The following is a 286,249-nucleotide window of genomic DNA, read 5'->3' on the forward strand; positions in this document are numbered from 1 at the left end:
GATTAGTGCTCATCTCAGGTTGACATTTTGACATGTAAGTCGTAATCTTATATATCTTTTTTATGCATGTAATAGGTTTGCAAAGTGGATAAGCCCAAAGCCCAGCGCAAACTGCCTGAAAACAACTCGTTTGTAGTCTGGTCTTTACTTCTGTAACCTCTCTGCATCACTTTGTAACACCCGTCATAACGTTCGCCAAGCAGCTAGAGATGCACGCCCTCAAACCAACCTATTTAAATACGAAATTAAAATAACATTAGAGACCCTCCAGGCATTCAGTGGACCTGTTACTGTGATGTAGGCACAGTGCACAGTTAAAATGTATGAAAGATAAATTTGTTACAGATTAATAATTTACTGCTCTGAAACTCTTGCTCCAGTCTGGGATGTGAAGTTTGTTCTGGTTGTTCTGCCTGTGTTAAGGATCCAACTCTCTCCGTACTCTGCTTCTGATTGGCTAGTAGTCCTTACCTAGGTATTGCACAACTCCCAACAAAGATCAAGTAGAAGTAAGATGCTTCACTCCATAGCTTAAACGGAGCATTCAACACAGGGTTGACAAGAACAAGAGGAGCTGCAGTAATGTGCAGCATGACAAAAATATGGTGTTTTTGGAAAATTAAACCATGTAAACGTGTTTTGGTACAACCTCTAAATATAATTATGAACCTGAAATTGAGCATAATATGACCACTTTAAAACAATAAAAGGCATTTCACTTTATGTAAAAAACTTTTCTACTATATTCAGATGCACCTTTACTTTCAACACTCTCACTCCCGACTCATCACACTTTGACGCTCGGTCAAGGCCCTTTGGCGTCGCCTTTTAACGACCATTTGCGTCGTTTATTGACGTTTAGGGCTCAAGTTAGCAATGCTTAGCAACAACAAATATACAACTTTGGGTAAAGTTAGCAACAATAAATATACAACATCCGGTTAGACTTTCAAAAAAATTCTAGTGTTTCTAAACAGCGCCATTTTGAAATGCCGCGTTAATAAAGTCATGAAATGTTGCAGTTTGGATAGGTTTAGGCACAGAAAGTACTTCATAAGGTTAGGAAAAGATCATGGTTTGGGTCTATGGTTTTTCTGTCTATCTAGATATAGATAGATATATAATAATTACAAAAATGAAATAAAAGATAAAAATAATAAGATTGACTAGTAAATAAATGTTCAGCAGATCCACTCCAATTTCCCTTTTTTCTGTTCAAAGCATTTAATCTCTATACTCCGTTTCCCCTACACCACCTCCCATTTTCTACTTCTTGAACATACGCACACACACACACACACACACACACACACAAATACAAACTGCCTTTAAAAATCTTTAATATCCAACATGCTGTTATGTCCAACTGTGCACAGTTGTTTCTCTATACTGTTGTGTCTGTTATGTATTTCACCTGTTGCGTGTTGCATCATCTAAGAAAAAAAAAGAGAAAATAAAAAATTTTTTTATAAAAAAACAAACAAAACAAACACACAAGAAACCAGTCTATAAACCACAGTGTGTTTTCATGGTGATGAAGGAACATGTCACCCAGTGCAGCAGTGAGGCTCACTGATGGGTTTAATAGTTTCTGGACAACAATGGAGCTCTAAGGCTCAGAGGAAGAAAAATCCAGATTTAACATTAATCTCTTTTTCTTTTTCAGTTTCAATTCCTTACCCAGAGTATCTGCAGCAGGTGAGCGTTCCCATCGTGTTGAACAGTGATTGTAACGCGGCCTACAGTTTAATCACAAGCAACATGATGTGTGCCGGTCTGACCCAGGGAGGAAAGGACTCCTGCCAGGTGACTCTGTCTGCAAAACACTCCTCATTTCCATTAATGTTTATATCTGCACTAATCAATAGAGCCGTCGTTGTTTATCCTTGTCTGTGTCCCGAGGGCTGTTTCACAAAAGCAGAATTTAGAAATCCAGCATAAGAGATAAAGCTAGGCTTGACCTAGTGTGATCACTGCATCCTGGCTTTATCAGTTTCACAAAGGCCAAAACAGGCTCAGGAGGAGCGACTATGTGAAGCCAGGTGTAAGTAATTCAGATAAATGGGCGTCAACAGCTTTCTTCACTAGACCACACGGTCGATCACAGATTCATTGATGCTGAAATGGAAAAGACATGTGCAGCATACTTTATTCGCGGTTACTCACTGTGTGTAAAGAAGGTTTACGATGAAAAAATACACGGCCGCAGTATCAAAACAGCAAGAAAAAGCGTGGCAGACAATAGAGGGACTTAATAAGTCAGTAGCGATCACTGCTCCTAACTGAAACTAAATGTATTAATTACAACCACTAATAATATCTATTCAATTCTAATTCAATTTTATTTCAATTCACAACAGGAGTATTTTTTTTTCTCATAGTGTATGTATGTGTGTACATATATATATATATATGGATGGACTAGAGCAGAAATATGGAAATATATAGAAATACATACACATGTGTGTGTGTATATATATATATATATATATATATATATATATCTGCCAATATCTTAATTAACTGGTTCATTTCACCAAAGGATCAATTAAGTTTTATTACAACCTATAAAAATACATCTAAATGTATATGTAAAAGTCAGTTTGTTAATTAAATCTTGTATTTCAAATCTGAATCTACAAAGTAACTAAAGTACATAGTGTACTGCAGTAAAAAAGAGGCATGCATTATTTTCCACTTAATTCAAATACTCACTACCTTAAATTGTACTTTCAGTACACTACTTGTAACTAAATGTACTTACTGGTGTTAACAGACATGTCTGACCTCTGCAGGGGGATTCAGGCGGCCCATTGGTGAGTAAAACTGACTCTATCTGGGTCCAGGGTGGAGTGGTGAGTTTTGGAAATGGCTGTGCCCTGCCAAATTACCCAGGAGTCTACTCCCGAGTGTCGGAGTATCAGTCCTGGATCAACAGCCAGATCAGCAACAACCGGCCGGGATTCGTCGTCTTCATGGGGAACAATACAACCTCTGGCAGCGCTACAACCTCTGCGAACGATTCAACCTCTGGCAGCGCTCACCTTGTTTCCCTCTTGGTTTCTCTGCTGCTCTCCATCTTTCCTGTTCCCTTCTCCCTCTTTGTCCTTTCATAGGACAAATTTAATTGGTTTTGTTTGAGTATAACAACAAAAGCATAACCAGACACCAGCTACACTTTTGATTTTAGACAATTTCTGTCAATTAATTGATTAATTGTTTTGTCTTTAAAATGTCAAAGATGTGTAAGAATGTAAAAATTAATATGTAATTTATATATACATATGAATTGTAAGGTTGTAATATGTCCGTCTCACGTATTAGTAAATATTAGGGGTGTGGAAAGACACTGTGCTCATGAGACGAGATGAACATGTTGAGCATTAAACACCTAATTTCCTGCATTCATGGCCATATTTCTGCACCAATTTATGGTGCAAATGTTTTTATTTATGCAAAGGGAAACACACTTGGCAGGTGTGACAAATTCAAAATCTATAGCCTAACTATAACAGAATCTAAGTCAGTGCAGCTCTCAGGCATTCTGTGCTGCTTTCAGATCATGATCATGTGAAACTGAAACTAACCAACAACAACACTTGTGATCAGGCAGACATCTCACCACAAATCCACACGTTAACTTCAGCACCTCCGATAAAGTGCAGCTCAGAGTCCCAAACAGAGCAAGGTTGCACCTCAGTTTTTAGACGTTTATAATCAGAATCAGATTTATTTCCAGGTGCCACATGTTCACATACGAGGAAGTTGCCTTTGTATCTCGGTGCTTAACAGTACACATAAACATAAATGTAGAAAGAAAAGAAAGTAAAGCGATCCAAAATGTAGAAGCATACAAAAAACAATGCAATGTGAGCAATAGGAATTAGTGCAATAATGCAAATATACTACCTATTACCGCTCGTCACAACTGTTTGAACTCACAGGAGTGAGTTCACAGGAGTGAGTTCAGACTCTGCAAGTCGACGTTATCAGTTACACATTTGTTTCCTGCATGAGAATGTTTGAGAGTGTGAAAAATGTCAATTGCGTGCCACGAGATCTCATCACAACCCTAATAAAAATAATAAGTTTAATTTAAAAGTTTCAAATTATATTGTAAAATTCAATTGCTAACTCATCATTTAAAGACAGAATTATTAATTAATGAAAGTGATTCTTTTTTTAAACTTCATCATTTAAATTAAATTCTAAAGAATCAATTTAACAAAGCTCCTTTTCAAAGTGTTGAATATATACATTTTTGGTTATAAATAAAAATCAAAAGTTTATAATTACTCGAGACTCCATCAAAGTCTATTAAAGATAATTCTGGCCTGATGCTGATCAAACAATGAGTCTTTCTTCAGTTTTTACCTGATTTATTTCTGTAAGTTTGAATTTAAACATTCGCACTGTGAATATCAGAAGTTTATAAAAGTGAAGAATGAGATGTGACGGTGAAGACATGTTTCTTTTGCTAATCTCCTATTAATTCATTACTCTAATTAATGCCTGTCAAATGTCAAATTATAGAAACACCCTTCAGTGTGTTGCAGTTCAATATCACAGGTAGGATTTATTGCAGGGCTGTGTAATTGGATCACATTGTATAGTTGTTGGTTTGGTATTGATGCATATGTCTGGAGGAGGCCCCTGTCCGTGAGATCTTCAACTCAAACCTCCGGCGGAGCTTTTCTGGCATCCCTGTGGAGGTTGGGGACATTGAACAGGAGTGGGCAATGTTCAAAACCTCTATTGCTGAAGCTGCAGCGGAAAGCTGTGGTCTCAAGGTCTTAGGTGCTTAGGTCAAGGGGCGGTAACCCCTTGAGGCACCGGTGGTCAGGGAAGCCGTCCGACTGAAGAAGGAGGCCTTCCGAGATTTGTTGTCTCGGAGGAATCCGGAGGCGGTTGCAAGGTACCGACGGGCCCAAAGGACTGCAGCCTCTGCTGTGGCAGATGGAAAGCAGCGGGTGTGGGAGAAGTTCGGAGAAGACATGGAGAAGGACTTTCGGTTGACACCAAAGTGTTTCTGGAGAACTGTCCGCCATCTCAGGAGGGGGAAGCGGGGAACCATCCAACCTCAACTGGGGAGGTAATTGGGCGGTGGAAGGAACACTTTGAGGAACTCCTAAATCCGACTGACACGCCCTCTTTAGTAGAGGCATTTCCCTGGTGGAAGTCACTGAGGTAGTCAAACAACTCCACAGTGGCAAAGCCCCAGGGATTGATGAGATCCGTCCAGAAATGCTAAAAGCTTTGGGTGTGGAGGGGCTGTCTTGGATGACACGTCTCTTTAACATTGCGTGGAAGTCGGGTACAGTGCCCAAGGAGTGGCAGACTGGGGTGGTGGTTCCCCTGTTTAAAAAGGGGGACCAGAGAGTGTGTGCCAATTACAGGGGTATCACACTTCTCAGCCTCCCCGGTAAAGTCTATTCCAAGGTGCTGGAACAGAGGGTTGGGCCGATTGTCGAACCTCAGATTGAAGAGGAACAATGCGGTTTTCGTCCCGGTCGTGGGACAACTGACCAGCTCTTTACTCTCACAAGGATCCTGGAGTGGGCATGGGAGTATGCCTATCCAGTCTACATGTGCTTTATAGATCTGGAGAAGGCATATGACCGGGTCCCCCTGGATTGGTTCGCAGCCGAGTGCGAAGCGGTTGGGATGAGGATTAGCACCTCTAAATCTGTGGCCATGGTTCTCAGCAGGAAACCGGTGGAGTGCCAACTCCAGGTAGGGAATGAGTCCTTACCCCAAGTGAAGGAGTTCAAGTACCTCGGGGTCTTGTTCACGAGTGAGGGGAGACTGGAGCAGGAGAATCGGAGCAGCGGGGGCGGTAATGCACTCGCTTTACCACACAGTTGTGGCGAAAAGAGAGCTGAACCGTAAGGCAAAGCTCTCGATCTACCGGTCGATTTTCGCTCCTATCCTCACCTATGGTCATGAAGGCTGGGTTTTGACCGAAAGAACGAGATCGCGGGTACAAGCGGCCGAAATGGGTTTCCTCAGGCGGGTGGCTGGTGTCTCCCTTAGAGATAGGGTGAGAAGCCTGACCATCCGTGAGGAGCTCAGAGTAGAGCCGCTGCTCCTTTGCGTTGAAAGGAGCCAGTTGAGGTGGTTTGGGCATCTGGTAAGGATGCCTCCTGGACGCCTCCCTAGGGAGGTGTTCCAGGCACGTCCAGCTGGGAGGAGGCCTCGGGGGAGACCCAGGACTAGGTGGAGAGATTATATCTCCACACTGGCCTGGGAACGCCTCGGGATCCCCCAGTCAGAGCTGGTTAATGTGGCTCGGAAAAGAGAAGTTTGTGGTTCCCTGCTGGAGCTGCTCCCCCCGCGACCCGATCCCGGATAAGCGGATGAAGATGGATGGATGGATGGCATATGCTGTAATATGTGTGTGTTATGTCAGACTCATTTCATACACTGTAAATCATTACAGATCCATTTAGTTTTATCCGCTTACTTCTTCTTTTACACTCAAAGAGCTCTGACAAGTTTTGGATTTTGAACTCAACTGTATGACTTTTTCAAAGTTAAACTTGCATTAAATCATAGCGTTGACTATTTGAGAATTTTGTCAGATATATTTTGATTGAACTTGGGTATATAGTCGTAGTTGCTGCATATTTTGAGAGAATCAGTTTTCATTAAACCATTTGAAAACCAGTCGAAAGATGGGTATACTCAACTAATTATCCACTGCAGACAAGTCCTATATTCAAATTCCAACACTCCGACACTTTTTGTCAAACCGTTCTCACATATGGATGCATGGTCAAGACCCCTGGTATCAGTTTGTAAAGCACTGGGGAGCCCTGTAGAGTCATTTTTTTAACATATATAATATATAACAGTAAAGTCCATGTAAGGAGGTGGTTGGGGTGGACAGGTGGGCCAGAAACCGGACTTTCAAGCAGGAGAGCGGTGTTTGTTTCCCATGTGAAACATAAAGTTAACAATGTTTTTATCCATCACATAAGTTGCTGAACTTACATTTTAGTCATAAGTAAAGTTATTTTAAGCCAAACCATGATGTTTTTCTAAACCCAAGCAAGTACCTTTTCAACACAAAGTGACGCGCTTGACTGACCCGCTCCGCTCTGCACCAGCTCCTCTCTAGTAGGCCAAATTATTCTCTCCACCGATTAGTAACCGATTAACACTTTTGCAATGCATTGTAAACATGCTACATTCTCATTAGGGGCTGAGCACCCCTAAAGGTCTGATCCTAGAATCGCCCCTGTTCTGTTGTCTGAAATGTTGAAAAGTAATTATGCAGTGTATTTCTATGTGTTACGACTTACAACATACAGCCACGTCATCATACAAACGTACACCCAATCACGTTATGTGACGTCACCAGCAGGCGCAGGCCCCGGAGCAGATCTGACCACCCGAGCACATCTGGTACCTACTCTGGTATTTACATGAAGAAATGTCCAAAAGGCATGAACAGGGCAAAGGTGCAGAACTCTGTGACTGACTGTATCAGCTCCCCGCTCTCCCTGGTCCTCTCCAAACAACGCTCTCAAGCCATCTGTGATGTCCGGACAATCTCACCGCTGACAGGCTTTTGCAACATAGTGTCATGCGAATTTCTGGATCAATATTCCTGTGGGTTGAGGAGTGATGACCCGACCCTTGCGGAGGGTAAATCAATCACTTAGCAATGAAACCACATTATCAGTCACAGTGAACGTAGTTACTTTTAGTTTTGATATTAAAGTACATTTAACTGATAACAATTCTTTACTTTTGCTTAGTAGTTCAGTAGGATTTTGAATATAGACTTGTAATGGAGTATTTGTACATTGTGGTACTGATACTTTTACTTTCACTTAAGTAAAGAATCTGAGTACTTTTTCTGTAATGCTGTGATGCACAGATTGTAAAAACGTGTCAATAGTCCTTCATGGTGTCGACAGTGTTTACTGGTTTCAAATCAAGGTCAACTGTTCCCAGGAAACACTGAGGCAGTTTAACCAGTTTGATCTGTGAGCAGACAGCAGGACTCCTCAGTCTCGGTCCAGTTGTCAGTGTAGACGGACATAAAGAGTGAATCAGCATAATTCAGCTGCTCTGTGTCACCTACTGTGTATTTTTCCATCATAACTTCATGATGAATCCGATGGAAAAAAAAAAGTCAAGTTGTCACATCATTGTGTGAAACCTCCATGTGCAGAGTTCTTCCCAGCAGAATATAAAGCAGTTTAAATTATCTCCACCTCGTCCATCTACAACAATTAACCTAATATTATAATTATTATACACAAACATATAATAATAATTAATAATTAAATTTGTATTAAAATTTGTATTAAAATATGGTAATATTTAAAACAGAACATTCTGCTGTGCATGTTTTTAAATTTGTGTCTGGAAGAATGTAAACAGCAGCAACAAGATGATAACGAAGTCCATCTTGACTGCGTTTGAGCACCAAGCATCATCGACGTAGAGTCCACTGTAGCTTTATGCCAGGAGCGGATGTCATCAGATGTTACTGAACCTTCATTAAGTGTTTCAACCCTTAACCACAACATTCTCCAGTTGTTGGGTCGGCAATGGTGGCCAAATCACTGGCTATCTGCCCCTGGCTTACAGCTTTCCTCCTCTCTCTTGCTCCATATCCAGCAAGTAGCTCGTTCAACCTCCTCCCCCATCTTACGACTGGCGTTCATCTTGTTGCTCTTCTTCAATGCTTAAAGCTGACAGCAGCTGACAAGTTCAATAAGCAGGAAATCCTCTTCCGCAGGGAACAGCCAAGGCCTTCCTCTCATGGGCCTCCTCCCAAGGTACAGTAAGCTCAATTTTACAGTCTTTGGCTGATCAAAGAATGATGTCTGGGCTAAGAACTGTGTGGACCTCTGGGAACTGCAACTTCCTTCTGATGTCAACTCTCATTTCCCACGAACTGGCGGCTTGCAGCAAGCTGTTCTTTGCTGATGTCCTGCTTACGTAGGGTATGGCTCCCTCCTTGATGATGGTGATAGTCTTCCTCATGTCTGATGCACCTAGCCTTTTTTTACACCTCTCCCTCTCTATTGAGTTGGCGAGGGACAGAAGCACCTTATTGTGGCGCCACTTATAGCTACCTTGAGTTAATTATGTTTTACACCCTGACAGTATGTGTGCCAGTGTCCCCTTTTTACCTCAGAGCTTACAGTACGGGTCATCCCTTAACCCCCATGTGTGCCAATGCGCTGGTGAAGGAAGGGCGTCGTACACAGAGCACAGCAAGAAGGAGATGCGGTAGGACTACAGTCTCCACAGCTCTGCCCATGTGAGCTTGCTCCCTGAGATGCTTGCTCCATGCTCTGGACAAATGCTTCTCTTCATCTTGTGCTCGAATTTCAGACTGGACCATGCCTCGCTTGATCTTTGCACTTGCATTCCCAAACGGCTCAAAGTGTGTTGACCCCAAGCCTTGCCGTCCTATACAGGGGTTGCTAACAATGTCTCGCAACGTCAGTGAGCTTTCTGCCTGCTCAATACGGCCTGATCTTGTTATGATGCTTGCTTGCTTTACCATGTCGTCTTTGGAGAAGCTTGGGGGAATACCCAACCATCTCCTCAAATGCTTGTTGGTTTTCCTTTCAATACCTTCTACAACTGTTGTGGGGAACTCGTCTACTGTTAAGAGCCATATAAGCCTGAGCAAAAGGTATATACAAAAATGTACTAATGTGATAAAGGTGTTTCATTCCATTTGATGCAAATACTTCATTTTGAGATGTGTTTATGGCATTTTGAAAGCAGTGTTTCATTTTAAATGAGATATGAGGCATTTTGCATTTTGTGTGAGCAGTTTTGGGAATTGTGTTTAAAATTCTGAAAAAAGGAGACATGGTTTTGAAAACATGTGTCTGCAGTTTCCCTACCAGTCAGTCTAACCTGAAGAAGTCTCTTGGATGAGGGACAAAACGTCTTCCAGTATCTTGAACCAGGTCCAGTTGCCCTTGATTATAACCTTCCTTGGATAACTTTGAGCTGGATGACTGAGAACCTTCACAGATAATATACTGGCAGATAACACAATGTTCCAAAACATCAACAGAGTGAGTCTCTCTGCACTACAGAGTGCCTTTCAAAATAAACTCAATTCATTTAAAACAAGTGATAAGTGAGGTGTCAGGCGTGACAGGTGTGTTTGTGTTGGAGGTAAACTGAAAGTGAGAGGGAGGGGAGAAGAAGGTTATTTATGGTGGTGCAGATCTGATGATATGCATTTACAGTTATGGCTTTCTACAAAGTGATCTGTGTGGCAGCTCTGCTGACTCTCCTGACACAAGGTAAGAACCCTCCTCACTGTGCACACCTGAGTTAATCATGTTTGAGATCTAATAACTGCTGTATGGTATCTTTTATAGAGGAAAAAGTATCACATACTAGTGGAAATTTTTACAAAACTGTAGTGATGAAAAGTACAAAACTTAAATTTATGATGCTTTACCTATTCAATCTGTCTGCAATTTGCTCTTCTGATTGACAAGCCAGCATGAAACAGACAAAAAGTTCATAAGTTACTTTATTATCTTAAGTAAATAATAATAATAAAATAATGATATTAGTTTAAGTTGAACCAGAGCTGAAATTTGTCAGTAAGTTCAGTTGTGTCATATCCCGAGTTTTGGTTATTGTAGTTTTTTGTAGGCATTTCTCCTCTCTTTTAGCTGAGAGAGGACAAGGTTTAAAGTGTCACTAATCAAAAATCTTTGCGTTTGAGTTTAGTAATAAATGTTACAGATGATCACAAATTTCCACCCATGTAAATATAACATGTCAATGTAGCCTGAGACATTTACATAGAAACACAAAGTTGTTGTTTCAAAAGTGTTTTCTGTTTCTTTTTGTTATTTTCAGAGTCTCAGTCACAACTAGATGGTAAGTAAAACTTTACGCTCACTTTTTTGTACTTCCTGTCTGTCTCTCATTTTGAACAGGTTTTTGGGACATAAACGTTTTGTTCCTTTCAGCCCCGCATGCTCGCTTTGTCTTTACTGTCCCTCTCCTCACTGTGTGGTCAGTCTACACTCAACACCAAGATTGTTGGAGGGCAGGCTTTGCATTTAACCACAAATCATTTTGGAATTCTTTTTACCATAAATGTAGATCATATTCACACTCTCTGAGGTAAAACAGTAATACCACAAAATAAGAGCTGAAACATGGACATTATCCCAGCAATTTTATTAGTGCTCTAAGTGAAGTTTGCATTTGTCCAGCAGGCGGCGCATACTTTGCATGAGTCAATGAGTCCGTATTCCCAGCCCCCTATTTGCAGAAATCTTCCATGAATTACCTTACAAGATGGCTCTAATGAACCTCAAAAACTAAGCACACTAACAACAAATTATTTCTGCAATTACACAGTACAAGAGAGACTTCGGCAGAAACTGGTTCCAAGTCCTGCCACTCAGCAGCCCTCTTAGTAAAGGCCCATCTACGCACGTAGCCATGCATTTATACTTGTGCATAGGTGTCCGTCATTCTGCAATTACACCCCCAAACGCTAAACACTAAAAACTGCATGTACTGTATTTGCTCACCAGTAAAATCTGATGAAAAAAACTGAAAATGTTTGATGACTTTGCCCTAAAATACAGTTTAAAAAGCGTCTTTCCCCACAGGTTATACTTCTAATGTGCCTGCGAAAGATTTCATGACATAGGCTTCATTTACGGATCTATCCAGAGTGCTTCTATGTAGTCACTATAAAATTGGCATAATATGGTTCACCTCTCGGTTGTTTCAAGGCAGACGATTGGCTTGCTTGCAGGGGGGGTGGGATATGTGCATACAACCGCTATCTTTGCTGTTACAGGCTTTCGCCATAGAATTCCATTCAGGATTTTGGCGTCTGTCTTTCTTAAATCGTTTCAGCTCAGCATTCAACACAATCTCCCCATGAAACAGATCAGCAAACTCAGCACTTAAATACAACACTCTGTCACAGTCAGTTCAGATTAGTGGTCTCACCTCCTCCACTCTAGTGCTCAACACCGGAGCCCCCCAGGGCTGTGTGCTCAGCCCCCTCCTGTTCACGCTGTACACCCACGACTGCATCCCCCGACATGGAGAGAACTCTGTTGTGAAGTTTGTTGACAACACCACCATCATCAACCGGATTTCAAACAACAATGAGAATTCATATCGGGAGGAAACTCATAATCTTGCAGAGTGGTGCTCAGAGAACAACCTACTGCTCAATGTCGGCAAACCAAGGAGCTGATCATTGATTTTAGGAAACAGGAGATAAAGACGCACACTCCTGTCTACATCAGTGGAGCTGAGGTGGAGCAGGTGAACAGTTTCAAGTTCCTGAGAATCAGCATCACAGAGAACCTGACATGGTCATCTTTTACAGAGGAGCAATAGAAAGCTTCCTGACTGAAAACATCACCAACTGGCATGGGATGTGCACGGCCCAGGACCGAATGCCTCTGTAGCAGGTGATTAAAACTGCTCAGAAGATCAGTGCGATGGTACCCATCTCTCGAGCATCAGTGATATCGGTGAGGTGAGGTGCCTACGCAGAGCCCAAAGGATATTAAAGGACAGTACCCACCCAGCCACAGCCTGTTCACCCTGCTGCCTTCTGGGAAGAGATATAGAAGATTCCGCTGCACCACCAGACTGCAGAGCAACTTTTCCCCCCCAGACTTTAAATTGAAATTCATCCTCAGCACTGGTCCAGTGATGAATGTTTATTTCTGTCTACCATTTTCTATAATTGCTTCTATTTTAATGTATATTGTCTGCTATGTAGCAGAAGCCAGTTACAAACTCAATTTCACTATATAACCAGTTATATTGTGACAAAATGAATCTACCTACCTATATGGATGCCACTAAATCCTACACATTGGATCTTTAAAACAAAAACAGCATTGCTCCTGCAGTTGTTACATGAATTCTGATTGTTTTCCTCCAGTTTGTGGCACTGCGCCGCTAAACACCAGGCTCGTAGGAGGGACGAATGCTTCTGCAGGGTCGTGGCCCTGGCAGGCCAGTCTGCACAGGGACGGATTTCATTTCTGTGGAGGCTCCCTGATCAATAACCAGTGGGTCCTGACTGCTGCTCACTGTTTCAACAGGTGAGCTCTGATCCTGTCATATGATTCAGCACTTCACCTCTACAACTACAGTGGGCTTATACAGTATAGTGTAGAGTTGTAACTTCGAAGACTGAATTCTGACTTTTAATGAGTTTAAAGAAACACAAAACCATTCACACTTTATTTTCCCTAAAAATGTAATTTTTTATTTGCTACGTAGGGATGCATCTCACTTCTAAAAGATTTTGTTGGGAGTTGCATATGTGCATTACCTAGTTAAGGACTACTAGCCAATCAGAAGCAGAGTAGGGTCTTGACAAGCCGGCAAACACGGCTTCGGTTCGGTTCAGCTGTACATGTTCCCGAACCAGCTTAGCAACCAAGACTGGAGCAAGAGTTTCAGAGTGGTAAGTTATTAATCTGTAACATTTATCTTTCATATGTAACGCTTTAACTCAACGCTAGCACTATTTCTACAGCACAGTAACAATAACTGTGTAACATTCAGTGATGAGAGTGGGGTTGAGGGGAGGCAGCAGGTGGACGTCTTGTCACTGCGTGTTGCAGCTGAGTGTGTTTCTCCACCAGTATGTTTGAGAGTGTGCCTGACTAGCTGCTAAGCTTATGATGCAACATGGTAACGGAAATAAAGGCTGGACTAAAATTCAGCTCATTTCAGGCAGTTCAGAGCAGTGTTTTCTTTAGGAGATGGGAACTCCCTTTGGGCTGGATTCGGGCTTTTTAACTTTGCAAACCTATTACATGCACAAAAAAGATATATAACTCAATAAAGGAGAGGAAAAAAAGCCAAAAAGCATAATGACCTCTTTAAAGCATTACAATTATTTTTGACATTATGTTATTCTTTAAATTCCCAAATGCACTTTTTCAAAAAGTTTCTTACTTCACAGAAGGCACCGCAACTGCTACACTGACATTAAATTAAAGACGTATCCTGGGAAAAATAACAGCACAAACTGAAATATTAAAGCTGTAAACAGCGTTGGACGGGCCCTCGTGCCACAACGGTGGTGCAGTTGCTGGAGGTTGTCAACAGAACTCTGAATTATCATGAATTTTCGAAATCTAATAAAGGGGTTAAGCATTACTTCCTGTGTCCCATATATAGCGCTAGAGAATATCAGCTAATTATATATATTGTTTTTAAATGTGCTATGTAAATAAATTTGAACTTGAACTATGTTGTGTCCCAGTACATCAAGTTCAATTCAAAATGCATGACTTCCTGTTGGGTTTAGGGAACCGCTCCCAGAGGTGTATTTGTAGGTTTGTTTCTATTTTGTGCGAAGTTTTGTGAGCTTTGTTAAGAATAAAATGTTATAATGACAAATAACAATGAACTCAGATGAACCTATTTATTCATTTTATTAAACATCATTGACAGTCACAAGGGTGTAGAATATGTGTTTTTTTTCTCTTTCTCAGCACCAGCATGTCCAATCTTACCATTTACCTCGGACGTAACTCCCAGAAACTTTCAAACCCTAACGAGGTGTCCCAGACTGTTTCCAAGATCATCAGACATCCCAACTATGATGCCTACTCATACAACAACGACATAGCCTTGTTGCAGCTGTCCTCACCTGTTAACTTCACCGACTACATCAGCCCAGTGTGTTTGGCAGCAGACAGCAGCGTCTTTAATGCGGGGACAACCTGCTGGGTCACCGGATGGGGAAACATCCAAGATAACGGTGAGAATTTTTAATATTGAATGATTGCATGTAATAATTTAGTTTTAACTGTTGTGTTTTGCAAACGACACTAAGACACCACAAATCTATATAAACCAGAAACACTGTAGAGGATCAACAAGATGACATCATTACAAGAGCCCAAATAAAACCAAAAAAAAAAAAGGAAAACCAGTGGTGGAAGAAGTACTCAGATGTATAACTTAAGTAAAACTTATACTACAGTGTATAAATAATTGGTTACAAGAAAAAGCCCACCAATCAAAGTACAGTACTTGAGTAGATGTTCTTAGTTACATCTCAACACTGCCAGCATCTTTGTTCAATATATTTCGGATTCTGGGTCAATTTTGGATCATCTTTGCAACAATGTGTTGAAATGGCGCCATGTTTTGATTAAAAAAAAAATCAACAGAAACTGTGGTGCCTCAAACACACTGTTGCATTAAAAATGGGTTTTAATAGTGTCTATGGCTCAGAGGAAGACGAGACATCAGTCTGTGAGACACAGAAAAATACAGACTCAATTTAGGTCTCTTTTCTTTTTCAGTTTCACTTCCTTACCCAGACTATCTGCAGGAGGTTAGTGTTCCCATCGTGTCCAACAGTGATTGTAATGCTACACACAGTTTAATCACAAACAACATGATGTGTGCCGGTTTCCCCCAGGGAGGAAAGGACGCCTGCCACGTGAGTCTTTCTGCAAACCACTCTTCCATCAGCACTAACCAATAGACTTTCCTCTTGGATAAAGCTTATAGTTAGGTCTGGCTCAGGTGACTCCTGAACCATCCCTTAGTTATGCTGCTATAGGCCTAGACTGCCTTGGGACTTCCCATGATGCTCTGAGCTTCTCTCTCCTCCTCTTCGTCTCTCTGTATGCAACCTCATCCCATTAGTCGCCTGATGCCCCCATGTTCCTGCCCGAATTCCTCAGCTAAAATTGTTATTACTAGTCCTATTGTTATTATAATTATAATAACATTACTATAATTATCTGTACCTTAATTCATTTTCATTCTGTACCACTCCGACATTCTTGACTTTTTATACCCAATCCTAAACCATTGGTAGTTGACCTTATTAAGTGTGAGACGTTCTACCATCTGTTTTCGTTAAGCATTTCGCTTTTCCAGTGTTTTGTTGCCACACCCTCAACTTTTTTGAAAGGTGTTGCTAGGATCAAATTCAGAATGGGCACATGATTTTTCCGAAACAATAGAATTTTCAAAAAAAGTTGTCTTTGTGCTGTCTTCAATTAAATATTGTGTTTCCGTTTTTTGCACATCATCACATTTTGTTTTTATTTATATTTTACACAGTGTGCCAACTTTTTTGGAAACGGGGTTGTAAACATCCTGCATCCCAAATTTTACTTGAGCTAATGTACTAAAGTATAAGCATCAAAATATTGCCTACTTAAAGTACCAAAATTAAAAGTACTCATCATGCTAAATGGCTCACATCAGAATATTATATTATTAGATTATTATTTTTGATGCATATGTGTTCATCACTTTAATGCTGCAGCTGGTAAAAGTGGAGCTTATATTAATTATATACTTACTTATTTACTTCCTATTTATTATCTATCTATCTAGCTATCTATAGATATATATGTCTATGTATAGATACATATCTATAAATATATACACACACACATGTATACATACATGCAGGTATCTTGTTAATTAACCAGTTAATTTCACCAAAGGGTAAATAAATATATTGATTATGTTGTATTTCAAATCTGAATCTGCAAAGTACCTAAAGTTCATAGTGTATTGCAGTAAAAAATAGGCCTACAATATTTGCCTCTGAATTCAAATTCTCACTACCCTAAATTGTACTTTCAGTACACAACATGGTGATATAACAAACATGTCTGATGTCTGCAGGGGGATTCAGGCGGCCCATTGGTAAGTAAAACTGGCTCTATCTGGGTCCAGGGAGGAGTGGTGAGTTTTGGAGAACCCTGTGCTCTGCCCAACTTCCCCACAGTCTACACCCGAGTGTCCCAGTTTCAGTCCTGGATCAACAGCCAGATCACCACCAACCTGCCGGGCTTTGTCGTCTTCACAGGGAACACTTCAACCTCTGGCAGCGCTACAACCTCTGGCAGCGCTACAACCTCTGGCAGCTCTGGCAGCACTACAACCTCTGACAGCGCTACAATGTCTTGGAACGGTACAACCTCTGAAAGCGCTACAACCTCTGGGAACGGTACAACCTCTGGGAACGGTTCAACCTCTGGCAGCGCTACAACCTCTGGCAGCAGTACAACCTCTGGGAACGGTTCAACCTCTGGCAGCGCTACAACTTCTGGGAATGGTTCAACCTCTGGCAGCGCTACAACCTCTGGCAGCGCTACAACCTCTGGGAATGGTTCAACCTCTGGCAGCGCTACAACCTCTGGCAGCGCTACAACCTCTGGGAATGGTTCAACCTCTGGCAGCGCTACAACCTCTGGCAGCGCTACAACCTCTGGCAGCACTACAACCTCTGGCAGCAGTACAACCTCTGGCAGCACTACAACCTCCCGCAGCGCTACAACCTCTGGGAACGGCTCAACCTCTGGCAGCACTACAACCTCTGGCAGCGCTACAACCTCTGGCAGCGCTACAACCTCCCGCAGCGCTACAACCTCTGGCATCACTACAACCTCCCGCAGCGCTACAACCTCTGGCAGCGGTACAACCTCTGGCACGCTTCAACCTCTGGCAGCGCTACAACTTCTGGGAACGGTTCAACCTCTGGCAGCACTACAACCTCTGGCAGCAGTACAACCTCTGGGAACGGTTCAACCTCTGGCAGCGCTACAACTTCTGGGAACGGTTCAACCTCTGTCAGCGCTACAACCTCTGGCAGCACTACAACCTCTGGCAGCGCTACAACCTCTGGCAGCACTACAACCTCTGGCAGCACTACAACCTCCCGCAGCGCTACAACCTCTAGGAATCCTTCAACCTCTGGAACCTCTCACCTGGTTTCCTTCTCAGTTCCTCTGCTGGTCTCCATCATACATCTTCCCTTCTCCCTCTTTGTCCTTTCATAGGACATTTAATATGTTTTGTTTAATGATTACCAAGATGTCTGGTTATAATTTTGGTTGGACTATTTTTTCAATTAATTGATTAATTGTTTTGTCTTTAAAATGGCAGGAAGATGTGTAAGCATGTTAAAATGAATGTCTTATTTGACATTTGAATTGTAAGGTTGTAATATGTTTGTCTGACGTATTAGTAAATATTAGGGGTGTGTAAAGACACTGTGCTCACGAGACGTATTAGAAGATATTTAGTTGCATTATAATGAGTTGGATGATGGTTTTGATGGTGACATTGCTATTAATGAAATTAAATTATCACATTTTGAATTATTGCATCTCAATTTACTATTTAACAGAAAAATAAATAGGCTAATTTACAGTTGATCCATATTCCTTAGCTTCCTACCTATCAAAGGAGATCAATAATATGCATCTAGGCCTAATGGTTGAGGAGTTATTACTGATTTATTTTGGGTATGTTATATTAGGCGTTTTTCCTGGAAATGGGTGTCAGTGCCTCAGTTTTTAGATGTTTATAATCAGAATCAGATTTCTAGCCAGGTACAATTTACCATATAAGGAATTTGCCTTGGTATATTGGTGCTTAACAGTAAACATAAACATGTACAATATATAGAAAGAAAAGAAAGTGCAGAGATCCAAAAGGTACAAGTATACGAAAAATGCAATGTGAGCAATAATAATTAGTGCAATTATGCAACTATGCTACCTACGTGGACTGGACTTGCAAGCGCCAGAGGGGGTCTACTTGATTACTATCACAGAATAAGCTGGTGTTGCATCAGCTGGGCGGAGTTGATTTGCTCTGCAAGTCGACATTATCGGTTACACGTTTGTTTTTCACTGCATGACTAAATTGATGTAAGAGTGTGGAAAAAGTCAATTGCATGGCACGAGGTCTCGTCACACCCCTATTGAATAGAAGTTAAATGTAAAAGTAAAAAATTCTATTGTAAAATTAAATTATTAATTCATATTTTAAAGACAGAATGAAATAGAATTATTAATTAATGAATGTGATTCTTTTTTTAAACTTCATCATTTAAATTAAATTCTAAAGAATCAATTTAACAAAGCTCCTTTTCAAAGTGTTGAATATATACATTTTTGGTGATAAATAAAAGCAAAAAGTTTATAATTATTACTTGAGACTCCATCAAAGTCTATTAAAGATAATTCTGGCCTGATGCTGATCAAACAATGAGTCTTTCTTCAGTTTTTACCTGATTTATTTCTGTAAGTTTGAATTTAAACATTCGCACTGTGAATATCAGAAGTTTATAAAAGTGAAGAATGAGATGTGACGGTGAAGACATGTTTCTTTTGCTAATCTCCTATTAATTCATGACTCTATTTAATGCCTTCAGGTCTTTTGTCAAATATTACTAGCACCCTTCAGTGTGTTGCAGTTCAATACCACAGGTAGGATTTATTGCAGGGCTGTGTAATTGGATCACATTGTACAGCTGTTGGTTTGGTATTGATGCATATGCTGTAATATGTGTGTTATGTCAGACTCATTTCATAAACTGTAAATCATTACAGATCCATTTAGTTTCATCCGCTTACTTCTTCTTTTACACTCAAAGAGCTCTGACAAGTTTTGGATTTTGAACTCAACTGTATGAGTTTTTCAAAGTTAAACTTGCATTAAATCATAGCTTTGACTATTTGAGATATATGTTGATTGGACTTGGGTATATAGTAGTAGTTGCTGCGTCTTTTGAGAGAAACAGTTTTCATTAAACCATTTGAAAACCAGTTGAAAGCTGGGTATACTCACCTATTTATCCACTGCAGACAAGTCCTGTATTCAAATTACAACTTAAATATAGACACTTTTGTCACACCGTTCTCACTCCAAGTCATCACATATGGATGCATGGTCAAGACCCCTGGTATCAGTTTGTAAAGTAGTGGGGAGCCCTGTAGAGTCATTTTTGTAACACTAAAGGTGTATAATGTATAACAGTAAAGTCCATGTAAGGAGGTGGTTGGGGTGGACAGGTGGGTCAGAAACCGGACTTTCAAGCAGGAGAGCGGTGTTTGTTTCCCATGTGAAACATATAGTCAGCAATTAGTGTTTTTATCTGTTATGTAAGTAGCTAAACTTACCTTTGACTTTACCTTGACTAGTTCCACCATTGTAGGAGGTACCTGACCATGACCTTATACATGTAAACCGAAACAAAATTTGGATTCAAATCCTCTTAACTTTAAAGGGAAAGTAGTATAAATTTAGTGGAGTTGTTTTAACTTGAAACTGAGTTAGAATAATACAAAAATATATATTGGTCAGACTAATTGAAGGACGTTTTGATGCATTGATAAAGTAAAACACTGAGACATCTAGAAGACTGTAGTTACACCAACTTTCTGAACATTTGTGAGTTAAAAAAAAAGGAAATCTTCAAGTTGGAGCAGAGTGGAGCTAAGACGGGAGTCAATTTCCAGCGGGGAGTCTGTACACACAAAACAGCATTAAGCAAGGTTCAGTAACATACTGTACATCCTGATAATTATTTTGTCTGACTGGTTGTTAATAAAGAGGGACAATGGAGCTGAGGTTAATGAAGTACATTAGGGGTGCAAACTAATCTTTTAAGATATTATTGCATAAAAGTTTGTACCGCCAAGCCATCCATTTACTGCACTGCATTGAATGAATGAGGATTATTATCCTGCTTTACTACAATATTTTGTACAACTATACTGCACACACACACACACACACACACACACACACACATTTTTCATGTTTCTTTTCTTGTATGCTGCTACTGTTACTGTACAGTAATGCTTTGCCAAATAAATATTTTCTGTTTCAACACTGCATTCGTGTTTACAGTGTACTTTTCAACCCCTCTCAGCTATTTTCACTCTAGATTTAGAACAGCAGTGTGTGCATGATATCCAAAAATGTACTAATATGAAAAAAGTATTTACCATTTGATGCAAATACTTCATTTTGAGATGTGTTTAGGGCATTTTGAATGCAGTGTTTTGTTTTAAAGGAGATATGAGGCATTTTGCATTTTGTGTGAGCAGTTTTGGGAATTGTTCTGAAAAAAGGAGACGTGGTTTTGAAAACGTGTGTAAGGAGTAAAAAAAATGTAAATAGCTGAGTTTCCCTACCAGTCAGACTGAACTGAAGAAGTCTCTTGGATGAGGGATGAAACGTCTTCCAGTCTCTTGAACCAGGTCCAGTTGCCCTTGATTATAACCTTCCTTGGATAACTTTGACCTGGATGACTGAGAATCTTCACAGACAATTTAGTGGCAGATAACAAGTGAGTCCCTGTCCAAATAAACTCAATTCATGTAAAACAAGTGATAAGAGTGGTGTCAGGTGTGTCATTGGACAGTTGTGTTTGTGTTGGAGGTAGACAGAAGGTGAGAGGGAGGGGAGAAGAAGGGTATTTATGGTGGTGCAGATCTGATGATATGCATTTACAGTTATGGCTTTCTACAAAGTGATCTGTGTGGCAGCTCTGCTGACTCTCCTGACACAAGGTAAGAACCCTCCTCACTGTGCACACCTGAGTTAATTATGTTTGAGATCTGATGACTGCTGTCTGGTAGTTGTTAGAGGAAAAAGTATCACTTGCTTGTGGAAATCCAGAATTTATTTAAACTTTTTACAAAACTGTAGTGATGAAAAGTACAAAACTTATATTTATGAAGCTTTACCTATAAAATCTGTCTGCAATTTGCTCATCTGATTGACAAGCCAGCATGAAACAGACACAAAATCTTCCACTTGCAGAACATGCAAGTTCATAAGTTACTTTATTATATTAAGTAAATATTAGTAATTATAATAAAGTAATGATATTAGTTTTAAGTTGAACCAGAGCTGAAATTTGTCAGTAAGTTCAGTTGTTTTATATCTCTATTATCTGGGGGATGTGGGAATAGCAAATAAAAATGAATTAGGGGTGATAAAAGAGATTCAAGAATAAATCAAATTTATTACAAAACAAAAAGTCAATACAAGAAACACAAAGCGATCTCGCTGAAAACCAGAGATGGGTAAAGGAATAACAACAACAACAAAAAAAGGAAGACCAGAGGACTGTTTCACAAAAGCAGAATTTAGAAGTCCAGGATAAGAGATAAAGCTAGGCTTGACCTAGTGTGATCACTGCATCCTGGCTTTTCCATTTCATAAAGGCCAAACCAGGCTCAGGAGGTGCGACTATGTCAAGCCAGGTGTAAGTAATTCTAAATGGGCGTCAACAGCTTTCTTGAATCTCACAGATTCATTGATGCTGAAATGGAAAAGACATGTGCAGCATACTTTATTTGCTGTTACTCACTGTGTGTAAACAAAGTTCATCATGAAAAAATGCACATAATATTAAAAGAAAGAAACACAGCCACAGTATTAAAACAGCAATTTTTATAAAAAGGAAACACAAAATTCAGCTGGCAGGTGACAATTCAAAGTATAAAAATATAATGCAGTAATCAGCAGCTTGTTCTTTTGGCTTAAGTTGCTTTTTTTGGACAATGTACATTTGTTTCTTCTATCTTTACATTGCATGTTTTCTTATTGTGCAAACAAACCTTTCTTAAAGCATTTTCAGTTATTTAACATTTTTCATTGCGAGCAGCATTTTTAACAAATGCTTTCATAAAGTATATAGGCTATATATAGTAGGCCGAGGCAGAGAGCTGGTCAATTTTGTTAAAATGGTGTGGTTGTTTAGTCAACATGGCTAATAGATAAGAAGTCAGTGATATGGTGCCCATAGGAAATACAGTATCATATTTGTATCTTGAACCTGAGGCTGTAGTCCTACAATCTGATAACAAGTCTGGCAATGTAGTAAGTTTTACCTGAAGGACATTCACAGGTGAACACTTCCTGCTGTGCTAATTTATATATGTTTTACAAACTGTCAGATGTCTGAACTGCACTTGAAAAAATTAAGAAAATAAAATATCAATAACAACCCTGGCAGAACTTGGACTTAGATGTGGAGATAAAAAGAGGCTCTGAGGAAATTGACTTGGAAATCCAGCAACTATAAGAGAAGTGATCACTGCAAAGCACGCTGTAAACATGACTGTAACACAATGTATTAATCAGCATTTTCTTTCACAAGCTCGCAGCAGATGATCCCAGGTCAAAAAAACATTGTGGTATCCTCTCCCTGTTGTTTCATGAATAAACAGTGCACAATATAGCCTCCTTATTGAAGTGGGTACATATATATATATATATTTATATATAGTACATATATATATATATATGTATCCTATACATATATAGGTTATCTCCTATATAGTATGTGTGCCATACATTTCTTGAGTGACATGTAACGTCCGGTGCTCACTTTTGAGGCACAATATAACATTATAATTATGACAGTTTCAGTTAAGAGCAGTGATATTTTTCTTCTTCTGCTTCTCACACATTCAGTCGGTCTGCTGTTGGCTGTCACACTTTCTTTCGCTGTTTTATTACTGTGCCCGTGTTACTTTGTCTTTTATTTATCATTTTTCTTTACATGTGTTTTCATTCCACATAAACCTACTCGCTGATGCTTGTTGTGTGCAAAGTATGGTGCACGCGTGAAACTGCTTTTTTAATACAGGCTAATGAAAAATATGCAAAACACATACATGAGAATATGGAATAACTGAAAAAAACACATTGGTTTCTGATCAGCGTGACCGCTGACTGAACAGATAAGGCACCAGGGTTAACTAAGCCTGGCTGCACAGAATAAATCACCATGGTAACTTATGTGCTACTGCTATGGAGCTCCGATACTATAATTCACCACAGCAATGGGTAAATAAAGGCAGAGCCTCCATTTTAATCAGGTAGAGCTAGAAATATGAATGCGTGCCAACGCAGACCATGATTGGCACTAAAACGCAGGAGTGGAGAAGGGTCAATACTTTAACATTAGTAGGCTACTTTTTATACAGCGTTGCTCATTAATCACTTACCAGACTGGACTTTCCTTAATGAATGATAAAGTGCTGGAATTCTCCTACAGCCCATTACATTGGAGTTTCAATAGGACGGCTATATTTAATAAGCTGTAACCTGACGGGACTAAATGCTGGTTGCAATCGGCTACCTGATTATGAAAATAGGTAGGCTATAAGACACAGTTTACTCATGAACCTGTGATTATAAAGTCACAGTCACACCCAGCAGGTTAGCCAATCAATTTTTTTTTGCAGGGGAAAATGTGTCTATAGGGTCAACCTGCCGGTTTAGACCTCTATTTTTTATTTATTAATGCTGTCAAAACACATTCAGACTATGAGCAGGTAATAGCCTAATGATCAGCTGCACCACAGTCATGCTCATATTACATACATATTATAGGTAATAATATATATATCATAATATATTATAATAGGTTACATATTGAACAGTGATTACTGCAGTAATGTAGCCCACAGTAGGCTAAGTGTTTTCAGTGTAACTGTCACAGTGTTTTAGGCTACCTAAAGATGGAACATTGATTTTATTCTGGGCTGAGGATAAATCCACGATGTGCAGAGACCCGTCCTTACATCAGTGACAGATCGATCAATAAAGCTGTCATGTTCAAGATCATGTTTGGGTTAAAAAACGAATAGCCTATCTAACTGGTATTTCAAAGTTTTTAAAGATGTAAATGCGTTCAGATATGTGTTTTGATAGCGACAGTATGAATGAGGAATTGAAACGGTTTATCAGACAGCCGCCTCAGGCTCCGCAGGAGGGGAGGAGTCAGAGAGAAACTGACGGTTTTTCAACTGATGCTGTGAAGCTCACCTCCTCCAGAGAAGGTTAGGTTCACAGCATCAGTTGCTGGAGTTAGGGGAGAGTGGAGCACGACCTAACACATTTTGGTTTAGTCTAAATAATTAAAAATATATATATTGTTTGATTAATCAAAGTTTTATAGAAGGGTGGCGCGGTGGTGCAGTGGTCAGCAGTGGTAGATGGATTGATATTTGTAGATATTAGGCTATCTCTTTCCATCCATGATAATCCATAATAATATTTTTCATCTATCAAGGAAAGAGAGATATCTTTCCATCTAACTCATGGTCTATCATGGATTTATATTCAAACGGATGGACCAATGGATAGATGGATTATAGCCACACATCAAAATATATACAGTGGGTACGGAAAGTATTCAGACCCCTTTAAATTTTTCACTCTTTGTTTCATTGCAGCCATTTTCCAAAAATCAAAAAAGTTCATTTTATTTCTCAGTAATGTACACTCAGCACCCCATCTTGACAGAAAAAAACAGAAATGTAGAAATTTTTGCAAATTTATTAAAAAAGAAAAACTGAAATATCACATGGTCATAAGTATTCAGACCCTTTGCCGTGACACTCATATTTAACTCAGGTGCTGTCTATTTCTTCTGATCATCCTTGAGATGGTTCTACACCTTCATTTGAGTCCAGCTGTGTTTGATTATACTGATTGGACTTGATTAGGAAAGCCACACACCTGTCTATATAAGACCTTACAGCTCACAGTGCATGTCAGAGCATATGAGAATCATGAGGTCAAAGGAACTGCCTGAAGAGCTCAGAGACAGAATTGTGGCAATTTCTGCTGCACTTAAGGTTCCTAAGAGCACAGTGGCCTCCATAATCCTCAAATGGAAGACGTTTGGGACGACCAGAACCCTTCCTAGAGCTGGCCGTCCGGCCAAACTGAGCTATCGGGGGAGAAGAGCCTTGGTGAGAGAGGTAAAGAAGAACCCAAAGGTCACTGTGGCTGAGCTCCAGAGATGCAGTTGGGAGATGGGAGAAAGTTGTAGTAAGTCAACCATCACTGCAGCAATCCACCAGTCGGGGCTTTATGGCAGAGTGGCCCGACGGAAGCCTCTCCTCAGTGCAAGACACATGAAAGCCCGCATGGAGTTTGCTAAAAACACCTGAAGGACTCCAAGATGGTGATAAATAAGATCCTCTGGTCTGATGAGACCAAGATAGAACTTTTTGGCCTTAATTCTAAGCGGTATGTGTGGAGAAAACCAGGCACTGCTCATCACCTGTCCAATACAGTCTCAACAGTGAAGCATGGTGGTGGCAGCATCATGCTGTGGGGGTGTTTTTCAGCTGCAGGGACAGGACGACTGGTTGCAATCGAGGGAAAGATGAATGCGGCCAAGTACAGGGATATCCTGGACGAAAACCTTTTCCAGAGTGCTCTGGACCTCAGACTGGGCCGAAGGTTTACCTTCCAACAAGACAATGACCCTAAGCGCACCGCTAAAATAACGAAGGAGTGGCTTCACAACAACTCCGTGGCTGTTCTTGAATGGCCCAGCCAGAGCCCTGACTTAAACCCAATTGAGCATCTCTGGAGAGACCTGAAAATGGCTGTCCACCAACGTTTACCATCCAACCTGACAGAACTGGAGAGGATCTGCAAGGAGGAATGGCAGAGGATACCCAAATCCAGATGTGAAAAACTTGTTGCATCTTTCCCAAAATGACTCATGGCTGTATTAGATCAAAAGGGTGCTTCTACTAAATACTGAGCAAAGGGTCTGAATACTTATGACCATGTGATATTTCAGTTTTTCTTTTTTAATAAATTTGCAAAAATTTCTACATTTCTGTTTTTTTCTGTCAAGATGGGGTGCTGAGTGTACATTACTTTTTTGATTTTTGGAAAATGGCTGCAATGAAACAAAGAGTGAAAAATTTAAAGGGGTCTGAATACTTTCCGTACCCACTGTATAAATATCGACAGGAGTTAGTTGTAACACAGTGTTATAACTAATCCCGCTCTGGTGAGTTTTTCTTTAAGCCTGTTGGTCAAATGTTTCAAAACTGTGCTATGTTTTAGGCAAAAAGATGGTTATTAAGGTAATACATGATTGGATTCAGTGACTTACACACACAGCTCAGTAATCTAAAAATAAGTATGATACAGAAATTGATATTCTTCCCTGTGTAACTTGACAAAAATAAGTCCAATCTCTCTAAATAATTGGCGAGACACCGTCTGCTGGCTCTTTGATAAACTAACCTGAAACACAACCTGCCCGACCCTGTGCAACTACATAAAATGTCCCTGTTACATCTTACCCCGCATTAGGTTGGTCCCCGTGCTCCCCTACCTGATCTTGCTCTCTGAAACAGAAAAACGCTCATCTCAGTTTCCCTCATCTCAGGCTAATTTACTCAGAATTATCACTACTCCCTGAAACGGGGCTCAGGTTACATTTATAACTAACAGTAGTAGTAGTAGTTGTATGATTATCAGCAGTATAAGCAGTAGCAGAATAACATATGGACTTTTATGTCCATCCTCACCAGAAAAATAGTTTGTGTAGCCGTAAAGTTGAATTGCTCAAGCAACTTATTAGGACCCATATTTACGTTTTTGTGGGCGTAATGATTTTTAAGGGAATATTGAAATCTTCTTTTCTCTAACTGTAAAATGATTTTCCCTCTCTTTTAGCTGAGAGAGGACCGGGTTTAAAGTGTCACTAATCAAAACTCTTTCAGTTTGAGTTTAGTAATAAATGTTACAGATGATCACATATTTCCACCCCTGTAAATACAACATGTCAATGTAGCCTGAGACATTTACATATAAACACAAAGTGTTTTCTGTTTGTTTTTGTGATTTTCAGAGTCTCAGTCACAACTAGATGGTAAGTCAAAGTTTTATGCTCACTTTTTTTACTTCCTGTTTGTCTGTCCTTTGGGACATTTTAAACAAGTTTTTGGGACATAAACATTTTGTTTATAGTTTCATTATTGTTAGTATTTGCTGTCAACCCCATATTGTTCACCCTGTGTCTTTACTGTCCCTCTCCTCACTGTGTGGTCAGCCTACGCTCAACACCAAGATTGTTGGAGGGCAGGCTTTGCATTTAACCACAAATCATTTTGACACTGTTTTACCATAAATGTACATCATATTCACACTCTGTGGTAAAACAGTAATGCCTCAATAAGCCTTTCAAAATAAGAGCTGAAACATGGACATTATCTTCTCTGCATCTGATCTTGTGTGGAGTTCCATAGTTTGGTTGGTGTAGAGTGCCTTAAATAAAGTTAAATATTTACATACTATGTATGTCGCAGTCCCGTTTCACTTTTGCTAAAACGTGAAAGATTTTAGATTTTGTCATTTGCTCACCAGCTTCAACACACACTGGCAGCTGACCCCGTATACCGTTATGTGTTTCATATGTATGTGCATTTTGCAATGGAAATGTAGCAAACTTTCTCAAAATACTGTACCCCAGCAATTTTATTAGTGCTCTAAGTGAAGTTTGCATTTGTCCAGCAGGCGACGCATACTTTGTGTGCAAACATTTGGAAAAGAGCACTCTATCTTAACTGACTTTACAAGACGGCTCTAATGAACCTCAAAAACTAAGCGCACTAACAACTAAGCAATATACCGACAACAATTATTTCTAATTGCACAGTACAAGAGAGACAGCGGGAGAAACTGGTTTCAAGTCCTGCCACTCAGCAGCTATCTTGGACTAACAAGATCAGCTCTCTACCTAAATCAATGGGGAAAGAACCATAACTGCACTTTCACAAGTCAGCAGGACATAAAAACTGCATGTATAGAATCAGCAGTAAAATCTGATAAATAAAAAAAACACAAATTTTTGATGATTTTGCCCGAAAATAAGGTCTTTCCCCACAGGTTATACTTCTTCTACCCATGTGAAAGGTTTCACGACATAGGCTTCATTTACGGATCTATCCAGAGTGCTTCTTTGTTGTCACTATAAAATTGGCTTAATATGGTTCACCTCTTGGTTGTTTAAAAGCACACGATTGGCTTGTTTGCAAGAGGGGCAGTATGTGCATACAACCGCTATCTTTGGTGTTACAGGTTTTCCCCATAGAATTCCTACACATTGGACCTTTGAAACAAATCAGAAACACACATGACAGACGATAACAAACCAGAGAGAAATAATACACCGACAAAAAGAGCATTGGTTGTTATATGAATTCTGATTGTTTCCATCCAGTTTGTGGCATTGCGCCACTAAACACCAGGATTGTAGGAGGGGTGAATGCTCCTGCAGGGTCGTGGCCCTGGATGGCTAGTCTGCAGAGCTGCGGATTTCATTTCTGTGGAGGCTCCTTGATCAATGACCAGTGGGTCCTGAGTGCTGCTCACTGTTTCTCCAGGTGAGCTCTCATCCTGACTTTTAATCCTTTAATTCCCCCTCTTAGTCCCTAATTAGAAGAAATAGTTGTTACTATTTTAAGACGAAAAAAATGTACTTGTATTTGAATTTAGCAATTATTTCAGCAATTTATTACAGTATTATGTCATATTGTGTATTTCTTAGAAAATATATTTCCAGCATTACATTAAATTTTTCATATTATGCTAATTTTCAGGTTCATACATTTTAATAGGATTTGTACCAGAACATGATTTACATGATTACATTTTCAACAAACAGCATATTTTTTGTCATGCTGCACATTGCTGCTCTTTTCACCCTGTGTTTTGATAGTTCTGTTTTAGCTACGGAGGGATGCATCTCACTTCTAAATGATCTTTGTTGGGAGTTGCACATGCGCAGTTCCTAGTTAAGGACTACTAGCCAATCAGAAGCAGAGTAGGGCGGGTCTTGACAAGCCGGTAAACCCGGCTTTGGTTAGGTTCAGCTGTATGTTCCCCAACCAGCTTAGCAACCAACACTGGAGTAAGAGTTTCAGAGTGGTAAAGTTTTAACTCTGCACTGCCTCTACAGCTCAGTAACAGTCACTGTCTAACATTCAGTAGCGAGGGTGGGGTTGAGGGGAGGCAGCAAAAAAGCATAATATGACCTCTTTAAAGCATTACAATTATTTTTGTGATTTTTGTCATTACATTATACTTTAAATTCTAAAATGCACTTTTTCAAAAGTTGATTTAAAAGTGGCATTTTCCTCAGCAAGCCTTTTATTTCTCAACTGCTCTGCAACTGCTACATTGACATTATTAAATTAAAGGGACTATATGTAAGTTTTTCAATGATATTAATCAAATTTTCATTGCCTTATTGTCAATGGGCTCAAAACTCACTTAGAAATGACGCACACACCTGTTTTCTCTGTTGCTTGCATCAGCCACTAATTCTGGTTTTAATGTGTTGACAATGGGTCGGATTCAGCCCTGTCCGTGCCCCCGAGCCTCTCCCATACTACAGCAACAACACAGCAGTTAAAGATATGCAGTCCACTAACACCATAAAACGACCGGCTCACCAGTCAGTTCTCATGCTCAGGCGCCACATATACATGGCTTTGGAAAAGCCGTGTCCATTGTACGCAAAACAACGATTTTGCATGGATAGTAGACGCCCCAGGTGCGTGTGTATGAGACACATCCAGGCCGTGTGTGTATATGACACATTGGGGTTACCGGAAACGACAGTAGCGCTTCCGGTAGCTAACTAGCTAGCTAGCTAGCTATGTTTTTGTTTAAGGAGTTGACAACCCCCCGAGGCAATTTACCCTCACCTTAACCATCACATAAGTGCGTAAACCTAAATACAGGTGCTGGTCATATAATTAGAATATCATCAAAAAGTTGATTTATTTCAGTAATTCCATTCAAACAGTGAAACTTGGATATTATATTCATTCATTACACACAGACTGATATATTTCAAATGTTTATTTCATTTAATTGTGATGGTTAAAACTGACAACTAATGAAAATCCTAAATTCAGTATCTCCGAAAATTAAAATATTACTTAAGACCAATACAAAAATATGATTTTTAGAAATGTTGGCCAACTGAAAAGTATGAACATGAAAAGTATGAGCATGTACAGCACTCAATACTTAGTTGGGGCTCCTATTGCAGCAATGCAGCGTGGCATGGAGTCGATCAGTCTGTGGCCCTGCTCAGGTGTAATGAGAGCCCAGGTTGCTCTGATAGTGGCCTTCAGCTCTTCTGCATTGTTGGGTCTGGCGTATCACATCTTCCTCTCACAATACCCCATAGATTTCTATAGGGTTACGGTCAGGCGAGTTTGCTGGCCAATTAAGAACAGGGATAGCATGGTCCTTAAACCAGGTACTGGTAGCTTTGGCACTGTGTGCAGGTGCCAAGTCCTGTTGGAAAATGAAATCTGCATCTCCATAAAGTTGATCAGCAGCAGGAAGCATGAAGTGCTCTAAAACTTCCTGGTAGACGGCTGCGTTGACCTTGGACCTCAGAAAACACAGTGGACCAACAGCAGCAGATGACATGGCACCCCAAACCATCACTGACTGTGGAAACTTTACACTGGACTTCAAGCAACGTGGATTCTGTGCCTCTCCTCTCTTCCTCCAGACTCTGGGACCTTGATTTCCAAAGGAAATGCAAAATTTACTTTCATCAGAGAACATAACTTTGAACCACTCAGCAGCAGTCCAGCCCTTTTTGTCTTTAGCCCAGGCGAGACGCTTCTCACGCTGTGTCTTGTTCAAGAGTGGCTTGATACAAGGAATGCGACAGCTGAAACCCATGTCCTGCATACGTCTGTGCGTGGTGGTTCTTGAAGCACTGACTCCAGCTGCAGTCCACTCTGTGAATCTCCCCCACATTTTTGAATGGGTTTTGTTTCACAATCCTCTCCAGGGTGCGGTTATCCCTATTGCTTGTACACTTTTTTTCAACCACATCTTTTCCTTCCCTTCGCCTCTCTATAAATGTGCTTGGACACAGAGCTCTGTGAACAGCCAGCCTCTTTAGCAATGACCTTTTGTTTCTTGCCCTCCTTGTGCAAGGTGTCAATGGTCGTCTTTTGGACAGCTGTCAAGTCAGCAGTCTTCCCCATGATTGTGTACACCTACACCTACAGAACTAGACCATTTAAAGGCCTTTGCAGGTGTTTTGAGTTAATTAGCTGATTAGAGTGTGGCACCAGGTGTCTTCAATAATGAACCTTTTCACAATATTCTAATTTCCTGAGATACTGAATTTGGGATTTTCATTAGTTGTCAGTTATAATCATCAAAATTAAAAGGAATGAACACTTGAAATATATCAGTCTGTATGGAATGAATGTACAAGTTTCACTTTTTGAATGGAATTACTGAAATAAATATACTTTTTGATGATATTCTAATTATATGACCAGCACCTGTATGCATGTCGACTGGCTAACCCTACCTGCTAACACATTGCCCATGTGTTACAACGCTATTGCAAACTGTAGCGTATCACATACATGCAAAATCGCTGTTTTGCGTACAATAGACACGTCTTTTCCAAAGCGTGTATATGTGATGCCTGGGATGTGATCGGGTTGGGCTCACAGCAAAACACAGACCCACGTAAGGATTCAAAACAACAATAAAGGTTTATGTGCTGAAGCCCATCAGACCAAACAGGTCCAGATGATGTCGAGTAAGAACAAAGTGAGCATTTGTAAAGATAAAAAGTAAAATATTTACCTTTGAGATGTGGTGAAGAAGAAGTAGAAAGTGACATGATAAGAAAACACTCGAGTTCAGTACAAATACCTTGTGTACTTAAGTAGCTACAGTAGCCTAGTACTTTGTTACTGTCCACCACTGGGCTAAGCTTTGGCAACCTGAAACTAAGGAAAGGACTAGAGATGTATTTCTATATTTTGGCTCTGGACAGAAAGCGGTCATCCATTATGATGGTGAAAATAGCTGACCTTGAGCCACAGTGTTTTAAGTGGGAGCCCCCTACCCCTCATCAAGGCATTAAAATATGCAACAAACAAAACACCATTCATAAGCTGAAAAGTGTAGCCTACTCACACACACATCTTGGATTACCTACTGTAGGTCGATGTGTACAGAGCACTGCTGTTCAGTGGACTCTTTTGGGGAAAAATTTCTTTTTAGTTTTGATACATATTTTGAAATACATGTTTATATAAATAGTCTTTTATCAGATTTACCTATTGTTATCATTTCTATTTGTACGGCTTAGTTATTAACTATAGGTAAAATCTAACTGCTAGTAAAATCCTGAGAGAATTGGCAAGGGCAGAGGGGCCGCTGCTGCAAATATTTGAGTGGCTCCTCCTCTAACACGCCTTATCTCACTCCAAACTTTTGATAAAACTTGAGAGCCCTGCTTATCATCCAATACAATTAGCTGTGCTGACATTGCTGAGCCTCCGGTGACAGATACACAGATAGTAACTGAAAGCAGCATGCAAGCTAACGCTGTAGCACGTCGATTAATGCAGTAAATGTACTGCGATCGTGGAACGAGCATGGATTAGTTCAACCTGCGTTGAAGTAACAGAGCCTGAACATGTCTGGAGAAAAGCCACAGCTTGCATGCTGGTGTTTCTGCGTTTATTGTGGTATTTCTGTATGAAAGCGGTTGTGTTTCGGATTATGCTCGCTCATGAGTTCAAGCAAGCACGCGTACGAGCACACGCCTGGTAGCAATCTTAAAACCGCACCGCTAGTGGCCGCTGGAAACTCCATAAGGCCCCTTTAAAGTTGTATGCTGGGACCAGGGTCGGATTGGCCATCTCGCAATTCTGGCATATGCCAGAGGCCATTTATTTAGGGGTGAGGGTTGAGGCGCCCAACTATATTTGGTGACCCATTTAAGCATTTTGCAGAAAAACGCTGAGAGAAATGATCATCTAAGACTCAGACGGTGGATATTTCACAAGCACGGACCAGGTAAAGCAACAGTGAACACTTTGGTGCAGGTGCAACTGGGTACAATGTTGGTTCGGTTTCAATTGGCTTCCTCATTAACAATCCTCCTCCAAGCACCCGCGGGTGAAAACTGTATTGCGGGTGGAAATCACGAGTGCAGTGTCATTTCATCCACTTTATAAAACAGCCTACTGCTGATGGAGAAAGTCAACAGGGCCGAAAAATACAGGGAGAGAGAAAGAAAGAGGCAGGGCCAGTGCAGTGAGGAAGGATGCTACTGTAGGCCTAGCAGACACAGAGAGGGGTGTGGTAGAGGTAGGAAGAAAACAGTTGCACAAAAATGTTCGGGTTGTAATTAACTCTGCAGTAGAGGAAGACAGTAACAGCAGACAAACAGACAGAGAGCACACAGACTCTACATGCTCAGATGGACAGCCATTGTTTTAACTGCATGTATAACTTTGTTATAAATGTGTGCTCTTAAAAAACTATTGAGCATTGTGTACCAGCCACATACATGAAATGTTACAAATCTGTTAACATTGGTGTCATTTACACTGGACATCGTTTTTTGAAAGTGAAATTGGTTAAAATATTTTCTGAAAAAGCTTGGAACAAGAAATGTTAAATCACAAATGAAAATGCGTTGAGAAAGGTTTATTTGCACAATAAGAAAGTAACTTAAGTTAAAAAAAACAAGCTACTGATTTTACTGCACAACATTTTATTTTATTATTTTGAATTGTCACCTGCTACCTGAATTTTGTGCTGCCATTCATATAAATAAAGACATTTACTCCATAAATTGGTGCAGAAAATGTCTCCAGAATGCAGGAAATTAAGTGTTTAATGCTCAAAATTATATATTTCATCATCGAATATTTCTTAGAATAGTGTTAAAATATCTTCTCGTCTTGTTCTCGTGACCAAAGTCTTTCATCACACCCCTATTCTCAGGCCTTATGTCCCCACCTCTTTTCAACTATTGTTTCACCATTTGCACACAAATGTAATTACACATTTGTGTGTACAGTGGCAAAACAATATCCAATAATGTATTTTTTTATGCAAATTCTGAAAGTATTCATTATTGGTCACTTGATAGGCACAGGTCTTGTTATATATCACCATTAGCAGTGGAATGAAATACATGTTTTCCACCAGGGCAGTAAAATGTGACGTTTAGCTGCTGATCTGAGCTTCCCTGCTGTTACCGTTGCATTACCAATAATATTCATAAGCTGTCAGGAAGCTAACGGCACATTTCTGTCCACCTAACAAAGTCATAACAGAGCGCTGGAGAAGAACTACATGAAATTACAATCCAACTACATATTTTTTCTACCAGCGCGGTAAATGTTTAGCTGCTGATCTTAGCTCCGATACTGGAAGCTGCCGTTTTATTGCCAATTAGCGATCAGCTAATTGTCATGAACTAACAGACAAAGCCAAAACAGAGCGCTGGAGAGAGAGAGAGTAACTACATGTAATTAATCCAACTACAGATTTTACACCACAAGCCAAAGCATAGCGCTGGAGAATAAACCAATCCAGCTAATGTTACGTGTTTTCTACCAGGGCATTAATTTCAGCTGATGCTTCCATGCTCTAAGCTAACCATACGGTTTTATTGCCTATTAACTTTACTGATCAGCTGATTGTTTCAACGTAACCGGCAATGCCAACCCACAGGCTGGAGAGTAACTAGGCGACATGAAATTAATCCAGCTATTTACACCACTGACAGGGGAAACATGTCACAGCTCTCTGTGATTATGGCCAGCTTCTAGCTAAAGCTATCAGTTTTCATTTGCACCACTAAAGTCTGACAAACTTAAGTTAATTACCTGTCCAGCAGAAAACAGACTACTTCAACACCGCTTTGAAAACATCTGTCCCACATAATAGTCTTCCATTTGGGAAAATCCACAACATTGATTTCTGCCATCAGCTGTCTTTATCTGTCCCGACTCTGTGTGGCTTCATGCTATAACGATCCACAGACTGTCGGCTCTCATGCTAAATAACGCGTGTGCTCATTTCATTTGTCCAAATGACAACATGGATCTTATATTGCATTTCTGTCAGTAGATCCTCAGAAATAGTACACACTGAACCTTTAAAGTATGGAGCCTGTAAAAAAATTTCAATTCAAAATGGCAGACTTCCTGTTGGGTTTAGGGCAGTGGTCACTAACAGGCGTACCGCGGTCCGCGTCCTGACCTATTCGCTATCCTTTCCGAACCGACCCACAGCCGATTTATTATTGAGACTTACTACCTCGTGACGGAGCATTTCTTTTTTAACCCGCGCAGCTTTTCTAGCATTTACTGTACTGGTTTAGCGACCCAGGAAACTCACAGACCAATCGCATGTGCTCCAATCGTCTCATGTGATGCTGCTCAGCCAATCAAATCTGTGCATTCCAATAAGTATTGCGAGTTAAGCCGCGAGATTCACTAGAGAAGTTTTGTAAACACACACAAATTGAGGAGACGAAAGACAAAAGAGATTTCACATGGCTTTTAATCATGAATGTACAGATTCTTACATGTACATTCGTGTACATCATTTCAAGCTACAGTTTTTATTCATTTTTTTCTGAAATTAGTCTTTATTTTAGTTTACTTAAATTTAGAATTTAGAGTAGTTATTATTTATTATCCCTCCAGTTTGATGTGAAAACTGACAGTAAATATACTTGAAATATTTGATTTGACAGTCGGTTGTTGACTAAAAATATATGTTGATTGTCAATGTATTATTATTGCACAGCAAAAATAAGTTGATGGGATTATTTCTCTAAAGTACGGGCCCATAAATCCCCTAAAAATTACCATTCAAAATGGCCGACTTCCTGTTGGGTTTAGGGAACCACTCCCAGGGGCGTATTTGTAGGTTTGTTTCAATTTTGTGCAAAGTTTTGTGAGTTTCGTTAAGAATAAAATGTTATTATGACAGATAACAATTAAAAATAACAACAGTTACAGGGGTGTAGAATGTGAAATTTTTTTTGTCTTTTCTGTTTCTCAGGACCAGCACATCCGATCTCATCGTTTACCTCGGACGTGACTCCCAGGAGCTCTCGAACCCTAACGAGGTGTCGCGGACTGTTTCCAAGATCATCATAAATCCCGACTATGACGCCTACTCATACAACAACGACATAGCCTTGTTGCAGCTGTCCTCACCTGTTACCTTCACAGACTACATCAGCCCAGTGTGTTTGGCAGCAGATGGCAGCGTCTTTAATTCAGGGACGACCTGCTGGGTCACCGGATGGGGAAACATCCAAGATAACGGTGAGAATTGTTATTGTCATTTTTAAATGTATTGTTAAAATTGAATGATTGCATGTAGTAATTTAGTTTTAATTGTTGTGTTTTGCAACAACATGTTGCAAAGGCGCCATTTTTGATCAGATTCTGATTCACACCTTTTACTGGCTTCTTCTCCATCTCATTATGCAGCCGAGGCTTCTGGGTATTGTATTGTATCTCAAAAGCTTTGAATATCCTGCAAAAGTTCCTTTGAGCTTTGCAGGAAACGTTTGCAGGTGTTTTGAGTTAATTAGCTGATTAGTGCTCTTCTTAGGTCGACATTTCGACATGTAATCATCAAGATTAAAGAGTAAAAATACATAAAAATATGTGCCTCTGAGATGTAGCAGTATGGTTGTATAGAGTAGCATAAAATGAAAATACTTAGGTAAACTATCTGTCTATCTCTAACTATCTCACAGTGGGCAAGTTCAGCACCGACAAAACGTAGCAAAACATTTGCCCCTGGCGGCTGTTCCGCCAGTGTATGAATGTGTATGACTGGTGAATGTAGTGTAAAAGCGCTTTGAGTGGTTGAAAAGCCTAGAAAGGCGCTATACAAGAACAGAGCATTTACATTTACAAAAATATGTATGTCTCTCAACACTGTCTGACTTCCTGTCTATGGCTCTCAGCTCCGAGCCCATTGGTTCCTACTGAAGACAAACATCTTTAAAAACACCTTACAAATATTTCATGTTTAAAAAGGCTCAGTAATTTCCTAAAACAGTTGCTGACTGTAGTTTCTATCAGACAAACAGGAGGATATAGTGCATTAGTTGGGGACTACGTGAAGTTGGAAACCACGTGAGTATTTGGGACAGCAGGACAGTGTCTGTGGGACTGAGTCAGAATAAACTGCAGTGTGTGTGTTCATAGTGAACATGTGAACCAGGGCAGCAGAGAGTGTCTAGAAGAACAAGATCAGGCTGTGAGACACATAGTGTTGACAACAAGAAAAATACAGACTCAATTTAGGTCTCTTTTCTTTTTCAGTTTCACTTCCTTACCCAGACTATCTGCAGGAGGTTAGTGTTCCCATCGTGTCCAACAGTGATTGTAATGCTATATACGGTTTAATCACAAACAACATGATGTGTGCCGGTTTCCCCCAGGGAGGAATGGACGCCTGCTACGTGAGTTTTTCTGCAAACCACTCTTCAATCAGCACTAATCAATAGACTTTCCTCTTTGATAAAGCTTATAGTTAGGGCTGGCTCAGGTGACTCCTGAACCATCCCTTAGTTATGCTGCTATAGGCCTAGACTGCCAGGGGATTTCCCATGATGCACTGAGCTCCTCTCTCCTCTACTTTCTCTCCCTCTGTATGCAACCTCATCCCATTACTGCATGTTACTAACTCAACTTCTCCCCTTTCCGGTAGTCTTGGAGCTGTGGAGTCTGGATCTGTGGTTGCGAGTCACCTGCTTCCCCCGTGTTCTTGTTTGACACCCTCTGCCATAATTGTTATTACTAGTCCTATTGTTGTTATTATTATAATTAACATTACTATAATTATCCATACAATTATTAATTTTCAGCCTCTACCACTATTACTTTTACTGTCTGTACTTCTGTGCAGATATTGTGTAGACTGCGACCCCCTACCCCTCCAGTCCTCTCTCCCTCATTCTTGCTAGCTCTCTATCTCTCTCTCCCCCCAAACCGGTCGAGGCAGGTGGCCGCCCACCCTGAGCCATGGTTCTGCTCGAGGTTATTGCCTCCTAAAAGGAAGTTATATATATATACCTCAACCTATAATAAAACATCTAAATATATTTGTAAATTACATCTTGTATTTCAAATCTGAATCTGCAAAGTAATTAAAGTACATAGTGTATTGCAGTGAAAAATTTGCCTCTGAATTTAAATTCTCACTACAGGGGGATTCAGGCGGCCCGTTGGTAAGTAAAACTGGCTCTATCTGGGTCCAGGGAGGAGTGGTGAGTTTTGGAGTACCCTGTGCTCTGGCCAACTTCCCCACAGTCTACACCCGAGTGTCCCAGTTTCAGTCCTGGATCAACAGCCAGATCACCACCAACCTGCCGGGCTTTGTCGTCTTCACGGGGAACACTTCAAACTCTGACAGCGCTACAACCTCTGAGAGCAGTTTTACCTCTGGCAGCAGTACAACCTCTGGCAGCACTACAACCTCTGGCAGAACTATAACCTCTGGTAGCACTACAACCTCTGGCAGAACTATAACCTCTGGTAGCACTACAACCTCTGGCAGAACTATAACCTCTGGTAGCACTACAACCTCTGGCAGAACTATAACCTCTGGTAGCACTACAACCTCTGGCAGAACTATAACCTCTGGTAGCACTACAACCTCTGGCAGAACTACAACCTCTGGTAGCACTACAACCTCTGGCAGAACTATACCTCTGGTAGCACTACAACCTCTGGCAGAACTATAACCTCTGGTAGCACTACAACCTCTGGCAGAACTATAACCTCTGGCGGCACTTCAACCTCTGGCAGCACTACAACCTCTGGCGGCACTTCAACCTCTGGCAGCAGTACAACCTCTGGAACCTCTCACCTGGTTTCCCTCTCAGTTCCTCTGCTGCTGTCCATCTCCCTCTTTGTCCTTTCATATTTAATTGTTTTTGTTTAAGGATTACCAAGATGTCTGGTTATAATTTTGATTTGACTATTTTTTCACTTAACTGATTAATTGTTTTGTCTTTAAAATGAAGATGTGTAAGCATGTTAAAATTAGTATGTTATTTGACATTTGAATTGTAAGGTTGTAATAGGTTTGACTGACGTATTAGTAAATAATAGGGGTGTGGAAAGACACTTTGCTCACGAGACGAGACAATCATTTTGAGCATTAAACATCTAATTTCCTGTATTCATGTGAATTCGTCTGCACCAATTTATGGTGGAAACATCTTTATTTATGTAAAGGGAAGCACACTTGGCAGGTGACATTTCAAAATCTGAAACTATAACAGAATCTAAGTTAGTCCAGCTCTCAGTCATTCTTTGCTGCTTTCAGATCGGTTTCTCCTGTTGATGAACTTTTTATTTATTTAATCATCCCTGCTGAGTCAGCACACATGCAGGCATGATTTAGTCTTCCCTTCTCTTTGTGTCTTTGTTTGGGGAAGTCACCTCTTAAAGTGTGCATTCGGCACCTTTTCATCTCAATGAGAATTAATTAATAAGATTAATTCAGTTTTAATTCAGTTAGAAACTCCTGGACTTTAATAGCTCCTGTGTTTCAGTAGGTTTTCTGCTCATATTCAAAACTTTCTGCACATTCAGAATCTCTCCCACAGATCTGTGCTCTGACTGAGCAGTAAGTCGTAATATTACAAGACTAATAGAATAATATTTTAAAAGGCTACCTGCCCTGTACTCCGCTGTGCATTGTGTTATTGCTCTGCTGATAGTTTCCCCTTCAGACTGTTTGGGACTGCGTGTTGCATGTGAAACTAACCAACAACAAATTGTGATCAGGCAGAAATCTCACCAAAAATCAATACATTTTAACTTCAGCACCTCTGATAAAGTGCAGCTCACAGTCCCAAAAAGGGCAAACTTGCGCCTCAGTTTTTAAATGTTTAAAAATTAGAATCAGAATCAGATAACAGGTACAATTTCACAGACAATGAGTTTGCCTTGGTATATTGGGCACATAAACATAAATATGAAAATACAGAAAAAGTACAAAAATCCAAATGTACAAGTGTACAAAAAAATGCTTTATGACCAATAAGGATTAGTGCAATAATGCAACTATACTACCTATGTGACCACTTCTTCACACTATCTGTTGTTATACATTGACGTTAGTTATACATATATATATATTTGTTTTTCACTACATGATAAAATTGATGTTTGGCGTGACAGCGTGTGGATGTCAATCAATATAATAGTTCAATTTAAAAGTTTAAAATTCTATTGTAAAATGTAATTATTTATTTAAAGACAGAATGATATAAAATTAGTTATTGATGAATATGATTCTGTTTTTACACTTCATCATTTAAATAAAGCTCTAAAGAATCAGTTTCACAAAGCTCCTTTTAAAAGTGTTGTATTTATTAATTTTTGGTTGTAATTAAACACTTAAAGATTATAATTACTCCAGACTCCATGAAAGTATTTTTTCATTTCTTTCTACAGGTTTTACCTGATTTATTTCTTTAAGTTTGAATTTTCTGTATTTATGCTCAAATATTTAACATTTGCTATGTGAATATCAGAAGTTTATAAACTTGAAGAATGAGATGTGATGGTGATAACATGTTTTTTTTTATTAATCAGCTATTCATTTATTACTCTAATTAATCCCTTCAGTGTTGTTTTCTCAAATTATAGAAATATCATTCAGTGTGTTGCAGTTCAATATCACAGGTCGGATTTATTGCAGGGCTGTGTAATTGGATCACATTGTACAGTTGTTGGTTTGGTATTGATGCATATGCTGTAATATGTGTGTTATGAAAGACTCATTTCATAAACTGTAAATCATTACAGCCCCATTTAGTTTTATCCGCTTACTTCTTCTTTTACACTGAAAGAGCTCTGACAAGTTTGGGATTTTGAACTCAACTGTATGAGTTTTTCAAAGTTAAACTTGCATTACATCATTGCGTTGACTATTTGAGACTTTTGTCAGATTTATGTCGATTGAACTTGGGTATATAGTAGTAGTTGCTGCGTCTTTTGAGAGAAACAGTTTTCATTAAACCATAGCAAAGTTGAAACATGGATATAGTCAACGAAATATCCACTGCAAACAAGTCATGTATTCAAATTCCAACTTAAATATAGACACTTTTGTCAAACCGTTCTCACTCCTAAGTCGTCACATATGGATGCATGGTAAAGACCCCTGTGGCACATTTAACAGCTGATATTAAATTGTCTGTCTTAAAAGGACAAACAAAAACATTTAAAGACTGTCTCCCTTGTTCTATTTTCTCCCACATATGTGACATAATAGTGCTTGACATTAAAACGCAGAGGCATCTTTTAGAGTAGCATATGAAAAAATTAGAATACCGTGGAAAAGTTTATTGCGAGCACCCGAACCAGACTGAGAGATTAAAGGCTTCAGAAACCTTTGCAGGTGTTTTGAGTTCAATCAATCAATCAAAATTTATTTATAGAGCACTTTAACAGCAATCACAAAGTTGCACAAAGTGCTGTACCAAGAATAAAAAGCAAACATCAATAATGTATACAGTTAAAAACACTAAGAAATGAGTTCCAGTGGTGCCTTTTGTGTAATAAACAAGAGGCTCAAAATCATTAGTCTGTCTTAATTTTTCAGTAATTTACATACAAAAAGTACAAAATATATGAAAATGACAATTAATATAGATTACATAAAGTTATAATTAAAGAAAATAAAAAATTTAGAATGGAAAAAAAGAAGTGTAGTTACGATCAACTTTAGTATCCTCCTATTCAGAAAACCCTAAAGATTACTCAAAGACCCTCAAATTCACTCAGATTAGCCTACTAGAATCATTGGACATTAAATTTAACATTATATTTATATTAAATTATATTTGCTTCTTATTCCAAATTCTTATAGAGAACTGACACATTTTGTTGGAGACCTTTTCCCTTCACTCTCTGGAATCAAGTCTACCGGCCACTTTCTCAAATATAAACCCCTAAAAACAGCCACGTAGGCAACATGGCCGATTTCTGAACTGCGTCATTACAATCTTGGTGTCCAAGGTACTTTTCCATGATATTAAAGTTCAACAAAACAAGTCATTAATCTAAATATCCCTCTTATGTACATGACCCCCCCCCATTTCCTCGAAGAACTTCAGTCTTCCTATGAAACACACAAACCTTTTTTTTAAACTTTGATGGCAACATGGTTCTCACAAGAAATCAAGGGTGAAACATAGAAATTAAGGTAAAACAGCATGATTTGTTTGTTCTCTTAACATGAATATTCTATACGGTACATATACACTTCTTATAACATTTTGTGATAACTGTGATACTATGATAACACTTATAACTTTCAAACTTCCACATCTAGATGTTTTCCTGTTGCTCCAGTAAGGCTTCAGCTGAGGCCTTCACATGTGAACATGTAGTTTCACAGGTCAACATGACATTTTGCATACATTCATTTGGATATAATTTCAGTGATTACATTTTTTCCCCAACTGCTCTCTCGAGTTTGTTTTCTCATGTGCCGAGTGTTCCCGAATGTTTTTGGAATTTGTATCTCGTGTGTCACTTTGTTTTATGGGTTTAAATGTCAAATCGACCTTCTATTTCCCATCTTGTGTATACAGAGCTGTTCCCGGTATCACTTTCACAGCTGCATTTCTCTAAAACTTTATCCTCTCATAGTTCACTGTTTTGGTAACAATGGATATCAAAGGAAACACCTTTACTCTGAAGCTTTGTTATTCCCTTAATTATTTCTTCCAACTTTATAAATGGTTTCTCTGCACTTAGACCTTTAACTACTACATTCCTCCAAATGTCAAACTCAAGGGTCAAAAGCCAGATAGAAGAGATGGGTTTTAAGACAAGTTTTAAAATCAGACAGTGAGGAAGCGTTTTTGGCAGAGAAGTTTGTCAGCTGACCTGATCAAATGGGTAGGTGTATAAGGATGAAGGGGGCAAGGCCATTCAAGGATTTAAAAGTCAGTAAAAGAAGTATAAATTGAATGGGTAGCCAATGGAGTGAACTTAGAACTGGGTGGAGAGAGAGAGAGTTAATTAATTAGTTGATTAGGGAGTTCTTCTCTGTTTGACATTTCTGTGTAATTTACAATACAGAAATGTATTTATTCTAAAATCTTTATCAATTTTGAGATGCTAGAGTTTTTCCATGAGCTGTAAACACAAAAGGGCTTGAAATACTTTACTTTGTGTAAAGAATCTAGAATATATAAAAGATTCACTTGTTTTTCAACAGTTTTTAAAAGACAGTTTGGGGGACAGTTTAACTGGCAGATAGTGGCGCTGCAAATTCAGACATGAGAACCGATCAAAATCATCAGTACAGCATCAAACTTTACTAAACAGCTGTGGCTGGAACTGACAAAGAAACACATTGTGAACATGAAAAACATGCAAAGCAGTACAATTAATATTATTCAACATATAGCCGACCTTTTTACAGAAAATATTCAGATGAAACCCCCGAAGTTATCATGAACATTTTCATAAGTAACTGTGATTTAAATACACATTTTCCCAAAGTAACTGTAACATATTATTTACAGTTAATTTGTAATTAAATTACGTGACTAAACTACATGTAACTAGTTACTTCCCAACACTGGTAACTGGAATATAATATATAATAATATATAATACTTTATTGCCAGGTATGTGAACACATACGAGGAATTTGACTCAGGATTGGACATTGCTCACGACACGAATACAAAATCTCAAGAATAAAAATAAAAATAAAATCAGACACAGACTTCAGTGTAGACAACACAAATATACTGCACAACAGTGCAGTGAGCAGTGTGCAAAGGATGCAGGAGTATGTACATGTCGGAGGTGGATGTGATATACAGGTACATATATATGCATACATGTACACAGTGCAATGAAGCATAGTGCAAAGGATGCTGGAATAAATAGGTGTAAGTATTTGTGCAGGAGTTACGACTTGAGGTAGGTGGATTTGGTATACAGTATCTACAATATGACAATATAACAGTATGAACAGCACTGAAATAGAGAATGGTGCATAAATAATAAGTGTTAGCCAGTAAACAGGTGGCTGATTAGAGACACAGTTACTGGGTTATTGCACAGGAATTGTTCCTGACACTGTGAATCAGAAATCAGCTGTTCATCAGAGCGATGGCTTGTGGGAAGAAACTGTTCTAAGTATGTTGGTTTTGGTGTACAGTGCTCTGTAGTCCCTACCAGAGCGGAGAAGCTGGAACAGATGCTTTTCTGCAGTCCTGACTGTCCGTTGTTGTCTGCTCCTGTCCTTTCTGGTGGCAGATCCAGGCTGGCACAGTGAGCTGGGTGAGTTTGGTGCTGAGGATGTCAGGAATGATGGTGTTGAACGCCGAGCTGAAGTCCACGAACAGGATCCTTGTATATGTCCCTGGAGAGTCGAGGTGTTGCAGGATGTAATGCAGTCCCAAGTTGACTGCATTATCCACTGACCTGTTATGCGGCATTCAGACCAAACGCAAATTTAATCCACGCAACGCTCTCCTCGTGGGGGTTTTATCGCTGGACAACTGCTGAGTGTTCACACACAATGCGATAACGCGAATAAACACAACTCGCCATTACTACAGCTGTATGAATCCAAAGCAAAAATTTTGCTGTGATTAAATAGCAATAAACGAGTAAAACTGATGCTGAAATAACTACAATATGATGCAGATTTGTTAAACATATGAATTCAAGCTTTGTCAGGTCTGTCAGCAGAATGAAATTGTTTTCTGAATGGAGTTCGGATCGATCAGGGCTATTCTATGCTAACTTGTACACAGTAAAGTACAGCGATACCTGGAAAGTTACATACACATGTTTTCTTAACTCACCAGGCAGCACTCAACCTCCTCGCTTTCTTCTCCCAGCAATGTCCAGTTTTGTCCGGTTTTTATATAAATATGAAGTAGTGCCAAATGACACCAACAACACTGGAACCGGATGTGCACGGAATCTAGCTGCTGAGAAGCTCGAGTGAAGATAAATCAACATTGTAATCCCAAAAATTTCAGTAAAAAGCTAATTCAATAAAAGCAGTTAACTCCGAGCTCCTCCCACGAGCAAACAGCGTAGTTGAGCAGAATCCAGTCCAACTCCAGGTGTTCTTGTCCAAAAGCTGGAGCACTGCTCCCTGCTCTTTGGCAGCTCACTCTGCCTGGCCATCTCCACACCACGCTCTGAAAATGATCTACTCACGCAAATTCATTCGCGTTGCCGGCACCGCCCCAGATTTCAGCGCACCAGGACTGTAGTCATTTAATCCAGAGATGGAGGGTATTTTGGGGACCAGGATGATTGTGGAGCGTTTGAAGTAGGAGGGCAGCTCCTGTTTAAGATCTGTGTGAAGATGGGGGCCAACTGGTCTGCACAGACAGGATGGAGACACACCGTCGGGGCCAGGAGCCTTCCTGATCTTCTGCCTTTGGAAGAGGTGGCTCACGTCCTCTTCACAGATCTTGAGTGTAGGTGAGGGGTCAGAGAGGGGAATGTGACTGTTTGAAGATGGTGTTGGAGTGGGGGGGAGGTGTGACTGTGGGCTTTTCAAAATCTACAATAAAAGCCATTCAGCTCATCTGCCAGTTGTTGAGTACCAGCAGTGTTGGGAGATGGTCTCCTGTAGTTAGTGATATATAATATAGTAACATTGTAACAGCTGACTTGATCAGGTCCAGTGCAGCTGATCTGCTGCCCAGCTGTGCATTCACGCCAAGGATGGTGCATTCAGTAATGCAGTACATTACTTGGATTAGTAACAATAATAATATTACTGTTTTGGAAATAGTAATGTTACACTACTAGTTACTGAAAAATTAGTAAATCTAAAATGAGAAAAGTAATATTATTACAGTTCCTGCCCAACACTGCTAACAGTAGGCCAAACAATGAAATTATTTTATTTTAATGTTAGATTATTATACTAATAGAAATCATTTATACTTCAGAGATTCTGTGCAACCAAAATAAACAAATAATAATCAAATTAAACTCAATTAGCAACAGAACATCCTTAAAGGAGAAAGCAAGCATGTAACAAGATTTAACTGAAAACACAAAACTGAACACTTAAATTAGTACTTAAATTAAATAATAAAACTTTTAACAACCTCCCTCCTCTGAGGGAGTAAACACGAGCCTACAGCTCCACACTGCTGTCTGACCCTAACTTGTCCACTGACCCCACAGGGGTCATTTACACTGGGGATGTGGGGACATGTCCCCACCACATTTTGAAATATCTGATTTTGTCCCCATCACTTTTTAAAAAAAAATTAAATTTGTTCTGAAAAATAGCTTGCACCAATAAATGTTAACTAACAAATGAAAATTCTTTGAGAAAGGTTTATTTGCACAATAAGAAAACATGCAGTGCAATATAGTTTTCCCTCATATAAAAACAGACATTTCCACCGTAAATTGGAGCAGAAAATGTCTCTAGAATGCAGGAAATTACCAGTTTAATGCTCAAAATCTGCTCTGTTCTGTTGTCTGAAATGTTGAAAAGTAATTATGCAGTTTATTTCTATGTGTTACAACTTACGACATACAGCCAATCACCATCTGCTACGTCATCATACAATAATACAGCCGATCACGTTATGTGATTGTGACCAGCAGGCGCAGGCCCCCAAGCAGATCTGACCACCCGAGCACATCTGGTACCTACACCGGTATTTACATGAAGAAATGTCTAAAAGGCATGAACAGGGCAAAGGTGCAGAACTCTGTGACTGACTGTATTAGCTCCCCGCTCTCCCTGGTCCTCTCCAAACAACGCTCTGAAGCCGTCTGTGATGTCTGGACAATCTCACCGCTTACAGGCTTTTGCAACATAGTGTCATGCAAATTTCTGGCTCAAGTTGAAAAATTTTGAACTCACGTGATCCAGCAAATGTCGCAACAAGGGAATTCTCATGGCAGAGCATCCCCGCCAAACTAGATATAGGCCTATCAGGTAAAGTTAATTGGGATTAATCGCATTGCTATGCACAAAATTGAATAATGAATTCTAAAGTAGTATATTGTGCACTTTTAATTTAAATGTACTGCTAAATACACAATATTCTCTTCCGTTACAACACGTCTGCACAACACAAACCCAGAATAATGCACATGTAAATATCTGCTACGTTGTTCTTTCTCTGTAGTTGTATTATTTTTCTCTATTGTTTTTATTATTCTTATTAACTTGCATTGTTTATTCCATCCATCCATCCATCCATCCATCATCAACCGCTTATCCTGCGTACAGGGTCGCAGGGGGCTGGAGTCAATCCCAGCTTACATTGGACAGGTCGCCAGTCCAATTGTTTATTCCATATTTATAGATTTCTTGATTTATTTATGTCAACTGTATGATTGTCTACATGTAGCACCTTATCACTAAAGCAAATGCCTCGTATGTGTAAAACAGTTCTTGGCAATAAAGCTCCTTCTGATTCTGATTCTGTAGCGCTGTTTATCCTTTTTCAGCTACTGTAGAAACATGACAATACATGATAACATGGCGACGTCCATGGAAGGGGGGACCCTTAGATATACCTCATTCTAAGGTAATAAAAACATAATGATTTATTATGTAAGGTCTTTACACCCCTCTGAAAACATAGTTATGGATCTTGTCTTGCATTTCTGTCAATAGATCCTCAGAAATATTACACACTGGACCTTTAAGAGCTCTTCTCTGGTAAACGTTTAGAATGATTATTGACATAGCTTTTCATCTATACGTGCTTAAACATTGTGACTTTGGCTGCTTAAGTTTCTAAACAATATTCCTGTGGGTTGAGGAGTGATGACCCGACCCTTGCGGAGGGTAAATCAATCACTTAGAAATGAAAAGCACATTATCAGTCACAGTGAACGTAGTTACTTTTAGTTTTGATATTAAAGTACATTTAACTGATAACACTTCTGTACTTCTGCTTAGTAGTCCAGTAGGATTTTGAATAGAGGCTTTGACTTGTAATGGAGTATTTGTAGATTGTGGTATTGATACTTTTACTTTCACTTAAGTAAAGAATCTGAGTACTTCTTCTGTGATGCTGTGATGCACAGATTGTAAAAACGTTACTTTGGCCTTTATGGTGTCGACAGTGTTTACTGGTTTCAAATCAAGGTCATCTGTTCCCAGGAAACACTGAGGCAGTTTAACCAGTTTGATCTGTGAGCAGACAGCAGGACTCTTCAGCCTCGGTCCATTTGTCAGTGTAGACGGACATAAAGAGTGAATCAGCATAATTCAGCTGCTCTGTGTCATCTACTGTGTATCTTTCCATCATAACATCATGATGAATCCGATGGAAAAGAAATGTCAAGTTGTCACGTCATCATGTGAAACCTCCTCGTGCAGAGTTCTTCCCAGCAGAATGTAAAGCAGTTTAAATTATCTCCACCTCGTCCATCTACAACATTGAAATGAATTAACTTAATATTATAATTATTATACACAGAACATAACAGATAATTAAATGTGTAATAAAATATGGTAATATAAAAAACAAATAATATAAAACAATACATAGTTATTTATATACATATATACATACATGTACATACATATATACAAAACATTCTGCTGTGCATGTTTTTCAATTTGCGTCTGGAAGAGTGTAAACAGCAGAATCAAGATGATAACAAAGTCCATCTTGACTGCGTTTGAGCACCAAGCATCATCGACGTAGAGTCCACCTCCTCTCATCTTGCAGGAGTTTTGCACAGACAGCTCAGTACACCAGCCCCCAGATTAGGGGCACCTGCCTTGGTCACATACTGCTTTATTTGCATGTATCTATCCAGTGCCTATAAGACACAATATACTGATATTACTGTTTTACAGTATAGTTCAGCGACACTTACTTTCACATAGTCATAGCGAAGGTCTTTGACTCTCACGATCCTCTAAAATGGAACCCCGTGCAGCTGCTTCATGGTAAGTTGGTGTTGATGCAAGATGCGGGAGAGTGTCGATATACTGACACTGTTGATATTAAGGAATGTTGTGTGATCTGCAAGGATTTGCTCTCGTAGTTGATGTAGGCGGATGGTGTTGTTTGACAATAGCCAGTTCCTGTTGATGGGTGACCTGACGTTGTCTTCCACCCTCAGAAGGTCGTCTGGCTGTTCTTTAGAAAATGCAAGAACATGATGTCATTGGTAAGGTTCTTTTTCAAACATTCTATACCAGGGGTCTGCAAATAAGTCTGGCATTGGGCCAAATTCTTTTCAAGCCGTTACATGGCGGGCCAGAGCATAGTGAAATTATTTCAAATCCTTGGATATGTGTGCACGTTTAGCTCTGTTGGTAGTGTGCGGGAGTCCTCTTGGGAGGGTTGTATGATTGATCCCAACATAGGGTGGATATTGTTTTTCTCCCTTGTTAAACAAAAGTTAAGTTTTATAAACCAGATTAGGGAATAAAGACCAAACCTCGAACACACCCCATTTCCACTCAAAATATTTAAGCACACCTCATTCGTTCTCTTCCCCTCTGACTCATTTTTCACATGACCTGCAACAGAGATGGTAGAACCTGCTTACCTTAAACCATGGACCAGGAGTGCATTCTCAACCCCTCAGACAGCGATCACTTTAAAGAAATTCAGCAGACTACTGAAACCTTGGAACCCTCACCATCTTCTCACTTCCAACCAGGTCAGAAACTTGGGTAGCGCTCAGCATCCCCTGTGCTCTTGGCCTCCATCAACTCTACTATACTCGGGCCTTTGCCGTTCAGCAGCTCCAGGAGGAGATCCCGTCTGCAGGTGTTTGAGGGACATCCACCCTTCCAGACGCTCCTCTCCGATCCGCCCGAGATTCAGATGCTGAACAACAATCAAAGCCGTTAAGACCTGAGTCCACTACTAACACCAATACTCCCTCAGCTTCAAACATATCCTAGTGGACAGTTGCTCACCCAAGGCACACACCCAGCCAGCAAATCAGCTTTTTCTAGGGCCCACATTAAAGAAAACTTTTCAACTGTTAACGGACTGGCAGCAAAACACCATTCTCCTTTCCAAAGCTCTACGAGCACTTCCGGGTCTACGATGTCGCACCCAGACACAACAAGACCAACGGTCCAGCCTTTCCCAACCCGTTCAATCCTTTCCACTTAACTCACACCTAAGACTAGCCAGCCTCTAAAAATGCTCAGCCACGAACTAGCAGGTGTTGTGCAGAATGCGGTTATCACCACATATTTTTGCTGAATCATAAGGAATGCTACTTCTACTAAGTGTGATAAATTATTAATTACTCTAAATGTTCATAAAATATATACTTTGTTTCATTTATCACCATTGATGATGAAGCATTTAAAAGCAGTTTTTGGAGGTGCATGCAATTCTAGGCAGGCATGCGAAACTCGACATAACTGGGCTGTCTTTATCTTGCTGTATGGGATCGGCAGACTCGTTTATTGACATGTGGATGTAGTAGAACCATAGACTGTATATAAGAAATGTACGTAGTCATCGTGACGTCACCCGTTGGTTTGTGGACGGCCGTTTTGAAGCCTCGAGTTTGGCCGATAGGGTGCCGCCATGTCGAGTTTTTGCAACCACGAAGTGCCCGGAAGTGACGATACGGCGGAGCTTACGGCCGTGTGCGGAGCTAGCTAGCTTGCTTAGCTAGGTGCAACTGTAACTCACGTTAACTGTCATTTTAACTGGGCTGGTAACTTTGTCTAGCGAACTACAGTCTTAAAACTAAATGTACTCAAAGTACAAACAGAGATGATGGTGCTCAATGTACTCAAAGTACAAACAGAGATGATGGTGCTCAGGAAGCGGAAGGAGTCCACAGTGGTGACAAGGGAGTCACTTAGGATGATGGGGGAGGGTGGGGCTGGGCTCTTCCTGAAAGTGAACAGCCAACTCCTAATAAGCTTTTTCAGCTAGTTAAATTTACACAGTGCGGAGGGTACGAGTCCGCTCTAGCCTGATTGACAGGTCGCCGACTTGTCAATCATAGATAATCCCGCCCTAAATAAATGGGACCATAATTTACTAAATGAACATCATTTTGTATTGAAGAAGACTTGAAACTAGCAACTGAGACCATAAACTCATCAGGAAAGTGTACTGGGGTAATTATTTAGCTGAGAAGAAGGGTCATTTTCCCATTATTTCTAATGGAGCCGGACCAGAAGAGTTGCCCCTTTGTACATAATTTCAGTTCTAAAATTACAAATGTTATTGATGCCATTGCACCAGCCATGGTGAAGGTGGTCTCTGGTAAGAGAAGATCTCCGTGGAGAAATGCCACGCTGGTTAGAAATCAAAAAAGAGAGTGTCGAAAAGCTGAACACAGGTGGCGTAAAAAAAAATCTCCAGGTTCATTATGACATCTATAAAGAGAGACTTCGCTTATAATTTAGAGCTGAGAAATGTAAGGCGGACCTTCTTCTCTGACATCATCACCAAAAACACTAATAATGCACGTGCCCTGTTTGCTGCTGTCGACAGGCTAACCAACCCTCCTGTGTCTGTAGCCTCTGAACTTCTATCCACCGGGGCCTGCAATGAATTTGCTTCCTTCTTCACAGACAAAATTCAAACAATTAGACAAGCAATCAGTGCCTCCAATGCCAGTAACAGGATATGTCTTGTCCCTGTGTCCACTTAAAAACAATTCATATAGCATGAGACAATTTGATTCTATTAACCATAAAAACCTGGAGGACATAATACAACATCTGAAATCCTCCTCATGTTGCCTTGATATTTTGCCAAGAGGTTTTTTCAAAAATGTGTCTAAATGCATGGCCTCAGATTTACTACAAATTGTCAACATGTCTCTCCTCTCAGGTTTTTTCCCACAGGCCCTGAAAACTGCAGTCATTAAGCCACTCTTAAAAAAGAGCAATCTAGATAGTTCACTAATGAGCAATTATAGGCCCATATCAAATCTCCCATTTTTAAGTAGTTTTTATGTTTTTCAACAGCTTAGTGCTTTCTTGGCACTAAATAACTATTTTGATGTCTTCCAGTCAGGTTTTCGACCACACCACAGCACTGAGACGGCTCTTGTTAAGGTATTCAATGACATCCATTTAAACACTGACAGGCAGAATTTCAGTCTTAGTATTATTGGATCTCAGTGTTGCATTCGACACAGTCGACCACAACATATTACTAGACAGACTTGAAAACTGGGTTGGACTTTATGGCACAGTACTAAACTGGTTTGAATCCTACTTAAAGGACAAGGACTACTTTGTGTCTATAGGTAATCACACATCTGAGCTGACAAAAATTACATGTGGAGTTCCCCAAGGCTCCATTCTGGGGCCTCTTTTGTTTAACATTTACATGCTTCCACTGGCTCAGATAATGAAAAACAACAAAATATGTTACCATAATTATGCAGATGACACAGATTTACATTTACCATTTACCATTACCATTTCACCAGGGGACTATGATCCCATACAGGCGCTGAGTAACTGTATTGAGCAGGTCAACGATTGGATGTGCCAGAATTTTCTTCAATTAAACAAGGATAAAACTGAAGTTATTGTTTTTGTTTTTGTTTTTGACTTCAAAGTCCTGCTGTTAGTTTATAAAGCACTAAATGGTTTAGGGTCAAAAAACATTTCTGCTTCGTTATGAACCATCCAGACCTGTCAGGTCGTCTGGGATCAGGTCTGCTTTCTGTCCCCAGAGTCAAAACTAAACAAGGAGAAGCAGCGTTCAGTTATTATGCTCCGTATATCTGGAACAAACTCCCAGATAACTGCAGGTCTGCTGAAACAGTCAGTTCTTTTAAATTAAGACTGAAGACTTTTCTTTTTACCACTGCTTTTAATTAAATGTTGAAGATTTTTCTTTTTATTGATAACTTACACTGCACTGTAACTTTTACTGTCCTGTTTTCTTTTTCTTTGTTTTTAGCTTCTTTTTTTTTTACCATTGCTTTTAATGAAATATTTACACAGTGAGAAATGAGTAGGTAATTGAGTGGAAATATAATGACAGTGAGACTGAACAGAGTGAAGGAAGTGGTCTTAAATCTCGCGCCTGAGTGATTTGCAGGAACCTCTGTCCACCTGTAAACGTGCCAGTGGGTCCAGAGTATAACTGGATCAAAGTGGCCTGCAGACAGACATGTCCTGGTTTCTCTGTAGTGTTTAAGGGTTTTTGGAGTTTCAGTGGACCCAAAGATTGCTATGGACCCGAGTACAGACTAGCTAGAGAGAGTAGATTAAGTGTACTTCTCTGTTTATTCTCTTTTCAGAATTATTGTAACTAAATTATTTGCTCAACCCCTCAGCCTGTTTTTATTTTCCATTTTACTCTTTTAACCCTGATTGTAACACTGTAACTTTTATTATATTTTATGTTGCTTTTAAACTTTTTTATATTTCCCTGTTGCTTTTAGGTTTTATGTAAAGCACTTTGAATTACCTTGTTGTTGAAATGTGCTATACAAATAAACTTGCCTTGCCTTGCCCTGCTGGATTTTCAATAGAATGCAGGTTTCAGAGACTTCCGCATTCGCTTCATATTGTAGACAGGAAGCTTCCCGCTTGAGTAGAACTTACCATCTTTTGAGATTCAGAGTTTGGGTTTATAGGCGTGGATGAAGCAGCTGGGGTCTGTAACCAGTAACCATTGTAACCTAATGTCCATTTTGGAGCGTTCTGAGCTGCTTGCTTTGTTTTGATATGTGCACTGCCGGCAGGAATCTCTCGTTAACTCAAAGTCATTTTATGCGCGTACTAACGTGCAAGTGCATTGGGAGGGGGGAACAGCCTAACTTGAGTCGCTTTAGAGTGGCGTCCATAATTTAAACCTTCAGAAATGAGAACAGGTCACTACTATCTAATGACTATTTCAGCATTACAGTATCGTACCGTAAAATACGTATTTACTGCAAACTATTGCATAAACATTTGTAGCTCCAAGCCATCCTGTTGTGGATCGGGTCCCCCCCCACACACACACACACTGCTACTGTATAGCAATGCTTTGCCAAATAAATATTTTCAGTTTCAACATGGCATTGGTGTTTACAGTGTACCTTTCAACAGCTCTCAGCAGATCACTTTAACTCTAGAATATTGTATGGATATGTATAAGCCTATGAAATACCAAGAAGCTTTAGATTTAGAACAGCAGTGTGGGCATGGTATATACAAAAATTTACCAATAGGACTAAGGTGTTTCATTCCATTTGATGCAATACTTAATTTTGAGATGTGTTTATGGCATTTCGAATGCAGTGTTTCATTTTAAATGAGATATGAGGCAATTTGTATTTTGGAGTGAGCAGTTTTGGGAATTGTGTTTAAAGTTTTGAAAAAAAGAGACATAGTTTTGAAAACGTGTCTGCAGTTTCCCTACCAGTCAGTCTAACCTGAAGAAGTCTCTTGGATGAGGGATGAAACGTCTTCTAGTATCTTAAACCAAGTCCAGTTGCCTTTGATTATAACTTTACTTGGATAACTTTGACATGGATGACTGAGAACCTTCACAGATAACATGCTGGCAGATAACACAATGTTCCAAAACATCAACAGAGTGAGTCTCTCTGCATTGTGTGAAGCCGCTGTACAGAGTGCCTTTCAAATTAAACACAATTCATGTAAAACAAGTGATAAGTGAGGTGTCAGGTGTGTCATTGGACAGGTGTGTTGGAGGTAAACTGAAAGTGAGAGGGAGGGGAGAAGAAGGTTATTTATGGTGGTGCAGCTCTGATGATATGCATTTACAGTTATGGCTTTCTACAAAGTGATCTGTGTGGCAGCTCTGCTGACTCTCCTGACACAAGGTAAGAACCCTCCTCACTGTGCACACCTGAACTAATCATGTTTGAGATCTGATGACTGCTGTCTGGTAGTTGTTAGAGGAAAAAGTATCACGTACTAGTGGAAATCCTGAATTTATTTACATTTTTTACAAAGCTGTAGCAATGAAAAGTACAAAACAAAAGTCTTAAGCTTTACCTATACAAGCCAGCATGAAACAGACACAAAATAATTTCAAGTCCATAAGTTACTTTATTATCTTATGTAAATAATAATAATAAAGTAATGATATTAGTTTAAGTTGAATAAGAGCTGAAATTTGTCAGTAAGTTCAGTTGTGTTATATCCCGAGTTTTCAGGGTGGTGAGTTTACATACAAAGTCAATGCAATGCATTTCAGTCCATCCTCCCCAGTTTGTATTTCTCTCACAGGGAAATTATTTCCCCTGGCTGTTAGCTAAGGACCGGGTTTAAAGTGTCACTATTCAATAATCTTTGCGTTTGAGTTTAGTAATAAATGTTACAGATGATCACAAATTTCCACCCATGTAAATACAACATGTCAATGTAGCCCAAGTCATTTACATATAAATACAAAGTTGTTGTTTCAAAAGTGTTTTCTGTTTGTTTTTGTTATTTTCAGAGTCTCAGTCACAACTAGATGGTAAGTCAAAGATTTACGCTCACTTTTTTTACTTCCTGTCTGTCTCTCATTTTGAACAGGTTTTTGGGACATAAACGTTTTGTTCCTTTCAGCCCCGCATGTTGGAGGGCAGGCTTTGCATTTAACCACAAATCATTTTGGAATTGTTTTTACAATAAATGTAGATCATATTCACACTCTGTGGTAAAACTGTAATGCCTCTATAAGCATTTCAAAATAAGATCTGAAACATGGACATTATCTTCTCCGCATGTAATCTTGTGTGGACTTTCATAGTTTGGTTGGTGAAGAGTGCCTTTGTTATACAGTTCAGTATTTACATACTATGTATGTTGCAGTCCCGTTTCACTTTTGCTAACCCATGCGATCTGGAAAGATTGTAGATTTTGTTTTTTTTGTTTGAAATTGTAGTATACTTCCTAGAGATACCCCAGCAATTTTATTAGTGCTCTAAGTGAAGTTTGCATTTGCCCAGCAGGCGGCACATACTTTGCGTGAGTCAATGAGTCCGTACGTTTGTAAGACAGACCCCTATTTGCAGTAATCTCCCATAAATTACCTTACAAGATGGCTCTAATGAACCGCAAAAACTAAGCACACTAACAACTAAGCAATATGCCGACAACAATTATTTCTGCAATTACACAGTACAAGAGAGACTTCGGCAGAAACTGGTTCCAAGTCCTGCCACTCAGCAGCTATCTCGGTAAGGCCACAGGGCAGTTATTTCGGAGTAACATGATCAGGCCCCTACCTAAATTGATGGGGAGAGAGCTATTACTGCACTTTCAATGGTCACCTGGACATAAAAACTGCATGTATTTACTCATGAGTAAAATCTGATGAAAAAAAACTTTGATATGTTTGATGACTTTTCCCTAAAATACAGTTTAAAAACAGTTTTTCCCCACAGGTTATACTTCTAATGTGCATGCGAAAGGTTTCACGACATAGGCTTCATTTATCTATCTATCCAGAGTGCTTCTTTGTAGTCACTATAAAACTGGCATAATATGCTTCACCTCTCGGTTGTTTAAAAGCAGACGACTGGCTTGCTCGCAGGAGGGGCGGGATATGTGCATACAACCACTATCTTTGGTGTTATGGGCTTTCCCCATAGAATTCCATTCAGGAATTTAAAAAGTGGCGTTTGTCTTTCTTAGATTTTCTCTCTTTGCTCTAAGAGTGCTACAATCCAGACCATATAGGATAGCGAGAGCAGCATACATAGTCATAGTAAAAATACTGAAAACAAACGCAAAACAAATTGAATATGACCCTCACACAAAGACAAATCATTTTGTATTCATTAAAATTCTGGTTTTTAAGTATAAGTCCCTGATTTCTATTTGTGGATCATGAAGAGTTTGTTTGTGGATCTAGAATCTATTTGTGGATAGTGTTCACAAATTGTTGTATGTATTTGTGACTCTAGTCTGTCTTTACAATGATGTTGACATCAATTTACCCCCATAAGTGCTTTGAGAAACTGGTTCTTCAGCACATAAACAACCCAGCCAGCCTGGACCCTCACCAGTTTGCCTTCAGAACCAACAGATCCACAGAGGATGCCATCTCCACTGCCCTCCACTCAGCCCTCACACACCTTGAGAAAAACAACACCTTCATTATTGTGGATTTTAGCTCAACACAATCTCCCCATGAAACTGATCAGCAAACTCAGCACTCAATACTTAAATACTAAACACTCTGCTATTGGATATTGGACTCCTCACAAACCCCACAGACCCCAGTCATTTCGGATTGGTGGACTCACCTCCTCCACTCTAGCACTCAACACCGGAGCCACAGAGCTGTGTGCTAGGCCCACTCCTGTTCACACTGTATACCCTCGACAGCATCCCCCGACATGGAGAGAACATGGGGAAGTTTGCGGACGACACCACCATCATCGGACGCATTTCAAACAACAATGAGACTTCATATCGGGAGGAAACTCATAATCTTGCAGAGTGGTGCTCAGAGAACAACCGACTGCTCAACGTCAGGAAAACCAAGGAGCTGATCATTGATTTTAGGAAACAGGAGATAAAGACACACACTCCTGCCTACATCAGTGGAGCTGAGGTGGAGCAGGTGAACAGTTTCAGGTTCCTTGGAATCAGCATCACAGAGAATCTGACATGGTCATCTCACATCTCCACGCTGGTGAAGAAAGCTCAGAAACGACTATATTTCTTGAGGAAGCTTGAGAAGGCCAAAATTTCCACTCCACTAAATTAACATTAATATTAATATAATATTGGACCTTTAAAACAAATCCGAAACACACATGACAGAAGATAACATCCCAGAAAGAAACAATAGACCAACAAGGCATTGTTCTTGCAGTGGTTACATGAATTCTGATTGTTTCCCTCCAGTTTGTGGCACTGCGCCGCTAAACACCAGGATCGTAGAAGGGACGAATGCTTCTGCAGGGTCGTGGCCCTGGCAGGCCAGTCTGCACAGTTGCGGATCTCATTTCTGTGGAGGCTCCCTGATCAACAACCAGTGGGTTCTGACTGCGGCTCACTGTTTCTCCAGGTGAGCTCTAGTCCTGACACATGACCCTGCCAGCACTTTACCTGTTCAACCACAGTGAGCTTGTATAGTGTAGAGTTGTGATTTCTGAGACTGAATTCTGACTTTTAATGAATTTAAACACACAAAAACATTACTGCTAAACAAACACTTTATTTTAACTAAAAATGTAATGTAGCTTTTCATATGTCTTTAATTCCCCCTCTTAGTCTCTAATTAGAAGAAATAGTTATTGTTACTATTTTAAGATGACAAAAATGTACTGAATTTAGAAGTTATTTCAGCATTTTTTTATTTCCCTTATAATATATATATATATATATATATATATATATATATATATGAACCAAATTACGTTATTACAGTATTATATCATATAGTGTATTTCTTAGAAAATAAATTATACATTTCCATTACATTACATTAAATTGGTCATGTTATGCTCATTTTCAGGTTCATTATTTTTTTAGGGGTTGTACCAAAACAGGTTTACATGGTTTAAGTTTAAAAAAATTTTTTTTTGTCATAATACACATTGCTGCAGCACGTCTTTTCACCCTGTGTTTTGACCACTCTGTTTTAGCTACAGAGGGATGCATCTCACTTCTAAAAGATCTTTGTTGGAAGTTGCACATGTGCAGTTCCTAGTTAAGGACTACTAGCCAAACAGAAGCAGAGTAGGGTGGGTCGTGAGAAGCCGGCAAAACACGGCTTCGATTCGGTTCAGCTGTACATGTTCTTGAACTAGCTTAGCAACCAAGATTGGAGCAAGAGTTTCAGAGTGGTGAGTTTTTAATCTGTAACACATTTATCTTTAATATCTAACGTTGTGTCTCTACATAACAGTAACAGCTTTATGTTCAGTGTCGGTAGTGAGAGTAGGGGTGAGGGGAGGCAGCGGGCGGACGTCATGTCGCTGTGTGGGCTGCAGCCTAGTGTGTTTTTCCATCTGTGTTTTTGAGGGCGTGTCTGACTAGCTGCTGAGCTTATGACCTGTAATGATGTGATGTAACATGGTAACAGAAAAAAGGCTGGACTAAAATTCAGCAGTTTTCAGGCAGTTCAGAGCAGTGTTTTCTGTGGGAGATGGGAACTCCCTTTGGGGTGGACTTTGGGCTTTTTAACTTTGCAAACCCATGCACAAAAAAGATACATAACTCAATAAAGGAGAGGAAAAGTTGATTTAAAAGTGGCATTTTCCTCAGCCAGCCTTTTATTTCACAGAAGGCTCCGCAACTGCTAAACTGACATTATTAAATTAAAGACGTATGCTGGGAAAAAACAGCACAAACTTAAGAATTAAAGCTGCAAGCAGCGTTGGAAGGGCCCTCGTGCCATAACCACAGCGCAGTTGTTGGAGGTCGTCACAACGGCTCTGAATTACCATGAATTTAGGACATCTAATGAAAGACTTTAACGTCACTTCCTGTGTCCTCTATGTAGCTCGAGGGAACACCCGCTAATTATATGTTGTGTCCCAGTACATCAAGTGTGGACCACACTGAAATTTTCATTTCAATCAAATGACAAATCTTCAGCAGATCACTGGAGGAGACCCATCTGTCAAACTCCTGAAGTTTGTTGTCGACGGTCATCGGCCTCATCATCAGCGGGCTCTCAGGTGCAGCCAGAAAAACTTAGAGCTTAACACGCTCAAAACTGTGGAGATGACCATGGAGCCCCCCCACTCTGCCCCCCATCACCGTTCTAAACAGCTCTGTGTCTGCTGTGGAATCCTTCAGGTTTCTGGGATCCATCCACCATCATCAAGAAGGCCCAGCAGAGGATGTACTTCCTGCGCCAGCTCAGGAAGCTCAACCTGCCTAAGGAGCTGCTGATCCACTTCTACACAGCCATCATCCAGTGTGTCCTGTGCACCTCCATCACTGTCTGGTTTGGATCTACCACCAAAAAGGACTGGAGCAGACTACAACGGACAGTCAGGACTGTAGAAAAGATTCATTCAGAACTCCACTCCAGAGTCAGGAAACAGGCAGGAAACATCACTGCAGATCCATCTCACCCCGGACACAACCTCTTCCACCTCCCCCCCTTTGGTAGGCAGAACAGTTTCTATCCACAAGCCATCACTCTGATGAACAGCTTCATACTGTTCATATATTGTATATTGTATATTGAACATACTGTATACCAATCTACCTACCTCATGTACATAACACCACACATAATACTTAGTTCTTTCCACTCATCACACTGTGTACATGTGTACATGTATGCTTGTATACATGTGCACCTGTATATCACATTAGTGTTGTGTCGTTTAGTGTTGTGTCGTTCAAAGAACGTTTCGTTCATTAGACCTAATCGTGTATATGACTCGGGAGGAACGGGTAGTCTCAGTGAGTGATTCGTTCATTTTCACGCATGCGTGAAGGATCTTGGACTCTTACATTCACTCGTCACACGTCAGCTGCATGGGCTCCGTCAGCACAGGAAACAGAATTGATTAGTTCACGACTCTCAACTGTGGGTCTGTTTGACTCAAACCGACTCGTTCACCGCTCACATGGGTCCTCCTCAGTCTTTCGTTCACTCGGCAGGTTGAGTGACTGCCAGCGTTGGAGAATGAGAGGCAGGTCGGCTGTCAGGTAACAGTCACTGGACTGATATTATATAGCTATTTTGTTAATTATGCGACATTTTATAAAGCATAACATTATTACAGCGCAGTGATGTTGTGCTAACTTATAGTTTTAACACAGCCGCACTGTAACTTTAGTCCTGCTAGTGTTTAACATTACAGCTAACAGCTGATGAGAGTTATTCTGGCTCCACTTCAGAGCCCTGAATTACCTCAGAGGTCGTCTCCTCTCCAAAACAAACAGACCCGGTCATTAAAACATTAAAACACAGCCACGTAGCAACGTTAGCATTAGCCGTGTAAACAGCTAACAGCTGATCCGGGTCCGCCAGAGGACGGAACATAACTTTTCCTTTTTATTTACCAACAGAGCCGTGCTGTTGTTTCACAGCTCTTGACTGGTGAACAACCTGCAGTGTTTGAGAGCGATGTGCTCATGTGTGTTTCTCTTTGTCTGCAGAATCCGGACCTGATGTGGCCCATTCTGCGTCCAGAACTGCCAAACTGCTGCATTTATATGTGTTTATTTCTTTGTTCCTCTCTCTTGGTGGCTCGATCCAGATTATTATTAAATTGGTTGAATTTAATAAGGTGTGTTTATTCATATAGTGTATCAAGCTTATTACTTCAATATATTTACTGCAAATCTGATATTAATATTTTACTCATGGATAGGGACGTTAGGCTGCTGTATGAATGAGCACTTTAGAGATAATGATAGTAATTATGTACATAAGCCTTTAAATGGCTGGTCTGGTTGTATACTTGGGAAAGTAAAAAGGATTTAGGCGGAGTAGTGGATGGTATATTGACAACATATTTCTGTCGTTTTTACATGGTTTGAATTTAGTTGTGGGCCCAGGGGGGTTTAAATAATGATGATATACAGTTATCAAGAGGTGAATTTGTGCATTATACTTCACATAAAAAATTGTCAAATAAAGCAAGCCAGGCAGCGTTCCGTGTTTGAGAACAGCGCTGTTTTTTAATCGCCTACTAGAGGGCTGCAGTGCCACAATAACCAGCCTAGTTCAAATAAACAAAATGACTCAAAAGAAGATTAGTTCATTTTAATGAACGAGTTTTGAATGAACAAGTCTGTCAAAAGACTCAAACTTGCCATCACTATATCACATCCACCTCCGACATATACATGATAATAACAATAATGGTAATAATAATTTTTCTCCTGCATCCTTTGGACTCTGTTCATTGCACTATTGCACTAATGTCTCAATCTGTCTGTTTTTGTTCATAGTGTGTATATATGTGTTCTCTATACTATAGCCTGTGTTTGATTACTATTGTCTTATTGTATACTGTATTATTGTCTTATTAATTATTGTCAAATTCCTCGTATGTGCAGAATATACCTGGCAATAAAGCTGTTTCTGATTCTGATGATGATTATAACACAGAACTCAGTAGGTGGTGCTAGGCACTGAGTGAATATTGGCTTGTAGTGTGTAATGTGTTTCATGGCAAATCATCGATTTTTGACGACACGCTACTCACACGCCCTTTGAAAAAAACTCACCCAGAGCATAGCTTTTCATCATCAATGCCTTTAGATTGCACAGTAAAACTTTGCAGTCAATCGGATTAATTCTTTAAGAGGAGTTTGTTAAAGTATGGAGCCTGTAAAAAGCTAAAATTACACTTTCAAATCAAAATGGGGGACTTACTGTAGAGTTTAGGGTATGGCTCCAAGAGGCTTTTTTTTTGTGTGTCTTGGGATGACAGATGTGCCACAAAAATTTCGTACATGTAGGTGAAATGCAGCATGGAGGCTGATTCATTGAAGGATCACTTCCTGTTGCCAGTAAGTGGCGCTATGAGTGTGGGGCGTGATTCTTTTTAAACATTTGAAATTTCGTAGAGATGTGAGCATGTACAGTGAAGTTACCACAAATTAGATAGACCCAGCTCCCAACCCAACTTTGAGAATAGATTAACGGCGATATTTTTTTTATCGCCCGATAAGAGTCTCACGTTAACGCAGCACGTTAACGCCGATAACGGCCCACCACTAGTTAAGAATAAAATGTTATACTGACACATAACAATGAACTCCAATAAAGCTATTTATTAATTTTATTAAACATCATTAAAAGTCACAGGAGTGTAGAATATGTTGTTTTTTCTGTTTTCAGCACCAGCACATCCAATCTCGTCGTTTACCTCGGACGTGATTCCCAGGAACTCTCGAACCCCAACGAGGTGTCCCGGACTGTTTCCAAAATCATCATAAATCCCAACTACAATGCCTACTCACCCAATAACGACATAGCCTTGTTGCAGCTGTCCTGTTACCTTCACCGAATACATCAGACCAGTGTGTTTAGCGGCGGACGGCAGCGTCTTTAACTCCGGGACGACCTGCTGGGTCACTGGATGGGGAATCATCCAAGATAACAGTGAGATTTTGTTTTGTCATTTTTAAATGTATTGTTAATAGTGAATGGTTGTATGGAATAATTCAGGTTTTATTTTTGTGTTGTGAAAACGACACCACAAGACACCACACATTTATATCAACCAGAACCACTGCAGAGGAGCAACTAGTTATTACAAGAGTCCAAATAAAACTCAAAAAATGGAAAACCTTTTACCTCTTTTTTGTCTTTAACTAGGTACTGTGCGTGTGCAACTCTAGTGAGTGTTTGGGGCAGCAGGACGGTGTATGTGGGACTGAGTCAGAATAAACCATAGTGTGTGTGTTTATGGTGATGAAGGAACATGTCACCCAGTGCAGCAGTGAGGCTCTGGTGTTGTCTCTGGACAACAATGGAGCTCTAAGGCTAAGAGGAAGAAGAGACATCAAGATGTGAGACACACACAGTGTTGACTAAAAGAAAAATACCAACTCAACATTTTTGTGTCTTTTCTTTTTCAGTTTCACTTCCTTTCTCACAGTATCTGCAGCAGGTGAGTGTTCCCATCGTGTCCAACAGTGATTGTTGCGCTGAATACGGTTTCATCACAAGCAACATGGTGTGTGCCGGTCTGACCCAGGGAGGAAAGTACTCCTGCTATGTGAGTCTGTTTGGAAAATTCATCAGCTTCATTAATGTTTAAATCTGCACAAATCAATATAGCTGTCTATTGATTTTTATCAACGTCTGTGTCCATGTTAGTCCCTGATGATACCTTGAGCTAAATTTAAATCTGCACGTCAAGTACATTTTGCTGCTAATACGTACATACTTTTATTGCCATAAAACCAAAACCAAAGGATCTAAGTACTTTAGTACTAGTATGTGTCCAATGTATTAACACACTTGAAGGCAATGATTGAAGTAAAAGTAATTATACCACTGTGTAGAAATACAGCCCAACCCAGTTTCCAAAAAGTTGGCATGCTGTGTAAAATGTAAATAAAAATAAAATGTGATGATGTGCAAAACATTGAAACCCCATATTTAAAAAGAGCACAACTTACCAAATGTTGAAACTGAATATTTGATTGTTTTTGGAAAATGATTTGCCCATTTTGAATTTGATGCCACGAACAGTTGGGACAGGGTCATGTCTAATGCTCTGTTGCATTAACTGTTCTTTTAACAACACTCTGTAAGCATCTGAGGAGACAGACTGCTGTAATCTGGGAAGTGGGATGTTTTCCCATTCATTTCCCATTCAGCTGATCAACAGTTTGTCGTGTTTTACGTTTCATAATATCAAACATTTTCAATGTTGGGACTGCGGACAGGCCAGTTGAGCACCCGGACTCTTTTACTACAAAGCCGTGCTGCTGTAGTAAATGCAGAAATGGGCAGACCAGCACAACAATAGCCCCTACCACTTGTTTTTCGAGTGTACCCCTTGGCACGTCATCAGTAGTCGATGATGGCTCTGACATTAACAGATGTGACAAGTTTTTACAGGATTTCTCCATGACGACTATTGAAAACAATATTCCAATATGCCGTCGTTCACTGTGGTAATCTCTCTCTTATGGTAACGTTATATCCCACATCAAGCAATCTAACAAGTCACTAATGAAATATAAAAAACACAGCTTCATTACCAGGTAACTAACATTACTAGTTTTGAAGAAAATCACCATATTATGTTCAAATTACATTAAACTACTTACTTCACCCTACCCCTAACGATGAATCCTCCATGCACGCCGAAGTTAGTCATGGAGTTTCACAAGGATCTGTGCTATGACCAATCTTGTTCATTTTATATATGTTCCCTTTAGGCAATAATTAGGAAACACTCAATAAACTTTCACTGTTATGCAGATGATGCTCAATTATATAGTTAGCTTAATTCAAAATGTGCCCTCAGGATGTTAAAACCTGGATGACCTGTGATTTTCTAATGTTAAACTAAAATAAAAACTGAAGTTATTGTACTGGGCCCCAAGCACCTCTGTGACACATTGTTTAAAGATATAGTTAACTCAGGATGGTATCGCCCCGGCTTCCAGTATCACTGTGAGGAATCTCAGAGTTATCTTTCATCAAGACATGTCCTTTAAAGCCCCCCTCCAGCCAGTTTTAACTGCCGTTTTGATTAAAGTTCTTTCTCAAACAGAGAATGGGGGTGTGGTTAGTAGTTGGACGTAATACATTACCATAACAACCAAAAACTGACCGGCTGGAGTGTTCACTAACGATATGCTGTGTTAACATTGCTACACTATAAAGTTTAGTACACTTTTCTGTCTGGCAAGATTAGCTATTACTTACCCATGATAGAAACTAATGTGCGCATATCAGCTGTTATCAATCATACAGTCGATGGTCCTGTCACACACTGCACACGATAACTCCCACTACGTTTTATGGTGCGCTTCCTTTACCGCAGGGGTGTGGGGGGTGCCAATGCATTGGTAAAACAGACGTCAGTAAAATGCATGTTGCAGACTGTATATAAGACTGTGGCATGGTAAAAGTGCGACATGTTTTCTGTCATCTGTCCTCCAACACTGCACGCACAAATGCCATAATGAAAATGAACAGCACACTTGATGAGGAAACTAAAAAATAAAATGAAGACCCTCTGTTAGCTAACTTTCTGCAATAACTATGCTAGCTAACTACACCTGGCTAACTACAACTTAGTTAACTTGGCTAACTAAACTAGAAAGACAAACCAACAAGATACAAGACACATACTAAGTAAACTTAAAGATGCGGATGAATAAAATAATAAACAAGGCTACACGGAAACTAAAGCAGAAAGATCAACGTCATAATGAACTAAACAAATCATAATCCCACAACCAGACACACAGACAGTACCAGACCAACCAGAGCAAACATACAGAGTAAACTAGACACAAGAAATGACTGAAACCCAAAACACAGACTAACTATTTAACAGATACTGGAGAGACTACAAATACCATGACTAACTGAAAACTAAATGACCAAAGCAGAGCAGACATGCCCACGGTGTGACAAATAAAGTGTTTCTGATTCTTATTAATAGCCACACCACGTGCATAATGTATCCCCATATCATCACGGAACAAGCTGTGGACTCTTAAGCCTGGAGGACACAGCATCTATTTTGACTCGTTTTCACTTCGCTTCAGTCCATCTTAAATGAGCTCAGCCCACAGAGAGTGGCCAAATTTCTGGATCTGGTTTATATATGGTGTCCTCTTTGCATGGTAGAGTTTCAATTTACATTTGTGGAAGCAGGAGCGAACTGTGTTCACAGACACTGGTTTTGGGAAATGTTCCCTTAGCCCATGCAGTGATGTCCACTACAGAATTGTGTCTGTTTTGATGCCATCTGAGGGCCCGAAGATCATGGCTATCAAGTATTGGCTTTTGGGAAACATTATTCTTAAATTGTTGAACCATTTGCTGGTGCAACCTTCCAGAGAATGGTGTACCCCTCCTCATGTTTACTTCAGAAAGACTTTTTATACCTAATCCTAATCCTTTGCTAGTTGACCTTAACTGTTAGTCCTTCCACCAGCTTTTCCAGTCTTTTGTTGCCATGTTGTTAAACATGTTGTTAACATCAAATTCAGAATGGGCACATTTTTCAGAAACAATCGAATTTCTCAGTTTCAACATTTCATAAGTTGTCTTTGTGCTATTTTCAATTAAATATGGGGTTTCCATTTTTTGCATATCATCACATTTAGTTTTTATTTATATTTTACACAATGTGCCAACTTTTTTGGAAACAGGGTTGTAAACATCCTGCATCCCAAATTTTACTTGAGCTAAAGTACTAATGTATAAGCACCAAATATAGCCTACTTAAAGTACCAAATGTGTGTTCATCACTTTAATGTTGCAGCTGGTAAAAGTGGAGCTAATTACTTAGTTATTTACTTAGTATCTATGTATAGATATACATAGATATATAGAGAGATATATATTATATTTCAAATCTGAATCTGCAAAGTAACTAAAGCTCATGGTGTAATGTAGTAAAAAATAGCCTCATGCTCACTACCTTGAATTATACTTTCAGTAAACAGTCTGATGATGTAACAGAGATGTGTGACATCTGCAGGGGGATTCAGGCGGCCCATTGGTGAGTAAAACTGGCTCTATCTGGGTCCAAGGTGGAGTGGTGAATTTTGGAGAACCCTGTGCTCTGCCTAACTTCCCCACAGTCTACGCCCGAGTGTCCCAGTTTCAGTCCTGGATCAACAGCCAGATTGCCACCAACCTGCCGGGCTTTGTTGTCTTCACGGGGAACACTTCAACCTCTGGGAACTGTTCAGCCTCGATGAACGGTACAACATCTGGGAACGGTACAACCTCTGGCAGCGCTACAACCTCTGGCAGCAGTACAACCTCTGACAGCGCTACAACCTCTGGCAGCAGTACAACCTCTGGCAGCAGTACAACCTCTGACAGCGCTACAACCTCTGGCAGCAGTACAACCTCTGACAGCGCTACAACCTCTGGCAGCAGTACAACCTCTGGCAGCAGTACAACCTCTGGCAGCGCTACAACCTCTGGCAGCAGTACAACCTCTGACAGCGCTACAACCTCTGGCAGCAGTATAACCTCTGACAGCACTACAACCTCTGACAGCACTACAACCTCTGGCAGCGCTACAACCTCTGGCAGCAGTACAACCTCTGACAGCACTACAACCTCTGGCAGCAGTACAACCTCTGACAGCACTACAACCTCTGGCAGCAGTACAACCTCTGGCAGCAGTACAACCTCTGGCAGCGCTACAACCTCTGACAGCAGTACAACCTCTGACAGCGCTACAACCTCTGGCAGCGCTACAACCTCTGGCAGCAGTACAACCTCTGGCAGCAGTACAACCTCTGACAGCACTACAACCTCTGGCAGCGCTACAACCTCTGACAGCGCTACAACCTCTGGCAGCAGTACAACCTCTGAAAGCGCTACAACCTCTGGCAGCGCTACAACCTCTGACAGCGCTACAACCTCTGGCAGCACTACAACCTCTGACAGCGCTACAACCTCTGGCAGCAGTACAACCTCTGACAGCGCTACAACCTCTGGCAGCAGTACAACCTCTGGCAGCAGTACAACCTCTGACAGCAGTACAACCTCTGACAGCGCTACAACCTCTGGCAGCACTACAACCTCTGACAGCGCTACAACCTCTGGCAGCACTACAACCTCTGGCAGCGCTACAACCTCTGGCAGCACTACAACCTCTGGCAGCAGTACAACCTCTGACAGCGCTACAACCTCTGGCAGCACTACAACCTCTGGCAGCAGTACAACCTCTGACAGCGCTACAACCTCTGGCAGCAGTACAACCTCTGACAGCGCTACAACCTCTGGCAGCGCTACAACCTCTGGCAGCAGTACAACCTCTGACAGCAGTATAACCTCTGACAGCGCTACAACCTATGGCAGCAGTATAACCTATGGCAGCAGTACAACCTCTGACAGCACTACAACCTCTGACAGCTCTACAACCTCTGACAGCGCTACAACCTCTGGCAGCAGTACAACCTCTGACAGCGCTACAACCTCTGGCAGCACTACAACCTCTGACAGCGCTACAACCTCTGGCAGCAGTACAACCTCTGACAGCGCTACAACCTCTGGCAGCAGTACAACCTCTGACAGCGCTACAACCTCTGACAGCGCTACAACCTCTGGCAGCAGTACAACCTCTGACAGCGCTACAACCTCTGGCAGCAGTACAACCTCTGACAGCACTACAACCTCTGGCAGCAGTACAACCTCTGGCAGCGCTACAACCTCTGGCAGCAGTACAACCTCTGACAGCGCTACAACCTCTGGCAGCAGTACAACCTCTGGCAGCGCTACAACCTCTGGCAGCGCTACAACCTCTGGCAGCAGTACAACCTCTGACAGCGCTACAACCTCTGGCAGCAGTACAACCTCTGGCAGCGCTACAACCTCTGGCAGCGCTACAACCTCTGGCAGCAGTACAACCTCTGACAGCGCTACAACCTCTGGCAGCAGTATAACCTCTGACAGCACTACAACCTCTGACAGCACTACAACCTCTGGCAGCGCTACAACCTCTGGCAGCAGTACAACCTCTGACAGCACTACAACCTCTGGCAGCAGTACAACCTCTGACAGCACTACAACCTCTGGCAGCAGTACAACCTCTGGCAGCAGTACAACCTCTGGCAGCAGTACAACCTCTGGCAGCGCTACAACCTCTGACAGCAGTACAACCTCTGACAGCGCTACAACCTCTGGCAGCAGTACAACCTCTGACAGCAGTACAACCTCTGACAGCAATATAACCTCTGACAGCGCTACAACCTATGGCAGCAGTATAACCTATGGCAGCAGTACAACCTCTGACAGCACTACAACCTCTGACAGCACTACAACCTCTGGCAGCGCTACAACCTCTGACAGCGCTACAACCTCTGGCAGCAGTACAACCTCTGACAGCGCTACAACCTCTGGCAGCGCTACAACCTCTGACAGCGCTACAACCTCTGGCAGCGCTACAACCTCTGACAGCGCTACAACCTCTGGCAGCAGTACAACCTCTGACAGCGCTACAACCTCTGACAGCGCTACAACCTCTGGCAGCAGTACAACCTCTGACAGCGCTACAACCTCTGGCAGCAGTACAACCTCTGACAGCGCTACAACCTCTGGCAGCAGTACAACCTCTGGCAGCGCTACAACCTCTGGCAGCAATACAACCTCTGGCAGCGCTACAACCTCTGACAGCGCTACAACCTCTGGCAGCACTACAACCTCTGGCAGCAGTACAACCTCTGACAGCGCTACAACCTCTGGCAGCAGTACAACCTCTGACAGCGCTACAACCTCTGGCAGCGCTACAACCTCTGGCAGCAGTACAACCTCTGGCAGCAGTACAACCTCTGACAGCGCTACAACCTCTGGCAGCAGTATAACCTATGGCAGCAGTACAACCTCTGACAGCACTACAACCTCTGGCAGCGCTACAACCTCTGACAGCGCTACAACCTCTGACAGCAGTACAACCTCTGAAAGCGCTACAACCTCTGGCAGCGCTACAACCTCTGACAGCACTACAACCTCTGGCAGCACTACAACCTCTGGCAGCGCTACAACCTCTGGCAGCAGTACAACCTCTGACAGCGCTACAACCTCTGACAGCGCTACAACCTCTGGCAGCAGTACAACCTCTGACAGCGCTACAACCTCTGGCAGCAGTACAACCTCTGACAGCAGTACAACCTCTGGCAGCAGTACAACCTCTGGCAGCGCTACAACCTCTGGCAGCAGTACAACCTCTGGCAGCAGTACAACCTCTGACAGCGCTACAACCTCTGGCAGCACTACAACCTCTGGCAGCAGTACAACCTCTGACAGCGCTACAACCTCTGGCAGCAGTACAACCTCTGACAGCGCTACAACCTCTGGCAGCGCTACAACCTCTGACAGCGCTACAACCTCTGGCAGCAGTACAACCTCTGACAGCGCTACAACCTCTGGCAGCAGTATAACCTCTGGCAGCAGTACAACCTCTGACAGCAGTACAACCTCTGGCAGCGCTACAACCTCTGACAGCGCTACAACCTCTGACAGCGCTACAACCTCTGGCAGCAGTACAACCTCTGGCAGCAGTACAACCTCTGACAGCGCTACAACCTCTGGCAGCAGTATAACCTCTGGCAGCAGTACAACCTCTGGCAGCAGTACAACCTCTGGCAGCAGTACAACCTCTGACAGCGCTACAACCTCTGGCAGCAGTACAACCTCTGACAGCGCTACAACCTCTGGCAGCAGTATAACCTCTGGCAGCAGTACAACCTCTGACAGCGCTACAACCTCTGGCAGCAGTACAACCTCTGACAGCGCTACAACCTCTGGCAGCAGTACAACCTCTGGCAGCAGTACAACCTCTGACAGCGCTACAACCTCTGGCAGCAGTATAACCTCTGGCAGCAGTACAACCTCTGACAGCGCTACAACCTCTGGCAGCAGTATAACCTCTGGCAGCAGTACAACCTCTGACAGCGCTACAACCTCTGGCAGCAGTACAACCTCTGGCAGCAGTACAACCTCTGACAGCGCTACAACCTCTGGCAGCAGTACAACCTCTGGCAGCAGTACAACCTCTGACAGCGCTACAACCTCTGGCAGCAGTACAACCTCTGACAGCGCTACAACCTCTGGCAGCAGTACAACCTCTGGCAGCAGTACAACCTCTGACAGCGCTACAACCTCTGGCAGCAGTATAACCTCTGGCAGCAGTACAACCTCTGACAGCGCTACAACCTCTGGCAGCAGTATAACCTCTGGCAGCAGTACAATCTCTGACAGCACTACAACCTCTGGCAGCAGTACAACCTCTGGCAGCGCTACAACCTCTGGCAGCAGTACAACCTCTGACAGCGCTACAACCTCTGGCAGCAGTACAACCTCTGGCAGCAGTACAACCTCTGGCAGCAGTACAACCTCTGACAGCGCTACAACCTCTGGCAGCAGTACAACCTCTGGCAGCAGTACAACCTCTGACAGCACTACAACCTCTGGCAGCGCTACAACCTCTGACAGCAGTACAACCTCTGGCAGCAGTACAACCTCTGGCAGCACTACAACCTCTGGCAGCACTACAACCTCTGGCAGCACTACAACCTCTGACAGCGCTACAACCTCTGGCAGCGCTACAACCTCTGACAGCAGTACAACCTCTGGCAGCAGTACAACCTCTGACAGCGCTACAACCTCTGGCAGCGCTACAACCTCTGGCAGCGCTACAACCTCTGGCAGCAGTACAACCTCTGACAGCGCTACAACCTCTGGCAGCAGTACAACCTCTGACAGCGCTACAACCTCTGGCAGCAGTACAACCTCTGACAGCGCTACAACCTCTGGCAGCGCTACAACCTCTGGCAGCGCTACAACCTCTGGCAGCAGTACAACCTCTGACAGCGCTACAACCTCTGGCAGCGCTACAACCTCTGACAGCAGTACAACCTCTGGCAGCAGTACAACCTCTGGCAGCAGTACAACCTCTGACAGCGCTACAACCTCTGGCAGCAGTACAACCTCTGACAGCGCTACAACCTCTGACAGCAGTACAACCTCTGGCAGCGCTACAACCTCTGGCAGCAGTACAACCTCTGGCAGCAGTACAACCTCTGGCAGCGCTACAACCTCTGGCAGCGCTACAACCTCTGGCAGCAGTACAACCTCTGGCAGCGCTACAACCTCTCGCAGCCCTACAATCTCTAGGAATCCTTCATCCTCTGGAACCTCTCACCTGGTTACCCTCTCAGTTCCTCTGCTGCTCTCCATCATACCTCTTCCCTTCTACCTCTTTATCTTTTCATAGGACATTTAATTGGTTTTGTTTAAGGATTACCAGACGATGTCTGGTTATAATTTTGATTGGGCTATTTTTTCCCTCAACTGAATGTTTTGTCTTTAAAATGACTGAAAGATGTGTAAGCATGTTAAAATTAATGGGTATGATTTAGTCTTCACTTGTCTTTGTGTCTTTGTTTGGGGAAGTAACCTCTTTAATGTGCTTGTGGCACCTTTTCACTTCAATGATAAGTTAATGAATTTTAATTCCTTTATAAACCCATGCACTTTATTCCTCCTATTATACTCCTTTGATTCAGCAGGTTTTCTGATCATGTTCAAAACTTCAGAATCTCTCCCACATATCTGTGTTCTCTGACGTGTCGAGCAGAAAGTCTTTTAAACGTGTTGAATTTATTAATTTTTGACTGTAATTAAACAGTAAAAGTTTATAATTACTCCGGACTTCATCCAAGTCTATTAAAGATCATTTTGGCCTGACTCATCAAACATACAAACAATCATGAGTCTTTCTACAGTTTTTACCTGATTTATTTACCTGACTGTAAGTTAGAATTTTCTATAAGCTCATATATTAAAATTGTGTGTGTGTGAATATCAGAAGTTTATAAACTTGAAGAATGAGATGTGACGATGAAGACATGTTTCTTTTATTAATCTGGTATTAATTCATGACTCTATTTAATGCCTTCAGGTCTTTTGTCAAATATTACTAGCAACATTCAGTGTGTTGCAGTTCAATATCACAGGTAGGATTTATTGCAGGGCTGTGTAATTGGATCATATTGTACAGCTGTTGGTTTGGTATTGATGCATATGCTGTAATATATGTGTTATGAAAGACTCATTTCATAAACTGTAAATCATAACAGACCCATTTAGTTTTATCCGCTTACTTCTTCTTTTACACTCAAAGAGCTCTGACAAGTTTTGGATTTTGAACTCAACTGTATGAGTTTTTCAAAGTTAAACTTGCATTACATCATTGCGTTGACTACGTAGTCTGCGTAGACTTTTGTCAAATTTATGTTGTTATATGAACATTTGAGTTTGACAGAAACAGTCTTCTTTAAACCATTGGAAATTTGAAACATGGATATAGTCAACGAATTATCCACTGCAAACAAGTCCTGTATTCAAATTCCAACTTAAATATAGACACTTTTGTCAAACCGTTCTCACTCCTAAGTCGTCACATATGGATGCATGGTAAAGACCCCTTAGCGTCATAGGTCAATGCACTGGGGGGAGCCCTGTAGAGTTGTTTTTTAACGCTCAAGGTAGTACAGTAAAGTAAAGCCCATATGAGGAGGTGGTTGGGGTGAACAGGTGGGCCAGAAACTGGACTTTCAAGCAGGAGAACGGTGTTTGTTTCCCGTGTGAAACATAAAGTCAACAATGTTTTTATCAGTTACATAAGTTGCATAGCTTACCTAAATTATGCTCAGTGTCTGGATTGGGCAAAAAGCCAAGGAGTAGTGTTTAAATATAGTTTTTGAATTATAAACGCCCAGGACATACAAGACCTAAGGAGAAGAAAACGATAACCACAGAGGGGGAAACTAAACAAGATGTTAAAGAACCAACTTGTGGAGAAAATGCAATAGGAATTCAAAAGAAAAGATTGTTTTGTTAGGCCTGGGTGGAGGGGTAACTAAACCTATTTAGGTGGAGTCTGGGGCTTAATTATACTCACTTATACTACAGTCCTTGCAGAACTGCAATAAATATATCAGGAATGCATATATTTCAATAATTGTAGGCCCACTTGCTCATAGAGGACGACATCTTATTGACTGTGATAAAAGGAAAACATGCTTACCACTTGAATTTGACACTAATAGTTTAATTTCAGTGATTGATGGTGTACTAGGGCTTGAGGCGGTGGGGGCCAATCATTGATTACATTGTGGTTTAATTAATATCACATATGAGGAACCTACCCAGCAGCTAGAGTTTGTAGTTTTTTGACAGATTAAATGTTTCTTGCGCGATTACAATCCAGCTATGACTCAGTCCAGATCAAGTCTAGGATCTACAATCAAGTCTGTATGCTTCTAAAAGACTGAAAGGACTGAAGGGAGCAGATTTACTTCTTCAAACTGGTTTTCAGCTTTCAGTCAGATGTCTTCCTGTGCAAAAGATAAAGAGACTGAATGTCATTCACTTTGTTCCAGACTGAAATATCTCAAGCGCTGTTGGATGGATTGTGATGAAATGTGGTTCAGACCTTCTTGTTCCCCTCAGGATGAACTGTAAGAACTTTGATTGATCCTCTTACTTTTCATCTAGCAATGTTGACATTTCTTTTCGTTAAATATTTATCTATCTAAACTATTTGATGGATTGAAATGAACTTTGAAGATATTAAAGGTCCCTATAGGATACGTTCTAATACCTTGATCCTCTGACTTTTCATCTAGCGCCTTCATCAGGTCAACATGTCCAACACTTCGATTTGTGACCAAATACCTGCAGAACTAATGTCATTGCCATCAGCCTCAACTCTACTTTAATGCTAATTAGCTACTGCTAGCATGCTAACACACTAAACTAAGATGGTGAACATGGTAAACATTAGCCTACACCTGCTAAATATTAGCATGTTGATGTTGCTGCAGTGAAATATGTTTCTGTTGAAAGAACCACAAACATTTTAATAGCAGACTTCTTCCTGGCACAAAAGACTGGTGCTTTATTACGTCATCATAGTAAAACCAACTGATAAAAATGAACATAGATCAATAATTCTCACATGTATTTCCATCTACAACTGATCCTGAGAGAAGTGACAGAACGTCGTCTCTTTTAGCTCCTTTGGTCTTTAATACTTGTTGTTGTTGTTCAAACATGGTTGAATGTAAGGACAATCTTTGTTAAAAAGATTAACCTGGAATGTTACTGTGGGGCTTCAGAATAAATGATCCCAGCTCATCACTCAGTCAGTCACCTGAAGCATCAGATACAGTCTCTTGTTGAGTGTTTTCCTCCCGTCAGTCTGCGCCGAACTCTGATAAAAAGAGATGGGATGAATCCCTTAAAAGGAAGAGGAGATGAAGGTGAAGGTGAAGCTCAGCCGAGGAAGGTGGAGATGAAAACGCTGGTGTCCAGGTTGAGGGTGGCGTGCCACCAGCGGTCAGGGAAATACAGCACCTGAAGCAGAAACACCCTGTTAGAAAACTACAAAACCACTCAAGCCATCTGTAAAGTTTTAACAAGATGCTTTTTTGTTGTTTGAGTTGTTGTGGAACATAATTATGTTGAGGCCTCAGCTCGGATAGTTCAGACCACCAGTCCAGTTTAGTTATGAAAGGAAGAAAAAGTTATTTTCGAAATATTAAAGTTTTAATATTCAGATGGTTGTTTTAGTGTCACTGTCACAGTTTGGTCTAAAGTCCTGTCTGTGTCCTGTTTTATTTTGAAGCTGTTCGTGTCTAGCTTAGCTTCCTGTTTTGTCCTGATTATTTGTCACCTGTTCATGCTCATGTGTTTCTATATATATCGTGTTTGCTCAATGTTGGATTATGTTTTCTGGTCATGAACCTACCACCCATTGCATGTAATCCTCATCTTCTGTTTCGTGTTGGATTAAATTTTGCAAACTGTAACAGTGACTGCGTTAGGACCAACATTTATTTATTTTACCAGGTAGGCCAGTCGAGAACAGAGTCTCATTCTCAACAGCGGCCTGGCAAAGATAAAGCATAATTGTGCAGCCCTACATACAGTTTCAGATTAAATACATAAAGTACAAAAATACAAAAGTACACAGTAGAGACTCTGTATACAGTTTGTGCAAAGTGAGGACAATATAACAGAGGTGGGAATAAATAACACTTGAGTTTGCCTTTGCACAAAGGTATAGTGCCGAGGAGCATAAAAGATTACCAGATAAAGGTGCAATACGCCATACACATAAAACTACACACTGAATACATAGAATACAAAAATACGAAATGCAGTTGAGAGTCTTAAATATAAATGCTGAGTCTACACACAGTTTGTGCAAGGTGATGTCTACTCAGAGAGGAAGGTCAGTTGGTATGCAGAAGTGGAATGGCAATAACAGTATTGAGAATAACACCTGTGCAAATGGTAGAGTATCAAGGAGCTTAATAAGATATTGCAACTGTAATAATGAGAGTGCAAAAACACCATGAGGCGAGACACATCTGACGCCCGACAGTCACCATGAAGAAAATCTTTCTCATCATTTAGTTTGTTGACTTTTCTGTCTCATTTAGTCTGTTTCATTTTTTAAATAATATATCATAAAATCCAGGTTGGAAAACCAATTCTGAAATAAATCACATTTACATCTGAAAGTTAAAGAATTTCTTCAATGGGATTTTATTTTCTGGTTTCTTTCCTCCTCAGTGACTCAGTGAGTATCTCTGGGTTTTAGGCGTAATAAGACGTTTGAGGACGTCATCTTTGTTTTTCGAAACACTGATCTGCATTTTTCATTTTATGAACCATCGACTAATCGAGAGAATAATAAACAGATAAATCAACAGTGAAAATAATCATTAGCTGCAGCCCTCCTACTAGCCAACAGTCTTCTTCTCTTAGCTGGCTGGAGAAACCATTTAAGTGCTTTTAAAGCTCCACAGTGAACCTTTAAGATGCTCTTATTGTAGAACTGAACAGACACTAAAACTAATGAAATAACCGAAAACTACTTTTAAAAACTGCACTCCGCTTCACAAATCTCTTCCCTGTGTGTGTAAAAGTCAAAGTGTTTACCTCTCCGGGTCTGATGGTGCACTCCAGTGGAGCCTCGTCCTCGGGCAGGTGGGGGTAGGTCTCCGTCACCCAGGACAGGGTGGTGCGGTTCGGGTGGAAATGAGGCTCCTGATCAGGCGGGTAGAGGAACCAACGCTGTGTGATCACAAGAAAATCAATCACGGACTGAAGTAAAACTGTGACATTCATCCGTGTTCACGCTTCAGCTGAGGAATCGGACAGATTCAGGGAGGATATAACTAAACAGGACAGAGAAGGAAATAAGACAGTTTACCTTCCGACCATAGATGACCTCAGAGTAACCAGGACCGTGCCAGTGAAAGGGGACTCCAGTTCCAGGACCTGGGGAGGAAACAAGAGCTGCAGTTTGAGCCTCTCGTCCTTTTGATATTTAAGATTAGATCTGAGTCACAGAAAACAAAACTACAAGACTTCAGATGTATTTTAGAAATCAGTGTTTGGATGTCACAGAACTCTTTGCAGCTCTAACAGGAGAAGTTCTAAGGCTCAGCAAGAGAAAGTTAAACTCTTCAGGACTTATGCTGAGCCGACAGGTGAGAAACCTCCTGTTATCTTTAAATTCAGGGCTCATGTTGGGTTTGTCACCAAATCAGATGTTTAGCCACCCGAGCTGCTTCAGGGATGGTCCAGATTGGAGCTGGTGACAAATCCTACATGAGCACTACAGTTGAAGATGACACGGAGGTTTCTCACCTGTCGGCTCAGGCTAAGTCCTGGTGAGTCTAACTTTGCGCCCAGTTTCTCTCACTGCCGGCTTTCAGTCAACTCCACTCCGCAGGACAAACTCTGACCTGCGATCCCGAAGCTGAAGGCTCCGCTGGTGTGAGGCAGGACGTACGGCGGCGCCTCGTAGTGCTCAAACAAACTCTGCCACTCTGTGAAGTTGTTGTCGCCAAAGAAATACAGCGTGTCTGCAGAACAGAGAAACTGAATATAGCACGTCTGCAGAGGTACAAATATTCATCATCACCTGCGTCACTATCAGGTCAAAACATCCACCTGTGCTCGATGGGATTTCATGTTAGGGTTAACCCTAACCCTAAACCTTTCAGAGCATTTTTAACAAATGCTTTCAAAAAGTGGCAGCTACATGTCCCCAGTGTAAATGACCCTCCCTACAGGCTGAGCTACTCCATGCTTACCGCTTCACCTCCACTCTCCTCCTGAAGTCAAAGCTAAAATGCAGGATGGAAAACGGCCTTCTGAGGGAGAACCGCGTTCTTACTCACCGCTGCCGAGGGCGTCTGCAGACTGAGGCCTCAGGAAAACGTCCACGTACTCCTGGAAAGGGACGTCCACTGGACCAAAGTGATCAAAGAGTCAGCGAGAGTTAAACAGATAAATAAAGGTCACCTGCAGCCTATCACAGCAGAGCACGGGGAGCGTTACACATGCATACCTTTCTTGTATGAGTACGTGTTAGCTGTACTGAGCCGCACTCTCCGGTCGCCATATTCTTCTAGTAAACTCGACCTGGAGCACAAAGACCTGAATTTCTAAAACAGAGTCGGTGTGTTAGTGGATTCACTGCAGTGACAGTCTGTGTGTCGAGGAGGTTTCCGTTTGGACGTTCAGGTGAAACAATGTTCAGACTCGCTGCTTTAATTTCACCTCAGACACTACTGTAGTACTACTGTACTCAAATACAATCTGCGGAAGAAAACGCAAGGAAAAATGCGTCCTTGTCCTGATTCTTACATTCTCTTCAGTGCCGACAGTAGCGGAAAGTAACTTGAGGTACTTGTACTTTACTTGAGTATTTGCATTTTATTTATTTTCTTCTTCTACCGCACCACAACTCAAATACTGTACTTTTTACTTCACTACAGTTTAAGTTACTTTTCAGATTACTGTTTCTCATCCACTTCCTGTCCAGTGAAAACCACGCATCTCCAGATGTGCTGATTGTGAACGTGATAAACTGAAGGACGAAGTGTTCCTTTATGGGCTGAATTCATCAAATATGAAAACACATCGTCAATATTATATTTTAGATTAAAACTCCCAAAAGGTACATAAAGTTGTTCAAATCAGCTCCACTTCAACCAGCTGAAGTACTGTTTATATGTTAATGCATCAAAAAGGATCATACAGCCCTCACGGAGTCCATTCTACATAACAGTAGTATATTTTGTTTATAATACGTGTGTACTTTGACTGAAGTAAATGATCTTAGTACTTCTTCCAGCGATGCTTGCTTGATGCATTTAAGGAAAAATCTACCAGGTTCCACTTTTATATAAAACACTAGGCCGGTTTTAAAGTCTGCATATTTTTCTAACGCCAATAAAAAAAGTGGATTCCAACTTTTTCATGGTCTGACCACCTCATCACAACCCCCTCGTGGACAAATAAAATAGCCTTCAGCGGGTTCATTTCTGCACCACCATGTGGTGTTAAGTACCAATTAGGGTCTTGGCCAATCAGGGAAGGACACCAATGACCAGCTGTCTCCAGCTTCCTGCTCTGTCAGTGTGTTGCTGAGAGCAGTTGCCTCCTTGACAGGATATATTTGATCTCCTTTCAGTAAATTCATCCTGGATTCATTGTTTTGAGAGACGTCTGCGGACTGACAGATCCTGAGACTGTAAGTCTTTACAAATAACTCTGTTGTTAATATTTTATGCTGATGCCTGTGATTAAGTTAAAACAATCCTCTCTTATTTCATTTAATAACTCAGCTCCACTCAGCTCCAGCTAAAAGGCTTTAGTGACTTTGCTTTCATTCATTTCATTCATGTTTAGTTATGTTGTAGTAGTTTCATGCAGGTGGTAAATTGTACTGGTAACTGATGAAATGATTAATGCATGCTGTTCCTACTTTTAATTATGCTGCAGAGACGATTAGTCAGTTCACAGACATGGATCTGAACTAAGTCTAACACAGAGTGGCCTGCGTTATATGTGAGTGGTAGTTAATAAAGCACCATTTGAGGACATCATCTGTGGCGATTGCCAATTCATTCAAGCAGCTACACCCAGCTTGGGCTCAAACACCTTCTCCCATCACAGCCAACGCAAAGGATCATTTTGATATTTTTAAACCTGAAACCAAATATTTAAATACGTACCGTGTTGTCAGTCAGACCTCTGAGGATCACCGGTCTGCTGTAGGCATATCTGGGAAACAATGACACGTGATCAGCTGGTTTGAGTCAGCAAACATGTTACATCCATAACGGAGCACCAAGGAAGTTTTTAATAATATGAGCATAACTCTGAGACCGATAATCCTGCAGTACATTAATCAGCAACAATTTTGAGGGTCTATTAGTTGTTTTTGTGACATTTCCTCATCGTGGTGAATTAAGGATTTATTTTGACCAGACCAGAGTTGGTGAATGTTGGAACAATGAAAAGTCTAACAATAAATTTGAATATTTTGGATTGTTGGCAGGACAGAACAAGCTTTTTAATATGTAAATGTGGCCTTTGGGAAATTGTGACAGCGATTTTCTTCACTATTTTTGGAAATGTTGCAGACCAAACGTTGAATCAGCACAGTCACTGGATGTTTAAGATGCTTAGTACAAGACTGTGGAGAAAACAGACAAATCAAATATCTCAATATTTTTGACCAAATGTCTCAGAAGGTCTGACAAACTCGGAACATCACTTCCGAGTACAGCTGACTTTTACACCTAAACATATGTATGTTATAGCATGCTATTATTATTTAATATTTAATGGATTCATCATCATCACCAGCTCCAGGAAACATCAGATTGTTTGTCATACGTACCTTTCGATGAACTGTCTGTGTGAGAGAGAAGCGCTGTCCAACACATCGATGTTACAAGGACCTTCATCCTGCAATCTGAAGTCTGAATTTAATGACCTGAACAAACAGACATGAAGAGGAGAACAAAACATAACGACATCACAAAGTGGGCTATGCACTAAACAGTGTGTGCAGATTACCACTGGAATGAAGTCTATGCAACACATCACTTAACTTTTCTCTTCTTTGCTTTTGGATTCAAGTTAGTTCAATTTAGTCAAACTCATTATTTTCAACATGGATTTTTCTCTTTTTAGCCCCTGCGACTTCTACCTCTCGGTGGTAAATTGAAAAGTTGCTCCTTGCAGTCTTAAACCCTGTGACGTGTTTACAAATGACTCCTTATGAAGGTAGACGTTAAAGTGACCGAATTTTAAATGGAGTTTGGTGTGAAGTTCCGTCTCCACAGCAGGTGTCGGGGATAAACTGGGCCACATTTTGCTCGTGGTACAATTCATTTTATAGTAAAAAATCACCAACTGTAAATTGCCAACATTACATTACACATAACCTCACACATATGTAGTTTTAGTGTAAGTGAGCACATTGGTTGAGACTCACCAGCCGCCTCCGTCACCTAACGGATCCTCCGCCTTCAGAACGATAAAACATAACAGGACCAACTGTGTACATGTGTTTAACACAGCCGAATTATATTCCATTCAGAACTGAATCAGCGCAAACGGAAAGAAAACTAAAATCAGGAGGAAATACAGTCGATTTACGGTGAATTTCATATATTAACCCAAAGCATGAACTGCCCTCTCGCTTCCTGTTAGACATCCAATCAGAAAACCCCACATTAATCTGACGGTGTGCTGCGTTCAGGTTCCGTGGGAACTATGAACATCTAGCGTCGATATAGCAGTGTAAAAACATTGAAAATACTAAAAGCAACACAACTGCCGTAGGTGACATTTACACTGGGGACATGTCCCCACCACTTTTTGAAAATGGCGAATCCTATCACTTTTTTAAAAAGCGTAATTTGTTAAAAATGTTCTGCAATATAGCTCGCAGTTAAATAACAAATGGAAATGCCTTTTTAAAAGGTTTATTTGCACAATAACAAAACATGCAGTGCAATTACAATATAGAAGAAACAAACATGCATTGTCCAAAAAAAGTTAGTTAAACTTAAGTTTTAAAAAAAAAATAACAAGCTACTGATAAGATGACCCAAAAACGTGCAGCACCGATCAGTAACTTTAACAACTTCTATGTGGCCAAGTTTTCCGTTCTCTCCCTGTGAACATGAAAACAGAGGAGGGAAGACTAAATTACACCTGCATATGTGGTGCCTCAGCAGGGATGATATTACATAAGAACAGCTGATCTCCGGGAGAAACAGATCTGAAAACTTATATTCTGTTATATTTATCTATTTTGAAATTCCTTTTACATAAATAAAACATTTCCAGCATAGATTGGTGCAGAAACTTTCACCAGAATTCAGGAATATAGAAGTGTTTAATGATCAAAATTTCCCATAAGATTGTAGTATTGAGGTATTCTACTTAAGTAAATGTAGCAATAACACAATACTCATACAAACACGCTACACTAGAAGTAAAATTCAAATTGCATTCAAAATCTTAAAAGTAAACGTAAAACTAAGAAATTAAGTAAAACGTTTCCCACATTCTGGAGATTCAAAATATAATAGTAATCAGCAGCTTTTTTTTTTTTTTAGCTTGCACATTTTTATTGTGGAAATAAACCTTCCTCAAAGCATTTTTATTTCTTAGTTAACATTTCTTGTTGCAAGCTGTTTTTCAGAACATATTTAACAAACGCTTTCAAAAAGTAATGATACAAAATCAGAATCATCTTTCAGTATCATATTGATTAGGAAAAAAGCATTTAACATAATACAGTGAAAAGGACAATAAACCAAACTGTCTTTGTGTTAAATTGTATTTCAAAAGGCTTTACTGACAATAACATACCTGACCCTGCAGAAATCCCAACCTCTCCCAACTCAGCTATTAAACCTCTGCTCCTGGCTGTTATGAGTTGTCATGGTCACTGACGTCACACTGAGTTTAGTAGACATTTATGAGAATCTGGAGCCACTGAAATAATTATACACTTTTAGTGTTAATGAATTCAACAATTTCTAAAAGGGCTTTTTGATTTGTTAAAATAACGCATTGTAAAACTGAAGGTGAAATGATGTATTCATCATTAAATAAATATGGTTCTTTATTCTTTTTATATTAAAATGAACTTTTAAGGTGTCTTTAAATCGAGAATGATAACTAAATGTTAGAAAGAAATAAAACAAATGTGACAACTGTGAGATGGACAATTAGAAAATGTTTTAAATTAGTTAAATTTAAAAGCCTTTAAAATCTTTAATAGCATTTTAAATTTAAATTCATCATTAAGTGCAAAATAACAATATAGAGTCATTTACTGTTTCAATTATCTTTTATTGTGTCTTTGAATTCAAAGTTTTTTATAGTCTGTAGTGCTGATTTAAATTTTTAAGTTTATTTAGCCAATTACAATTAAACACTAAAGAACTACGATTGACGCTCCATAAATTTGATTTAACTATTTTGTTAATTGATTTTACAAATGAAATGCAAACTTTTTTTCTGGTTCCAGCTTCACTGATGTGAGGATTTACATGATGATGAACTGAATCTTTGGGTTTTCAGTTGTTGGTCCAAATCCTTTTGAGTAAATTGGGCTGTGGACATTATAAAGGACATATTTCTCTGTTTTCTGCATTTTAAAGACAAAACAATTAGTCAATTTAAATCAGGTACAATAATATGTGTACAAAACCAAGTTATTATCACATTATACTTCTATATTTTTTGTGCAAAACCTCCAGCAAGTTATAGACAAAACAGAGAAAGGGACAGAATGATGAATAAATTAACGGAGAAAACAATCAGTAGATTAATCAAAATGAAAACATTCCTTAGTTGTAGCCCTCGTTTTTTAAATCAAGTGTCAGTACACCAGTTTCTGATCTCTCTCTTCTCCTCTATTGACTCTTTTGTGCAAGACTCCAAAAGCTGAGCTGGAAACAGGTGGAAATATTTAATTCCAGGAGCAGATTTTTTTGGCTTATTTTAAAGCAAATTCATCTCAAAATGCTAAAAAAAACAACAAAAAAAAAACACATGAGACAGATTTTTACTCTACTCTGGTGCATTAAATCGTTAAACGTCCTATGAAAGGACAAAGAGGGAGAAGGGAACAGGTAGGATGGCCAGCAGCAGAGGAACTGAGAGGGGAACCAGGTGAGCGGTTCCAGAAGTTGAACTGTTCCCCGTGAAGGTGACGAATCCCGGCTGGTTGGTGCTGATCTGGCTGTTGATCCAGGACTGATACTGGGACACTCGGGTGTAGACCCCTGGGAAATTAGCCTGGGCGCAGCCATTTCCAAAACTCACCACTCCACCCTGGACCCAGATCGAGCCGTTTTTACTCACAAACGGGCCGCCTGAATCCCCCTGCAGACGTCAGACAGGCCGGTTATAGTACAGTATATCCATTTAATGCTACTTCACAACATCTCAAAGGGAAATATTTCACTTTTTACTTGACTACATTTACTTACTTTACGTTACTCGTTAAATTATAATCAACTGATACATTATAATGTATTATAAGTTAAAGGTTCTGTATATGAGACTCTGAACATTAATATAGCAGCAAACAACTATTTGCTGTGTAAAGAAATAGAGGCGTAATGACATCCTGAGCAGAAGATGATGCCGAGCATTTTAGTTTTTTGATAGCGATAGAACAGCTGTTTCCTTTCTCATCTAATACGGTGAATTAAGGATTTATTTCTACCAAAGAGCTGGTGATTGTTGGAAAACTGAAAAGACTAACAAAGACAGTTTGTGAATTTTAGTTTGTTTCTGTCAAGTTTTTCATAGTGAAGTGTGTTTTACAATGTGTGAGGTAAAATTATTATTTTTCTCAGTGGAGTCTGGTTTTACTTAAGTAAAAGTCTTAAAGTTGTACCAGAGTGTAGAAAATATACTATTACAAGTAAAAGTCAGTACACCTACAGAAGTATTATTGGCAGAGGGTGGCTTCTTAGGCTCCCCGAATGTTTTCTCAAACGCCTGAAATCTTTTAGGTTTCTAAAATAACTTCTACTTTGTTTAATTTCCCCTCAGTCTCTCTGACTGGACCGGCAAATAAATGGAGCAAAAGTTCTGCAACTGGAGAAATCTCGCAGTCTAGCCTACAGGTCCACTCGAACATTGTCATAAGGGGTTGCTGTTTTAGGTTTTGGAAAACATCATGGTACGGATTAAAATAAATGCCACTTTTTAGGTGTCAGAAATGGAAGTTAGTCATCCTCAGCATTTGTTGTATTATGGTTTCACAATGTAATGTCTGTAATCTTTGGTTTGCTGCTAAGTAATAACATTAGCAGAAACTTGATCCCAACTCACAGGTCTTTTGTTGCTGAAAACATCTAGAGCATAAAAGAAAATAGACAAACGCCTGCTCTGGCTCTGTTTTGAGTGTGTGAGGTGTACAAACACGCAGGAGACGGGGAAAGGGAGATCTGTGCGGGCACATGAGACACCGCTGGTAGTAGCCTAACAGTTGGTCCAGGGGCTTCGTCTTAATGATGGTCGGTTCAAGTCTTATTTTAGGTCGAGTCGGGGACGGTTTGTTGCAGTCTCCGGACAATCCAAGCAACTGTAAACTTCTGTGAGCACAACTGAGGGCCCGTCTCTGCATTCAAATCGCGAAATATTTTCAACTTCAGAAAAGGGTCGGACTGCCAGAAAGGTTAAGGTTGCTCTACAGGATGACCGCCTAGGTTTGGGCTAAGACCTAAATGTTCACACTATCTTCCTCCACCTTTTGAGTGGTGTTAATCTGAACGTCTTCTAAGAAAAAAAAGAGTCAATCTTTTTGAAGTGATTCCAGTTTCTTCTATTGACAGAAATATTGTAGCCCCAAGGTATCATGGACTGAGTGTAACGTGGATACAGGTGGTGGATATTTCTGTTGATCAGTGCAGCTTTAAACGGGTGTATTATCACTTGATGGAGGAGTGTTTTGCTGACAGACTCACCTGGCAGGAGTCCTGTCCTCCCTGGGTCAGACCGGCACACATCATGTTGCCTGTGATTGCACCACCGTAGTTGGTATTACAATCACTGTTGGACACGATGGGAACGCTCACCTGCTGCAGCTTCTGCGGGTAAGGAAGAGGAACTGAAAATGGAAAGGAGATATGAATGTTGAGTCTGCTTGGAATTTGTGTTTCATTCAAATAGTTCCCAACAAATGTACAATTTCCTCCTGTTTGATTACAAAAATTAGTCTTTTTAGGTTGACTTTGACCTGGGGCACCTCAAAATCAGTGCATACCTGGTCGCTTGAAATGGTAGAATTACTTCCCTGTGGGGAATATAATCTGATGGTTTTGCTGTTGAAACAGGACTGTGAGACGTCAGTCCAAAGTGTAAACCAATGAGCGATTACTTGTATTTGAGATCGAACAGGCAGAAAGTCAGGACTTTTGAACCTCGTAGCTACACCAGTGCAGGACGACTCATCACTTTGGACTGCTCCTTTCAGCTCATGATACCAGAACATGGCTCTGTGGGAACTAATTTAAGCAAGAATGGCTCCTGCAGTAAAAATCCCATTCATCTTTCATGTAGACAATGTTAGTGAGTCGCAGTTCAGCACTTTAAGTAGATGGACACGGACAGTGTGGTGTGCCTGGAAAAGCGCCAAAGGCCGAGCTACCACCGGATGTCTGAGCTCCTTACCTCTAAAGCTGAGCCCATACGCACTGTGGAGGAAACTCATTTCATGATCCATAACCTTAATCTTTCTCTCACTACCCAAATAAAATCAAAAGCTTTGCCTTCAGACTGGGCTCCCTTTCAACCCCTTCAAGATCTAAGTACTTCTTCCACCAGTGAATGTGTGTTACACATGTGGAATCCACTGGAAACCACTAAAGTCACTGGTGGAATAAGTACCATGATCCATTACTCAAGTGAAACTCCTGCACTCAAACTTTTTTGAAAAAAATTGGCATCAAAGTACCAGAAGTAAAAGCACTCATTATGCAGAATGACCAATTTGAGAATAATATATATATTGATATCAGACCTCCACTGGTTTTATTTGGGCTCTTTTAATGACGTCATCTTGTTTCCCATCTCCTCTGCAGTGGTTCTGGTTTGGTTAAATGTGTGGTGTCGTTTGCAAAACACACTAAAAACTGAATTAATCCATTCAATCATTCACAATTACCAATAAATTTAAAACTGACAAAATTAATTCTCACCGCCACTTTGGATGGTTCCCCATCCGGTGATCCAGCAGGTCGTTCCGGCGTTAAAGACGCTGCCGCCCGCCGCCAGACACACGGGTCTGATGTAGTCAGTGAAGGTAACAGGTGAGGACAGCTGCAGCAAGGCTATGTCGTTGTTGAACGTGTTGCTATCATAGTTGGGATTTAAGATGATCCTGGACACCGTCAGGGAGATTCCGTTTGCATTCGTCAAGTCTAGGGCGTCAAAGCCGAGGTTAACGGTGAGATTGGATTCGGGGCTGAGAAACACAAACGACAAGATGTTTAAATTTGTAACATACTGATACTGTCTTTTAAATAAGTGATGAACAATATCGTTTTTTGAGTTTCTATGTTGTTTTTTACGGTTTAGTTTTGTTACTTCCTGTTTTATTTTGAAAGTATCCTTCCTCATGTGTTACTTTACATCCTGCCATTGTTCCACATTCGTGTTTAATTCAAGTGTCAAATCTGTGTTTGCATATCTCTTTGCATTTGTCCTGAATCTGATGATTTTGACCATGGAGAATGTGACTTGTCACAAATATAGTCAGCCAATCAGGGTATCGCTTGCTATGTAACCTCATGCCTTTAGCCTTTCAAAATAAGAGCCAAAAACCTATCAGAATGTATTCATTATCTACTCTTCTAATTGGTGAAGTGTGCCCTTTGTAATACATCTTATTTATGTACTGTGGGCTGGATTTACTAACATCCCGAATAAAGACTGCTAAATTGCGTGTGCATTCTAAAATATTGCACTTGCAATTTTAGTACCAGGTTGATTTACTAAGAATTATTGTGTAGATGACAACAGGAGCAAACACAATGGAGGTGGCAGTATTTAAATGAGGGTTTTGCGTGTTTTAATGCTTTCCGCCATGGAGAGTCGGGAGGGAAAGCAGCCACTGCGTAAAAACCTTGGTTTGTTTCATTCAGTGCGTCCCGAGTATGTGGAAATCGTCTGTATCTGCCCGTCCTGCATGAGATTGGACTAAGTACTTAGGAAGGAACACCTGGAAAACCTGCTTTGGGAAACCCCAGCAGAAACATAAGTGCTGGAATGACCCAGACGCGAGGAAATGCCAGCAGATCGTGCTTCATCCAGCCAGATGGAACAGTCACCGCCCGGTCGCTCCGTGATCTACTGGCCCTGTACGCCCCCATTCCCTCTCAGATACCTACTCTGGCTGGATGAATTTTACGCGTGATCCGTGCACTACTGCAGCACCACGCAACTTTCTAAACTCTTCCATCTCCCGGAGAAAATGAATCGGATCGAAACGAAAGTTAATACAACAGTAGTGCCAAAGAAAAATACAAAAAAAAAACTTCATATAGTTCATCGAATAAATACAATTATTGTATTTCTGTATATTAGATACAGATTTATATTTTCTAATATTGGTAATTTCTCTAAGTTTTCTCTCATTACGGCTGTTTCTGGCAATAACAGCAGCCATCTCTGCAACACTTGGCGGTTTGCACCTTCCTTTCAAACGTATTAAATACAGAGGCTGTTGCGCTCACATGAAATTGCGTTTAGGCTGAAATTGCATGTAGTAAATAGATGTATTTGCATGTTACGCCCCAAATTGCATATTCATTAAGGCAAAAGTAAAAAAAACAGGTGCTATCCTGCGCTTTTGAAAGACGTCATTCTGCGTGCACACCGTTAGCAGATCAGCCTACGTGCTAATTTGCTGGTGATATCAAGTTTGCACACGTTTTTACTCATGCAAACCTTTGGTAAATCTGGCCCCTTGCCTGTGCTGTGGTACGTTTTTGCTCTTGTTATCCCTTGCAGTCTGATGAGTGCAAACCGATTTCTGCAGCCTCTCTTGTACAGTATAGGCTACTGAAAATGATTGTTGTCTGTATGTTGCTTAGTGTACCCCCTTGTAAGTGTGCTTAGTTTGTAAAGATCATCATGTAAGGTAATTTATGGTAGATTTCTGCCAATAGAGGGCAGTCTTTACCAATGTAACAGCACTGTCAGTCAATGAGAGTTCGCTTACCTCACTCTGTAATCAGTGGTGCTATCTCACAGCCTTGATGAGCCCGCAACTCAGTCTAGGATAAACATGCCAAACCTTTATCACCACACTTTAATGAAGTTAATCTCATGTTAAACTTACTTATTACGTTATGTAAGGTATTTCACCCAAAATAATGTTTTCCTTCAGCTATCACTGCATCTCTACCCATTATTTAGTCCCGTCTGCTCCGTCACCTCTTTAACTTTACAAGAATTTCTACTATTATAAAGAACAAGAGAGACTGTGGGAGAAATTGGTTTGCATTCTGCAGCATCCTACAGTCTTTCCAGACTGGATGGGTTAGTAAGAACAGAAACAAGAGCCTGCAGAGAAAATAAATATTAAATTGTATTACAGAGGCACATTAATTCTTAATTTAGAAATCACCATTCTGAGGTCAAAATCTGAATTATGAGGGAAACACCTCCATAAAATTTCAAGCTGGAGCTCAGTTCTTTTTTCTCAATGTCTGATTTTTCATCAGCAGCTGTAAATTTAGCTGCTAATCACACAGAAAGCTGAATCCACCACAGCTAATTCTCACTTCAAACAATTTGAGATTCTTCCCTCTAGTCAGAGACAAGTTCTCATTTATCCCATGTGCAGAGTTCAGTTTTTTATCTGATTCCAGTTCTTAGTTTGGCAGTTTTTCTTTGCTGTTATCACACAAACCTGTGTGTGTGTGTGTGTGTGTGTGTGTGTGTGTGTGTGTGTGTAGCAGCAGCAATGCCAGTGTCTACAATTGTCTTATTGTGCTTAGGGTTTGGTTTTTATGCGGCCTCGCTCCAAAAAGAAATTCCTTTTGTGCAACAATAACAATATGAGCCGCCCTGAAACAGCTGTGATGGTGTCCAATACAAACTGATTAACACTAACAGCACAAAGAAAAACATGATGGGTGGTTTAAACGTGTTTTTCTGCCCCACCCTCATTGCATTTTTCTTTTTGTTGCTATACAAGCTCACTGTGTTTGTGCCGAGTTATGCAACAGGATCAGAGCTCACCCGGGGAAACAGTGAGCAGCAGTCAGGATCCACTGGTTGTTGATCAAGGAGCCTCCACAGAAATGAAATCCGTTGCTCTGCAGACTGGCCTGCCAGGGCCACGACCCTGCAGAAGCAGGTGTGCCTCCTACGATCTTGGTGTTGAGCGGCGCAAAGCCACAAACTGGAGGGAAACAGTCAAAACTCATGTAATTGCTGCCGTTTCTTTCTGGGTGCTGTCTCCTGTGTGGATTTGTTACAGCCGGCATGAACACGGCCGGCCGTTGATGTCATTACGTATGTTGGTCAACCACTTTGTTTCAGACTGAAATCTCTCAACAACTATGTGATGGGTTATCATGAAATTTTGTTCAGACATTCAGGGCCCTCAGGAGGAATCCTCATGACCTTGTCCATCCTCTGGTGCTTCATCTGTCTTCCACCAGCAGGTTTTAATTTAATCAGTGAAATCTCTCAACATGTACGCAAACGATTGCCATGAACTTTACTGCAGATATTCAAGGTCCTGTGGGGGATACGTTCTGACTTCTCTGGTGATCATCTGACTTTTCCTCTAGCGCCACCATGAGGTCGACATTTTAATGCGTCCAACACTTTGGATTGTGACCAAATACCTGCAGCTAACTGAACTTCTGAGTTCTGTTACAGAAGCAAGAAAATCTCATTTAAAATCCCAACAGCACTAATAACTAACAAAACAGTACCTTTTTCTCAGTAAACTGATATTGATCATTTCCTCTAACTGTCAGCAAGACAGTGAAACATCCCAACAGAAAGCAGCCCAAGTTATCAAACGAAGATTGATTTTAAGAGCCTATTGATTAGTTTTAAGGTTATGGAGGATATAGAAGATTTGAGGCCTTTGCGGTCAGACTCTGGAATGACCAGATATGGAATGAGTGACTGTATTAAAGAAGAAGGCATCAGGCTGTCAAGAGTCACTGTCTTCTTTTAAGTCCGCCTGAAAACACATTTTTACCAGAAAGCGTTTTCTGACTTTATCTGAGCTGTCAGATCTTTTTATTGCTTTTATTTCCTGTTTATTCTTTTATCTTGTTATATTTTATTTGTTGCTTCTTATTGACTGTTATTTTGAGTTGCCTTTCTTGTAGCTTGATCTTTTACTCCTATTATTATTATCATCATCATCATCATCTTTTATCTCTCTGTGAAGCACTTTGTATATTATTGGGATAAAGTATGTACACTGTAAAATTCAATTTTAGAGGTTTTTGAGAGGACGCTGGATGAAAAGTTAGAGGAACACCATGCTGAGGGACACGTGAATGTATGAGCCAAATTTCTCTACATTTTAACCAACTTCTGTGGAAAGACAATTTCACTTTCATGGAGCTTCAAAAGTGCGACTAAAAGCTGCTTTCTGCTTTCCTGCCCGCTACTGTTGACATTTTTCCTGTCCGGTCTCCTGAGGAATAGTGAGATTTTTTCCAATCCTGCGAGAATCTCTCAGGAATCCAATGAATTTGCCCCAAAAAATAATAAATGTCCTCCTCTAATTCAGATTTTTCAAACCAGGACTGTATTAATGTTGAGGGTTTAAAGGTATGTTTTGAGCTCTGCTTGAAACCTTTTCTCTTCTGTGTGTTTTGTGTAAACAGAGAAAACAGGTGAATCGGCCGTGCGTTATCTTTGCAAAAAGAGAACTTAACTGAATAAAAGACAAAGTATGAGAACATAACTCACCCCCTAACTGTGCATTGCTTCCTGTGGGAGACAAAGAATAAAACATTTAGTCACTTTAAAGAAACAGTGAGAGTAAAATTGTATGAACCCTTAGTTTGATAATTTATTCATTACATTAACCATGAAACTGCCATGTGCTCTTTCTCCAGTTTAAGTATTGTCTTTGAAAATGCATAAATCTCTCAATCTTTCCAATCTAGATATCTTTTAATTATGAACACAAAACAAATCAGGTGATCACCACTGCTTCTCTAATGAGACATATTTAACAGCACTCACCTTTAGCCGTTAAGACCACAAGCACGACGCCACAAACCAACAGCTTGACCTCCATGGTGCGATTCTTCCAACTGTGTCTTATGATCAGTGGAGACGTTCATCAATGGAGAAGTTTAATAACCTGGAACAGGAAGGTGTGACCCACCCGTCTCCACTAAACCGGCCCTCCCGTCAGGTACATTGACCTGCTGTCATGCTTTGTCTAAGGCCACACCGCACATACCACATACGCCCTTCTTTTCAAACAAAACCAAATAAAGCTGCCAGCAGGTTCGGATCAGAGGGGTTTGTACTGTGTGTGAACAAACACACTGAGAGTCAAACTGCCTGTTCTGGATTTTCATGTTGAGTCAAATACATTATGTGTATGACAACCATTACTGAAGTCCCTCTGTCCTACCTTACCCCACCTTGTGCTTTACATTGTCCTGCTGTAATGCTTTGTGTAAGGCCTCACCTAAATGAAACATACACCGCCTATGTGTATGTTGTAGGAGTTACGTCAGAGGTTGGTCCTTTCAGGGGCTCTTGAAACTTTGCACACACGTCATGTGGGGCCAGTAATTATGTATTTTATGAGTCTCATGCGTGGCCATGGCAAAATAACCCCTAAAGAGTAGCACCCTGGACCTTGTTTAATTTTTTAAATATGATAAGATTATTTTCTCGGATCAATTCTTTTCTCACTCTATTTGCTTCCCCTTGGATCAAGCTTTTAAAAAAAAAACACAACATCAGAATCCGTTTTTACGCAGATGATTCGCAAATCTATCTGCCCATCAAAAGAAAAGATGGCAGCTCTTTAAAAAGATTGGTTGACTGTTTTAATGATATTAAAGCCTGGATGGCATTACATTTTTTAAACTTCAACGAGAGTAAACCTGAGGTCATGGTTTTAGATCCAGTGGCGCCTCTGATGTCTTACAAGTAGACCAGGGCACCTTACGACCTTATGTCTGTTACAAACTTTGGGCCTTAAAATGGATTGTGATTTTAAAATTGAGAAGCAGATCAATTCTGTTGTGAAAGCTTTCAACTTAAGCTTCTTACTGAGCTAAAGCCCCTTTTTATCCTTCACAGACTTTGAGAGGGTTTCCATGCATTTATCACAACACGCCTTGATCATTGTAATGCTCTGTATGTAGGTGTTAGCCAGGCCTCCCTCTCTCAACTACAACTGGTTCAAAATGCTGCCGCTTGTCTCCTTACTGGAACTCGTAAGCAAGAGACTTTTGGTCAACTCGGTTGTTTTTAAATGTGCTTTAGAAATAAAGTTGGATTGGATATATTTCCGGGGGGGATCAGAAAAAGGTTTGAGTTCCAGAGGTGAGAAAGAAAGTGACGTTATTAACACGTGCAACACTACAGAGAAATACAAAAGAGAAAAGAGAATACGTAATAAAACAGAGCTCTGGGAGAGACCACTGCCAAATCATCAGTTTCTATGGTTTTACTATTTATAGATGTGTGGTTGAGTGTTTTATTCTATAAACTGCTGACAATTTCTTTTTTGAAATTCCAAATAAAAATTAAAAGAAGCAAAAGTTCATCTTTTTGCATTGGAGTCATTAATCAAAATTGGCAACTGCCCTTCCTTTCTCGTGTACGCCAGTTTTGATCATAAATCTGAAGCTGGGAGGGACAGACTGGATAAGAACTGCTGTTCTGTACTGCTATCTTGGTCTGCCTACCTGCCTGCCTGTAAGCTATAATCAATAACAGGGCTGCCCTTAACTAAAGATAGTTAGTTTGAGCCATTGGTCAACAAGTCGTCTCAGGTTTATGAGATCAATTTCTTCATTTAAATATATAAGAAATTAAGAGACCACTGCTAAATTATCAGTTCTGAAGATATATAGAAATGTGTGATTTTTCTATGAACTGCTGACAACATTTAGAGGAAATTCCAAGTAAAATTAATTTAGAGGAAATAATTGTACAAAATGACAACTGGTTTTTCAGACCTGAAAAAACTGCAAAGAAACAAGTTCATACTCATTTTTAAACAAATGTTGATGTTTTGACTTGGCTGATTTAAGAAACAATTGGACAGGCACAGGGATATTTTCCTGATAGTACTTTTACTGAAACAACTTTTTCAACACAGGACTTTAACCTGGAAGAGTTGTATTAGTACATTTACTTAAATAAAAGATCTAGGGGTACAGTAACATCACTTGATAGAGCGTGCGCTCCATGTACATTACTGAGCCCTTATTGCTGTGGCCAAAGTTCGAGTCCAGCACCCAACCCCCCACCTCCCCCACATAAAAATCTTAATTAAATAAAGGATCTGATTACTTTGTCCACCACTAATATTACTTTTGTGCTGTTGGCACAGAAAGGGCAGGTCGGATCATAGAAAAATCTTCCTACAGAACACATAGCATCAGCTGCGTGTGGCCACACATGAGAGAGGACAACAAACACCAGCAGCTGCTGACCCATTCATCATAAACTTTGGCTTTAAAGCCAGACATGTTTAGCTCAGCATTGGCCATCTAACGTTAGCTTGGTTCTTGCTTTAGCTACAACCTACGAGGAGTTAACTCCGACTGTCGTTCATTATGAAAAGATGAATGAGCATTTGTTTGCTTGCCAAATTTGCGGTAGTCAATTAATGTAACCATTTATGTCCCGCTGGCTGCCATCAGCGTTAATTATTACCGATGGCTGCAAACAGGCTACAGGTTCATTGCTGATCATGGAACGCTACAGTTTTATTTAGTTATAACATTACACTGGTTTGAGAGTCTGGTGATGTGTTGACTTACATTAGTTAATAAGTTGTCATTAATTGCATTGCACATCACATGGTTGTGCTTTGTGAAAAACAGGTTACATTTGTAGAATACCTTATAGCTATGCAGTTTTATAAGCAGCCTGGATTAAACACAGCAGGTGATTCAACATTCATTATAACCACAAGAGACTCAAGACTTGACTTGGACTCTAGCTCAAAGACTCAAGACTTGACTTGGACTCTAGCTCAAAGACTCGAGACTTGACGAGACTTGACTTGGACTCTAGCTCAGAGACTTGAGAGCATCTCTGATGTGCCCAAACAGTTCCAGTTTAGTCTCATCAGACCAAAGCACAGACTTCCAAAACTCATCTTTACCTTTCAAATGTTCACGGGCAAACCTCGGTCTGGCTGTGATGTGCCGTTCTTTGAATAAAGGGGTTCTTCTGGGTGATGATGACCCTGAAGAGCCCTCACAACTGTGTTCCGTGAAACATCAACTCCAGAAGAGGCCGGGAGAGCAACAATCATCTTGGCAGATGTCCGGGACTTCTTGCTGACATCTCTGACTCTTTTCCTCTCCTGAGTTCTTGAAATCTTGCACTTACGACCACGCCCAGGTTTGTTCCTTGGCAATGAGGCAGCGTATGCACGTTCTAGACACTGTGAAATGCTTTGAAATCGCAGTATAGCCTCTCCCCTTATCATGAGCTTTTACTATCTTCTTTCTGAGATCAAGACTGATCTCCTTTGTCTTTGGCATGGTGAGTAAAAGTAGTCTTTTCAGTAGCTCTCAATATGTGTTCAAGTGCCCTGTTCCTTGGAGTCCTTTTATGCTGACTGAACGCTCAGGCGTTACTAGGAAGCCAATTGACTGCACAGGTGTTGTTTGAAAGCTGATTGGTTAATTAGGTGTGTTTTGAAAGCAAAAATGGGGGCTAATAGTTTTGACCACCATATTTGATATAAAGCAAGCCTAAAACTGTATTTTGTTTTCCAAAATGTACCAAAGCTACTAAATATCATTGATGAATGTTTGATTATATCAAGTTTTATCAATGCTGCAAACTTTGGGAAGAATTTTAGGAAAATGTTCCATAATTCTTGGGGGGCTACTAATTTTGGCCTCAACTGTATGCTGTAAAGCATAATATCTCATAGTATCTCATTCTCATATGTTTTTATTTGAGCAAATACACAAATACAACAGAACAGATCTGTTTAAACAGCCATATTGACATACAGTCACAACATAAAGTGCCCTTTTTTTCTTCTATAGTTGTAATGACCTTGATAAATAAGGTTGCAGCATGATATATATCTTGTATGAACTATTTTACCTTGAAAACTATGACTATAGTCATATTACATATACCACAGTCAGAAATCCTAATGTAAATGTAGCAATACCAAAATAAAAATATTCATACAGATGTACTACATTAGTGGTAAAATCCTTGCATTAAAAATGTATATTAGCAGATAAACATGTGAGACAATCAGAAATATATATATATTTCAGCATTATAACTCGTATTGATCAGAAAAAAGCATTTAATTAACATTTTACAGTTAAAAGGACAGATTAACAAACTGTCAAAAAATAGGAACGGCTGTAAAAGGTTATCCAGTTGCACAGCCCTGCAATAAATCCCAACCGCTGATACTGTCTGAGGTGTGTGTGTGTATTTGACTACCACATTAATGTAAAATGATGAAATTGTGTACTTCATGTATCCTCTAAGTCACAGTTGCAAGTGTTCAGTGCAAAAAAATAAGGCATTAATAGTTACAGTAATTAATTAATAGTAGATTAAATATGTACATGTCTTTACCATCAATCTGCAACATCACAGGTTCAACATGATAAACTTCTAAAATTCAGCTTCTGTCCAAATTTTTATAAATAAAATTTTTCATGAAAAAACAGCAGAAAGTATTGTTTGTGTGTTTGTTCAATTTCAGGCCAAAATCTGTTCAGACTTTGATTGTAGTCTGGAGCCCCTGAAATAATTATAAACTTTTAGTGTTTAATTGTTACCATGTTAATACGTTCACCACTTTTTAAAGGTTCAGTGTGTAATATTTCTGAGGATCTATCGGCAGAAATGCAATATAATATCCATAACTGTGTTTTCAGTGGTGTGTAAAGACCTTACATAACAAACCATTATGTTTTTATTACCTTAGAATGAGCCATTTCTATCAACATCACCGCGGGCACCCCCTTCGCCATGTTGCATCACAATGTTTCTACAGTAGCTGTAAATGAACAGCCTACAGAGCGCATTTCGTCACTACGATCTTCTACTTCTGGTAGAATTCAGGCAGTGCAGACACTCATCACTATGTTGAATACGTACGTTAGAAGAAGAAGTAGTAATAATATACTGCAGGGGTCGGCACATAAGTTTTGAATCGGAGCAATATTTTCAACCATTAGATGGTGGATGAGAATATAAGTCATGACATTGACTTACATCAACATGTTGGTTGGTTATCTCAGTCAGTAAAGTGCAGGACTGCAATCCAAGGGTTTGGGCCTCAATCCCACTTTGAGACAACTTTGGATTCTGCAGCGAATGTTTCTCAGATTACAACATGTGCTGCACTGTTTTTTGTTCTTTAGTTAGGGGGCAGTGGTAGACTGGACAGATGGTTGCAATTCACAACCCTCACCACTAGATGCCACTAAATCTCACACACTGAACCTTTAAGAAAGGTTTTTAATCAATCACATAGCCTAAAGGAAATGATATGTCAAAAAAAGAAAACAAATGAACTATGTGATGGAATAGTTGAAAAATTAGTTAATAAGTTAAATTGCATTTTAAATTATAATTTATCATTAAATACAAAACAAGGATAAAGTCATTAAATGGTTTATTTAATTATCTTTTGTTGTATTTTTCACTTTTAGTTTGAAGCTTATTTAAAATCAGTATTGATTTTTTATAGTTTTTTTTAAATGGGTCTGTTTTATTAATTGATTATGAATAAACATTTAAAAGCTATGATTAAAACTCCAGGCTCAATAAATTTCATTTCATTATTTCATTTCATTACATCGACACAAACGACTTTAAAGTTTCCACTAAAGTGAAAATTTTGCAAATGAGTTGAAATTATTTCACCTGTTTAGAGCAAAGTTAACACAATGGTTTGTTAATCATTAGAAAATTAATTGATAACTATTTCATGCAATTGATTTTAGTCATTTTACAAACAAAAATGTAAACAATTGTTTGTTTCCAGCTTCTATGATGTGAGGATTTATATGATGATGAACTGAATTACTTTGAGGATAAGACTGAAATTGGGTGAGTTATAAGGAATTAATTAATTATTATTATTATTGAGATAATAATAAGCAATGAAAATACAACAAGACATGTTTCTGTGCAAAACCTCCACCAAGTTGTAGAGAGAAATGATGAATTAATGAATTGAGAAAATAATCAGCAGATTAATCTGTAATGAAAACATTTCTCGTTTTTCAAATCAAGTGTTGTTACATCAGTTTCTCTCTCTTCTCTTCTGTCGGCTCTTTTCTGCAAAACTCATTCAACACAAGAAACTCAGCTGGAAACAGGAAATATTTTGTTGCTTGTTTGAAAGTAAATGAATCTCAAAAGGGAAAAAATAATGAAACCACGAGACAGAGAGGCAGAGAGTTTGACTTTATCCTGGTGCCATAATCATTAAACTATGAAAGGACAGAGAAGGAGAAGGCAACAGGTACGATGGACAGCAGCAGAGGAACCGAGAGAGAAACCAGGTGAGCGGTTCCAAAGAGGACGAAGCCCGGCTGGTTGGTTGGGATCTGGCTGTTGATCCAGGACTGAAACTGGGACACTCGGGTGAAGCCTTCTGGCACATTAGCCACGGCACAGCCTTGATCTGATCCAAAGCTCACCACTCCAGCCTGGACCCAGACAGAGCCGTTATTTTTCACCAGCGGGCCGCCTGAATCCCCCTGCAGACGTCAGACAGGTCGTTACACTTCATCCATCTGCTCTCAGAGGGAAATACTGTCCTTTTTATTCTATAGATTAGTGCAGATTTAAACATGTGCATCATCACTTGATGGAGGAGTGTTTTGCAGACAGACTCACCTGGCAGGTGCCCTGTCCTCCCTGGGTCACACCGGCACAGATCATATTGCTTGTGATTATACCGTAGGCAGCGTTACAATCACTGTTGGACACGATGGGAACTCTCACCTCCTGTAGGGTCTTTGGGGGAGGAAGTGAAACTGAAAAAGAAAAGAGATATTAACGTTGGGTCTGACTGTATTGTTTCCTCCTGGTTGTTTCATAGAAACTGCAGCAAGCACCATCCATCCATCCATCCATCCATCCGTCAACCGCTTATCCTGAGTACAGGTTCGCGGGGGTCTGGAGCCAATCCCAGCTGACATCGTGCGAAAGGCAGGGAACACCCTGGACAGGTCGCCAGTGCAGCAAGCACCAGTTATAGGAAATTACTGAACCTTTTTTAAACATGGAACTATACATTTGTTGGGTGTCTTTAAAGATTTACATCTTCAGCAGGAACCAATTGGGGCCAGAGACAGGAAGTCTCAAGACAAGAAGAGTGTTAAGAGGTGGACTGACATGTTTTTGGGATTTGTTGACATTAAGATAAATTTGGACTTTTCCTTTAAATACAGGGCTCAGTGGGAACTATTTCAGGCAGCCCTGGTTCCTGCAGTAAAAGTCCCATTCACCTTTCCCATAGATGATGATTGGTGAGTCACAGTTAAGGATTTTAAGTCTTGGTTGGACATGAAAGATGTAAGAAAACATACAAGAAAATATCTGTTTTCTGCCCCTGATCTATGGCAGAGTATCTGTGTCAGTGGGCTAAGCAAGGCAGTCCAGACAGCCATCAATTTATAAAAAAAAGAAAAAGTGCTGCATTCAAACTTTCACTTCAGTAAAAGCACCAAAATTGGTTTTGCATTTTACTTGGGCGTCATCTTGTTGCCCATCTCCTCTGAAGTGGTTCTGGTTCATATAATTGTGTGGTTTCGTTTTTAAAACACTTTAAAATAATTGTCGAATGATTTGAAATTCTCACTTCCAGTTTGGATTCTCCCCCATCCGGTGACCCAGCAGGTCGTCCCGGCGTTAAAGATGCTGCCGCCCGCCGCCAGACACACGGGTCTGATGAACTTGGTGAAGGTAACAGGTGAGGACAGCTTCAGCAAGGCTATGTCGTTATCGAGCGTCTTGCTATCAAAGTTCGGATGCTTGATGATCTGGGACACAGACCCTGAGATCCCATTTGTATTCGACAAGTCTAGGGCTTCAAGACCGAGGTTAACGGTGAGACCGGATGGGGTGCTGAGAAGCAGAAAAGACAACATGTTTAAATATGTGACAGATACTGGTCCATGATTTTTTGTGAAAGACTAAACTATAATCTTAATTTCTCAGTCATCTTAAAATATAGTTGGAAATGTTGCTATTCAAAGAATTTCTTCTACATAACAAGCCAAGATTTATTAAAGCCTAATTTGGGACTAAGAGGAGGAATTAAAGGTAAAGGTACTTTATCTTCACAACACAGCTATGGAACATAGCTAAGTCAGCTAGCAAGCAGCAAGAAATAAACATTAGCTTAGCATTACCATGCTAACATGTTGGTCATGTACACTGAGTGAGACGAGAGATGAAGTTCATTGAGCAGTTTTCACAAAACAAAATGTTACTGTGGTGTATAACATATGCTTTTGACATTACAGTTTAACATAATACTCTGCAGCTGGAGAGAGGGACAGTGAACCCTTATGGGGAAGTAATGATTGATGGGTGTACCAAGAGTGAACCCTCCTATAGAATTTGACCCCTGACCCAGAGCTGGAGAGAGACACAGTGGTAGGGGAAGTGGTGTCTAACAGATGGTTACACTTAGTCTACAGCACTGTGCCCTTATATGGTTTTTAGCAGAGACCTAAACATGTCTTATATAAGCTGTGTTCAATGTACAGAGAGACAGAGTGGCCATCGGGCTGGGTCACTCTCCAAGCTGCTGCAGAGCTTGTAATTGATGCTGAATTCCTTGATGTAATAAACTTTTATAACCAAGAACAGTGTCAAGCGGATTTCTTCTCAACACATCATCGCAGCATTATCGTTCGGACACCACATTACTTTACAGTTTCACGACAAACTGCGACTCTCTTGAATTTAAGTATCTTTTAAACAGACATCAAGCGTGTGATTCAGGGCACAATGGGATCATAACATTAGTTGTCTCTCGCCAATGACAAGCCCAAATAGTTCTGAAATAAGGTCCAGTGAGGCGGAAGGGGAGGGACTTAGGCTCTCTATTGCAGCAGCTCTGTCAGTGTCTTCAACTGTCTTATTGTGCTTTCATTCTGCTTATGTTGTTTGTTTGTTTTTTGAAGACTTGCTGCAAAACAAATTCCTCTTTTGGAACTATAACGATCTGAATTGAACTGAAACAGCTGTGACAGGATCAGAGCTCACCTGGGGAAGCAGTGAGCAGCAGTCAGGATCCACTGGTCGTTGATCAGGGAGCCTCCACAGAAATGAAATCCGTTGCTCTGCAGACTGGCCTGCCAGGGCCACGACCCTGCAGGAGCATTCGCCCCTCCTACGATCCTGGTGTTGAGCGGCGCAGTGCCACAAACTGGAGGGAAACAGAATTTACTTTCCGTGATTGAAAACAGTTTCTTTCATATAACTCTGTGAAAATGTGACGTATCCACCAGATTTTTCCCTGTTCTGTTAAGTACTGTGTTCTGTATGTGCTGAGGTAGTTTGGCATATCAGACATGTAAGGGCTCTTATATACTTATCTTATATTAAAACACATTTTAATGTATTTTTGCCCGTCCCTGGTCCTTGTGAAGGCCCAGATGAAGATTCAAAGAAAACGAACAAAGGATCTCCATTTTCAGTGATGTCACAACAATAAACTTTTAAGACGGACGAATAAAAGTTCCAGATCCGCAGACCCTGGAGTTCACTTTCTGTCTGCCTTTGTGAAGTCAAATAATTTCCTCCAGTTGAACTCAGACAAAACAGAGATCCTTATCATTGAGTCCCAGCTCATGGCAAAGCAATTTCTGCCCTCTGCTGGTTCCCTAGTGGATCATATCAAGACTGTTTTAAATAATCTTGTTGTCTGGTTCAAACAGAATTTAAGATTTGAGCAGCACACAACAAAGCTTGTGCAATCATGTGTTTACCAGCTTAGAAATATAAAAAATTAAATCTGTTAACTTTCACCTTCATCTCACCACGCCTGGATTTCTGCAACAGTTTTACCGGCCTAGAACTAGAGCCAAGAAATGTGATCACATCGCTCCTGTTTTAGCTTCATAAAATGGTCACAATGCTTTAGAATTTTATTGATTTCTAAATATTTTATATTTAAACCTGATGTTTTTTTACAATCTGTGTGTTTTATTTTCTGACCTTGTGAAAGTAACTTTGAAATATGGATTTTGAAAAGTGCTCAATAAATAAAGATAAAAATATAAAGAAGCTTGTTAGCATGTTAGCATGCTGCTGGAAGCACAGCAGAAGCTGATGTAAAATTCAGTTGTTGGAGGTTTTGAACAGGAAGCTGGATGAGAAGTCAGAGGAACACCAAAGTTAGTAGGACTCATCCTGAGGGGAACATGAACGTCACAATTTAACCAACTTCTGTGGAGAGACAGTATTTGACTCTAATGGAGCTTCAAAAGTGCAACTAAAAACTGCTTTTGGTTTAATGTCTGTTTGCAGCAAAAATACATTAAATGATTAAATAATTGAGGATGTAACTCACCATCTAACTGTGCATTACTTCCTGTAGGAGAGACAAACAATACATTTAGTCACTTACAGGATACTGTCTGCTTGTTTTAATGTGTAGTGATTACCTAAAATGGTTTAACAGGCATATTTACATTTCTGAGAACAAAACCAACCGGTTTCTCTGGTGTTCCTGTGACACTCAAGTCGTCGATTTTATTTCACTTTGTTATGTTTTATTTATTTAAGTAAACTCAATAAATCGTTTTACTAAAAAGAAAATTGATACAGATGCATTTCTTAGTTTAATAATATAATAAAACTGTGAATCAAGTCTCCTGTCAACACACAGTCAGACTGCCGGTTCTTCTTTTCAAGTTCAGTCAAATATTTCTACTTGTTGCTGCTGGATTGTGCTCAGTCTTACTTTACCTCACCTGTGTGAACAGGTGAAGCCGTGTCCAGAGAGCAAAACCCCGGTACATACATAAATAATACATGAAAATAAATGAAGTGTATAAATAAATGAACTGGCTGTAAGTAGATAATTAGACAAAAACACAAGAGTCAATCTCTTCTGTCTATGTATCTTTCATTATGAACACAAAACAAATCAGGTGATCAAGTCTGGTTCTCTACTGAGACAAGATTTAACAGCACTCACCTGTAACCGCTAAAATGATGAGCACAACGCCACAAACCAACATTTTGACCTCCGTGGTGAGATTCTCCCAATTTTGTCTTGTCATCAGTGGATAAACCGCCTGGACAGGCTGCACACGCCCTTCTTTTACAACAAACCAAAACACTTTCTTTGGCCCCGAGCCTGCTGTTGTGCCTACTTTTTGGAATCAGAATCACTTTCGTTGGCCAGGTATATGTACACAAAGCCTACAAGATTTTAACCCCAGGCATTATATCACTCTCAGTGTACAAAGTACAAGATACATGCACATATAATAAGAATTATAATAATAAAATAATAAGCAGAAATAAACCTGACAACAAGCTTAATAAAATAGACATAGTGTAAACATGCTGTTACAAATAATCTTTAAATGTACATGTAGTCTATTGGAAAACCTTATATGAAACCCAGCGATGTTGTTTTCTACAAATTTCATTCCAATGATTAAAATGCCATCTATAGGCTTAGCAGGTGAAATTAAGCTTGGTTCCTAAGTTACATGTTTATTATTTCTACCGTTGTTTATTTTATTACTACATTATTATTATTGTGTATTTAATTCCATAGGACTACAATTAATAATAACAATGTTGTAAATGTCCCAGCTTGACAGCAGTGCCTGGAAAAATGTGGTTTGGATTAGTGTTTGTTTGTGGCATAGGTGTCATTTGGCCTGGGGACGCTGGGGACATGTCCCCAACACTTTATAGTAAATATTATAACATTAACGACTTTGAGCATTAAACACTTAATTTCCCGCATTCTGGAGACATTTTCTGCACCAATTTATGGTGGAAATATCTTTATATGAAGGGAAACAAAATTAAGGTGACAATTCAAAATATAAACATATAATGGAATATAATGCAGTAATTTCAATTGCATTGCATGTTTTATGTCCATTGTTTCATTTGTAATTTAACATTTCTTGTTGCTGTTTTTCAGAACATTTTTAACAAAAGCTTACAAAAAGTGATGGAGACATCCTGATTCTGACCTGTCCCCAGCGTCCCCAGTGTAAATGACGCCTATCTGTAAATATTTTTAAATGTCCCTCTCCATCCAGCCTCTGATTGGTCGGTTCGAGACAAGTGTCATTGCTACTTTCTGCACAGGGCTGCTTGAAAGGCACACGAGCTTCTCTTCTTTAGCAGGCAGGCGAGAACGGGAACAGGTGAGCGTCACGTAGCGCCCAGATAACCTGATATGGGGAGGGCAGAGGAGAGCAGCTTGGGAAAAGTCCCGGTACGCAAGAAAAAGTCCCGGTATGCCAAAGAGTAAAATGTCGAGGTGCCGGTACTGCGTACTGGAGAGTACCGGCCCACTTCAAGCACCTGTCAGTAACTTTAACAACTTCTTGACACAGTTTCTTTTTTTTACAATAATATCAAATGACGGGCTAAGACATGTGGATCATGATTACAAATTATGTAGTAAGCAAGTTTGTAGGCAAATTATCAGAAACCACTTCGCGGATGCTCACCCTAGAGGTGTGGAAGCAAGGACGTCACTAGGATTGAAAAACAGGGGGGGCTTAGCCCCCAGGATATGCGTAACTTGCGCTTGCAAAATCTTTGCACTCACAATGTTTGTTACGGTATTAGAACCACACTTATGTCAACAACCAGTGAAGAGGCAAAGATGTTAATTCCATAGGTCCATTTCTACTCTGTCGAACAAAAGTTACTATAATGTTAGCTTTTAGACATATTAAAGTTAAACGGGGGGAATTCACGTAGGCCAGACTGAGTTCTTCTGTAGGCTATGAGCTAAATGCTATCCACCTGCTCATGTAAATGTGTGATAAACAGGGCTTGACATCAACTTTTTTGCTCACTAGCCAATGTGGCTAGTGGATTTCCATAGTTACTAGCCACACAGCATTTTCACTAGCCACATTTTTGTTGTTGGGAATTTACGTTTTATATGATTAAAGTTGACTATGGCATGCTAAAGTTTATTAATTTTGTCATTGGCTTTGATAAGTTTGTGTGTAAAGCTCATTTTTATGAAAACATTTATTAAACGTCTATTAAGATAAACACATAAAAAGAGTAGCTTCTTATTGTATATAATAAAAGTGGTGCAAGGGTGTAGAAGATTCAAAAACACAACTGAAAATACTATTGAATCAGAAACACTGTTTAACTACTTATTTATAACTGCAGTAAATACTATAATTAGAAACAAAAAGCAACGACGATCGAATTATTTTTGTCTAAGAAAAAATCCACAATTAAGGCAACTGATTTTAAACTTTATCTAGGCCTATATCATTTTTGGGGACTTCTGGAGTGTTTGTTTTGTATCTGCATTTCCTCCGAGCTTTGACTGGATTTATGTTTATAATTATGAAGCTCTGGTCGCTCTGAGGTCCTTCCAGATACCTGAAACGAGTACACAGGTCTTTATTTTCCAGATTATTCCCATACAAACGCATCTTTTGATTAGAACATGGCATGATTACTTTTATTAAAACAGGTAGTGAAATGATGATATGATGTGATATCAATATCAATATCAATTTTATTTATATAGCACACTTGTAACAACCGAGGTTGACCAAGGTGCTTCACAGGTTAAAAATGCATCAACAAACAGAAAAACTACAGCTGTAAATCATTATAATATACAGTGTTTGATATAATGATATTAAAATAGCCAAGGATAATAAGGGTGATTTGAAGCATTCGAGAGTTGGGGCGGTTCTGATCTGGACTGGCAGGTTGTTCCACAGGTTAGGGGCAGCTACACTAAAGGCTCGATCAACTCTGGTCTGCTTCTGGGTCCATCCAGGACGAGGAGACTGGCAGATCACAGCACTCTAGCTGGAGTGTGAACGTGAAGAAGCTCCGTTAAGTAAAGTGGAGCCAGTCCATTAAGGCATTTAAAAGTTAAAAGTAAGATTTTAAAATCAATCCTGTACTGGACAGGAAGCCAGTGGGGGAGCACGTGCGTGTGTGCATGCGACCGGTCGTGTGTGATGACAGAGATTATACCATCAGGTTAAAAGCAGGTGGGAGGCCGACAGTCTACAGGTCTAAGGGACTGTGGCTGCCCTGTCACAGAACTTTTATATTCTCGTTTGACAAAAGTCTGGATGTCATATTTGGCGTGTGCACCATCGCACTGCGATGTCTGTTGACAAGACAACAATTTTTCCCACGCCGAAGTGGCTAGTGGTAGTGACTGCGTTGGCAGGTGTTAATGTCAAGCAGCCCTGGTGATAAAGTAATACCATATCTAATTATTTTCTGTTAGCTGTTGATGAGGATCCTATTTAAAATGGCTCCTGTCTGAATTTAATAACCAGATGGTGGAAAGATTAAAAGATTTGGTTTAAAGATTACTATATGTTTGTATACATGTATGTATGAATGCTTTTATTTTATTATATCTTTCCTGTGTGTAAATGTCTGTGGACATGTTCTCATGTATAACCTCGACATTTAGGCAACATCTACAGATTTATTTCATTTATTACAGCCAATGAATGCAGAAAGAGAAGTGGGTCAGAATATAACAAATATAATAAATATCAAGAAATAATTAGGTTATGACTTGGTGCCTAGACCTGCCAACAAACACATAATGTTAGAAGAACACAAACCAGCCCACATTTCCTTAGACCTGTAAACCACTACAGACCTGAAGACCACTACAGATGTGTAAACCACTGCTGACCTGTAGAATACTACAGATTTGTAGTTTTGTGGGTCTATGAGCGTTGGGAGGGTCTGCTGTTGTGTGCGGGTCTGACTTGCAGGCAGTTATGCTCTAGAATACTTGGTGACCGCTGACTAAAAACGATGTGTGATGTGAGGCACCCATAGTGTAATTAATGTGATTTATCAGCAAGGATATTGTAAGCATTGTAAGACTTAAGTTCACTGAAGCATGTGTCTGCGCTGTACTGGGTTCCCTTTACAACCCGTAAAAAGTTGACCCCCCGATTGTCACTGTATAATTCACACATATTTATTTTATAGCGTCTTTTAATCGAAACAATTAGAAAATGGAAATTAAATGTTAGGAAAGGAAACAAATGAACTGTGCAATGGAATATTAGAAAAACTGTTTAATGAGTTAAATTTAAAAGCTTTTTTAAAAAAATTACAATTTTATTTTAAATAATGATTCATCAATAAATACAAAATAAGGAAATAGAGTGATAGAACATTCCTTATTTTACTCTTTAAATTAAGCATCATTACACCAGTTTCTGATCTCTCTCTTCTCTTCTGTCGTCTCTTTTCTGCAAAACACGAGAAGCTGAACGGTAAAAACGGGTGAAAATATTTGACTCAAGGAGCAGATTTTGTTGCTTGTTTTAAGATAAATGAGTCTTAAAAGGCAAAACATATGTGACCACGAGACAGAGAGACAGAGATTTTAAATCCTGGTGTATTAAATAAATTTTCTATGAAAGGACAGACAAGGAGAAGAGAACAGGGACGATGGACAGCAGCAGAGGAACCGAGAGGGGAACCAGGTGAGCGGCTCCAGAGATGCTGATCTGGCTGTTGATCCAGAACTGATACTGGGACACTCGGGTGAAGCCTTCGGGGACATTCGGCAGGGCACAGCCTTCTTGTGCTACAAAACTCACGATTCCAGCCTGGACCCAGACAGAGCCGTTTTTAGTCACCAACGGGCCGCCTGAATCCCCCTGCAGATGTCAGACAGGTCGGTTATACTCCAAACTTCTACTCTCAGAGTTATCAGTTGATGGAAGAGTATTTTTGCAGACAGACTCACAAAACAGGTGCCCTGTCCCCCCTGGGTTAGACCGGCACAGATCATGTTGTTTGTGATGAAACCGTAGGAAGCGTTACAATTACTGTTGGACACGATGGGAAGACTCACCTCCTGCAGCCTCCCTGGGGAAGGAAGTAGAGCTGAAAAAACATTAATTAATTAATGTTGAGTCTGCATGTATTATTTTTTTTGGTCAACTGTAGCCGTGTTACCATCAGTGATTTTATATGCGCAAATTTGAAGTAAAAAAAATGGACGTGAAACTCTCCAGTTTAAATCATCAGTACAAAAAATTCACAACTGTTAGAAATTATTCATCCTATTGCAATGGATGGAAGTGCAAAGGCAGGAGAACTACAAGGTTGAACCCAGATGCAGACACAGACGAGTAGGCACACTGAGTGGAACAGCAGCTCAATGGGGTTAGTGGACAGAAGTGGACAGTTCAAAATGTTCAGGGGGCAGAACATCCTCTTCTGAGGCAAGGCAGTGGGAACAAGAGGCTGCACAGAGTCAGGAGGTGGCTGTTCAGCAGAGGTAGGGGGCGGCAACAGTTCATTAGAGGCTTGGGATTCTAGTGACGGGAAGTCAGAAATCTGCTGTGGCTGAACAGCAGGATCAAGGGGTTTGATATGTTCATCACCTGCAGCAGGGGCTGGGATCATTGTTGCACTTTGGGTAGCACCAGAACCAGTCCAGGGGTTGCTGCTGCTCAACTGCACTTCGGGATTTGCAGCTGCTCAGCGTTTTATTTAGTTAATGTTACATTGGGTTTGAGAGCCTGCAGTTGGTGTTGACTTACAGTAGTTAATAAGCTGTCATTAGTTGCATTTTACAGGTTACAGTTACAGAATCCCTTATAGCAAAGCAGTTTTATAAGCCGCCTGGTTTGAACGTAGCAGGTGATACAACATTCATTATACCCTGAGAGACTTGACTTGGACTCTAGTGCAAAGACTTGTGAGCATCTCTGCCGTGTCTCCTCTTATGACCTCCACAGGTGCCAGGAAAAATGGCCAAGTACGTGCCCACAAAGGAGTGCTGCTTGTTGGGGACGCAGACATGGTGAGGGTCAGGCAGACAGGCAGCTAGGTGGCTAGCTGGCGAAGCACTAGCAGGCCGGGAAACAGGCATGTGGTCATTAGCTAACAAGCAGCTATCAGGCAGGTGGGGTCTAGTTAGCGGGTTGCTAGTATGCAGGGAGACAAACTGGCCCCCGCTAGTGGACTAGTTACCATTATGTGGACTTGTTGTTCTAGGATCAAGCTAAGGAGCCAGAACTGACTGAAGGATAGAAAACAGGAGATGATCCAGCTCGCAGCTAGGACAAGAGTGGTTGGCTGGTCTGCTGTAAGCTAGCAGCCCGAGAATAGATGATTGGCCTGCAGATAGCTAGTAGGCTGGAGATCAAAGGTGTTAAGATATCCCGCTGACACGGAACTGAACACAGAACAAACGCAAAAGTCAGAACAGGCTAAACCAAAAGTAACAGGAATAATAAAACTGAAAACCACAATCATGACTCATCCATCCATTTTCTGCTTCTTATCCACGCAGTGTCCCGATGGCAGCAGGCTAAGAAAGGTAGTCCAGACGGCCATGATCTAAGTCCTGCATTCAAAATCTTACTTCACATAAAAATTGTGACAAAGTACAAAAAGTATTTTTTTGGTTTTACTTTGGCTGCTGTTGACGTCATCACCTCTGCACTTTTTCTGGTTTATATTCATGTGCAATCGTTTGCAAAACACAACAATAAAAAGTACAATCATTCACTATTAGCAATACATTTAAAATGATTGTAAAATGAATTTAAATTCTCACTCTCAGTTTTGATGTTTCCCAGCAGGTCGTCCCAATGTTAAAGGCGCTGCCGTCCGCCGCTAAACACACGGGTCTGATGTAGTCAGTGAACGTAACAGGAGAGGACAGCTTCAGCAAGGCTATGTCGTTGTTGAACGTCTCTTTATCATAGTTTGGATGCTTGACGATCTGGGACACAGTCCAGGACTTTCCGTTTGGAGTCAACAAGTTCAGGGTGTCACGGCCGAGGTAAACGATGAGATTGGGAGTGGGGCTGATATGCAGAAAAGACAACATGTTGCAAATCACACGAAAGCTGAATCCATCATAGCCAATCCTCATTTTGAAGAATTTGACATTCTCCCCTATAGTCAGAGACAAAAAGTTTTTATTTATCCCAAATGCCCCAAAAATCTTGTAGAACAATAAAGATCGGAACTGACCTGAAACAGCTGTAATGGTGTCTGATTAATACTAACAGCATAAATAAAAACATGATAAGTGGTTTTAATGTGGTTTATGGCCACATCCTCACTGCATTTTCTCTTTGTAGCATAAATGAAGTCCCTGGTACAGGATCACAGCTCACATGTTGAAACAGTGAGCAGCAGTCAGGATCCACTGGTTGTTGATCAGGGAGCCTCCACAGAAATGCAGTCCATTGGTCTGCAGACTGACCTGCCAGGGCCACGACCCGGGAACAGCATCCGCCCCTCCTACGATCCTGGCGTTGAGTGGCGCAGTGCCACAATCTGGGGGGAGACTCTGTTTACTGGCTGGGTAGCATCATCTGTATAGATTTGCTATCAATGATGATGTCAGTCTGTCTGTCCAGCTTTTTTGGTCGGAATATCTCAACAACTGTGGGATGGATTGTTATGAAAGTTTGCACAGACCTTCATGTTCCCCTCTGGACAAACTCTTAATAACTTTGGTGATCCTCTGACTTTTTGTTTAGCGCCATCATCAGATCAACATTTTAATGGCCTAGTACAAGGCATCATATAAAAACATTTAGGCCTGAACTTCAATTTTGACTTCATGGAAATGGGATATTTTATAATTGTATGTTTCTCTAAAAATACACTGAGCAGACAATGCATCTTGTCTTTATTTGCGTATTTGGTATTGAAGTAATCAGGTTACATTACTTTTATTTTCTGGTACTTGGATTACATTACTGAGCACATTTTTTAAGAAGTAATTAGTAATTGTACCGGATTACATTTTTATAGTAACCCTCCCAACCCTGTTGTTAGGGATATATATGTGATTTAATCTCATATTTTCATTCATTTTTCGCTGTCTTGCTGTGAATGAGCTGTATAGATTAACCTCAAACTATGGAGCCCCTTAAGTTTGAGGGCGAGAATATTTTTAAATACTAGTCTGCTGAAACAGTCAGTTCTTTTAAATTAAGATTGAAGAATTTTCTTTTTACCATTGCTTTTAATTAATATTTAAGATTTTTCTCTTTATTGATAACTTACACTGCACTGTAACTTTTACTGTCCTGTTTTCTTTTTCTTTGTTTTTAGCTTTTTATCATTGCTTTTTTCATTTAACTCTTTTAACCCTTATTCTAACACTGTAACTTTTATTATATTTTATGTTGCTTTTAAACTTTTTTATATTTCCCTGTTGCTTTTATGTTTTATGTAAAGCACTTGTTGTTAAAATGTGCTATACAAATAAACTTGCCTTGCCTTACTACTTTTGCGTTACCTTGTAATAAGTTTTACATCCGCTGCAATACTTTTGTTCTTCCGTCCTTCTTAGCCATAGCTGTTACCTCTCGGTTGCTCTTTTTTACCCAAAATCTATTGATCGATTCCAACAGTTGCCACCCAGCCTGCAGAACCAAGAAACGTGATCACCCCGTTTTAGCTTTATTACACTGGTGACCAGTATGTTTTACAACAGATTTTAAAATTGTATTGATTTCTTTTAAGACTCTTAATGGCGTCTCTCCATGCTCTATCTCTGACCTTTTAGTCACGTATGTACTCTGAGATCCTCGAGGCCTGTTGTCGGTTTCAGAGGATGAAGAGACAGAGTGTTTGCTGTCCGAGGAAATCAGGCTGGCTGAGTCAGTGAACTCTTGTAAACCTCTTCTTATCCATTATCCCTCTTCGCCCATCCATTTACAGGCGTAGTGGAACACATTTTGACAAATGAACGCAGGTCTCCATTAAACGCCTGGTCTGGTTTTTATGTAAGTTCTTTGGCTCTATAAAATCTCTTAACTACTTGAAAGCAGACCCCTTTTTCCAGAAAAAACACCTAAAATTACATACCCAAAATGAATCAGGAATAACTCCTCAACCATTTGGCCTAGATGCATAATTCTGGTCTCCTTTGAAAAGTCAGAAGCTAAGGAATATGAATCCATTGTGTATTAATATATTTATTTGACTTTTACAGACTACATGGAGATGCAATAAAGAAAAGATCTGATATTTTTATCCTCGCCTGGTAAAAAAAGCTATATTTTGATGCAATAAACCAACAAAACCATCCTGAGTTAGCTTTTAATGCAACTGAATATCTTCTTCTACACCTAGAATACAATTGTAACTGTAAATCTGATGAAAATAAACTAAAATACAACAGTTATCGTACAACATTTTCAAATATACCAGGCGAATTTCCATATTTTGGCAACATTTATTGTTTAAATTCCGACTTGTATTGATAGATATCTTTAAAACACTTTTTCAGTCCATACAACCTATTTACAAATGACAAAACATTGAAATATTGATAAAAACGGGAGTATTCATCAACATTCCTGTCACCAAAAGCACTCCCATGCTTTACAGGCCTGTAGATTGAGAACGGAACATCCCACAGTGATGGGGGGGAATCAATCGATCCGATATCTCCAATGAAACGGACACAAAATGGCAAAAAACACCGTATGTTCTCAAGCGGCATGTTTCCTCTCTGCAGAAAAGACGACAGCAGGCAGGCAGCTTGCAGGTATTACGCAATAATCAAGATCGTGCCAGCTTGGACTCGGTGCAACAACATCGGCGGGTTTTGGAGTCTGCACCCTGTTGTTGTTGTTGTTTTCGTTACGTTGCTGCCTTCAAAATAAAAGCCGTCTGTTGGAGCAAGATCAAATGAATTAGTGTATTTGATATTACTGGATTTTATATAAGTAATATTCTGCTTGAAATAAAAAACTGTTTCATAGTCTATTTAAGTTTTGTTCTAGAGGAATTAAAGCCCTGTCCCATATGGACGCCTGTCCCAAATAAAGGGTCAATTCAGTGATTTTAGCAAATAAAAGCTCTCGGGCTATTCATTTTTAAAGTATTTTCCATCTGTGAACCTTTACTGATTTTTTTTTCTTTGAACTGTAATTCCTAGTTTTATAGTAAAACCTGATGGATTTTAGAACCTGTGTATTTTCTGCCTTTGTAGAGGCACTTTGTAACATAGAGTTTGAAAAGTGCTCTATAAATACAGATTATTTTTATGAGGGATCCAAGTGGTGAAGCTACAGGAATCCTATTGTTTTTGTTGTTCTTCTTCCTTCTTCTTTTTCTCCGCTAAAAGTGTTTGTGCAGCAAAAACTGCTCGACGAAACTCATCAAAATTGGCAGATGGGTTGCAAATTCCTCCCACTACTCAGTAAAAAAAATGGCACTCACAGACCTCATGTTGGTGCTATAACAATCATATTTTACGTTTTGCAATATTTTCAAAAATAGCTTTGTTTTAAGTAAAACTTCTTTTAAATTATTTTAATCTTTGGAAATATCTCCATCTTTGCTCTTATGGCCTAAAAATATCAGATTTTCTCAAAAAGCTATTTTTAACACCATTTAGCTAATTGATGCGAAACTTTGGCAGGATTATCTTTGGACATCGCTGATCTAAAGTTATCAAAATAATTTTGATATGTCAATCTGTTTTTTATCATATATTTAAACTTTTGTATTTTACAAAAAATTACAAAATTTGTTTATTAAATTGCATTTTCTTCTCAGATGTTTCTGTTTTACATATATTCAAAATACACACTTAAAAATTATTGCTTAAAGTGGGAGTGTAAATTTCTAAGAAGAAAATCACCCGTACGTCATAGAGAGCTGAAATTTTTTCAGCACATCCACTGACATGTGACAAACTCACTGCAACCTTTGGTCAGTTCAGAAGTCTGTCACTATATTTTTCAGAATATGCTAAATCAATTAACATCTATATCTTTACAAGTCTTTCTTGAAATGCTACCAAAATCAACACAGACATTGTCTAGATGGCCGATATCAAGTGTTGCAAAGGTTTTTCAAATCGGTCAAACGGTGAGTCTGCAGTGATCAAGCTGTAGCTTGTAAAGTACAGTAGCTCAGTCAGTAAGTCACCTACTGTGAGGCTCTGAAGAATGAGGGTTCAAAGTCCAAGGTGACCAATTTTGATTTGCCGTTAATGGGGGTGTTCAGATCACTGTTGTAGTTTGTACTTGAAACCTGGGACACTTTCTTAGTTTTTTTTGCTAAAGTGTTTGTGCAGGATAAGCATTACAACACAAAATTTGGCAGGTGGGTTGAACATTTCACTCACTCGTCAGGTACATATACCTACCCTCTCTGACCTCAAGGTGATGCTGTAAATATCACGTTTGTGTTTCTGCAAATAATCTTAAAAAAAAATGCTTGGCTTCAAGTGAAAATTCTTTCATCACTTTAAACTCTGAAGTCATCTAGTATTCTTCCCTGAAAGTGTCAAATTTAGCATTTTTCAACACTTGCTTGATATTTTAAATTTAAAATTGTAAAATGCTGACACCTGCTGCTAACATTTAGCATGTTAGCATGCTGCTGGAAGCACATAAGAAGCCGAATTCAGAAGCTTTCTGTCTAAGTAGCTACATGAAAAGTCAGAGGATCACCAAAGTTACTTGGACTCGACCTGAGGGGAACGTGAATGTCTGAACTTCATCACACTTTAACCAACCTCTGTGGAGAGACAGTTTTTGACTCAGAACAGAACAGAAGAGTATGAGAATAGAACTCACCATCTAACTGTGCGTTGCTTCCTGTAGGAGAGACACAAATAACAATACATTTAGTCACTTACATGAAACTGTCTGCTTGTTGTTTGTGCAGTGATTATCTCTTAATTAGTAAAATAATTTCAAGAACAAAACCAGCTGGTTTCTCCTGTGTCCTGAGACACTCGAGTCATTGTCTTATATTCACTTCATTCTGTTGTGATTTTTCAAGTACACTCAATAAATTGTTTTACCGCAATTTTTTTTACACAGAGACATTTCTTAGGTTATTACTCTAATAAAACTGAATCAGTCTCCTGCCAACACACAGAGTCAAACTGCCAGTTCTTCTTTTCAAGTTCAGTCAAACATTTCTGCAGGTGGCTGCTAGCACTTCCACAGTCTTACGTTACATGAAGCTTTCTAAATTAGCAATTAGTTGAAAATTACACAGAAACACAAGAGTCAGTTTCTACCGTCTAAATTTCTTTTCATTATGAACACAAAACAAATCAGGTGATCAACTGTGATTTAACAGCGCTCACCTGTAACCGCTAAAACCACGAGCACGATGCCACAAACCAACACTTTGACTTCCATGGTGCGATTCTACCAACAATGTCTTGTCATAAGTGGATAAACCGCCTTGACATGCCGCACACGCCCTTCTTCACCAACAAAACAAATTAACACTTTGTATGGCCCCGAGCCTGCTGCTGTGCCTACTTTTTGGAATCAGAATCACTTTCATTGGCCAGGTATGTGTACACAAAGCCTACAAGATTTTACTCCGGGTTTACATGCCTCTTAGGTCTGTGCTCGAGACTCGTGTGGTACTTTCTAACCATCTCCTTAATCTGCTTGTTCATCCCTGGACAAAACAGGATGTCTCGTGCTCTCTGCATGCATCCTGGATAACATCTCTGTGCACAGTGAGGTAGGAATGATGATTTTCAAGCTCTGAAAGTTCTGCGAAAGTTCAACCAGATGGTTCCAGTATTCTGCTATGATCTGAGCTGAATGTCTTTTCCTGTCTCTGCTCTCTTTCAGCTTGATGTCGCTGACACATAAATTGCTATATATCATGTGCGCTTGCATGTCCATGCCTTCACTGATAGCGTTGTCTTGGTCAGATAGTGATTTCCTGGAAAGCGTTTCTGCAACAGGAGTGGCTTGACTTGGTCTGTGGATGATGGTGACGTCATATCTTTGTATGCGCTGCTGCTAGCAGTTTCCACATGATGGACTTACGTGACTTCCCAAAGTGACATACTGGTGATATTTCTTTCATCCAAATTTAATGGCATACAGCTCTTTTTCAATTTGCTCATAACTGACACTATCTGTTACCGGTTTTGATGCATAGCCGACGCGCTTAGATGCATGAACTTACAGCCTGAGCTCTTTGTTGGGTTAAAAATATGTTAAGACTGGATCTGGCTCTCGTGTGAAGTGCTCTTTGTTAATACTAATTAAAACTTCGACCCCTCAAAAACAACAGTTCAGGGGGGTCTTTCTCACCTGTAATTGTAAATATCACAATATATTCCCCAATATTCAAACCTCAAGAATCTTGAAATACAATTTCAAACACCCCTAAAATGGACCATACCATTTAGAGTCCCTAAGTAACTAAAGGGGGGATAGAGTGGGACATGGGGAATCAAAGGAGTAAAATAAGCAAAGGTGGGAGACCTGCCTGTTTTTGTTCTATTTATCTTTTAAAACTTTGTTATATTTCCCTGTTACTTTTTTTATATAAAGCACTTTGAATTACCTTGCAAAAAAAAAAAAAAATTATTTGTGTTTTCATTTGCTTTCAAGCTGATGTTAAATTAAGTGAAGATTGCTAATTTGTCTTTAGAACATAGAAAAGATATAAATTCAGGTACGATGCAAATTAGCGACAACAGGCATAAATGAGAAACAAGGGCTTGCAAAAGGTTCCTAGATTTTGGCGGAATCCATGTGCTATTTTGGCTTGCAGTCTACAAGGAAGAGGTATGATGTAAATTCGCGACAATGGGTTAATTTACCCAGGATATCTGGAAAATCCCGCCTTAATCCGCTATCTTGGTTTTGTGAAACAGCCCTCAGATGAAAGAGCTCGAGAGCAAAAGGTCCAGAGTATTTATCCTCCTACAGCGTCTGGGCCAGGTGCTCCCAATCTGGCTTACGGGCGCTGATACCTTCAAGGACAAAATGAGAACAGTAAACTGCCCAACACCACACAGTTAAACACCCAACTAGGCAGGGCCGTCACAAAGGTGGCAAACCTAGGCGATGCAGTCGATCCAAACCCACGATTGGTCAGTCACACCCACCAATAGAAACTCTAATCTTGACCATTTTTGACTCGCAAAACTTTTTCACTTGCAATCAAAGAGGACGGATTAGCTATAAAAACCTTTTTGTGACACAAAAAAGGCCGGTTTGTTTTTAATCACAAATTTTATTTTCGATTGCAGTGACAAATATGCTCTCGACATTTTTGCTTGCATTAAAAAGATACAAAAATGCCTTCATATACCAGATTTTGTTGCTTGTTTAAATAAATTAATCTCAAAAGGCTCAAAATATGAGACCAGGAGACAGAGAGACAAAGATGTTGACTCTATCCTGGTTCATTAATTATCATAATTAAACTTTCTATGAAAGGACAGAGAAGTAGAAGTCAACAAGTAAGATGGACAGCAGCAGAGGAACCGAGAGGGAAACCAGGTGAGAGGTTCCAGAAGTTGAACCGTTCCCAGAGGTTGTACCGCTCCCAGAGGTTGTACCGCTCCCAGAGGCTGAACTGTTCTCCGTGAAGGTGATAAAGCCCGGCTGGTTGGTGCTGATCTGGCTGTTGATCCAGGACTGATACTCGGACACTCGGGTGAAGCCTTGTGGGACATTAGGCACGGCACAACCTTGATCTGATCCAAAACTCACAACTCCAGCCTGAACCCAGATAAAGCCGTTATTCTTCACCAGCGGGCCGCCTGAATCCCCCTGCAGACGTCAGACAGGTCGGTTATACTTCATACTTCTACTCTCAGAGGGAAATACTGTAATTTTTATCACCAGTGACAGATCTGTTTATTAGTGCAGATTTAAACATGTGTGTTATGGAGTGTTTTGCAGACAGACTCACCTGGCAGGTCCCCTGTCCTCCCTGGGTCACACCGGCACAGATTGTGTTGTTTGTGACTATACCACCGTAGACCTCCCTACAATCCCTGTTGGACACGATGGGAAGACTCACCTCCTGCAGCCTCTTTGGGGAAGGAAGTGCAGCTGAAAAAGAAAAGAGATATTAATGTAGAGTCTGTACTTTTTCTTTTTGTCAACAGTGTGTCTCATAGCCTGATTTTGTTGTGGTCCAGCAGTACTTCCCTCTTGTCCTCTGTGTTAAGGTTTGTCAAGACACAGGACAAAGGGATTTGGTCCCACATTCACCGTCCTACTGCCCCAAATACTCACTAGAGCACCACATGTGGATTCATCCACCACTGAAAATAGTGCAAAAACAAATGTACTATTTCCTCCTGTTTGTTTGAAAGAAACTACAGCGAGCAGCTGTTTTAGGTAATTACTGAACGTTTTTAAACATGAAACTATATGTCTGTGAAGATTTACGTCTTCAGAAGGAACCAATGGGCTCGGAGCTGAGAGCAATAGACAAGAAGTCAGACAGTGTTGAGAGACGGACTGACATGTTGCTGGTTTGAGTCTGTTCGTGGGATTTGTTGACAATAAGAAAAATACAAAACATCAAGGTCTTTTCCTTTAAACATTATTATAAAATGACCCTTACAATGTTAAGCCCTGACTTATCGCATACAGGGCAGGACGATCGATTTTCACCACAAAAATGCAAGTGTGTCTGAAGTACTTTGCACCCTATGCTAGATAGACCAGACGTCCCCGTTTTCCAGGGACAGGCCACCAAAAACCGAAGCCTGGTCTTAAAATTTGGCAGTATTGCGATATTACAAATTTGCTTCACAGAGTGATGTTGCTATAAAACATTAATATTGCTGCTCTAGAAACAACATTTAGTTGTATTTAACATATTCAATTCTAATCCTAGGGCGTCATGGTGGTGCAGTGGTGCAGTCTGGAGTTGTCTCTGGAAACGTCCCCGTTTTTAACTGTGTGTTAATCAAAGACTGTATAAGGTGTTAACAGACCTGAAATCAGATTTTACGTGGGCAGAAAAACTGGATAGCAGAGCATACAGGTGTTGTGCCGATAAATGATTGTCCACATGAAATTTATTGCAGTCTGTGGGAGCGCGCTCAGCATTTTAAAGCTGTATCGCCCAGTCTTTTGACATCTACAGCTGCTTTTATCTGCATCAAACAGACATAACGTGCAAATAAACAGTGGTATAGCATGGTATAGCAAGGGTATGTCTTTGTGATACTTTAACATTTCTTTTAACAGAATAATCACAGTTGTGGCCAAATAAGTGTTTGCAGTATATAGCGTAACCAGGCATGACATTTAGCGTACGTGATCAAAGGCAAAGCATGTTGTTGCCGATGGAATAACGCTGTGTTTGGTAGGCCTATGGTTAATTTCCTTGTTTATAATATGCCTATAATTAATATGACTTACTGCTTAGTTATATATATATAAAGTAAAGATAAGAAAGAATCATCCTTATGACATTATTTAACTTGCTGTATACCAGCCACGGTCTTTATGGCCGTCTACAGGCCGACCCGTACATACATACATACTTCATGCTTTCTTACTGTGCAGACGCTTTGCTGCTTGCTCTTGCCTCTGCTTGCATTCTTTTTTCAAGAAATCAGCAGCTCTTGGATACTTTTAAATCACTGGGACTGTCAGATAAAGTTGGCTCTTGCCATACTTTAAAAACTTTTATGATCTTAGTGCTACGCGACTGCGGCCTATCAATAGCACTAGCCTGTACTGCAGTGGCTGGAGTTATAGCTAATGCTAATTAACAACAAGATGCCCACCTTCTCCACGGACGACTTCTACAAACTTCTACAGAAAATTGCAGTGCTGGAAACCAAGATCCACAGGTTAGAAGTGAATGTGGAAGTGAATGGACTATGTGGGAATGACACCACTTTACCGTGGACCCAAAACAGTGAACAAGAGCATGCTAACACACGGCTAATTAGCACCAACAAGACTACCAAGAAGCAGAAGGCCTGTGTACCGGGTAATAAATCTGAAAGTGGGAGTCCTCCCTGGAACGCTCTTGGTGCAAAGCCTAAGAGTAAATCATTTCCTGGGGAAATGGGAGGACGAGTAACAGGCAGAACCCAGCGCCCTGAGATTTCTGATGCGACTGGCTGGCCTGCATTATCATCCAGGCAGAGCGCCTCTTCAACCCCTGTTCTTGGTAGGACACAGCCGTGAACAGCTGCGAAAGGGAGAATTAGCAACAAACCTCCCCAACAACCGAGTGTGCAACAGCAGAACAGATTTTCACCACTATTGCAGGACCCTGGATCTCCATCTGATGACCTGGATAACCTCCCGTCTTCACACATAAGGGTAAGGACTGAGAGTAAATCAGAAAGTAAAAGGCTGCAGGGAAAGCTAAGGAAACTCTGATTGTGGGTGACTCTGCTGTAAACGATGTAAGAAGCATGTGCAGTAAGAACACCAAAATACTCTGCTTTCCGAAGGATACGGTGTCTGACTTGGCAGAAAGAATCCTGCATATCGTGGCTTGAAAGAGGACTTTAATAATCTGTTGAACACAGTCAGCTCTTTGAATGCTGAGGTGTTTATCAGTGGCCCTATACCGCCAATCCGAAGAGGAGCTGAGAGATTCAGCAGATTGATGGCATTGTACACGTGGCTCTCAACGGCATGTACCGTCTATTCAGTGCATTTCATCGAAAACTTTTACTTTCTGTGGGACCACAGACATCTTTTTAAGGCAGATGGACTTCGCCTTAACAAGTCAGGAGTAAAATTGTTCAGCTCCCACCTGTTTTACTTTCTGCGTCACTCATCTGTTCCCTCTGCCAAGGACAAGAAACAAGAGGAATCAAAACAAGAAGAAGACATAACACAACACGCCAGAAACCTTGAAGAAGAGCCACCCCAACCTCCACTGGAAGAGAGCTCTGATCACGGGAGACATCTGAGCCAAGAGGAAGAGTCTCCACCTCCCTCACTGAAAACCAGCAGAGAGGATTCAACATCTTCACCCCCCCAATCCCCATCTAGGTCACCATTATCTCCAGACACACTTTCTCCCCTCTCCCCCCTGTTGGACTTCACTGATCACATGGAAGACCTGGTTAGAGCTGGGACCAAATTTACTCCCCGCACCTTCCCTCGCTCCACTCCCATTCCCTCTACCCTAAACCCCCCTCACCGTCCACCTCCACCACTGGTTCTAAGTCCTCCAGGTTTGACACGTGTCACAAATACAGCGCACAACCCGTCCTCCCCCTCCGCAATGGCGAAAAATCCCGGTAAGCTCCGACTGATATGTGCTGGGTCCAGGCTACAAGCAAAAATAGCACTAATGACTCTTCCCAGGACAAACCGGGGCCCAGTGTGCTGGTAGTTTTCTCCATCCCTGTCTTGACAGGTAACAGAAAAAGCATGGTGAATGTGTTAAGAAACAGGAAGCACTCAACATGCAAACTTTTTTGATGACTTTGGTGAACTGCTGTCTATAATCTGTATTGACTTTGACTGTGTGGTTATTGTTGTTGATTTTAACATAAATGTTGACAACCCCCAGGAAAGAGGGACTAAATAACTGTGTTGTGTTCTTGATAATTATGGACTGACCCAACATGTGACAGAGCCCACACACAAAAAGGGGCACACTTTGGACTTAGTCATCTCCAAGGGTCTGGACATTTCCATGGTTGTGGTGACTGATGTTGCTCTCTCTGATCATTCCTGTGTTTTCTTTGAGAGTGCTACAAATATACAAACAGAGGTAATCACAAAACGGCATATCACTGAAAACACTAGTGAAAAATTAATTGAGACTTTCTCTTCGACACCCGCCCTCTTATGGGTCTCAGTGAATGAGCTTGTAGATAATTTCAGTTCTAAAATTACAAATGTTATTGATGCCATTGCACCAGCCAAGGTGAAGGTGGTCTCTGGTAAGAGAAGGTCTCCATGGAGAAATGCCACGCTGGTTAGAACAAAAAAAAAAGTGTGTTGAAAACAAATCTCCAGGTTCATTATGACGTCTATAAAGAGAGACTTCGCATTTATAATTTAGAGCTGAGAAATGCAAGGCGGTCCTTCTTCTTCATCACCAAAAACACTAATAATGCACGTGCTCTGTTTGCTACTGTCGACAGGCTAAACAGCCCTCCTGTGTCTGTAGCCTCTGAACTTCCACCAGGGCCTGCAATGAATTTGTTTCCTTCTTTACAGACAAAATTCAAACAATTAGACAAGCAATCAGTGCCTCCATGTCAGTAACAGGATATGTCTTGTCCCTGTGTCCACTTAAAAACAATTTATATAGCATGAGACAATTTGATTCTATTAACCATAAAAACCTGGAGGACATAATACAACATCTGAAATCCTCTTCATGCTGCCTTGATATTCTGCCAACAGGTTTTTTCAAAAATGTTTCTGAATGCATGGCCTCAGATCTACTACAAATTGTCAACATGTCTCTCTCTCTGTTTTTTCCCACAAGCCCTGAAAACTGCAGTCATTAAGCCACTCTTAAAAAAGAGCGATCTAGACAGTTCACTAATGAGCAATTATAGGCCCATATCAAATCTCCCATTTTTAAGTAAAATCATTGAAAAGGCTGTTTTTCAACAGCTTAGTGCTTTCTTGGTAGTAAATAACTGTTTTGATGTCTTCCAGTCAGGTTTTCGACCACACCACAGCACTGAGACGGCTCTTGTTAAGGTCTTCAATGACATCCATTTAAACACTGACAGTGGCAGAATTTCAGTCTTAGTATTATTATTATTATTTTTATTCAGTATTATTAAATCTCAGTGCTGCATTCGACACAGTCAACCACAACATATTGCTAGACGGACTTGAAAACTGGGTTGGACTTTCTGGCACAGTACTAAACTAGTTTGAATCCTACTTAAAGGACGTGGACTACTTTGTGTCTATAGGTAATTACACATCTGAGCTGACAAAAATTTACATACTTCCACTGGTTATGATTATGAAAAACAACAAAATATGTTACTATAATTATGCAGATGACACACAGATTTACATAACCATTTCATCTGGGGGACTATGATCCTGAGTAACTGTATTGAGCAGGTCAACGATTGGATGTGCCAGAATTTTCTCCAATTAAACTAAGATAAAACTGAAGTTATTGTTTTTGGAGCCAGGGAGGAATGATTGAAAGTCAGTGCTCGACTTTAATCTGTAATGTTAAGAACCACAAATCAAGCCAGAAATCTTGGTGTAGTCATGGACTCAGACCTGAATTTGAGGAGCCACATTAAGACAATTACAAAGTCAGCCTACTATCACCTGAAGAATATATCAAGGATTAAAGGACTTATGTCTCAGCAGGACGTGGAAAAGCTTATCCATGCATTTATCTTCAGTCGACTTAACTGCTGTAACAGCGTCCTTACAGGCTCCCTAAGAAATCCATCAGACAGCTGCAGCTGATTCAGAACGCTGCTGCTCGAGTCCTCACTAAGACCAAAAAGGTGGATCACATCACTCCAGTTCTGAGGTCTTTACTTGATTTCAAAATCCTGCTGTTAGTTTATAAAGCACTAAATGGTTTAGGGCCAAAATACATTTCTGATCTTCTGCTTCGTTACAAACCATCCAGACCTGTCAGGTTGTCTGGGATCAGGTCTGCTTTCTGTCCCCAGAGTCAAATCTAAACAAGGAGAAGCAGCGTTCAGTTATTATGCTCCGTATATCTGGAACAAACTCCCAGATAACTGCAGGTCTGCTGAAACTGTCAGTTCTTTTAAATTAAGACTGAAGACTTTTCTTTTTACCATTGCTTTTAATTAAATATTTAAGATTTTTCTTTTTATTGATAACTTACTGCACTGTAACTTTTACTGTCCTGTTTTCTTTTTCTTTGTTTTTAGCTTCTTTTTTTTTACCATTGTTTTTAATGAAATATTTACACAGTGGGAAATGAGTAGGAAATTGAGTGAAAGATAATGACTGAGACTGAACAGAGTGAAGGAAGTGGACTAAAATATCACGCCTGAGTGATTTGCAGGAAACTCTGTCCACCTGTAAACGCGCCGGTGGGTCCAGAGTATAACTGGATCAAAGTGGCCTGCACACAGACATGTCCTGGTTTCTCTGTAGTGTCCGAGGGTTTTTGGAGTTTCAGTGGACCCAAAGATTACTATGGACCCGAGTACAGACTAGCTAGAGAGAGTGGATTAAGTGTACTTCTCTGTTTATTCTCTTTTCAAAATACTTGTAACTCAATAATTTGCTCAACCTCTCAGCCTGTTTTTATTTTCAATTTAACTTTTTTTAACCCTGATTGTACACTGCACTGTAACCTTTATCATATTTTAATGTGTATTTTTTCAATTTCCCTATGTTGCTTTTAAACTTTTTTATATTTCCCTGTTGCTTTTATGTTTTATTTAAAGCTAAACTTTGATTTACCTTGTTGTTGAAATGTGCTATACAAATAAACTTGCCTTGCCTTGCCTTGCCTTGCCTTGCCTTGCCTTGCCTTGCCGTAGGAGCTACACAGACATCCTATATACCAAACAAACGAAGAGAAGGATACCACTTCTGTTATATGCCTATAAAGCGTGGGAGTGCTTTGGTCACAGTAATGTTGATCAATATTCACTGTTTTTATCAATATTTCAGTGCTTTGCTTTATGTTATTTGGAACGTGGTTGTCTGGAGAGAAATAGTGTTTTGAAGAAAACTCCCAATAAAAGTGAACATATAAACAGTAAATATGGCCAAAACACGTGGACATTCGCCTCGTATATTTTTTTCATATATTGTTTAATAACTGTTGTATATTAGTTTCTTTATATCAAATTTACAGTTATATTAGAAGATATTCTGTTGCATTATAATTAGTTGGATGATGGCTTTGATGGTGATATAAAATATAGATTTAATAACAGATGAGGATTAAAATATCATATCTTCCTTAATTGCATCTCCATTTACTCTTTAATAGCAAAATAAATAGGTTAATTTACAGTTTATTCATCAGTTTATTCATATTCCTTTGCTTCTTACCTATCAAAGGAGACCAGAATTTTGCATCTAGGTCTAATGGTTGAAGAGTTATTACTGAATTATTTTCGGTATGTTACAGTATTTTAAGCGTTTTTCCTGGAAATAGGTGGTAGTTTCCAAGAGGTCAGCAAGAGGTCAGCCTTGTTGACTTTGACTTGGGGCAGCCCAAAATCAGATAATCCATTACATAAGTAAAAGTCCTGCATTCAAATTTACTACAGTAAAAGCATAGCAGTATTAGTGCCAAAGTACCAAAAGAGGTTTTGCATTTTTTTAGGTTTTACTTGGGCTTTTAATGATGTCATCTTGTTGTCATCTCCTCTGCAGTGGTTCTGGTTTATATAAATGTGTGATGTTTTCATTTGCAAAACACTACAATAAAAACTAAATTCATCCATACAATCATTCACAATTAATAAAACATTAAAACCTGATTGTCAAATGAATTTAAATCCTCACTGTTAGTTTCGATGTTCCCCCATCCGGTGACCCAGCAGGTCGTCCCAGCATTAAAGACGCTGCCGCCCGCCGCCAGACACACGGGTCTGATGTAGTTGGTGAAGTTAACAGGTGAGGACAGCTGCAGCAAGGCTATGTCGTTATTGAGCGTGGCTTGATTAAAGTTCGGATGTTTGATGATCTGGGACACAGTCCGGGACATCCCGTTTGCATTCGACAAGTCTAGGGTGTCAAGACCGAAGTTAACGGTGAGATCAGGGAGGGTACTGAGAAGCAGAAAAGACAACATGTTTAAATATGTGATGGACACTGGTGCTGTCTGTGTGTGAATTTTAGAATAAACTATCCTTAAAAAAGTGATAAATAAGCGATGTATGAAGTATACTGTGCAAGATGAGATCACGAGAATTCATCGAGCGGTTTCATACAAAACTAAATGTTACTGTTTTACAACAAACTGCTATACGGTGTGGAAGGGGAGGGGCTTAGGTTCTCTATAATAGTGTGTAACAGTGTCAGTGTCTTTAATTGTCTTATTGTGCTTATTTTGGTTGTTATGCTCAAACCTTGCTGCAAAAACAAATATCTCTGTAATGGTGTCTGACTGTTATTACTAACAGCATAAAGAAAAACGTGAGTGGTTTTAATGTGGTTTACTGCTAAACCCTCATTTAATTTTCTCTTTATTGCTATAAAAGCTCACTGTGATTGTACAGGTGAAGTTGTGACAAGATCAGAGCTCACCTGGAGACCACAGTGAGCAGCAGTCAGGACCCACTGATTGTTGATCAGGGAGCCTCCACAGAAATGAAATCCGTTGCTCTGCAGACTGGCCTGCCAGGGCCACGACCCTGCAGGAGCATCCGCCCCTCCTACGATCCTGCTGTTGAGCGGTGCAGTGCCACAAACTGGAGGGAGACAGTCAGAATTGATGTATATTCATGTTTTTGGGTCCAGTTTGTTCACAGTATTGTTTCTCTCTGGGTGCCATCATCTGTGTGGATTTGTTTAATCCAGCATGAGCTCGGCTCTAAAGATGATCCTGTCAGTCTGTCTGTCCAGCTCTTTGGTCTGGATGTCTCAACAACTATGGGATGGATTGTCATGAAAAGTGTTTCATCCCTTCATGTTCCCCTCAGATTACTTTGGTGATCCTCTGACTTTCCATCTATCCATCAGGTCAACATGTTAATGTGTCCAAATACCTGCAGAACTAAAGACTCTCCCATCAGCCTCAGCTGTACTCTGTGTTTCTGCTAATTAGCTAATGTTAGTATGCTAACACTCGTTGGTGAAGTTGGTGAACCACAAACATCGGCATGTTAGCATTGTTATTGTGAGCATGCTGACATTAGCATGTTTCTCAAAGCACCTTTGTTCCTTGCAAACATTTGATGGGTATCATTGTGCAGGAGGGACACCCTCAAACTTCTTATTTTGGCCTAAAGAGTTTTCAGACAAGAAATGACAAAGAATATTTTGTGCGAGAGGAAAAATCATTCTCAGAATAATAATAATAATATACATTTTATTTGATAGCGCTTTTCATGACACTCAAGGTCGCTTTAGATCATAAAATCGCCTTGCATCATAAAAACCAGCAATAGTACATAGGATTAAACAACATACAAACAACCAGAAAACAAAAGTACAGTCTTTAACTCTTGAGAAAGCACTAAGATCTCAACTGTAGGCTGTATCTTCTTGAGACCGCTCCTATCTTAGGAGCATAAAGACTTGGTATTAAACAGGCCCGGGGCTGTTTATCAGCAGGCTGCAACCTCTGCTGCTCTCTGTCGGCTACTGCGTTCACACACACACACACACACAGAGCGAGACGCCACATGGTCGTGGTGGAGACAGTAAAGTTAGCTCAAAACTCCTTGAGTTGCAGACAGCTACGCTCATTACTGTAAGTACGTGCAATAAAACCTTTGCAAGTAAAAAGACAACACTTTTGCACTTTGAGTGTAGGTTAAACATGTAGAAAGCGTTCATTTAAACTGCTCTGTCCTCAGTGTCTCATCCTGTATGTTTTATGCAAGCACAGCTGATGTTAACTTGGCATTAGCCAAATGTTGTAAACAAACCTAACTGAAAGCTGATTGTCTGTAGCAAAGCCTGGTCTTAAAATTTGGCAGTATTGTGATATTACATATTTGCTTTACAGAGTGACGTTGCTATAAAACATTAATGTTGCTGCTCTAGAAACAACATTTAGCTGTATTTAACATATTCAATTCTAATCCTAGGGCGTCATGGTGGTGCAGTGGTTAGCACTGTCACTTCACAGCAAGCAGATCGTGGATTCGCACCCCGGTCGTCCGTGCCTTTCTGTGTGGAGTTTGCATGTTCTCCTCTGTACACTGGATAAGTGGTTGACTATGAATGGAGTTCTAATCCTATAATTAATTTAAAAACAACCAGGCAGCTAGCACATTTCATGATATGTCACCCTCAAAATATAACAACATTATTGCACATGAAGTCATACGCACCTATTGAGTCCCCGCACACGGCAAAGCAAATACTGCTATCTGCTGGTTCTCTAGTGGATCACATCAAGCCTGTTTCGAAGAATCTTGGCTTCTGGTTAGACAGTAATTTAAGAGCAAAGCTTCTGCAATCGTGTTTACATCATCTTAGAAATATATGCTTGCTTTCACCTTCATCTCACCACGTCTGGATTACTGCAACACTTTTACCTGCTCGACTCAGAAATCAATTGATCGACTCCAGACTGTCCAGAACTCAGCTGCCAGGTAGCAGAACCAGAACCGAGAAATGTGATGACATCACTCCTGTTGTAGCTTCATTACACTGCCTACCTTAAGCTTGACAGAAGCTGACACTACAGAAACTTTAGTGTCACACAGGGAATGAAAGCAGCACGCGCGGGTAACTTGATGGTGTTGGTGGTTGAAATTGTTGGGCCATCTGCTGGGGGGGCTCCGGGACGCATGAATTGGTGGTTGATCTGAGGGTTTTGTATTGAGCGCTTACTGAATAACACACTGTGGTGAACTTAGTTTTTCTTGTGGTCTGTAGACCGACCTGATGAGATTATATCATATTATTTGATCATTTTTTTCTTGACTCAAATTATCTTTCTCATATTATTAAAATTTGATACTTCTCCACCATTGCTCATAATAATAATTAATGCATCAATTAATTTCATCATAACGCAGGCATGACCTACAAGAAAGAACAGTCTATGTTTAATCTATCTAGTACAGTGTTGGTCAGACTATACACTGATTTACTGGTTGATTGTTTTGAATAATACAGAAGGTAAAGAGCTTAAAAATTAATCGCATACTAAATTGCATTATTGGTAAAAGAAAATCGCAATTAGATTATGTTCCAAAGCCCTAACTGGCTCCCGAGATTTTTTAAAATAGACTTAAAAATGTTATTGATTACTTTTAAGCCTCTTCCTGGCCTCTCTCCCTACAGTATCTCTGATCTTCTAGTACCGTTTGCAACAGCACAGAGGTCTGTTGTCTGTTCCAGAGGCTGAAAAGTAAAGGGGACCTGAGGGTTTTTACGACCTGTGTGTTTTATTTTCTGATCTTGTGAAAGTTACTCTGAAACATGGATTTTGAAAAGTGCTCAATAAATTAAGATTTAAAAAAGCTTGTTAGCATGTTGCTGGAAGCACAGCAGGAGCTGATGTAAGATTCAGTTTTTGGAGGTTTTGGACAGGAAGCTGGATGAGAAGTCAGAGGATCACCAAAGTTACTAGGACATGAATGTCTGAACACACTTCATCACAACGTAAGCAACTTCTGTGGAGAGACAGCATTTCACTCTAATGGAGCTTCAAAAGTCCAACTAAAAGCTGCTTTTCAAACCTGGACTGGATTAATGTCGAGGGTTTAATGTCTGTTTTGAACTCAGAAGAAAATGGAAACCCTATGAACAAAATGAGGATGTAACTCACCATCTAACTGTGCGTTGCTTCCTGTAGGAAAGACAAATAACAATACATTTAGTCACTTACAGGAAACTGTCTGCGTGTTTGATGACTAAAATGGTTTGACAGCTATATTAAGACAAAACCGACCGGTTTCTCCTGTGTTCCTGAGACACTTTAGTCATCAACTTTAATTCACTTTGTTATGTTTTATTTATTTAAGTAAACTCAGTAAATTGTTTTACCACACATTTTTCACACAGATGCATTTTTTGGTTTATTAATCTAATAAATCTGTGAATCAGTCACCCGTCAACACACAGAGTCAGACTGCCAGGGTTAGTATATTCAAATATTTCTGCATGTTGCTGCTGGATTGTCCTCAGGCTTACTTTACCTCACCTGTGTGAACAGAAGGCGTGTCCAGAGAAGAAAACCAGGTAAAAACATGCATGAAAATATATGAAGTGTCTGAACTGGCGACAAGTAGATAATTACACAGAAACACAAGAATCAATCTCTTCTGTCTAGATTGTTTTTCATTATGAACACAACAAACAGGTGACAATATTTAAAAGCACTCACCTGTAACTGCTAAGACCACGAGCACAACGCCACAAACCAACAGTTTGACCTCCATGATGCGACTCTACCAACTGCGTCTTATGATCAGTGGAGGACTTTATTAATGGAGGTGTTTATAAATAGAGGAGTTTATTTAGTTTATCAGTGGATAAACCGCCTGGACCGGCCCCACACGCCCTTCTTTGCCAGCAAACCCAATTAAACACTTTCTTTGGCCCCGAGGGTTGCACTGCTGCTGCTGTGCCTACTTTTCGGAATCAGAATCACTTTTTATTGGCCAGGTACACAGAGCCTACAAGGAGTTTGACTCTGTGTACAAAGTTTAAGATACACATACACACTCTAAGAATTAAAATAACATAACAGAATAAGCAGAAATAAACCTGACAACAAGCTCAACAAGTTTAAACATACTGATAATTCACTTATCTAAACTAAAAGATAAGCTGGGTTGCTGAGTGGTCTGTGGGGGCCACACCATCACTTCCAGGACTCCTTGTTCTTCTTTGCACTAAAGATTGTTCTTAATGACTTTCGTTGTATGTTTGGGCTCGCTGTGCTGCAAAGTACATATGGGGCCATTCAGATGCCTCCCAGATGGGATCACGTGATGAATAAGTATCAGCCTGTACTTCTCAGCATTGAGGAGACCATTCATTCTGACCAAATTCCCAACTCAGTTAGCAGAAATGCTGCCACAAACCTGCGAAGAACCTTCACTGTTGCCTGCAGACACTCATTCTTGTACCGTTCTCCGGCCCTTCAGCGAACAACCTGCCTTCTGCTGCAGCCACATCTAAAAAAGTTTGACTCATCAGTCCCGAGTATCTGCTGCCATTTTTCTCACTTCCCGAGTTTTCGTGCATAGTTGAGTTGCTTGACCTTGTTTTGGCAAAGTTTCTGACCTGTCCCCAGCCTCCCCAGTGTAAATGACACATATCTCTCAATATTTTTAAATGTCCCACCCCATCCAGCCTCTGATTGGTCGGTTCACGACGAGTGACAATGACGAGCTACATTCAGCACACGGCTGCAGAGATTAGCAGGCAGTCGAGAACGGGAGCAGGTGAGCGTCACGTAGCGCCCAGAGAACCTGATATGGAGAGGACAGAGGAGAGGACCGGCAGCTTGGGAGAAGTCCCGGTACGTAAGAAAATGTCCGGCCCACTTCAAGCACCGAGTACACCCAATTCACGACAAAGTCTCTAAAGTCCCAATGCAGATGAAAATATAGTGATGTGAGCTGAACTCACCAGTATTTCCTTATTGCTATATCTGCTTGAGAAGCAGCCTATAAGTCTAATATAACTTTCCACTGCATGCATAATACACGGCCAAGGCGTCCGTAGTTTGAAGTTGCAGCCTTGCCTATTTTCAGATAGTTTTTATACTCATAAATGTTTGACTGTAATGTCAGAGAAGATTCAGGTTTTGTAGATTTATGATCATTTTCCCCAAGTCAATGTAGTTTACAACTTAATCCAAGAAATTAAATTGACTCCATTATGTTTTTATTCCAATGGAGCTAATATGCAGTTGAAGGCCTACCCGTCATGATTTTGAGGTTTTGGTGTTTTGTGTTTCATGTTTCCTGTTTTATTTTGTAGGTTGTCTGTCTCTGTTGTCATTGTGTAGTTTTACTTCCTGTGTTCGTTGTGTCTGATTGTGTTAGTGGTTCATTGTTCTTCATGGTGTGCATTGTGAAGTTCTCCTTGGTGTCTGACAGAGTGGATGAGGAATTGCTTGTTTAATTTCTGGTTCATTGCCTGTGTTTTCCACTGGATGTTTGGATTTAATCTTGCTTTGTTCTGGACTGCCTCTGTTTTCACTCAGTGTGTAATATTAACTGTTAGTTTGCTTTCCATGTAGAGTGAACATGCTGTCTGTGTGTTGTTTATACGCTCTGATAATGTTAATCCAACACATCTTTGTTGTAGCGTCCATGTTGATTCCACATTCCGACTTAAGAGCACATGAACACACACTCAAGTCGGACTTCACAGCACGGGAAATGGGACCATCCGAGGAGCATGTGAATGCACCGTGAGCCGCTGGTTGCAATTCACAACGCTCACCACTAGATGCCACTAAAACTTACACACTGAACCTTTAATAAAACTTCACTCAAATGAATTTACCTTGTAGTATCTAAGCCCAAAGCTTGTTAGACTTACATTTATTCATTTAGCTGATGCTTTTATCTAAAGCGACTTACAATTGCTATACATGTCAGAGGTCACACGCCTCTGGAGCAACTAGGGGTTAAAGGCCTATTTATACTCCTGCGTAGGGTAGCCATGCATTTATACTTGTGCGTAGGTGTGTCCGTCATTCTGCAATTACACCCCCAAACGCTAGTCGGCAGTAGCACCACAGCGTCCACTGTGTTGACTTTTGCTGGCCGAGCAGGCTAACTTCGGGTTTAGCGCTCCGCTAACGTAAATGTGGGTAAAATTGTCAATGTGCGGCTGGTGTAGCCTTTTCAAATGTTACCGACCGAATGGATCACATTCTGATAGCGAAACGAGTCATTTTGCTCGGGTTGCGACGGTCAAATATATTGATTCACTGTGTTACAGCCGCCGTTTTGGCCGCTAGTAAATGTTACATCAAAGTGCTGGGTACTTCCGGTTGGCTCGGAGGCAGCCGACCAATCACAGAGCTTACGGCTTACTTTGAGCGATGCTCAAGCTGGAGAACACTCCATCAAACCATAGCCAGACTCATTCATGTTGCTGCATCCTTCAAAAAAAAGGCACACAAGGCAGAGGGGAAGGGATGGAAGTGTTTTAAGGAAACGTCCAGCATAAGTGAGCTTTCACAAGCCAAAGCTGTGATCATTCAATCTGTCCAGTGCGACGTCTTCAAGGAGGAAGTGAAATGTCTCAATGACAGACAGACATGCTTCAAGCAAAACACACTCAAGAAGCTCAATCCAGTGGTAGATAAAGAAGGGCTGCTTTGTGTCGGAGGTCGTCTTTCTTCTGCTGATCTGTCGAAAGAAGAAAAGCATCCACTGATCATCCCCCATACCCATCATATTGCCACTCTGCTTGTGAGACACTTTCATGAGCAAGTAGCTCACCAAGGACGTCACATTACGGAAGGAGCAATCCGAGCAGCTGGATACTGGATAACTGGGGGTAAGTGTCTTGTGTCTTCCGTCATCCACAAGTGTGTTACCTGCCGAAAACTACGAGGGAGGTTGGAGCACCAGAAGATGGCAGATCTTCCTGCAGATAGGCTCACTCCTGAACCTCCATTCACCAGTGTTGGTCTTGATGTTTTTGGGCCATGGACTATCGTGACACGTCGCACAAGAGGAGGAAGTGCGGAAAGCAAACGCTGGGCTGTGCTCTTTACATGCATGTCAGCCAGAGCTGTGCATATTGAGCTGATAGAACCCATGTCAACAGGCAGTTTTATCAATGCTCTAAGGCGTTTTTTCTCGATTCGTGGTCCAGCAAACCTTCTGCGGTCTGATAGGGGGACTAACTTTGTGGGGGCTTGTAAAGAGTTGGATATGAACACAGATATCACAACAGTAAGGAAGTACCTCCAGGAAAAAGGATGCTGCTGGGTGTTTAATCCCCCTCATGGTTCCCACATGGGTGGCTCCTGGGAGAGACTTACCGGGGTTGCCAGGCGCTTTCTAGATGCGATGCTGTGTCATGTCCCAGACATGCCTGCAGTACTCACCCCAGCGATGCTCCTTATTCAGAAAACTAGTGCTATTGTAGCTGCTTCTGGAAACCTTGGTATTGCTCAGTTGTATGCAAAGCAGTGGAAGCAAGTCCAGTGTCTTGCTGACACATTTTGGAAGAGATGGAAAGGAGAATATCTGTCTACTCTGCAGAGCCGCCGGAAGTGGACAAAAGAAAAGCCAAATGTAAAAGAAGGACATGTTGTGTTGTTAAAAGACAGCCAAGCTCACAGAAACGAATGGCAAAATGGGACTGGTAGTCAAGGTTTTGCCAAGCAGTGACAATAGGGTCCGCAAGGTAGAGGTCAGGACTGTGAAGGATGGGACAGCAAAGGTGTTTCTAAGTCCCGTCTCAGAAACTGTAGTCCTTCATTCTGAAGAGACTTTGTGAAAAACTCTTAAGTATGTTGCTGTCAAAAGACGTTTTTCCTCAGGTTTGGAAGGATCTGTAGTGATATAATGTTATTATATCAAGCGGGGAGTGTGCTGTCTTTAAAGTTAAGTTAATAGTTGAATACTGAGCTTAATGGTTAAATTACAGGGCTTCATGCTGGTTGCTGCCCTCTACTGGTCAGAGTTAATAATTTAGTGAAACACACTCTTCAGCTGAAGACAGACAGGCAAGATAAACAGTGCTGGATTCATGTTGCTGAAAGTATTTCTGATCCGCTTCTGTCTTGGAGACCATGTGCCTGTAAGTAAAATGTAAATCATTTTCAATCACTTGTATTTGTAAGGAATGTTTTTATGCTTTAGTAAAAACATGTGCTCTGGTAGCTAGCAGCACAGCAGTAGCTAGCCTGTTCTTTATTTGTTTTGTGACTTGTAGATGTTGTGGTAGGTGATCTGTGTTCTCAAATAGGAGGCGAAATCGCTTGTTGTATACAGTAGGCTACAGTGCGTGTTTTACACTTTGATAGGGATTGTGTAGTAACATAGTTATGTGTATCAGATATAGTCTCTGTATGCATATGTTCATGTTTTGGATACTGATATATATTCTTATTCTGTTATGTTTCAGTTTCCTGAATACATGTATTAAGTTGTGATATATCACAGCTGGTCCCACTGCGGCAGGTGTCCCTTATTTTTCTGTATTGAAGCAGTCGATCCAAACCCACGATTGGTCAGTCACACCCACCAATAGAAACTCTAATCTTGACCATTTTTGACTTTGTTACGTCCCAAGGTCTAGGGGTGTCCTGGATGTAACATAAATGTGTGGCCTCCCACTCTTCCCATTCCCAAACAAGGCCAGCACACAACAAATACAATTTAGCAGTTTTTATTATACATCGGAGATGAGCAGTGCCCAAAACAACAACCAAAACACTAAGAAAACCTAAATCTTTCCTAAACCCAAAACCAAAAGGTAAAGAAAAGACAAAGCTCTAAAACTAGGCTTCTAAGTCCAAAAACAGGAGAAAACGGTGCAAACAAAAAAAAGGGCTTCTCACTCCTACTCACTGCTAGTAGCTGACACAATATAGCTACGACAAAGGAACTTGCTTCATAGCAACAAAAATGGCAAAGCCAACAAAACCAGGTTGTCATAAGACAATCAGAAGGACTACGATAAACTACTTACAATCTAAGTTGAATATAGTCACAACCGTTCACTATGTACAATAAACACAGACATAACACACAGTCCTCAGGCAGGTTGGGAATGGCAGAGAGAGGGGCAGAGTTCCTGTCAGTAGGGCTTAAGATGGCTGCTGTCATCCAGGTGCCCAATCAGGAGGCTCCAATCAGCTCAACCGGACCAATCCAGTGTGTCCACCTGTTCTCCAGTACCTGCATACACTCACACTCTAATGGAGGAGAACAGCTGACAGTGCCAGGAGAGATAAACTAACAACAAAATATGACCCCAGGGTCATAACACCTTGCAAAACTTTTTCACTTGCAATCAAAGAGGACAGATTAGCAATAAACCTGTTTTTTTGCAGTGAGAAATATGCATTAAAAAGACAGAAAAACACATTCATAGAGGAGCAGATTATGCTGTTTGCTTAAGGTAAATGAATCTCACAAGGCTAAAAATATGAGACAGAGATTTTGACTCTATCATGGTGCTTTAATTATCATCATTAAACTTTCTATGATAGGACAGAGATGTAGAAGTCAACAAGTAAGATGGACAGCAGCAGAGGAACCGAGAGGGAAACCAGGTGAGCAGTTCCAAAGAGGACAAAGCCCGGCTGGTTGGTGGTGATCTGGCTGTTGATCCAGGACTGATACTCGGACAATCGGGTGAAGACTTGTGGGAAATTAGATGCGGCACAGCCTTTTCGTGTTGTAAAACTCACCACTCCAGCCTGGACCCAGACAGAGCCGATTTTAGTCACCAACGGGCCGCCTGAATCCCCCTGCAGACGTCACACAGATCGGTTATTCTTCTGCTCTCAGAGGGAAATACTGTCATTTTTATTCATCAGAGACAGATCTATAGATTGGTGCAGATTTAAACATGTTTTGCAGATAGACTCACGTCACAGGTGCCATTTCCTCCCTGGGTCACACCAGCACAGATCATGTTGTTTGTGATTATACCACCGTAGGTAGCGTTACAATCACTGTTGGACACGATGGGAAGACTCACCTCCTGCAGCCTCTTTGGGGAAGGAAGTGAAACTGAAAAAGAAAAGGAGATATTAATGTAGAGTCTGTACTTTCTCTTTTTGTCAACAGTGTGTGTCTCACAGCCTGATTTTGTTGTGGTCCAGCAGTACTTCGTCCTCTGTGTTAAGGTTTGTCAAGCTAAGACACAAGACAAAGGGATTTGGTCCCACATCCACCGTCCTACTGCCCCAAATACTCACTAGAGCACCACATGTGGATTCATCCATCACTGGCTATAGTGCAAAAACGTTTATTTAATAGAAACTACAGCGAGCAGCTGTTTTAGGTAATGACTGAACCTTTTTAAACATTAATAGCAATAGACACCACCCTCTTCAACCAAGACATACAGCAAATTTCACTTCTCACACAGTTCGCATCAGTTAATGGCTCTGTTGACCACTATAATTCCAGCCTCTACAATATTCTTGATTTACATGCACCAATCAAAACGAAAACAGTTACTTTTTCCAGGTCAGCCCCTTGGTACACAACAGAGCTCCGGAGGATGAAAACGGCTGGCCGTGCCCTGGAACGGAAATTCACCTCCAGTGGCCTACATGTACATCAACAGGCCTACCGTGAACACCAAAAATCATACTGCAAAGCACTCACCACAGCCAGGTCTCAATACTTCTCTCAAAAAATCTCAAAGTGCTCTGGAAATTCAAAACAGCTGTTTGCATCAATAAATTCTCTTCTCAAACCTCCCATATATGCACATTTTGACACCAGTACAGACCAGTGCAATAGGTTCATGGATTTTTTCACCAACAAGGTAGCTTCAATCCGATCCAACCTTTCTGCCACAGTTTCACCCTCCTCCAAAATTAGTCCCACAAACCCATTAAAGACATTTTCTCTTTTCTCAGGCATTTCTCAGACAGAGGTGGAGAGGATCATAAGGTGCATGAAATCCTCCACATGCTCACTGGACCCTCTCCCCACATCATTATTAAAATCCAACATTACAGCCATCAGTCCATTGATCACAGCAATCCTCAACCAGTCACTCAAATCCGGTCAGGTTCCTCCAGCTCTCAAAACTGCAGTTATCCGTCCCCATCTGAAAAAGCCGTCACTTGACCCCGACATCCTGGCTCATTACAGACCCATTTCAAACCTGCCGTTTTTGTCCAAAGTCCTGGAAAAAGTTGTTGCAGCCCAACTCCACAATCACCTTCACATCCATAACATATATGAAAAATTTCAGTCCGGTTTTCGAGCAGCACACAGCACGGAGACAGCCCTGGTCCGCGTCACAAATGACTTACTTATGACTGCAGACCAGGGCTTACCATCTCTCCTCCTCCTACTGGACCTGTCGGCCGCCTTTGACACTGTGGATCACAACATCCTGCTTCACCGTCTCCAGTCTATGGTAGGACTTTCTGGGACCACACTAGGCTGGTTCCAGTCTTATCTCACAGCCAGGACGGAGTATGTGGCTCTAGGACAGTCCCAATCATCACCCCACACAGTCAGCTGTGGAGTGCCACAAGGGTCCGTCCTTGGTCCAACCCTTTTTACCATCTACTTACTACCCCTCGGTCACATCATCCATAAACACAAAGTTTCATTCCATTGTTACGCAGATGATACACAACTATACATAAAAATGGACTCCACACTCCCCTCAGCTCTGCCATCTGCACTTCAGGTTTGCCAGGAGGAGATAAGGGCATGGATGGCTGACAACTTTCTTCAACTAAATAGCAGCAAAACCGAAGCCATCCTGATCGGTACCCCACATCAAACCCAGTCCTTCTCCCTCAGCAGTATATCCATTTTTGGTCATCACATTCCCCTGTCTACCTCTGTTACAAACCTTGGAGTCAGACTTGACTCAAATCTCACATTCGACACTCACATCCGTCACCTCTGTAAGGTCTCCTTCCTCCACCTCAAAAACATCGCCAAACTCCGCCCCTCCCTCTCACAACTAGATGCTGAGAAGTTGATCCATGCCTTTATCTCCTCCAGGTTGGACTACTGTAATGCCCTCCTCGTCGGGATCCCTGGCAGGAGACTGCAAAAGCTCCAGCATATTCAGAACTGCGCTGCCCGGGTCCTGACGAGGAGGCGCAAATATGACCATATCACTCCAGTCCTGAAATCCCTCCACTGGCTGCCCATTCAATACAGAATTCAATATAAAATCTGTCTCCTTACCCACCAGTGCATACATGGAACTGCCACTGCCTACCTCAGTGAACTCCTCACCCCACTCACCACCTTAAGAAACCTCCGCTCCTCCACCTCTACCCACTGCCTGCACCAACCAAGGACTAAACTCTCCACCATGGGGGAATGCCCTCCCAGAGCCCCTAAGGGCCCCACAAACTCTGGAGGTTTTTAAGAAGGGCCTAAAGACTTTTCTATTTCAAAAGGCCTTTTAACAGTCATGGTTTTAAATCTTTTGTTACGGTGTTTTATTGCGATTGTTATTTTCTGGAACTGTTTTTAACCCCTTGTTGCTGTAGCACTTTGAGATTTCCCTGAAATGTAAAGTGCATTATAAATAAAATTTATTATTAAACTGTATGTCTGTGAAGATTTACGTCTTCAGAAGGAATGAATAGGCTCGGAGCTGAGAGCAACAGACAGGAAGTCAGACAGTGTTGAGAGACGGACTGACATGTTGCTGGTTTGAGTCTTTTCATGGGATATCTTGACAGTAAGAAAAATACAAAACATCAAACACCTTTTCCTTTAAACATTATATTATAAAATGACCCTTACAATGTTAAGCCCTGACTAACTGCATACGGGGCAGGACAATCGATTTTTGCCCCAAAAATTCAAGTGTGTCTGATCCTAGTATTTTGTCACCTTATTCTAGGGTGACCAGACGTCCCCGTATTCCGGGGACAGTCCCCGGATTTGGTGGCCTTCCCCCGTCTGGAGCTCCGTTTTTACCTGTGTGCTAATCATAGACTGTATGAGGTATTAACAGACCTGAAATCAGTTTTACTTGGCCAGAAAGACTGGATAGCAGAGCATACAGGTGTCGTGATGAAAAGCGAGTCTGCAGTTTTTTGATTGCCGTCCGCGGGAGCACGCGCTGCTTGTTAATTCTGTATAATCCAGTCTTTTGACATGTACAGCTGCTTTTATCTGGATCAAACTAACAGAACGTGCAAATAAACATAACTTTATGTCCGTGGTATAGTCTTTGTGATACTTTAACAGTAGGCATGGCATTTAACCTACATGATCATAGACAAAGCCTGTTCTTTCCAAATGAATAACATTATGTGTTTGGTAGGCCTATGTCTAATATCATTGTTTATAGTTGGAAAACGAAATGAAGCCTATAATTACCATGACTTAATGCTTAGTTATATATAAAATATGGTCAATACAAACCACGTAACGCAGTATTCCACTTGCCAGAAAGTGACTTATTGACTGAAAGGTAGATTCTGCTTCAAAATTACTTGATTTCATTCAGAAGAGTTATTTTGATAGATTATAAGACCGAAATTGTCCCCCTTTTTTTATTTCATATATAAAAACATTATATTTTTTAATAACATACTGACCACCAACCAAAATGTCCCCGGTTTTCATTTCTGAAATCTGGTCACCTTACCCTTTGCATGCCACACACCTCAGTGAACCTAGGAGGCTCAGCTAGATCATCATACCAAACACACATCAAACACAAAGCATCTAAATACATACATAAATGTCAACAACATAAATCACTCTGTGATCATTGTACATGGCTGCAGTTATTGCCATCCAGATATTTCTCATCTCATCCCACACCGCAGTCCGACCTCTCTAAAGAAAGCTCAGCTCCAGCTCTGATCAGCTCATATCACAGTATCATCATAGTAACTCATATCACTCAAATAACAAAACTCACAGAGTTATGGCTGGATAACAATAACACATACATATACAGTTACAACCACTGACTTAACTTTTGCCGTTTTCGCTGTTTTCAATCCAAAAACAGATGTTTTGTGTGTGTGAAAATATCGCCCGGGCCACCATCTTGGCATTGCACAATCCCTGAGCGGTTAGGTTTTGTTTCCCTCGTCAAAATGTGTTGCTTTGGAACAGATGGTCTTTGTCACCATCTATAGGCTGACCCATAGGAGCTACACAAACAATATACTAAACGATTCGTCTGCTCAATACGAAGACAATGAGCCCATTTCCAGCCCAGAAGGATGTTCTGTTCTCAAGTTCTATGCCTGTAAAGCAGGGGAGTGCTTTTGGTCACAGCAATATTGATCAATATTGACTGCTTATATGAATATGTCAATGTTTTGGAAGCTATATGTTATTTGGAACATGGTTGGAGAAAATAGTGTTTTGAAAAAAACTCCCAATAAAAGTGAACAGATAAACAGTAAATATGGCCAAAACATGGACATTCGCCTGGTATATTTTTGAAAAATTGTGTAATAACTGTTGTATATTAGTTTCTTTATATCAAATGTACAGTTACAGATGTATTAGAAGATATTCTGTTGCATTATAATGAGTTGGATGATGGTTTTGATGGTGATGAAAATAAATTTTCCTTAATTGCATCTCCATTTACTCTTTAATAGCAAAATTAAATTGGTGACATTTTAGTACCAAAAGAGGCTTTTTTAGGTTTTACTTGGGCTTTTTAATGACGTCATCTTGATGTCCATCTCCTCTGTACTTGTTCTGGTTTATACACAGTCCCCTCCAAAGTATTGGAACAGTAAGGCAAATTTTAAGTTGTCCTAAGTTGTTTAACACATCTACATGTGAATACCAGGAAATAAAAGCTGAAATTCTGAACTCTTGCTACTCATCTTTTGATCTTTGACCCAAATGTCTTCAGTGAAAAACAAAGGAATTTTCCTTACCGTTCAAAGACTTTCGGAGGGGACTGTAAATGTGTGGTGTCTTTTGGTGTTTTCGTTTGCAAAACACAACAATAAAAACTAAATTCATCCATACAATCATTCACAATTAACAAAACATTTAAAAATGATTGTCAAATGAATTTAAATCCTCACTGTTAGTTTCGATGTTCCCCCATCCGGAGACCCAGCAGGTCGTCCCAGCATTAAAGATGCTGCCGTTCGCCGCCAGACACACAGGTCTGATGTAGTTGGTGAAGTTAACAGGTGAGGACAGCTGCAGCAAGGCTATGTCGTTATTGAGCGTGGGTTGATTAAAGTTCGGATGCTTGATGATCTGGGACACAGTCCGGGACATCCCGTTTGCATTCGACAACTTTAGGGCATCAAGACCGAAGTTAACGGTGAGATCAGGGAGGGTACTGAGAAGCAGAAAAGACAACATGTTTAAATATGTGATGGACACTGGTGCTGTCTGTGTGTGAATTTTAGAATAAACTATCCCTAAAAAAGTGATAAGTGATGTTGGTGACGTATACTGTGCAAGATGAGATCACAAGAATTCATCAAGCGGTTTCATACAAAACGAAATGTTACTGTTTTACAACAAACTGCTATAAAGTAAATAAGGTCACATTGGTGTGGAAGGGGGGGGGCTTAGGTTCTCTATAATAGCAGCAGGAATGTCAGTGTCTTTAATTTTCTTATTGTGCTTATTTTGGTTGTTATGCTCAAACTTTGCTGCACAAAGAAATATCTCTTGTGGACCAAATGACCTGAAACAGCTGTAATGGTGTCTGACTGTTATTACTAACAACATAAAGAAAAACATGATGAGTGGTTTTAATGTGGTTTACTGCTAAACCCTCATTTAATTTTCTCTTTATTGCTATACAAGCTCACTGTGATTGTACAGGTGAAGTCATGTGACAGGATCAGAGCTCACCTGTTGAAACAGTGAGCAGCAGTCAGGACCCACTGTTTGTTGATCAGGGAGCCTCCACAGAAATGAAATCCGTTGCTCTGCAGACTGGCCTGCCAGGGCCACGACCCGGGAGGAGCATCCGCCCCTCCTACGATCCTGCTGTTGTGCGGTGCAGCGCCACAAACTGGAGGGAGACAGTCAGAGTTCATGTATATTCATGTTTTTGGGTCCAGTTTGTTCACAGTATTGTTTCTCTCTGGGTGCCATCATCTGTGTGGATTTGTTTAATCCAGCATGAGCTCGGCTCTAAAGATGATCCTGTCAGTCTGTCTGTCCAGCTCTTTGGTCTGGATGTCTCAACAACTATGGGATGGATTGTCATGAAAAGTGTTTCAGCCCTTCATGTTCCCCTCAGGATGAACTCTAATAACTGTGGTGATCCTCTGACTTTCCATCTATCCATCAGGTGTGCAACACTTTGGTTCATGTCTAAATATTTGCAGAATTAAAGACATTTCCATCAGCCTCAGCTGTACTCTTTTTTCTAATGTTAGCATGCTAACACTCTAAACTAAATTGGTGAACCATGCACAAACATCAGCATGTTAGCATTGTTATTGTGAGCATGCTGACATTAGCATGTTTCTCAAAGCACCTCTGTTCCTTGCAAACATTTGATGGGTATCAGTGTGCAGGAGGGACACCGTCAAACTTCTTATTTTGGCCTAATGAGATTTCAGACAAGAAATCACAAAGAATAATTTGTGCGCTGCAGCTTTTGGACAAATAAACACCCGTAGTCAGACAACTATGCCGTTTACTCTGTTTTTGTTAAATTAGCTTTTACTTTAGTTTTTGGGATTGCAACATGATTTATCTTCACTATCTTCACTCAAGCTTCTCGGCAGCAGCTCCTGAGCACATCCGGTTCCTTTCGATCCGAAATCCATTCAGAAAACAAACATTTTAGAAGTTGTTGTCCTGCTGTCCTGCTGACAGACCTGGTAAAGCATGAATTCACATGTTTAACAAATCGGCATCATTTTGTAGTTATTTCAGCATCAGTTTCACTCATTTATTGCTATTTAATCCCAGCTAAATATTTACTTTGTGTTGATAAAGCTGTAGTAATTGCGGGTTCTGTTTATTCACTTAGTGTGTGTGTGAACCATGGATTATATTTTAGGGGGGCTGAAGCTACCCTAACATTGTCCTAAGACCACCCAAATAATAATGAGAAAAATAATTGTTAGATCAAATTTTTTTTACAGTGCAGACATTACTCAACAAAGAGAAGCAAGAATATTGATAAATACTATAGAATAATACAAATATAATTTGTATTTATTGGCCTAAAAAATCCTTCTGGTTGTTTCCTCTGCTTCACAATTTACATCCATTCTGTGGTCAGGCACTAGGACCCTGAGGTAGGCTGTGTTTTATTACACACAGAGAGACACACAAACAACACACACACACAGACACAGATATGGTGAAGGAAGATTGATTCAGGGTAGTGAGTGATACAGAATGAAACTGCAAGTTGTTGTTAGTGACTGTTACTTGCTCAACTTGTTGTAGCTATGTTAACCTGAGGTAAAGGAGAGGGGATATTTAGTTGGCTATGAAAATCTAGTGTTGATAGTGTGAACGTCATTAATATTACCGTTCTCTAGTAAAAAGCAATTTCAAAACAATATGAGTCCCCATAGAATGTTGTAGTTAGTGAAAACTAAATGTCATAGTGTCACTGTTAATGCTGTTCAGTTCATTGACCAGATCGATACTGAAGTAAAATAGAATAAAATAAAAGGGATAAAATAAAGTCAAATAAGATCGGGAAAGGCTCTCCTATAAAAGTATGTTTTAAGAAGGGACTTAAAAGAGTTCACTGACTCAGCCGACCTGATTTCCTCGGGCAGGCTGTTCCAGAGCCTCGGGGCCCTGACAGCAAACGCTCTGTCCCCTTTAGTTTTCAGTCGAGACTCTGGAACAGACAGCAGACCTCTGCCCGAGGATCTCAAGGTACGTGCTGGTGCGTATGGGACTAAAAGGTCAGAAATATAACAAGGCGAGAGGCCATGAAGAGCTTTAAAAGTGGCCAGACTTCTTGAGATCAGAACAGAAAACTGATCCAGACCCGAAGAAGATGATCAAGGTGAGAAACGTGTAGGTTTCCATTGCTGCCATGTATTTTTATCAGTTTTGGTGTTCGTGCTTTCTACTTCCAGCCTTTCAAAGTTTTCAATGGTTGTGCACAAGGGACATTGAACTGAACTAATTTAAAACTAACCTTCATCTGGGTGATCACATGGATATGTGAATATTTTATCTGTTAACTGGTTGCATATTTCAGATTTATCACATAACTCATGAGGCAGAGAAAGCTGCTGTTCTCAAACATTGTCCACTAAATCAAAAGTATTTTTGAAAAACAAGAATAGGCTACAGTACTCAAAGAAAAGGTCCCAACAAACAAAGGAAGAATCTCCATTTTCAGTGATCTCACAACAACAAACACTTAATATTAAAAAAGAGGCGCTGGTGTTTATCGACCAGGGAGCTGGAAGATGTGGACAGGATGGCATATTCATTTTGCAGAGAGAATTGTAGATGCACTGACTACGCCTTACTGTACAGATTGTTGACTTTCAGACGCGGTTTAGCTTCAACTGTGCGAGAACCTGACAAAATTTGTCAGAAATGTCAGAAATTCATTCGACCACCTGACGGCCGTTCGGGAGAAGTTGATCGCTCCTCCCTTCCCCCTGTATACCGCTCAGAAAACGATGCCTGGTGAAGCGATAATTCGGCTACTCGTGTGGCTCTAAAAAGTTAAGGCCAGCGAGCTACAACCGACTGCAGAGGCGAGATATAAAAACACGCTGTCAAGTGGACGCCCTCTACCTGTGAGAGCTTACTGTGCGCTGAGATCTCTCAGCATTTGCAAAGAAAAAGGACTCGAGATCAGGCAAAAGATGATTCCAACTTTGTTCGCGGAGAAAAGCAACTGCGGCGCCGGACTCGACGCCTGAAGCCACCTTGCTCCTGCGAGGTATTGATGTCATGTGACATGGTGACATTTTGCAGAGCCGGCGAAAGTCAGACACGATTTCTAACCAGCATGCCTTATTTTACGACCAGCAGGCATCAAAAATTATCTTTCTTGTATTATTATAAGTTGATACTTTTTCTCCACCATAGCTCATAATAATTCATGCAGCTGCAGCTCTTGGTGTGCAGCTCTGTGAGCGTCTCCCAGCAGTCAGCCTTGGTAGTGGCTGCAGTATTACAGCAGGTCAGTCACTGTGAGCTGGTCCCAAACACTCAACAATCTTTTTATGGTCACATAATTGTTTAATCAGCTAATATATATCCTGTAGTTGTTTTAATATCTGTAGTCACAGATCACCTCCAGTAGTATCAGCAGCAGCAGCAGCAGCAGCATCCATAGCAACCCCTCAACAGCAACTGTTCCCTGTAAGTTATGTCAGCCCACAGTGTTTTAAAGCTAGTTTTAAAGCATCTGTATATGTGTGTCGGCTGAAAACTAAAGGGGACCGAGTGTTTGCAGTCGGGGCCCCGAGGTTCTGGAACACCTGAGGGTTTTTACGACATGTGTGTTTTATTTTCTGACCTTGTGAAAGTTACTTTGAAACATGGATTTTGAAAAGTGCTCAATAAATAAAGACAAAGATTTAAAGAAGCTTGTTAGCATGTTAGCATGTTGCTGGAAGCCATGGTTCGAATCACAGGGGGGATTAGAGGGGACCCCCTAATTTAAACTTCGACCCCCCCAAAACAGGCCTTTTCCTAACATTGACGTTAGTTGAACGTCACATCACTCGCAGCAGCAGCTGATCCAGTCCATCATACGCTGGTGGAGATTAATGCACTTAACTTTCCTACCTTCTGAGTTTTGTAATTAGCATTTCATTTATATTCATTTCATATTTCATTACCACTATATCATTTCATATTTTATGTAATTTTTAGCCAACACTGGTGCCTCGGCATGAGCAGTGAGATTGAGAATTAATTATTGTTGATACACATTTTGACATCAATAGAGATTATTATTTCATTTTAAGTTGGCTACTTTGTGATTCTTTCTGCAATCAGGATGATATTTGTTTTCACTCTGGAATTCAGACGTTTTACCTGCACAGGTAAGTGTTAAATCCCAGGTGTGTTATTTAAAATGTATTCAGTTTTATTTATACAGAGCCAATTTATAACAAAAGGCATCTCATTGCACTTTTTATATGGAGCAGGTCTAGACACTACTGTTCAATATTATTTACAGAGACCCTAAAATTCCCCAACAGAGTGTGACAACTGCTTTATGGAATCAGATTACATTTCATTCACAGTCATGAGCAAGAGAAAAGGAGGTTTTACTAAACAAAAAGTTGAAACTTGAAATGATTACAATTAGGAATTAGAGATGATAATGCAGACTGTATTTTCTGATAGTGTCTTTGGTCCTGGTTCTACACTGTGTGGCCTGTTTTGAGCGGTCATGATGGTCATGATGGTCTGCTGTTGGGGTCTGACTTTCTGGCAGTTTTACTGTAGAATAGTGACCTCTGACTAGATAGTTGTTGTTTGGTATGGGACACCCATCAACTGGTGCAGTGAATTTGATTTATCATCATCTACAGACACACATTAGTTTAAATAAGCAAGGATATTGAAAGCATTTTAAGATTTTAGTTTACTGGACCGCTCCTGCGCTGTACTCCCCCCCCCCCCCCCTGCTGGAAGCACAACAGGAGCTGAAAATTCAGTTTTTGGAGGTTTTGGACAGGAAGCTGGATGAGAAGTCAGAGGATCACCAAAGTTACTAGGACATGAATGTCTGAACACACTTCATCACAACGTAAGCAACTTCTGTGGAGAGACAGAATTTCACTCTAATGGAGGTTCAAAAGTGTAACTAAAAGCTGCTTTTCAAACCTGGACTGGATTAATGTCGAGGGTTTAATGTCTGTTTTGAACTCAGAAGACCCTATGAACAAAATGAGAATATAACTCACCATCTAACTGCGTTGCTTCCTGTAGGAAAGACAAATAACAATACATTTAGTCACTTACAGGAAACTGTCTGCGTGTTTGATGACCATTAATCTCTTAATGAAACTAAAATGGTTTGATAGGCATATTAAGACAAAACCGACCGGTTTCTCCTGTGTTCCTGAGACACTTTAGTCATCAACTTTAATTCACTTTGTTATGTTTTATTTATTTAAGTAAACTCAGTAAATTGTTTTACCACACATTTTTCACACAGATGCATTTCTTGGTTTATTAATCTAATAAATCTGTGAATCAGTCACCCGTCAACACACAGAGTCAGACTGCCAGGGTTAGTATATTCAAATATTTCTGCATGTTGCTGCTGGATTGTCCTCAGGCTTACTTTACCTCACCTGTGTGAACAGAAGGCGTGTCCAGAGAAGAAAACCAGGTAAAAACATGCATGAAAATATATGAAGTGTCTGAACTGGCGACAAGTAGATAATTACACAGAAACACAAGAATCAATCTCTTCTGTCTAGATTGTTTTTCATTATGAACACAACAAACAGGTGACAATATTTAAAAGCACTCACCTGTAACTGCTAAGACCACGAGCACAACGCCACAAACCAACAGTTTGACCTCCATGATGCGACTCTACCAACTGCGTCTTATGATCAGTGGAGGAGTTTATTAACGGAGGAGTTTATCAGTGTATAAACCGCCTTGAAACGGCCCCACACGCCCTTCTTTGCCAGCAAATCCAATGAAACACTTTCTTTGGCCCGAGGGTTGCACTGCTGCTGCCATGCCTACTTTTCTGAGTCAGAATCACTTTTTATTGGCCAGGTACACAGAGCCTACAAGGAGTTTGACTCTGGGTTTACATCACTCTGTGTACAAAGTACAGGATACATGCACATACACACAATAAGAATTAAGATAATAACATTTCTTTGGCAGACCACTGCGTCTACTTGCCCGTTTTTTTGTGCTTCTTCAAATGAGCTTGGACTGCAACCTGTGCACCTCATGCACACAACATAGACTGAGCATACGCAGGGAAGGGACTCTGCATGAGATAATAACAAATCACAATCAGTCACCTTCAACCAGCAGACTGGTCTTTGTTTCCCGTGTGAAACAAAAAGTCAGCATTTAATGTTTTTATTTAAGTAACGTAGGTTACGTAAATTGTGTAAGTTATGCAAGTAACATTACTTAACTTACGAGCTAACGGACGTTATTTTAACCCGAAACATTATCGTTTTCTAATGCGTGTGTGCATTCCTGATTGCTAGCAGTCGATATTGACTAGCAGCTATGTAATAATAATAATAATAATAATAATCCTTATTTGTAGAGCACTTTTCAAAAACAAGTTACAAAGTGCTTTAACAAGTGTAAAGAATTATACAAAAAAAAAAAAAAAAAAAAAGATAAGAGCATGAAAATTTTATATAAAATTAGTAAAATAGAATAAAATAAAAGGGATAAAATAAAGTCAAATAAGATCGGGAAAGGCTCTCCTATAAAAGTATGTTTTAAGAAGGGACTTAAAAGAGTTCACTGACTCAGCGACCTGATTTCCTCGGGCAGGCTGTTCCAGAGCCTCGGGGCCCTGACAGCAAACGCTCTGTCCCCTTTTGTTTTCAGTCGAGACTCTGGAACAGACAACAGACCTCTGCCCGAGGATCTCAAGGTACGTGCTGGTGCGTATGGGACTAAAAGGTCCGAAATATAACAAGGCGAGAGGCCATGAAGAGCTTTAAAAGTGATCAATAGAATTTTAAAGTCAATTCTAAAACATACTGGGAGCCAGTGTAATGAAGCTAAAATAGGAGTAATGTACAGCGTGCTAACCTCTGCAACCCAGCTGTATTCTTAATATAGCTCTCCTTATTAGCTAGGCTCTGTACATGCTTGCTATTAACTTATTTGAAGGTGGGTCTCAGAAATTGACAGCCTTGTGTTGGACAGATTTGTGCAGCGGTGTTCATGATACTACCGTTAACCGTTCAACTTCGGACTGATTCAGAAATCTTCTCTGCGCCGAAAAGCCGGCAACAACGCTTCCTCCAGCGTATGGTTATATTTTGATTGAGACTGTGCGTGAAGAGGAGGGGCTATTTACAGACGGGTCAGTGTGTTTGTGAGAGAGGGAGGGAGCGAGCCAGAGAACGTGCCGAGCGAATATATGCGCTGCACACAGCTCTACAGTCAGACATGATGCATCCATTTTAAATAGTAAAAACAACAATCATTATGTGGCAGCCAGCACTGATACGTCGCGAAATATTTTCAACTCAGAAAGGGGTCAGACTGCCAGAAAGGTTAAGAACCCTGATTTAAAGCATTGTCGATAAACCAGTCGTGTTATCAGTGTAGCATTACTTGATTTGCATTCTAATCCCACATATCAAAACAAAGCTCAGTGTTTCCGCCGCACTTGTCCTTTTTAAAACTTGAAGCTCTACATGTACAGTGGTGGTTGAACTTTTATTTCTCAGTACAACTCATTAATCAGCAGCCTTTAACATTTTTTGTATAAAGGCAACGATCCGCCTACACGCTTTTACAAGTCCAAAACAACCCGAGGTTTCTTGTCCTGATCTTGTCTTCTTCCTGTCTGTGAGGTATGGTATGTGTTGCTGCACTGTGTGTACTGTATGTTTATTTTGTGTCAAGGAGGTGACTTCTGTTTCGACTGTACTCTAGCCCTCCTTCATCTGTACATATGTGATAAGATCTGTCAGTTTCTGCTGGTTTCCAATAGCCATGCTCCTGATATAGGAGATAGTCTGGGCTTGTGGTGAAGTGAGTAAAATCCCAATTGCTGGCAAAGGTTTCTAATTCTCTGCATTTGTACTCAGGGCGATTATCTAATATAACAGTCTCTGGTGTTCCATGTCCCATGTTTGTGTATCACAGCAGCAGCTGTTGTGGTGTGCACCTTGTCAACGTCAAAGTATCTGCTGTAACCATTGTAATTATGTAATGTTCCATGTGAATAGGTCGGGAGTGACGTTTGTCATGGGCTACATTTTTGTGGATTTGTGGTGAGATTAGCCTACTACCATATCAGCAGAGCAATAACGCAGGGTAGCTTACTGCACAGCAGAGGGACAGGTACATTTTAATAAAATATTATTAACTTCATTCTCATTAGATTGCAGATTTTATTCTCGTAATATTATTACTTTTGTCTTAAAATATTAATCTGCAGTTGTCAGAACACAGATATGTGGGAGAGATTGGTAATGTGCAGAAAGTTTTAAACATGAACAGAAAACCTGCTGAAACACAGGAGCTCTTAAAGTCCAGGAGTTTAGAACTTAATTAAAATGAACCCCCAGACTCAATTAATATTATCAGTGTTAATTATTATTAGTAATAATAATGTATTGATACATTATACATAATTAAAACAGATGAAAACATGAAAGATTTCTGGGCTGGGCAAAGCCCCCAATGTTTCAGGAGCCTGGAAACGCCCCTGCCTCGAGGTAAAACTAGTAAATATTATAAAAAGTAAAATGTTAGTATAATATTAATATATTTACAGGTTACACTTATAGTCTGCCTGCCTGTCATTCATTAAATTATTGTGCAAGAAAAAAGCTCTACATGGTAGTTGGTCTCTGATTTGTTAATGCTAAGTACTAACATGTCATAATTATAACCACTCGTGCAGAACAACGAGTTCAACATTTCTTGGTGTCTGACAGAGTGGATGTGGAATTGCTTGTTTAATTTCTGGTTCATTGCCTGTGTTTTCCACTGGATGTTTGGATTTAATCTTGCTTTCTTCTGGACTGCCTCTGTTTTCACTCAGTGTGTAATATTAACTGTTAGTTTGCTTTCCATGTAGAGTGAACATGCTGTCTGTGTGTTGTTTATACGCTCTGATAATGTTAATCCAACACATCTTTGTAGTAGCGTTCATGTTGATTCCACATTTAAACTTAAGAGCACACGAACACACTCAAGTCGGACTTCACAGCACGGGAAATGGGACCATCCGAGGAGCATGTGAATGCACCGTGAGCCGCTGGTTGCAATTCACAACGCTCACCACTAGATGCCACTAAAATTTAACTGAAACTTTAATAAAACTTCACTCAACTGAATTTACCTTGTAGTGTCTGCATCTAAGCCCAAAGCTTGTTAGACTTACATTTATTCATTTAGCTGATGCTTTTATCTAAAGCGACTTACAATTGCTATACATGTCAGAGGTCACACGCCTCTGGAGCAACTAGGGGTTAAGTGTCTTGCTCAGGGACACGTTGGTGTCTCGTGTGTTTGCCACCCCGTTAACTGCGTTCAGCTAACTAGCTGAACGTGACCGTACCTTTACATCTTAATCATAGTTCACATAACAGAAGAGTCCATTAAATACTGTTGAAGACTTTTTATTTAGCCATTAGCCATGATGTTTAAATGTGCTACATGCCTTGCTTGATAACTACTAAATTCTAGGATGATGTTTAAGTTGTTTATTGATAAATGATAACTTTAAAGATTACTGAACTTTAGGGTGCAGTGTTCTTGCTCAGCCTCTTTTCTGCAAAATTTCTTCAACACAAGAATAACTGGAAACAGGCGGAAATATCTGACTCCAGGAGAAGACTATTTTTGCTTATTTTAAGTAAATGAATCTCAAAAGGTTAAACAATATGCGACCACAAGACAGAGAGACAGAGATTTTGACTCTAACCTGGTGAATTAAATCATCTCTAAACTTTCTATGAAAGAACAGACAAGTAGACGTCAACAGGTACGATGGACAGCAGCAGAGGAACAGAGAAGGAAACCAGGTGAGCGGTTCCAAAGAGGACGAAGCCCGGCTGGTTGGTGGTGATCTGGCTTTTGATCCAGGACTGATATTGAGACACTCGGGTGAAGCCTTGTGGGACATTAGGCAGGGCACAGCCTTTTTCAAAACTCACCACTCCAGCCTGGACCCAGACAGAGCCGCTATTTTTCACCAACGGGCCGCCTGAATCCCCCTGCAGAAATCAGACCTGGCCGGTTATATACATACACTTCTGCTCTCAGAGGGAAATACTGTCCTTTTTATTCACCTTAGATAGATGTAGTAGTGCAGATTTAAACATGTGTGTTATAAGTTGATTGAGGAGTGTTTTGCAGACAGACTCACCTGGCAGGAGCCATTTCCTCCCTGGGTCACACCGGCACAGATCATGTTGTTTGTGATTTTACCACCGTAGGCAGCGTTACAATCACTGTTGGAGACGATGGGAAGACTCACCTCCTGCAGCCTCTTTGGGGAAGGAAGTGAAACTGAAAAAGAGAAGGAGATATTTACGTTGGGTTTCTATTTTGTCTTTGTGTCAACAGTGTGTGTCTCACAGCCTGATATTGTTGTGGTCCAGCAGTCCTTCATTCTTGTCCTCTGGGGTTGACAGCTTGACAAACCTTACCACAAATACTCTCTAGAGCACCACATGTGGATTCATCCACCACTGAAAATAGTGCAACAACAAATGCACCATTTCCTCCTGTTTGTTTGATAGAAACTACAGCGAGCAGCTGTTTTAGGAAATTACTGAACCTTTAAAAATAAATATCTATATATCTGTGAAGATTTACGTCTTCAGGAGGAACAAGGTCAGCCTTGTTGACCTGGGGCAGTCCAAAATCAGATGATCCATTACTGCAGTAAAAGCACATCAGTGTTAGCATCAAAGTATCAGAAGTGGTTTTGAATTTTTTGAGGTTTTATTTGGGCCTCTAATGACGTCATATTGTTGTCCATCTCCTCTGAAGTGGTTCTGGTTTATAGAAATAATTTGGTGTAGTTTGCAAAACACAACAATAAAATATAACAAATGAAACAATAAAAATGGAATTAGTTCATGCAATCATTCACTAATAACAAAACATTTAAAAATGATTGTCGAATAAATTTAAATTCTCACTGTTAGCCTCGATGGCTCCCCATCCGGTGACCCAGCAGGTTGTCCCGGCGTTAAAGACACTGCCGTCCACCGCCAGACACACGGGTCTGATGTAGTCGGTGAAGTTAACAGGTGAATACAGCTGCAGCAAGGCTATGTCGTTATCGTTCGTGGTGGTGTTATAATTGGGATGTTTGATGATCTGGGACACATTCCGGGACATCCAGTTTGTATTTGACAGGTTTAGGGCGTCAAGACCGAAGTTAACGGTGAGATTGAGTCTGGCGCTGAGAAGCAGAAAAGACAACATGTTTAAATATGTGACAGATACTGGTGCTGACTGTGTGTGAATTTTAGAATAAACTGTCTTTAAATAAGTGATGTTGGTGACGTATACTGTGCAAGATGAGAGATGTAGTTCATCGAGCGGTTTCACACAAAACTAAATGTTATGCGTCTAAAATAAATAGATAAAAAAAACTGTTGACTACCATAGGTTACATATTTTTCTGAAACAAGGTCACATGGTGCTGAAAGGGAGGGACTTTTTATAGACTCTTTATAGCAGCAGTGTCTTCACTTGTCTTACTGTGATTATTTAAGTTTCTATGCAGCCTTGCTGCAAAAAGAAATTCCTTTTGTGGAATAATAAAGATCTGAATTGAAACAGCTGTAATGGTGTCTGACTGTCACTAACAGCAGAAAGAAAAAATGGTTTTAATGTGGTTTACTGCGGCACCCTCATTACATTTTCTCTTTGTTGCTATACAAGCTCACTGTGATTGTACAGGTGAAGTCATGTGACAGGATCAGAGCTCACCTGCTGACACAGCTAGCAGCAGTCAGGATCCACTGGTTGTTGATCAGGGAGCCTCCACAGAAATGAGATCCGTTGCTCTGCAGACTGGCCTGCCAGGGCCACGACCCTGCAGGAGCATTCGCCCCTCCTGCAATCCTGGTGTTGAGAGGTGCAGTGCCACAAACTGGAGAGAAAAAAATTCATGTAAATGTTGCATAGGTATAATTTGCATTCAGGGCCCCGAGGCTCTGGAATTACTTTTATTGTATTTTACCTGTATTTTAATTCCTTAAAATGTATTTTCTTGTTTTTATCTGTTACTTCTTGTTTTATCTTAAAACCTGTTTATTTTCTGCTCTTGTAAAGACACTTTGTAACATGGACTTTAAAACAGGCTCAATAAATAAAAATTATTGTTATTAAAAAGATAAAATGCTGACACCTGCTCTACATTTAGCATGTTAGCATGCTGCTGGAAGCACAGCAAGAGCTGATGTAAGATTCAGAGGTTTTCTGTTGAAGTTCCGGACAGGAAGCTGGATGAAAAGTCAGAGGATCACCAAAGTTTCTAGGACTCATCCTGAGGGGAACATGAAGGTCTGAACCACACTTCATCACAATTTAACCAACTTCTGCGGAGAGGCAGTATTCGACTCTCAGGGAGCTTCATATGTGCGACTAACAAACCTGGACTGTTTTAAACTCAGAAGAAAAAAATAAATGTAATGACTAAATAAACATATGAGGATATAACTCACCATCTGACTGCGAGTTGCTTCCTATAGAAGAGAGAAATAACAATACATTTAGTCACTTACAGGAAATTGTCTGCTTGTTTGATGTCCGTTGATGATCTCTACATGAAACTAAAATGGTTTTGACAGCCATTTATACAGGTGCATCTCACAAAATTAGAATATTGTGAGTATAAGTTTATTTTTTTTGATAATTTAATTCAAAAACGTGGAATTTGATGCCCCCGGTACCGTCAAAACCTTTTTTCTTGTTTTGCCGTTTTCGCCTTTTTAAGTCCAAAGATCAGCTGATTTGTTGCTCCAAGTATCGGCGAGCGCCATCTTGATTATTGAACAATGCCTGGGAGCTGTGCCTGTTTTTCCTCGCCATTTTCTGCAGATTAAGAGAAGTGCAGCTTTGGAACACACAGGTTTATTTTCGCTATTTAGTGGCAAATGAAAGGTCTGCTCAAGCCGGATCGATTAATGCCCCCCCCCCCATCACTGTGGGACGTTCCATTCTCAAGTTACAGGCCTATAAAGCATTTTGCTTTTGGTGACAAGAAAGTTGATGAATATTCACTGTTTTATCAATATTTCAATGTTATGTTATTTGGAACATGGTTGTATGGACATAAAAGGTGTTTTAAAGATAACTCCCAATAAAAGTCAACATTTAAACAGTAAATATTGCCAAAATATGGACATTCGCCTGGTATATTTTGAAAATAATGTATGATATCTGTTGCATTTTAGTTTATTTTCATCAATTTTAAAGTTACAATTGCATTCCAGGTGTATTAAAACATATTCAGATGTATTATGATCTATCTTATGATGGTTTTGATGGCTTATTGCAATAAAATATACCTTTTTTACCAGGCGAGGATGAAAAATATCCTATTTTTTCTATATTGCATCTCCATTTAGTCTGTAATGGTAAAATAAACATGTTAATTTACAATGGATTTCTATTCCTTAGATTCTGACCTTTCAAAAGAGACCAGAATTATGCATCTGGCCAAACGGTTGAGGAGTTATTCCTGATTAATGTTGGGTTTGTTATTTTAGGCATTTTTCATGGAAATAGGGGCAAATAGCTGGCAGTCCCCAACAGATTCATTACACATAAAGTGAAATATTTCAGGCCTTTTTTGTTTTAATCTCGATGACTATGCCTTACAGCTCAGAGAAAAGTCCATATGTCAAAATATCCAGTCAACTTTCCATGAATATTCTCTGATCCAGCGCTCTGTGAACAGCCAGCCCTTTCAGCAGTGACCTTCTGATGCTTACCCTCTTTGTAGAGGGCGTCAATGACAGGACAACTCTCAAGTCAGAGGTCATCCCTGTGATTGTGGTTGTATGAACTGAACCAGACCGAGAGAGTAAAGGCTCTTCTCAGGTTGACATTTCTGTATTTTAAATTCCTTATTATAATATTCTAATATTTTGAGAGACTAGATTTTTGATTTCCATGATATATGGTATAATCATCAAGATTGAAACAAAAAGGGCCTGAAATATTTCACTTTATATGTAATGAATCTAAAATATAGGAAACTTTCACTTTTTGATTAGATTACGGCAAAAAATGAACTTTTTCACAATATTCTAATTTTCTGAGATGCACCTGTACATTTCTGAGAACAAAACCAACTAGTTTGTCCTGCATTCCTGAGAAACTTGAGTCATTTTCAACTTTTATTCACTGTAGCCGTGTTTCCATCAACATTTTTTAATGCGCGTTTTAAAGCGTCGCATCAGAAAAGGTCGATGGAAACGGCAAAATTCGGAAAAAAATCCTTTATTTCGCAAAAAAGTTTTTACGCTCGCGGTTGAGGTGGTTTTTGCCTTTGTCGAAAATAAGTACATGCGCTAAATGGGAGATGTAAACATTTTTTCCGAATAAGTTTTAATGTAGCGAACTTGTAACTCACGTCTGATCAGCTGTTTCTGCTGTCGGCGTCTTGCCCGGTTGTGCAGAGTTCTGCACGCCTGCCGAGAATTTCACGCACCTCGCGGCTGGTAACGCTCATTTGTGCTGAGAAAAGAGGTGGATGCAGATCTGGGCAGGCAGCCTTCACCATCTGTTCTGCCGAATTATGCATTCACCGCTTAAAGATCCTTCTCAGATACTTTATTCTGCACACGGATCAAACCGTATCACCGCATATTTTTGCTGAATCTCTTGCCTGGTTTATTCGCTCCAAACCAGCTGATGGAAACTGGTGACTGGAAACTGATGGTCTTTTTTTTTTCTTTTTTGCAACATTGCAAAAGTACGCTTAAAATCTGCATGACAATTAGATGGAAACATGGCTTGTTACTGAGTAACGTGTTACTGTAATAACATTACTTTTCCCAGTAACGTGTAGTGTAGTGTTACTTTCAAAACAGTAATATTATTACAGTTACTAATCCAGTAAGGCTGCGCTACTGCTTTACTGAACGCACCATGCTTGACATGAATGTGCGACGGCTCAGCAGCTCAGCGGCATCGATCGTATGTTGTTCAGGTCAGCTGTTAGCCAAAAAGCTAAAAGCAGAATCCAGAATGAGGGAGAGAGGCGTTCTTTCCACAGCTGTAAGTAGCTACTGCCATTATTGTGTCACAGTCTAAGATGCAAAGAACATTGTCGTTCATTGTAAACTCTGTGCAACCAGCAAAAAGCTTTCAACCGCCAACGATTCGACATCTGATTTATTGAAACATCTGCTGAAGCAGCACAGCAACGTGAAACTTACAGAAATTCTGCTGCTCCCTGATAAAAGATACGTGATGCTGATACCTGTTCAGAAAACTGGACTCTGATGGTAACTTGTTTTAACCAGCTAGATAAAAGGTAACGCCCTGGCAGTGACAAATAGCTTTGATTTTATATCTGATTTGATTACATTAATGTTTAAGTTGAGCTTTACAAGAAATATTTTATTGCTGCTGTGTAAAGGGAATACTGCTGGTAAAAAGCACCTTATTTGTTTAGTGTTTGCGAACCACGTAATTGCACTTTTGTGTATATAGCAGTACATTTAAATTAAAAGGGCGCAATACACTACTTTAGAATTCATTATTCAGTTTTGTGCACAACAATGCAATTAATCGTGATTTTTAATCGTTGCCCAGCACTAGTAATATTAATTTTTTAAAACTGTAATTAAGTAAACTCATTTACTTAATTAATATTCAAATATTTCTGCTTGTTGCTGCTGGCACTGAAGTTCCCTCTTACTTTACCTCACCTGTGTGAACAGATAACGCCGTGTCAAGAGAGGAAAACCCCGGTAAACACATCAACATACAGGAATATAAACGAAGTGTCTGATTTTACTATAACTAGATAAGAGTCAATCTCTTCCATCCAGATTTATTTTCATTATGAACTCAAAATAATTTAGGTGATCTACTGAGACAATATTTAACAGCACTCACCTGTAACCGCTAAGACCACGAGCACGACGCCACAAACCAACAGTTTGACCTCCATGGTGCGACTCTACCAACTGTGTCTGCTGATCAACGGAGGAGTTTATCAACCTGGAGGGGAAGGTGTGACCAAACTGCCCTCAGGTGCGTTGATCATGAGGGCACGCTTCACATCACACACACGCCCTTCTTTAACAACAAACCCTCTGTGGCCCCGATATATTGTGATTAGTCGCATTTCTGACACAGTTATCATGCTGGAGATGATGTGAATATTTCTGTGCAGCTGACACAAATAAATGTACTTTAAAAGTGAGTTTTTGAATATTAGCTGCTTAATCTTAATGTGTTCTGAAACCCAAAACTCAGTGTCCCATCTCAGCTCAGGAATAAGCTCATAAGCCTCATTTATAAAACAGGGCATAGAATCAATACTAAAAGTGTACGTGCACAAAAAAACAGAAACAAACACCTGGAAATGTGCGCAGGTGGATCAGCCTCACATGCAGCCCTCTGCACGCCCACATTCAGCCAGAAATGGTTGATGTAAAACACCTTATCAGTGTTGATACATGTGAATGAGCCTGTTTACAGTGAATCACAGGTAAGGAAAAGTAGACATTGATCATATCAAACAAACGCTTATCAGTGAATTCCTGCTGCTTACAGCCGGCTGCCTGAAAACCCATAGAAAAAGAATAAGAAGATATACTTTATTAATCCCACAAGGGGAAATTCAATGTTTTCACTCTGTTGTTAATGTTAGGATTTTACACAGGTCTGAAATACACACACATGCACAAACAACACATTGAGAGAGTCAGAGCAGGGGGGCTGCCACTTGGTGTGGCACCCCGAGCGGTTAGGGTGAAGAGGCTTGCTCAAGGCCACCTTCGGCAGAGCCCAGGAGGTGAAGCAGCACCTCTCCAGCTACCAGTCCCCACTCTGTTTCTGTTGTCCGAGCTGGACTTGAACCGACGACCCTCCAGCCTCCTTACGGACTGAGCTACTGCCACCCCAAAAATGGATCGGGAAGGGGATATTTGTTCTCTGCATTTAATCCATGTCAAGAGAGGAAAACCCCGGTAAACACATCAACAGGGACGTGCACAGGAATTTTGAAGGGCAGTTGCTCTGACCTGAAAAAAGGCACTAAACACAGTATCCAAAATGTATTAACAATATAAATGTCACCAAAATACATATGAGAAAAAGAGTTCCTTATATTATTGTTTATTGTTTTTTTTAATCATTATTATTATTATTATTTTCCTTTTTTTTTATTTGAAAATAAATAATCTAGATTGAATTGACAGATGGGGAAAACTCGCTTCTAATAAAATATTAAATAAAAAAACGCTTAGATTTCGGAAAAAATACAATCCTTTTTTAACCTTTTGGCTTCCCGTACATTCAGTTGCGCTTCTAGCTCGTATTCACTTCTGTTGGTACGTATCACGTATGGTAACTGGGCAAAACTACGCATGATTTGTTGTAGTATGATTGCATAAAGGAAGGAAACAGGAATTCCGGTAGGGAACAGAATCGACTGACGTGCAGGCAGCGCTGCAGCAGTGCAGCCACTTAAACAGAGTTTGCCCTTCCCCTACTGACTTTCACTTTCGGTGCCCGAATGGAAGTGAATGAGGCTTTGCGATCGCGATTATTATTTTATTTTATTTTATTTTCTCGGAAGGGCGAGTCGGAAGGGCAACTTGAGTCAGGAAAGGCAAACGGGCAGTTGCCCGGGCAACCAGAGCAACCCCCCTGTGCACGTCCCTGCACATCAACATACAGTGGCAGTGGGCTGCCATCATACGGCGCCTGGGGAGCAGCTCAGGGTTCACCTTTGGCATGGGTCACGCCGGACTCAATCTTGCAACCCAGCGGTTTCCAAGCCAAGTACTAACAGACTGAGTTAATGCCACTCCAAAACGCGTTTTCTCAGAACCAGCCACACTGGCAGAACAGGGGCAATTCGGGGTTCATTTTTTTTCGTTTTAAAGCTAAGTTGTTTCATGTAAAGAGTCATTACCTAGCTACGTTATCTAACCACGTCGTTCAAGCAAACACTCGTTATCTAGCTAAGTCGCTTCAAACAGTCGCCGTCTTACTAAGTCGCTTCATGCAGTCACCGTCTCACTAAGTCGCTTCCTGCAAACAGTCGCCATCTCGCTAAGTTGCTTCAACCAAAAGTCGTTTCGAGCTAACATTCCTTTTAAGCTAACTTCGAGCTAACAATCGTCTTGAGTCAACAATCATTTCCTAACTTAGCTATTTTCCAGCTAAGTCATTCCATGCAGTCGTCTTCTAGCTAATTCGGTTTGAGCTATAGTCGTTTTCAAGTAAACATTAGTTTCCACTTAAGTCATTCAAGCTAACATTTGTTTCCTAGCTAAGTATTTTGAGCAAAACTAGTTTCGAGCTAACAGTAGTTTTGAGCTAACCTCCAGCTAACAGTAGTTTCGAGCGAACACTGTTTCGATCGAACAATCGTTTCAAGCTAACATCCAGCTAACAGTTGTTTCCATTCGTTTTAAACCATGTCATTTTGAGCTAATGTTGTCTCAAGGGAAAGTCATTTAAATTGAACAGTCGCTTCAAAGCAAGTCATTCCAAACCGATGTCATTTTAAACTAAAATTGTTCTGAGTGAACGATCATTTCAAAATTAAGGGGCTTTGGCACCAGGATGCCACTCACTCCCAGTCATCCCTAACCTGACTGTGTCAGTCAGTTCGTTAAATAGAACCATCCAATTCGTTGTTGGAAACCGTTTCAGCTTAGCTCTAGTCTGGGATTCTGGCACCTGGGATGTCAGGATCTCCAGCATCTTTACCAGTACAGCAACTACAGCTAGAACCTCCGGCACTGGCACCCAGCTTTCCTCCACAGCCCTAACAGCACCAAGTTATTTCCATTTCTAATTTCGGTGATCCTCTTAACCCAAGTTTGCGTACACTTTCTCCATACACTAAGACGATTACATGGCCAGTCAGAAGCACGGTTTTACCAAAAATCCACATCCACACTGCTTCCAAGCCACAGCTTTCTTAAGTGGTGTAATCAGGGACCAATCGACCACGCAAACCTACCATGCCCCCAAGTGGTACCTGGTCTCATCCATTGCCGCCGCGCCAAGCTCTCCGGTCTTCTCCAACCTCCGGGTTCCAAGGTCTGCAGAGAAACAGCAGGTCTTCCCATGACCCAAGATTTCTAGGATTCACTCTCGACACAATCCGTTTCACACTGTACTCTGGATTGAAAGCTTGTCCAGTCAGCATTCGATCGCCAGTTCCTCCTCGTTTTGGCTCAGTCTTTGCCAATTGGGTTGGAGGAACAATCGTGACACCCAGGGATACCAATCGTACACCGCTGCCACATTTTCTGCAGGTTTTTGGGGATTCTACAAAGAAGACTAATCGCAGCAGAATGGTCCTCGAAACTCTACAACTAACAGCATAGCCCTCTCTCGGGTTACAGGCCAGCTTCGAAGAATTCAGCCACTGTCACAACTAGCACAACATGAACTCCTTGTCATTCGATCTCGTCACTACATCTTATTTCATCAACATGCCCAAAGTGGCTACAAAACACACCCCACTGAAGTCCATCTTAGCGGAAGCACTGGCTTCTTTTTCAAACTTCCAAATTCTCAGATAACCCAAATTCTTAGAGGTCTTCAACATCAAAATCCATCTCAAGACCCCTGCAGCCTTCCTCTTACAGCAGACTCACTGTCCATCTGCTTCCACAGCATCTGCGTTGGTTACAGCATCCCTCACTTGACTTGAACCTTAGACATTACGTCCACACTTGCTCTCTTCAGTTTCATTTCACTGCATCTCCTCCTGCAATTATGTCATTCCTCAAACAACACTGCTTTCTACCAAAGCGATCCGAAGTCCAGTCAATCAGGCCAGCTTACGTTCATCTTTTTCTTCGAAGTCCAGTCATCTCTGAAGCCTTTAAAACCCTTGTGAACTACAAGGAATCCCAGCGCACAACCATGTGAGATGATCCGAAACTGGTCTAGTAGCTACTCTCTTCCGGTTCTACTAGCAGTTCCGTCAAAGTAGTCTTTCGTAACGCATTTCTCCCATCTATTACTTCGGTCACTCCTCCAGGATCTGAGCTACCATTCATCCTACTGCGGCGTCAGTCCCGAGCATCTGATACAGATCATGTGCTGATGGTCTTACGAAGCGTACCATCACTATATTTCAGATCTTAAGATCCCAGATCACAAAATGTAACTGGAAGCCTTTTGGGGGTCCGTCATGCCCAGGCGCTACGGCGGATTTCCCTATCGTAGCTTCCCCACAACACTTTCGAATGTCTATTCAGCAACAGCATCAGACATCTTTCAGTTTGTTTATCAATAAATCATCATAATCGTATCTGTTGGTTTTGGTCCTTGCTAGTGAATAGTAGTAGCATAGTAGACAGCATAATGCGCCAGTAATTTATTTGTAAAAATGAGGAAATGTGCTTTGGAAGGAAAGGTAGGAAGGAATATGGTTATAAATGATCAACAACACACAGAGTATGCTACCACACCACCTGACATAATGTTACAAGTAGTCAGGATGGTATAGTTGCAGATAAAATCAATCAGGAGTACAGCAAAAGATTTTGACATAAGTGACCATACCCTGACTCAGTACTGTCAAAAGACTACCTGACAAGACAAGACGTCAGACAGCCATGCCAACAACAATAGCTGGTTATTTGACACCACGGAAGAATTTTTCCTGATTTGGAGAAGCAGCTTGTTGAATATATTACCAGGACAGTTGACATTTATTTTGGTCTGTCGCCAAGTTGCCTACCGGTTTGCTTTGGCACACCAGCTGACATTCCCGTCTATGTGGGCAGAAAAAGAAAAGGCCAGCAAAGAGTGGTTTAGTGGGGAAAGTAGCCTCAGCAGAGAAAATGTTAATTCGACATTGTCACAAATAAAGTTTTGTGAAATATGAGAAATATGAGTTTGGACCAGGAGACATATGGACTGATAATGAAACTGGGGTGACCAATGTACACAATCCTGGCAAGGTGATGGCTGAACGTCAATTCAAGCAAGAAGGGTCACACTGACCTGTGCTGTCTCAGCCACAGGGAACAGTATCCCGCCATATTTTATTTTCCCCCATGTCAACTTCTGCAATCACTTGATGGACAGGAACACCTCAACAACTCCTAACTTCTAACATGCACTTCCTGTGCTCTTCCTCTTCTTCTATCCCCTTACAATTATTCTGTATTGATTGCACTTTTTTGTTAACTCTTACTTCTGTCCCAAGGTATTTACCCCATTGATGCGATATGTGCTATTAGGTCTTACTAGTATTTATTAGTTATCTTAACAGGGACCTCACTAGGATTGAAAGACGGAGGGGGAAATTAGCCCCCAGGATATGCCTAACTCGCTTCTTTTGTTACTGTATTAGAACTACACTTATGTCAACAACCACTGAAGACAAGATATTAACAAATAAAAAGTGACAGACATACTGTAATGTTACATGGGCGTGGGGGCGTCCTCCTCCCGGATATATTTATATATATATATAGCCTATACACACATATATATATTTATATATATTGAGAACAAGATGTGATGTTTATTAACACCGTTTTATTAGGGCCTGAGCACGAACCGTGCGAGGTCCCTATTGAAACTGGATTTGTTTGTTTGTTTTTTCTGCAAAGTAACCTCAATTTTGGGGGCCTAAAGATATTCGACTCACCAAACTTTGCATAAAATTCAGGAGTGGTGAAAAATTCCGTATTTTATGTGTTTCGCGCATGGGCGTGGCAAAATGGCTCGCTAGCACCCCCTACAGTCGTGCCCTGGACACACCCATATGCCAATATTCACTCAAAGTCATAGCGCCACTTGCTGGCAACAGGAAATTACATGTTTTACGCTGTAATGTACTGCTTCTAGCACGTTGGACATATCAACTTCAGAACTTTCCCAGAAAGCCGCAGTAAGTAGCGTGAAGGTGGCTTGGCGGCAAAGTTCCACGCTTTGCCACGACGAAGTTGTTGTAGCTCGACTATACATGCTCAGATCTCTACCAAATTTTACACGTTTATTAAGAGTCCCGCCCTGAACACACGTACATGCCGACATTCACCCACAGTCATAGCGCCACCTTTATAGTCGTAGTGCGAAGTGCTATGTAGCGCTATGTAGCACCACAAAGGGGAAACAGGAAGTGATGATTAACACGTTTGTGCAGCACCCGATGCCCATGGCAAATTCACAGCCGCACCGGCAGAGCTCTAGAATCTGCAACGCGGCCGCCTCACACCTCGACAATATGACCCCCTAAAAAGGCCTAACAACATCCCTGGCTCTTACTAGTATGTATTGTCAGTTGCCGTTCTCGTGCTGTATTTGATGCTTTGTTGATGCTTGTATGTTGTTCTTCAAAAGCGAGTCGCTTTGGATAAAAGCGCCTGCCATATGAGCAGATGTAAATGTCATGTAAATGAGGGGGAAATCCCTCTGGATGGATGAAAGATACACACTTTGTTGACTTCCTTAAATATTTGAATGAACATGCAAAGTGCTCAAGTGAGAAGCACTGTTGAAAAAACTAAGTCAAACAGCAATGCCAACAACGATGGTTGGTTATACAACACCACGGAAGAATGGGAGAATTAGCTTGCAGAAAGGCCAGCAAAGAGGTGTACAGGCTTATTCAATCGGCACACAACACCGTCACTGAGAAACTGATCTTGCCAGTGTAATCAGCTTCAACAGAGAAAATGTTCATGTTTTTTTCGTAGACAAAGTGTTAAATATGAGTTGTCACACTGGCCTGTGCTGTCTCAGCCGCAGGGAATAGTATACCTCTATGTTAAATTCTTCCCCATATCAACGTCCGCAATCATTTCCTGACAGGCCAAGTGTCAGCAAATGAGTGTAAAATCCCTCTGGATGGATCAAAGACATGCACTTTGTTGACTTCCTGAAACATTTCAGTGAACATGGAAAGTGCTCAAATGAGAAGTCCTGTTTCCTCCTTTTGGATAACCACGAGTGTCATCAATTCATCATTCCTACCCCACTGCTCACATGGGTTCCAAAAGTTTTTGACAATCCAGTGTGACAACTTACCAGCCAAGTGCAAACTCTATATTTAACATTCTACAACTCTGTAATGAGATAAGATTTTATATGCGCCCAAGACTTATTTTATTTGGTACGACATTTATACCATTGTGAAATGGCGGCCAGCAAATTCTAGTAAGTGTGACAACATACCACGCTCTCCCCTACAACATGATGGATCTGCATTTACTTCTCTTCTGACCAAATCCCCAACTCCAATTGCAGAAATGCAGTTCTCCAAACTTGCTTCACTTCTGCCTGCAGACTCATTCTTGTGTCGCTCTCAAGCCCTTCGGTGAAAAACCTGCCTTCTGTTGCAGCCAAATATTTCACATGTTGACTCATCAGTCCAGAGTACCAGCTAGAACATTAATGTAAGCCTATTACCTATTTATAATTGTAAAGATTAATACATTTTCATGTATCCTCTGCTAATAAAGTAAATAAGTTGTGAGTGAAAAAAAACAACAACTAGACATTAGTAGTGACAGTAATGAATTAATAAAAGTCTACATAATGATTTACATGTGTAATCCAGAGCAGCTTTGTGAGTGTGCCTCTCTCTCCTCCTCCCCTGTCTGTGTCTCTGTGATCTACCACAATCAAATCTGCCATGTATACCCAGTCTTATCTGTAACTTGTTGCCAGATTGTAGACTAAACTGCACAGTCAGTCTCACGCCTAGCCTCTAGATATTGCTGCTTTCTTGTTGTTTTTGTAAACTCGCCTAAATCTGTCCTCTGTTTGTAGACTCCCTGCCTGGACTTGACTCCTGTCTCTGCTTCACTCCTGCTGCACATGGACTGGTGTGACTGGATCTCCCACAAGATCCATACTGTATGCAAGTAGAAGTACAGAGCAAAATCACACACTGATTGAACCATTCTACAGTGCAGTGACAGTAGTTAGTGTAATTAAATAGCATTCTTTGGACCTGCAACTTATCTGAGAGAGAGAGGAATCAGATATGATATTACTCATCACACATTTACATGAGCAGCTCTGAACTCTGGCCTAAGTGAATTAAAATCTGCAATTGCATTTAAATTATAATTCATCTTTAACTGGTCAATTTAATTGAGTTTGAAGTAAGATTTAAAGTCAGCATTGATTGTTTATTTTTAATAGTTTAAAAAAAAAATAGATTAGTTAAAGGTTCATTAACTGATTATAATTAAACACCAAAAAGCTACAATTGACTCCAGGCTCTATACATTTTATTTAATTAATTAATAGTTTCTACTAAAGTGAAAATTCTGCAAATGACTTTAAATAATTTCACCTGTTTCCAGCACTGTTTTTTAGTGTCACCAGTTTCTGATCTCTCTCTTCTCTTCTGCCAAGCCAGAAATCTCAGGGTAGTCATGGACTCTGAATTTTAGCAGCCACTTTAAGACAATTACAATACACAGCCTACTATCACCTGAAGAATATATAAAGGATTAAAGGACTTATGTCTCAGCAGGACCTGGAAAAACCTGTCCATGCGTTTATCATCAGTCGACTCAACTACTGTAACGGTGTCTTTACAGGTGTTGTGTAAAAAGCTGATTAGGCCAGATGAAAACGTCTGAACTTTTCCCAACATTTTTATTTTCAGCAAAAACAGACACCAATTAGAATACATAAGTTTAATCGGAGAGGGTCAGAGATCGATGCAAAATAAAAGTCTCATTCCACTCTACTTCTTTTGGACCTCCTTTTATAGCTTTGTTTCTAAGCATGACGTCATCTCTTGGCTCTCTTTCCTGCTGCACCTGGTTCTGTGGAAAGGCCAGGTTGAAGCCCAAACTTGCCCTCAGCACTTTAAGAAACTCTAAGTAGAAGTAAACAACACTTGGAGTCCAAAAGGAGTCACTGGAGTCAGAGATCGATGCAATAGAGTTTGCTGGCTTTACAAGACAAAACCAGAGTAAGCCTCAGCAGACCTCAAGGCGAACTGAATAACTCTGAGCTCCTGAATATATGTGGCTCCTCCTGCGTCAGGCGGGGCCTCTACAAGGCGTACACCTATTTTCCAAATCCATGGCAGCCCTTTGGGGTTCTACTGGTGCGATGTGCCCTTATTAGTTCTCCCTTGCACCACCTAATGGCCTTATTTAGTATTGTTCTTGTGATACTTTACTCCCTTATGTGTGTTATTATATATTTTTAGGCACTGTAATTAGAACTGTACTCAAAAAGGATTTAACTTGTTCATTCTGGATACCTTTACACTTTTAAACTCTAGGGATGTCAAAGAGCATTTTCTGAAAGTTTAATCATACATTCTTGGTTATAAATATATTCTGGTTACATGGCCATAAAAATCAATCATTTCTATATGTCTTAGTTCCTATAGCTCCTGCATAACAAACACGGGTCGTTCACTCTAATGTCGTGGTCTTGAGTGGAAACTGCTCTGTTTATACAGTCGTTGTCTCTGTTGTGTACACTAGACTTTCTTTCTTCACACAGACTGTAGAGCGCTGAGTTAAAGTTCAGACTATAGATTACTTGTTTACTAATGTTTCCAGAATAATATAAATAAAACCCACTAACTGATACATTCTTACACAGTTAGTAACACATTAACACCTTAACCCTTTTAGGCCATTATGAACTGTGCGATGGAAAAATTCAATTTAAAAGCCTTTTAAAATAAATTCTGCAATTACATTTTATAATTTAAATAATTAATTCATTGTTATATACAAAATGAGGAAATAGAGCCATTAACTGGTCGAAAAAAAGCATTACATTTTTATAGATTTATTTAAATGGGTCAGTTGTTTTTAGTCATTTTAAAAAAGTTAAAGCAAACTTTTTTTCTGGTTCCAGCTTCTCTGATGTGGATTTACATGATGATGAACTGAATCTTTGGGCTTTACACTGTTGGTCCAAATCTTTTTGAGTACATTGGGCTGTAGGAGTTATAAAGGACTCAATAAACGAATCAATTAATTGAGAAAATAATCAGTAATAATCAGACACTTCAAGTAATGTAACATAACATACAGCTTTATATTCTTTTGAAGGCCATAAAACTTCAGCAAGTTGTAGAGAGAACAGAGAAAGAGACAGAAACATGAATAAATTAATGTTTTAATTAAAATAATCAGCCGATTAATCAATAATGAAAAAATGTGTTAGTTGTAGCCCTCATTTTTTAAATAAAGTGTCATTACACCAGCAAAACTTCTTTAACAAAAAGAAGCTGAACTGGAAACAGGTGGAAATATTTTTGAATCTCAAAAGGCTAAAAAAATATGAGACCACGAAACAGAGAGACAGATTTTGACTCTATCCTAGTGAATTAAATCATCATTAAACTTTCTATGAAAGGACAGAGAAGGAGACGAGAACAGGGACGATGGACAGCAGCAGAGGAACCGAGAGGGGAACCAGGTGAGCGGCTCCAGAGCCCGGCTGGTTGGTGCTGATCTGCCTGTCGATCCAGGACTGATACTGGGACACTCGGGTGTAGACTCCTGGGACATTAGGCAGGGCACAGCCTTCTCCAAAACTCACCACTCCAGCCTGGACCCAGACAGAGCCGTTTTTAGTCACCAGCGGGCCGCCTGAATCCCCCTGCAGACGTCAGACAGGTCGGTTATACTTCATACTTCTGCTCTCAGAGGGAAATACTGTCCTTTTTAGCTTAGTTTATTCTCTCTTTTTTTTTTACCTGTTCGAGTCCTTTGTCTCCATGTTTTAGTGTAGCCCTGTCGCCTGTTTGGTCCGGTCTTAGTCCATGCCCTGATTTTTCAGTCTTTCCATATTTTGTGTTTTACTTTGCTAGATCTGTCCTGGTGTGTTCCCATGCACTTTACTTCCTGTTTTATTTTGTAATCTTCTGTGCCTGGTGTTCTTGTCTAGCTTTGCTTCCTGTTCAGTTCTCCTTTATGTAATCCACCTGTTTTATGTTCCCGCCCTGCTCGTTTGCCTCACTACCTAATGCCTGTGTTCTGTTCAGTCTGTGTTGCATCATTGTGGTTTGTCACATGTAGTCTGTGTTTGCTCCCGCTCCCTGCCTTATTGTGGACTTTTGGTTCAAAATGGATTACTTGGTTTTCGTTGGACTAGTTGTATCTGCCACTGTTGTGAGTACGCCTTCAGTTAATTAAATATTGAACTGAACCTGCTAAGTAGTGATGGCAAGATGAAGCTTCATGAAGCATTGAAGCTTTCCGTCCAATTGATTCACTCATGGGCCGAAGCTTCATTTGCTCTACTGTGTCATCTAGTGGACAATAAATGTAAAACAGGTGATTATAATGGCACCGTGGCTTTTGTGAGTGAAGCTTTGAACTGAATAAACTCATGTATCATGTTTGTCATGCCGATACATAAATGATAAACATATTAATATGGTGTCTGTCTTTATGATACAATGATAGGGTCAAAGGGAACGTGGAAACAACGGAGAGGGTTATGATGTGAATGTGTTGTTTGGTTTGTGACTTTAGATAATAGAGACAACATTTATTCATTTTTATTTTTCCACAGTGCTGGGCTTCAGGCGGTTTCTTCTTTTGGAGATGAGTTTACCTGCTTTAGAATTATTATTATTATTATTATTATTATTATTATTATTATTATTATTAGGGTAATATGGGGTAAGACGCCCCAGTTTTATTCTTACAAAAACCACTATGTCAAAAAAAAATCTTCTGGCTGCCGCAAGTCTCACTGAACTAAAAATGTCCTGTTTCATCACAATTTTTGATAAAATAATCTGTAGATACAATCTAACTGTATTCAATTAAAATCTGAAATACAATTTAAAAAGTCCAGAAAATGTTAATGAGGGTCCATTATATTTTGCTGCTCCTTTGGAATCACACACCAAACCCACGAACCATTTCCTGAATCAGTCACGTGGTATGGCCGGCTCGCGAGGCTTCGAACGTCCCCAACACAAGCCTCGATACGCACTTCACAAAAATCACCCCTGATTACTCGACACGCGCTTCGAAGCCTCGATACGGAGGGACACATCACTACTGCTAAGCTCTGGTGTCCTGCGTTTGGGTCCTCAGCCTTGCGCTCACACACTGTAAAACCGTAACAATATATTCCCCATATTCATGCCTCAAGAATCTTGATATACAATGTCAGACACCCCTAAAATGGACCATATCATTTCCCAACCTTGATCTTATTTGATTGTCTCGCCTGCCCGTCTTGTAACCCGCAGCTGCTCATTGAAGTCTAGTGCATCACAACAAGCTACTGTAACACTGTGGATTAATCTAAGTAGTTGGCGATCTAGCTTGTTTAATACACTTAACTTTCCCAACCTTCAAAGTTTCATTTATTTTATGAAATTTCTGAATGAATGCTAAAGTTAGCAAGTTTCTAACTTCTGCCTTACAATTTAGCTATTGTAAGCTAGCTAAAACGTTTCTTTTATGTACTAATACATTTTACTTGATAAAATCTTTTTAGATTTCAGACTTTTACAGGGGTTGCAGCTGAAATGAAGTTATTCTTAAAGAGGTGGTATTATGCTCATTATCAGGTTCAAAATCTTATTTAGGGGTTTGTACCAGAACAGGTTTACATGGTTTAAATAATTTAATTAATAAAAAGAAACACCATAGTTTTCTCATACTGCACATTGCTGCAGCTCCTCTTTTCACCCTGTGTGTTGTACACTCTGCTCTTGAGCTACAGAGTTTTGCATCTTACTTGTACAAAATCTTTTTTCGGAGTTGCACATGCGCAGTTCCCAGGTAAGGACTACTAGCCAATCAGAAGCAGAGAAGGGCGGTCGTAAGAAACAAGGTAGTGTGATCCAAATCAAAGCCGCTTCAGACTGCGACCGTAATCTAGCACATGGTGTAAGTTACCCACAAGTCCACAACCACACATCCTTGTTCCACATCTTACCATAAACCACTACAAAAATCACCATATTTCAATTTTACATAAACTGGCCAAACAATTTGAATGTTTGCTCAGTAGCTTTCACATCAGGTGTAACGTTAGCATCATAGCTATAACTTTAGCTGTGTTAGCCAACGTTTATAACAACTCTGCACTTCAACAGTCTGTGAAGTTACATTGCCATGTGTATTATAAATATAATTAACAGTCGGAGTTGCGTCGTCTTTTAGGACTAAACGTTGAACTGTTGCCGGTGTTCTGACGATCTATGCTGCCTTGCCGAAAAATGCGATCATAGCGCAAATCGATAGACTCGACTCTACTCGGCCCTGCTCTGTTTTCCATCGCAGACAGGACCCAGAGATGGTACGTAGCTTGTCGTCATAGTGACGCCACACACAACTGCCGCGACGTAATGTTCAATGCGACGCACACACCAGTGATCCACACAGCTTTCTCTTTTTTAAGTTAAAACGTGTCAACCTTCCTCAGAATGCAAAGACAGATAAGCGGTATGAAAACCTTCCAGCTGTGTTTTCCTCTGCTGTTGTTGCTGCAGCGGTCTGTGTGACGGCGGGAGCAGAGGGCTCTGTGAGCGGGCGGCTGGCCGGCCTCACACGCTCCTCCCGCGGGTTGCCGCCATCACTTCTCGTAAAACAGTAAATATTTTAAATCTACACAGCTGATTTCTCACCTCAAAACTTCTCAAATGGATTTACTGATGAAATTACATACGAAAACTGTAAAATATAAACCTTTCTGTTGCTGGCCTCTGTCTGGTGCAGCAATGACGATGCAGTGAATAGTGAATATTCTCTCTGACCAATCAGCAGTCTGTCATGTTTTCACGTTACATTTTAGTTTCCCTCAGCTCGCTTGGAACCTCGACGGAGGCGAGGTGATATGAAAAAAAGTACCTGGAAGCAGGTGCAACATTTCTACAATGGGAAACCAAACAAAGGTGAGTCGAGCCAAAGGGCCTCCGCTCAGACTAGCTTGGTTTGAGGGCGTGTCTGACCCCCGCTAGCCGCTTGGCAAGCTTTATGATGCGTTTTCATTGTGATGTCACAAGTAAAGGAAGTGAAGGGCTGGACTACAAATGAGCTGTTTTCAAGCAGTTCAGAGCAGAGTTTTCTGTGGGAGATGGGAACTCCCTTTGGGCTTTTTCACTTTGCAAACCTGTTACATGCACAGAAAAGATATAAAGGAGAGGGAAAAAGCCAAAAAGCATAATACCACCTCTTTAACACTACAGCATAACATTCATGCAGGTAGCCCTGCAGCCTCTGTGATTTAGGGAGATTAGTCGTCAGTTTGTGACGCAATGGGGATCCCTTTACCATAGTTCAACGTAGTGGGAGAGTCCATTAAATTCTGTTGAAGAAAGAAAGGGGTGGACTGGTAATCTGGCAAATGCCCGGTGGGCCAATGCACCTATGGGATCAATATAACTTAAATTATGTTTTTATAAAAAATGGGCCAACATAGACGGCCCATAGAGCACAGACAGCGGCCCATTGGTTAATTTACTATACTGACACTGGACTGGGCCCAATCACATCTCTTACTAGCCTCCAATCCCTCCCCCTCTGCCCTTTTTTTTTGTCTTATGTTACGGGCCAAAAAAAATTTAAATCTGGAAACAGCTTCCACCAAATGCGTGAAAATAACAGATATGTTTGCTACCAGGGCTACAGCTTCAGCACCAGCTGCAGTACCCGACTGGACAGAGAGGTAAAGAGGTTATTTCGCCAAACGGAGACTCAAGAGAAGGGAAGGCATAGCACATGTACTGACTCAGCAGGGATTTTATTAAATTAGAAATGTTGATACAGGAGAAAAAATTAGCAATAGCTACAGAATGCCTGAAAACCTTACTGCCTTATAATCTATAAAATTTTTAATTGTCACCTATTGCCTGAATATTTTTTCCCTTAATATAGATGAAGATTAACCATAAATTGGTGCTCTTGCATTTCAGGAAAATTACCCCTATCATATAGTCAGACTGTCACCTACTGCTGGAGAAAACTGTGTCAAAGCTGGTTGACATTGTTTGAATGTATCCAAAGAAGGTTAAAGTCACGGGCACCTGGACTTGGTTGAAGATATTAGAAGATGTTTTCTCTCATCCAAGAGACTTCTTCAGTTCTGAAATGAACTTTTTTTTTTTTTAAATGGGTCAGTTTATTAACTAAAAGTCCAGTTACCTGTGACTTTAACCTTCTTTGGATAACTATGACTGAGAACCTTCACAGACATTGTTTATGTAGCACAGTTTCCTTAATGCAGTCTCAACTCTAACTGTCCTAATGGCTGACATTATTTTGTAATCATTGTGTCGGCTAATCTGACGCTGCTGGAAAAATGACTTGTACTGGAGTATGAGTTGTGTACTCCATGGCCACCTCTGATCACCAGGAAGTCAGTAAATGAGGGCAAATGAGTAGAGGTTTGGGGGAATATTAAAATATATTTAAGAGAACTGAAGGATGGTGTTTTGTTGAAGAGTGGCCCCGAGCAAAGGGATGCATAATCATTTACACTATTTAGGTTTCTATGTTTTGGGGAACAGAGATCCTCTCTCGGCCTTGAATGAACATTCAAGGAGAGGAGAAAAAGAACAAGTGGGGGAGACACTAAACAATCTCACAGCTCTGATCTAAACCCTAGTAAATGTGGACAGACTAACGTAAGGAGTATAGAAGAAGGAAAGGTAAAGGATAAAAACACAATACATATATCTATAAGCCTTAACAATAATAGTAGTAATAATAAAAGAACAGGCATAAAAGATTAAATGTAAGACGACACAATTTTCTGCCATAACAGTCGACATCAACAAGTTAAAGGTTTCCACTAAAGTGAAAATCCTACCGAGGAGTTAAAATTATTTCACCGGTTTTCAGCAAAGTTAATAGAAGCTCCAGGATTGGTGATAGATGCATTTATCAATAGAAAATGATTCACTAACTGTTCATAGTTAATTTTATAAACAGAAATTGCAAAGAGTTGTCTGGTTCCAGCTTCACTGATGAGGATTTACATGATGATGAACTGAATATTTTTGGGTTTTAGACTGTTGGTCCAAATCTTTTTGACTACATCGGGCTGTGGACATTTTAAAAGGACATTTTTCTATTTTCTGCCATTTTAAACAAACAGACAAAATGATGAATAAATTATATAATATATAATTTAAATTATATAATAAATTATAATAAAGTTTCTGATCTCTATCTTCTCCTCTGTCGACTCTTTTCTGCAAAACTCCTTCAACACAAGAATAACTGGAAACGGACAGAATTTTAGCTAATTTTAAAGTAAATTAATCTCCAAAGGCAAAAAATTTGCGACCACGAGGCAGAGAGAGAGAGGGATTTTCACTCTAGCAGGGTGAATTAAATCATCCCTAAACTTTCTACGAAAGGACAGAGAAGGAGAAGAGAACAGGGACGATGGACAGCAGCAGAGGAACCGAGAGGGGAACCAGGTGAGCGGCTCCAGAGGTTGTACCGCTCCCAAAGGCTGAACTGTCCTCCGTGAAGGTGATGAAGCCCGGCTGGTTGGTGCTGATCTGGCTGTTGATCCAGGACTGATACTCGGACACTCGGGTGTAGCCTTGTGGGTAATAAGGCAGGGCACAGCCTAGTGCTGATATAAAACTCATCACTCCAGCCTGGACCCAGACAGAGCCCATTTTAGTCACCAGCGGGCCTCCTCCATCCCCCTGCAGACGTCAGACAGGTTGTTATACTTCATCCTTCCTCTATCAGAGGGAAATGCTGTCATTTTTATTCACCAGAGACAGATCTATTAGTGCTAGGAGTGTTTTGCAGACAGACTCACATAGCAGATGCCCTTTCCTCCCTGGGTCACACCGGTACAGATTGTGTTGTTTGTGACTATACCACCGTAGACCTCCCTACACTCACTGTTGGACACGATGGGAAGACTCACCTCCTGCAGCCTCTCTGGGGAAGGAAGTGGAACTGAAAAAGAAAAGAGATAATAATGCTGGGTCTCTATTTTGTCTTTGTGTCAACAGTGTGTGTCTCACAGCCTGATCTTGTTGTTGTCCAGCAGTCCTTCCCTCTTGTCCTCTGTGTTAAGGTTTGTCCAGCTAAGATATACAAGACAAAGGGATTTGGGCCCACAAAACCGTCTTGCTGCCCCAAATACTCACTAGAGCACCACATTTGGATTTATACACCACTGAAAATTGTGCAACAACAAATACACCATTTCCTCCTGTTTGTTTGACAGAAACTACAGCGAGCAGCTGTTTTAGGAAATTACTGAACCTTTTTAAACATGAAACTATATATCTGTGAAGATTTACGTCTTGGGCTCGGAGCTGAGAGCAACAGACAGGAAGTCAGACAGTGTTGAGAGACAGACTGACAGTAAGGGGAAAAAAAATACTTTTCCTCTAAACTTAAATCAACTGGCTTATTCAGTTTTGAGTCAGCTTTGTTGATTTTGACCTGGGGCAGCCCAAATCAGCGGATCCCTGCCTGAAAGGTCTCTTGAAATGGTAGAATTACTTCCCTGTGGGGAATATAATCTGATGGTTTTCCTGTTGAAACAGGACTGTGAGACGTCAGTCCAAAGTGTAAACTAATGAGCGATTACTTTCATTTGATGAATAGGCAGAAGAGCAGGACTTTTTAACCTCGTAGCTACACCAGTACAGGACGATTCCTCACTTTGGACCGCTCCTTTCAGCTCATGATACCAGAACAGGTAGTGGGAATTATTTCAGGAATTATTTCTGCAGTAAAAATCCCGTTCATCTTTCACATAGACGATGTTTGGTGAGACACAGTTGAGCACTTCAAGTCTTGGATGGACATGAAACTCTCCTGTTTAAATCACCGGTACAAGTGTAATAGAAAATATCCATCTGTCCATTTTCTGCCTCTGATCTACAGCAGGGTCTCCAGACTGCCATGATCCAATTACAATATCTTGTTGTGGTTTGGGAAAACACCACATTCACTATTAACACATTTTTAAAAAAAATGATTGTCAAATTAATTTAAATCCTTACTGTAAGTTTGGATGTTCCCCCATCCGGTGACCCAGCAGGTCGTCCCAGGATTAAAGATGCTGCCGTTCGCCGCCAGACACACGGGTCTGATGTAGTTGGTGAAGTTAACAGGTGAGGACAGCTTCAGCAAGGCTATGTCGTTTTTCAAAATGGCTTGAACATAGTTGGGATGCAGGATGATCTGGGACACAGTCTGGGACATCGCGTTTGTATTCAACAAGGTCAGGGTGTCACGGCCGAGGTTAACGGTGAGATTGGGTGTGAAGCTGAGAAGCAAAAAAGACAAATATATGACGGATACTGATGGTGGTGTCTGCATGAATTGTAGAATAAACTATCTTTAAACAATTGATGAATAAGTGATATTGGTATACTGTGCGAGACGAGATGTAGTTCATTGAGCGGTTTCACACAAATCTAAATGTTACTGTTTTACTACAAAGTGCAACTTTCTCGACTGACAAAATTATCTTTTAAATTTACAAAACATCATGTGTGTAATTCAGGACACAATTCAAACAGGATGAAAAACATGGTTCTTGACTACCACAGGCTGCATATTTTTCTGAAATAAGGTCCCAGTGGGCAGAAAGAGAGGGACTTGGCTCCCTCTGAGCAGCAGCGTCTTCACTTGACTTATTGTGCTTATTTTGTTTTTTATTGCTGCAAAAAAAAATCTCTTATGGAACAATAAAGATCTCAGCTGACATGAAACAGCTGTAATGGTGTCTGACTATTACTAACAGCACAAAGAAAAAATGGTTTTAATGTGGTTTACTGCGGCACCCTGATTGTAATTTTTCTTTGTTGCAATACAAGCTCACTGTGATTGTACAGGTGAAGTCATGTGACAGGATCAGAGCTCACCTGCTGACACAGTGAGCAGCAGTCAGGACCCACTGGTTACTGATCAGGGAGCCTCCACAGAAATGAAATCCTTCGTACTGCAGACTGACCATCCAGGGCCACGACCCTGCAGGAGCATTCGCCCCTCCTACGATCCTGGTGTTGAGCGGCGCAGTGCCACAAACTGGAGGGAAACAATCAGAATTCATGTATATTCAGGTTTTTGTGTCCACTTTGTTTACTGTGTTGTTTCTCTCAGGGTCCTATCATCTCTGTGGACTTGTTGAGCTCGGCTCTAAAGATGATCATGGTCGGTCTGTCTGTCCAGCTCATTGGTCTGGATATCTCAACAACTATGGGATGGATTGTGATGAAGTGTGGTTCAGACCATCCTCAGGATGACTTAGTAACTTTGGTGATCCTCTGACTTTTCATCTAACGTTTTGTCCGAAACTTGGATAGAAAACCTCTGAATTTCACATCACTATCTGCTGTGCTTCCAGCGGCATGCTAACATGCTACTGTTAGCAGCAGGTGTCAGCTTTTTATCTTTTAATAATAATCTTTATTTATAGAGCATTTCTCCAAATCTTTATGGGGCAGAGATCAAGTTTCAAGATAAAACCGAATAAACAAGAAAACAATTTTAAGGAATTAAAATACAGGTCAAATAAAATTAAAATAAAGTCAAGTAAAATCCAGAAAGGCTCTCCTATAAAAGTTTTATAATCTTTTAATAAGAGTTCACTTACTCAGCCGACCTGATTTCATCGAGCTGCAAATCAAAGTTACTGGGACTCATCCTGAGGGGAACATGAAAATCTGAACCACACTTCATCACAATTTAACAAACTTCTGTGGGAAGCTTCAAACGTGACACTAACAAACCTGGACTGGATTAATGTTGAGGGTTTAAAGACTGTTTTGAACTTGTAAGAAAAAAATAAATGAAATGACTAAATAAAGGTGTATGTATATATAGGATAGAACTCACCATCTAACTGTGCGTTGCTTCCTGTAGGAGAAACAAATAACAATACATTTAGTCACTTACAGGAAACTGTCCGCATGTTTGAAGTCCTTTGATGATCTCTACATGAATCTAAAATGGTTTTGACAGCCATATTTACAGGTGCATCTCAGAAAATTAGAATATTTTGTTAAAGTTATTTTTTCCTCGTAATTTCATTCAAAATAATATTAAGATTTTCAAGTCCATATCTCAAAATATTAGAATAAAAAATGTATAATACACAAATGTTGACCTTCTGAGAAGTTGAAAAGTTCTGAATAAGATTAATTTATGCACTCGGTACTTGGTCGGGGCTCTTTTTGCGTGGATTACTGCATCAGTGCAGCGTGGCATGGAGACATCAGCCCGTAGCACTGCTGAGGCCCAGGTTGCTTTGATAGCAGCCTTCAGCTTGTCTGTATTATTAGTCTGGTGTCTCTCATTTTCCTCTTGACAATACCACATAGATTCTCGATGGGGTTTCATGTCCGGTGACAGGAATGAGTAGCACATCTGTGCCTGGTGGCTCTTGATGCACTGACCTTCTGATGCTTGTCAATGAGACAACTGTCAAGTCAGAAGTTTTCCCCATGACTGTGGTTGTGTGAACTGAACCAGACTGAGAGAATAGAGGCTCTTCTCAGGTTGACATTTCAGTATTATAAATTCTTTATTCTAATATTCTGATATTTTGAGAAAGTGGATTTTTGATTTCCGTGAGCCATAATCGTCAAGATTAAAACAAAAAAGGCCTGAAATATTTCACTTTATAAGTAATGAATCTAAAATATATGAAAATTTCTATTTTTGAATTAAATTTGGGGGGAAAAATGTACTTTTTCACAATGTTCTAATTTTCTGAGATGCACCTGTACATTTTTTGAGAACAAAACCAAGCAGTTTTTCCTGTGTTCCTGAGAAACTTGAGTCATTTTTGACTGTTCTGTCTATAATAAAGCAGTTTTGGGCAGTAACGCGTCACTGAGTAATGTGTTACTTTAATAATATTACTTTTCCCAGTAACTAGCATTGTAACAACTTTTTCAAATCAGTAATATTATTACAGTTACTAATCCGAGTGTAACAGGGTTACCTTCAGGACCCTGTTTGTTTCTCTGTCCCCACCAGACTTCTGGTTACAGAATATGGAAGGGTAGCGAGGAAGGATATTCAGGGGCGCAGGTTACTTCCACTCACTGTTTGTCAGCTCGCACTACGGTCAGATCACATAGCAAAGTGGATAGCTACACACTGCACACAAACTCACAATTGTTGAAAGTTTTCCTAACTTAAGATGGTACATAGAACGCATGAAGTCAGAGGAATGCAATCACCTTATTAAACACTTAGTTTATTCAACTATTTATTGTAGTTTTTGCTTAATGATGCTGTTTTTACTAACATTAATGCATTGATTATTGACAAATATATATTGACATTTACCTCTCCTCCACTCTGTAGGGCGAGAGCCTGCAGGACTTTCAATCAGGCGTGACAAGGTGATAAAGTGCTGTCCCGTTCCTGTTTACAGCACTTTGAGCCCTTGCAGCCTCTTAAACTCACGCGCAGACCCTACGCGTACCCCCTCTGATGACAATTTTTTTCGTCACGCGGACCCTAGGGGACCCTAGGGGACCCTCGTGTAATCGCAAATGCGGAAAGTATAATTCTTGCCTAACAGGGACTCTTGCTGCTGAACACAGACCGTTTCTGCTGCTCCCTGATAAATGATACGTGTTGCTGATACCTGCTCAGAAAAAAAACAAGAAAACAGGATGGTAACTTGTTTTAACAAGCTAGATAAAAGGTCATGTTGAGACTTACAAGAAATATTTTATTGCTGCTGTGTAAAGGGAACACTGCTGGTAAAAAGCACCTTATTTGTTTAAAGTGTTTGGAAACCACATTATTGCACTTTTGTGTATATAGCAGTACATTTAAATTAAAGCTGCACAATACACTTTAGAATTCATTATTCAGTTTTGTGCATAACTATGTGATCATGATTACAATTTTTAATCATTACACAGCACTAGTAATATTATTACTTTTTAAAGTAGTAAGTAACTTATTTCAATTTCTGAGTAACTGTAATTAAGTAAACTAATTATTTTATTACAGAAAAATACACAGTTGCAATTTATTAATTTGTTAATCTAACAAAACTGTGAATCAGTCTCCTGTCAACACACAGAGTCACACTGCTTGTTCTGGTTATTCAAATATTTCTGCTTGTTGCTGCTGGCACTGAAGTTCCTTCTTACTTTACCTCACCTGTGTGAACAGATAACGCCGTGTCAAGAGAGGAAAACCCCGATAAACACATCAACATACAGGAATATAAACAAAGTGTCTGATTTTACTATAACTAGATAAGAGTCAATCTCTTCCATCCAGATTTATTTTCATTATGAACTCAAAATAATTTAGGTGATCAACTGAGACAATATTTAAAAGCACTCACCTGTAACCGCTAAGACCACGAGCACGACGCCACAAACCAACAGTTTGACCTCCATGGTGCGACTCTACCAACTGTGTCTGCTGATCAACGGAGGAGTTTATCAACCTGGAGGGGAAGGTGTGACCAAACTGCCCTCAGGTGCGTTGATCATGAGGGCACGCTTCACATCACACACACGCCCTTCTTTACCAACAAACCCTCTGTGGCCCCGATATATTGTGATTAGTCACAGTTATCATGCTGGAGATGATGAGCTAAAGACGGATGGGGAAGGGGATATTTGTTCTCTGCATTTAATCCATCCTATTTAGGAGCAGTGGGCTGCCATCAAATGGCGCCTGGGGACCCATGGGTCATGCTGGACTCGATCTGGCAACCCAGCGGTTTCCAAGCCAAGTACTAACAGAGCTAGCTAACTGAGCTAATGCCGCTCCAAAACACATTTCCTCAGAACCAGCCCTAGAACAGGCTGCTTGTATTTGTACTTGGTCTGTCTAATACTGCCAGTTCTCATACTATATAGTGTGTTAGAAGTAGACGCACAGGCACCACTTCATATAGTCATTAATTTAGGGTGGTGTTATGAATTCCATTGTGTCAACTAGTGGTGCTACCAGCAGAGTTTCAGGAGCGGGACCACACATCACTGACGTCACTGCTGACAATTCTCTCCTCCATCTCCACGCTTGAGGCCCCGCTTTCTACAATCCTAAAGTCAGGCGGGGAGCGGGTGAGTCCAGCTTTAACGCCATCCGCCTTCCACGGTCCACTCTCCTCAGCAAACAGAAACATTGCACCCGAAGAATCCTTCGCATCTCGTCAAACAGCTGATCACAGCGTTATCCCGCACCAGCAAGGTCCCGAATCAGTCTTCACAAACAATCTAGACACAAACCAGCTATTTTCCAGCTAAGTCATTCCATGCAGTCGTCTTCTAGCTAATTCGGTTTGAGCTAAAGTCATTCAAGCTAACATTTGTTTCCTAGTCTTTCAAGCAAAACTAGTTTCAAGCTAACATTTGTTTCAAGCTATCATCGAGCTAACAGTAGTTTTGAGCTAACCTCCAGATAACAGTAGTTTTGAGCTAACCTCCAGATAACAGTAGTTTTGAGCTAACCTCCAGCTAACAGTAGTTTCGAGCGAACAGTGTTTCGAGTGAACAATCATTTCAAGCTAACAATCGTTTCAAGCTAACATCCAGCTAACGGTTGTTTCCATTCGTTTTAAACCATGTCGTTTCGAGCTAATGTTGTCTCAAGGGAAGGTCATTTAGATTGAACAGTCGCTTCAAAGCAAGTCATTCCAAACTGATGTCATTTTAAACTAAAATTGTTCTGACTGAACAGTTGTTTCAAAATGAAGGGGCTTTGGCACTTTTGCCACTCACTCTCAGTCATCACTAACCTGACTGTGTCAGTCAGTTCGTTACACAGAACCATCCAATTCGTTGTTGGAAACCGTTTCAGCTTAGCTTTAGTCGGGTCATTAGGCAGCTGGGATGCAAAAACCGCTTGTAGATCACATCCATCAATCTCTGCAGGTCGCTCTAGTCTGGGATTCTGGCACCGGGATGCCAGGATCTCCAGCATCTTATATTTACCAGTCCAGAAACTACAGCTAGAACCTCCGGCACTGGCACCCAGCTTTCCTCCACAGCCCTAGCAGCACCAAGTTATTTCCATTTCTAATTTCGGTCTTCCTCTTAACCTATTACGCCGCCCTCAGCTAATCCTCTTACTCGTCATCCTAGGTCTTTCATCGCCTGTTCTTCAGCTCACTAGTCTACTCAAACACATCGTAGACTACATGATATCTTGTTCTTCTTATCACGCCTTTTCCTCACTAAATGCCTACTAAAAGAGCCCTTGAAGGGCACCTCTACCCGAAAGGTAGAACATCCACCCGGTTGAGAGAACTCACTCCTGAAATGTTTGCATATACTTTCTCCATACACTAAGACGATTACATGGCCATTATTCTAGATCAGTTCCCAAAGTCAGAGGCATGGTTTTACCAAAAATCCACATCCACACTGCTTCCAAGCCACAGCTTGCTTCAGTGGTGTAATCAGGGACCAAACAACCACGCAACTCTACCATGCCCCCAAGTGGTACCCGGTCTCATCCATTGCCGCCGAGCCAAGCTCTCCAGTATTCTCCAACCTCCGGGTTTGAAGGTCTGCAGAGAAACAGCAGGTCTTCCCATGACCCAAGATTTCTAGGATTCTCTCTCGACACAATCTGTTTCACACTGTACTCTGGACTGAAAGCTTATCCAATCAGCATTTCATCACCAATTCCTCCTCGCTTTGGCTCAATCTTCGCCAATTGGGATTGGACGAACAACCGTGTCACCCCGGGATACCAATCATACACCGTTGCCACATATTGTGCAGGTTTTTGGGGATTCTACAAAGAAGACTAATCACAGCAGAATGGTCCCCGAAACTACTACCAACAGCATAGCCCTCTCTCGGGTTACAGGCCAGCTTCGAAGAATTCAGCCACTGTCACAACTAGCACAACATGACCTCCCTGTCATCCATCTCGTCACTACGTCTTATTTCATCAACACGTCCACAGTGGCTACAAAACACACCCCACTGAAGTCCATCTTAGCGAAAGCACTGGCTTCCTTTCCAAACTTCAAAACGCATTCTCAGATAACCCAAATTCTTAGAGGTCTTCAATGTCAAAAGCCATCTCAAGACCCCTGCAGCCTTCCTCTTACAGCAGACTCAATGTCCATCTGCTTCCACACCATCTGCGCTGGTTACAGCATCCCTCACTTGACTTGAACCTTAGACATTTCATTTCACTGCATCTTCTCTTTGCTTGACCTTCGGCGTCATGTGCGCAATTCAGTCATTCCTCAAACAACACTGCTTTCTACCAAAGCGATCCAAAGTCCAGTCAATCGGGCCAGCTTACGTTCATCTTTTTCTCCGAAGTCCAGTCATCTCTGAACCCTTTAAAACCCTTGTGAACTATAAGGAATCCCAGCGCACAACCATGTCAGATCGTCCAAAACCGGTTTAGTAGCTACTCTATTCCGGTTCTACCAGCAGTTCTGTCAAAGTAGTCTTTCATAACGCATTTCTCCCATCTATTACTTCGGTCACTCCTCCAGGATCTGAGCTACCATTCATCCTACTGCGGCATGTTGGACCATGACTTTAAATTACCCTTTTTTAAACTATGTGTAGTCCTTGGTCCTGCGTGTTCTTTCATGAAGCAACAGGAGAAGATGTTTTTGGTCCAAGTTAATCAGTTTTATTACAAGTAAATGAATAAAGCTTACAGAGCTCTGGGTCGATCTTCCTTTCTCTGACAAACAACAAGCTGTATCAGTTCATGAAATCTGACTGGTTATCTCTCCCTGACCCAGTGTTTTAGGATACATCGTCATGTCATAAAACAATAAAACAAAAGTGTAGGTCAGTCCATGATTGGCCCACATCCTCTGACCCCAATGTTTGTCATCGGGCTCCACGAATCACCGTGCTGTTGCTGGGCAGATTACGAGCGTAGTTCCTGAAATGAGATATCTTGGAGAAGAGATGTTTTGTTACCACGTTCCAAACCACCCTTTACCCATTGTTCAAGTCTCTTTATCTGATCATGCAGAGACCCCCTGTTTCTGCACCTCTCCAAAAAACACACACATCAGGTCTAGTTTAATAAATGATAAACCAACATATAAACTTCTACCTATAAAATACATCAGAGATCAATATAAGAAAACACAAAACTAGTGGTTCCCCTGAGTAATACAAAAATCATACCATCATAATCTCTCAGGTGTCAGTCCCAAGCATCTGATGCAGATCATGCACTGATGGTCTTACCAAGCGTACCATCACTACACTTTTTCTTTCTGCAAAGTAACCTCAATTTTGGGGGCCTAAACATATTCGAAACCAAAACTGAAACCGAAACCAAACTTTGCATAAAATTCAGGAGTGGCGAAAAATTTTGTATTTTATGTGTTTCGCGCATGGACGTGGAAAAATGGCTTACTAGCACCCCCTACAGTTGCGCCCTGAACACACCCATATGCCAATATTCACTCAAAGCCATAGCGCCACTTGCTGGCAACAGGAAATGACACGTTTTACGCTGTAATGTACTGCTCCTAGCACGTTGGACATATCAACTTCAGAACTTTCCCAGAAAGCCCTAAACACATTGATGAAGCCATGTTGTAAAACTTGTGAGTTTGCAGTAAGTAGCGTGAGGGTGGCGTGGCGGCAAAGTTCCACACTTTGCCACGACACAGGAAGTTGTTGTAACTCAACTATACATGCTCAGATCTCTACCAAATTTTACACGTCTATTAAGAGTCCCGCCATGAACACACGTACATGCCGACATTCACCCACAGTCATAGCGCCACCTTTATAGTGCTATGTAGCGCTATGTTGCACCACAAAGGGGAAACAGGAAGTGATGATTAACATGTTTGTGCAGCACCCGAAGCTGGCTCTTACTAGTATGTATTGTCAGTTGCAGTTCTCGTGCTGTATTTGATGCTTTGTTGATGCTTGTATGTTGTTCTTCAAAAGTGAGTCGCTTTGGATAAAAGCGCCTGCCATATGAGCAGATGTAAATGTCACGTAAATTAAAGCTGCAAGCAGCGTTGGCCAGCATCAGGGCGTTTGGCAGCCGTGTTGCATATTGTGGAGCTCTGCTTGCACGGCTGTGTATTTTCCACTTGCTTCCGATGCTGCACGAAGGTGTTAGACGTCACTTCCTGTGTCCCCTTTGTGGTGCTACATAGTACTCGGCGCTATGAATATAAATTAATATTGGCGTGTAGATGTCGTCGGGCCAGGACAGTTTGTTCCAATTTTCTAGGTGCCGCTAGCGAGTCATTTTGCCACGCCCATGCGTGAAACCTATAAAATACAAAGTTTTTCACCACTTCTGACATGTGTGCAAAATTTGGTGAGTTTTCGAGTATGTTTAGGCCGCCAAAATTGAGCTTACTTTGCAGAAAAAAGAAAAATACAAAAAATCTTTACAGTTTCAATAGGGACCTCGCACGCTTCGTGCTCAGGCCCTAATAAAAGCATGAAAATATAAATACATGTTTAAGATAAATATAAAATTAGTAAAATAGAATAAAATAAAAGGGATAAAATAAAGTCAAATAAGATCGGGAAAGGCTCTCCTATAAAAGTATGTTTTAAGAAGGGACTTAAAAGAGTTCACTGACTCAGCCGACCTGATTTCCTCGGGCAGGCTGTTCCAGAGCCTCGGGGCCCTGACAGCAAACGCTCTGTCCCCTTTAGTTTTCAGTCGAGACTCTGGAACAGACAACAGACCTCTGCCCGAGGATCTCAAGGTACGTGCTGGTGCGTATGGGACTAAAAGTTCAGAAATATAACGAGGCGAGAGGCCATGAAGAGCTTTAAAAGTGATCAATAGAATTTTAAAGTCAATTCTAAAACATACTGGGAGCCAGTGTAATGAAGCTAAAATAGGAGTAATGTGGTCATATTTCTTTGTTCTGGTTAAAAGCCTGGCAGCTGAGTTCTGGACAGTCCTGTTGTTCTTGTTGTTGTTGTAAACTCACCTAAATCTGTCCTCTGTTTGTAGACTCCCTGCCTGGACTTGACTCCTGTCTCTGCTTCACTCCTGCTGCACATGGACTGGTGTGACTGGATCTCCCACAAGATCCATACTGTATGCAAGTAGAAGTACAGAGCAAAATCACACTCTGATTGAACCATTCTACAGTGCAGTGACAGTAGTTAGTGTAATTAAATAGCATTCTTTGGACCTGCAACTTATCTGAGAGAGAGAGGAATCAGATATGATATTACTTCATCACACATTTACATGAGCAGCAGGATAGCATTTTAGTCACAGCCCACAGAAGAACTCTGGCCTAAGTGAAGTTGATGACTTGTAAGTCTCTTCGTGGTCTCTCGCCCTGTTGTATCTCTGACCTTCTAGTTCTTGCAGCTATGCACCAGCACAAACTCTGAGAGAGGAAGCTGGATGAGAAGTCAGAGGATCACCAAAGTCACTAGGACTCATCCTGAGGGGAACATGAACGTCTGAACCACATTTTATCACAATTTAACCAACTTCTGTGGAGAGACAGTATTTGACTCTTATGGAGCTTCTAAAGTGCAACTAAAAGCTGCTTTTCAAACTGGACCAGATTAATGTTGAGGGTTTAAAAAACATTTTAAACTCAGAAGAAAACAGAAGTCCAGTGAACAAAAGAATGAATGAGGACATATCTCACCATCTGACATGTGTGCATTGGTTCCTGTAGGAGAGACAAAGAACAATACATTTAGTCACAGGAAATTTGTTTGTTTGTGCAGTGATGATAATCTACATGGAACTAAGATGGTTTTGACCGACATATTTAGATTTCTGAGAACAAAAGCAACCGGTTCCTCCTGTGTTCCTGAGGCCCCATTTGCATCTTTTAAAAGCAGAACTTTTGCTATGTTTCCACCTCCCATCCAGACTAAAACCAAAGTCTGAAAACGCTGCTGACCCCGTTTTCGTTTAAAGCTCCAGGGTAGAGTTTTAGTGGCTACTGACATTTATTTACTGTGTAAATAACACTTCTACACTTGTACTGTTTATGTCTCCGTATTTACTTTGCGACGACTCCCAGTCTTTCCGCCGCCACAGTCGCTTTGGACTACATTCAGTAACAGTTCCACCTCGTTGTCGATCCATGCAAAGAAATCTCTGGTGTGCTTCTTCGTCTGCATTACTTTCATCTTTCGCCAAAACTTCTGCAACTTGCGTTGTTTAAATATAAACGGAGATCAATTCTGATACGCAGCTAAAACGCTGCTGTGGACAGAGAACGTATTCATTTTAAAACTCTGTTTTTAAACAGCAGCGTGGATGTAGCCACCCGAGTAGCAGCTTTAATTCACTTTGTTATGTTGTGATTATCGAAGTAAACTCAAATTGTTTTACTACAAAAAATGACACAGATGCATTTCTTAGCTTATTAGTCTAATAAAAGTGTGAATCAGTCTCCTGCCCACACACAGAGAGTCAAACTGCCAGTTCTTCAGTCAAATATTTCTGCATGTTGCAAGTGTCTGAACTGACTGTGAGCAGATAATTACACAGAAACAGAAGAGTCAGTCTCTTCTTTCTAGATTTCTTTTCATTATGAATAAAAAACAAATCAGGTGATCAACTGAGAAGATATTTTAATTTACCTGTAACTGCTAAGACCACAAGCATGACGCCACAAACCAACACTCTGACCTCCATCGTGCGACTCTACCAACTGTGTCTGGTCATCGGTAGAGGAGTTTATTAATGGAAGAGTTTATCAGTGGATAAACCGCCTGGACGGGCCGCTCACGATCTTCTTTACCAACAAACCAAATTAACATTTTCTCTGGCCCCGGGCGTTGCACTGCTGCTGCTGTGTCTACTTTTAGGAATCAGAATCACTTTCATTGGCCAGGTATTTACAGAGAGCCTACAAGATAATTTGGGCCCGAGCACGAACCGTGTGAGGTCCCTATTGAAACTGTAAAGATTTTTTGTTTTTTTTATTTTTTCTGCAAAGTAAGCTCAATTTTGGGGGCCTAAACATACTCGAAAACTCACCTAATTTTGCACACATGTCAGAAGTGGTGAAAAATTTTGTATTTTATGGGTTTCGCGCATGGGCGAATTTTACAGCAATGTTTGGATGATTTACAGACTCCATACTTTAACGAACTCCTCCTAGGGATTTTGTCCGATCGACTTCAAATTTCTGCTGTGCCTTCTAAAGTTGTGCTATCTGTGAGTTTTCGTCAATGGGCGTGTCTGTGCTCTTTTTCTGCCAAACTCCTGGCCACACAAACCAGCTGATGGAAATGCACATTATTTAGCAACTTTTTTTATTTATTTTTTTTGCGACATTTCAAAAGTACGCTTAAAATTCACATGACAATTAGATGGAAACATGGCTACAGTGTTGAAGAAACCATGCAGGCCTCACTTACAGACATTATTTATAAACTGTAAACCTTTTTATTCACCGCGGGAGTTTTCCTCGTTTGTCCTGGTCGCTGTTTACATTCCACCTCAGGCCTGTGTTAGTGAGGCGTTACTACATCTGGCCGACCAGATGACTAATGTGGAGAAAAAACATCCAGACTCACTGCTCATTGTTATCGGGGACTTTAACAAAGCAAACCTCAGCCATGAACTTCCAAAGTACAGACAGCATATTAAGTGTCCCACCAGGGACACTAACACACTGGACCACTGCTACACAATATTAAAGGACGCCTGTCGCTCTGTTCCCCGTGCAGCCTCAAGACTCGCTGATCACTGTCTGGTTCATCTTATCCCGTCTTACCGGCTGCTAAACCTGCTTTAAAGAGGGTGAAAAGATGGACCAACGACTTAAAGCTGGAGTTACAGGCCTGCTTTGACTGCACTGACTGGAGGGTCATTGAGGCTGCAGCCACTGACCTGGACCAACTAACTGACACTGCGACATCTTACATCAGTTTTAGTGAGGACATTCGTGTGCCGACCAAAACCTTCCGCACAAACAACCAACCACTGGCTCACAGCAAAACTCAGGCAGCTTCGTCAGACCAAGGAGGAGGCCTTCAGAAGCAGGGACAGAGCCCGGTATAACCAGGCCAGGAACACACTGACTAAAGAGGTCAAAGCTGTAAAGAGGAGCTACGCTGAAAAGCTAGAAAACAGCTCTAGAGCCAGCGACCCTGCATCTGTGTGGCGAGGCCTGCTGACACACACAAACTACAGGAGACCATCTCCCAACACTCCTGGTACTCAACAACTGGCAGACGAGCTGAATGGTTTCTATTGTAGGTTTGAAAAGCCCACAGTCACACCTCCCCCCCACTCCAACGCCATCTTCAAACAGTCACCTTCCCCCACTGCCATGCTGTCACTCCCCCTCTCTGACCTCTCACCTGCACTCACGATCTGTGAAGAGGATGTGCGGCAGCTCTTCCAGAGGCAGAAGATCAGGAAGGCTCCTGGACCTGACGGTGTGTCACATCCTTCCTGAAAATCTGTGCGGACCAGCTGGCCCCCATCTTCACTCAGATCTTCAACAAATCCAACCCGGTCTCTCTCCCAAGTCGTCACATATGAACGCTTGGTCAAGAGCCATAATCGTCAGTTTGTGACGCACTAGGGATCCCTTTGACGTCATAGTTCGACGTATTGAGGGAAGCCCTGTTGTGTCAGTTTTTGATGGTAAAGGCAAGTATGATATTTAAGAGAAAAGACGAAGTAAGGAGGTGATTGGGGTGGATAGAGGGCCAGAACCCGGACCTTGAAGCAGGAGAACAGGGTTTGTGTCCCGTGCGAAACAAAACATTAAATGTTTTTATTTAGGCGAGTGAGGTAAATTGACATTAATGTTAGTTAACTTAAGCCTTAACCAAACTGCAACGTTTCACGACTTTAATTATGGCAATGTATCGAAACGTTACGTTTTATCTTGAAAGTGTAACCGGATATTGCATATTTATTGTTGCTAAGCGTTGCTAACTTGACTGTGGATCCCTAAACGTCAATAATTGATGCAAAAGGGCTACACAAGTCTTTAAAAAGCGACGACAAAGGGCCTTGACCATGCGTCAGACATTTGACGAGTAGGGAGTGAGACTGTGTTGACAAATCACTGGAGCTGTGTGAAGTTCCCTCCTGCTTCAAACGCTCCACAATCATCCCAGTCACCAAAATACACTCCATTACTGGACTAAATGACTACAGGTCTGTCGCCCTGACATCTGTAGTCATGAAGTCCTTTGACAGACTGGTGTTGGCCCACCTGAAGGACATTACAGGCCCCCTGCTGGACCCCCTGCAGTTTGCCTACAGGGCTAACAGGTCAGTGGATGATGCTGTCAACTTGGGACTGCATCACATCCTGCAACACCTCGACTCTCCAGGGACACATGCAAGGATCCTGTTCGTGGACTTCAGGAGGAGCCCCCCCCCACTCTGCCCCCCATTACTTACTCAACAGCCCTGCGTCTGCTGTGGAATATTTCAGGTTTCTGGGATCCACTATAACCAAGGACCTGAAGTGGGAGCAGTAGGAGAGATTGTCTCACTGGCTTATGTGTTGCTGCACCGTGTACTCAGAGTTGTTGTCAATCTGTTTCTTTTGTGTCAAGGAGGTGATGTCTGTTTCGACTGTACTCTAGCTCTCCTTCAGCTGTACTTAGGTGATAAGATCTGTCAGTTTCTGCTGGTTTCCAGTAGCCATGCTCCTGACCTCCCTAATTAATAGTTCAGTATTGTACTGTATTTATTTCAGGCCTATTTCCTTTTCCCTAAGTGGTTATCCCACTTGTCAGGCCGCCATTGTAAAGAAGAACTTGTTCTTAATGACTTGCCTGTAAAAAAAAAAAGAATAATAAAAAAAAAAAGAGACAAAGTTCAGTAGTTGTTGTATGTTGTTACTGTATGTTCTAATACATGGTTAAAAGAGAGAAATTTACCAAGATTAACTATCAAAATAAGAAAAAAAGGGACTCCAAGTGTCTAGATAAGATGTAAGTTGTCATTTTATCTGGGTTGACACACAGTTTATGTGGGGAAACATTCCCAGATCCCAGTTTAGGTTTGTTCTCCCAGATTCGGCTATGATGTGGAGGCTGATCACAAAAATTCAAATCTCACCTCGTCTGCATCGTCATGTCTCGTGGTTTTAAGTGTTAAATGCCCCCCCCCCCCCCACTGGTCAACACAAAGTGACGTGTGTGCCATGCCATAATGACAATGTTGATGATTAGTTCAATTAAGATCAATGATAATAATATAATCGCAGCGATATCATAAAGTGAGACTGTCACCTACTGCTGGTGAAAACTCAGTGTCAAACAGCGCAGCATTGTTTATGTATCCAAAGAAGGTTAAAGTCACGGGCAACTGGACTTGGTTGAAGATACTAGAAGACGTTTGGTCCCTCATCCAAGAGACTTCTTCAGTTCTGAAATGAACTTTTTTTTTTTTTTTTAAATGGGTCAGTTTATTAACTACAACATTAATTTAATTGTTTAATTTAAATATGTTGAAGATGGTCGATGTCGTGGAAATTGTATCTTGCTGGTGAAATAACTGAGTAACAACCAACCGTTGTCTTTGAAGAATTTATTAATAGAAGAGAATAAACAGAAGGACTAAAACACATATCCAGCTGGTCCTAGGGCAGCTTCTGAGCAAAGGGATGCATCAACATTTACAGTCTAGGTTTCTATGTTTTGGGGAACAGAGATCCTGTTAAGGAGGAGATTAAGATTAAATGTAAGACGACACAATTTTCTGCCATAACAGTCGACATCAACAAGTTTAAAGTTTCCACTAAAGTGAAAATCCTACCGAGGAGTTGTCTGGTTCCAGCTTCACTGATGAGGATTTACATGATGATGAACTGAATATTTTTGGGTTTTAGACTGTTGGTCCAAATCTTTTTGACTACATCGGTCTATGGACGTTTTAAAAGGACAAATTTCTCTATTTTCTGCCATTTTAAACAAACAGACAAAATGATGAATAAATTAATGGAAAAAATAATCAGCAGATTGTTAACGGTCATGAAAACATTCATTAGTTGTAGCCCTCATTTTTTAAATCAAATGTCAGTACACCAGTTTCTGATCTCTATCTTCTCCTCTGTCGACTCTTTTCTGCAAAACTCCTTCAACACAAGAATAACTGGAAACGTGCAGAATTTTAGCTTATTTTAAAGTAAATTAATCTCCAAAGGCAAAAAATTTGCGACCGCGAGGCAGAGAGAGAGAGGGATTTTCACTCCAGCCTGGTGAATTAAATCATCACTAAAGGACAGAGAAGGAGACGAGAACAGGTAAGATGGACAGCAGCAGAGGAACCGAGAGGGGAACCAGGTGAGCTGCTCCAGAGATGCTGATCTGCCTGTCGATCCAGGACTGATACTGGGACACTCGGGTGTAGACGTCTGGGACATTAGGCAGGGCACAGCCTCCTCCAAAACTCACCACTCCAGCCTGGACCCAGACAGAGCCGTTTTTAGTCACCAGCGGGCCGCCTGAATCCCCCTGCAGACATCAGACAGGTCGGTTATACTTCATACTTCTGCTCTCAGAGGGAAATACTGTCCTTTTTATTCACCAGTCAGATCTATTGATTAGTGCAGATTTAAACATGTGTGTTATCAGTTGATGGAGGAGTGTTTTGCAGACAGACTCACCTGGCAGGAGTCCTTTCCTCCCTGAGTCACACCAGCACAGATCATGTTGTTTGTGATTTTACCACCGTAGGTAACGTTACAATCACTGTTGGACACGATGTGAACGCTCACCTCCTGCAGCCTCTCTGGGGAAGGAAGTGAAACTGAAAAAGAAAACGGACATTAATGTTGAGTTAATGAGTCTGTATTTTTTCTTTGTGTTGACAGTGTGTGTCTCACAGCCTGATCTTGTTGTGGTCCAACAGTCCTTCTTGTCCTCTGTGTTAAGGTTTGTCAAGCTCAGACACGGGAAAAAGGGATTTGGTCCCACATACGCCATCCCACTGCCCAAAATGCTCTCTAGAGCAGTGGTTCTCAAAGGGGTCCTTGAGGGGGCTCCAGGGTGTCCCCAGCAGAAAGGGAAATTATTTATATTCTCTTTTTTTCCATGCACAATACCGGAATTTATGACAATTTTGGTTATGAGTTTCATACACTTTCATAACAAAACATCTAAAAGCAAAAGATGGGTAACCCTGGGACACAATCTTATCAAATGGTGGTCTGTGGTCTAATTTTTGACAGTTTCGGGGGCCTTGACATTAAAAGTTTGAGAACCACTGCTCTAGAGCACCACATTTTGATTCATACACACTTGAAATGGTAGAATTACTTCCCTGTAGGGAATATAATCTGATGGTTTTCCTGTTGAAACAGGGTAAACCAATGAGCAATTACTTTTATTTGATCAAACATGCAGAAAGTCAGGACTTTTGGACCTCGTAGCTACACCAGTGCAGGACGACTCATCTCTGCTCATGATACCAGAACAGACTCAGTGTTGCAGCCCTGCAGGAAAGATCCCATTCATCTTTCACACAGACGATGTTTGCTGAGTCACAGTTGAGGATGGACATGAAACTCTGTTTAAATCATCAGTACAAAAGATGAACAACTGTAAGAAAATATCCATCTGTCCATTTTCTGCCTCTGATCTAAAGCAGGGCCTCTGTGGCAGCAGGCTCAGAAAGAAAGTCCAGACGGCCATGATCCATTACTGAAGTAAAAGTCCTGCATTCAAAATTTTACTTCAGTAAAAGCTCAGAAGTATAGTGACAAAGTTCCAAAAGGGATTTAGCATTAATGCTGGATGAATCCATACAGTCATTCACTATTAACAGAACATTTTAAAATGACTGCCGAATAAATTTAAATTCTCACCGTTAGTTTGGATGTCTCCCCATCCGGTGACCCAGCAGATCGTCCCGTTGTTAAAGACGCTGCCGTCCGCCGCCAGACACACGGGTCTGATGTAGTCGGTGAAGGTAACAGGTGAGGACAGCTTCAGCAAGGCTATGTCGTTATTGTTCGTGGTGGTGTTATAGCTTGATGATTTGGGACACAGTCTGGGACATCGCGTCTGTATTCGACAAATTCAGGGAGTCAAGACCGAGGTTAACGGTGAGACCGGGTGAGGTGCTGAGAAACAGAAAAAACATGTTTCAATATGTGACAGACACTGGTGCTGTCTGAGTGTGAATTTTAAAATAAACTGTCTTTATTTAAAAAAAATAAAGTTTTATATATATTTTAGAAATACCAAGGGCTGAAAGAGGAGCTAGAAAAGATGTGGAAAGTAAGAGCAACAGTGGTGCCAGTGGTGATCGAGCACTGGGGGCCGTGACCCCCAGACTGGGAGAGTGGCTACAGCAGGTTCCAGGTAAAACATCAGAGGTCTCTGTCCAGAAGAGTGCAGTCCTAGGAACAGTTAAGATACTGCGCAGAACCCTCAAACTCCCAGGCCTCTGGTAGAGGACCCGAGCTTGAGGAATGCCACCCCGCAAGGGGTGAGAGGGGGATTTTATTATATCTTCTTCTATTCTTTATATCGTCTTTAAATATTGTGACATTTTGCAATTCAAACTACTTATTCAAACAGCAAATATTACAGTGACCAAGGATCGGGAACGAGAACCTTTTGTTGTAATCTGTATTATAGCAGCAGTAAGGGTTGTTGAGTAACGGCGTTACGTAATCAGGATACAAAAATAAAATAACTGTCCGTTACAGTACAAAAACAAGGATGTAATCAGATTACAGCTACATTTTGAAAAAAAACGGGATTATTCAGAGATTACTTTAAGCACAAAGTTTCCATGAAACGGTATTTGCTGTGTTTTCCCTGTAAAAACACACAGCTAGTGATGGATCCATCGCAGATATTGATCGGCCGGTAGCCAGTAATTGAATGTGGTTTCGCCCCCCTCCCCGTCATGGTGCGGGCTGATGCCAGCTCTCATCAAACAGCAAAGATAAGAATAGGAGGGGCGAGTTAAACCCACTTGAAAATCAACATTTTGGGATTAATCTCAGGATTTTGAGGGGGAAAGTGTGAATGGTTTGTTTCTTTAAACACATCTGAATTTAGTCTTGATGTTTAGATTAATTTATCAAGTCAGTTCCCTTGACCAAGAAACTGGAACTACATCTGAACCTTTTGTTGTATTCTGCATTATGTGCAGTGGCAGCGTCTCCTGCTTATGGTTTGGTTTTAATGCTCTAACTGTCCGGCAAAATAACTTGTGGAACAATATTTATCATGTATGTTTTACAACTGTAATGGTGTCTATTACTAACAGCATAAAGAAAAACATGCAGGGTGGTTTTAATGTGGGTTACTGCAGGCGGCACCCTCATTGTATTTTCTCCCTGTCCTTTCTTTCTGTTGCAAGCTTGTACAGGTGAAGTCATGTAACAGGATCATAGCTCACCTGGAGAAACAGGTAGCAGCAGTCAGGACCCACTGATTGTTGATCAGGGAGCCTCCACAGAAATGAGATCCGTTGCTCTGCAGACTGACCTGCCAGGGCCACGACCCGGGAGGAGCATCCACCCCTCCTACGATCCTGGTGTTGAGCGGCGTAGTGCCACAAACTGGAGGGAGACAGTCGGAATTCATGTCTACTGTAAAACTTTCATTAGTAGCCCAGGCATTTATTTGCTAAAATCCCTGAATTGACCCTGCCTATATTCGGTACAGGCCTTTAATTCTTTTTGCACAAAACTGAAATAGGCTACTATGAAATATTTTATTTATTTCAAACAGTATGAATATTACTTTAAATATTTACACTGTTCTACAAGCTGTACACTTACTACTTTACATTGTAGCAAAGTGTCATTTCTTCAGTGTTGTCACAAAGATATAATCAAATATTTACAAAACTATGAGGGGTATACTCACTTTTGTGAGAATCTTTCCACGAACTAAACAAGAAAGATCATTGAGTCCCAGCACACAACAAAGCAAATTCTGCCATCTGCTGGTTCCCTAGTGGATCATATCAAGAATCTTGGCGTCTGGTTCTACGCTAATTTAAGTTTTGAGCAGCACACCACAAAGCTTGTGCAATCGTGTTTTTATCATCTTTCAAATATATCAAATATACGATTTATGTTAACTTTCATCATATATTCACGCCTGGATTTCTGCAACAGTTTTACCTGCTTGACTCAGAAATCTACTGCAGACTGTCCTGAACCAGAACCAAGAAACGTTCATTAAACTGGCCACAATGTCTCAGAATAGACTTTAAAATTGTATTGATGACTTGTAAGTCTCTTCGTGGTCTCTCGCCCTGTTGTATCTCTGACCTTCTAGTTCTTGCAGCTATGCACCAGCACAAACTCTGAGAGAGGAAGCTGGATGAGAAGTCAGAGGATCACCAAAGTCACTAGGACTCATCCTGAGGGGAACATGAACGTCTGAACCACATTTTATCACAATTTAACCAACTTCTGTGGAGAGACAGTATTTGACTCTTATGGAGCTTCTAAAGTGCAACTAAAAGCTGCTTTTCAGACCTGGACCGGATTAATGTTGAGGGTTTAAAAAACATTTTAAACTCAGAAGAAAACAGAAGTCCAGTGAACAAAAGAATGAGGACATATCTCACCATCTGACATGTGTGCATTGGTTCCTGTAGGAGAGACAAAGAACAATACATTTAGTCACAGGAAATTTGTTTGTTTGTGCAGTGATGATAATCTACATGGAACTAAGATGGTGTTGACCGACATATTTAGATTTCTGAGAACAAAAGCAACCGGTTCCTCCTGTGTTCCTGAGGCCCCATTTGCATCTTTTAAAAGCAGAACTTTTGCTATGTTTCCACCTCCCATCCAGACTAAAACCAAAGTCTGAAAACGCTGCTGACCCCGTTTTCGTTTAAAGCTCCAGGGTAGAGTTTTAGTGTGGACAGGCGAAAACAGAGGACTGTAAAAATGATTATACAGACACTCAAGTTTGGCTTCCTGATTGGCTCTTTGATGACGATGCTACTGACAAAGTTCTAGTTTTGGTGTATTATTAAAATATTTTTTACTGTGTAAATAACACTTCTACACTTGTACTGTTTATGTCTCCGTATTTACTTTGCGACGACTCCCAGTCTTTCCGCCGCCACAGTCGCTTTGGACTACATTCAGTAACAGTTCCACCTCGTTGTCGATCCATGCAAAGAAATCTCTGGTGTGCTTCTTCGTCTGCATTACTTTCATCTTTCGCCAAAACTTCTGCAACTTGCGTTGTTTTAATATAAACGGAGATCAATTCTGATACGCAGCTAAAACGCTGCTGTGGACAGAGAACGTATTCATTTTAAAACTCTGTTTTTAAACAGCAGCGTGGATGTAGCCACCCGAGTAGCAGCTTTAATTCACTTTGTTATGTTGTGATTATCGAAGTAAACTCAAATAGTTTTACTACAAAAAATGACACAGATGCATTTCTTAGCTTATTAGTCTAATAAAAGTGTGAATCAGTCTCCTGCCCACACACAGAGAGTCAAACTGCCAGTTCTTCAGTCAAATATTTCTGCATGTTGCAAGTGTCTGAACTGACTGTGAGCAGATAATTACACAGAAACAGAAGAGTCAGTCTCTTCTTTCTAGATTTCTTTTCATTATGAATAAAAAACAAATCAGGTGATCAACTGAGAAGATATTTTAATTTACCTGTAACTGCTAAGACCACAAGCATGACGCCACAAACCAACACTCTGACCTCCATCGTGCGACTCTACCAACTGTGTCTGGTCATCGGTAGAGGAGTTTATTAATGGAAGAGTTTATCAGTGGATAAACCGCCTGGACGGGCCGCTCACGATCTTCTTTACCAACAAACCAAATTAACATTTTCTCTGGCCCCGGGCGTTGCACTGCTGCTGCTGTGTCTACTTTTAGGAATCAGAATCACTTTCATTGGCCAGGTATTTACAGATAGCCTACAAGATAATTCCAGGTTTACATCCCTCTTAGTGTACAAGGTTCAAAGTTCAAGATACATACAAATACAAAAAGAAGTGGTCAGACTTGTTAGGACCGTTCCATTGAAGAGAAAAAAAACACAATGGTCCCTAAAATAACTTGAAACTGAAAAAATAATAAAGAAATTAAATAATATAATAATAATAATAAATAAAACTTTAATGAAACTGAACTGATGAAAATCAGACATTAATTAATTATTTATAATAACATAACAGAATAAGCAGAAATAAACCTGACAACAAGCTCAACAAAACAGACATAGTGTAAACATATTGATAATAAACTTTAAAAGTACAAAAGTAGTCTAATGGAAACCCCTATACGGACAATGCTATGATCAATGTCATTAATGACAATATTGAAGCAGTGGACAGTGAGATCATTATTTTTTTGTTTTTTGATTTATCAAAAGCCTTTGATACAGTAGACCATCACATTTTACTGGGAAAACTTTGCAATATTATTTTTTGCAGCAGAAGTTGAGCTGTGTGTTTGGGAGCAGCAGGAGTGGAGCTGTGTGTTTGGGAGCAGCAGGAGTGGAGCTGTTTGTTTGGGTGGAGCAGGAGTGGAGCTGTGTGTTTGGGAGCAGCAGGAGTGGAGCTGTTTGTTTGGGTGGAGCAGGAGTGGAGCTGTGTGTTTGGGAGCAGCAGGAGTGGAGCTGTTTGTTTGGGAGCAGCAGGAGTGGGGCTTTTTTTTTGGGAGCAGCAGGAGTGGAGCTGTGTGTTTGGGTGCAGCAGGAGTGGAGCTGTTTGTTTGGGAGCAGCAGGAGTGGAGCTGTGTGTTTGGGAGCAGCAGGAGTGGAGCTGTGTGTTTGGGAGCAGCAGGAGTGGAGCTGTGTGTTTGGGAGCAGCAGGAGTGGAGCTGTGTGTTTGGGAGCAGCAGGAGTGGAGCTGTGTGTTTGTTCTGTTTTTAAACAGCAGCGTGGATGTAGCCACCCGAGTAGCAGCTTTAATTCACTTTGTTATGTTGTGATTATCGAAGTAAACTCAAATTGTTTTACTACAAAAAATGACACAGATGCATTTCTTAGCTTATTAGTCTAATAAAAGTGTGAATCAGTCTCCTGCCCACACACAGAGAGTCAAACTGCCAGTTCTTCAGTCAAATATTTCTGCATGTTGCAAGTGTCTGAACTGACTGTGAGCAGATAATTACACAGAAACAGAAGAGTCAGTCTCTTCTTTCTAGATTTCTTTTCATTATGAATAAAAAACAAATCAGGTGATCAACTGAGAAGATATTTTAATTTACCTGTAACTGCTAAGACCACAAGCATGACGCCACAAACCAACACTCTGACCTCCATCGTGCGACTCTACCAACTGTGTCTGGTCATCGGTAGAGGAGTTTATTAATGGAAGAGTTTATCAGTGGATAAACCGCCTGGACGGGCCGCTCACGATCTTCTTTACCAACAAACCAAATTAACATTTTCTCTGGCCCCGGGCGTTGCACTGCTGCTGCTGTGTCTACTTTTAGGAATCAGAATCACTTTCATTGGCCAGGTATTTACAGATAGCCTACAAGATAATTCCAGGTTTACATCCCTCTTAGTGTACAAGGTTCAAAGTTCAAGATACATACAAATACAAAAAGAAGTGGTCAGACTTGTTAGGACCGTTCCATTGAAGAGAAAAAAAACCACAATGGTCCCTAAAATAACTTGAAACTGAAAAAATAATAAAGAAATTAAATAATATAATAATAATAATAAATAAAACTTTAATGAAACTGAACTGATGAAAATCAGACATTAATTAATTATTTATAATAACATAACAGAATAAGCAGAAATAAACCTGACAACAAGCTCAACAAAACAGACATAGTGTAAACATATTGATAATAAACTTTAAAAGTACAAAAGTAGTCTAATGGAAACCCCTATACGGACAATGCTATGATCAATGTCATTAATGACAATATTGAAGCAGTGGACAGTGAGATCATTATTTTTTTGTTTTTTGATTTATCAAAAGCCTTTGATACAGTAGACCATCACATTTTACTGGGAAAACTTTGCAATATTATTTTTTGCAGCAGAAGTTGAGCTGTGTGTTTGGGAGCAGCAGGAGTGGAGCTGTGTGTTTGGGAGCAGCAGGAGTGGAGCTGTTTGTTTGGGTAGAGCAGGAGTGGAGCTGTGTGTTTGGGAGCAGCAGGAGTGGAGCTGTTTGTTTGGGAGCAGCAGGAGTGGAGCTGTTTGTTTGGGAGCAGCAGGAGTGGAGCTGTGTGTTTGGGAGCAGCAGGAGTGGAGCTGTGTGTTTGGGAGCAGCAGGAGTGGAGCTGTGTGTTTGGGAGCAGCAGGAGTGGAGCTGTGTGTTTGGGAGCAGCAGGAGTGGAGCTGTGTGTTTGGGAGCAGCAGGAGTGGAGCTGTTTGTTTGGGAGCAGCAGGAGTGGAGCTGTTTGTTTGGGTGCAGCAGGAGTGGAGCTTTTTGTTTGGGAGCAGCAGGAGTGGAGCTTTTTGTTTGGGAGCAGCAGGAGTGGGGCTTTTTTTTTTGGGAGCAGCAGGAGTGGAGCTGTGTGTTTGGGTGCAGCAGGAGTGGAGCTGTTTGTTTGGGAGCAGCAGGAGTGGAGCTGTTTGTTTGGGAGCAGCAGGAGTGGAGCTGTGTGTTTGGGAGCAGCAGGAGTGGAGCTGTGTGTTTGGGAGCAGCAGGAGTGGAGCTGTGTGTTTGGGAGCAGCAGGAGTGGAGCTGTGTGTTTGGGAGCAGCAGGAGTGGAGCTGTTTGTTTGGGAGCAGCAGGAGTGGAGCTGTTTGTTTGGGAGCAGCAGGAGTGGAGCTGTTTGTTTGGGAGCAGCAGGAGTGGAGCTGTTTGTTTGGGAGCAGCAGGAGTGGAGCTGTGTGTTTGGGAGCAGCAGGAGTGGAGCTGTGTGTTTGGGAGCAGCAGGAGTGGAGCTGTGTGTTTGGGAGCAGCAGGAGTGGAGCTGTTTGTTTGGGAGCAGCAGGAGTGGAGCTGTTTGTTTGGGTGCAGCAGGAGTGGAGCTTTTTGTTTGGGAGCAGCAGGAGTGGAGCTGTTTGTTTGGGTGCAGCAGGAGTGGAGCTGTTTGTTTGGGAGCAGCAGGAGTGGAGCTTTTTGTTTGGGAGCAGCAGGAGTGGAGCTTTTTGTTTGGGAGCAGCAGGAGTGGGGCTTTTTTTTTGGGAGCAGCAGGAGTGGAGCTGTGTGTTTGGGTGCAGCAGGAGTGGAGCTGTGTGTTTGGGAGCAGCAGGAGTTGAGCTGTGTGTTTGGGAGCAGCAGGAGTGGAGCTGTGTGTTTGGGTGCAGCAGGAGTGGAGCTGTGTGTTTGGGAGCAGCAGGAGTGGAGCTGTGATCTTGGAGGTGGAGGTACTGTATATGTTGGATGTGCATGCAAAACTCGGCAGAACAGCGGATATTCCCATAACGTGTGGAGACGTGGCTGGTAGCAGTTTGCCTGCTTGAAACACATTTCTGAGGACCTCTCTCCCTTTTTCTAACATCAATGGCCATCAGGTCCAAGCGACTGGTTTTGTTTCTGGTTTGGAACCCAGACGTCTTGTTTATTACAGCCATGTGTAACGTCAACTACTGACGTAGCTACGCTTGGCGCAGCCTGGTTTATTCGCTCCAAACCAGCTGATGGAAACGCACATTATTTTGCAATTTCTTTTTTTTTCTTTTTTTTTGCGACATTTCAAAAGTACGCTTAAAATTCACATGACAATTAGATGGAAACATGGCTACAGTGTTGAAGAAATCATGCAGGCCTCAAATAGAGACATTATTTATAAACTGTAAACCTTTTTATTCACCGCGGGAGTTTTCCTTGTTTGTCCTGGTCGCTGTTTACATTCCACCTCAGGCCTGTGCTAGTGAGGCGTTACTACACCTGGCCGACCAGATGACTAATGTGGAGAAAAAACATCCAGACTCACTGCTCATTGTTCTCGGGGACTTTAACAAAGCAAACCTCTGGCATGAACTTCCAAAGTACAGACAGCATATTAAGTGTCCCACCAGAGACACTAACACACTGGACCACTGCTACACAATATTAAAGGACGCCTGTCGCTCTGTTCCCCGTGCAGCCTCAGGACTCTCTGATCACTGTCTGGTTCATCTTATCCCGTCTTACCGGCTGCTAAACCTGTTTTAAAGAGGGTGAAAAGATGGACCAGCAAGTCAAAGCTGGAGTTACAGGCCTGCTTTGACTGCACTGACTGGAGGGTCATTGAGGCTGCAGCCACTGACCTGGACCAACTAACTGACACTGCGACATCTTACATCAGTTTTAGTGAGGACATTCGTGTGCCGACCAAAACCTTCCGCACAAACAACCAACCACTGGCTCACAGCAAAACTCAGGCAGCTTCGTCAGACCAAGGAGGAGGCCTTCAGAAGCAGGGACAGAGCCCGGTATAACCAGGCCAGGAACACACTGACTAAAGAGGTCAAAGCTGTAAAGAGGAGCTACGCTGAAAAGCTAGAAAACAGCTTTACAGCCAGCGACCCTGGTTGTAAAGAACAGGTGAACAGGTCAGTGGATGATGCTGTCAACTTGGGTCTGCATCACATCCTGCAACACCTCGACTCTCCAGGGACATATGCAAGGATCCTGTTCGTGGACTTGAGCTCGGCGTTAAACACCATCATCCCGGACATCCTCAGCACCAAACTCACCCAGCTCACTGTGCCAGCCTCCACCTGTCAGTGGATCACAGACTTCCTGACTGACAGGAGTCAGCAGGTGGGGCTGGGGAACATCACATCCAGCACCTGGACTATCAGCACTGGCGGCCCCCAGGGGTGTGTGCTCTCCCCACTGCTCTTCTCCCTCTACACCAACGACTGCACCTCAGGGGACCCATCTGTCAAACTCCTGAAGTTCGCTGACGACACAACGGTCATCGGCCTCATCCGGGACGGTGATGAGTCGGCCTCCAGGCCTATTTCCTTTTCCCTAAGTGGTTATCCCACTTGTCAGGCCGCCATTGTAAAGAAGAAGTGGTTATCCTTCAGGTGGTTCTGTTCCTTCTCTCTGGCTTGGGCGCTTGTTGGTATGTTTTCTGCTCTGTGGTGCAGTGTTCTCATGACCCCTAGCTTGTGCTCCAGTGGGTGGTGTGAATCGAAGAGTAGGTATTGGTCTGTGTGTGTGGGTTTTCTGTAAACACCAATCTGCAGGCTCCTGTCCTCTTCAATGTGTACAGCAGTCCAGGAAGGCCAAACATGAAGGGGGCACTTACAGCCTGTGGATACCCTAAATGGACCTTTGTGAAAACAGCCACAAGATCCAAGAAGGACAACGGTCCAATGCAGTGAGGAATGCACAGACCTGTATATTGGGGAGACTAAACAACCACTACACAAACGCATGGCTCAACACAGAAGGGCCAACTCCTCAGGTCAAGACTCTGTAGTCTACTTACATCTGAAGGACAGAGGACACTCGTTTGAGGACCACCAGGTGCACATTTTAGACAGAGAAGATGGATGGTTTGAAAGAGGTGTCAAGGAAGCATCTACACCAGGGTCGAGAAGCCGTCATTGAACAGGGGAGGGGGTCTACGCCACCACTTATCCCCCACTTACAATGCAGTCCTTTCATCACTTCCCAGGAAACTCAACAAACGTAACCTATTGGCCTCAGGTGAAGATACCAACGATGGTCGTTCAGTCTTGGCCACAGGTAGTCTTAACGACTGTAACGACTGTCGTCACAGCAACCAGGAACACTAACGAACCAGCGGTATCGATGACCCGAGATAACGACCCCACTGAGGTTAAATAGCTAAGTTTCCCTGCCAGTCAGGCAGAACTGAAGAAGTCCTTTGGATGAGGGACGAAACGTCTTCCAGTATCTTCAACCAAGTCCAGTTGCCCTTGATTTTTACCTTCGTTGGATAACTATGACCTGGATGACTGAGAATCTTCATAGACATTTAAGGCCATTTTGAACTGTGCGATGGAAAAATTGTTCAATAAGTTCAATTTAAAAGCCTTTTAAAATAAATTCTGAAATTACACTTTATAATTTTAATAATTAATTCATCGTTAAATACAAAATGAGGAAATAGAGCCATTAACTGGTCGAAAAAAAGCATTACATTTTTATAGATTTATTTAAATGGGTCAGTTGTTAATTAACAAGTTAAAATTATTTCACCTGTTTCCAGCAAAGTTAACAGAACCACAACGATTTGTCATAGATTAGTTTATCACTAGAAAATAAATCAATAACTATTTTCATAATTCATTTTAGTCATTTTAAAAAAGTTAAAGCAAACTTTTTTTCTGGTTCCAGCTTCTCTGATGTGGATTTACATGATGAGGAACTGAATCTTTGGGCTTTACACTGTTGGTCCAAATCTTTTTGAGTACATTGGGCTGTAGGAGTTATAAAGGACTCAATAAACGAATCAATTAATTGAGAAAATAATCAGTAATAATCAGACACTTCAAGTAATGTAACATAACATACAGCTTTATATTCTTTTGAAGGCCATAAAACTCCAGCAAGTTGTAGAGAGAACAGAGAAAGAGACAGAAACATGAATTAATTAATGTTTTAATTAAAATAATCAGCTGATTAATCAACAATGAAAAAATTTGTTAGTTGTAGCCCTCATTTTTTAAATAAAGTGTCATTACACCAGTTTCTCTGTCTTCTCTTCTGTCGACTCTTTTCTGCAAAACTCCTGTAACAAAAAAAGCTGAACTGGAAACAGGTGAAAATTATTTTGTTGCTTATTTTAAAGTAAATGAATCTCAAAAGGCTAAAAAAATATGAGACCACGAAACAGAGAGACAGATTTTGACTCTATCCTAGTGAATTAAATCATCATTAAACTTTCTATGAAAGGACAGAGAAGGAGACGAGAACAGGGACGATGGACAGCAGCAGAGGAACCGAGAGGGGAACCAGGTGAGCGGCTCCAGAGCCCAGGTGGTTGGTGCTGATCTGGCTGTTGATCCAGGACTGATACTGGGACACTCGGGTGTAGACTCCTGGGACATTAGGCAGGGCACAGCCTTCTCCAAAACTCACCACTCCAGCCTGGACCCAGACAGAGCCGTTTTTAGTCACCAGCGGGCCGCCTGAATCCCCCTGCAGACGTCAGACAGGTCGGTTATACTTCATACTTCTGCTCTCAGAGGGAAATACTGTCCTTTTTATTCACCAGTCAGATCTATTGATTAGTGCAGATTTAAACATGTGTGTTATCAGTTGATGGAGGAGTGTTTTGCAGACAGACTCACCTGGCAGGAGTCCTTTCCTCCCTGAGTCACACCAGCACAGATCATGTTGTTTGTGATTTTACCACGGTAGGTAACGTTACAATCACTGTTGGACACGATGGGAACGCTCACCTCCTGCAGCCTCTTTGGGGAAGGAAGTGGAACTGAAAAATGAAAGAGACATTAATGTTGAGTCTGTATCTATTCTTTGTGTCAACAGTGTGTGGCTCACATCTTGTTGTGGTCCAGCAGTCCTTCCCTCTTGTCCTCTGTGTTAAAGTTTGTCAAGCTAAGACACAAGACAAAAGGATTTGGGCCCACAGGACCGTAAGACGTCAGTCCAATGTGTAAACCATCGAGTCACTACTTTCTTTGATCAAACATGCACAAAGTCAGGACTTTTGAACCATTGTAGCTACACCAGTGCAGGATCACTTTGGACTGCTTCTTTCAGCACATGATACCAGAACAGGTTCAGTGGGAACCATTTCATGCAGCCCTGGTTCCTGCAGGAAAGATCCCATTCATCTTTCACATAGACGATGTTTGGTGAGTCACAGCTGAGCACTTTAAGTCTTCGATGGACATAAAACTCTCCTGTTTAAATCATCAGTACAAAACAATTGTGCAATTGTAAAAGAAAATATCCATCCATCCATTTTCTGCCTCTGATCTACAGCAGGGTCTCTGTGGCAGCGGGCTCAGCAAAGAATCCATTACTTCCATTACTTTAGCAAATGTCCTTCATTTAAGATTTTACTTCAGTAAAAGCTTAGAAGTATAAAAGTACCAAAAGTGATTTAGCATTTCTGCAGGTTTACTTGGACTTTTTGCAAAACACAACAATACAAACAAAACATTTTAAAATAACTGTCGAATAAATTTAAATTCTCACTCCCAGTTTGGATTCTCCCCCATCCGGTGACCCAGCAGGTCGTCCCGGCGTTAAAGACGCTGCCGTCCACCGCCAGACACACGGGTCTGATGTAGTCGGTGAAGTTAACAGGTGAGGACAGCTTCAGCAAGGCTATGTCGTTATCGTTCGTGGTGGTGTTATAGTTGGGATGCTGGATGATCTGGGACACAGTCCGGGACATCCCGTTTGTATTCGGCAAGTCTAGGGTGTCAAGACCGAGGTGAACGGTGAGACCGGGTGAGGTGCTGCGAAGCAGAAAAGACAACCTGAATTAAAGCTCAAAACTTGCTGTAATTTCTCTTGTGGAGCAATATGTATCATGTATGTACGCTGCCCTACAAAGCTAAAGCGCAGTAACTACATATTTGGTCAAAATTGAGTTAAGACTTGAAATGGGCTTTATGACATCTGTTCTGTCTTGTGACAAAGTCTCCTACTTTAATTTTGCCCCGTTTCAGAGAAACAAGAGTGTCAAATTTGCAGTAACTACAAAATCCAAGCTAATACCAACGCAAACCGCAGTAAGTGAAGTTACTGCGCTCTGGCTGGCTTTGTTTTCCCGACTTTGACCCCGCGGATACTGCGGTCTGCCTTGGTAGCCTAATCCCAAAGGGAACTGTATTACTGTTTGCCCCGATCGTAACACTCCCTCACACAGAACCACCAAGCCAGATAATATTAGCTTACCATAGAGAAACACCAACACCACCAAGCTATTAAAAACAATCAACATGTAGTAAGAAACAGAACAAGAAAGTTGAATGAGCACATTTGGTTTGTAGATACTGCACTTTTTTAGTTGGTTAAGGTCATCCAACTTTTTGAGGGTCAAAGAGCACATCAGTGGTCCTGGTTTTTATCTCTAAAAAATGTCTTCCTAAGTAGGTATTACATGAATGCATTACCACCGATCTAACCACAACATGTTTGACAGGCTAGTCTCAAAACTTTAAAGGCATTTTTCCCAGTTTCAGTGTTTGCGTAGTTACTGCACTTAGACTTTGTAGGGCAGTACATATTTCATGTATTTATTACAACTTTAATGGTGTCTGATTATTGCTAACAGCATAAAGAAAAACATGCAGTGTGGTTTTAATGTGGGTTACTGAGGCACCCTCATTGCATTCTCTGTTGCTAAGCTTGCACAGGTGAAGTCATGTGACAGGATCGAAGCTCACCTGGAGACACAGTGAGCAGCAGTCAGGACCCACTGGTTGTTGATCAGGGAGCCTCCACAGAAATGATCTCCGTTGGTCTGCAGACTGACCTGCCAGGGCCACGACCCTGCAGGAGCATCCGCCCCTCCTACGATCCTGGTGTTGAGCAGCGCAGTGCCACAAACTGGAGGGAAACAATCAGAATTGATGTATATTCATGTTTTTGGGTCTGGTTTGTTCACAGTATTGTTTCTCTCTGGGTGCCATCATCTGTGTGGATTTGTTTAATCCAGCATGAGCTCGGCTCTAAAGATGATCCTGTCAGTCTGTCTGTCCAGCTCTTTGGTCTGGATGTCTCAACAACTATGGAATAGACGGACATGAAAGTTTGTACAGACCTTCATCTTCCCCTCAGGATGAAATGTAATAACTTTGTTGTTCCTCTGACTTACCATCATACATAGCGCGACCATCAGGTCAACATGTTAATGTGTCCAACGCTTTGCTTTATGACATAAAACCTGCAGAACTACAGACATTCCCGTCAGCATCAGCTGTACTCTGTGTTTACTACTAATTAGCTGATGTTAGTATTAAAGAAGGTACACAATGACTTAAACTTGAACAGTCAGATGGTCTCTGGAATTATAAATCAATACACAACAAATAAATTAATCAGTACACAACATGTTATCAACTTAAAGATATTAGCATGTATGTGCTTGAGTAATAAGCTTGATATAAAGATATCAACATATCTAAGCTAGCATTAGCAGTTCAGCATTAACATTAACATTGTGGCATCCTAATCATTTATAATAATAATAATCATCTTTATTTGTAGAGCACTTTTCAAAAACAAGTTACAAAGTGCTTCAACAAGTGCAAAGACAACAATACATGCAAGAAAACATTGAAAAGACCAAAATACACGTTTAAGATAAATATAAATTAAGTAAAATAGAATAAAATAAAATAAAGTCAAATAAGATCGGGAAAGGCTCTCCTATAAAAGTATGTTTTAAGAAGGGACTTAAAAGAGTTCACTGACTCAGCCGACCTGATTTCCTCGGGCAGACTGTTCCAGAGCCTCGGGGCCCTGACAGCAAACGCTCTGTCCCCTTTAGTTTTCAGTCGAGACTCTGGAACAGACAACAGACCTCTGCCCGAGGATCTCAAGGTACGTGCTGGTGTGTATGGGACTAAAAGGTCAGAAATATAACAAGGCGAGAGGCCATGAAGAGCTTTAAAAGTGATCAATAGAATTTTAAAGTCAATTCTAAAACATACTGGGAGCCAGTGTAATGAAGCTAAAATAGGAGTAATGTGGTCATATTTCTTTGTTCTGGTTAAAAGCCTGGCAGCTGAGTTCTGGACAGTCTGGAGTCGATCAATAGATTTTTGGGTTAAACAGGTGAAAAGGCTGTTGCAATAATCCAGGCGTGATGAGATGAAGGCGTGTAAAATGGTCTCGGTGTCCTTAAAAGTTAACATAGATTGAATTTTTGCTATATTTCTAAGTTGATAAAATCATGATTGAACAAGCTTTGTGGTGTGCTGCTCGAAATTTAAATTACTATCAAACCAAACACCAAGGTTCTTTGCAACAGGCTTAATGTGATTTACTAGGGAACCAGCAGATGGCAGTATTTGATTTGCCATCTGCTGGGACCCGATGACCAGGATTTCTGTTTTGTCTGAGTTCAGCTGGAGGAAATTATTTGACATCCATTTTTTAACTTCACAAAGGCAGTTGTTAAGTGAACTCAGCATTCCAGGGTCTGTGGATCTGACGGGCAAGTATATTTGTGCGTCATCAGCATAAATATGAAAAGAAATGCCATGTTTATGGATAATATGTCCAAGGGGAAGCAGATACAAGCAAAACAAAATGGGTCGTAAAACCGACCCCCGAGGCACACCATATTTAACTGGACAGAACGAAGAGACATAGTTGTTTACAGACACACAAAACTTCCTATTTGACAGGTAGGATGAAAACCATTCTAGGGCAGTACCAGAGATCCCCACCCAGTGCCTCAGTCTGTCTAACATGATGTTGTGATCAATGGTGTCAAAAGCAGCGCTAAGGTCCAGGAGTACCAGGACTCAACACATACCTTCATCAGCAGACATTAAAAGGTCATTGGTGACTTTAAGCAGGGCAGTCTCAGTGCTGTGGTACTTCCTGAAACCAGACTGAAACTTTTCAAATATTTTGTTTTATTATTTTCCAGTACAGTGAGCAGCTGTTTGGACACAATACTTTCTAAAATCTTTGCAATAAAAGGCAGTTTTGAAATTGGTCTAAAATTATGTGGGAGGGAGGGATCTAAACCAGGTTTCTTTAAAAGTGGGTTCACGCAAGCCGTTTTAAAATAATCAGGGACACAACCAGTAGATAGGGAGCTGTTGAAAACAGAGATCAAATGGGGCCCAACAGAATCTATTACTTTCAGTAAAAATTTTGTAGGTATTACATCAAGTGGGCTGGAGGACACTCTCATTTGTGATACTGTTTTTAAAAGCTCAGACAAGTCGATGGGATAAAACTGGTTAAAACTCTGTTGTTGCTGGTGAGGAACCTCTGAGTAAGAGGCAGTGGGGATAATAGAGGCTCTGATTGACACCACCTTATTGGTAAAGATAAAAGTCTTACTTGAAAGTGATCTCACACTGAAGAGAGCCATTTTAAATTAGTTTGTTCTGGGTGCTGGAGTTGGTGCAGTTGTCCTAATCCTTAAGAGATTACTAATATTTCTGTGTGGGATGTGCACATTTCGGTTTACTGGTCTATGCGTGATGATGACAGGAATAGAAGTCTTTGGAACAGCGCTGGGAGCAGACGGCTTTACATGCCAGCAGGTGGAGACAGTTGTAGCAGTCACAGACCTGAGAGAGGGGCTACCTAGGGTAGAGACGGCCTCCGGAGCGTCTGAGCACAGCCTCCTTCAGGATCCTACGTCGGGAAGCGGTGGTTTTTGACCAGGATGATGGCCGCCGATCAGGCCTGCATAGCGGTGATAAATGACCAATGACTGGTCCACAGCTAAACCTGAATTAACAAACCATCATAACATGGTACGCAGGCTAGGCAACAATAATAAACATAACTAATTACGCATTAGCCAACTTACATTTGTGCATTCACACACATGCTGTTCAGTTCAGATGCCGACAGTCCAAGTCAGATGAACAATTACGGCAGCGGCACACGTAAAGGACCCCTTAGTTTCCTTACTCACAGTCTGAACGAATTTCCATACAATTACCATACATTATGCAACAATGCCACCTGCTGGTGGAATATGGGAATTCAGAACAGTTAGCATGCTAACAGTCTAAAGTAAGATGGTGAACATGATAAACATGCTAACATTAACATTTAGCTCAAAGCCCTGCTTCCCCTCGCAAACATTTGATGTGTATCAGTGTGCAGCAGGGACACCATCAAACTCTTATTTTGATCTAAAGAGTTTACAGACCAGAAATGACAAAGAATAATTTGAACGAGGTAGAGAGAAATCACCTCAAAGATTTATGAAGCTCAGTTTGACTGTGAAATCCATTTCTTCACTGTGAATGAGCTGTTCAGATGAACATCAAGCTCAGATCTGTGTGTGAAAATAGAGCTGGGGGGCAATTAGCTTAGCTTAGCATAAAGACTGGAGGCAGTGGAAATCAGCTAGCCTGACTCTGTTCAAAGTTCAAAAATATTTATAATAAAATTTCTCTACAGTATGTTGAGATCATGATCCTCTCGTCTTACTCTCAAGTCAAACCTGCTCAGTATTTTGCCCAGACTGTTGAGATCAGAAAAGTTGGGTAATTTGGTATGTAATTTTAAAACACATTTTGATGTATTTTTGTCCATCCCTGCAGGTCCTGCCCAGATCAAGATTCAAGAAAAGTTCCCTACAAACAAAGGAAGGATCTCCATTTTCAATGATCTCACAACAACAAACCAAAAGATGAACAAATACAAGTTGAACATTCACAGACAGAGAGAGAGTTCACTCTCTGTCTACCTTTGTGAAGTCAAATAATTTCCTGCAGCTGTACTCAGACAAAACAGAGATCCTTGTCATTGGCAAAGCAAATACTGCCATCTGCTGATTCCATAGTGGATCAAGCCTGTTTCAAAGAATATTGGCATCTGTTATACGGTGATTTAAGTTTGAGCAGCACACCACAAAGCTCCTCTCCGGGAACCATCACCTTATCGTTGTGGAGAGGTTTGCGTGCCCCGGTGAACCTGGAGGCTGTGTTGTCTGGAGCCTAGTGCTCCTGGTAGGGTCTCCCAAGGCAAAGTGGTTCCAGGTGAGGGTCCAGACTGGTTCACAAAGACCCCTGATGCTGGAGCTGCTGCCCCCGCGACCCGACCCCGGATAAGCGGATGAAGATGGATGGATGGACCAACCACAAAGCTTGTGCAATCATGTTTTTATCATCTTAGAAATATATCAAAAATATGATCTTTGTTAACTTTCAAATTCAACTCACCACACCTAGATTACTGCAACAGTTTTACCTGCTGCTCACAAAATTATTTTGCAAATAGAAAACAGATCTGCAAACACACAAACAAATTAAACAAATAATAAAAATGTCTGTGAATATATTTCATAGTTTACAAATAAATTAACCACATTTGTGAAGATCTTCCCAACATTTGTCACTTTCAAACAGGCATTTGTGTGTCCCGCCTGTATTTGTCGATCACAGTTCCTCACACACGTAGTTTAGAAACAAAGTTTCCGCCGGTTGGAAAGAAAATCGACTTGTGACGTTTGCTGTTTTCGGAGACCACGTGATGATGCCTGCGGACGCCCGCTGATGACGCCCGTTGATGACGTCATTTCCATTTTTCAAAGTAAAACGGCCTCCGAAGTGCCTGAATGTGCATGGCTTGTTGCTATCGCAAAGGAAATATCAGCAGCTGTTTCAACAAAATGTGAATGCAGACTGAAATTCAACCGTGTTGTTGTGTCGGGAGAGGCAGCGATTCAAACCAGTGGTGAGTAAGAAATCGTTTAATTATATAATGTTTTAAGCTATGAGCACAGGGAAAGTACGCCAGCCGCTAGGCTAATTTCAGCAGTTTGAAAATACCACAGGCTCTAGCTAATAATGGTGTTTAGCAAAACGAAAAACCAAGACTATGAGCCGAATGTTTGCTAAAAGTTGTGAGGTGTGAGCTATGTGTGTTAGTGGACTGTACTGAATTTACAAGGAATTTGAAAGCTGTAAATGTTAGGAAGATATTAACAAATGTGGTTCAGTTTTTTGTAAACTATTATATATATTCAAAGATATTTTTATTATTTGTGGAATTTGTTTCTGTTTTTGCAGATCTGTTTTCTATTTGCAAAATATTTTTGTGAGTTTACAAATCTTCATTATGTGTTTGTTCAAAGTGTTTTATATTTACAGATTACAAATTTACACACACATCGCTCATCTGTTCACACAAATAATATTGAAAAATAAAAATAAATACCCCCATAGACTCCAGACTGTCCTGAACTCAGCTGCCAGGCACGAGGACCAGAACCAAGGAACGTGATCACATTGCTCCTGTTTTAGTTTTATTACATTGGCTCCCACAGTGTTCTAAGACTTTCAGTTTTTATTAAGTACTTGTAAGCCTCTCTCCCTGCTGTTTCTCTGACCTTCTAGGTCATGCAGCTATGTACCAGGACAAACTCTGAGATCCCCAGGCAGAGGTCTGCTGTTGGGTCCAGAGGCTGATAACTAAAGGGGACCCAGTGTTTGCATTCAGTCGGCTGAGTCAGTGAACTCTGTGAGTCTCTTCTTTAAACACACTTCTATCTGAAAGCCTTTCCTGATTTTACTTGACTTTACTTTTAGTTTCTTCAAACTGTATTTGAATTATTTCTGAATTTTACTTTTATCTATTTTATATTTAAACCTGATGTTTTTTTTACGATCTGTGTGTTTTATTTTCTGACCTTGTGAAAGTAACTTTGAAAGATAAAAATATAAAGAAGCTTGTTAGCATGTTAGCATGCTGCTGGAAGCACAGCAGGAGCTGATGTAAAATTCAGTTTTTGGACGTTTTGGACAGGAAGCTGGATGAAAAGTCAGAGGATCACCAAAGTTACTTCCTGAGGGAAACATGAATGTTTGAACCACACTTCATCACAATTTAACTAATATCTGTGGAGAGACAGTATTTGACTCTAATGGAGCTTCTAAAATGCAACTAAAAGCTGCTTTTCAAACCTGCAGTGGATTAATGTTGAGGATGACTGCTTTAAACTCAGAAGAAAACAGAAATCCAATGAACAAAAGAAAGAATGAGGATATAACTCACCATCTGACTGCGCATTGCTTCCTGCAGGAGAGACAAAGAACAATACATTTAGTCACAGGAAACTATTTGTTTGATTGTGCAGTGATGATAATCTACATGAAACTAAGATGGTTTTGACAGACATATTTAGATTTCTGAGAACAAAAGCAACCGGTTCCTCCTGTGTTCCTGAGGCCCCATCTGTATCTTTTAAATGCAGAATTCTGCTATGTTTCCACCTCCCATCCAGACTAAAACAGAGAAGTCTGAAAATGCTTCCGACCCCGTCTTTGTTTTTAAGCTCCAGGGTAGTGTTTTAGTGTGGACAGGCGAAAACAGAGGACAGTAAAAATGATTATACAGACACTCAAGTTTGGCTTCCTGATTGGCTCTAATCAGTCATGCAAAGCAGAAACACGATGCTACTGACAGAGTTCTAGCTTTGGTGTTTTATTAAAATATTTTATACTGTGTAAATAACACTTCTACACTTGTACTGTTTATGTCTCCGTATTTACTTTGCGACGACTCCCAGTCTTTCAGCCGCCACAGTCGCTTTGGACTACATTCAGTAACAGTTCCACCTCGTTGTCGATCCATGCAAAGAAATCTCTGGTGTGCTTCTTCGTCTGCATTATTTTCTTCTTTCGCCAAACCTTCTGCAACTTGCGTTGTTTTAATATAAACGGAGATCAATTCTGATACGCAGCTAAAACGCTGCTGTGGACAGAGAACGTATTCATTTTAAAACTCTGTTTTTAAACAAAAACGTAGTAGCGTGGATGTAGCCTGAGACACTCAAGTCATCAACTTTAATTCACTTATTGATTATTTAAATAAACTCAAGAAATTGTTTTACTACAAAAAATTGACACAGATGCATTTCTTAATTTATTAATCTAATAAAACTTTGTATCAGTCTCCTGTCAACACACAGAGCGTGAAAATGCCTGTTCTTGTTTTCAAGTTCAGTCAAATATTTCTGCATGTTGCAAGTGTCTGAACTGGCTGTGAGTAGATAATTACACAAAAACAGAAGAGTCAGTTTCTTCTATCTAGATTTCTTTTCATTATGAACACAAAAACAAATCAGGGGATCAACTAAGATAAAATTTTACAGCACTCACCTGTAACCGCTAAGACCACGAGCACGACGCCACAAACCAACACTCTGACCTCCATCGTGCGACTCTATTAACTGTGTCTTGTCATCAGTGGAGGATTTTATCAGTGGATAGACCGCCTGGACAGGCTGCTCACGCCCTTCTTTACCAACAAACAAAAGTAACACTTTCTATGGCCCGGGGCATTGCACTGCTGCTGCTGTGTCTACTTTTTGGAATCAGTTTTTATTGGCCAGGTATGCTTTATTAGATTAACCAATATTGTTTCTATATTGTTTTTTCTGACCATACTGTTTGCTGGTTTACCAATTATTTAGTGGATAGAACTCAGTGTGGTTATATTGCCTCAAATCAGCAACAATGAATGTATCTATACCACAAGTGTCAGTCTTGGGTCCAATTTTATCACTATTTATATTGATAACTTCGGTCAAGACTTCCCACAGTCTCATTTCCATTTCTATGCTGATGACACCGTTATTTATTGCGGTGCTGCTATTATCAGTCAAGCTTTTTCGTAGTTACAAACTGCTTTTAAGGTTGTTTAAGTACAACTGTATCAGCTAAAGATAGTTTTGAATGTTAAGAAAACTAAGCTTGTGTTTTTTTCAAAATCTAAGAAAATTGTGAGATTCTTCCGAGCATTTTTACGATGCAGGGTGAGCAGATCAAGCAAGTCCAAATGTACAAATTCTTATCTTTGCACATACATTGTACGTCAAGTAACACCAGTTCCTATAATTTGCGCTCTAGTGAATTGTACTTGTTGTCTGTTGCTCTTCACAGATCGCTCCACGATCCTCGGAGCACAAAAAAGAGCTTTGGGACAGTCTGCAAGATGACGGAGCAGAACAACTTCCGGTTCGAGCGAGTAGCGAGAAAAACACAAATAAAGGAATTGAGAAGCACCCCTAGACTGACCTCCATCTCTGCCTAACACACATTTGCTCAGGTTTTTATGTTGCAGCCAGATGCAGAGAGAAGCACACACACACAGACTTAATAAGTTGAGAGTCGTTGCAAAGTAAATGCGGCGACATGCACAGTACAAGTGTAGGCAGATAAGTGTTATTTGCACGGTACATAATATTTTAATAAAAATACCATGTCAGAAACCCGGTCAGTAGCATCGTGTTTCTGCTTTGCATGACTTCTACGACCCAATCAGAGAGCCGAGCGTGAGCGGCTGCGTCATCGTTTCTAAAATCCTCCGTTTTGTCCCGTCTTCACTAAAACACCTTCCGGAGTTTTGAAACGAAACTGTATATAAGAAGTGGACGTAGTCATCGTGAAAACACCCGGTTGGTAGACGGTTGGTAGAGGTGTTTTGAAGCTTAAGCCCTCTATGTAGTTACCGAATATATTGGTGTATGATTTGAAAAGACAGTTTTCACACAAATCATTATTAAGTAAGTAAGTACACTTTATTTATATCGCACATTTCACAGACAAGAGGGGTCACAAAGTGCTTTACAGTAAAAAATAAAATAAAAACAAATAAAAATAACACGTAAACTACAGAACCATTCGGCCAGTAAAATGTTTGTCTAAAAAGATTAGATAAAGCATAAGACATTAGTCACTATCTAACACATTAACCTTTTCATTAACAGGAGACATGACATGCCGACAAGTCTTTGACCTACAATAGTCCAATACAAGTTCATATTAGTACAAAGTGGATCCACTCTGTAACATGGAGCCTCTTTCATAGCCTGTAGACCTTCAGGATAATACTTGTTTAAATCCATGTTTCCCAAACTTAGTTTCGGGACCCAAAATGAGTCGCAGGCCCATTTTAACTGGGCGTCAATATTGTGTAATATGTGGAGAAGTGCTCAGTAATGAGGGTTTGGTTTTAAAATGAATAATTTGGACAGGTATCTCCAAACAAAACATTCCCTGTATCTGGGAAAGTCAAAATATTTTGTTTTTCTTTGCAAAGAAGAATCCTTCGAGATGTGTTGATTCAATTTGACACAACATGCTTGTGTGAATCTGGCTATCCAACTCTAGCATGCCTGAAAAACCAATTCATAAATACATTTTATATACATAGTTTGTTTTGCCCTTTGTCCATAGTTTGTAAATTTGTAAATTTGGGTCCCAGGGAGACACCAGATTTCTCTTTCAGGTTATAGCAGAAAACATTTGGGAACCAGTGGTTTACACACTGTGAAACTGTGGCGGTTTTGGGGGGGAGCCAACAGGGGCCAGTGCCCCTGGAACACAGACCTTGGACCCCCCTATGGCACCAGCCCTATTGAATTGGCGGCCCGCAGGCCACATCTCGCCCAAAGCAACCTCCAGCCAATATTCTAATCTAGTGAGATATTAGTCCTGTTGCTGCTCTAGAAACAACATTTAGTTAATAATATAATGTTAAATTATTTTTTAAAATAATATATGCAATTATTTAGTAATAAATACGACATTGACAAAGAACTGAACCAATAAGGATTAAAAGTGTGTCAATAAAATCCTAATGATCCCAATTTCTGAGAAGATTTCCACCCCATCTCTGTCCTGGTTTTAAAATCTGGCCCAATTGAATCTGTAATTGAACAGCCCTGGTCTACAGTAATCATAGAAATATATCTTCCTTGCAACGAATAAAACTGACTGCAGCATTGTGGACAATATTTTGGCCTTGTAATCCATGTTTCCATTGCACAGATAGCCTTTGGATATTGCTGGAAATGGAGTCCCCCTCCTTAAAGGGTAAATTATTATCATAACAATTTAATAATGCATTGACAGCACTTTTCATACACAAATAGCGATACCAGTAACCTACTGGCTCTACCACGCTGGACATGCAGTCTGCCAAAATATGTATCCCTGTCCATAATGCACAGATGATGGCCTACTATCAAGTATTTAATTCTGTGTATACTTAACATGGAGACGTTTGTTTCCTAGCAAAAGTTATAGTGGGATGCAAAATACAAACTGGGATCCTGAGAATGTCTAGTACACTAGAGCTTACACTGTTCATTAAGCCTTACAAAGAAGTGTTGCATCAAAGAATGTAACTTGATCTAAAGTTAACAGGAACGTTGTTTTTTTGAATAATGTAACTTAATAAAACTAAGTTACGGAAAAGATCCTGTTACTGAAACAAATACCTGTAAGTTACAGAAACATACTAAAACATTACATTATATACTAAACAAAATATTTTGAAAGCTTGAACTTTGCCTTTGTCTCTTTTGTCCCAGATTGAATGGGCCCCTCTGACAAAACAACTGGCCCCAGCCTGGCCCCCTCAATACAATTGGTCTAGAACCGCCACTGCTGTGAAATAATCAATAATTGTAACACTAGTCTTTCGTCACTATTTTCAATAGCTACCAAGAAGTAGTAGTTGTTGTTTTTGTTGTTGTCTGGTTTATTAGAAATAAGAAAATAAGTGAAATTTGGACAAATGGAGGAACACACGTATTATATAGTGTAAGACCCAACAGAGCATGATTTGATTTGATTTTATTGGACGGTTAGACAAATAAATGCATAAAAAGACGCCAACACAGTGACAATATACATTTATCAGAACTGTTGAGGATAACACAAGAAAGTTGCAAACTTATTTCAATTGTGGTCCTCGTTGTACTCTCATAAAGATGGCAAGGCAAGCTACGGATGTCTAAAAGGTACCTGTACAATCAACCCTTACAAAATACCACAAATCACAACCACAAACCACAAATACATGCACTACAATAAAAAATATTCCTTAAGACTGCATGAAAACTCAATCTAATTAGCATTTAACAACCATTCACCACATTAAAACAGCGACCTGACCGGCTTAACTTAATCTCAACTGGGAGTTTGTTCCTTTCCAATGCTGCCTTGTACAAAAAGGTGTTTTGCCCAAGAACAGCTGTAAAATCTATAAGGTACTATGTCAGTGGCACTGCCTCTGTGAGAGTTACGAATAAGCTTAATATAATCTTTACCTTGGCTTACATTTGCATTTTCCTTTCTCAGCTCAGGAGTTTTTTGTTTTCCTTTTCCTGCCATTTGTTTTCCTTCATCTAACATTTGTTTGCTGCTGTTTTTTGTACTTGTTCTTTTATCTATTTAAGGAGAAGAAATGCTGAGTTCGGGAGAGTAACTGTGCGTTCTCTCCGTGGCCACGTTACATAAAGAATGATTCATCACATCTATTTGACTCCGTATTCTTTGGGAAGGAATTATTTTTCCTGACAATTCCTATGCACAATCTTTCGTCTTAGTCTCAGTTTCAACTGCCTCACCTGCCACTTTAAATCCTTAAGTTCAGAAGAGCCGGCGTGGGTCCTGTTGTTGAGGTTGAAGATCAGCCTGACTGTTGAACTTTTATCCTCTTGGAGGTGCTGCTGTATCATGTAGTACAGTCATGATCAAAGCGTGGCTGAATTAAGATTCTTTATAAAATGAGACTTACACGCCAGAAATTAAATTCTTTGGTTCACTTTTGTGATGACCCTTTGACCCATACTTTCTCCACTCGAGGAACTATCTAATGCACATCCTAAATATTTACCACAAGTTTTAACTGCAGTCTGGGTACCACTGAGCTCCAGGGCCCTGTTTCAGAAAGCAGGCTTAACAAACTCCCCTGAGCTCTGAGTTGATTGAGCTCAATCCTGTGACATCACAGGGATGAAAGCGACAAACAAGCTGTTTTCAAGCAGTCAGAGTTTTCTGCGGGAGATTTTCTTTGGGCTGGACTTACATGCACAAAAAAGGGATATAACTCAATAAAGGAGAGGGAAAAGGGCAAAAAGCAGAATACCACCTCTTAAATAAATGACCGGCCCCTAAGGTGCATCAGCCCAACAGGAAAATGTCAGATTACCAGTCCAGCGCTGATAAAAAGTAACATTCAAGTTGAACTTACTCATGTAAAAGTAGTCATTATGTAAAATGACCCGAATCAAGAGTGTTTATTGCTCCCTCACTGCTGCCCAGTGTCACTTTCCTTGCTTGCTTCAAACAATGAGACAATTTTAAATTGATTGAAATTTATTTTTAAGCATCATGACTCATATTGATTAAAAGAAAATGTTTATTTAAGATGATGAACAAACTGTCGTTGTGTTAAATGTATTTGAAAAAGCTTTACAGATACCAAACAGATAGAAACACCTGTAAAAGTTTAACCAGTCACACATACTGCTGATACTGTTAGAGGCCTGAGTGTGTGTGTGTGTGTGTTATATTTGACTTTCCCATTAATGTAAAATTAAAAATCAAAGTTGCAAGTGTTCAGTGCAAAAACAAGACATTAACAGTTATAGTTATTAATTCAAGTCTTCACCGTCAATCAGCAACATCAGCAACCTTCATAAACTTCTAATATTCAGTATCTGTCCAAATGTTTAACAGCAGAAAGACTCAGTGTTGTTTGTATGTTTGTTCAGTTTCAGGCCAAAATCTGTTCAGACTTCACTGACTTTAATAAACTATTATGGGAGTCTGGAGTCACTGAAATGATTATAAACTTCTCGTGTTTAATTGTAACCATGTTAATAAATTTGCCACTTTTAGAAGGAGCTTTGTTAAATTGACCAGTTTAAATGACGTATTGTGAAACTTAAGGTAAATTAACTTGTTTAATTAATATATATTGTGTTTTTAAATGGAATTTATTTAAAATTGATCAAAAAATGGATATTAAACGTCAAAGAGAAAAAATAAATGAACTGTGCGATGGAAAATCGTTCAATAAGTTAATTTTAAAAGTCTTTTAAACAAATTCTGTCTCTATTTGCATTTTGAAATTTTAATAATTAATTCATCATTAAAGACAAAATAAGGAAATAGAGCAATTAACTGGTCAATTTAATTGTCTTTTGTTGTATTTTTTACTTTGAGTTTAACTATGACACTCAGGCTCATTATTCATTACGTTTAAGACAGTCGGCACTAAAAAGTTTCCACTGAATTGAAAATCCTGAGAAAAAGGCTAAAATTATTTCACCTGTTTAAAGAACAGTTAGTAGAAGCGCCACGATTGGTTATAGATTTGTTAATCAATAGAAAACTATTTTCTTATATATATCTTTGGGTTTTTGTTGGGCTGTGTGAAGTTATAAAAGGACACATTTCTCTAGTTTCTCCCATTTTAAAGACAAAACAATTAATCAATTAATGTTAATACTGAAAACATTCCTTTGTCATTAAACCAGTTTCTCTCTCTTCTCTTCTGTCGACTCTTTTCTGCAAAACTCCTTCAACACAAGAAGCTGGAAACAGGGTGGAAACATTTTGTTGCTTGTTTTAAGAGAGGCAGAGAGTTTGACTCTATCCTGGTGCGTTAATCATAAAACTTCCTATGAAAGGACAGAGAAGGAGAAGGCAACAGGTACGATGGACAGCAGCAGAGGAACCGAGAGGGGAACCAGGTGAGCAGTTCCAAAGAGGACGAAGCCCGGCTGGTTGGTTGGGATCTGGCTGTTGATCCAGGACTGATACTGGGACACTCGGGTGAAGCCTTCTGGGACATTAGGCACGGCACAGCCTGTTTCTAAAACAAAACTCACCACTCCAGCCTGGATCCAGACAGAGCCGTTATTTTTCACCAACGGGCCGCCTGAATCCCCCTGCAGACGTCAGACAGGTCATTATACTTCATACTTCTACTACCTCAGATCTATTGATTGATTAAAACATGTGTGTTATCACTTGATGGAGGAGTGTTTTGCAGACAAACTCACAAAGCAGGTGCCCTGTCCTCCCTGGGTCACACCGGCACAGATCATGTTGTTTGTGATTATACCACCGTAGACAACGTTACAATCACTGTTGGACACGATGGGAAGAATCTCCTCCTGCAGCCTCTTTGGGGAAGGAAGAGGAGCTGAAAAAGAAAAGGAGATATTAACGTTGTGTCTGTATACAGAGATTGATTATCATGCTCGAGGATTGAGGAGGTACAAATTTGGGAAATGACCAGTGTGGCTGGAATTCTCCTCTCCTGCTGATAATCAGCTAATTGGGGCCCCTGCTTTGCTGCTCCTGATCAGCTCTCCTATAAAAGAGCTTTCCAGTCTCTGCTGGATTGCTAAGTCACTTTAGTGAGTATAGACGCCCAGGCCCATCTCGTTGACGCAGCTCATTCTGTGTTTGTTGATCAACAAATCCCGCTGTCCTCTGCAGGTCTTAAAGCCCTGTTCACCTGTTCTGTCGCCAGACCTGAAACTCAACCTAGCTACATGGAGAACCAGCCTCTAATTACCACCCACGCCAACAAGCCAGTCTGCCCGTGACTCCTGTCGCTATCAGCCCGCCCTCACAGAGATCTTCAGTAGGAACCAGTGCTGAGGGACGGACTGCCATGTTTTTGGTTTGAGTCTTTTCATTAGATTTGTTGACCAGAAGAAAAATGCAGAACAATAACCGGCCTTGTCCTTTAAACTTAAATAAATTGGCCTACACAGTGTTAGTCCGCCTTGTTGACTTTGACCTGGGGCAGCCCAAAATCAGTGCATACCTGCCTTAAAGGTTGCTTGATGGTAGAATTACTTCCCTGTAGGGAATATAATCTGATGTTTTCTTGTTTAAACAGGACTGTGAGGTGTAAACTAATGAGCTTTTAATCACTTTCATTTGATCAAACATGCAGAAAGTCTACACCAGTGCAGGATCAATTTTAACTGCTCCTCTCAGCTCGTGATACCAGAACAAGCTCAGTGGTTTCTGTTTCAGGCAGTCCTGGTTCCTGCAGGAAAGATCCCATTCATCTTTCACATAGACGATGTTTGGTGAGTCACTTTGTTGAGTACTTCAAGTCTTGGATGGACATGAAACTCTCCTGTTTAAGATGAACAACTGTGAAATAAAATATCCATACGTCCATTTTCTGCCTCTGATTTACTTCCATTACTCTCCATTCCTTTAGTAAATGTCCTGCATTCAAAATGTTCAATATGAGCACGGAAATATAGCGACAAAGTATTTTTTTTTTAGGTTTTACTTGGGCTTACGTCATCTTGTCGCCTCTGCAGTGCTTCTGATTTATATAAAAGTGTGGTGTCATTTGCAAAACACTACAATAAAAACTGAATTAATCTATAAAATCATTCACTATTAACAAAACATTTAAAAGCTATCAAATTGATTTCAATTCTCACTGTTAGTTTGGATGTTTCCCCATCCGGTGACCCAGCAGCTTGTCCTGGCTTTAAAGACGCTGCCGCCAGCCGCCAAACAAACGGGTCTGATGAAGTCGGTGAAGGTAACAGGTGAGGACAGCTGCACCAAGGCTATGTCGTTGTTGAGCGTGTTTTCATCATAGTTAGGATTTACGATGATCTGGGACACAGTCAGGGAGATTCCGTTTGTATTCGGCAAGTCTAGGGCGTCGCGGCCGAGGTTAACGGTGAAACCAGATGGGGTGCTGAGAAGCAGAAAAGACAACATGTTTAAATATGTGACACACGCTGGTGCTGACTGTGCATGAATTTTAGACTAAAATGTTTTTTTTTTTGTCTGAGACATGTGACAGGATCAGAGCTCACCTTCTGACACAGTGAGCAGCAGTCAGGACCCACTGGTTGTTGATCAGGGAGCCTCCACAGAAATGAAATCCGTTGCTCTGCAGACTGGCCTGCCAGGGCCACGACCCTGCAGGAGCATCCGCCCCTCCTACGATCCTGCTGTTGAGAGGTGCAGCACCACAAACTGGAGGGAAACAGTCTGAATAATCAGGTGTTCGTGTTGTTTACTTTATTGTTTCTCTCTTCATCTGTGTGGATTTGTTTAATCCGGCATGAGCTCGGCTCTAAAGATGATCCTGTCTGTCCAGCTCTTTGGTCTGGATGTCTCAACAACTATGGGAAGGATTGTGATGAAACACTTCATGTTCCCCTCACGATGAACTGTAATAACTTTGGTGTTCCTCTGACTTTCCATCTAGCGCCACCATCAGGTCAACATGTTAATGTGTTCAACACTTAGACATTCCCGTCAGCCTCAGCTGTTAGCATTGTTATTGTGAGCTCAACAACATACAATATAAACAGAACAGAAAGAATGAGGATATAACTCACCATCTAACTGCGCGTTGCTTCCTGTAAGAGAGACAAAGAACAACACATTCAGTCACTTACAGGACTGTCTGCTCATTTGATGTCTATTGAGGATCCCTACATGAAACTAAAATGGTATTAATGTCATATTTATTTATTTCCTAGAAGAAAACCAACCGGTTTCATTTTTGACTTTTATTCACATTGTTCTCTTTTATTTATTTAAGTAAACTTTAAAAATAAATTGACAGAGATGCATTTCTTAATTTTGTAATCTAATAAAACTGTGAATCAGTCTCCTGTCAACACACAGAGTCAGACTGACGGCTGTTCTTTTCAAGTTCAAATATTTCTGTTGGTTCCTCAGGCTTACTTTCCCAGTCCAGAGAGGAAAACCCGGGTTAACACATAAACTTACATACATTTAAACAAAGTGTCTGAATTCGCTATAACTAGATAATTACACAGAATCAGAATGGTCAATATCTTCTATTTAGCTTTATTTTCATTATGAACAGAAAAGAAATCTGGTGATCTACTGACACAATATTTAAAAGCACTCACCTGTAACCGATAAGACCACGAGCACGACGCCACAAACCAACAGTTTGACCTCCATGGTGCGACTCTACCAACTGTGTCTTGTCATAAGTGGAGGAGTTTATCAGTGGATAAACCGCCTGGACCGGCCGCTCACGCCCTTTTTTACCAGCAAACCAAAGAAACACTTTCTATGGCCCCGAGCGTTGCGCTGCTGCTGCTGCTGCTGTGCCTACTTTTTGGAATCACAATCACTTTCATTTGCCAGGTATGTACACAAAGCATCCAAGGAGTTTGAATCTGGGTTTAGATCCCTCTAAGTGTACAAAGTTCAGGCTTCACGTCACATACACATAAAAAATAATTATAAGAATAACAAAACAGAAAATGCACACAATACATGTTTATTAAGTTACTTTTACGTGCAAAGGTGACTTCAGCATTAACAACACAAGTGGGACGACTGCATGGCAGTAAAAGTAGATTGCCTGAGGGACCTCTTCTTCCCGGAATTTGTCCTGAACCCCGTTTTAAACACCGAACATCAGAAACAGGATCAGAAAGAGCTTCAACGCAAAGTAGAGTTCCACGTACAAGGAATTGGCTTTGGTGCCCAGGTCCATCTATCCGTCTTCAACCGCTTATCTCTCTCTGTAGGCTCTGTAGACCAACTGAAGGGGGTCCGTCCAGGAGAGGGTCTGTGATGGTTTTGAGGTGGGACAACACAAAGCGCTCAAAAGGCTTCATGACCACAGAGTTCTACAGTTACAGCCATATGCAAAAGTTTAGGCACCCCTGACAATTTCAGTGATTTTCATTTATAAATAATTGGGTGTTTGGATCAGCAATTTAGTTTTGAGCCATCAAGTAACTGAAGGACACAGTAATATTTCAGTAGTGAAATGAGGTTCATTAGATGAATAGAAAATGTGCAATATGCATCAAAACACTAATAGACAGGTGCATAAATTTGGGCTTCCTATAGCCTGTAATGAGTGTCTGGATTCTGGATGAAGGTATTTTTGGACCATTTTGCGACTGATTCCTCTACATTATTCTCAAATATCTGCTGATATTGAGTGGAGTCGAGACTCCCAGTACCGGCACTGGCCACACAGCCCCGCTGCATGATGGAACCTCCACCAAACTTTACTGAGGGTAGCAAGTTTTTGTCTTGGAACGCTGTGTTCTTTTGCCGCCACGCGTAACGCCCCTTGTTATGATCAAACACCTCCATCTTTGTTTCATCAGTCCACAGCACCATCTTCTTCAAAAATGAAGCAGGCTTGTCCACATGTGCGACCACAAGCGTGACTGTTTGTGGCGTGTGTGCAGAAAAGGCCTCTTCCGCATCTCCCTCCCGTACAGCTTCTCCTTGTGCAAAGTGCGCTGAATTATTGAACGATGCACCTTTCTCTCCATCCTTCACCTCTCCAATGTTTTACTTGGCCTGCCACTTCTGGCCTTAACAAGAACTGTGCCTCTGGTCTTCCGTTTCCTCCCTATGTTCCTCACAGTGGACACTGACAGCTTAAATCTCTGCGATAGCTTTTTGTATAGCCTTCCCCTAAACCATAATGTTGGACAATCTTTATTTTCAGGGGCCGGTTGCACAAAAAACCTTAAGTTAAGAATTTCCTTAAAGTCCGAGTTAAGGTTTCTTTAAAATACATTCGGTTGCACAAAACACTCTTATATGAAACCTTAAGGTGAAGATAAACCTCAAATACTTAAGTGATCACTGAAGTATTTGAGGTTTTCTCCTCCCATCTTGGTCTTATACTTAAGGTATCCCTTAAGTGTGTTATACCGTTGCATAAAAGACCTTAGCAACCAAACTAAGGAAAAGAATTTAAGGTACCTCTGGATTTATCTTAACCGCAACACGGTTGAGTTTATGGCGATAAATGAAGAAAATTCACATATCCTGAGAAGACTCAATGGATACGCTAAACGATGAGCAAAACAAGAAGGCTGTCAAATTTATCGCTTTAGCAACACAGTCTAGTTTAGATCTATAGCGTACATAAAGTTATTCTCACCAGTTTTATTGGGTTCCTTTTTATACTTGGTGATCTATTTCTTGGCAAGTACAGACAAGTTGTCGTACTTATTTTGGATCTCCTGGATGAACCTCTTCACAACTCGACTCCTTGAATTAATTTGCGAAATGCTTTCCTCCCACATTTCTTGTTTTCTGTTTGCTGTTATTTGCAGATCAAATACCTGCTCTCTTTTATGAAATTCCTCCAGCAGTACGATATGTTCCTCCTCTCACCAATTTTGTTTTTCTTGTCTTCTTTTCTTTCCAACTTTGTACGGTGATAACAGGTCAAGTGCTGGTGCAAGCAAACAGTCTCCATGGTAACAGTAAAACTTTACTACTGTAAATTCTCTATCAGTGTAGCAAACACCTTAAAGCATTTCCTTAACTAAGGAAACCTTTAAAGGGATCCTGTGCAACACCCTAACAGCTAAGGCTAATTAAGACTATCACACTTAAGGAAAAAACTTTTGTGGTAATTTGAGAGTTGTTTTGAGGGCCCCATGTTGCCAGAACAACAACTTGCAATTGGTTGCTAGGTAGTTACAGGTATTCAAATCAACAAAATGACAAGGGTGCCATATTTATGCACCTGTCTACTTTCATTTTGATGCATATTGCACGTTTTCTGTTCATCCAATGAACCTCGTTTCACTACCGAAATATTACTGTCTCCTTCAGTTACTTGATAGCTCAAAATGAAAAGGCTGCTCCAAACATCCAATTATTTATAAATGAAAATCATGGAAATTGTCAGTAGGGTCTAAACTTTTGCATACGACTGTATTACACCATAAAGGAAGATGGTGTGCTAGTTTCCAGCTGACAGATCTGGTGTGGATCCAGCCGGGTGGGGAAGGAACTCCTGGAAAGAAAACATACATTTTTAACTGAAAAATAAAATGTTAGTTGACAGCACAGTTTCCTAAATAAAACATACATTTATAGATTTTTCTCACAAGAAATGTGTCTGACAGGTTCCCTATAAAGCTTTGAGACAATCTGCCAAAGCTGAAGTGATATTGGGACATCTGGTGGTTTTTTGCAAACTGCACAACTTTGTTTTTTATGTTCCCACACAAGTCAAGATGTTCAAAACATACAAGTAAAGAATGTTTGAATTGTGTGGTCATTAAAAACACCTCTTATTGTTTAAGAATAACCAAAAGATTGGGTATCCTGCCTATCCTAGGTGACTCTTTGATTTAGGCACCTTTTGTTAGTCAGTAGTAAAAACACAATAATAACAATCTTTATTTTATGTTCTGATGAGTCTTTTTCATCACCAACTCAACTTATATTAATAAATACATGCAAGATGAAATCAAAAGACGCATTAAAGTTCATTTATCTTTATAGCAATATAAAAAGATCTGGAAAAGCCAGTTGTCAAAATGTCTTGTTAAAGTTACACATCGTAGATAGAAGGACAAAAAACTACAAACATGAGGTATAACGTTTATAACTGCACATTAAACGTTTTTCAAAACACTGGCCATAAAACATAAAACATAACATTTCTGACCTTTCTTCATCAGAACTTTCTAGACAACCAGAGCAGAAAAGTGACCTTGGAAATTCACAATTAATGACTGAAAATAATGCAAAAGATTCTCAAGCAGTTATTTAAAATGCATAAACGTGATGTTTATGTAAGTATAACAAAATGGCAAATGATCGACACACATATTGATAAATAAAATGGCTCCGGGTGTTATTTGTGTGCACTTTGCAGTCTATTTTACAATACAAAGATAACAAAACTTTATTTTTATCCCACATTTCATTCAAAAAAGATAAAACAATAAGGTGTCAGTGGATCGTAGTGTCTGAAACGTGTATTTTTCCCTCATCAACGTGACAAATAATGTAATACTTCAAAGATGAACGATTAACCGAAGCTATAAACATGAAAACCAGAATTTTCTTTCTCATCTTTATTGCGATGTCCAGCAAGGCTGAGATGAAATGTACATTTGTGGCACATATTATTCAAACATAAAGTTACAGTTTATACGTATTGATATGAAAAATATTTACATGGAGCTCCTCTTATTATTCAACTCATACAAAAACGTGAACATCTAATAACAGTTACAGTTAATTCTAAACAACAGTTTTGATCAGAGATGAAGAAAATTCTTTTACATGGAAGATTTATAAGTTAAACTTTTGGATCCTTATGTGTCACATATAAAAGGACATTTTACCGTGAGACATATAGTTTCAGCTGTATGTTAAACATCTGCAGTAAACTATATTTACATGGAATCATCACCACATCTTAAAAAAGGACACTTATGAACATAAGACAGGAGGTTACAGTGGTATTTCAAACAGTCCCGGTGATCTTAGAGTCCATGTGAAGGGCCACTTTAGTCCACCTCCTCAATGGTGGGCCCCTGGGAGCCGGCTCGTGCCTGCTCTCCACAGCTTCCAGCGGGCATTCCTCCCTGATACAACTTGCTGATGATGGGGTTACACACTTTCTCCAGCTCCTTCTGCTGGTGCTGGTACTCCTCTTTATCAGCCAGCTGGTTGTTCTCCAGCCAGCTGATGGTCTCGTCACACTTCTCAATCAGCTTCTTCCGGTCCTCCTCGCTAATTTTGCCCTTCACCTTCTCGTCCTGCACGGCGCTCTTCGTGTTGAAGGCGTAGGACTCCAGGGAGTTCTTGGCGGAGACTTTCTCCCTCTGAAGGTCGTCCTCAGCTTTGTATTTGTCGGCGTCCTGCACCATCCTCTCGATCTCTTCCTTGCTCAGCCGGCCCTTATCGTTGGTGATGGTGATCTTGTTCTCTTTGCCGGTGCTTTTGTCCACCGCAGACACGTTCAAAATGCCGTTGGCGTCCACGTCGAAGGTGACCTCGATCTGCGGGACCCCTCGCGGAGCGGGCGGGATTCCCGTCAGCTCAAACCTGCCCAGCAGGTTGTTGTCCTTGGTCATGGCTCTTTCCCCTTCGTAGACCTGGATCAGGACCCCGGGCTGGTTGTCGGAGTAGGTGCTGAAGATCTGGGTCTGTTTAGTGGGGATGGTGGTGTTGCGCTTAATCAGGGACGTCATGACTCCTCCGGCCGTCTCGATACCCAGGGACAGAGGCGCCACGTCCAGCAGCAGCAGGTCCTGGACGTTGCCCGAGGTATCACCCGTGAGGATGGCGGCCTGGACGGCGGCGCCGTAAGCCACCGCCTCGTCTGGGTTGATGCTCTTGTTCAGCTCCCTGCCGTTGAAGAAATCCTGCAGGAGCTTCTGGACTTTGGGGATTCGGGTGGAGCCTCCCACCAGGACGACGTCGTGGATCTGCCCCTTGTCCATTTTGGCGTCCTTCAGGGCTTTCTCCACGGGCTCCAACGTTCCCCTGAACAGGTCGGAGCACAGCTCCTCAAAGCGAGCCCTGGTGATGGAGGTGTAGAAGTCGACGCCCTCAAACAGAGAATCGATCTCGAGGCTGGCCTGGGAGCTGGAGGACAGGGTTCTCTTGGCCCTCTCGCAAGCTGTGCGCAGCCTCCTCAAGGCCCTCTTGTTCTGGCTGATGTCCTTCTTGTGTTTCCTCTTGAACTCCTCCACAAAGTGGTTGACCATGCGGTTGTCAAAGTCTTCTCCGCCCAGGTGAGTGTCTCCGGCCGTGGCTTTGACCTCGAAGATCCCGTCTTCGATGGTGAGGACGGACACGTCGAAGGTGCCTCCGCCCAGGTCGAAGATCAGGACGTTGCGCTCTCCCGACTTGCCTTTGTCCAGACCGTAGGCGATGGCGGCTGCCGTCGGCTCGTTGATGATCCTCAGGACGTTCAGTCCTGCGATGACGCCCGCGTCTTTAGTCGCCTGCCGCTGGGAGTCGTTGAAGTACGCCGGGACCGTGATGACCGCGTTGGACACCTTGTGGCCGAGGTAGGCCTCAGCGATCTCCTTCATCTTCACCAGGACCATGGAGGAGATCTCCTCGGGGTTGAAGGTTTTGTCCTCCCCTTTGTACTCCACCTGGATTTTGGGCTTCCCTCCGTCTCCGACCACCTTGAAGGACCAGTGCTTCATGTCAGCCTGCACCACTGGATCGTCCAGCTTTCTCCCAATCAGTCTCTTGGCATCAAACACAGTGTTGCTGGGGTTCAGAGCCACCTGGTTCTTGGCCGCGTCCCCGATCAGCCTCTCGGAGTCGGTGAACGCCACATAGCTGGGGGTGGTCCTGTTGCCCTGGTCGTTGGCGATGATTTCTACTTTCCCGTGCTGGAAAACCCCCACACAGGAGTAGGTGGTGCCCAGGTCGATGCCGATCGCCACACCTTTAGCTGCAGACATCTTGGTGCTTTTGAATTTGTGTCCTAAAGAAGCAGAGACAAAAATTGGAAAGAAAATTTACAAAAACTATTTGTGCTTCTGCAAGGGCAAGTGTGGTCTAAAGAGTCATATCAATATGAAGCCTGGAGCAACTGGGTAGACTAATGAAATAAAATGATCAATGAATCAATAAAACCTTGCAGATCCCAAATGATATATTAATTTTCCTTGGTTTGTTATTTGTAGAAGTTTGGTCATGTGAATAAAAATATGTCTGTATTCCTGAAATTATAACTTATTATTTAAAATATGAAATGGTAATTGTTGCCCTTTTGTGTATTATTACGTTGGTAATTATTTTCTATAAAAAAAGTACTTTAGTTTGAGAGGGCTGTAAATTAAGGAGACCACTAATGCAGCCTTAATTTGACAGTTTTACAGACAGAGTTTGGTGGGGTTTCATCTTCTGTTAAAGAAAACTGTAGCTAAAACACTAAAACGTGTAACATTACTCACATAATTCTTTATTGACCAATGTGTTAATTTATTACGTAACATTCGCTGTTAAAACCAATAGCATATATTCAGAAAAGAAAACCATACGTTACTGACAAATAATGCAGCCCAAATTTGACAGTTTTACAGACAGACTTTGGTGGAGTTTTCCCCTAAAATAAAACTGTATTTACATAATTCTTTATTCACAAATGTATTCATTTATCACGTAGCTGTTAAAAACAAAAGCTTAAAAACCATAGCGCTGTAGAAGACGCCAGGCTTAAATACACAGTTTTTATAAAGCAGTCTGGTTAAACGTTCGTTCTTTATGTGAAAACTCCCCGTAACGACGGTTATTTCTATAATTTGCGCATATTGATGAGGACATGTCAGTTAAAGGCAACCGTTATTAACTCATCACATAGCCGATATGTAAAATAAATTAAATTTAAACTCAAGCAGCGGACTTACCCTCGTTAACAGAGAATAATAGCAGGTTTCTGTCGCTCCGTCTGGCTCCTCTCTTTAGTTTCCCGGTAACTTCAACCGTCCCGTTATTTATACTTCTCCCGCTGCCTTCTGGCTGTTTCTCCAGCTTTCCAGTGACTTTGTCGTCCAATCAGAGAGCCCAGCGCTGGGTGCGGGGCGTGATGACGTACTCGGTTGCGTGTCCTCAGAAGTTTCTACAAGCTTCTGGTCTCACTGAGAAACTGCGGGAGCGAAGTCTGCGTTTTAAAAACAATAAAATTCACAGTGAATTCAGAAACCCCGAGTACAAACACAGCGAGCAAATATAGACAGGCTGGATAGAAAACACAACGTAACACATATGCGCGTAAATACGTGTAATACTATCATTAATCAACCCAAACAAATTAGCCTTTGAACACTAATGTCCCTGGTTTTAAAAGCACAGTCGGTGCTGAACTCGGCTGCCGATATTTTGAGAAGACATTAGTGATTAGTCCAAATTAATAAAATGTGTTTCACAAGACTGTCCATTAATCAGACGACCAAAAAAGCCTAAAATACACCGTTTTCCAGGCGGAGTATTGGTGAACGGCTTTTTTCGTATGAAAAAACAAAAACACAGTGTAACAGCATTTTATCCAACACTGTATTCAACATAAACATGTTTAATAACACCAGACAACATTTTGTACTGTAACATTTCCAAATGCTGATAAAGATAGTAAAGTAAGGTACTAAAAAGCTCAGTAAAAAGGTAAATAATGGTAAATTGAATAAGCTAACACATATGATTCTGTTAAATATACATATATAAGAGTTGCTTAATTTAACTTAATCTTCTGTAATTTATACGTTTTGACCTACATTTTAACAATTTATGGTTGCATAGTAGGCCTATGTTTCAGATCGGCCTACAGACTGTGGTGTATATGTCTTTGTATATTATCTTATAGTGAAATATTGACATTCTCTGGTTTCAGATCACAAAAAACAACTTCGGATATCATCACTACTTTTTTCATTTAAGGACTTGAAGATGTTACATAAAGGAAATGAAGCAGGATTCAAATCAGGATTTCTCTGTGTAGAAAGTGCAGCAAAACATGAGCTGTGGCCCCTGAGCTCGGCAGCTTGGTTTGTGTATAAGTAAAGTTATTTAATGCATGATGTAGGTCTAAGTATGAAAGCCTCTGAAATATTAATGGTATTAAAAACGGTTCATTGGCTGGAGTCTGCCACATGTGTCCTTCCTGCAGATCACCAGCAGATAACACCAAAGGAACACAATAAATAAATACTAGTTAATGCTTTTACTCACTGATATTGATTTATAAACACATACTTTTTGCTGATAATAATTTTTTTATATTATATTATACTGAATTATATTTTTTATTTAATTTGGATCATTTGTTTGCATGTCTGTATTTATGTGTGTGTGCAGGCCAGATATATTTGAAAAGCACATGTAGGTCAGTGTTAAATGAACAACACTTTTATGATTTAGCCATAAAATCCATTTGTATTTGTTCTTGTAAAGAACGTGGAAATCTCTGGTTTTGACAAGTTCTATATAAATTTAATGATCTTGTTTCCTCTCCAGCTGCTTTCCAGTAGAAATTTTCTTTATGACTGCAAGCCATATGAAGAACAGGACTTATGACCAGCAGAGAAAAATGCTCGTGGCTGTTGTTGTTATTAGGGTTCATTCTCCTTCACTCATTTAGCACTGGGACAAAAACTGTTTGTACATTTCTGACCCTCAAAGCAACATGTGATATGTCTGACAAAAATATTTGTTGTTCTGATTCTTAAGTCAAGTCAATTTATTTAGAAAGCACATTTAAAAACGACCAAAGTGCAGTACAAAGTTATGCAATTAAAATAACAACAATAAGAACAAAAATGTGTTTTAAGACGAGACTTGACGGTCTCAGCGTTTGGGGATGATCTAATGAAAAAAAGCACGATCACCTACAGGCGAGCCCGTGGAAAAGCTAAAGGAACCACAGGGGGATGATAAAGAAACCCCTTCACCCCTCCTTTCTCACCGCCTTCATTAGGCTTACAAATGTAATCGCTCCAAGACAACAACCAGGCAGCAGGTTTCTCCAGTGCCGCAAAATGCAAATGCAAAATGCAAAGTTCTACAAAATTGTAGAATGTAAGATGTAGTCATATATTGTAATTGAACAGCTGTAATAGTTTTTGTTTGAAATTAATTGAAAATTAAATTGTTTCTATTAATTTAAACAGGTAAATAAAGGCAACTTACTAAGTAAGTAAGCGCAGGGGTTGAGCTCAAGGTGAAACACCAGGGATGCAGGCATTGTGCTGTACTGCAACATATGTGAGGAACAGCCAAACTCAGAAAAGATCAAACACACAGCCACAAAACACGAGGTATTTTTACTGCATCAGTAAGGTCTGGCAGACTGGTCTGGTCTGGTCAGGCAGACATTTCAAGGCAGGCAAGGGTTTCCAGGTAAGCTGTCCAGGCTCTTTAGAATAAACACAAAGAAACAGGCAACACTGAGGACTGTAGATGCAGCGAAGAAACTCACTGCAGCAGATGAAAGTCACAGCGTGCTTACTTCACTTCATAAATCTGGATGAGTCTGGTCAGAAGTGGCCTTCATGGAAAAAGTTTAATGGATTAAAAGTAGTGAGTACTGATCATGTTGAGAGATGGAAAGGATAAAAACTGCAGTACTGGACAGAACAAACCAGAATATTTCACATGAGTCAAGTATGAAACAGAGAATATGGCACATGTAACGTTTTACTTTGTGGTATTACAGCTTTTACTTACAGTAAGTAAAAGATCTGAGTACTTCTTCCAGTGTTCACGTTCACCGGGGAAATATGAGGCTTTCAGGTGTTTTTCTTCCCTGATCAGTTTGTTGTCATGAACTAATTACTAAACAGAATCAAACATCAGTAACATATTGATATAACCATTTAAAATATATAATATCATATGAACAGGGAAATAAATACAGGTTGTTTTTATTTATTATTTATTTAGTTAACTTGATCATACTGTGGTCATACCAGGCAGTGGTTTACTCAAGTACTGTATTTTCTACACGTTTACATCTCAGAGGGAGATTTTTTACTTTTTTACTTCATTTATCTGACAGCTCACTCGCAAAACATATAAAGAGTTTAAAAAATATGATGTTTTGTTATAAATTAAAATACCCAAACATTTTATAGCTGGTACATAGATTGACATAAATTTTCAATGGCAACTTTTTTCATAATCATTTAAGTTATTTTACGTAAAAACATCTCTTGATTCACAAATGTGAAAACATGCTGCTTATTTTAATGTCTTTTTAATAATTTGACCTCTAAATCAGCAAATTAAGCTTTCACATTAATGCATGAGTAATAATAATCCAATGATGTAATACTAGTATAACAGTCACAGGGGACATTATTATTTCAGCTTTGAGTACCTGATTATACTTTTACTTAAGTAATATTTTCAATGCAGTACTTTTACTTGTAACAAAGTATTTTTACAGTGTGGTATTGGTGCTTTTACTTACATGAATAATTCATCCACTACAGTCCTCAGGAAGGAATATCTGCCCGCCACACCTTCTGCCTTTTGCCTCGTTGGCTTCTTCACAAAGTCACAGGTATGCAAGAACAAATTGTGCAACACTAAAGCGCTTTCCTTGTTGTTTTAATGTCCAACAATATATAATAAAAATAGATTTAATGTGTCTTTAACCACATAAAAAGTGAGAACAGGCCTCTCCAGAGTGATCTAAATGAGCCAGGTGTCATTACAGGTAAATTACCTGTTTAAATGAATGTTAAAAGCAGGCTCGGCGGCATCAGTGCGACACTCGGGGCCACAGAAAAATGTTTGTTTGTGAAGAAGGGCGAGGCTGTGTGAGGTGTGTTAGTGTGTCAGTGTGTGAGGTGTGGCCTCAAACAGGAGCGTGACCGCATCTGCCCGACGCTCCTGGAGGCTTGTTTGATTCCTGTTTCAGGCTGTTCAGCTCCTACGTTGATCAGAAGACAAGAAGAATCGCACCATGGAGGTCAAGCTGTTCGTCTGTGGCGCCGTGTTCGTGGTTTTTGCGGCTACAGGTGAGTTCTGTTAAATACTGTCAGAGCAGAGAAGAAGCGTGGATCACCTGATGTGTTCACACTGAAAAGAACTAGATAAAGGAGATTGAAGTTTCTGTGTACTTATATCTTAATAGCAAATTTCAGACACTTAAAGTCATGTGTCTGTGTATTTAAAGAGGTTTTCCTCTCTATATACGGCGATAACAGTTCACACAAGTGAGATAAAGTCAAAGGGAAGTTACCTGTAGCAACATGCCAAACTATTTGAATAAAAATGAAAAGAAGAACCGGCAATTTGACTGTGTGTTGACACTGATGGCTTAAATTAACATATTTATCTCTGTCTATTCTACTGTAATAAAACAATCAGTTGAGTTTATTTAGTCAGTCACAACAGAAAAAAGTTAGAAAATGTTTTTTTTCGCAGAAACACTCGAGAAACCGGTCGGGTGTGTTCTCAGAAACCTACACTTGCCAGTCGAAACCCTTTTAGTTTCATGAGCAGATAATCACTGCACATTCAAACATCTGACTGTTATTGTGTTTCTCTCATACAGGCAGCCATGCGCAGATAGACGGTGAGTTACTTCCTCATTCTTTCTTTTATTCATTCACACTTAAATGTTTTAGACACAGCTGATTGACTTGTACTCATATTTGCTTTTGTAATTTGAATTTCTTATTAATGGCCAGCCGGTAAATGTGTCATGTGATTTCTATGATTGAGTATTAGGCATAGGGGTCAAAAGTTTGGCAGAAGTTTTCTGAAAATTAGCTTGCAACAAGAAATGTTAAATAACAAATAAAAGTTATTTAACAAAGGTTTACTTGAAATGCAATGTAAATATAGAACAAACACTTCTGCCTTGTCCAAAAAAATTGGCTTAAAAACCAAGCTGCTGATCGCTGAATTATATTCAATAATATTTCTATATTCTGAATTGTCACCGGCCACATGAATTTTGTTTCCCTTCATATAAATAAAAACATTTCCACCATAAATTTGTGCAGAAAATGTCACCAGAAAGCAGAAAATTAAGAGTTTTACGCTCAAAATCTTCTGGGGACGACCAAATTCTTATAAATAGTATTGGAGTATCTTCTTGTCTTGTTCTCGTGACTCCAACATTGTGCCTTATCACATCTCGTGGACTACGTGTTTCATCACACCCCTAAAATGAGCCCTTAAATGTCCCCACCACTTTTCAACAGAAAGTGACGCCCCTGGTCTCAGGGCCTCAATAAGAGGGCCGCATTTCGAGAAAACAGTTGAAATGTTACTTCAGCGTTATTTTCAACATTTCCAGTTAATTCTTGAATTAAGTGCAATTGAAGTTTCCCTTTGCTTCCAGCCTTCATGCTAAGCTAAGCTAATGTCCTCCTGGCTCTATTTCTATGAATCGGGACGTGGTTTGTCCCGTATTTCTGAGTTGTCTTTAATGCAGCATGCCATGCAAATCATCCCAGCTGCATTCCGTGAATACTTTTCTCCTTTTCTGCCCCTGATTGGGTAATACTCGCTGCCATTGCTGGTTTCATTAATAGCGTCAGGTTCAGGGTCAATCAGTGTCAGATAAGGGCGGGTCTCTAGACAGGGAGTCAAGTTGAAACAACGCGTCCTCTCTGAAACGAAGGTAGATGCAAAAGCACCGACAACGACGAGAGTGGGAGAAATCTAATAGGCTACTGGATCAGTGTAATGATTTACTAAAACGTGCTAATTTTCTGATTGATCACGCTGGATTTCATACGCTGCCTATTTGTTAAGAAATACTGTGACAATGTAAATGAAGCACAGGCCTACATTAAGGTGTGATTTGTTTTCAAGGTTGAGGTTTACAGTCAGACACATCAACATTAATTTGATAAGAGATCAGAGAGAGATATTTAATATATTATATTATAGATATTTATCCAAATATAGTGACTATGTGAAGAATACAAACAGCTACGTGCATCCTTCAATACTATAGAATTAACAATATGTTGAATAAAAACAGAAAAAACAAATAAATAAACACATTTGTTGACCAATCATAAAAATGGTGTTGAATTAAATTAATAAATGTTTATAGATGGATTATTTATGTGTGATTTCATTGTTTGGATGGTTTTACTGCAAACAATGACAAATATTTTAGTCAAAATCCGTGTTCACACCGCCCTTTCCAATTCCTCAAGTTCATTAGCAATTAGTAACAGCAACATTTAAGCATCTCAGCATCCGCTGGTTATGTGGATTTTCCAGAATGACCAACAAAGTGACATCAAAAACAGGAGCTCATAAAGAGAGAGATCTTCATCACTCTTAACTTTGAGCAGTCCTGTTGAATTTTTTTCAGTTTGAAAGACAAACAGCTACTCAGTGCTGCACGAGTCGTGTACCTCTGACTGGGAGACACTTATAAAAGGAAGCAGGCCTAACACGCTCCAATACTGCACACAAGGCTCAAAACTTCTTATCCACTGATGTTCGTGATGTTCATGGAAAATCCTTTGCAAAAGTCTTTCCAATCGAATCGTATTGAAGTATTTGCTTTAGCCTGTTTAGTTAATAAGTTATGGACATGTTGATTTAATAAATCGGTCTCGCTGTCACACATTGTTGGCCTATAGGTTTATTATTGTCATAGCTGTGGATTCAGCTCTGACAGTATGACCGCTAGTCTGTTGAGTTGTGATAGTTATCAGATCAATACTTTCCTGAAAACATGTTTTAAGTTATGATATATACCACCACTGGCACACCATTGGGCCTTTTGCAGCTGGGCCCCCGAGGGGTCACTAATAAATCTTTGACGTGATTTCTCTCTACCTCGCACAAATAATTCTCTTTCTTATTTCTTGTCTTTAAACTTTTTAGACCAAAATAAGACGGTGTTTGATGGTGTCCCTCCTGCACGCCGATATCTATCAAATGTTGGTGCTGGACAGCGGAGCTTTGAGCTAAATGCTAACGTCAGCATGCTCACAATAACAATGCTAACATGCTGATGTTTGTTGTTTGCCACCTTAGTTTAGCAGTAAACACAGAGTAGAGCTGAGGCTGACGGGAATGTCTGTAGTTCTGCAGGTATTTGGTCACCATCAGGTGGCGCTAGATGGAAAGTCAGAGGATCACCAAAGTTATTAGAGTTCCTTTTGAGGGGAACATGAAGGGCTGAAACACATCTCATGACAAGTCATCCCATAGTTGTTGAGACATCCAGACCAAAGAGCTGGACAGAGAGCCGAGCTCGTGCTGGATTAAACAAATCCACACAGATGATGGCACCCAGAGAGAAACAATACTGTGAACAAACCGGACCCAAAAACATGAATATACATGAACTCTGACTGTCTCCCTCCAGTTTGTGGCATTGCGCCGCTCAACACCAGGATCGTAGGAGGGGAGAACGCTGTTCCCGGGTCGTGGCCCTGGCAGGCCAGTCTACACGGCGATTCAGGTCATTTCTGTGGAGGCTCCCTGATCAACGATCAGTGGGTCCTGACTGCTGCTCACTGTTTCCCCAGGTGAGCTCTGATCCTGTCACATAACTCAGCACTTCACCTGTATAAACATAGGGAGCTTGTATAGCAACAAAGAGAAAATGCAAAGAGGGTGCGGCGGGTAAACCACATTAAAACCACTCTGCATGTTTATCTTTACTTATAGCCAGACACCATTACAGCTGTTCAGATCTTTATTTAAGCTGAATTTTTTAATTTTTTTTGCAGAATGGCAACATAAAAAAATAAGCACAACAAAATTATTACTTATTTTTTTTGCAAACTGCCAAAATAAGAACAGGGACCAGATAAAATACTAATCTCTGCGTATGGGATAAATAAAAACTTGTCTCTGACTGGAGGGAAGATTCTCAAATTTTTTTGAAAATGAGGATTAGCTGTGATGGATTCAGCTTTCCGTGCAATTTGCAGCTAAAGATCCAGCCACTGATCAAAAATCAGACTGTCAGAAAAAGAATTGAGAGCCAATATGAAATTTAATGAGAGTTGTTTTACCTCATAATTCAGATTTTGACCTCAGAATGGTGACTTCTGACTCAGTAAATCAAATCAACTTTTATTGACACATGCAATTACACACAAAAACAATAACACATGCAAAATTCATCCTGGGGACCAACGCCAGATGTAGACCAGTTCCTCAGTCAATGGAACTGACTGGAGACATTAGAAGAGTTTAAAGAAACAAACAATTTTTTCACACTTTTCCTCTCAAAATCCTGAAATTAAACCCCAAAACTTTGTATTTCACATGGCTTTCATTCCCCCTCTTAATCCCTAAATAGGGCCTGATGAATCTTGGCTTATTAAAAAGAAGAAGTTATTTGAATAGCAACATTTCCAAACAACTATTTTTTTCAGACGGTTGAAATTAAAAAAACTCACTTATTTATTCTCACTTATCAAAGATAGTTTAGTCTTTTTCTAAAATCCATGCACAGACAGCACCAGCATCCATCACGTAATTAAACATGTTGTCTTTTCTGTTTCTCAGCATCCCGGCCAGTCTCATCGTTTACCTCGGCCGTGACACCCAAGACTTACCGAATTCAAACGAGGTGTCCCGGACCGTGACCCAGGTCATCATGCATCCCAACTATGATGTCCCCTCGCACAACAACGACATAGCCTTGCTGCAGCTGTCCTCACCTGTTACCTTCAATGACTACATCACACCCGTGTGTCTGGCAGCGGACGGCAGCGCCTTTGACGCCGGGACGACCTGCTGGGTCACCGGATGGGGATCCATTCGATCTGGCGGTGAGAATTTTAATTAAACACTTAAACAGGATTAGTCTGCGTCTGTGGCGTCCACACTGAAGTATACCCGGGGCTTAAGACTTATGTGTGGAGGGAACCAGATGTCTGTGTCAGGGACGTGCACAGGGGGGTTGCTCTGGTTGCCCGGGCAACTGCCCGTTTGCCTTTCCTGACTCAAGTTGCCCTTCCGAGAAAAAAAAATAAAATAAAAAAATAATCGCGATCGCAAAGCCTCATTCACTTCCATTCAGTAGGGGAAAAGCAAACTCTGTTTAAGTGGCTGCACTGCTGCAGCGCTGCCTGCACGTCAGTCGATTCTGTTCCCTACCGGAATTCCTGTTTCCTTCCTTTATGCAATCATACTACAACAAATCATGCGTAGTTTTGCCCAGTTACCATACGTGATACGTACCAACAGAAGTGAATACGAGCTAGAAGCGCAACTGAATGTACGGGAAGCCAAAGGTTAAAAAAGGATTGTATTTTTTTCCGAAATCTAAGCGTTTTTTTATTTAATATTTTATTAGAAGCGAGTTTTCCCCATCTGTCAATTCAATCTAGATTATTTATTTTCAAATAAAAAAAAAAGGAAAAAAATAAAAAATAATAATGATTAAAAAAAACAATAAACAATAATATAAGGAACTCCTTTTCTCATATGTATTTTGGTGACATTTATATTGTTAATACATTTTGGATACTGTGTTTAGTGCCTTTTTTCAGGTCAGAGCAACTGCCCTTCAAAATTCCTGTGCACGTCCCTGGTCTGTGTGTTGTTTATACGCTCTGATAATGTTAATCCAACACATCTTTGTAGCAGCGTCCATGTTGATTCAACATTCTGACTTAAGAGCACATGAACACACACTGAAGTCGGAAGGACGACTTCAAAACTCGGGAAAATGGGACCAACCGAGGAGCACGTGAATGCACCGTGAGCCGCTGGTTGCAATTAGCAACCCTCACCACCAGATGCCACTGAAACTTAGACTCTGAACGTTGAAGTAATCATGGCCGTCTGGACTGCCTTGCTTGGCGTGCTGCCACAAAGACCCTGCTGTAGATCAGAGGCAGAAAATGGACAGATGGATATTTTCTATTACAGTTGTTCATCGTTTGTACTGATGATTTAAACAGGACAGTTTCAGCTTGACAAACCTTAACACAGGGGACAAGAGGGAAGGACTGCTGGACCACAAAAAGATCAGGCTGTGAGACAATCCAGGCAGACTCAACATTAATATCTCCTTTTCTTTTTCAGTTTCCCTTCCTTACCCCCAGAATCTGCAGGAGGTGAGTGTTCCCATCGTGTCCAACGCTGAATGTAACACCGACTACAGCAATACAATCACAAGCAACATGATGTGTGCCGGAGTGGCCCAGGGAGGAAAGGACTCCTGCCAGGTGAGTCTGTCTGCAAAACACGTTTGAAGTTGCACTAATCAATAGATCTGTCGCTGGTTCCAGAAGAGTTTATCCTGCATCTGCATCAGTTTGTTATTCCCATAAAATAAAAGTACCATAACTGACATATCTGACATCTGCAGGGGGATTCAGGCGGCCCGCTGGTGACTAAAACCGGCTCTGTCTGGGTCCAGGCTGGAGTGGTGAGTTTTGGAGAAGGCTGCGCCCAACCTAATTTCCCCGGAGTCTACGCCCGAGTGTCCCAGTATCAGTCCTGGATCAACAGCCAGATCAGCACCAACCAGCCGGGCTTCGTCAGCTTCTCGGGTTCAGCCTCTGGAACCGTTCACCTGGTTTCCCTCTCGCTTCCTCTGCTGCTGTCCATTGTGCCGGTTCTCTTCTCCCTCTTTCTCCTTTCATAGAGTCAAAATCTCTGTCTCATATTTTTTAGCCTTTTGAGATTAATTTACCTTAAGACAAGCAACAAAATCTGCTCCTGGAGTCAAATATTTCCACCTGTTTCCAGCTCGGCTTCTTGTGCTGAAGGAGTTTTTACAGAAAAGAGTCGATAGAGGAGAAGAGAAACTGGTGTAATGACACCTGATTTAAAAAACAAGGGCTTCAACAAGCTAATGTTTTCATTACCGATTAATCTGCTGATTATTTTCTCCAGTGATTGATTCATCGTCTCTTTCCCTGTTCTGTCTACAACTTACTGGATGTTTTGCACAAAAGAATATAGAAGTTTATATAATGTTAAAGCTTGGTTTTGTATTTTCTCAATAATTGATTTATTTATAACTTCACACAACCTGATGTACTCAAAAAACATTTGGACCAGCAGCGTAAAACCCAAACATGTTCAGTAAATCGTTGCATCAGAGAAGCTGGAACCAGACAACCGTTTGTTTAACGACTAAAATCAATTATCAAAACACTGTAAAACTTAAATGAATAGTCGGGCTTTTATTTGCTTCAGTCACTGAACTCACACTATATTTAGGAAAGGCGTCTACAGGAGTTTTTATACATCAGCGAGACCCGGCCAGTAACAGGGACAGGCGTTTTTGTTCAGTTATCGATTAATTTTCTATTGATAAACTAATCGATGTCCAGTCGTTGATGTTCTAATAATTGTGCTGGAAACATGTGAAATAATTTGAGCTCAGCTGCAGAATTTTCACATCGGTGGAAACTTTAAACTTTTTGGTGACGACAACCAAATTATGATTTTATGGAGCCTGGAGTCAATCAGAGCTTTTCAGTGTTTAATTATAATCAGTTAATAAACTCACCCATAAGCTTTTAATCAAACTCAATACTGACTTTAAATCATGCTATAAACTCAAAGATCCAATAAAAGATCATTAGGTTGACCAGTTAATGACTCTATTTCCTTGTTTTGTATTTATTGTTGAATTAATGTGTTGTGTTAATGTTGTTATTTTAAAATTTTATTTTAAAATGGCTTTTAAATTTAACTAATTTACCAATATGCAATCTCACATTTTTTCTCATTTGTTTTCTTTCTCTAACATTTAGTTTCTATTGTTTTGATTTAAAGACACCTTAAGATTAATGTGTGGAGTAATGAAACAAGTTAACTGTAAGGTGGAATGTGTTTGTCTGACACATCAGCAACTGTAATAACGAAGTTAAAGTTTTTAAATGCAATTTTCATCCTATTGTAAAATGTGATAAATTCATAATTTAAACACAGATTTATGGATAATTCATTATTTTACTTTGAGTTTTACAATGCATCCTTTAATCTGGTCAATTTAACAAGAGCTCTTTTTAAAAGTGGTGAATTTATTAACCCTGGTTACCATATAACACTAAAATTTCATAATTACTCCAGACTCGCAATAAAATCAATAAACCGAACAGATTTTGGCCTGAAACTGATCAAATGTAAAAACAATTAAAAGTCTTTCTGATGTTTTTTACCTGGAAAAATATAAAACATTTGAACTGACGGTGAATTTTAGAAGTTTATGAAGTTGCTGAGTTACTGTAACTGCTGATGTCTTGTTGTTTTGCACTAAACACTTGGGACTGTGATTTATAAGCAGAGGATACATGAAGTACACATTTTCATCATTTTACATAAAAATATAACACACACACACACACACACACACACCCCTCAAACAGTGTCAGAGGTTGGGATTTAATGCAGGGTTGTGTAACTGGATTACCTTTTACAGGTGTTTCTGTTTGTTTGGTATCTTATTGTAAGTAAAGCTTTTTGAAATATATTTTAAGACATTTTGTTTGTCCGTCTTTTTCATTGTCATATGTTAAATAAATACTTTTTGTCTAACCAATATGAGTCATGATGCTGAGATATGTGAGAAGGAAAGGGAGCTGTGGCTCAGGAGTAAGGTCGGGTTGCCGGCCGGTCGGTCGGCGGTTCAATCCCCGCTTCCTCCAGATTGCATGTCAAAGTGTCCTTGGTAAGATACCCTGATAACCCTGAAATGCCCCTGGTTGCTGTTCCACCAGTTTATGAAGGGGTGGTTATGCAGTGTTTCCCACAGAATGTGTTTTTTGTATTAAAACCTTTTTTTAAAAGTTGTACTGTGTCCTTAGTTCCCATGGATCATGAACGCAGCACACGTTTATATTAAAATGTTGTTTTCTGATTGGATGTCTGACAGGAAGCGGGAAGGCCGTTCGTGCTTTGAGTTATTGTAAGATATTCACCGTAAATCTACTGTATTTCACTCTGAATTTAGTTAAATATAAGTTTAGGTCTGGTTCGGCTCTGGATTAAATGTAATCCGGCTGTTTTAAACACACGTACGCGGTTTGTCCTGTTTTGTTTTATCGTCCTGAAGGCAGCGGATCCGTCACGTAAAGTCAGCGAGGCTCCAGGGTACGTCATCACGCACAGCATCCAGCGCTGAGCTCTCTGATTGGACGACAAAGTCACTGGAAAGCTGGAGAAACAGCCAGAAGGCAGCGGGAGAAGTATAAATAACGGGACGGTTGAAGTTACCGGGAAACTAAAGAGAGGAGCCAGACGGAGCGACAGAAACCTGCTATTATTCTCTGTTAACGAGGGTAAGTCCGCTGCTTGAGTTTAAATTTAATTTATTTTACATATCGGCTATGTGATGAGTTAATAACGGTTGCCTTTAACTGACATGTCCTCATCAATATGCGCAAATTATAGAAATAACCGTCGTTACGGGGAGTTTTCACATAAAGAACGAACGTTTAACCAGACTGCTTTATAAAAACTGTGTATTTAAGCCTGGCGTCTTCTACAGCGCTATGGTTTTTAAGCTTTTGTTTTTAACAGCTACGTGATAAATGAATACATTTGTGAATAAAGAATTATGTAAATACAGTTTTATTTTAGGGGAAAACTCCACCAAAGTCTGTCTGTAAAACTGTCAAATTTGGGCTGCATTATTTGTCAGTAACGTATGGTTTTCTTTTCTGAATATATGCTATTGGTTTTAACAGCGAATGTTACGTAATAAATTAACACATTGGTCAATAAAGAATTATGTGAGTAATGTTACACGTTTTAGTGTTTTAGCTACAGTTTTCTTTAACAGAAGATGAAACCCCACCAAACTCTGTCTGTAAAACTGTCAAATTAAGGCTGCATTAGTGGCCTCCTTAATTTACAGCCCTCTCAAACTAAAGTACTTTTTTTATAGAAAATAATTACCAACGTAATAATACACAAAAGGGCAACAATTACCATTTCATATTTTAAATAATAAGTTATAATTTCAGGAATACAGACATATTTTTATTCACATGACCAAACTTCTACAAATAACAAACCAAGGAAAATTAATATATCATTTGGGATCTGCAAGGTTTTATTGATTCATTGATCATTTTATTTCATTAGTCTACCCAGTTGCTCCAGGCTTCATATTGATATGACTCTTTAGACCACACTTGCCCTTGCAGAAGCACAAATAGTTTTTGTAACTTTTGTAAATTTTCTTTCCAATTTTTGTCTCTGCTTCTTTAGGACACAAATTCAAAAGCACCAAGATGTCTGCAGCTAAAGGTGTGGCGATCGGCATCGACCTGGGCACCACCTACTCCTGTGTGGGGGTTTTCCAGCACGGGAAAGTAGAAATCATCGCCAACGACCAGGGCAACAGGACCACCCCCAGCTATGTGGCGTTCACCGACTCCGAGAGGCTGATCGGGGACGCGGCCAAGAACCAGGTGGCTCTGAACCCCAGCAACACCGTGTTCGATGCCAAGAGACTGATTGGGAGAAAGATGGACGATCCAGTGGTGCAGGCTGACATGAAGCACTGGTCCTTCAAGGTGGTCGGAGACGGAGGGAAGCCCAAAATCCAGGTGGAGTACAAAGGGGAGGACAAAACCTTCAACCCCGAGGAGATCTCCTCCATGGTCCTGGTGAAGATGAAGGAGATCGCTGAGGCCTACCTCGGCCACAAGGTGTCCAACGCGGTCATCACGGTCCCGGCGTACTTCAACGACTCCCAGCGGCAGGCGACTAAAGACGCGGGCGTCATCGCCGGACTGAACGTCCTGAGGATCATCAACGAGCCGACGGCAGCCGCCATCGCCTACGGTCTGGACAAAGGCAAGTCGGGAGAGCGCAACGTCCTGATCTTCGACCTGGGCGGAGGCACCTTCGACGTGTCCGTCCTCACCATCGAAGACGGGATCTTCGAGGTCAAAGCCACGGCCGGAGACACTCACCTGGGCGGAGAAGACTTTGACAACCGCATGGTCAACCACTTTGTGGAGGAGTTCAAGAGGAAACACAAGAAGGACATCAGCCAGAACAAGAGGGCCTTGAGGAGGCTGCGCACAGCTTGCGAGAGGGCCAAGAGAACCCTGTCCTCCAGCTCCCAGGCCAGCCTCGAGATCGATTCTCTGTTTGAGGGCGTCGACTTCTACACCTCCATCACCAGGGCTCGCTTTGAGGAGCTGTGCTCCGACCTGTTCAGGGGAACGTTGGAGCCCGTGGAGAAAGCCCTGAAGGACGCCAAAATGGACAAGGGACAGATCCACGACGTCGTCCTGGTGGGAGGCTCCACCCGAATCCCCAAAGTCCAGAAGCTCCTGCAGGATTTCTTCAACGGCAGGGAGCTGAACAAGAGCATCAACCCAGACGAGGCGGTGGCTTACGGCGCCGCCGTCCAGGCCGCCATCCTCACGGGTGATACCTCGGGCAACGTCCAGGACCTGCTGCTGCTGGACGTGGCGCCTCTGTCCCTGGGTATCGAGACGGCCGGAGGAGTCATGACGTCCCTGATTAAGCGCAACACCACCATCCCCACTAAACAGACCCAGATCTTCAGCACCTACTCCGACAACCAGCCCGGGGTCCTGATCCAGGTCTACGAAGGGGAAAGAGCCATGACCAAGGACAACAACCTGCTGGGCAGGTTTGAGCTGACGGGAATCCCGCCCGCTCCGCGAGGGGTCCCGCAGATCGAGGTCACCTTCGACGTGGACGCCAACGGCATTTTGAACGTGTCTGCGGTGGACAAAAGCACCGGCAAAGAGAACAAGATCACCATCACCAACGATAAGGGCCGGCTGAGCAAGGAAGAGATCGAGAGGATGGTGCAGGACGCCGACAAATACAAAGCTGAGGACGACCTTCAGAGGGAGAAAGTCTCCGCCAAGAACTCCCTGGAGTCCTACGCCTTCAACACGAAGAGCGCCGTGCAGGACGAGAAGGTGAAGGGCAAAATTAGCGAGGAGGACCGGAAGAAGCTGATTGAGAAGTGTGACGAGACCATCAGCTGGCTGGAGAACAACCAGCTGGCTGATAAAGAGGAGTACCAGCACCAGCAGAAGGAGCTGGAGAAAGTGTGTAACCCCATCATCAGCAAGTTGTATCAGGGAGGAATGCCCGCTGGAAGCTGTGGAGAGCAGGCACGAGCCGGCTCCCAGGGGCCCACCATTGAGGAGGTGGACTAAAGTGGCCCTTCACATGGACTCTAAGATCACCAGGACTGTTTAATGTGCAATTATAAACTTTATACCTCATGTTTTGTAGTTTTACATCCTTCGATCTACGATGTGTAAGTTTAACAGACATTTTGAGAACTGGCTTTTCAGATGTTTTTATATTGTTGCTGAACGTTACAAAAAGATAAAATAAAGATAAAAAACCTTTATGCATCTTTTGATTTTCATGTTGCAAGTTTTTATTAATATGATTTGAGTAATGGAGTCATCAGAACTCAACATAAAATGAAACTGGAGATTATTGCAAACAGAAACCCGAGTACTTCAGAACACTAAATATTTTAGTTATTCTTAAATGATAACAGATGTTTTATATAAAAATGACCTCGTAATTCAAACATTCTTTATTTGCACACATTGTGAAATTTGAGGTAAATCATGTTTATGTGTGACCCTTTAAATCAAAGCAGTGCAGTTTTTAGAAAAACCACCAGATGTCACAATAACACTTAAACTTTGGCAGATTATCTAACAGCTGTAAGAGCCTGTCAGCTTTTAAATACCTTTTCACTACCGGTCAAACGTTTTAGAACACCCCGTGTTTCTCGTTTGTATGTAAATCTAGGTTGTTCAAGTCCAGTGAAAAACCTTAAATGGTACAAAATTTAAAAGCTATGTTTATGTCACCAAAACTGACATTTTCAGATCTAAAATTAACAATTAAATGAAGGAGTTTTGTTCATTATTCACTGTAGGATCAATTGATGACCAGCTGCTCTGTCTTCCTTATTAATATTATATAATATATACAATATAGTACAAATAAAGCTTCTGAGGGTGTATTAACAGGCTGTTCCAAGCTGTTTACTGTAGAAATGTGTTTCATTTCTTTCCACTGCTGCAGAATAACTTGTTTTTTGCTCACCTAAACTTTGTCTCTACCTTCTCTGGTTATTCTGCAGCAGTGGAAGGAAATGAAACCTTGAAAGTTGATGCAGCAACACGTTTCTACAGTGAACAGTTTGTGTTAATGAGGTGAAATTAATTATTAATTTTAGATCTGTAAAACGTGACGAAAACGTTTTTTAAACTTTGGCAGTTTGCTGCTTACTTTTGTACCATTTAAGGTTTTTCACAGAACTTCTTGTGTTTACATACAAACTAGAAACATGGGGGTGTGATAAATCTTTTGACCGGTGGTGTAAGTTTAGGATTTGTTTAAGAAAGTGTGCTGTCATCATCCATCGTTTCATTTTTCTGTAAATAAAAACTAGCTTGCTGTTTGCATCTAAACCATGAGAGTGTCTCCTTAATGTGGATCTTGAGGTGTGATCACTGAACTTCCTGTGTCAGTAACCACCAGAAGTCAAGGAGAAACTGCCAAGAAGTGAAAGCAGATAAGAACTAAACTGAAACTGATGTCTGTGGTTCAGTTCAGGATTATAATCAGTTTAAACTGTTACATCATCCAGGTCGGCAGTTTGAGCTGATCTAATCTGCAAAACATTTTAAGATAGTCTAATGTACGTTTACTCAACTTATAGATTGCCTTTGTTTCATCTCGAGTTCATAAAGTTGACATTTACAGTGTTCTAGTTGTCTCAACGTTGTGTTTTTTAGTTGATCGATCTTTTTATATCTTGGTTCAACTTTAGACTTTGAGTTAAAACAAATAATTCTGTTACTTAATCAATGTAAGAAAAACTTTCCTTAACTAGTCTGACCATGTACATTTCTGCATTATTCTAACTCACAGTTTCAAGTTAAAACAACTTAACTACGTTTGCACTACTTTCCATTTCAAAGTAAGAGGAGTAAAATTCGAAATGTGTTTCAGTTTGCATGCATAAGGTGGCCATCAGGTCCTTTTTCCTCCGGTGGCACCAGTCCTTTCTTGTTTACCATAAAAGTCCCTATATTTTAGTTGGAATCTCTGAAGTGTATTAATTAGTTGATTATAAATTCAATTCAAAAATAGCTTTATTGGCAACAATTAACAACAATATTGCCAAAGCATCATACATACGACATAACAACAATCAACCCCATACATTTCATTAAACAAGTAATTAAAGCGTAAAGTAATGAAAGCGTATATGTGTTTGTGTTAAAAAAATAAAATAATAAGTGCGTGTGTGTTGAAAAAATAAAAATATATTAAAAATAAAATAAAATAAATAAACCAGGAAGGGTGTGTGTGTTTGTGTTAAAAAATAAAAACATATTAAAAATAAATAAATAAAACAGTAAGGGTGTGTTTGTGTGTGTTAAAAAATAAAAACATATTAAAATAAATAAATAAAACAGTAAGGGTGTGTTTGTGTGTGTTAAAAAAATAAAATAAATATTAAAATAAAATAAATAAATAAATAAAACAGTAAGGGTGTGTGTGTTTGTGTGTTAAAAAAATAAAAAAATATTAAAAATAAATAAATAAAACAGTAAGGGTGTGTTTGTGTGTGTTAAAAAAATAAAACAAACAAAATATCCACTTGAGGGGCGCCCCTCAAAGTACTCACTTTTGTTGCCAGCGGTTTAGGCATTAACGGCTGTGTGATGTGTTATTTTGAGGGGACAGCAAATTTACACTGTTATACAAGCTGTAAACTCACTACTTTATATTGTAGCTAAGAGTCATTTCTTCAGTGTCGTCACATGAAAAGATATAATCAGATATTTACAGACATGTGAGGGGTGTCTGTGAAGATTCTCAGTCATCCAGGTCATAGTTATCCAACGAAGGTTAAAGTCAAGGGCAACTGGACTTGGTTGAAGATACTGGAAGACGTTTCGTTCCTCATCCAAAGGACTTACTGACTGGTAGGGAAACTCAGCTGTTTAACCTCAGTGGGGTCGTTTGCCAGGATCATCGATACTGCTGGTTCGTTAGTGTTCCTGGCTGGAACACTGTGAGGGGTGTACTCACTTTTGTGAGATACTGTATATCGAGGAATATGGTACTAAAAACTGTTGAAGATAATGAAATAGTGATAGTTGAAATGTACACATTTAAAAATGAGTTGCACCCAACGAAAGTTTCATATTATATTAGGTGGAGGCCATTTCAGTGAGTTATTATACAGTGATGAGTAGGAACCTCCAAGAGAAAATATACAGAGATCATTGTATGTTGTATTGAAGGGTAGAATCAGAATCAGAAGGAGCTTTATTGCCAAGTAGTATTTTACACATACGAGGAATTTGCTTTGGTGACAAACATACAGTTGACATAAATAAATGTAGAAATATATAATTATGGAATAAACAAATGCAAGTTATATAAGAATAATAAAAGAATAGAGAAAAATAATTTACATGTGAAGGAAGTAAAAAGTAGAAAATCTCCCTCTGAGATAAGGTGTACAAGTAGAAAATGGCATGAAAAAAAGAATCTTTAAATCAAGCCTTCGAGCCTTTTGTACTAGATTATTAATATTAACTAGGTCGATTTATTTATACCCTTTTATTTTTGAAGCTGAAACCTCACCGGAAATAGAGCAGACCGTTTTCCGGTCACCGCTCCAGTCCCGCCCCACCAGCCTGAGCCATCTTGTATTTAGCAAGAACAAAAACGGTGCAAAGAAACAAGTCCAACCTCGGGATGGGGCGCAGACATTAAGTCTAATTTTAAGAGTATATTTCTAAGAAAAGCCAACGGGACAATATGCCTGGAAGTGGGGCACCGCGGAGAAACATCAGCCACACCCCGCAGAGGAGCTAATGTTAGCTGCCGAAACTAAGCTAGCCAATTAGCTAAAGCTAGTAGCAACATAAAGAGGAGAGAAACGGTTCTTCCTGCGCCAGCTAAACTAAATTAGTGTACTAAATTTCACTGTCGCCCTGAAATCTGGAGGGACTTCGGTGGAAAATGGGACAAACGTCGTGCTGATTAACCCGCCGAGCCGAGAGGAGACCCGGGCTATGAGGATAGCGGCTCGCTAGCTTCGCTGCTAACTGTTGTTTTTCGTTCCACAGCGGCACCACAATAAGCCGCGGTAAGTACAATGCTACATTTAGCTAGCTGCTAAGCTAAGTTTGGCTAGTTTAGCCGTCCCAGTGGTTTTCAAAACTTCGGTCCGGGGGACGCCCTGTGGTCTCTGATTTGTTATCAGAGGCCTTTATTAGTACAATTAGACAGATTGTACATGTGCTACAGCTAACCGCTAACTCGGTTAATTCAGATTTATCTCATTAGCATTTATTCAAGCATCCGAATTTAACGCTATTTTTCCACATCAGCCGTTTAAGATACAGAATTCAGTTAGACTTCAAACACAAAAAACGACTTCCAGGAAGTTTTACAGCTATTATCAGTATCCTGATGTGTTTTTAAGTGCGTTTCGATCACCTACGCGAAAACAGATCAAGGTTAACATTAGCTAACACTGCTGTCATGTAACATAAAGAGTTAGCATTGCCCTTATCAACACTGATTAGCATCTGCTAATTAAATGAGTAACCAACAGATAACAGAGCAACAGTAAGTTGTGTAACTTCGTGATCCAGGAGGATTGGATTTATTTAGCTTTTAACCACAACACACAATTGATTTAGCCTCGTTAGAGTCTGTTCAGTTGAGCTGCTAAAGGACATGATGCTGCTGCAGGCCGACCAAAACATTTTCCTTCCAGTGGAATTTCTGTTTATGATTATGTTTATAAGGGTGGAGTAGAGACCATTTATGTTGTTGAACTGTCCAGACATAACTGACTTAATAGTCCTGAGGCAGAGGTTGATGTTGACATCTAGAGTGTCTCCTCCTTGTGCTCTTAAATAACTTTAGAGACATTTAGTTTAATATAAAGATGGTGTGTTCCTTGGCATTGAATCACGGAATTATTCAGCTTTCTCTTTGTAAGCTCCTGCAGCCCGGAGTAGCTTGTTAGTTGGGGCTGGGCGACGTGGCCAAAAATGTTATCAGGATAAATGTCAAATCGTTATTTCTTTCAAGTTTTAAGCCTGATTTTTGCTCCTGAGTGAATGCCGAAGAAACCAGATGGTTAATTGTGGTTTTAAACTTTTCTTTATGGGTCGGAACAAACACTTGATGCCAAACAGTGGATCACTTCACAAATCTGAGGTAGAATAGGGCTGGGCAATAAAACAATAATTATAGCAATATAACAAATGTTCAATAAGTTTTATTTAATTTATTGTAATCACGGACGAATCATCACTTAATTTTTCTATTATATTTATTTTGTTGAGGAAAAGGGACTGAAATGTTTTTGCCCAGCCTTATTTGCTATTTGCAGTGTTATTATATTTGTGCTACAGTTTGGTGATATTTCACTGTAACTGAACAAACTTTTCTAAAAGTTTAGACCGCGTCCGGTGCGTCATTGCCTGTGATCAGACCACTTTCCTCTTCTTTTTTTTTTAAAAGGAGAGAAATCAACCCAAGTTAATGTTTGTTATTGGAGCTAAATATGCTTTCATTCCCAGTTTTGAATGTTACACACACATTCACAACAAGGAGCTTCTATTATGCAGAAGTGTTTGCTAGTGTTAGCTCCGCCATGTGATCTTTGTCGGGCACCACTGACGCACTAAATTTCACGTCACTCGTGTTTAAATAGAAACGTCTGCGCCTCCGTTTCCATTTTCCCTTCTGTTTTCTGGTTTACTGTCTTTTGTGAGTTTGTTTTTTTCCCCCCTCCCATAGGAAGTTGAGGAAACTTGCTTCCCCCTCTTGTGCTCTGCTCTTAAAAGCTTGTGAGAACAACCCGGTTCCCTGGAAAATGACAAAAATAGAAACCACAAGACAGCTTCTCATTTTAAAAAATGGTGACTGATTTGGTGGTTTCAGCTTAAAGCAGAGGAGTCATTATATGGCAGACAAGAGAAGGGACAGACCTCGCTGCACTTTATTTTTTCAAAAACACATCAGTACACGTTTGGTTTTCAAAAAATTAGTCATGAATACAACGTTTGGTTATTTATATGGACTCTTAATACAGTTAACATGACCCTGTTTGAACAGGGTTACCACAAGTCCTGGAAAACTGTTGACAAATTTCCCAGTCCTTGGAAAAACATGGAAAATACGGGGGGGGGGGGGGGGTAGTAAAATGTCCTGGAAAATCTTGTGATGTCCTGGAAATTATGTAAGTTGCTTTATCCTCCCATGGTAAATATTAGTCTCTGCTGGCTGCTAATGTGTTTTAAACGGCTGAATAATGTTACGTTGGTGTTTGGTTCACAGCAGGTTGTGATGAGCTTTGTTAGTAAAGAGGCTAACATGGTGTGATAAACTGATTTATACCACGTCTTGGTTTAATTACCTGTTGTGACGCGTTCTAGAGACCATCAGTTAACTTTTGATATTTGCACACTTTTGAAGTAGTCCCAGTTTTTGGCACTTGCATATTAATACACAATGTGTGGCGTTGTGACAGAGGACGTACATGTGAGCTCAGGACCACAGTAATGTTCGAAAGCTGAGGTTCAACAGACTGCTGGGATTTGAAAACATGGCGGCGTCCATGGAAGAGGACCTGCAGTGTATGTAGATATAAAGGTAATAAAAACATAACGGTTCATTATGTAAGGCTTTTATACACCACTGAAAACATAGTTATGGATCTTTATAAGGCAATTCTGTCAGTAGATCCTCCTAAATATTACATACTGGACCTTTTAAGACATAATTTCTACGCATGTAAGAGATGATTTCATAGATATGTTAAAGCCACAGACGTCTGGCTTCAGCGGAGAGGAACCGGTTAGTTAATGATCCCTGTCTGTCAGACCAGTGAGATCATTGCTGCAAATGTCCTGGAAAAGGATCTTTTTATTGTGGTTATGTAAGTTGATTTTAAAAAGATAACAGGTGAAAGGGGGAATGATATGATGAATGTCCCTTGGCCAGATTAGAACCAGTAACATTACAGTTACATGGTTCAGGCTTTAGGCAATTAGGGTGCCCCATTTTTTTCCCTTTCTAATTTGGAAAAGCGTACGTTTCTGTCTTTCACATTGTTCAGGTTGGTTGGTTTTTCTGCTGGCTGTAGCTGCAGGCATCTGCCTCCCTGCCTTTATACTGAACACTGTCAGGCCACTGAGTGCCACATAATAATATGTGATTAGAAATGGGTTCACTGCGTTTTGACGAAGTGTTCTGTCGGGGGGTTGGGGGGGGTGGGAATCTGTCCTCTCGTCCAGCACAGATTTACTAGTGGGGGTTTTACACAGCAGTGCTTTAAAAAGGAACAAGCCCTGCATTAAACAGGGACCCCGGGGCCGTGCAGTCACCGAATCACAGAGGCCCGGTGATGTTGCCGGCTCTCCTCGGGGCCTCCAGCTGACTTCAGGATGAGCAGCTACATTAACCCCCTTATAAAATGATGTTGCATTTGTCAACAGCCCGTGCTGAGATTACATTCAGGGGGCTGATTTCATTTGAAGCTTGGCTCGTCTCATCTTCGTGGATTTATTTATACGGATCTTTTGATTAGGGTTGGATGGTGAAGAACTGCAGCGCCGTCAGTTCAGCTTTCTGCTGCTCTCTGATCTTCACATGAGGCAACACGAGCGTCGTATGAGTAATTCTATTTATGTAAAGATTCATGTCTTTGCCCCACGGTGTGCTATTTTTATTTAAGGAAAACCCTTTCTTTATATTTCAGCAAGTCTTGAAACAAGCAGTTGATTATTTGATCAACAGATAATTAATCTGCAACAGCTCTTATTATTAATTATTCATTTTAGTAGACGCTGAAGACGTCTCCTTGGGCTGTGGAGTATTATAACCTCTGCTCTATTTCCTGGCTTTTTTTTTTTTTTTGGACATAAAATAATCTGATTAAATGACAATAAAAAACATTTACGGCTCGGCAATAAAACAATAATAATTATCACAATATAATTTTCCTTTAACAATATAAAAAATGTTCAATAAATGTTTGATTTAATTTGAAATCATGAACAAATTAGCTTTTAATTTATTGAGGGGAATGGGATTGGATTTTTATTTATTTTACTCGTGTTTTTTGTTGAAAAATGAATGATTTTGTTCTGTTTGAGACTGCGGTTGCTCTATCTTAATGTAAGTTTGTATTATTACAGTCTCATGACAACCTTAAACATATTAAACATGCACTGTTCTTTCTTGTAGGCCAGGCCTGTGTTATGATGAAATTAGGTGATGCTTTAATTGCATGAATTATTATTATTATGAGCAATGGTGGAGAAGAAATATCAAATTATTATAATATGAGAAAGATAATTTCAGCGTCAAGTCATGGCATTAAATAATGTAACATCATCAGGTCGGCCTACCTACAGGCCACAAGAAAAAGTTTACCAGTGTGAGCTGTATCACAGAGTAAGCGCTCAATACAAAACCCACAGTTCAACCACCAATTTAAGCTCCTTATCTCAGGTCAAATCTCCCAGGAATCCATCTCTCACAAGCTTAGTAATTCTCGGACAACACCGGAGTCGCCCCCTCCCTCCCCTCGTGTCAACTTCAGTCAAGCTTACAACAAGTCCAGGTACGGCGTAACGTGCAAAGTTGATGCTTCGTCTGCAGACTGCTTTACTCTCGCGCGTCGTGACCAGAGCATAATCGCAGCCTTTACGATTAGAAAATCTCATTTGTATCATACCGCGATAATATCGCAAATGCAATTAATCGTTCAGCCCTACCGTTAAGTCGGTATTTCATCTTTCTAGAATTTGCATTTAGAGCTGAAACAGTCATTTTTGTGCTTGTGTTTTGTAAACTTTGCTTTATGCAGTACAAACATGTAAAGCTCTAGAATTGATTAGTTATCAACTATTAAATTAATCTGCAGCTATTTTGATAATCTGTGTCTTTTTTTTCTTAGCAATGAAAGTACAAATAATCTGATTCCAGCTTCTTTAATGTGAATATTTTCTGGTTTCTTTCCTTCTCTGTGACAGTAAACTGAATATCTTTGGGTTGTGGACAAAACGAGACATTTGAGTCAACAGTTTTCACCAGTTTATAGACCAAACAACTAATGGATTAGTAGTCTGTTTCGACAGATCTGTTTATTATAATTAGCATAACTAGAAAACGCTGATTGTTGCCACGAGTCCTTATTTTGTAAGGTGTTGGTGTGTTTTTCATCATGAGTTTCCAGCCTTAACTGAACATTTACTGATTGAAGTCCATTCATGTTGTGAAGTGCACTTTGTGAAACCCAGCTGCCATTTTGTCTCCCCCCACATCAGGACACTCTCTCTCTGCTGTTCATCCTTTCCCTTTCTGTTTTGTTACTCGCTCTCTCCAGTTTCCCCAGTCGTACAGCCCGGCTCTAGTCTCTTTCTGACTGTTGAACGTCTTCATGTCACAACTTGTCAGCTGATTACTGTCCCAGATAGATCAGCGTTGGGCTGCTTTTCTGTCAGCACACAGATGCAGAGACCGTGATATCTCTCCAAACGTTCACGCCAAAAGCCAGCCACTCGTGACATTCCTGAAACACTACCGAGTGTTCGAGACATGCACCTTAGGTTGTGAATATCAGCGAATCTGATAAAGTCTCATGGGGGAATTTTGCAAATGGGTCACTTTGACGAGAATGCATTTTCCAGCATGTTTAACACATTAATTAGTTTTTCTGCCCAACTGAAAACAGATGCTCCACATCCTTCTAAAAACAATATGGTCACGCAGTCCACGATCCATGTTGTTTAAATCTAGAAACAGAAATAACAGGCCGATATCGTAGATGTGATTTCTTCATACTATTCTTTTCGTCTGAGCACTGCAGCTGCAACTAACGAATATTTTCAGAGTTGTTTTGTCCAGAAAATGTCAGAAAACAAATGTCTCGTTTTGTCCACAACCCAAAGATATTCAGTTAACTGTCACAGAGGAGGAAGGAAACCAGAAAATGTTCACATTAAAGAAGCTGGAGTCACAGAATTTTACTGTTACTTCTTAATAAATGACTCAAACTGATGAATCGATTATGAAAATAATTGGTGATTAATTTAATAGTCGACAACTAATCGACTAATTGTTGCAGCTCTACTGACCGGTCCAGTCAGCCAGTCCTCACATTGCTGCAGAATCTGGAGCCATGTTGTTTTGTGTTTTAGCTTAAACGATCAAAAAAAATCTAATCAGGATTTTGGTGGGTCCCTTTTAAAAAAATAAATAAATAAATAAAAAAGTCTAAAAGTTGTCGTGGTGTTGTGTTATGTGTGGGCTAACGTGGCGTCTCTACGCATCATTTAAAAAAATCCTACTTAAAGTGAAATTGTCTGTTGTCTAATTTGGTGTACGAGCAAGTCGCATGGAGAAAAACAAACTCCACGGTCCCTGACTGACCTCGCTAAAACCTTCAGGTGTGGAACCGATTCTTTAATCGAATAATCAGATAAATACTTTTGCTCGGCGTCCCTGGTACTTCAGCTGTGCAAAGACGCAGACGCACTAGTAGGGCTGTGCGAAATGGCCAAAAAATTCATCACAAAATAAAATTTTTCATTCGATAACGATATTTCTCACGATAAAAAGTTTTAAGGCAGATTTTTTTTTTTTGCTTTTTGAAGAAACCAGATGGTTAATTATGGTTTATAAACTTTTCTTTACTGTCAGAACAAACACTTGATGCCAAACAGTGGATCATTTAACAAATCTGAGGAAGAAGATCCAAAACAATTAGATAAAATCTTTTTTTCACAAAATATGCTTGAGTAAAATTTAGTAAAAAAGTCTTTCCCTCAACAAAATAAATATCTTAATAGAAAAGTGCTAATTTGCTTGTAATTCAAATGAATTAAATCAAACATTTATTAACGATATATTGAACGTTTATGTTGTTATTGAGAAATATTATATTGCAATAAGTATCATTATAGATTTATTGCCCAGCCCGACGCACAGGATCTATGAATTGACCGTTCGCCATATCTGAATTTGCATAAACAAGACAGGTACTCAACTATATGCAAATGAGCCCGTCCAACGAAGTAGGATCACAGAACTAAAAATAAGGGCGATGGAGCTTTTGCAGTGGGCGCCCCCATCCTATGGAACAGCCTCCACATGCAGATTAAAGCTGCACCCTACAAACCCTTAAATCGCTGCTTAAGACGCACCTTTTTGCAGCAGCTTTTAACCTTCGTTAACCTGGTTTCTGATGTTTTAAAGCGTCCTACTCGCCGTCTTGATGCAGAAGCCGTGGTTCTGTTTTACAGCAGACACGCTGTACAGAGCTGCTGTTTTCTGTTAGCTTACGTTTTTCACTTTCTTTGTCTCTCCTTCATCCCTCGCTACTTTCACTCTTTCTCCATTTTTACCATCCGTGCCATTAAATCACGTCGGTCGCTTGTCTACAGCGTGAGCGCGTTGTGCAACAGTAATAAACATCCGTGCGAACCAGTGTGCTGTATATAGTTATATGGATTAAATGAAACATGAATCTTGAAGAGTCTTTCCAGCTCAAGATGTCATTCATTTCACGATTTTGGATTATTGAATATGAAAATATTATTTACTTTGCAAGTCATTCTGGGAGTTTTCCTTCATGTCCTTTTGTACTTCTGTTTGATGTGAAATAGGTCTTAAATTCTCCAGAAGAACATAGAAACTATCTAGTTGTGACTAAACGATGATTCATGTGAGACAAGATCACAAAAACACGTTTCCAGTGAACCTTCTGCAGCCTGGATGACGTCGTTTTGACTTTAACCCTGAGTTTTCCCGCACCTCGCTCACCTGCGGTACTAACCTGTGTATCTCACCTGTCTTCCAGGCCCTGGCCATGCCCTCGAATGCACGGGCGGGCAATCTGAAGGACCCGGATGTGGCGGATCTCTTCTGCAAAGATGATCCGGAGAAGCTGTTCGCTGACCTCCGTGAGATCGGCCACGGCAGCTTCGGCGCCGTTTACTTTGTGAGTAGGACGCGGTGTCTCTTTCAGCACAGCCTCTTCTGTTTGGGATCATCTGTGAGCGCCTGATGATCGGCCTGACGTTGTGTTCACGTGAGGGTCGGGGTTATTCTAGAAAAGTTCCTGTGACGTGTCAGAAGGGAAATCAAGTGCAGCAGGAGGTGGTCCAGTCCGGCTCACGTGGCTTCAACAGCGTATTTTTAGAGTTCTAATAATGAATGTTTATCATCGGGCTGCAGCCTCTGCGGCTCTCTGTCGCGCACACGCACAGCGCAAATTAGCCTTATTAATATTTAAAATATTAAATTCTAATCCTATAATTAATTTAAAAACCGTCACCAAATAATAAAGTATCGATAAAGACTCATAGTTATATCACTTCTACACGTGTCTGTTTAACGTTTTTATACTCAATAACTTGGGAAGAAAGTTAAAAACATTTATTTTCTTGCATGTGGCTCTGTAGTCACTATACAGAAGGCGTTCAGTTGTAGAGGCCACAGAGCTGCACAATATATCGTTTTAGTATCGTCATCGCAATGTGTCTGTGCGCAGTTGTCACGTCGCAGGACGGTGCAATGTGAAGCAAGTCAAATTAACTGTTTAAAATATGTTTACTGCATTAAAGCTCAAGAAAGGATGGTTTGCACACTAAAAAGACATTTTCCTGCCTTTTCATTTCACTTTTAAATTTATTTCCTATGCATTTTCCCTACAAAATCACCTCAATAAATCTGGGAAGCTTAATTCATATCAAATAGAGGAATTGAAAATTCCTGTTAGGTTTTTTTTATATCTCAGTATATATTGCAAAAAAGAGAAATATTGCAATGTCAGTTATTTCCAATATTGTGCAGCTCTAGCGTTCACAAAACAAAAGTTGTCATTAGTGCTTATTTTTGCTGTGTGGCAAAGACGTTACCAGAGGAAAAACACTGTGGTCCAGCCAATCAGACGGCTCTTTTCTTCCCCTCTGGAACTTTTTTTGGCAGCGTCTGTCGCGGCGCGATGTGCTGATTACGACACATCATCACCACGTCAGAGTAATGTGCAATGCTTGCTAGAAAATAGTGTTTTACAATGAAGGCACCAGCAGAGTTTGTGACGAGCTGGACGTGGGACAAACGCTGCTTCCATCTGAAGTCTGAATCTCCAGTCAGAAATTTCAACTTGATCGCCCCTTTAAAGCCTGATTAATGCCGAAACTTGCGGCGTAAGCTACAATTACACCACGTTATATTGTCAGTAAATGTCAGTTTAGCCCCCCGCTAACTTTAAAGCGGGTAAAATGAAAAACGTTCGGCTCCTCTAAGACTTTTTAAATGTCATGCTCCAAAATATTGATCCACCACGTTACAGCCGCTGGATTGGCTGCTAGATTTATTGGTTTTATTCTCCTCGCCCATTCAGAAGTTCACTGCAAGGCGAGCCCCCCCAGAAGACCCCAGGTCTACATTTAGACGCTGGTCCCTCTGGTGGAAACGCAGCGAGTTGCTAGTTCCGGGTTATAGTTCCTTTGGTGGAGTCGCCTCAACTGCATCAGTGTGGTTGTTTTTTGTGGCCATTTTTCTGTCGCTATTTTATCGTGGATGTAGTTAGAAAGCTTTGCAAGAAGATGAGGTTGATCTGCCTACAAAGCTCTAACTGTTTCTCCGACCGTTGATCCAGAGGTCTGGAACCGGAGCAAACCGCACGCTCTAAACTGGTTAAAGACGGTCAGAACACGATGATCTTCTACATATAAAGCAACGCTGTGTTGTTCCTGCCGCCCAGTGCTGAGATTATCTTGAAGAAATGAGCAATAGTTTAGATCGTTATCTGATTTTTCAAGCGCTTCCCTTGGAAATGCTCAGTGAGCCCAGGAGGCCCGAGCCAGTAAACAGTGTTACTTTGTGTGGGTTTCTAAGAGACAGAAATTCGGTCTCATCTGCATTTTCTCATTAATAAGGAAGCTGTGAATCTGAAAAATCTCCGCACCTAATTAGACAAACAGTGGGAACATAACACGAGCGTGTACTAAGCTGTGCATCTCATCTTACCTGTTACCTTCAGGCTGTGCGGTAGACTCACACCTCCACAGCGTTCCCACACTGAATGTCTGAGCTTCAGAGGATCCTTAAAGGCCATTAGAGATGAGCTGCAAAAATAGGCGATGTGCATTAATTTGCATCAATTTTACCAGAGTGTCTGCTTTATTCAGTATATCCTCAGAGCTCAGACTGTATGTACTCTGTGTGTTTCAAAGGGGACAACTGACTTTAACTGACCGCTGACTACATGAGTCAGGGTCTAAAAGCCTTTACATAATGTTTTTAAAGCTTGTACAACTCTGCTCTACCCGGTTATTCCTTATTTTAATGCTGCTTTCAGGAGTTATTCTCAGTAGAAACAGAAACGATGCATCATTTAGTTGTTTACAGTCTGGAGGAGGACTTGATGTTGTCAGTGTCATCACAGTGCAGCAGGACTTCTTCATCTGGTGTCTGATAGCAGCGTCCTTACTTGGGATTTTTAGGATTAAGCCCCTTTTTTTTGTGTGTGGAGGATTAAGCAGTTGGAATAGATTTGAGGAACATATGAGTATTTCATCCAAAAATAAATAATGCAGTTTGGTTGGGGAATGGATCATTGTGTACTAATGATGTTCTCTTGTGCACTGAAAATATCAGATCGATCTTCTAGCACCACCGAGTGGTCTTATCATGCGCTCTTTACTCAGGAAAGGATGGTTAAAGTGGTTTATCCACTGCAGTAATAACACCAAATTATTTTTATCTGCTGCTAAATCGGGATACATTCAATGACTAACTACACTTTAAAACGCTGTGACTAATGGATGGAGAAGGGTTCAGAGAGACCAGCGCAGCAGGTTGCCCTGGTCGAGTCCTAACACGTCATTCAAAAAGAAATGAAAGTCCCAAAGTAAAGGAAGCGTGCATCTACATGTGTCTAAGTAACCGGGTTACAGTCAGCTTTCTCCAGTAAGCTGATCTCTGAAAACCTAATGTGAGAATCTTGCCTCTGTAATCTGGGCGGAGGATTAGAGAAACCTGATTTCTCCTGGAGAATTTCTTGAACATGTGTACACGTTTTCTAATCTGCATTTTTCCCTGTGACAGCAGAGCAGCTTGCATGAAACGAGATCATTGCATGCAGAGATAGACATCCCCTTATTCTAAATAAATATATCTATAACCAAAACCCGCACAAAGCAGACTCCAGAACTAGAGGTGCACCGATTTTACATTTTGCCCTGCCCAAATCAGATTTGTTTTTCTTTATGCTGTGAATTATCATTCTTACAGACAAACATGCATAACTTTTCTTTATTGGGAAAATGATTTCTTTATTAGGGTCCCCATTACCACCAGCATAAGCATTGACTGTTTAAAGGTGTGTGACTGTGACAATAGCCAGTTAACCGTCTGTAACGTTAAATGTGACCAGCAGAAAAGCAGATATTTGACGCTGATCGGCCCCGATTACGCTGAAAACCGACCAAATCCGATCCCCAGCCGATGGATCTATGCATTCTTATCCAGAAGTCCAAGTCCCTGATTCCCCGTGTGACCTGTTCTCTGTGTAACTTAAGGTGCTGACGATTGTGACTTTGTCTCCCGACAGGCCCGAGACGTGCGCAACAATGAGGTGGTGGCCATTAAGAAAATGTCCTACAGCGGCAAGCAGACAAACGAGGTAACAAACTAGAAAGAAACAACTGATTTCCTTTCGTCCCTCCGCACGCTTTGTCTTTGCTCGCTCTCTCTGTAAAAATAATCATTTAGGCAATTAAATGGTCATTATCTACTAATGAGCGCTTTCAGTTCATTTAAAAAACGCTTTGTCTTTGATGTAAAGACACTGAAAAATAAGATGTGTGGTAATGAATTAAAAGATTTCTCTTGTAAAGACGGTCTGTTGTAAAGTACTCATGGCTGTGAGTCGTTTTGTGTTCTTGTGCAGAAATGGCAGGACATCATTAAAGAGGTGAAGTTCCTGCAGAAACTTCGCCACCCCAACACTATCGAGTATCTGGGATGTTACCTGAAAGAGCACACAGCATGGGTACGTATCTGGTTTTCTTTTATGTAGTGATTTATTTGAACGCAGTGGTGGAAAGTAACTGTACTTAAGTAACATGTTGATTAACTTGTGCTTTTCTGCTTTGTGATCCTTTTTAAATTTTCCATGACTGCTTTAGTGACTTTATGGATTCCGATTAGTGTTATAAAATATAATCAGCAAATAAATGATGATGTATTGTTGTTGTTAAGATAAGACCCGGGCTTTCCAGCAGTTTAAAGTAATTAAAAGTACTTCCACCTTTCACCAGCTGCAACTTTAAGGTGATTGATCAATAATTATAATCCAATAATATATATTATTCTGAAATGGGCCATTCTGCATTATGAGTACTTTTACCTTTGGTACTTTAAGTATACTAATAACTAAAATGATAAATCTTAAATGCAATGTCATTGTTGCCGCTGAGCGTCTCTCATATAAAAACAATAACAAAAGATGTAGTTTGACGTCGTGAAGTACTGTGGGATCATGGGAGTAACTGTTCATTGCAGTCAGTTTATTATTCAGGAGGTTTTTACCAGGAGCTGAATTATACGCAGAGGTCTCGTCCTCTCTAAAACAAACAGAGCCAGTGATTAAAACCAGTAGAAACACTGAACAAAGCGGTTTCATGCTAAAAGTCGGTGTTTCTCCGATGCTGTTCGGTGGACACCGGGCGCTCTGTGCCGAGCTGTCGCTAACTTTTGCCGAGCTTGTTTCTCTGATAACTTCAGATCCAGATGTCCTTAAAATATATAGTCAAAACAAATGTATTGTAAATATTTGTCTTAAAACTAGATAAACAGTCAATTTATGACAGCTTCTGGCAGAAGATCATGAGCTCTAAAGCTCCTGACAGGCGACAGATGAAATGCACCGTTACCTTGATTTAAGATGACGTTAACTGAAGTAAATATAACATTTTAATGCAGCCTCCACATGACATTATGTTTGTTATACAGTATAAAATATATTATTTACTGCTATAATATAAATGTGTCTGTCTCCTCAGCTGGTGATGGAGTACTGCCTCGGCTCGGCCTCAGACCTCCTTGAAGGTCAGTTCAGCGCTGAACTCCTGCACTTCCCCTGCTTCAACGTTTTCATTATTAAGACCTGATTATTTGTGTGTGTGTGACTCTTCGTGTGCTTTGTTTCTTGCAGTTCACAAAAAGCCACTCCAGGAAATTGAAATAGCTGCTATTACCCATGGTGCACTGCAGGGATTAGCGTATCTGCACTCTCACAATATGATTCACAGGTAAAATTCTTTTTCGCTGTGTTGGCGACACATTTGTGTATTAGGTACAATATTATTATAATTAATTATTTTTGCAGAAATCAATCAACATAAAGATACAAAGACAAAATAAAAATCTGTTTATCTGGTTAGTAAACACAGTAGAGCAGACTGGGACACTGAGTCTACACGCTGAGCTCGATACAAGTTGAGACAAGCCGCCCCAGAATCTGCTACACGTTTGTTAAAAACTGGTCGTTGCATCCCGAGAGTCTAAATATGGCTTGTTTATAACTTGCTCAGCTGGAGATGAGTTCTGTCTTGTCCTCAGAGGATTAAGGTGTAACTTATTTGTCTCTCAATGATTCTGTATCGTGATGGCGCCGTCACCTGCCCGCACTTTGTTGTTTGCCAGGTTTCTATTATAAATTATTCCCAGGTTACTTTGAAAGCTTAGTTTCGACCACTACAAGCTACCAGCCTCTATGATGCGCTCTGATGTCGCTGACTTCATTATATGTTAATTTGACATCAGTGTATTCATGTTTTAAAATGCCACAGGCAGCATCTTCGTGTGTGCCGCTCAACGTCTGCTTGTCTTCTGTAGGGACGTGAAGGCGGGAAACATCCTGCTGACGGAGCCCGGTCAGGTCAAACTGGGGGACTTTGGTTCTGCTTCGATCGTGGCTCCGGCCAACTCCTTCGTGGGGACTCCCTACTGGTGAGCGCTTAGTCCAAACCTCGCGACTTCTTCTGTCCTACAAATGCATATAATCACTAAGCGGGGACAAATGTTGAAATCATTCCCCGTAATTTCAACCAGTCAGAAGTCCTCTTATTGCGCCCTAATTCCTACTTTCTTAAAGGGGCTATATGTAAGTTTTTCAATGAAATGAATTATGAATAAATGAAATTTCATTGCCTGCTTTCCACATTACTTCACCAACTAACGGCGCCCATGTTACCACCCTGTGTACCACCAGTATTATGTCAAACTGTTGATTCAGCCTGCGAGAAAGGATGTAACGGTAAAAACCTATAGTGATGCAGCCGGCTGACGCTACAGTAGCTGAGACTCTTCAGTCGTCTGTATCGTTGACGTCTGCTGTGTGTTCTTTGTCAGGATGGCTCCCGAGGTGATCCTGGCCATGGATGAGGGCCAGTATGACGGCAAGGTGGACGTCTGGTCGCTGGGCATCACCAGCATCGAGCTGGGTATGACCTGCAGTCTGACTCCTCTGAGTGTGTGCGTGTTTGAATACAGACGTGAATTAAATGAAAGTCTCGACTCTGTGCTCTTTCTGCAGCGGAGAGGAAGCCCCCACTGTTCAATATGAATGCTATGAGTGCCTTATATCACATCGCTCAGAATGAAAGCCCCATCCTTCAGTCCAATCACTGGTGAGAACATCTCCTTTTTATCTCTTAATACAGACCATTTAAAGTTTATCGAATGTCTTGAGAGTCAGAGATTGATTTAATCATCCTGCTTTCTGTGTCGATTGATGAAATCAGTCGATCACGTTTCTGTTCGGGGACTCCTACAGGCTCAGAGACTCCATCAGTAAACTCACCTGGGCGTCTGTGAAATGTGATAATCAGACATTTAAATCGTGACCCAGAGAAAACAGTGTTTTTATATTGTAGTAACGTCAAAATGTATCTTAATGGAAAATATAAGTGCTGTTTGTTTCTTCTCCTTATGCTGGCGCCTCAGTAGAGGATCATTTTGGGTCCCGACCATCCCAGGGCTGTTCCCGACGAGGCTGGTCTGGGAACTAGGGATGCAGCGATTACCGGATTTCACTATTAACTGCGCTTTAAAACGTCACGGTTAATTAATCGTAAGCGGGGGGGATTACCTCTCAGGGGATAAGCGAGAGTTTGAACAGTGAAGCCGACGAAAAGCCTGCATGGATTAGATAAGAAGCTCTCGGGGGGGCCAAAAAGCCTGTACGGCCATCAGTGAGGCTGCGTCGGCGTTTGGCAGGTGATTAAACAGAGTCACGATCCGAGTCAGACAAGCAACCTGAGCCAAAAGACTTTCTGTTGGTGCAGCCATGCAGCTACCAGAATTGACCCTTCGCTAAGCCACACCCCGAATACGCAGGTAGCCAATCACAGCGCAGTATAGGACACTTTGATGGCTGCACTCCATTGACTCTAATGTGAAAGGTGTTGTTTTCTAGCTTTTTTTAAAGTCTGACAGTTTGAAAGGGGGGTGTGGCTCAGCAAAGGGTCAATTACGATGTTTCTGTCGTCGCTCTACGTCATTAAATGTTGTTAAATCTGATCAATCATGCGTAGTACACCTTGGGGCCAGTAGGAAATGGTACATAGGACAAATACAGGCTTCACTGCTCTCCATTCAAACCTGCGGAGTGACCAGTAATTAAACTGTCTTGCACACACAAGTGCAACCAGCTGATGACACCAGTCTGCCTCCATGTTTGTTTGGGTCTGAAGTCACGTTTGATCACGTGAAGTCCTCTGAAACCGTTTAGTGCGAACCCCAAGCGCGTGGTGCTGCGTCAGGACTGAGCCGTCTGGTGTGTGCGCTCTTCAGATTATAATGTAAAAAAATATGTTAATCATTTTAAGATTTTAAAATCCTCCAGCGTGCACGAGGCATTAGACGACCCAAAGGACTTTAATTTCATCACATAAAATAACTTCATCCCGTATTTCTCTGCAGGTCTGATTCCTTCCGCAACTTTGTTGACTCTTGCCTACAGAAGATTCCCCAGGACCGGCCTACCTCGGACGTGCTGCTGAACGTGAGAACGTTTTGTTTGTTTTATTCACCCTGCACCATCTCACCTGACACAAACCTCGTCTGCAGGGCCTCATCTGTCGTTTCCATCCTTCCTCCCCTGTAGCATCGGTTCTTGTGCCGCGAACGTCCGCTGACGGTGATCATGGACCTGATTGCGCGAACCAAGGATGCGGTGCGGGAGCTGGACAACCTCCAGTACCGCAAGATGAAGAAGATCCTCTTCCAGGAGACCCAGCAGAACGGCCCCGTGTCCGAGGGAGGGGACGAGGAGGAGGTGAGGAAGGCGGAGAGGGGAAGATAAAGTGAATGTGTTGCTCGGCCTGGTTTAGTCTGCGGCGTACTGATGTGTGAAAAGACTAAATGAAAACGTACCGTAGCCTAATGAAGATCCATCTATCGTACTGAACCCAGCCTGTGTGCGTTTGTGTCAGGAGGCGGAGCAGTACCTGTTGCGGACCGGCACAGTGAACAGCATGGAGAGCTCCCAGTCGGTGCCCAGCATGTCCATCTCGGCCAGCTCTCAGAGCAGCTCCGTCAACAGTCTGGCCGACGCCTCTGACGACAGCAGCAGCGAGATGGCCATGATGCAGGAGGGCGAGCACACCGTCACCTCCAACAGCTCCATCATCCACCGACCCACGGTAAAGACCCCCCCCCGCCTCCCAGGACGGAGCGCGTCCAGCTCCGGACCTTAAGTTTGGTTGACATTTGCTATCAGTGAATTTTCACGGGTTGTCGACACCCGTGTTTAAACATAGACAGGTTTTGTTATAGCTTGTTTATAACAATTCACTAGTAGCCAAGGTATCTTATCAACACTACACCCTTTAATAATTTAGCCCCGGGGCCCGTTTAATACCCGGCTTCTAACCAGTGGATCGGTATTTCCCCTGAAATATTTAGTTCACATAAAACAGGAATAAGACAACGTTCAACTTCCTGTCTCCTCTGTCTGCAGTGCTGCGTTCTTCTCTCCTCCTTGATGATGTTACACTCAACTTTCCTTCTGCTCGCGCTTTCACATTTTCACATTTTTATTACTCCTTCAAAAAGTATTGTACTTGTCCCATTAATTAACGAGACCCCGGCGGCCCGCCGTAGTCTAATTTGCTCCGCCATAGTTTCAAAATGAACCAAAAACATTTTTACACATCTCATAACATTAATAGACCTCTAACGTTGTGTTTTGCGGGCGCTGCTGTGAGCTCGCACGCTCGCACATTTTGGCGTCCGACTCGAGATAACCACTTTTCTTTTGAGGTAACTACGGTAACGTTAGCGGTCTGGTTCTGTCTCTCGTCTGTGAGAAGGCGATTGAGCTGCCGCGCCTACATTTGGAGTGCACACGTATTAAAGCCTTTACGGTAAGTGAAGCGCCCCAGAGCGAGCTGACGGGCAGGTTAGTGACTTTATCCTGTCAGTTTGTCTCTTTAGTATGAAGAGAGGCTGTGAAGTCTTCATGTTACGCCGGACGAGAACCACATACAACATTATTACTGGATTACTGGATGAATTTAGCGCGACGAGGAGGAAACACATGTGACAACGTCCGGTTTTCAAAATAAGGCGTCTGTACAGGATGGAAATAAGATTAACTGGATTATATTCACAGAAAGTATAAAACATGTTACATGTGTCCATTAAAAGTTTAAAAAAACAACAATAAAATGTTTGGGAAATTACTTATTCTATTTTCTATTCTTTGCTTTAGGGTTTCTGGGTTAGATTTTTCATTGCTGTTTCATCACCGTTAAAAGCTCTACAATGGGTTTATGATTAAGTTTTTTATTAATTTTACAATTGCTTAACTTCATTACAGATCAAAACAGTCAAATTTCAGTAGTTAAGCTTCGACTACTCGCTGGTAATTACTATCGATGCTTCGAAGCTCAAAAAGTGATTTTCAGCCCTAGTACAGCATCGTTTCTGTTCCAGCATGTCGAAAGAACGCCTCTCTGCTTTAGCTTTGTTCAGCCGACTTGAACTGCCCCTAACCTGCTGTCACACAAACGCGTCATCATAAGATGTTGTTCTGGTAACGCAGCGTTACTTATTAACTGTAATATTATTACTGTTTTGGAAATAGAAATCCCTTACACTACTAGTTACTAGGGAAAGTCGGACCACGGCGACCCTCGGCTTGTTATTGTCGTGTGGAAGTGATGTTGCTATTCCAGCCGCTGCCGGTCGCTACGTTGCTTCGGCGTTGCTATTGGTTGTGCGACTGGAAACGGATAAAAAGCCCTTGGAGTTCTGTAGTTCTCAGGGCGACCCCCCAAACAGTTGGGTCCAAAAACGCCTCATGGTTTTATTCCTCTGTGTGTGATTAAAAGTGTCTGACCCTTCTCCCCTCCCCCTCAGGGTCAGGATAACATCTATGATGACCCTTACCAGCCAGAGATGGACCAACCCCAGGCCCCCTCAGCTGGACGCCGTCGAGCCTACTACCGCAACCGTGACCACTTCGCCACCATCCGAACTGCCTCGTTGGTAAGTCTTCTCAGCGAGGCCTCTTCCTCTGTGATGACAGCAGGTGTAGTAACTTTCACACGGCCGGCTGAAACGCGCTCTCGCTCTCAAACACCGGCGTTCACCCGTTTCTCCCCCCCCCCCTCCTCCAGGTGACCCGTCAGATCCAGGAACACGAGCAGGGCTCGGCGCTGCGAGAGCAGATGTCCGGGTACAAGCGTATGAGGCGGCAGCACCAGAAGCAGCTGATGGGGCTGGAGAACAAGCTGAAGGCGGAGATGGACGAGCACCAGCTGAAACTAGACAAAGAGCTGGAAAACCAGAGGAACAGCTTCTCCACCGAAGCCGACAAGCTGGTGAAGAAGCACCAGGCCATCCTGGAGAAAGAGGTGAGGGGGGACGGACGAAGACTTTAGAGGTTTATGTATCGGTAGACTCGGTATGTCCGCACCATGTTTACCTTTTTAATAATCGGTGTAAACATGGTTCATATTCATCTGATTCTCAAGCTGTTTCTGTGCTTCTGGATCAGCACTAATGTTTTCTTTGCGTCCTCCTGCAGACGAAAGCAGCTCTGACGGAGGAGAAGAAGTTCCAGCAGCACATCCTGGGCCAGCAGAAGAAAGAACTGACCAGTTTACTGGAATCGCAGAAGCGCCAGTACCGGCAGCGCAAGGATCAGCTGAAAGAGGTGAGAGCGAACACAAATGCCGATGGTGGAAACCGGGGCACTTGGGTAAGTAGTGGCCCCACGTGTTCGCTGGATCAGCGCGGCTCGGTCGCTCCTCTTCACCAGAAACATCAAATATTATTTGTCAACCTGTTTTTGTGTTTCAAATAGGGCTGGGCGATACGTGGTGTTCGATATCCATAATTATCACGATAACAGTCAAATCGTTATTTCTCTCAAGTTTAAAGGCTGATTTTTGCTCCTGAGTGAAAATTGAAGAAACCAGATGGTTTATTATGTGGTTAAACTTTTCTGTTTGGTCAGAACGTGACAAACACTCGATGCCAAACAGTGAATCACTTCACAGATCCGAGGTAGAACATTCAAAACTATTAAGATTACCGTCCTTTTTCAACAAATACGATTAGTTAATCTCTTCCTCAACAAAATATTTTAGTTTAAGTGCCAATTTGTTCATGATTCAAATGAATTAAACCAAATATAATTGGCGATATATTGAACATTTATTATACTGGAAAATTTATATTGCTATAATTATCATTATTGTTTTATTGGCCAGCCCTGGTTTCAAAGCGGTGTGGAATCATGATTGCAGCTCATTTATATTTTTTAATATTAAATATCAACATAAATTAATTCTAGAGCCAAAACAACTTTTACACTGATCTTCCAAAAATGTGTCTCTGCTCTCAACACGCCAAAGTATTTCAATACGAGGGGTGTGACGAAACACTTCACTACAAATTTCAAACATTATAGCAGCAAGCAGAGAGCATGGAATAAAGTGATCAGTGACATTAAACAGAATACCAACAATATCAAAAAATACGTCTGAAACTCACAAGCAGGTGTTTTTACAGTAAGAAAGTGTGAGGAAAAGAGAACTGAAGGAAAAGCAGATTCAAGTAGTGAGAAAACACTAGAATATGGTCGAGAATAAAGTAGTAATTGTGAAATAACCTACTAGAAATAGAAATACACCCCGCTCGTGTCACATCCCTACTTTCTACAATAAGAACATGGCTGCGTACGCGAACACATGTTAACCTTCTCTCCTCTCCGCTCCACCCAGGAGCTGAATGAGAACCAGTTGACTCCGAAGCGGGAGAAGCAGGAGTGGCTGATCCGTCAGAAAGAGTGTCTGCAGCAGATGCAGGCGGAGGAGGAGGCCAGCCTGCTCAGGAGGCAGAGGCAGTACTACGAGCTGCAGTGCCGCCAGTACAAGAGGAAGATGCTGCTGGCTCGCCACAACCTGGAGCAGGACCTGCTCAGAGAGGTACGCGGCGCCGCGTTCACTGCAGGGTCGGAGACGAAATGTTTGAGACATTACAAGAACAGATTTCTGCACGCGCGGTTAAGTTGTCGCTCGTTTGTAAGGTTTATAACCGCTGTTCCGCGCATTAGTCAACTATAGCGGAGCACACGATCGCGTGTTTAAACCGACTTCATGAATACTTTCCTTTAGTACCGGTACTTTGGGGGGGGCGGGGTTTGCCTTGCAGTGAAATTCAGGAAGTTTTTACACTGAGCTGAAGTCGGTCTCAAGCGGAGCAGCTGATAACAGCGGGTAATAAAGCTCGTTAAACATCCCGTTCCTCTGGACGCTCAGGCGACACAGACGTGACGCTGCAGATTTTGTCGGCCGGAAATGTTTTAATAACCTTCCAAATTGTCACGATTTTTATTTTTGTGTTTCTTTCTCTGTGCTGGAGTTACTTTAAGTACGTGATGGCTTTAACCAGTTTGTAGGAAACGCAGCACATGAATTTTCATTAGGGCCGAACAAGATGTTGTATTGAGTCCAATTTGAAATCAACGCTCTGTAATTACAGCTTGAAGAATTAAAAAGCTGTAGCGGGTGAAAAGTGTACTGTTTTCTAGTTGACGGACATTTACTACATTATTTTATCTGATTCTGTTCATCTAGAAACAAGAGCAGGCGTTGGACCATCACATCTCGTTTGTTAGACCACAAAAAGAATCTAAATAATAAAATGTTTGTCAGAAAAATCACAACTTGACATTTTCCTCAAATCGTCCGGCGACACTTTTTAACTAAAGCAGAACTCCAGCGTTTTAATTTAACCCACATACGTGACGTGACCGGCATTTTCTTTTCCTCCTTCCTTTCTCTCTTCTCCTTCCTCCTGGTTTTCCGCTGACATGTGTCCCGTCCTCCACCAGGACCTGAACAAGAAGCAGACCCAGAAGGACCTGGAGTGTGCCATGCTGCTGCGGCACCACGAGTCCACCCAGGAGCTGGAGTTCAGGCAGCTGGGCTCCGTGCAGCGAACCCGGGCCGAACTGATCCGGACGCAACATCAGACCGAACTGACCAACCAGATGGAGTACAACAAGCGGCGTGAGCAGGAACTGCGACAGAAACACGCCATGGAGGTCCGGCAGCAGCCCAAGAGCCTCAAGGTATGAAGGAGCTTCTGTAGTGCGAGCGGCAAAATGATTTTTAATCTGTTGTAGCGTAGCGTTGGTGGTATCTGATTATTAATTAACCTCCTTTCAGTCCAAAGAGCTGCAGATCAAGCGTCAGTTCCAGGAGACCTGTAAGATCCAGACCCGTCAGTACAAAGCCCTGAGGAACCACCTGCTGGAGACCACCCCCAAATCCGACCACAAGGCCGTCCTCAAACGCATCAAAGAAGAGCAAACACGTAAGCTGGCCATCCTGGCCGAGCAGTACGACCACTCCATCAACGACATGCTGTCCACACAGGCTGTGAGTAAGGCAAGGAAACCCCCGCGCACCTGCTACACCTGAACTCTGCACCTACACCTCAACACATGCACCGTCATCGGCACCGCCGCCTCGCCGTGTTCGCCGTGACAGACGCGCACATTTAGAAAAGCAACGGACAAAAGGACGGAAAGTATTTTGAAAAATGTAATTTATGGAGACGACGTAAGTCTGTCAGCAGAAGGTTTCTACTGACAGTAATTACCAAAAAAAACAATTTTGATTTCTCCCAGAAAAACAAGATTTGTAATGGAAACTTGATTTTATTTGATGCTTAGAGCTGAAATGATTAATCTGTCAACTGAAAATTAAATAAATGACAGCAGTTATTAGAAATTATCAAGTAAAAAGCCCAACATGTTTTCTTGTTCCAACGTATTACCTGTAAGAATTTACTGCTTTTTTTTCTTATTTTTATATTTTATATCTTCTCAGTTAATCGATTAGTTGTTTTTGTCTATAAAATGAGGCGACGTCCTCCAAATGTCTCGTTATGTCCACAACCCAAAGATATTCCGTTTCTGTCACAGAGGAGCAAAGAAGCCGGAAAATATTCACATTTCAGGAGCTGGAATCAGAGAGTTTTGACTCGAGACTCAAACTGATTAATCGATAGCAAAATAGTTGGTGATTTAATTTAATAGACGACAACTTATCTATTAATCGAGTGGAAAATAAAAAAAGAAAGGAGCAAATAAGTAAAGGTGAGAGACCTGCCTGTTTTTATTCTATTTTATTATTTTACAAAAATGTATATTTCCCTGTTGCTTTTCTGTTTCATGTAAAGCACTTTAAATTACCTTGTTGTTGAAATGTGCTATACAGATAAACGATTCTCCAGATCCACGGTTAGGTTCATATTATACATCATCTTGGATTAATAAAAGTAGTCCAAGGCATTGAGTGATCTCAATAGTCTTGTGACACATGCACTTAGAAGACAATAAATTAGGTGTACGGTGTAATATTTACAACAGGCCCTTACTTTTAACTACAGTGTTTCCCCTAGGATGGAGTTTTTTTTATGCGCGTGGTTCGTAGTATGTCTGAATATAAAACCCCAACACAACATGTCTCGGCAGCATTGCTCTTGTGGTGCACATTAGAAGTGTTTTCCCTGTTTTTATGTGAGCTCTAGATGAATGTTTTGGTGGTAGTCTTGGTCAGAGGGGGTTTGGGGCTCCTCCCCCAAGAAACTTTTAAGTTTTTCAATGACAAATATGGAATTTCACACCATATTGGGCCGTTATTTCCACCATATCTCTGAAGAAATAGTTGGAAAAGCTAGAGCAGATAATAAATAACCAACGTCTGCTGGAGGAACTACAACCTTTTAGATTAGTGGAAAGTTATTTGGTTGGTTCTGATGCTCCACAGTGATTTTTACATTTATGGCACAGCATGTTTTGGGCGTCACCCTCTAAAACCCTGTTAAAATAACCTCAGAGTCATTTTAGATACGACTGTTCATGTTTGCCTTTTGTGTCTTCATTTTACAGCTTCTGACATTTATCTGCAGACATTAATATAAAAATTTTTTTAAAAAAGGGCAACATGAGAAACCTCCTCCCTTCTGAGGTGCGTTTTAATTGCACTTAAAAATCTAAAAGTAAAAGGTGGAGAAATAAGTAAAATGACATGAGGAAACAATGAAATACAAACACATTAACTGTAACTTACATGAGACCGTTAGTTTGCATTTCCACCCACACGCCAGCAGCAGTGCTGAATGAGTAATGAGTGAAGAATCTCTCTGCACATAATAAACGAACTGTTTTTAATAACGGCTGTCGCGTCAGGGCTCTGAGCAGATTGTGCCCCTCTGATAACTGACGCTCGTCCCTGTTTGGTCCCTCAGCTGCGGCTGGATGAGACCCAGGAGGCGGAGTACCAGGTGCTGAGGATGCAGCTGCAGCAGGAGCTGGAGCTGCTGAACGCCTACCAGAGCAAGATCAAGATCCACACCGACAATCAGCACGAACGAGAGGTGAAGGACCTGGAGCAGAGGGTGTCCATCCGCCGGGCGCTGCTGGAGCAAAGGGTACGAACACGCCGCGTCTTTAACCCGGACACAACGCTGCCCGTCAGCCGCTTAGTGCCGGCAGGTGTAGGTTAATGTCCACTCTGAAGTTTCATTATTGCAGCAGGCGACGGGGCCCCGGAATCATTTATGTCTTAGAAACAAAGTGGGTTAAAGTCCCCCGGAGGTCAGACAGTATTTTGGAAAAGGCCGTTTGTGCAGGCAACGTAAATCTGTCAGTTTATGCACAGAATCCACAAACCTTCCAGAAAAACAAACTTTATTTAACAGTTAATTGGAAGAAATTAGGGCTGTGAGTTCAGAGCAGTAATAAAAGATGATCTCTTTACTCTCGTGACGGGTAAAAGCATCAAATCGTCACATGTGGGAGCCGGAGAATAAATAAATAATGGATTCCGATCGTCCGGCTGTAGAAGAAATGTTTGTATTTGTGAACGCAGCTCTAACAGTCTGAATATCTGTTGGCAGATCGAGGAGGAGATGCTCTCCCTGCAGAACGAGCGCTCGGAGCGGATCCGGACTTTGCTGGAGCGCCAGGCTCACGAGATCGAGGCCTTCGACTCGGAGAGCATGCGTCTCGGCTTCAGCAACATGGCGCTGACGGGCATCCCGGCCGAGGCCTTCAACCAGGGCTACCCGACCCCCAGCCCCTCCTCGGGCTCCAGCGGCTGGCCGTCCCGACCCGTCCCCCGCTCCGGCAGCCACTGGAGCCACAGCGTCCAGAACTCGGTGGCGACTCCGTCCTGGCGCAGTCAGAACCACAGCGGGGCGAGCTTCATCCGCACGGAGTCCATCACCTCCTCCCACGGCCTCGGCAGGGACAGCGAGCTGCACAAGAGCGCCAGGGGCCACCCCTCCGGCTCCGCCCACCTCCACCACCAGCACCAGCAGCAGCAGCAGCAGCAGCAGCAGCACTACCTCCCCCAGCACTACCAACACCACCAGAGCACGCCACAGCTCTACCGCGAGAGCCACGAGCGCGACAGCAGGGAGCGCGAGCGGGCCAGGGAGTGGGTGGGAGGAGGGGCCCACTACCCCCATCACTCCCAGGGCCACCACCACCACCACCACCTCCTCTCCTCCCACGCCTCCTCGCAGTCCCTTGCTCTCCTTCCTCCCCCACCGCTGCCTCCCCCCATCTCTCTCTCGTCCTCCTCCCCTCCGTCCTCCGCCTCTTCTTCTTCGTCATCACAGGGAGGCTACGGCGGCGGGGGCCTGAGCGTCAGGGGCCCCGGTCTGATGGCCCTCAGGAACAGCCCCCAGCCTCTGAGGAGGACGGCGTCCGGAGGGCCGGGCGGCGGCGGGGGGAGCGACGGAGGGCTCAGCCGGAGCACATCGGTCACTTCTCACATTTCTAACGGCTCTCATCTCTCCTACTCATGAAACCGCCGCGAGGCCTCCGACCTGCGGGCGCCGCTCTGCTTCTGTACGGGGAAAAACAAACATGGCTGAACGCAGAAGCAGAACCCTTAGAGAGGCGGAGAGAGTTTCTAGCCGGAGCAAAAAAATCGATCGTATAAATACCCCATTTTTAAAAAAAGTGTCAATTTTAAGATCTCCTTTCTCGAAGCGTGCAGGGAGCCTCAGAGCGTTCTTGGCGTGAGAGGAGAAAGAGAGGAAGCGATTTTATAGAGAAGTCTTCGCACGTTAAAGAGCTCCACAGTGAAGAAACAAAACGGTCCAAAAAAACCACAAACGACACGTCCATGTGTGAAAATGAGCCGCGTGTTGCAAACTGAGCAAGTCGAAGCGTTAACGAAACGTCCGCTTGTTCACTTTGTGACGCACCGAATCCGTTGCACAAGTCTCGACTTGGAGGTTTAACTGCAGGAGACGCGTGTCGCCTGCCGGACCAGTTTGAGATTCAGGTTTGAGCCGAGACCTTCAGGCGTTCAGGTTTAACGTTTTTAAAGGCGGCGAGCGGGTTTATTTTAATTATTTTTTTTAGTTTGTATCGAACTGAGCGACAGTTGTGGAGCTTCCACTGGGCTAGCGGTGCTTTAAAAACCACTGTAACTATGTAAATAACGGTAAAACTGTACACCCAGTTTTTGATTTGTAAGTGTTTCATACATTCAGCAGGGCGGCGGGGGCGGGGCGGGGGTCGACCACGGGAAGACTTCCCGTCAAGACATTTCTTTTTATTTGTAGTGTTAAGATTCTGTATATGACAAACAAAACACTGCCGTCTCTTTGTTGGGCCGAAGACAAATCTACCACTGCCCTTTAAGTCTTCTTGAAGGAGCGGTCTGACGTTCAGAGGCGTGAACCCGGTTTGATCTCTGGGCGTTCGGTGCAGAAGTGATTTATCTTTAGCGGGAGGAAACCTTGCAGCAGCTGTCACACGGACACGCTGTGTGGCTGAATGATTATAGCTTCACGAGCACTTTGTTCTGTCCTCTTGATTTAAATGCATCGTCTGGTTGCAGCGGGCGCTAAAATCCTCCATCAAACCATCTGTGGTTTCATATTTTGGCGTCGATGCGTCACGTTGTACAGGAGCGACCGTATTTACGGATAAACTGTCGACACACGGATGTCTCGATTTTGGCCAGTCCAAGAAATTAAAGACCTGACGTCGATATAAAAATGATTTGAAACGACTTTACTGCCATAAAACTCTCACTAATTAATAATATACCATATTATGGTAATTTTTCAGGCTCATACTCTTAGTTTGGGTTTCTTCTCCAACATGTTTACATCCTTTAATGTTTAAAAAACACATTATATTTCGATGTTTGGAGATGGTTCTGGCTCTGTGAGACTTATTAAAATACAAAACCACAACATTATAACTTACTTCTCTGTTTTTAAGGAGAAATTATTGTCTGGTTTTCCCTCTGATGTCCTCCGGCTGCTCCGCCTCAGCTTTGGGTGATTTACCGAGCTTGTTTGTTTAGCCGCTAACTGCTGCTAAGGGTGCTAGCTGCTGCTGCTAGCTAGTTATCCGTGCAGCTAGCCGTCCCGTTAGCTGACTCTGCCCGGACTGGAAGCTTGGCGTGTTGGTGTTAGTGCAGGAGCGTTCCAGTCCAGGCGGCGCCAGCAGCTACTGTTGGCGGTAACTAGCAGCTAACAGTAGCTGCTACTTCATAAAGACGACAACGCCTTTTTATATCGACTCGCCTCTAAACTAAGTAACTTGCGCATCAAGAAGCGGCGACGTGAAAACACGTTACATGTGAAGCTGTTGGAAACAGTTTCCTCCTCCTTCTTCTTCTGCGAGTTGTTGTTTTCAAACTCACTTCTGCACCGAACAAAAAGAGTCAAAACGGCAAACAGGAAAACGTCCCAGGACGTCGGAGCGCTCCTTTTTAAAGGGACGCTGCCGAGAGTATTTTTGAGTGAGCCGAGCGCTAAATGTGTGCGATGTTTGCTGAGAGTGAGTGTGTGTGTGTGTGTGTGTGTGCAGCTTACCGTCACCTCCACCTGTTTCCCCTCATAGTTCGGTCTGCGTCTGTAGATAAGATGTACATTTACAAACTAGTACAACTCAAGTGCATGGAACTGTGTACAGACAGCATTTGTATGGATAACATGCACACTACCTATTTATATAAATGCATATTAATGTAAGTTACCTGTCGCAGGTATACTGAAGATTGTTCACTGTCCAAACACTTTGACTTGCATTGTACTTAACCAGTGTACATAAAAGCACTAACGTTTGAGGCTGTGTTAGAGTAATAATAATGATTATTTTGTCACGTGCGTTTTACCGATTTGTACTAGATGCAGACAAAAATAGATGCTATCATCATTATTATTACCTCTGCTGCAGTGGGAATATTTATGTTGTATGCTAATTTTAAAAAAAAGTTTTTAAAATGTAATTGCCAATTTTGACCACTAGGTGGGGAATAAGCGCAATGTAACTGTGATAGAGCTATAAAAAAAAAATATTATGTTGTGTATTTTTTTTTAAAGGAGGACAAAAGGACTACCTTACCCAGCATTCCTGTCGCGGTCTCAGGGAAGGAGTCTACAGTTCTGGGCAGGGCTGCGTTCGACTTTGTGTTTTTTTTATTTTTGAGCCAGTATTAAAAGGCGGGAGCGTCCGCAGTCGACGCATTTACAGATTCTTTCACTACATTTTGGTGCCATGTTTATTTTATTTTTTATTTTATATTTCGATTTCCCTCCGAAAAAAACACTGAAATGTGCAAAATTACGGAGCCTCAGAGGGTTCAATGTTAAATGTATAAGTAAAAAAAAAAAAGACAAACAGTCGTGTGAATAAATTGTGCAAAAATACATAAAAGAATTTGTAAAGTAATTAAAGGAAATTATTAAAACTCAAATGTTAATCATTTTTGAGTTTTATTGGATATAATTAAAATTTTCATATTCTTTTTTTTTTTCCACACTTTTATTCAATATCCTGTTTTTGTTTATTCATGATGTTACGAAAAGTGACGTCATGAATTAAAAACAAACTTTTTGAGAACCATTTAAAAAAAAAAAAAAATTGTATATGTATTTATATATTTCACAAGTGAGTTCATCCAAGGAAGGTTAAAAACCAAGAACTGGACTTTGTTACCTTCATACGGAGGACTTCTTCACTTCTGACTGACTGGAGGGGAAACTAAGCCGATTAACCTCTGGGGGGTCGTTATCAAGACGATCGACATCGCTGGGTCGTTGGAGCCACTGAGGCCAAGTCTGAACGCTTGTTTAGTTTCCTGGGGAGAGATGAAAGGACGGCATTGTAAGTGGGGGGATAAGCGTTGTCGCAGACGGTCTCTCCACTCGGATGTAAATGGATTCCCTGACGCACCTTTCACACCATCCGTCCTCTCTGTCTGAAGGCTGCATCCACAATACTACATCCCGTCCAGACTAAAACAAAGAAGTTTGAAAACGCTGCTAGACCCCGTTTTATGTTTAAAACTCCGGGGTAGCGTTTTACTGCGGACAGGTGAAAACGGAGGACGTCAAAAACGCTCACGTTTGGCTTCCTGATTGGCTCTCATCAGACGCTACTGAGTATTTTGTACCGTGTAAATAACACTTGTACTAAAACGCTGCTGTGGACGGATTTGAGACGTAGTGTGGATGTAGCCTGAAACGAGTGTCCTCCATCCTTCTGGTGTTTGTTGATACTCCAGACACGAGTATCTTTAACCAGGTCCCGCTGCCCTTCATTTTTAACCTTCCCTGGATAACTCCGACCTGAACGACCTTCACAGACACACGAGTTCAGTTTTAATAATTCGTTTCACAATTTCTACTAGAGATGTATATAATTTTTTTTTACACACTTCACTCACCTGACTGTTTATTACTGGAGGACTTTGGGGCTCCGGTAACAGAACTTAAAGGCCTCCTCGTTTGGTTTTGCACAGTGTGAATGGGTAGAAACATCCTGCGGCCGCTTCCTGCAGAGGAAAATAAACCCGCCGCTGCAGGAAGCCGACGTCGGTGTGATCCGATGCTGCGTGTAGTCGTCACATCTACCTCATTTGCACTGATTTTACTAACAAGAATGTTTTGGGTGGAAAAACAAAATGCATATTTCTCATAGGCGGACTTTTGGCTTCTTTTCGCTTAACTTGTAGTTTGTTTTTTATAAACGTGGAGGAGCGATGCTGGATGCGAGCAGGACAGGAAGTTGTTTGTTTTTTGTTTTTTTTTACGTTTCCCCTCCGCTGACCCGTCTCTTCAGGACATGCTGGACTTGAAACGCTAATAAAGACGCTCTGCTGGGTGGGAGCAGGTCACCCACGCTGGTGTTGACCTCAGTGGATGGAAATGTTTGGTGTCTGCTGGCCGCACGTGGATGAACTCTTGTTTCTCCCCATCCTGTAAGGAAACGTTTGAACCGTGAGATTTCATTTTGCCAACTTTATTTTATTTTTTAAATGCATTGTTTTGTGACCATTCCTGTGTTACTGTTGCCAATTAAAGCTGCACTGGGGGGGTCAGTACCTCCGACAGAGGGGCGAGTAGATGTTTAGATTGATCCTGTTTCTTATGTAAACAGAGTGAACACGGTGAGCAGTTCACTGACATCGGGATTTCTGTGTTTTTTTTTTTTTTTTTTTTTTTAGAGGAACATTTTGGGAAATGTTCTTGTTTGCTGTCTTTCTGCAGAGTCACGTGTTTTAGGACGACGGAGAGCCAAAAAATAATTTTATTTATTTTGCATTTTGAGAATTTAGTCGAAATGACAAACATTTTGTCTTTATTCTCGAAATGCAAAATTAAAAAAAAGATCTTCGTCATTTTCCCCCTTTTTTGTAGCCCTAGTTTTGTGGTCGTAGTTTTACTAATTATTATTTTTATTCATGATTAATCTGCAGATTATATTCTTGATAATTTGATTAATTATTTTGGTCGATAAAATGTCTGAAAATAGTGAAAGAAAGATCTGTTGGGATTTCTTCAATCCCAAAATGACGTCTCCAAATTTGTCCAACAAACTCAAAATTAAACACAAATATTTAATGGATAGAAAACAAGTTAGTGACCGTTTTTTAAAAATGAATTCTCAAATTCAACAACCTCTCAAATTTGAGAATTTTTCGGTTTTAAATCTATAAACTAAAAACTACTTGTGCCTTTTGGTCGGACAAAGCAAATTCTGAGGAGCGTTTCTACGCAGTTTACTGATATTTTGTAAACTTATTGATTTAATTGAAGAAATGATCTGCAGGCTGGTCATTAATGTAAATCCTACATTGCAGCACTGTATTCATGTCGATTTAGCCGTTTGGTTTATAGAAAGTTCTTCAGCTGCTTGTTTTTGTACAAAGATCAAAAATATATTCTGTTGTCGTACAAAAACGTAAAAAAGCAGCAAATTTGATCATGAAAATGTTGAGCGGATTGATTTTAAATTAAAGTTAAGACAAATTATTTCAGCACCATATTTGTTTTGTCAGATTTTGTGATTTGGTTTCTTCTCCCAAGTGTCCTTCGTGGTGCGTTCATGCGTAGTTTGACATTTGGGCGCCGGAATAAATGAGATGTATGATGAAAATAAGACGGCAAACAAGCAGATTTCCCAAAACACCGTGCTGTTTTTTCCTTTTTGTACGTTTCCTGGTGCAGATTTTTAAAATGTTTCTGTGGGACAAAGTTCAGTGTTACCGCCTCGGCCTCTGAAGGCAGGAAGCCCCCCCCAAAAAAAACAAAGAGAAAAACACCCCCCGACTGTCCTGCTGTTTGTGGCCAGCAGGTTAAAGAACTGACAGGAAGCTCAGCCGTGATGAAGATGATGATGATGATGATGAGTTTGTGTGCAGAGCAGGATGCATGTGGTTTGTACAGCGGAGAGTTTCAGATGCAAAAATGTTTTTTGGAGGAGAAAAAGTTTGAGATGTACAGAAACGTTAACGAAATAATTTTGGAGAAATAAAATGAACAAAAAACAGAAGTTTGTTTTGTTTTTTTATTCCTGGTCTGTTTGGGGGAGAAGTTCAGACGCCAACTGGTGGTTAAATAAGAGTTTACGGACTGAATATCACTTTTTTTCCTCAGTTGAGGGCAAATTATTTTGATAAACTTACATTTACAAACACAGCTTCATTAGTTTTATCCACCAAAAACATTAAACTGGCAATAAACAAAAATCAGCCTTAAAACTGGCGAGTGTGAAGTAAATGTTTGTTAGATGAGTTAAAGTAAATAACATCAATAAATGGTATTATCTATAAAAAAAATAAAAATCAATTCAATGTCAAATTAGATTTTTTATTTTTTCTCACCATTGTTTACCTGCTCGTTTGAATACCTTGATCAGAGATATTGGAAACTGAATTAAATCGTCTTTCTGATTTAACGCTAACCGTTTCCATTTAAACAGAAATAAATATTAAATCCTGTTATTTTCTGTGGCAAAATATAAATTAAAGTGAGAATAAAAATGTGTAAAAAAATAAATAAATGAACCAACAATTTGTAAAATAATTTGAAGGATATTATTAAATATATTTATACATATGGATGTATTACATGTTGAGTTTTGTCTGATATAATTTAAATTTTCATTTCAGATCGAGGTCTTTGATAAATCAGTAGCATCAGGTATTGATCCTTTAATGTCTGTGTGACCTTTTGTTCACCTGTAGAGGTGAAATGACAAGAGAAGTAATGTGTTGGTTTTTTTTATTACTTCCGTCTTTATTATTATTCTTCTCCTGGAGGAAAAATGCACTTCCGGTGACCTCAAAGGTGGAAAAAAAAAAAAACATCCTAAAAATAACTTTTTCATTTTGTTTTTGGGAGAAATTATTAAAGGGGAGGCGCGCGCACGCTGCACGCTGCGGCCTGCGTCGCATGATCTCACGGCGCAACCGCTGACGTCATGAAGCTGGACAGAAACAGGAGACGGAGACCGGAAGTAAAGAGTTTTTGTTCCTATGAAATAAAAGCACAACTTGCTGATTAAGCTGTATGAACTGTACGGTGTCCCCGGGGCTTTTAGTTATGCACGCGGCTTCCAGCTTCTCAGCCTAATGTGATAATTAAACACATTCTGGTATTGAAAAATTTTCCATTTGATTGCAATTTAAAATCATGAAGCTCGAAAAATTGTCTTTATTTCAACAGGACGGTTTACGGCAATGTGGAATTTACACTTTACTTGCAAATGTAATTGTTACCTGTAAATTGTCTGTTTGTTTTTTTTAAAATTACATTTATATCTGTGATATTTTTAAATGAGACCCTGGTCTCAATCTGAATACTTTGAAATGTACTAGATTACTAATTACGTGTTACTTTATTTAAAATGTAATAGTAGTGTAACTATTTCTAATACTTTTTTAAACTCATGTAACTTAATGAGAGGCTGGCAGAAGGGCGGCGCTGCAAATTAAAACATGAGAACCAATCAGAAGCTTTAAAACAGCATCAAACTTTACTAAACTATTTTAGAATTATTTTAAATTACTCAACATGTAGCTCAGTTTAAGCCAAACTAACTTAATAATGCAGAGCTGCTTGAGTTGATTTGTGGTTAATTCAAGTCACACACAGTGAGCCTGTGGCCCCTGGAGTTCTGGGGCCCTCGAGGTCTTGTCTCGATGAAAGGAAATCTTGTTCTTACAGATTTAAAAGTTTTTAATATATAAAAAATACAAGGGGGAGCATCTGCCCCGTGTACAAGGCTGAGTCCAGCCTGTGGCCCTTAGCTGCGTGAATTTGAACACGTTTTAAAAGAAATCTTCGATGCCGAAATATGTGAACGTCTCATGTGTTTCAAATGTTAAGAGCATTAAACACTTAATTTTCTGCACCAAGTTATGGTGGAAATGTCTTTATTTATGTAAAGGGGAACCCAAAATTCAGGTGGCAGGTGACTCAAAATATAACAGAATATAAGTCGGGGCAGCTCTCAGACATGCAGACGTAATCCAGTCTTTTTTCGCTTTGCTCACAGGGAGAGAACGTAAAACCAAAAAGAATCTGTGTCAAGAAGTTGTTAAAGTTACTGACTGCTCATTTTATAATCAGCAGCTCATTTTTTTAGGAGAATGCACATTTGTTTCTTCTATATTTCAATTTCATTGCATGTTTTTCTTGTGCAAATAAACCTTTCTCCTTTGTTAGTTAACATTTCTTGTTGTGAGCTACTTTTCAGAACATTTTTAAACAAATTATGCTTTAAAGAAGTGTTTCGGAACAAAATCAGCCATTTCAAAATGTGATGAGAACATGTGTCCCCCCGGGTCCCCAGTGTAAATGACCACCAAAAACACACAAGAAGTGTTGTAACGAGTGTTTAGTGCTGCAGGATTCAGGATGTATAGTTATTTTTCCGGCTCAGTTATTGAGAAAATGGTTTCTTTATTAAATAAACAACAATAAATAAACAACAAATCTTTATTTTTGGGAAGCTGTAAAATGTTAATTGCACATTGTTCCATAAATGGTTTTCCTTGTGTATATAAATCATATACACAAGACGGAGCATCTAATTGCACAATTGTATGTAGCCTGTATGTAACTGCTCCCCAACAAACTTTATATTTCTTTATTTTTTATATCTGAAATTGACACTTTTTTAATTGAAGCTTATATTTATACATCTCTAATTATTGTTTTGTTTTTTGTTTTTAATGTAGGCATTCGA

The 286,249-nt window shown here is 40.9% G+C and overlaps 15 protein-coding genes across 17 annotated transcripts in view; 7 read left to right on the forward strand and 8 right to left on the reverse strand.

The window, feature by feature from the left end:
* Positions 1–4,489, forward strand: part of LOC119896560 (serine protease 33-like) — a 10,255-nt gene extending 5,766 nt beyond the window's left edge. Inside the window, exons 5-6 of the mRNA XM_038710036.1 lie at positions 1,667–1,806; positions 2,796–4,489. Of these exons, the coding sequence (XP_038565964.1) occupies positions 1,667–1,806; positions 2,796–3,116 (461 nt within the window). The 3' untranslated portion in view covers positions 3,117–4,489. The remainder of the gene's footprint in view (positions 1–1,666; positions 1,807–2,795) is intronic.
* A 5,668-nt stretch (positions 4,490–10,157) lies between these two features.
* On the forward strand, positions 10,158–19,508 carry LOC119896545 (transmembrane protease serine 9-like). The gene is made up of 6 exons (XM_038710015.1): positions 10,158–10,292; positions 10,864–10,884; positions 12,935–13,097; positions 14,505–14,773; positions 15,324–15,463; positions 16,672–19,508. The coding sequence occupies exons 1-6, from the start codon at positions 10,238–10,240 to the stop codon at positions 17,905–17,907; spliced, it is 1,884 nt and encodes a 627-aa protein (XP_038565943.1). The 5' UTR covers positions 10,158–10,237; the 3' UTR covers positions 17,908–19,508.
* A 1,715-nt stretch (positions 19,509–21,223) lies between these two features.
* Positions 21,224–40,887, forward strand: LOC119896556 (trypsin-3-like). 2 transcript variants are annotated; one of them, XM_038710030.1, is made up of 7 exons: positions 21,224–21,356; positions 27,473–27,493; positions 28,844–29,006; positions 36,499–36,767; positions 37,782–37,921; positions 38,669–38,689; positions 38,772–39,083. In XM_038710030.1, the coding sequence occupies exons 1-7, from the start codon at positions 21,302–21,304 to the stop codon at positions 38,952–38,954; spliced, it is 852 nt and encodes a 283-aa protein (XP_038565958.1). In that variant the 5' UTR covers positions 21,224–21,301; the 3' UTR covers positions 38,955–39,083. The 2 variants fall into 2 exon arrangements, with proteins under 2 accessions (XP_038565958.1, XP_038565957.1); XM_038710029.1 differs by having other exon boundaries at positions 38,669–40,887.
* Positions 40,888–55,050: 14,163 nt separating this feature from the next.
* Positions 55,051–75,056, forward strand: LOC119918089 (chymotrypsinogen A-like). The gene is given in 8 exon segments (XM_038738624.1): positions 55,051–55,256; positions 55,877–55,897; positions 58,282–58,444; positions 63,197–63,346; positions 63,348–63,460; positions 63,940–64,079; positions 67,539–67,909; positions 75,032–75,056. Coding segments are annotated over 8 exon segments (1,038 nt in total). The 5' UTR covers positions 55,051–55,201.
* Positions 75,057–75,438: 382 nt separating this feature from the next.
* On the reverse strand, positions 75,439–82,124 carry jmjd8 (jumonji domain containing 8). The gene is made up of 9 exons (XM_038710059.1): positions 81,894–82,124; positions 81,294–81,389; positions 80,623–80,671; positions 78,951–79,047; positions 78,781–78,849; positions 78,343–78,462; positions 77,805–77,872; positions 77,531–77,665; positions 75,439–75,937 (listed from the first exon to the last, which is right to left on the reverse strand). The coding sequence occupies exons 1-9, from the start codon at positions 81,992–81,994 to the stop codon at positions 75,857–75,859; spliced, it is 816 nt and encodes a 271-aa protein (XP_038565987.1). The 5' UTR covers positions 81,995–82,124; the 3' UTR covers positions 75,439–75,856.
* Positions 82,125–83,750: 1,626 nt separating this feature from the next.
* Positions 83,751–143,132, reverse strand: LOC119918099 (transmembrane protease serine 9-like). The gene is made up of 26 exons (XM_038738636.1): positions 142,731–143,132; positions 141,941–142,206; positions 136,798–136,940; positions 136,408–136,675; positions 126,875–127,004; positions 126,097–126,362; positions 118,568–118,710; positions 118,083–118,425; positions 117,575–117,620; positions 111,019–111,153; positions 110,451–110,703; positions 109,025–109,231; positions 108,305–108,537; positions 108,083–108,123; positions 103,845–104,018; positions 103,215–103,235; positions 101,906–102,068; positions 100,491–100,756; positions 99,524–99,663; positions 99,116–99,384; positions 98,706–98,718; positions 97,244–97,250; positions 90,683–90,845; positions 87,634–87,899; positions 86,401–86,543; positions 83,751–84,805 (listed from the first exon to the last, which is right to left on the reverse strand). Exons 1-26 carry the CDS (start codon positions 142,916–142,918, stop codon positions 84,521–84,523), a joined length of 4,572 nt encoding a protein of 1,523 aa, XP_038594564.1. The 5' UTR covers positions 142,919–143,132; the 3' UTR covers positions 83,751–84,520.
* On the reverse strand, positions 107,929–116,770 carry LOC119896578 (prostasin-like). Its single transcript, XM_038710066.1, has 6 exons — positions 115,977–116,770; positions 115,456–115,476; positions 111,019–111,181; positions 110,451–110,703; positions 108,627–108,766; positions 107,929–108,537 (listed from the first exon to the last, which is right to left on the reverse strand). The coding sequence occupies exons 1-5, from the start codon at positions 116,029–116,031 to the stop codon at positions 108,731–108,733; spliced, it is 528 nt and encodes a 175-aa protein (XP_038565994.1). The 5' UTR covers positions 116,032–116,770; the 3' UTR covers positions 107,929–108,537; positions 108,627–108,730.
* An 8,998-nt stretch (positions 143,133–152,130) lies between the features above and the next one.
* Positions 152,131–181,147, reverse strand: LOC119918107. Its single transcript, XM_038738649.1, has 15 exons — positions 180,987–181,147; positions 178,505–178,525; positions 177,532–177,694; positions 176,665–176,930; positions 175,461–175,603; positions 175,036–175,341; positions 169,061–169,319; positions 161,710–161,791; positions 161,424–161,511; positions 158,622–158,685; positions 155,213–155,233; positions 154,476–154,638; positions 153,677–153,942; positions 152,896–153,038; positions 152,131–152,743 (listed from the first exon to the last, which is right to left on the reverse strand). Exons 1-15 carry the CDS (start codon positions 181,039–181,041, stop codon positions 152,480–152,482), a joined length of 2,304 nt encoding a protein of 767 aa, XP_038594577.1. The 5' UTR covers positions 181,042–181,147; the 3' UTR covers positions 152,131–152,479.
* Positions 181,148–192,137: 10,990 nt separating this feature from the next.
* LOC119918115 (testisin-like) lies at positions 192,138–198,249 on the reverse strand. The gene is made up of 6 exons (XM_038738659.1): positions 198,195–198,249; positions 197,135–197,158; positions 196,039–196,112; positions 194,400–194,598; positions 193,200–193,342; positions 192,138–193,047 (listed from the first exon to the last, which is right to left on the reverse strand). Exons 1-6 carry the CDS (start codon positions 198,247–198,249, stop codon positions 192,808–192,810), a joined length of 735 nt encoding a protein of 244 aa, XP_038594587.1. The 3' UTR covers positions 192,138–192,807.
* A 6,313-nt stretch (positions 198,250–204,562) lies between these two features.
* LOC119896568 (serine protease 27-like) lies at positions 204,563–215,339 on the reverse strand. Its single transcript, XM_038710050.1, has 6 exons — positions 215,215–215,339; positions 214,109–214,129; positions 207,793–207,955; positions 206,594–206,859; positions 205,720–205,862; positions 204,563–205,567 (listed from the first exon to the last, which is right to left on the reverse strand). Exons 1-6 carry the CDS (start codon positions 215,267–215,269, stop codon positions 205,313–205,315), a joined length of 903 nt encoding a protein of 300 aa, XP_038565978.1. The 5' UTR covers positions 215,270–215,339; the 3' UTR covers positions 204,563–205,312.
* A 4,910-nt stretch (positions 215,340–220,249) lies between these two features.
* On the reverse strand, positions 220,250–224,930 carry LOC119896564 (serine protease 27-like). The gene is made up of 6 exons (XM_038710043.1): positions 224,796–224,930; positions 224,253–224,273; positions 223,722–223,884; positions 223,335–223,600; positions 221,919–222,061; positions 220,250–221,804 (listed from the first exon to the last, which is right to left on the reverse strand). Exons 1-6 carry the CDS (start codon positions 224,848–224,850, stop codon positions 221,535–221,537), a joined length of 918 nt encoding a protein of 305 aa, XP_038565971.1. The 5' UTR covers positions 224,851–224,930; the 3' UTR covers positions 220,250–221,534.
* Positions 224,931–228,723: 3,793 nt separating this feature from the next.
* LOC119896543 (heat shock 70 kDa protein 1) lies at positions 228,724–232,214 on the reverse strand. Its single transcript, XM_038710012.1, has 2 exons — positions 232,059–232,214; positions 228,724–231,133 (listed from the first exon to the last, which is right to left on the reverse strand). The coding sequence occupies exon 2, from the start codon at positions 231,108–231,110 to the stop codon at positions 229,191–229,193; it is 1,920 nt and encodes a 639-aa protein (XP_038565940.1). The 5' UTR covers positions 231,111–231,133; positions 232,059–232,214; the 3' UTR covers positions 228,724–229,190.
* A 3,808-nt stretch (positions 232,215–236,022) lies between these two features.
* LOC119896563 (serine protease 33-like) lies at positions 236,023–244,654 on the forward strand. Its single transcript, XM_038710042.1, has 6 exons — positions 236,023–236,168; positions 236,708–236,728; positions 239,501–239,663; positions 240,655–240,920; positions 242,182–242,324; positions 242,468–244,654. Exons 1-6 carry the CDS (start codon positions 236,114–236,116, stop codon positions 242,744–242,746), a joined length of 927 nt encoding a protein of 308 aa, XP_038565970.1. The 5' UTR covers positions 236,023–236,113; the 3' UTR covers positions 242,747–244,654.
* A 583-nt stretch (positions 244,655–245,237) lies between these two features.
* Positions 245,238–248,474, forward strand: LOC119895269 (heat shock 70 kDa protein 1-like). The gene is made up of 2 exons (XM_038708256.1): positions 245,238–245,393; positions 246,328–248,474. The coding sequence occupies exon 2, from the start codon at positions 246,351–246,353 to the stop codon at positions 248,268–248,270; it is 1,920 nt and encodes a 639-aa protein (XP_038564184.1). The 5' UTR covers positions 245,238–245,393; positions 246,328–246,350; the 3' UTR covers positions 248,271–248,474.
* A 3,307-nt stretch (positions 248,475–251,781) lies between these two features.
* On the forward strand, positions 251,782–283,549 carry taok2a (TAO kinase 2a). Of its 2 annotated transcripts, none has more exons than XM_038708267.1 (20): positions 251,782–252,256; positions 259,997–260,137; positions 263,759–263,830; positions 264,098–264,199; positions 265,212–265,257; positions 265,364–265,460; positions 266,047–266,160; positions 266,563–266,654; positions 266,747–266,840; positions 268,135–268,216; positions 268,319–268,489; positions 268,647–268,856; positions 270,577–270,705; positions 270,837–271,073; positions 271,247–271,375; positions 272,448–272,651; positions 273,560–273,799; positions 273,897–274,118; positions 275,986–276,168; positions 276,637–283,549. In XM_038708267.1, exons 2-20 carry the CDS (start codon positions 260,006–260,008, stop codon positions 277,549–277,551), a joined length of 3,471 nt encoding a protein of 1,156 aa, XP_038564195.1. In that variant the 5' UTR covers positions 251,782–252,256; positions 259,997–260,005; the 3' UTR covers positions 277,552–283,549. The 2 variants fall into 2 exon arrangements, with proteins under 2 accessions (XP_038564195.1, XP_038564203.1); XM_038708275.1 differs by having other exon boundaries at positions 273,897–274,109.
* Positions 283,550–286,249: the final 2,700 nt, after the last annotated feature.

Source organism: Micropterus salmoides, unplaced genomic scaffold (assembly GCF_014851395.1).
Source record: "Micropterus salmoides isolate LMB-PRFRI ecotype aquatic unplaced genomic scaffold, ASM1485139v1 Ms_hic_scaffold_10, whole genome shotgun sequence".
NCBI lineage: Eukaryota > Metazoa > Chordata > Actinopteri > Centrarchiformes > Centrarchidae > Micropterus > Micropterus salmoides.

Excerpts from the sequence above, each read along its gene's own strand:
- LOC119896545 (XM_038710015.1), top strand. The coding sequence starts at position 10,238 with ATGGCTTTCTACAAAGTGATCTGTGTGGCAGCTCTGCTGACTCTCCTG. Across the intron at positions 10,293-10,863 it reads GCTGACTCTCCTGACACAAG|AGTCTCAGTCACAACTAGAT; the intron begins GTAAGAACCCTC and ends TGTTATTTTCAG. Across the intron at positions 10,885-12,934 it reads GTCTCAGTCACAACTAGATG|TTTGTGGCACTGCGCCGCTA; the intron begins GTAAGTAAAACT and ends GTTTTCCTCCAG.
- LOC119896556 (XM_038710029.1), top strand. The coding sequence starts at position 21,302 with ATGGCTTTCTACAAAGTGATCTGTGTGGCAGCTCTGCTGACTCTCCTG. Across the intron at positions 27,494-28,843 it reads GTCTCAGTCACAACTAGATG|TTTGTGGCATTGCGCCACTA; the intron begins GTAAGTCAAAGT and ends GTTTCCATCCAG. Across the intron at positions 36,768-37,781 it reads GGGAAACATCCAAGATAACG|TTTCACTTCCTTACCCAGAC; the intron begins GTGAGAATTGTT and ends TTTCTTTTTCAG.
- jmjd8 (XM_038710059.1), bottom strand. The coding sequence starts at position 81,994 with ATGGAATATAATTCGGCTGTGTTAAACACATGTACACAGTTGGTCCTG. Across the intron at positions 80,672-81,293 it reads CACAGACAGTTCATCGAAAG|ATATGCCTACAGCAGACCGG; the intron begins GTACGTATGACA and ends ATTGTTTCCCAG. Across the intron at positions 77,873-78,342 it reads CTTCAGCTTCGGGATCGCAG|GTCCTGGAACTGGAGTCCCC; the intron begins GTCAGAGTTTGT and ends TTTCCTCCCCAG.
- LOC119896578 (XM_038710066.1), bottom strand. The coding sequence starts at position 116,031 with ATGGAAGTCAAAGTGTTGGTTTGTGGCATCGTGCTCGTGGTTTTAGCG. Across the intron at positions 115,477-115,976 it reads CGTGGTTTTAGCGGTTACAG|GAAGCAACGCACAGTTAGAT; the intron begins GTGAGCGCTGTT and ends TCTCTCCTACAG. Across the intron at positions 108,767-110,450 it reads GGGAAACATCAAAACTGAGA|CTCTACTTCCTTCCCCAGGG; the intron begins GTGAGAATTTAA and ends ATGTTTTTTCAG.
- LOC119918099 (XM_038738636.1), bottom strand. The coding sequence starts at position 142,918 with ATGAACTCTGACTGTCTCCCTCCAGTTTGTGGCGCTGCACCGCACAAC. Across the intron at positions 127,005-136,407 it reads CTACATCTCTGTCCTATCAT|TTTGTGGCACTGCACCGCTC; the intron begins AGAAAGTTTAAT and ends GTCTCCCTCCAG. Across the intron at positions 108,124-108,304 it reads GTCCCTGTTCTCTTCTCCTT|AAAAGAGACGACAGAAGAGA; the intron begins GTCTGTCCTTTC and ends CGTGTTTTGCAG.
- LOC119918107 (XM_038738649.1), bottom strand. The coding sequence starts at position 181,041 with ATGGAGGTCAAACTGTTGGTTTGTGGCGTCGTGCTCGTGGTCTTAGCG. Across the intron at positions 175,604-176,664 it reads GGGGAACATCCAAACTTACA|TTCCACTTCCTTCCCCAGAG; the intron begins GTAAGGATTTAA and ends TTTCTTTTTCAG. Across the intron at positions 169,320-175,035 it reads TCTCCTTCTCTGTCCTTTCG|CGTCTGCAGGGGGATTCAGG; the intron begins TAGAAAGTTTAG and ends CGACCTGTCTGA.
- LOC119918115 (XM_038738659.1), bottom strand. The coding sequence starts at position 198,249 with ATGGAGGTCAGAGTGTTGGTTTGTGGCGTCATGCTTGTGGTCTTAGCA. Across the intron at positions 194,599-196,038 it reads CCGGGTCGTGGCCCTGGCAG|ACGCGATGTCCCAGACTGTG; the intron begins GTCAGTCTGCAG and ends TGTCGAATACAG. Across the intron at positions 193,048-193,199 it reads GAGGAAAGGACTCCTGCCAG|GGGGATTCAGGCGGCCCGCT; the intron begins GTGAGTCTGTCT and ends TGATGTCTGCAG.
- LOC119896568 (XM_038710050.1), bottom strand. The coding sequence starts at position 215,269 with ATGGAGGTCAGAGTGTTGGTTTGTGGCGTCGTGCTCGTGGTCTTAGCG. Across the intron at positions 207,956-214,108 it reads AAGCAATGCGCAGTCAGATG|TTTGTGGCACTGCGCTGCTC; the intron begins GTGAGTTATATC and ends GTTTCCCTCCAG. Across the intron at positions 206,860-207,792 it reads GCTGCTCACTGTGTCTCCAG|CACCTCACCCGGTCTCACCG; the intron begins GTGAGCTTCGAT and ends TCTGCTTCGCAG.
- LOC119896564 (XM_038710043.1), bottom strand. The coding sequence starts at position 224,850 with ATGGAGGTCAAACTGTTGGTTTGTGGCGTCGTGCTCGTGGTCTTATCG. Across the intron at positions 222,062-223,334 it reads GGGAAACATCCAAACTAACA|CTCCTCTTCCTTCCCCAAAG; the intron begins GTGAGAATTGAA and ends TTTCTTTTTCAG. Across the intron at positions 221,805-221,918 it reads GAGGACAGGGCACCTGCTTT|GGGGATTCAGGCGGCCCGTT; the intron begins GTGAGTTTGTCT and ends TGACGTCTGCAG.
- LOC119896543 (XM_038710012.1), bottom strand. The coding sequence starts at position 231,110 with ATGTCTGCAGCTAAAGGTGTGGCGATCGGCATCGACCTGGGCACCACC.
- LOC119896563 (XM_038710042.1), top strand. The coding sequence starts at position 236,114 with ATGGAGGTCAAGCTGTTCGTCTGTGGCGCCGTGTTCGTGGTTTTTGCG. Across the intron at positions 239,664-240,654 it reads GCTGCTCACTGTTTCCCCAG|CATCCCGGCCAGTCTCATCG; the intron begins GTGAGCTCTGAT and ends TCTGTTTCTCAG. Across the intron at positions 240,921-242,181 it reads GGGATCCATTCGATCTGGCG|TTTCCCTTCCTTACCCCCAG; the intron begins GTGAGAATTTTA and ends TTTCTTTTTCAG.
- LOC119895269 (XM_038708256.1), top strand. The coding sequence starts at position 246,351 with ATGTCTGCAGCTAAAGGTGTGGCGATCGGCATCGACCTGGGCACCACC.
- taok2a (XM_038708267.1), top strand. The coding sequence starts at position 260,006 with ATGCCCTCGAATGCACGGGCGGGCAATCTGAAGGACCCGGATGTGGCG. Across the intron at positions 268,217-268,318 it reads CCTCGGACGTGCTGCTGAAC|CATCGGTTCTTGTGCCGCGA; the intron begins GTGAGAACGTTT and ends CCTCCCCTGTAG. Across the intron at positions 271,376-272,447 it reads GCAAGGATCAGCTGAAAGAG|GAGCTGAATGAGAACCAGTT; the intron begins GTGAGAGCGAAC and ends CGCTCCACCCAG.